General features: G+C 44.8%; 1 protein-coding gene across 1 annotated transcript; it reads right to left on the reverse strand.

The window, feature by feature from the left end:
* Positions 1-112,447: 112,447 nt before the first annotated feature.
* On the reverse strand, positions 112,448-234,983 carry LOC144511240 (NAD(P) transhydrogenase, mitochondrial-like). The gene is made up of 21 exons (XM_078241398.1): positions 234,827-234,983; positions 233,120-233,349; positions 231,790-232,007; positions 227,031-227,118; positions 219,800-219,888; positions 212,580-212,767; positions 206,527-206,660; positions 202,319-202,510; positions 201,184-201,337; positions 192,052-192,213; positions 190,508-190,618; positions 185,182-185,327; positions 176,644-176,839; positions 167,099-167,332; positions 161,607-161,767; positions 160,339-160,518; positions 156,543-156,702; positions 140,025-140,106; positions 124,000-124,118; positions 119,451-119,566; positions 112,448-112,600 (listed from the first exon to the last, which is right to left on the reverse strand). The coding sequence occupies exons 1-21, from the start codon at positions 234,981-234,983 to the stop codon at positions 112,448-112,450; spliced, it is 3,270 nt and encodes a 1,089-aa protein (XP_078097524.1).
* Between the last annotated feature and the right edge of the window lie 8,669 nt (positions 234,984-243,652).

The following is a 243,652-nucleotide window of genomic DNA, read 5'->3' on the forward strand; positions in this document are numbered from 1 at the left end:
TTTCCTTCTCTATGAACGGTATGCCTTGTCTGTATAGCGCGCAAGAAACAATACATTTCACTGAATGCTAATACATGTGAAAATAATAAATCAAATCAAATCAAAAAGAGTGAGACTCAGGGCACTGCATTGCTTTTGGTGAACTTCTCGCTGTGTTAAAACTTGATAAGCTTACACTCTGAGAGGCTGAGTCTGAGGCAGGAAGTGCCTAAGCCAGAAGTATTATGTCCAAAATCTAAAGGGGCAGTGGATAGCCGAGAGTCAGAGAGGCCACTCATTAAAGTGACATCAAGATCTGGATCCCTGAAGGGAGGAGACTTCGAAGGCTGCCTTTAAATAAAGGGGGAGGTTGTGGCTCCATGAGTATCATTTGCCCTGTAGTCCTTCATCCCCAAGAGCTAGAGGGGATCACTGCTGCAGAGGGACACCATGCTGCACTGCAACCAGTTCATGATGGCTTGCAGCTGTAACAAAGGGCTCTCTGCCCTTTAAATTATCTGGTGATATCTCCTGCATGAAGACCTGGTGAGGCGGGCTTCTTGATGTCAGAGCCACCCCTGCCACATGATGCAGTGGCATGCCTGCGTCACCCATACTCACGAGCTTGCCACCATATGATCAGGTTAAGGTAACTCCATCCTACCTGCACCAGATTCCCAAAGACTTCAGTGAGGCAGTGATGGTAGGACTAAACCCAACTCAGGGAATGCATTGGGTTATTAGTTGAGATTTATATGCAAAATAGCCTGGTTTGATTTACAAATTTGGTTTAGAATATTTAGTTTGTGTTCGCTTTATTTTTGTATTCTGGACAGTGTGATGGTCAGTTGTAAAGTATCATCATAAACAGTCCCAGGGTGTGTTTAACAGATACAACCAGAAACAAGGCATCCTGAAACTTCCAAACATTTATTCACGATTTACAACAATGCACAGGGATACATAAGCATGAGGATCCTTCCAGAAACATTTCTCCCTGAGTTCCAATGACACATGATCTGACATCACTGATTATGTATGCTAGCTATTAGCATACTAGCTATCTATTAGCATACTAGCTATTAACCCATAAAGTCTTTCATTCTATTCATTGAATATTTACATATGTACACTTCATACATCCATGCCAGTGGTGTCAATGTCCAACTGTATGACCATAAGACCTTAAGAAAAAGGAACAGGAGTAGGCCATTCAGCCCTTCAAGCCTGCTACACCACTAAATAAGATCATGCTGATCTAACACTCACTAAGTCCACTTCCCTGCCTTATTTCCATAATCTTTAATTCCCCTCCTGATTAAAAACGTCCAAAGACTCGGCCGCCACAGTTCCCTGGGGTAAAGAATTCCTCTGGTATTTTCAGAGGACACAAAGGACATATGTTCTCCATGTCCTTCCTGGAATGCACTTACATCAGTAGTTAGAGATCATGTTTCTGGTGTGCTGTGCAAAGGCAATGAACAGATGTTCCCTTTTTCTTGTTTCTTGCACCCCCTTTATTGGTTGTGCTCCTGGCTGATCTATCTCAAAGGAATGAGAGTTAATCTGCTTTTATAAAGTTTTGTATAGCTGTAGTTTGTCTGCAATCTTTGAATCCAGCAATTGTGTTACCTAAGTACAACATCCATTACTTAAATACATTCAGTGAATCCTGTGTCCAAGATGAAGTGCTCTTCAATTCCAATGCCAGCTTTAAGAATAAAACTGATGGACAAACAGAAGAATGATGATTATTCTCACTTGCAGTTGTGTGGTGTTTGTCCCCTTCGGAGGCTCTGGATGGATGTTGGGGGGTGTGGTTGGGGGGTAGTCTGGTGGTGGCTAGTCAGGTGGACAGGCCTGGTCTGGTCTCATTTGGAGGGTAGTAGAATGATCGGGGGGGGGAGGGGATAGTTGGGTGGTCAGGAGGGTTGATCGGATGTGGGGAGGGGGATCAATGGTATTGCTCAGTTGGTTAGACTGGTTAACCACTGAGTTAGACCAGGTACTAAACTGTGTAACATTTCCTGAGTAAGTTCCCAGATACGTCCCCCATGTCTGGCCCAAGTCTCTGCCTTGAGCTCAGGGTCAGAGACATTTGTGGAGGGTCTGGTGCAGTGGAAAACAATCCATTGGAAGTTTAAGCTTCCTGGGAATTTCCATGTATTATCGGCGCAGAGGACTTCCATTGGGCCCTCACGCATATCTCCCAACATACAGCCCATCTCCAGTGATCCAGAGAGTGGAAGATTTGGGCCACAAAATACTGAATATTGCAAAAACGTAAGCAATATTTGAGAGTCGTGTGTCAATGTCACTCTTCTGGCATCTAAGTAGCAACTTAGTGAGTCATTTAATTTTTGGGAAAAGGGAAATTTTCTACAAATAGAAAGCTAACAAAAACAGAAGACTTTGTGAGATGCAATACACAAACATCTTTCATTATGTTTACTCAGCAAAGGTTAAGCAACAACTCTTTCTCAAACAAATTCTTTGAATACTGTGTACAGTCTACTGCTTATCACCAATTGATTTAAGCAATGTACATAGGGTCATAGAGTCATAGAGGTTTACAGCATGGAAACAGGCCCTTCGGCCCAACTAATCTATGCCTCCCTTTTTTTTAAACCTCTAGGCTAATTCCAATTGCCCGCATTTGGCCCTTATCGCTCAATACCCATCTTACCCATGTAACTGTCTAAATGCTTTTTAAAAGATAAAATTGTATCCGCCTCTATTACTACCTCTGGCAGCTTGTTCCAGATGCTCACCACCCTCTGTTTTGAAGAAATTGCCCCTCTGGACACTTTTGTATCTCTCCCCTCTCACCTTAAACCTATGTCCTCTAGTTTTAAACTTCCCTACCTTTGGGAAAAGATATTGATTATCCAGCTGATCTATGCCCCTCATTATTTTATAGATCTCTATAAGATCACCCCTCAACCTTCTACGTTCCAGAGAAAAAAGTCCCAGTCTATCCAGCCTCTCCTTATAACTCAAACCATCAAGTCCCAGTAACATCCCAGTAAATCTTTTCTGCACTCTTTCCAATTTAGTAATATCCTTTCTATAATAGGGTGACCAGAACTGTACACAGTATTCCAAGTGTGGCCTTACCAATGTCTTGTACAACTTCAACAAGACGTCCCAACTCCTGTATTCAATGTTCTGACCAATGAAAACAAGCACGCTGAATGCCTTCTTCACCACTCTGTCCAACTGTGACTCCACTTTCAAGGAGCTATGAACCTGTACCCCGAGATCTCTTTGCTCTGTAACTCTCCCCAACTCCCTCCCATTAACTGAGTAAGTCCAGTCCTGGTTAAATCTACCAAAATGCATCATCTTGCATTTATCTAAGTTAAACTCCATCGGCCATTCATCAGCCCACTGGCCCAATTGATCAAGATCCCGTTGCAATCCGAGATAACCTTCTTCATTGTTCACTATGCCACTAATCTTGGTGTCATCTGCAAACTTACTAACCATGGCTCCTATATTCTCATCCAAATCATTAATATAAATGACAAATAACAGTGGACCCAGCACTGATCCCTGAGGCACATTGCTGGTCTCAGGCCTCCAGTTTGAGAAACAACCTTCTACAACCATCCTCTGGCTTCTGTCATCAAGCCAATTTTGTATCCATTTAGCTACCTCACCCTGGACCCTGTGAGATTTAACCTTATGCAATAACCTACCATGTGGTACCTTGTCAAACGCCTTGCTAAAGTCCATGGAGACAACATCAATTGCACTGCCCTCATCTACCTTCTTGGTTACCCCTTCAAAAAACTCAATCAAATTTGTGAGACATGATTTTCCACTCACAAAGCCATGCTGACTGTCCCTAATCAGTCCTTGCCTCTCTAAATGCATGTAGCTCCTGTCTCTCAAAATACCTTCCATCAACTTACCCGCCATAGATGTGAGGCTCACTGGCCTGTAGTTCCCAGCTTTGTCCCTGCAGCCCTTTTTAAACAAAGGCACAACATTTGCCATCCTCCAATCTTCAGGCACCTCACCTGTGACTATCGATGATTCAAATATCCCCTGCTAGGGGACCCGCAATTTCCTCCCTCGTCTCCCACAATGTCCTGGGATACACTTCATCAGGTCCTGGGGATTTATCTACCTTGATGCAGCTTTAAGACTTCCAGCACCTCCTTCTCTGTTATATGTACACTCCTCAAGACATCACTATTTATTTCCCCAAGTTCCCTAACATCCATGCTTTTCTCAACAGTAAATACTGATGAGAAATATTCATTTAGGATCTCACCCATCTCTTGTGGATCCGCACTTGGAAATTTCATTTCTAATGATGCATAATTCAAGCAAATAACTTCTTCTCTAGGGAAACGATGACACAGTTGTGTCACATCCTGCCACAAGACCAGCAACCAACTGCTGAATCTGGCACAGCATTTTCTGTAGCAGTCAAGGTCACTGCAACACTGAACTTTCTTGACTCTGGCTCCTTCCAGGCTGTCATAAGGGATATCATCAGTCAGTTTGCAGTTCATGCTTGCATTAAGCAGATGACTGAGGTCATGTTGACTGAAGTAAAGACTTTGATTCACTTTCCCCATGGGCATCCAGAAATAGCTGGGGCTCCCAAAGATTGCAGAGTTCTCAAATCCAGGGCATCATTGACTGCATCTGTCACCAGCGAGCTCCTTGACACATTTCTTACAGTTGCATGAATCATAAGGATTCCACTCTATTAAGTGGTACATGATCACCAGCAGTGCATTACACAGGTCTATTCCTGCTATCTTGGCAACCATCATAATGCTTTTAAATTGCAAAATCTTCCCTCCACCAATTCCCTCCACCAAAGTTCCTGCACAACAAGTGAGAGACTGGCTGTTTGAGGAGATGGACTATTCACTGGACACATGACGAATGACTTTGCTCAGGAAGCTACACTCACTGCCCTACAATAAAATTCACTGCTCGACCACAGCCCACATGTGACAATTCCTCAGCCAGAATAGTCTTCCCCCAATAGAAAATGCAAAGAGTGCCCCAGACGATACTGGTTTGCTGTATGACTGTAGAATGTAACACTCCATTATCTAGGAATGTTGGGGGAGAAACTATGTAACTGCAGGCCTGTTAGTTTAAAGTTAAGCTGTTATCAGGGATAGAATGACTGAAGACTTGAGGTTGTGTTAGCTGTGTTTCAATTGGTAGCACTTTCGCCTCGGACTCAGAAGGCTTTGGGTTTAATTGCCAATCCGGGAGCTGGATTTAGTGTTCCAGATGTGGATCCAGAATACTGGTTGGAGAAGCAGCAAGAACCAACAGGAAGCACATGTAACCTCAGTGGAGGAAACCTATCAGAGGCCAAAAAACTGGAATGATGATATATTTCCAAATCAGGATGGTGTGACTTGGTGGAAAACTTCAAGGTATCTAGGTAGTGTTGATCCCAAGCGGTGAATCCCAGGCAGCTCCAACAACACTCAAGAAGCTTGACACCATCCAGGACAAAGCAGCCCGCTTGGTTGGTACCAAATCCACAAACATTCAATCCCTCCACCACCAACGCTCAGTAGCAGCAGTGTGCACTATCTTCAAGATGCACTGCAGCAATTCACCAAAGATCCTTAGACAGCACCACTTCCATCTAGAAGGACAAGGGCAGCAGATACATGGGACCACCACCACCTGCTAGCTCCCCTCCAGGCCACTCACCATCCTGACTTGGAAATATATCGCCATTCCTTCGCAGTCGCTGGGTCAAAATGCTGGAATTCCCTTTTTTCGGCATTGTGGGTCAATCCACAGAACATGGACTGCAGCGATTCAACAAGGCAGCTCACCACCACCTTCTCAAGGGCAACTAAGGATGGGCAATAAATGCTGGCCAGCCAGCAATGCCATGTCCCACGAATGAATTTAAAAAAAGAACCCAGCCCATAGGCAAGTGAGGGTGGGCTGAGGGTGGTGGGAAGGGGCATGTGGTGAGGAGAGAAGGGGTCAGATTCAAAGGCAGCCAGGCGGCTCTAAACAGGCAACTTTTCTGGTGCCAGGTCCCTCAAGTGCCTTTGAAAGAAAGTCCCCCATGGGAGGTCACTGGACAGCCTTCAGGATACATGGGAAACCCATGCAAGTGGAGAAAGTCACTGAGCCACAGTTAAATCCTGGGAGTTCAGACATAACAGCCTTTAAATTGTTTGTTAATAACCCATTCCTGACTTTGAGGGATGGGGGATCAGTTTTCCTGCCAGCAGGAATGGGATCCGTGGCCTCCTTCACAATTATGCAAGCCCATCTACCACTTAGTCTGCCAGAGCAGACTCCATTCAATCCAGCTCCTGGAGTTCAACACAAAAACCGAGGATGATATTGCAGTGCAGTACTGAGGGAATACTGCATTGTCAGAGATACCATCTTTCAGATGAGGCCATGTTGCTCCCCTAGGTGAGTGTGAATATTTTCACGACACGATTCTGAGGAGCTATCGCCAGTCTCCTGGTCAATACAATCAACATCACAAACACAGATTATCTGCTGTTTGTTGGCTGGCATAGGACTCGCTGTCTACACAATGATTGCAATTTCCCTACATTACAACAGTGACTGTACTTCAAAAGCTTTTCATTCCCTGTAAAGTGCATTGAGTTGCCTGATGGTCATGAAAGGTGCTATATAAATGCAAGTCTACCTTTGAATCGAAAATAGAAAATGCTGGAAAACCTCAGCAGGTCTGACAGCATCTGTGGAGAGAGAATAGAGGCAACGTTTCGAGTCTAGAAGACCCTTCGTCAGAGCTGAGAGCAAAGAGAATCATGGAGATTTATACTATGAAGTGGGCGAGGCATGTGGAATGGGACAAAGGGAATGTAAATGAGGATACAGAAGGCTGAGAAGGTGCTAAAAGGGTCCAGTAAGTGATCAGAATGCGTGAATGGAAGAACAGGGGTACAGATGGTTAAGGGATGCCTGAAGATTATGGCAGTTGCCTGAAGGGAGGTGGGGGAGGGGGGAGGGAGCAAAAAGGAAAGCTAGAATGGAGAAGTAGAAAAAGGAAGTGAGAAAGAAGGATGATAAAATGAAATGAAACAAAATAAAATAAATGGAAATGGGGTGAAGGTGGAGGAGAGAGTTTGTTCTCTGAAGTTGTTAAACTCAATGTTCAGTCCAGAAGGCTGTAAAGTGCCCAATCGGAAGATGAGGTGCTGTTCCTTCAGTTTGCATTGGTGTTCGCTAGAAGATTGCAAAAGGCCAAGGACAGACATGTGGACAGGAAAGCAGGGTGGTGTGTTGAAGTGGCAAGCGACAGGAAGGTCTGGATCTTGCCTGCAGATGGACCAACGTTATTCAGCAAAGGAATAGGTGGTCAGAGAGAGTTAGCACCACTTTGTTAAGGTCAAGTCACATCTGACTGATTTAGTTGAATTATTTGAGGAGGTCACTAATGAGATAGATGAAGGATTTTCTCTATATGTGCTTTCAGGAGAAATGCATTGAAGTTGAAGGAACATTTGACATGGGTTGGAAATTAGTTTGGACGTAGGAAACAGCAAGTGAGGAGAAAGGGTTCCGACTCTGATTGGTGGGGTGTAACAAGTGAACACATCTGTCTGGATCCTCAATTTTTCAGTATATTTATCAATGAGTTTGATGAAGGAAAACAGGAGAGTTGCATATTCAAGTCTGCAGATGATGCTAAGTTAGGAAGGATAGTATGTAGTGCTGATGGGAGCAGGAAGTTGCAAAAGGACTTAGCAGATTAAGTAATTGTGAAAAGCTGTGGTAAATCTGTCAAACTGCAGGTCTTCCACGACCACTTTGCACTCAAAAATGATAAATCAGGACATTTTCTAAATGGTGAGAAACAAGGAACTGGGGAATAGCAATTTCAGAGTGCAAATATACAAATTACTTAAAGCAAATATAAAATTAAAATAACTGAAGGCTGGTGAACATCACCAGCAGGAATCTCACTTTTGGCCTCTCGCAGGATTTTGCACCCACGCCGTTGTTGCACCTGTGATGAACACAGGCACAACATGCTGGCCCAGCAGTGGGTTACAGCAAGACTCTCTATCTCTCCAGCCATTCTGCAAGCATGTGGCCTGCCTATATTTTGACCAGACAAATCACGCAGGCAGCATCTTCAATGTGAATCATATTGCAGATTACTCCTGAATAAAAGGCAGAGTACATCCATCAACATGTTAACTCATCTTAACACAAGATCCAGAAAGATCACAAAACCCTGCTGAAGTCATCAATTTACAAGATAATGGTTGGAATGCGAGTCTTTACAGGTAATCAAGTCTTAAAGGTACAGACAATGTGAGTGGAGAGAGGGTTAAGCACAGGCTAAAGAAGTGTGTATTGTCTCCAGCCAGGACAGTTAGTGAGATTTTGCAAGCCCAAGCAAGTTGTGGGGGTTACAGATAGTGTGACATGAACCCAAGTTCCCGGTTGAGGCCGTCCTCATGTTTGCGGAACTTGGCTATCAGTTTCTGCTCAGCGATTCTGCATTGTCATGTGTCGTGAAGGCTCCCTTGGAGAACGCTTACCCGAAGATCAGAGGCTGAATGCCCGTGACTGCTGAAGTGTTCCTCGACAGGAAGAGAACACTCCTGCCTTACTTTAAGACTTCATTACCTGTAAAGGCTCGCATTCCAACCATTATCTTGTAAATTGAGTTTGTATCTATATATGCCCTGTTTGTGAACACAACTCCCACTCACCTGAAGAAGGAGTGACACTCCAAAAGCTTGTGCTACCAAATAAACCACATAGAGTCATAAAGTCAGAGTCATAGTCATAAAGGTTTACAGCATGGAAACAGGCCCTTTGGCCCAACTTGTCCATGCCGCCCTTTTATTTAAACCCCCAAGCTAATCCCAATTGCCTGCATTTGGCCCATATCGCTCTCTTCCCATCTTACCGATGTAACTGTCTAAATGCTTTTTAATAGATAAAATTGTACCCGCCTCTGCTACTCCCTCTGGCAGCTTGTTCCAAACACTCACCACCCTCTGTGTGAAGAAATTCCCCTCTGGACACTTTTGTATCTCTCCCCTCTCACCTTAAACCTATGCCCTCTAGTTTTAGACTCCCCTACCTTTGGAAAAAGATACTGACTATCTACCTTATCTATGCCCCTCATTATTTTATAGACCTCTATAAGGTCACCCCTCAGCCTCCTACGCTCCAGAGAGAAAAGTCCCAGTCTATCCAGCCTCTCCTTATTACTCAAACCATCAAGTCCCGGTAACATCCTTGTAAATCTTTTCTGCACGCTTTCTACTTTAATAATATCCTTTCTATAATAGGGTGACCAGAACTGTGTGCAGTTCTGGTCACCCTATTATAGAAAGGATATTGCAGGCACAACCTGTTGGACTTTAACCTGGTGTTGTGAGACCTCTCACTGTGCCCACCCCAGTCCAACACCGGCATCTCCACATCAAAGTCATCAATCTACAGGATCCGTGTAACAGACTTTTTTTGGACTTTTGAACCATTGAACTATCCTCCCGCTTTGCAGCTGTGTGTGTGAGCCTCTTAAGTGCATGTCTGAGTGTTAGCTGGAGCATTTCTGTTTATGTTTCAGGTGTTAAGTTCAATAATTATTATTTCCATCCCTTTGTAAACTTAAGAAAATCTGTGTATGTGTGTCTTTTACAGTCACAATTAAACACTCACTGAATTGGTCAGCAGATTTGTTTAAAAAGCACCAGTTGTGGTCAACGCAGATTTGGCCAGAGACTGGTGCCATTCTACCTTGCTGTAACATTAATTTATACAAGCATTGGTGAGACAAAACCTGTAAACCTGACCTCCTTACCTAAGGAAAGACATAAGGGCAGCACAGTGGCACAATGGTTCGCACTGTTGCCTCATAGCGCCAGGGACCCGGGTTTGATTCCCGGCTTGGGTCACTGTCTGTGTGGAGTTTACACATTCCCCCCGTGCCTGCATGGGTTTCCTCCCACAGTCCAAAAATGTGCAGGTTAGGTTGATTGGCCATGCCAAATTGCCCTTTAATATTAGGGGGATTAGGAGGGTAAATATGTGTGGGATTATGGGGATAGGACAAGACCTGGGTGGGATTGTTTTTGGTGAGGATCGATGGGCCAAGTGGCCTCCATCTGCAATGTTGATTCTCTGATTCTATACTTGTCCAAGAGGGAGCTCAGCAAGACTGATTCCTGTGATAAGAGCGTTGTCCTATGAGGAGAGACTGAGTAGCCTACACCTATTTTCCTGGAGTTCAGAAGAATGTGAGGTGATCAGATTGAAACATATAAAATTCTTATGGTGATTGAGAGGATAGGTGCTGAAGAAATGTTTCCCCTTGTCAGGAAATCTAGAACATGGGATGTGACTAACCGCGCAACCGAGAGGCGGTCCGCCATTGGCCAGCAGGATTTCCCACTGAATGCACCTCTCGCCACTATGAAACCCACAGCGGAGTGCATCGGTAGGACTGGAAATCCCGCTGGTGTGAATGGCCAGAAGGTTCTGGCCACGGGGATCACAGTCTCAGAATAAAAGGTTGGTCACTTAAATGTCCAACAAAGAGAAATGTCTTCACTCAATGGATTGAGAATCTTTGTAATCCTGTATCCCAGAGAATTGTGGGTGCTCAGATGTTGCTAATATTCAAGGCATAGGTCAATACGCTTTTGGATACTAAGGAGTAAAAATTGAAGATGAGTGATGATCTTGTTGAATGGTGCAGCAGGCTCAAATACCAACCGGATTACTCCACCTCCTATTTCTTATGATTTAATAAGGTAGATGCAGAGAAACTATTTCTTCTGGTGGCGAATCGAATCAAGAACAAGGGGATAAAATTTTAAAATAAGAGCTAGGCCATTCAGGAGGATAGTCAGGCAACACTTTTCACACAAAAAGTCGAAGAAATCTGGAATTGTCTACCCAAAAAGCGGTGGAAACTGGCCAACTGGGATTCCAAGACTGAGCCAGATGTATTTTTCTTGGGTAAGGACACAAGAAGGAGATGGAATAGAAGTGGGTAAGTGGATTTGAACCTTGATCTAATTAAACTCAGATCATGGGGATTGAATAGCCTTCTCCTGTTCCATGTCCTGTCAAATTTCCTACCTTTTTTCTGTCCATTAAATGGACAGAATTTGCCAATTTCATTTAACTTAGAGGACAGCCACAGGAATAGCACAGGCCTCATTTCAGTTTCCTTGAGCTGGTACAGTATAAGCCCATCCTTCAGCGGCAGGATTTGCACAGGATATGCAAATTGTTCCCAGACTATTTCCAGCAATTTTTTTGATTAGCACAATTTCAGTTGAGGAATTGGATGAATTTGGGACCTGATACATTGCCACTTTGGGTTTGGGGTGCCTCAAAGGAAACATCCAATACTGTAGTCAGGCATTCACATATCTCGTATCCCATCTTTCTCTTTCAGGATAAAAGTCTTACCATTAATCCTATGCCAAAATTGAACCTCGCCAGTTTATTCTGCAGATTTGGTGGTGTGTGGACAATAACAGTGACCTGCCTGGCTCCTCTGCTTCACGATACATTATGTGGCGATGCCGGCGTTGGACTGGGGTGAACACAGTAAGAAGTCTCACAACACCAGGTTAAAGTCCAACAGGTTTATTTGGTAGCAAATACCATAAGCTTTCGGAGCGCTGCTTATGGTATTTGCTACCAAATAAACCTGTTGGACTTTAACCTGGTGTTGTGAGACTTCTTACTGTGTTCACGATACATTAGACAGGGCAGCTTTTGGGGGAAACCCATTAGTGACTGTAGGGCGGCATGGTGGCACAGTGGTTAGCACTACTGCCTCATAGCGCTAGAGACCTGGGTTCAATTCCTGGCTTTGGCCACTGTCTGTGTGGACTTTGTACGTTCTCGCCATGTCTGCATGGGTTTCCTCCGGGTGCTCCGGTTTCCTCCCACAGTCCGAAAGGCATGCTGGTTAGATGCATTGGCCATGGTAAATTCTCTCTCAGTGTACCTGGACAAGCGCCGGAGTGTGACGATTAGGGGATTTTCACAGTAACTTCATTGCACCGTTAATTTAAGGCCCACTTGTGACACTAATAAATAAATAGCGAACTATTTTAGTAATTTTCATGAGCTGGATTTGCTGTGATCAAACAATCCCTTAAATGGTTGCAGGAGGGTACATTTTTTTCTCCCCTTTCACTCCATTCTTTTAAGAAAGTCAGTAACATTGTGGCTATCTGGCTGCTGCATTCTGAGTTTTATAGTCAACCTTTCCCATTAATTTGTGACTACCACCATCATGCAAAGGCTAATGGTTCACAGGAGGGTTCAATCAGACTCACAAACATAAATATCCCACTCCAAATTGTCTCTTAACACCTAACTCAAATGTGACTGAGTTGACTCCGTGTCCTGATATTTTTTTCTTTATTAAAAGAATACAACATCCAACTCAAATCAAAAAGTTAAAATGCAGCTCTTGGTGTGTTGGATGGTTGCTGATTGGGAGAGAATGCTCACTCACTCAGATGGATTTGATTCCAGGCTGTATGCTTGGCTGAAGATGCTGTTAATAAGTTCAGCTGAGTAAATGTGACAGAAGTAAACACTGTTTATTTTGGCAGGCCCTTCATTGATTGCTCATAAATGACTGCTGTACCCGTCTGGGGTTTCTAGAACATATCTAAAGCACAGCTATCATCTTTGCTTAGTCATAAACAACAAGATTATTTCCAGGTTACAATGTTTTGAAGGATGAGATTGCGATGGGGGACACAGCATGTACACATTAAACTCAACTCCAATTCTTCGGGGGGAAGATTTCCTCCGTGCAGCAAAATTGTAAACAGTCTTTAACAACTGGTTTATGAAATGGTCACACAAAGGACACAGAGTAAATGTTTTTGCTTACAGTTTGCTGCAGTGAAGTACCTGTTTCAGTCCATAATCTGTTTACCACCGGCAAACAGATCTTTCCTCTGATTGGGAATATTCTGTCAACAGTAAATGTTTCTCCCCAAGCACCCGGTGAGTGAATGTGGTGCTTGCTCTATGCTGGGATGGCAAATCTCAAGTGTGCAAGTAGCAAGATATAACCTTAATGACCCTGGGCTAGGAAGGATCCATGTTCTTGATCATAATTATTAATAGAGTATCTGTGTGGCCATCAGTTGAAGAGAGGATTAGGCTTGTTCTCACAGCAGCCTGTTGGTAATTAATGGAGGAAGGAAATGAATGAGTCTGTTGCACAATTTGTATATTGTCTATTGTATTTTGATAATTATATCTGTTATTATAATTACTGGTTGTAATTTGCTGTACAGAAGACTTGCTTAGTGTCATAGATATTATACATTGCAAAGCAACCTAACCACTTGATGATAATTAAATAGTGGCAAATTCATGGGCTGGTATGCTTCTCAGGCAGAGAATGCGAGAAAAGTCATGTAGCACTGGGACCTGATATTTTTTCAGCTTTTTCTTCACAAATACCTCACAGTGCCAGGGACCCGTGTTCGATTCCAGCCTTGGGTGACTGTCTGTGCGGAGTCTGCACATTCTCCATGTGTCTGCGTGGGTTTTCTTCGGGTGCTCCCACAGTCCAAAGACGTGCAGGTTAGGCACATTGGCCATGCTAAATTTTTCCTCAGTGTACCCGAACAGGCGCCAGAGTGTGGCGACTAGAGGACTTTCACAGTAACTTCATCGCAGAGTTAATGTAAGCCTGCCTGTGACACTAATAAATAAACTTTAAACTTTTGGAAGCTTTTCTTTCACTGAAATCAACTATTTTAATTTTGACTAAATTTTTAGCTGTTGATTTCCTTGCATGGAGTGCGGAGTGACAACGGGCCTGTTTTAGCAACACAGGATAAGTCAGTGCTGAGTTGGAAGGTCCTCATCAGCATTAAGTGATTTGTGCTGGGAATTTAGATCCCTCGGGTTGTTTGCATTTTCTGAAAGGAGTTATAAACTTAAAAATGTTTTAGTCATTTTATTCTTCTTTTTGATGGTATTCAACCCAAGAGGGCAGCTGGCCAATTTACTTACAGGCCTGCATGAGTTCCATTTTACATTTAGGCCTTGGATTCCTCAAGGAGAGATCAGAGTTTGAAATTACATCATAAGTTTGCACAATTGAAGGCTGGAATTTGGGGCATAAGTAAGGCAAGCCAATATTACACCACTTCTAAGATAACTTTTAAATTCCATTGGAACTGAGATAAAAGCAAATTACAGCTGAAAAATCTCAGCAGGTCCGGCAGCATCTGTGGAGCGAGAACAGAGCTAACGTTTCCGGTCTGGATGACTGCAGGCCCCGACAAAGAGTTATCCAGACTCAAAATGTTTGTGTTGTCAGATGCTGTCAGGCTTGCTGAGCAAACTATTGGGATTAAAGGTTGACAAGTCCCCAGGGCCTGATGGCCTACATCCTAGGGTCTTAAAGGAAGTGGCAACAGGGATTGTCGGGGCATTGGTTATGGTATGACAAAATTCCCTAGATTCTGGAAAGGTTCCAATGAATTGGAAAAGGGCTAATGTAACGCGCCTGTTCAAAAGAGGAGAATTGGATGACCGCACGGTGGCAAAGTGGTTAGCACTGCTGCCTTGCAACACCAGTGACCCGGGTTAGATTCTGATCTTGAGTGACTGTGTGGAGTTTGCATGTTTTCCCCGTGTGTGTGTAGGTTTCCTCCAGGTGCTCTGGTTTCCTCCCACAGTCCAAAGATGCGCAGGCTAGGTGGATTGGCCATGCTAAATTGTCCATCAGTGTCCAAAGATGTGTAGGTTGGAGGATTAGCAGGGTAAATACATGGGATTACGGGGATAGGGTGGGGGTGGGCCTTGGTGAGATGATCTGTCGGAGAGTCGGTGCAGACTCGATGGGCCAAATGACCTCCTTCTGTACTGTCGGGATTCTATGAAAGCAAGAAAGAAAGAAGCTATTGACCAGTTAGTTTAAAGCCTGTTGGGAAACTGTTGGAATCCATTATTAAGGAATTAGTAACAGGACATTGAAAAGTCAAAATGCAATCCCTCAGAGTAAGCGTGGTTTCATGAAGGGTAAGTTGTGTTTGGCTAATTTGCTGGAATTCTTCAAAGATGTAACAAGTAAAGTGGATAATGGGGGTCCTGTCGATGTAGTGTATCTGGGCTTCCGGAAGGCATTTGATAAGGTGCCGCAGAAAAGGTTAATACGTAAATTAAGATCCCACCGAGTTGGGGGTCATTTATTAGCTTGGATAGAGGATTGGCTAACAAACAGGAAGAAGTCTCACAACACCAGGTTAAAGTCCAACAGGTTTATTTGGTAGCAAATACCATAAGCTTTCGGAGCGCTGCCCCTTCGTCAGATGGAGTGAAAATCTGTTCTCCAACAGTGCACAGAGACACAAAATCAAGTTACAGAATACTAATTAGAATGCAAATCTCTACAGCCAGCCAGGTCTTAAAGATAAAGTGCGTGGATGAGGAGGATGAGGAGGATGAGGAGGATCGCAACAGACACCTCCAGACGCTGAAAGATGCCCTCATAAGAACAGGATATGGCGCTCGACTCATCAATCAACAGTTCCGACGCGCCACAGCGAAAAACCGCACCGACCTCCTCAGAAGACAAACACGGGACACGGTGGACAGAGTACCCTTCGTCGTCCAGTACTTCCCCGGAGCGGAGAAGCTACGGCATCTCCTCCGGAGCCTTCAATATGTCATTGATGAAGATGAACATCTCGCCAAGGCCATCCCCACACCCCCACTTCTTGCCTTCAAACAACCACGCAACCTCAAACAGACCATTGTCCGCAGCAAACTACCCAGCCTTCAGGAGAACAGTGACCATGACACCACACAACCCTGCCACAGCAACCTCTGCAAGACGTGCCGGATCATCGACACGGATGCCATCATCCCACGTGAGAACACCATCTACCAGGTTCACGGTACATACTCTTGCAACTCGGCCAACGTTGTCTACCTGATACGCTGCAGGAAAGGATGTCCCGAGGCATGGTACATTGGGGAAACCATGCAGTGCTATGACAACAGATGAATGAACACCGCTCGACAATCACCAGGCAAGACTGTTCTCTTCCTGTGGGGGAGCACTTCAGCAGTCACGGGCATTCAGCCTTGGATCTTCAGGTAAGCGTTCTCTAAGGCGGCCTTCACGACACACGACAGCGCGGAGTCGCTGAGCAGAAACTGATAGCCAAGTTCCGCACACATGAGGATGGCCTAAACCGGGATGTTGGATTTATGTCACATTATCAGTAACCCCCACAGCTTGCCTCCTGATCTTGCAGAATCTTACTAGCTGTTCTGTCTGGAGACAATACACATCTCTTTAACCTGTGTTTAATGTTCCCTCCACCCACTTTATCTTTAAGACCTGGCTGGCTGTAGAGATTTGCATTCTAATTAGTTTCTGTAACTTGATTTTGTGTCTCTGTGCACTGTTGGAGAACAGATTTTCACTCCATCTGACGAAGGGGCAGCGCTCCGAAAGCTTATGGTATTTGCTACCAAATAAACCTGTTGGACTTTAACCTGGTGTTGTGAGACTTCTTACTGTGCTTACCCCAGTCCAACGCCGGCATCTCCACATCATGACTAACAAACAGTAAGCAGAGAAGGGGGATAAATGGGTCTTTTTCTGGTTGGCAAGATGTAACTAGTGGTGTGTCACAGGGTTTGGTCCTCAGGCCCTAACTATTTACACTTTATATTAATGACTTGGATGCAGGGATAGAAGGTACAATAGCCAAATTTGAAGATGACATTAAGATAGGTGGGAAAGCATTTTGCAATGAGGAAATAAGAACTTTACAAATAGATCTTTATAGGTTAGGTGAGTGGACCTAAATTTGACAGATGGAACTTAACATGGATAAGTGTGAGATTATCCATTTCGGTCAGAGGAATAAAAAGGCAACTTATTATCTAAATGGAGAGAAATTTCAAAATGCTTCGGCGCAGAGGGATCTGAGTGTCCTTGTGCATGAATCGCAGAAAGTTAGTATGCAGGTGCAGCAGGTAATAAGGAAAGCCAATGGAATTATGGCATTCACTGCATATGGAATAGAGTATAAAAGTAGGGAGGTGCTATTGAAACTGAATAGGGCATTGGTGAGACCACATCTGGAGTACTGGGCACAAGTTAGCTCCTCTTACTTGAGGAATGATGTAAATACATTAGAGACAGTTCAGAGAAGGTTCATGAGATTGATTCCAGGGATGAAAGACTTGTCTTATGAAGAGAGATTGAACAGTTTAGGCCTATACTTATTTGGGGTTAGAAGAATAAGAGGAGATCTAATTAAGGTATATAAGATGCTGAAGGGGATTGACAGGGGAGACACAGAGCAGATGTTTCCCCTTGTTGGACATTCTAGAAGGAGAGACCATTGTTTTAGGTTTAGAGGTGGCAGACTTAAAACAGAAATGAGAAGTAATTACTTCATTCAAAGGGTCGTGAATCTGTGGAATTCTTTACCCCAGAGTGCAGTGGACGCTGGAACACCAAACAAATTTAAGATGGAGGTTTTTAATTAGCAGCATGATGAAACGCTATGGGGAGCAGGGAGGAAGATGGAGATGAGGCCAAGATGAGATCAGCCATGGTCATATTGAATGGCAGAGCAGGCTCAAGGGGCTGAATTGCCATCTCCTGCTCCAAGTTCTTATGTTCTTATGTTTCAGCAGGTTCAGGCAGGGAACTTTGTTTCTTCACAGCCTTTGTCATGGAGAGCTATTACTGTGGAGTTCACTATGAGCAGCCATAATTACACTCTGGTGACATAAAAGGAGAAAAGGGAAGAAAAGACAAATCATAAGGGTGCCCTTCCACCTCAGTCTATAGACTGTGTAGCTCTTGTTGTAGGGTGTTGGTTCCAGTTTGGTAGGCATGAAGCAATCTTCAGAGTCATACATAGGTTAACTGTAAGTCATTATTGATTCTTAGAACAATTTATGAATATACAGTAAAGCGTACAAGCTAGATCTCCATGCTTGCTGGAATACATGGCTCTGTCCAACACTCATCTCTAAGTTTGGAGGTTGTTCTGGCATCTGAATATATTTTCATATTTTCTGTCCATTCTTTTGTATTGAACTGCCTTTCACCGGTTGCTTTCCTAGCTCGCAGTCAGGATATTCCATTTTGTTTGAGTACTCAGGAACATGCAGTTCTCTATGTTTAATAATAATGTCTTGACGTCTTCTGTCATTTTGAGGAGACCCACGGCTACACAGGCATCTCTGCTGAAGAAAGAGAATAAGTCTGGTTACGGAGCTCAAAAATTTGTTTGCTGTCGTAACATAATGATTCCAGAATCATGCCTATGACCTGAAGTTAGATTCCTCCAGAGGGGTGGATGCACATTGTCCTCTGTGGTGGAAGATGAGTATTCCTGTGACTAGAATGAGGTTTAGCGGTACCCTCACCACTGCATTTCGCTGTTGGCAATGGATGGCTGCTACAAAGTTCCCAGTACCTGCTGTAGTTTTGGAATGCTGGCTGGGTGTCGCAGTGTTTGTTTGGTGGTTGCAGTGTTGACCTGCTGTACTATCATCGGAGCCAGAGATTGAGGCTCAATGGACTGCTCTCTTTTATATCTTCCACTGGAGGCATCGTGGTTACCTCCTTGGTGGATCATAGGTTTGACCATGGTAGATTTTCCAGCATCTGTAACTAAAATGGACATATCTGCTCCACATAGACAGAAGGCAGTTCCAAGTTGAAGTCCCAGTCAGGATATTCCATTTTGTTTGAGTACTCAGGAACATGCAGTTCTCTATGTTTAATAATAATGTCTTGACGTCTTCTGTCATTTTGAGGAGAACACAGTAAGAAGTCTAACAACACCAGGTTAAAGTCCAACAGGTTTATTTGGTAGCAAAAGCCACAAGCTTTCGGAACAGGCTGTCCCTTCGTCATGTGGGTGGGAGTTCTGATTACAAACAAGGCACAAAGACACAAACTCAATTTACATGAATAATGATTGGAATGTGAGCCTTTACAGCTAATCAGGTCTTAAACACCAGCATCCCCCACGATGATGGCATTGCTGCAACTGCCTCAGTACTCAACGCCGACAACTGCCAGTTTCCAGATGCAATTTTACAACTCATCCGCTTCATCCTGGATCACAATATCTTCACCTTCAACAACCAGTTCTTCATCCAGACACACGGAACAGCCATGGGGACCAAATTCGCACCTCAATATGCCAACATCTTCATGCACAGGTTCGAACAAGACTCCTTCACCGCACAGGACCTTCAACCGATGCTATACACTAGATACATCGATGACATTTTCTTCCTTTGGACTCATGGTGAACAATCACTGAAACAACTCTATGATGACATCAACAAGTTCCATCCCACCATCAGACTCACCATGGACTACTCTCCGGAATCGGTTGCATTCTTGGACACACGCATCTCCATTAAGGACGGTCACCTCAGCACCTCACTGTACCGCAAGCCCATGGATAACCTCACGATGCTCCACTTCTCCAGCTTCCACTCTAAACATGTTAAAGAAGCCATCCCCTATGGACAAGCCCTCCGTATACATAGGATTGCAACAGATACCTCCAGACGCTGAAAGATGCCCTCATCAGAACAGGATATGGCGCTCGACTCATCGATCGACAGTTCCGACACGCCACAGTGAAAAACCGCACCGACCACCTCAGAAGACAAACACGGGACACGGTGGACAGAGTGCCCTTCGTCGTCCAGTACTTCCCCGGAGTGGAGAAGCTACAACATCTCCTCCGGAACCTTCAACATGTTATTGATGAAGACAAACAGCTCGCCAAGGCCATCCCCACACCCCCACTTGCTTTCAAACAACCGCACAACCTCAAACAGACCATTGTCCGCAGCACACTACCCAGCCTTCAGGAGAACAGTGACCACGACACCACACAACCCTGCCACAGCAACCTCTGCAAGACGTGCCGTATCATCGACACGGATGCCATCATCTCACATGAGAACACCATCCACCAGGTACACGGTACATACTCTTGCAACTCGGCCAATGTTGTCTACCTGTTACACTGCAGGAAAGGATGTCCCGAGGCATGGTACATTGGGGAAACCATGCAGACGCTACAACAGCGGATGAAAGAACACCGCTCGACAATCACCAGGCAAGACTCTTCTCTTCCTGTTGGGGAGCACTTCAGCGGTCACGGGCATTCGGCCTCTGATCTCCGGGTAAGCGTTCTCCAAAGCGGCCTTCACGACACACGACAGCGCAGAGTCGCTGAGCAGAGACTGATAGCCAGGTACCGCACACATGAGGACAGCCTCAACCGGGATATTGGGTTCATGTCACACTGTCTGTAACCCCCACAACCTGCCTGGATGTGCAAAATCTCACTAGCTGTCCTGTCTGGAGACAATACACATCTCTTTAACCTGTGTCTTTGTGCCTTGTTTGTAATCAGAACTCCCACCCACCTGACGAAGGGACAGCCTGTTCCGAAAGCTTGTGGCTTTTGCTACAAATAAACCTGTTGGACTTTAACCTGGTGTTGTTCAACTTCTTACTGTGTTTACCCCAGACAAACGCCGGCATCTCCACATTTTGAGGAGACCCATGGCTACACAGGCATCTCTGCTGAAGAAAGAGAATAAGTCTGTGTGGTGAACCATGGATGGTTACCACGATGGGTACTGAACCATAGATGGTAAGCACTATGGGTACTTGTACATATGTTACTGTTGTCACTGTTGGGGGTTAGGGTTGGGGTGTTCTACCTATTGGTATTGTTCTGTGGTACACTCCGGTTGGCTCCGCCTACCTGTAGGAGTATAAAGGTCACTGCACTGCCTGGTGACCCTTTAGTCTGGGATTGTATTGTTATGCAGTATGCTCCATTCTTGTTACTAATAAAAGCCTTTATTTCCCGGGTACGATCCAGCCTCCCGAGTGATTTAATCGCGCATCAGTCTGGTTACGGAGCTCAAAAATTTGTTTGCTGTCGTAACATAATGATTCCAGAATCATGCCTATGACCTGAAGTCAGATTCCTCCAGACCCATAGAGTAGTACATCTGTTGTCCAAAGCCAGAGGTTTTTTTAGCCATGGTTCTTTGTCTGATAGTACTGTTACACTGGTACCTGTGACTAATGTAAAATTTGTTAAATGGCCATTGACTGAAATGTTAACATTCCAAAATGAGAAACCAAGATGTTTGACCTTTGTCAAGATTCATGGTTGTGCATCCTCTGGGCTTGCAGTCTTGCCCTCATGGATCATCTTTGGGCTTTCTGTGTATTTCAGAGATTTTGCCTTGCACAGTTTGCTGCTGTGTCCAATTGTCTTCGAATGAAAGTATTGGGCTGAAATTGCAGGACATTGCTCTCATCTGTGGGATTACTTTGCTCCACAGCGTTGGCATGGTCACTCTGCGGACTGGTTCAGCGATTGCTTTCCCTGACTTGGCAAACCCCTCTGTATTTGGTGCTTAACTAGCTGAACTGCGGGTTGGCCACTGCATTACAGTTTATTTTCTCCCTTTAAAATGGTTCTGTGTTGATCACAGAGTTCTGACTGTCTAACTATTTGGATTGCCTTTTGGGAAAAGTGTTTGATCTTCCTTTGTTTGTATGAGGTTGGAGAATGTGTTGTGCACTACTCCTGCCACTATTCTGTCTCTAATGATTTCAGCTTGAAATTCAATGGCATTCAATGGCGGCACGGTAGCACAGTGGTTAGCACTGCTGTTTCACAGCTCCAGGGACCTGGGTTCGATTCCCGGCTTGGGTCACTATCTGTGTGGAGTTTGCACATTCTCCTCGCGTCTGCGTGGGTTTCCTCCGGGTGCTCTGGTTTCCTCCCACAATCCAAAGATGTGCGGGTTAGGTTGATTGGCCATGCTAAAATTGCCCCTTAGTGTCCTGGGATGTGTAGATTAGAGGGATTAGCGAGTAAAATATGTAGGGATATGGGGGTAGGGCCTGGGTGGGATTGTGGTCGGTGCAGACTCGATGGGCCGAATGGCCTCTTTCTGTACCGTAGGGTTTCTATGATTTCTACCATTACCAAATCCCCCACTATCAACATCCCAGCGGTTACCATTTACCAGGTGCTGAACTGGGCTAGCCATACACATACTGTGGCTACCAGAGCAGGTCAGAGGCTGGGAATCCTGCGGCAAGTAACTCACTTCCTGACTCCCCAAAGCCTATCCACAATTGACAAGGCACAAGTCAGGAGTGTGATGGAATACTCTCCACTTCTGGATGAGTACAGTTCCAACAACACTCGAGAAGCTCAGCACCATCCAGGACAAAGCAGTCTGCTTGATTGGTACCACATCCACAAACATTCACTCATTCCAACACCAGCGAGCAGTGGCAGCCATGTCTACCATCTGCACTGCGGGATCTCACCAAGGTTCCCAATACAGCACTTTCCAAACCCACGGTCACTACCACCTAGAAGGACAAAGGAAGTAGACACATGGGAACATCACCACTTGGAAATTCCTCTCTTGTTGGAGATGGTCATTGCTGGCACTTGGTTGACGCAAATGTTGTTTGCTATTTGTCAGCTCAAGCTTGGATATTGTCTAGATCTTACTACATTTGGACATGGACTGCTTCAGTATCTGAGAAGTCACAAATGGTGCTGAACATTGTGCAGTCATCTGCGAACATTCCCACTTCTGACCTTATGATGCAGGGAAGGTCATTGATGAAGCAGCTGAAGATGGTTGGGCCGAGGACACTACCCTGAGGAACTCCTGCAGTAATGTCCTGGAACTGAGATGTTTGCCCCGCACCCACCACCACCAACTTCCTTTCAGCCAGGTATGATTCCAACCAATGGAGGGTTTTCTCCCTGATTCCCACTGATTCCAGTTTTCCTCGGGCTCCCTGATGACATACTCAATCAAATGCTTCTTTAATATCAAGGGTTGTCACTCTCACTTCACCTCTGGCGTTCAGCTCTTTTGTCCATGATTGAACCAAGGCTTCAATGAGGTCAGGATCTGAGTGACCCTGGTGAAACCCAAACTGAGCCTCAGTGGGTAGGTTATTGCTGAGTAAGTGCCGCTTGATAATGCTGTTAATGACCTCTTCCATCAGGAGTAGAATAATGGGGTGTTAAATGGCCATGTTGTATTTTTCCTGCTTCTTGTGTACAGGACATATTTGGGCAAATTTCCACATTGCCAGGTAGATGCCAGTGTCGTAGCTGTACTGAAACTGCTTCGCTAGGGGAGCGGCAAGTAGTGGAGTGCAAGTCTTCAGTGCTAAACTACACAGAAATGGTGACCAAGGTGTCCTCAGACTGGCAAGGAGTCTTCATTAATCAAAAGGGATATCAGTGAAGGTACTGATTCCTTGGATTGCAATCAGAGCCAGCTTGAGGCACCATAGGAGACTCTGTTGTACTGGAGAAGAGAAAGAAGAGAGGAAGAGCAGTATTGATAGGGGATTCATTCATTAGGGGAATAGATAGGCGTTTCTGTGGCCGTAAATGTAACTCCAAAATGATGTTGCCTCCCTGGTTCCAGGGTTAAGGATGTCACGGAACAACTGCATCACATTCTTGTGAAGGAGGATGATCAGCCAGAGGTCGTGGTCCATGTTGGTGTCAATGACTTAGGTTGGAAAGCAGATGAAGTCTTGAAAGTAGGCTTTAGGGAGCTAGGAGGGAGATTGTAAAACAGAACTTCTAAAGCAGTACAAAGAACAAAACAAAGAACAAAGAACAATACAGCACAGGAACAGGCCCTTCGGCCCTCCAAGCCCGTGCCGCTCCCTGGTCCAAACTAGACCATTCTTTTGTATCCCTCCATTCCCACTCCGTTCATATGGCTATCTAGATAAGTCTTAAACATTCCCAGTGTGTCCGCCTCCACCATCTTGCCTGGCAGCGCATTCCAGGCCCCCACCACCCTCTGTGTAAAATATGTCCTTCTGATATCTGTGTTAAACCTCCCCCCCTTCACCTTGAACCTATGACCCCTCGTGAACGTCACCACTGACCTGGGGAAAAGCTTCCCACCGTTCACCCTATCTATGCCTTTCATAATTTTATACACCTCTATTAAGTCCCCCCTTGTCCTCCGTCTTTCCAGGGAGAACAACCCCAGTTTACCCAATCTCTCCTCATAACTAAGCCCCTCCATACCAGGCAACATCTTGGTAAACCTCCTCTGTACTCTCTCCAAAGCCTCCACGTCCTTCTGGTAGTGTGGCGACCAGAACTGGACGCAGTATTCCAAATGCAGCCGAACCAACGTTCTATACATCTGCAACATCAGACCCCAACTTTTATACTCTATGCCCCGTCCTATAAAGGCAAGCATGCCATATGCCTTCTTCACCACCTTCTCCACCTGTGACGTCACCTTCAAGGATCTGTGGACTTGCACACCCAGGTCCCTCTGCGTATCTACACCCTTTATGGTTCTGCCATTTATCGTATAGCTCTTCCCTACATTATTTCTACCAAAATGCATCACTTCGCATTTATCAGGATTGAACTCCATCTGCCATTTCTTTGCCCAAATTTGCCTATCTATATCCTGTTACAGGCTAATAGGCTGGAGGAAATAGATGTTCGGAGGGAGGATGTCCTGGCAGTTTTGAATAAACTGAAGGTCGATAAGTCCCCTGGGCCTGATGAAATGTATCCTAGGATTCTTTGGGAGGCAAGGGATGAGATTGCAGAGCCTTTGGCTTTGATCTTTGGGTCCTCGCTGTCCACGGGGATGGTGCCAGAGGGTTGGGGGAATGGCGAATGTTGTTCCTCTGTTTAAGAAAGGGAATAGAAATGACACTGGTAATTATAGACCGGTTAGTCTTACTTCGGTGGTTGGTAAATTGATGGAAAAGGTCCTTAGAGATGGGATTTACGACCATTTAGAAAGATGCGGATTAATCCGGGATAGTGTGCACGGATTCATGAAGGGCAAGTCGTGCCTCACAAATTTGATAGAATTTTTTGAGGAGGTAACTAAGTGTGTTGATGAAGGTAGGGCAGTTGATGTCATATACATGGATTTTAGTAAGGCGTTTGACAAGGTCCCCCATGGTCGGCTTATGATGAAAGTGAGGAGGTGTGGGATAGAGGGAAAGTTGGCCGATTGGATAGGTAACTGGCTGTCTGATCGAAGACAGAGGGTGGTGGTCGATGGAAAATTTTCGGATTGGAGGCAGGTTGCTAGCGGAGTGCCGCAGGGATCAGTGCTTGGTCCTCTGCTCTTTGTGATTTTTATGAATGACTTAGAGGAGGGGGCTGAAGGGTGGATCAGTAAATTTGCTGATGACACCAAGATTGGTGGAGTAGTGGATGAGGTGGAGGGCTGTTGTAGGCTGCAAAGAGACATAGATAGGATGCAAAGCTGGGCTGAAAAATGGCAAATGGAGTTTAACCCTGATAAATGTGAGGTGATTCATATTGGTAGGACTAATTTAAATGTGGATTACAGGGTCAAAGGTAGGGTTCTGAAGCCTGTGGAGGAACAGAGAGATCTTGGGGTTCATATCCACAGATCTCTAAAGGTTGCCACTCAAGTGGATAGAGCTGTGAAGAAGGCCTATAGTGTGTTAGCTTTTATTAAGAGCCGTGGGGTTATGCTGCAACTGTACAGGACCTTGGTGAGACCACATTTGGAATATTGTGTGCAGTTCTGGTCACCTCACTATAAGAAGGATGTGGAAGCGCTGGAAAGAGTGCAGAGGAGACTTACCAGGATGCTGCCTGGTTTGGAGGGTAGGTCTTATGAGGAAAGGTTGCGGGAGCTAGGGCTGTTCTCTCTGGAGCGGAGGAGGCTGAGGGGAGACTTAATAGAGGTGTATAAAATGATGAAGGGGATAGATAGAGTGAACGTTCAAAGACTATTTCCTCGGGTGGATGGAGCTATTACAAGGGGGCATAACTATAGGGTTCGTGGTGGGAGATACAGGAAGGATATCAAAGGTAGGTTCTTTACGCAGAGAGTGGTTAGGGTGTGGAATGGACTGCCTGCAGTGATAGTGGAGTCAGACACTTTAGGAACATTTAAGCGGTTATTGGATAGGCACATGGAGCACACCAGGATGATAGGGAGTGGGATAGCTTGATCTTGGTTTCAGATAAAGCTCGGCACAACATCGTGGGCCGAAGGGCCTGTTCTGTGCTGTACTGTTCTATGTTCTATGTTCTGTAGCCTCTGACAATGCTCCTCACTATCTGCAAGTTCTGCCAATTTTGTGTCGTCCGCAAACTTACTGATCACCCCAGTTACACTTTCTTCCAGATCGTTTATATAAATCACAAACAGCAGAGGTCCCAATACAGAGCCCTGTGGAACACCACTAGTCACAGGCCTCCAGCCGGGAAAAGACTCTTCCACTACCACCCTCTGTCTTCTGTGACCAAGCCAGTTCTCCACCCATCTAGCCACCTCCCCCTTTATCCCATGAACTCCAACCTTTTGCACCAGCCTACCATGAGGGACTTTGTCAAACGCTTTACTAAAGTCCCTATAGACGACATCCACGGCCCTTCCCTCGTCAACCATTCTAGTCACTTCTTCAAAAAACTCCACCAGGTTAGTGAGGCATGACCTCCCTCTCACAAAACCATGCTGACTATCGTTAATGGGTTTATTCCTTTCTAAATGCGCATACATCCTATCTCTAAGAATCTTCTCCAACAACAGTAATTGCAGCATTACTCCTAATCCCGCATGCAAATGAGTATTGAAATCGGAGAATTGAGCCATTAAACATGTGGCTGTAAAGCTGGTGTCGGAGAGAAGGCATCAGATTTCTGAGGCATTGGAAGCGGTTCTGGGGAAGGTGGGACATGTACAAGCCAGATGGTCTACATCTATACCTGAACAAGATTGGGACATAGATCCTCACAAGGGAAGTTGCTCGTGCTAGTTGGAGGGGTGGGGTTTAAACTAGATTGGCAGGGGGATGGAGGCTGAGGGCAAATTCGGAGCAGGGAACAGGAGATAGAGAACTAATGAGTGACTCCGAGAGACAGAAGCAGCACAGGTTAAAAAACGTACGGCACATGAATTTGGCAGTATTAGAAGGTATATATGTAAATAAAGCCAATGAGCTCAGGGCACAGATAGATACATGACAACATGATATCATCGCCATAAGAGAAACTTGGCTTAAGGTGAGGCAAAAATGGCAGCTCAACATCCCTGGATGTTGAGTTTTCAGGCAGGATGGGGAGGGGGATTATAAAAGGGGAGGGCGTAGCATTATTGGTTAAAGAATCAATTGTAGTGTGAGAAGGGATAATGTACTGAATGAAGCATCAAACGAGGCCATATGGTTTGAGCAGAAATCCGAAAGGGGCAGCAACACTTCTGGGAGTGTACTATGAAGGGAGTTAAAAGAGCAAATATATGTAGATAGATTTCTGAGAGCATAAACAAAAGGGCAGTAATCATTGGGAACTTCAATTACCCTAATATCAATTGAGATACGGACAGTGTGAAGGGCACAGGGAACTTCATTCAGGAGGACTTTTATAGCCAACCAGGCACAATTCTAGATTTAAGCTACGATTCACCCATATTGGAACAAAGTGTCCTCGGCAGAGGGAAAACCAGAGTGTTTCCCATTGGCGCTGACAGCATCTGTCTGCGATTCTGACCCTGCCCGGGTCACCCAGACTTGAAACATTGGCTCTATTCTCTCTCCACAGATGCTATCAGACCTGCTGAGTTTCCCCAGCATTTTATGTTTTTGTTTCAGATTCCAGCATCCGCAGTATTTTGCCTTTATCTTAGTGTTGAACTTGGATTGTCCCGCATTCTCTGACAAGGGCTCACCAATGCTGCCCCTGTTTCTACACCTGCTCCTCCTGAGTTGGAGTATGTGAGACACCATGTAGACAACCCAACAACCTGTCTTGGCAGCTCTGCAAGGTGTATGTATTTGAGCTGGTGGCCAGTACACATTAGTCCATAATGAAGCTATTATTATAAAACACATCATGGCAAAAGCCAATCTATTGAATGGATCTCAACCTAAATACTGAATAGATGCTGAGTGAAAGTAGCCTCAGAATATTGAACATTCTTGATTCCGTGTAGTTAATTTTAAGTTGCTTCTGAGGAACCCTTTCGTGTTTCCTCAGTCATGATAAACTGGCTGAGTTAATTTGCCAGTGATATCAAAGAACATGTTTATTGGCTTCGTCGCAATGTCATTGTACTAACCAGCTTTCAGATTGTTCCTGAAGATTCTTTCCCTCAATCAGGAAATACTGAGAAAAAAGAAATGGTTCCAAACTAATTAGTCTCGCCTTCATCTGTAAAAGGATCTGTGAATAAATTGTGTCAAAGTGTTATCACAATGTCCCCAGGTTAGCTGACAAAAGGTCATTGGCCTGAAACTGTGATCTCTGTTTCTCTCTCCACAGATGCTGACTGACTTACTGAGTGTTCCCAGCATTTCTGTAGATTACACTGATGAGATGTTCTTAATTTAAAATTCTGATAAACAATTCAAAATAATGCAAATATTTGTTTGAGTACCAGAGACAAAAAAGCATCTGATAAAAAAAACACTGATAAATTACAAACTAAACAGAACTTTGGCAACTGTCGGGAAGTTATTATGAGTCTTGCATCTCACTGAACTTCACACACATTCATCTTAATGTTAACTGCATTTGTCAGCGTTCATTTCATGTCAACATTTTTGATTAAATATTTATAAAAAGCAAATACTTTCAGCACTAGAAAATGTAAAATGAACTTCAGAATGCTAACAAATATAAGCACTGTTCTTTTCAGTTTCCCACTTTGCTTGCTGTTATAATCGGTCATTCAAATCACTGATGTTCCTTTAGGCTAAAGACAAATCCTTGCTACAATTTATACATTACATGGAAAAGCCATATTTCAAATCAAAGTGCTGGGTGTTACTGAGTTATTCCGGTCAGGAAGGTCTCAGGATTAATCCATGAATTATATGAAGTCTGCTACTTTCATCAAGATCACAGTGGCAACACTCTCAAGGTTCAAACTAGCAATAGGGTAAAATCAACCAGAGGGTTACATTCCTGGTTTCGATTGAGAAACTCCTGCAGGAAATGTATTTGATGATGCTGTGTGAAGTGAGAACTGGGTTCAATCATGATGCCTCCATGGTCCAAAAACATTCCAGCAGTCTAAGTTAAGGCTCACACATGATGAATAGCTTCTGTCGATCGAGTGGTCACGTGAGAGTGTGACGCTGTGGCTACAAAAGAGGTCACTTGCCGGGAGCTCGGGAATTATCCCTATGATCGTGGGAAGAACACGCGTTAAAGTAGCTGCAGAGCTGGTGAATAAACTACCTTGTTGAAAGTTCCTGTCGTCAGTGATTCAAAAAAATCACAACATCTACAATTTTCATGGACCGTGATCATCCATGGACCATTTTCCAATGTGAGTCCCCTTTCATGGGAGGAAGGGTATGTGCAGAATTTAAGCGAGGGGTAAATATGAATTTTGTTCTCATTCTATTATATATTCATCACAATATTCCATTTTAAAAACACCAAATATCTGATCCCATTGATAATCAACAATGACAACTTGCATTTATGTAGCACCTTTAACACAATAAATATTAGTATCCATTTTACCTGCAGTGGCGTAATGGTATTGTCACTGGACTACTAATCCAAAACCCCAGGGTAATACTCTGGGGACCCAGGTTCAAATCCCACCATGACAGATAGTTGAATTTAAATTCAGTAAAATAAAATCTGGAATTAAAAGTCTAACGATGACCATGAAACCATTGTCAATTGTTGTGAAAACACATTTGGTTCACTAATGCCCTTTAGGGAAGGAAATCTGCCGTCCCTACCTGGTCTGGCCTACATGTGGCTCCAGATCTACAGCAATGTGGGGGTTGACTCTTAACTGCCCCTCAAAGGCAATTAGGGATCATGGGAAATAAATGCTGGCCCAGCCAGCGATGCCCACTTCCCATGAAAGAATAAAAAATATATCTTACATTTGTGATATTGCCACGATAAAATGTTTCGATTTTGAGCATTAATAATGTCGTAACATCTGGCACCACCATCCTGTATCTCAGGAACTAGTTTGCAAAAATTGGCATTTGTTCAGAATGAAAAATAAAGCAAATCCTGCTAATACTGGTACTTAGTGTATTTTTAAAAAATCAAGGCTTTATCAACTTGATATATTGGAATCTTCATAAATATAGAAGCAGGGATCTCTGAATTGCAGCGTGGTACCCAAGCAGATGGAATGTAGAGATGTTTGCCATCTCAGAGCGTATTCCTCAGACAACTATTGATCATAGAACCCCTACACTGCAGAAAGCGGCCATTCAGCCCATTGAGTCTGCACCAACTCTCCAACAGAACACCTTACCCAAGCCCTAACCCTGTAACTCCAGGTATTTGCCCCACTAATCCCCCAAACTTAGAGTGCCACACCTAATGACAGGACATGTTAAGGCAGGAAGTGACCTTGACTGTCACTGGCAGAACTATCCCTATAGTGCAAGTGGTCACAGGTGTTCTTACATTAGGTGGCAAAAGTCTACACCTGACTCTCTGCTGAGTCAGAGTTTATGGACATTGTTATGACGTCCACAAAAGACATGGGAGAATCATTAATAGATTTCCCCATGGGCTCCGGGGAGTACGAACTGCCTCATTGAATGGACAAAGGCTCATCCAATGGAAGCAACCAGCGGGGGTCTTTAAGCCTATAACTTTACCTGGACCGGAGTTGTTGTAGGTCCCGAGATGAAGACTACCTGACTGTAATCTGCGGAAGCGGTCTTTTCCTTTGGTGCACAATAAAGGATGTTGGTGATGGGAAACTGGCTTTTGGCTGAACTAGACAATTCCTCAGGGCCATTGCCAGGAAGTGGTTGAAGACATATAGACACATGCAGCCAATCAGCTGTGACTCCTGCTGATTTTCCTGGCCGTTCACATTATCCTACTTCAAATATGAAATACTACACTTGGGATATCTCCCAAAGCAACCCACACCTCTAAATTGAATGTGACTTGCTGGCCACTAGAGATTTAAATCCTTTGTAGCAGTTTTAATTTCCATAGCTGTTTCTATTGAAAGAGCTTTCGTTCAATGGCCCCTCTTTTTCAGCCCTTCCTATTGCGCATTTGTCCTGTACAAATTTCAGTTGGCTTGATTTGGCAAACATACCCAACCAGTTTATAATCCATGTAAACAAATTGGTCCATAACTTCATTTCTCCAGGGTATCATACTGGGGGATACCCCAGAAATGTGCCAAGGAACCCTCTCCGCCGCCTCCTCACCCCCCTCACTGCCACCACAGCCACTCCTCTCCGCTGCCCCCCCCACCCCCCTCACCGCCACCACAGCCACTCCTCTCCGCTACCCCCCCCACCCCCCTCACCACCACCACAGCCACTCCTCTCCGCCCCCCCACCCACCCACTTCACCGCCACCACAGTCACTCCTCTCCGCTCCCCGCCCCCCCAACCCCCCGCACTGCCACCACAGCCACTCCTCATGCCATCCCCAGATGTCCACAGATAAAGATTGCACATGAATTGCCGGGAAGTTTGCCGAGCGACATGGTGGCACAGTGGTTAGCACTGCTTCCTCACAGCACCAGGAACCCAGGTTCAATTCCCGGCTTGGGTCACTCTCTGTGCGAAGTCTGCACGTTCTCTCCGTGTCTGCGTGGGTTTCCCCCGGGTGCTCCGGTTGCCTCCTGCAGTCCGAAAGACGTGCTGGTTAGGTGCATTGGCCAGGCTAAATTCTCCCTCAGTGTATCTGAACAAGCGCCGGAGTGTTGCGACTGGGGGATTTTCACAGTAACATCATTGCAGTGTTAATGTAAGCCTCCTTGTGACGCTAATAAATAAACTTATACTTAAAGTTCACACTTCCTTTGGGCAATTGCCCTGCAATGGGGACTATCCGATACTACGATTTAAATCACAAATTTTGAATGGTTCTGTCTTACAGTAATAGTTACAGAGAAAAAGTTAGAAGAATTAAAACCACTGCTAACTTCTGGGTAACTAGTACTGATCCCCACTACCAACACCACCCCCCGACCTGACAAGACGCCCCCTCACCCCAGACCTTCTAAGGGACCACCTGACTATCCCTCAACTCTAACCTCCCAAGAGAGACCCCAACTACCAACCTCACCCACCGACTTCATCTCTGACCCCCAACTGTATTCCAACACCAACAACTGCTTTATCAACCTCTGAATACCTACCCACCTCCCCTATTTCCATGCCCTAGCTACATCCCCATCTCTGACTGAACTCCCCACCACACCGCGCTGGCCACCTCACCCCATTGACCAACGCCCTATTGACCACCCGACCCCCTCACCTGGCCCCCATCCAACTCAGTCCCCTTACGAACTTACTTTCTCCCTGGCTTCTCAAAGTAGCTGAACCTTTACCATCTTTACAGCGGGTAGTGCCATGAGCAAGGTGGGGTGGGGGGAGGGGCGGCGCCTCCTTACCTCCAACTCTCCTGCCTTCGACCCAAAGCCTCGCAAACCCACAGAACTGCATCATTTTCTTACGGTCCAAGACGGAAGGTCGGGCAACAAACAAACAGCTTCATTTTAAGGTATGTACCTAGGAGCAGAGTAGCAATCTGACTCTGATTGTCACTGCACGCAAGCTCAGGGCCAATTTTAAAGAGAAAAACAATCTTCAGAAATAGAACATACAACATAGAACATAGAACAGTACAGCACAGAACAGGCCCTTCGGCCCACGATGCTGTGCCGAGCTTTATCTGAAACCAAGATCAAGCTATCCCACTCCCTATCATCCTGGGTGTGCTCCATGTGCCTATCCAATAACCGCTTAAATGTTCCTAAAGTGTCTGACTCCACTATCACTGCAGGCAGTCCATTCCACACCCCAACCACTCTCTGCGTAAAGAACCTACCTCTGATATCCTTCCTATATCTCCCACCATGAACCCTATAGTTATGCCCCCTTGTAATAGCTCCATCCACCCAAGGAAATAGTCTTTGAACGTTCACTCTATCTATCCCCTTCATCATTTTATAAACCTCTATTAAGTCTCCCCTCAGCCTCCTCCGCTCCAGAGAGAACAGCCCGAGCTCCCTCAACCTTTCCTCATAAGACCTACCCTCCAAACCAGGCAGCATCCTGGTAAATCTCCTCTGCACTCTTTCCAGCGCTTCCACATCCTTCTTATAGTGAGGTGACCAGAACTGCACACAATTTTCCAAATGTGGTCTCACCAAGGTCCTGTAAAGTTGCAGCGTAACCCCACGGCTCTTAAACTCCAACTCCCTGTTAATAAAAGCTAACACACTGTAGGCCTTCTTCACAGCTCTATCCACTTGAGTGGCAACCTTTAGAGATATGTGGATATGGACCCCAAGATCTCTCTGTTCCTCCACAGTCTTCAGAACCCTACCTTTGACCCTGTAATCCACATTTAAATTAGTCCTACCAAAATGAATCACCTCACATTTATCAGGGTTAAACTCCATTTGCCATTTTTCAGCCCAGCTTTGCATCCTATCTATGTCTCTTTGCAGCCTACAACAGCCCTCCACCTCATCCACTACTCCACCAATCTTGGTGTCATCAGCAAATTTACTGATCCACCCTTCAGCCCTCTCCTCTAAGTCATTAATAAAAATCACAAAGAGCAGAGGACCAAGCACTGATCCCTGTGGCACTCCGCTAGCAACCTGCCTCCAATACGAAAATTTTCCATCGACCACCCCCCTCTGTCTTCGATCAGACAGCCAGTTACCTATCCAATCGGCCAACTTTCCCTCATAACTTTCCGTGCTGATTATCCTGGATTAATCTGCATCTTTCTAAATGGTCGTAAATCCCATCTCTAAGGACCTTTTCCATCAATTTACCAACCACCGAAGTAAGACTAACCGGTCTATAATTACCAGGGTCATTTCTATTCCCTTTCTTAAACAGAGGAACAACATTCGCCATTCTCCAGTCCTCTGGCACCATCCCCGTGGACAGTGAGGACCCAAAGATCAAAGCCAAAGGCTCTGCAATCTCATCCCTTGCCTCCCAAAGAATCCTAGGATACATTTCATCAGGCCCAGGGGACTTATCGACCTTCAGTTTATTCAAAACTGCCAGGACATCCTCCCTCCGAACATCTATTTCCTCCAGCCTATTAGTCTGTAACACCTTCTCTTCCTCAAAAACATGGCCCCTCTCCTTGGTGAACACTGAAGAAAAGTATTCATTCATCACCTCGCTGAATAATACTGAATAAATACTGAATAAAAATAACACTTACCCGAAGATCAGAGGCTGAATGCCCGTGGCTGCAGTCATGGGCATTCAGCCTCTGATCTTCGGGTAAGCGTTCTCCAAGGCAGCCTTCATGACACATGACAACGCAGAATTGCTGAGCCGAAACTGATAGCAAAATCTCACTAACTGTAAATTGAGTTTGTCTCTTTATATGCCCTGTTTGTGAACACAAGTCCTCACTCACCTGATGAAGGAGCGTGAGACTCCGAAAGCTGGTGCTGCCAAATAAACCTGTTCAACAAAAAGAATGCCAGAAGCTAGACTTGCCAATTTCCCAGTCTTTTCTTTTCCCCACTGCAGTGCAATCCAAAGTGATGGCTTAATGGCATTATCGTTAAACTATTAATCCAGAATCTCAGCTAATGTTCTGGAGACCCGGGTTCGAATCCCACCATGACAAATGGTCTCTCAAGTGCCCTCCAATGGCAACTGGAGATGGGCAATAAATGCTGGCCAGCCAGCGACGCCCATGTCCCACGAATGAAGAAATAACATTGGAGGTTTGCAGCAAAGGAAAGAATTACTGCTTTAACAACAGGATTTTCTGCCAACTCATCTTGGAGTTCGAGGACTGGAAGTCCTTCCCACATCTGGCAGGAGCACTGGGCAAACCTTGGCTGATAGAGAGTTAAGAGTTTTTGTTCAGAAAACAAAAGAGGAATTGTTGGAGGCAGATTGAAAATTATTATTTTCTTGAATGATTTAGTTATTTTCCTTTTAGTGAAACTATGGAACAAAAGCATGCACTTGTCTTCCATTTTTTAGAAAGTAACTGAAGCTGATAACTTTTTATAACAGACCGATTGTTTGTGTACTCAGAAATATCCCATTAAATATGAATTTTATTTGCAATAAAATTCTATCAGCTCTGCGGATATATTCGGTTAAACTTAGAGTATAAAGTTGCAGTTGCACATGGTTAGATAAATATATTGAGTGAAGGTTTATGATACTTTTCTTGAGTGAAATATATGGGACTGATTGTAATAGGTCATCATCATTTGACACCAATGATCCACTTGTTGTAACAATTTAACTGACAAGCACAGTTTAAAGTGCAGCAGGTTGCATATCATTTTATCAAACATTTCTTCTAAAGTTCTCTCTGAGTAAATTGCAAATTAATGTTCCAGTTCAGGGCGTTTCTTTGTAAAAGTAACAGGCACTTCATTCTTTCAACATATTTCAAGAGCTTGCAACATGAGCTCAGTGAAAGAGAAAAAGAAAATACTGGAGAATCGACAAGTCTAGCTGCCGGCATTCATTTTTGTTGGCACTTTAATCAATTATTTTTTAATAACTTCTATTCATTATTTTTGAAGATTTCTTTTCTCTTTAATATTGGCCCTGAACTTGCGTGCCCATATCTTCACTTGGTCAACAGTCATCTTTCCAGGTTGCTGTATAAAAATAAATGCCAAACGCTGAGACGTTTGTATCTGTAAAGTCACCATTTCGGTCTTAAAATTCAGGTTTCTGATTTGCTGTGAAAGGGCCTTTAGAGACAGATTGTTGCCATTGAAAAGCCTTGTTTAAAAAAATTGCTCAAAAGTGCCCAGTGGGAATTTGGCGGAAGGAGAAAGAAAGCAAGTAAAAAAGCCAAACAGTTGTTTTCTTTCAAAGGAAAGATTGGAAAATGCAGATTAATTAAGACAAATGGAAGACTGCTGGATGTGACTTTTCACACCCAACAGGCTTCTCAATGTGCTTTACAACTAATGAAGTACTTTTAAGTGTTGTTGTAATGTAGGAAACACGGCAGCCAATTTTCACAAGGCACTCCCGCAAACAGAAAAATGATAATGACCAGGTTACTTGTTTTTGTGATGTAGATCAAGCGATAAATATTGGCTGGAAAATCCTTGATCCCAAACTTCCAACTATTGTAGCAGTGGATGCGGCAGCAACAGGACTGGGAGCCTCCAGCCAGATCTCTTACTAGACACATTGCCACAACAGAATTTCTGCTAATTGAAGCCAACTGAGTTTGGAGTGGGACTTGAACCCTGAACTTTCTACTTTAGAAGCATGAGTGTTACCAAATGAACCACAAGAAGAGGGAAGTAAAAATAAAGTTAAGAAAATCAAAATAGTATGATTAAAGAATAAGCAAGGAGAGAGGGAAAGATTAGGAAAAATAAGATTAATAAAAGTATTCACAGTATTTTTACAGCATGAATACTCTGTCAACTAATGAGTCGGCAGCAGGGTAGAGTTTGTAGTTTTTCCTTTACTTATGAACTATAGTGACCAACTGCTTTTTATTCAACAAGCAAAGTCTCTAAATTCATGACTGAAACTTTACAAACCTGAGGGAAATGCCTCTAATTGCAACCATTCCATCACCAGTGCAATTCATGTTTGGCAGACTAGTGCAGATGAATCTATCTAGTTCGCACCAATCTATCCTTCCAGAAGCCAAAGAAGAACATTTGATAAAACAGGGGAGAATGAAAGACGTACATGACATGAATGCAGGTGAAGAGTTGTCAAGTTTAAAGATAGGACAATAGGTTCAAATCCAGCATCTCACAGAAGGTACACCATGACCAGCCAAAATGACAAGGCTGAGGTCATATGAGGTCATCACATCCAATTGTGCAACTGTGAGAAGGGACACAGGATGAATCAAGGAAGTATCAAGTCCTCAACCACCGTCTAACTCTATTGCATTCAGAACAAGATCCAGGGCAACATTCAAGAGTGACATTCCCACAGGCCACTGTGGGAAAATTCAACAACATTAAGTTAACATTACAGTTACTAAGTTGAGGTGTGTAAGCAGGCCACCATTGCACTTCAGGCAACTAAAAGTTGCTGAAGCTCATAACTTTGTAAAGTGTATATAAGCATTTCCAAGTATTGTGAATAATTATGGTTATTTGTAAGGGGGAGTTATTTATTTGAAAAAGAAAGGGGGATGTTGGGGTACACCTTTAAGTGGACGTGGTTATGTTTTCTGTATACAACACTAGAGGGGAAATGATGCAATGTATTGTATGATTCAAAAGTAGTCATAGTTTGTTCTGAGGAAGCTACCAACTCAGACACGTATACAAGTTCTCCAACTGTGTAATGCTGCTACCAACCAACTTCTTAAATCCTTAATAAATGAACCTAATTATATTAGCAATGATTAATCCCTTGTGCATGGTTGATATTTATCCACTAACTAAGCATAAGGAGAAGAAAAACACATCAGAAAACAATGATAAACAATTTCCCCAGTATAGAGGGATCTTTTCTCGAACATAAAGCAATGAGTGGAGGATAGTCACATTATACAAATTCCCTATGTAAAATCAATCTCATCTACTTGCATGATCAGTGAGGTGGATTATCCAACATTCTCCATTATGGCTGAGACTTGTGGAATGACCACGTGGAGCCACATAGATTATGGAACTTTAGGATTGGAAAACCAGCTTTATTTTCCATCTGAGTTACGTCAGCTGAAAACAGACAAAAACAAACCACTCCTGAATTTAGAACTTTCTTTGAATGTATTACAGGTTTAAGGGCTAGAATTGAAAGATCTTCTTGTGAAAGCTTCCTCCTGATTTTTTTAGAATCATAGAATCCTACAGTGCAGAAGGAAGCCATTCAGCCCATCGAACCTGCACTGACAACAATTGAACCCAGGCCCAATCCCCGTAACCCTACTTATTTACCCTACTAATCCCCCTGACACTAAAGGGCAATTTATCATGGCCAATCAACCTAGCCCGCACATTTTTAGACTGTGGGAGGAAACTGGGGCACCCTGAGGAAACCCACGCAGACACGGGGAGAACGTGCAGACTCCATACAGTCAGTCATCGAGGCTAGCCTGGATATGTTCAGGAAACCAATGATCAAGCCATAGGAGGGGGGGTGTGGGGGGGTCGCACGGCCAGCGGGGCTGGCCAGCGTTCGGGAGGCCAGCAGCGCGGGTCTACTGCACTTGCGCCAGTTTTGGCGCTGACAAATCGGCGCATGCGCAGTGGCCCCCTCAGCGCTATGCTGCTGGCCTCTCCAGCGGGAATAGGCCCTGCCCACAGATTTTTGAACTGATTCACGCTGAGGCACTCTGCAGTGCAGTGGGGAGTGTGTGTTGCTGGGGGGGCTAAGGAGGAGGGGGGGGTTTGAATCTGGGAATGACTGTTGCTGGGGGGCTGTGGGAGGGGAGAATCTGGGGAGTGCGTGTTGCTGGGGGGTTGTGGGGGGGCAAAATCGGGGGAATGTGTGTTGCTGGGGGGCTGTGATGGGGTGGAATCTGGGAAATGTGTGTTGCTGGGAGGCTGGGGGAGCAATGTGGGGAGTGCGTGCTGCTGTGGGGGGGTGCGGGGCTATGGGGGGGTATGGTGTTGCAGGGCTGGGGGCAAGCAGAGTTCTTGAATCTCTCCATCTGTCTCTCCCCTTCCTCAAACCCCCCCACCTTCAGATGGACGAGATGGCTTTTGCAGTGCCACCCATTGACCTTGCCGTTCTTTTTGGTTGCTGCTGGAGCTGAGGAGGAGGAGGAGCAAGAGGATGACTTGTGGGCACAGGAGGCCCAGGCCTTACCACTCGCAGGAGTAGAGGGAGACGGCCACTGGAGGCAGGATGTGGCCGCCATTCACCCCGAGGGGGCTGGTGGGGGCAGGAGAGGGAGGGAGTGGAGACACCGGCTGTTACGCAAACGAGTGTCCTTTGAGCAACTATTGGACATCGCATGCTGCCAATAGCTCCGGCTCTACAAAGAGACAGTGCCATTTGTTATTTGACCTCATCCTTACTGGGCTGCAGATGCATCTGTCCATGTCAGTATCGGTAAGAGTGATCACCGCACAGTCGTTGTGGAGATGAAGTCCCGCCTTCACATTGAGAATAACCTCCATCGTGTTGTGTGGCACTATCACCGTGCTAAATGGGACAGACTTCGAACCGATCTAGCAACTCAAGACTGGCCATCCATGAGGCACTGTGGGCCATCAACAGCAGCGGAATTGTACTCCAGCACAATCTGCAACTTCATGGCCCAGATTATCCCCCACTCAACCATTACCATCAAGCCAGGGGATCAACCCTGGTTCAATGGAGAGTGCAGGAGGGCATGCCAGGAGCAGCACCAGGCATGCGTAAAAATGAGGAGTCAACCTGGTGAAGCTACCAAACGGCAAAAGCGGCAAATGATAGACAGAGCTAAGCGATCCCACAACCAACGGATCAAATCTAAGCTCTGCAGTCCTGCTACTTCCACTGAATGGTGGTGGACAATTAAACAACTCACTGGAGGAGGAGGCTCCACAAATATCCCCATCCTCAATGATGGAGGAGTCCAGCACATCAGTGCAAAAGATAAGGCTGAAGTATTCGCAACAATCAGAAGTGCCAAGTGAATGATCCATCTTGGCCTCCACCAATGGTCTCCAGCATCTCAGTTGCCAGTCTCCAGCCAATACCATTCACTCCACGTGATAGCAAGAAATGGTTGGAGGCACTGGATACTGCAAAGACAATGGGCCCTGATAACATTCCGACAATAGTACTGAAGACTTGTGCTCCGGAACTTGCAGATTCCCTAGGCAAGCTCTTCCAGCACAGTTACTGCACTGGCATCTACCCCACAATGTGGAAAATTGCCCAGGTGTGTCCTGTAGACAAAAGGCAGGACAAATCCAACCCAACCAATTACCGCCTAATCAGTCTACTCTCGATCATCAGCAAAGTGATGGAAAGAGTCATCGACAGTGCTATCAAACAGCACCTGCTCAGCAATAATCTGCTCAGTGACGCCCAGTTTGGGTTTCGCCAGGATCACTCAGCTCCTGAACTCATTACAGCCTTGGTTCAAACATGGACAAAAGAGCTGAATTCCAGAGGTGAGGTGAGCCCTTGACAAGGCCGCATTTAACCTAGTCTGGTATTGAGGCACCCTCGCAAAATTGGAATCAATGGGTATCAGGGGGCAAACTCTCTGCTGGTTGGAGTCATACCTGGCACATAGGAAAATAGTTGTGGTAGTGGAAGGTCAGTCATCTCAGCTCCAGGACATCTCTGCAGGAGTTCCTCAGGGTAATGTCCTAGGCCCAGCCATCTTCAGCTGCTTCATCAATGACTTTTCCTCCGTCATAAGGTCAGAAGTGGGGATGTTCGCCGATGATTGCACAATGTTCAGCACCGTTCACGACTCCTCAGATACTGAAGCAGTCCATGTTCAAATGCAACAAGATCTGGACAATATCCAGGCTTGGGCTGACAAGTGGCCAGTAACATATGTGCCACACAAATGCCAGGCAATGACCATCACCAATAAGAGACACTCTAACCACCGCCCCTTGACAGTCAATGGTGAAACCATCACTGAATCCCCCACTGTCAACATCCTTGGGGTTACCTTGACCAGAAACTCAACTGGACTCACCACATAAACACATTGGCAACAAGAGCAGGTCAGAGGCTAGGAATACTGTCGTGAGTAACTCACTTCCTGATTCCCCATCTACAAGGTACAAGTCAGGAGTGTGATGGAATACTCCCCACTTGCCTGGATGGGTGCAGCTCCAACAACACTCAAGACGTTTGACACCATCCAGGACAAAGCAGCCCACCTGATTGGTACCACATCTATAAACATCAACTTCCTCCACCACCGACGCTCAGTAGCAGCAGTGTGTACTATCTACAAGATGCACTGCAGCAATTCACCAAAGATCCTTGGACAGCACCTTCCAAACCCACAACCACTTCCATCTAGAAGCACAAGAGCAGCAGATACATGGGAACACCACCACTGCAAGTTCCCCTCCAAGCCACTTGCCATCCTGACTTGAAAATATATCGCCTTTCCTTCGCAGTCGTTGGGTCAAAATCCTGGAATTTCCTCCCTAACGGCATTGTGGGTCAACACACAGCGCAAGAATTGCAGCGATTCAAGGAGGTGGCTCACCACCACCTTCTGAGAATGGGCAATAAATGCTGGCCACCCAATGACATCCATGTCCCACAAATGAATAAGTAAATTTTTAAAAAAGAAAAAGGACCTGGCACCTCGGGGCACAGGGGGCACCTACTCCTGTGGCTGTGAGGGTGACGGCCGCCTTAAACATTTACGTCACCGGGTCCTTCCAGGCTGCCAGTGGAGACCTTTGTGGCTTTTCCCAATCATCTGACCACAAGTGTGTGAGAGAGGTCATGGATGCCCTGTACAAAGAACAAAGAACAAAGAACAATACAGCACAGGAACAGGCCCTTCGGCCCTCCAAGCCCGCGCCGCTCCCCGGTCCAGGATTGAATCCTGAATCCAGGATCCCCACCCAATTTTCCAGCCTATCTACATACCAATATCCTATCCACCGAGCTGTCCCTCACAGCTACGATGCTTTGTTCATTACAACCTATTAACTTACCCCCACCCCCCCATTCCAGACCATGTGATCTCCAGGGAGAGGCGAAAACCCAGAGTGAAAAACCCCAGGGCCAATATGGGGAAAATAAATCTGGGAAATTCCTCTCCGACCCCCTGAGGCGATCGAAACGAGTCCAGGAGATCACAATGGCCCCGATCGGAAAATGCTTCCCAACCCTAGTCATTTCCACTTCCACGAACACCATATGAATCCCCTGCCCCCGAGACAGGTTCCCAACTATCCGCAGTCTCACTCTGTACTGGCACCAGCAAGATGATCGTAGAATGAAGCCTTGAAACGAGAAACCAGGAACAATTAGCCCGCGCCGCTCCCTGGTCCAAACTAGATCACTCTTTTGTATCCCTCCATTCCCACTCCGTTCATATAGCTGTCTAGATAAGTCTTAAACGTTCCCAGTGTGTCCGCCTCCACCACCTTGCCCGGCAACACATTCCAGGCCCCCACGACCCTCTGTGTGAAATATGTCCTTCTGATATCTGTGTTAAACCTCCCCCCCTTCACCTTGAACCTATGACCCCTCGTGAACGTCACCACCGACCCGGGGAAAAGCTTCCCACCGTTCACCCTATCTATGCCTTTCATAATTTTATACACCTCTATTAAGTCTCCCCTCATCCTCCGTCTTTCCAAGGAGAACAACCCCAGTTTCCCCAATCTCTCCTCATAACCAAGCCCCTCCATACCAGGCAACATCCTGGTAAACCTCCTCTGTACTCTCTCCAAAGCCTCCACGTCCTTCTGGTAGTGTGGCGACCAGAACTGGACGCAGTATTCCAAATGCGGCCGAACCAACGTTCTATACATCTGCAACATCAGACCCCAACTTTTATACTCTATGCCCCGTCCTATAAAGGCAAGCATGCCATATGCCTTCTTCACCACCTTCTCCACCTGTGACGTCACCTTCAAAGATCTGTGGACTTGCACACCCAGGTCCCTCTGCGTCTCTACACCCTTTATGGTTCTTCCATTTATCGTGTAGCTCCTCCCTACATTATTCCCACCAAAATGCATCACTTCGCATTTATCAGGATTGAACTCCATCTGCCATTTCCTTGCCCAAATTTCCAGCCTATCTATATCTTTCTGTAGCCTCTGACAATGTTCCTCACTATCTGCAAGTCCTGCCAGTTTTGTGTCGTCCGCAAACTTACTGATCACCCCAGTTACTCCTTCTTCCAGATCATTTATATAAATCACAAACAGCAGAGGTCCCAATACAGAGCCCTGCGGTACACCACTAGTCACAGGCCTCCAGCCGGAAAAAGACCCTTCCACTACCACCCTCTGTCTTCTATGACCAAGCCAGTTCTCCACCCATCTAGCCACCTCCCCCTTTATCCCATGGGATCCAACCTTTTTCACTAGCCTACCATGAGGGACTTTGTCAAACGCTTTACTAAAGTCCATATAGACAACATCCACGGCCCTTCCTTCGTCAACCATTTTGGTCACTTCTTCAAAAAACACCACCAGGTTCGTGAGGCATGACCTCCCTCTCACAAAACCATGTTGACTATCGTTAATGAGTTTATTCCTTTCTAAATGCGCATACATCCTATCTTTAAGAATCTTCTCCAACAACTTCCCCACCACGGACGTCAAGCTCACCGGCCTATAATTACCCGGGTTATCCTTCCTACCCTTCTTAAATAACGGGACCACATTGGCTATCCTCCAATCCTCTGGGACCTCACCTGTGTCCAGTGACGAGACAAAGATTTGCGTCAGAGGCCCAACTATTTCACCTGTATGCCCGGGCTGGCCAGTATATTAAATTTGACATGGACTAGGCCCAGTAAGAAGTCCGGGCGGTAGGATTCGTGACCATTGCAGGGATGCCAAATGTGCAGGGAGCTATAGACTGCACCCATGTCGCCCTCAAGGCTCCGGTGAAGAATCTAGGAAATTTCCAGAACAGAATGAACAGAAAGGGCTTCCATTCAATAAATGTACAGTTGGTGTGTAACCATCAGCTGAACATCACGCACGTCTGCGCCTGACACCCCGGCAGTTTGCATGACAGTTTTATACTGAGGAGCTCCAATGTCCCGGAGATCTTTGAGGAGGAGCCCAGGGTGCAGGGATGGCTCGTGGGGGACTTGGGGTACCAGCTTCGGACTTGGCTGATGATGTCTGTGCGGAGGCCTGAGACTGAGGTAAAGACCCAATACAATGAGGCCACCTGTTCAATAGTGAGGAGGCGCATATGGCTCCTGAAAATGCAGTTCAGATGCCTGGACCATGCTGGCCAGGTCCCTTGATATCATCCCGCAATGTCAGAAGACTAAGGAAATTTGGCATGTCAGCTACGACTCACCAACTTTTACAGATGCACCAGAGAAAGCATTCTTTCTGGTTGGATCACAGCTTGGTATGGCTCCTGCTCTGGCCAAGACCGCAAGAATCTACAAAAGGTCGTGAATGTAGGCCAATCCATCACGCAAACCAGCCTCCCATCCATTGACTCTGTCTACGCTTCCTGCTGCCTCAGCAAAGCAGCCAGCATAATTAAGGACCTCACGCACCCCAGACATTCTCTCTTCCACCTCTTTCCTTCGGGAAAAAGAAACAAAGTCTGAGGGCACGTACCAACCGACACAAGAACAGCTTCTTCCCTGCTGCTGTCAGACTTTTGAATGGACTTACCTTGCATTAAGTTGATCTTTCTCTACACCCTAGCTACGACTGTAACACTACATTCTGCACCCTCTCATTTCCTTCTCTATGAATGGTATGCTTTGTCTGTATAGCGCGCAAGAAACAATACTTTTCACTGTACGTTAATACATGTGACAATAATAAATCAAATCAAATCAAATCAAATGTGGTGGAGTGCTGTGCCCGACACAACCTGGCGCAGCAGCGAGGAGTCCTTTTGGAGGAGGAGGACATGGAGGCCGACCTGCCAGGCATCACTGGGGAGGAGGCTGCCCAGCAGGACGAGGAAGAGGAGAAGGAGAAGGACGATGACGGCGAGCAACACCACCTAGGTGCTGGAGGACTGGCAGCAGCAAGGGTCAGGCGTGCGAGGGTAGTGAGGGGGGTCCTGATCACTACCCATTCCTTCGCAGTCATTAGGTCAAAATCCTGGAATTTCCTCCCTAACGGCATTGTGGGTCAACACACAGCGCAAGAATTGCAGCGATTCAAGGAGGTGGCTCACCACCACCTTCTGAGAATGGGCAATAAATGCTGGCCACCCAATGACATTCATGTCCCACAAATGAATAAGTAAATTTTTAAAAAAGAAAAAGGACCTGGCACCTCGGGGCACAGGTGGGGCACCTCCTCCTGTGGCTGTGAGGGTGACGGCCGCCTTAAACATTTATGTCACTAAGGGCCTGTGTTGCCGCATGTGGGTTCCATCCCCCTCCACTGTGCAGTCCTTCAATCTCCTGCAACATTGTCACACCAGAGTGGGGGGCCTGGGTACACTGTGTCAGCGAGTTTCTGTGGCAGGCAGGAGGGTGATGTGGACTCGCTAAGCACCAATATGATGATGCCCTGATGAAAACTAGTCTGACTCCTACCTGAGCTCTGCATGCACTCAGGCAACTGGGCCCACATCTGGGTGGTAGGTAAAGAAGTACTAACCACCCATGCAGGGCCTCGGGGTGGGTGAGGTGGGGGTGGGGGTGCAGGGTTGGGGAGGAGAAGTGGTGCCATGGCCGATGTTGTAAGTCGCTGCCAATGCATGCCACCCACTGTAGCCAGTGAATTATTTTAGCGCTTTGATTTTCATAGGGTTTAAACTAGATTTGCAGGGGGATGGGAATGAGAGTGCCAGAGCAGATAGTGGAGCGGGGGTGAAAATAAATGATGTGAATAATTCCTGCAAAATCACAAATAGAAGGGTTGTGTGTGGTGGTAATAATCTTCTGGGGTGTGTCTATTTCAATGCCAGGAGTATTGTGGGGAAGGCAGATGAGCTGAGGGCGTGGATTGACACATGGAATTATGACATTATAGCCATTAGTGAAACTTGGCTACAGGAGGGGCAGGACTGGCAGCTCAATGTTCCAGGGTTCCGATGTTTCAGACATGATAGAGGCAGAGAGATGAAGGGTGGGGGGGTGGCATTGCTAGTCAGGGAAAATGTTACAGCAGTGCTCAGGCAGGACAGATTAGAGGGCTTGTCTACCGAGGCCATATGGGTGGAGCTGAGAAACAGGAAAGGTATGACCACGTTAATGGAGTTGTATTATAGACCACTCAATAGTCAGCGAGAATTGGAGGAGCAAATCTGCAGAGAGAGAGCAGACAACTGCAGGAAACATAAAGTTGTGATAGTAGGGGATTTTAATTTTCCACATATAGATTGGGACTCCCATACTGTTAAAGGTCTCGAAGGGTTAGAGTTTGTAAAATGTGTTCAGGAAAATTTTCTAAATCAATATATAGAGGTACCGACTAGACAGGATGCAATATTAGATCTCCTATTAGGAAACGAGTTAGGACAAGTGATGGAAGTGTGTGTAGGGGAACACTTTAGTTCCAGTGATCATAACGCCACTAGTTTCAAGTTGATCATGGATAAAGATAGATCTGGTCCTCGGGTTGAGGTTCTAAACTGGAAAAAGGCCAAATTTGAAGAAATGAGAAAGGATCTAAAAAGCGTGGATTGGGACAGGCTGTTCTCTGGCAAGGATGTGAATGGTAAGTGGGAGGCCTTCAAAGGAGAAATTTTGAAAATGCAGATTTTGTAGGTTCCTGTCAGGATTGAAGGCAAAGTGAATAAGAATAAGGAACCTTGGTTCTCGAGGGATATTGGAACTCTGATCAAGAAGAAGAGAGAGATGCATGACATGTATAGGCAACAGGGAGCAAATAAGATGCTTGAAGAGTATAAAAAGTGCAAGAAATTACTTAAGAAAGAAATCAGGAGGGCTAAAAGAAGACATGAGGTTGCTTTGGCAGACAAGGTGAAGGATAATCCTAAGAGCTTCTACAGGTATATTAAAAGCAAAAGGATAGTAAGGGATAAAATTGGTCCCCTTGAAGATCAGAGTGGTCGGCTATGTATGGAACCAAAAGAAATGGGGGAGATGTTAAATGGGTTTTTTACATCCGTATTTACTAAGGAAACTGGCCTGGAGTCTATGGAAATAAGGCAAACAAGTAGGGAGGTCATGGAACCCATACAGATTAAAGGGGAGGAGGTGCTTGCTGTCTTGAGACAAATCAGAGTAGATAAATCCCCAGGACCGGACCAGGTATTCCCTCGGACCTTGAAGGAGACTAGTGTTGAAATTGCAGGGGCCCTGGCAGATGTATTTAAAATGTCAGTATCCACGGGTGAGGTGCCGGATGATTGGAGGATAGCTCATGTTGTTCCGTTGTTTAAAAAAGGTTCAAAAAGTAATGTGGGAAATTTTAGGCCAGTAAGTTTGACGTCAGTAGTAGGTAAATTATTGGAAGGAGTACTAAGAGATAGGATCTACAAATATTTGGATAGACAGGGACTTATTAGGGAGAGTCAACATGGCTTTGTGCGTGGTAGGTCATGTTCAACCAATCTATTAGAGTTTTTCGAGGAGGTTACCAGGAAAGTGGATGAAGGGAAGGCAGTGGATGTTGTCTACATGGACTTCAGTAAGGCCTTTGACAAGGTCCCGCATGGGAGGTTAGTCAGGAAGGTTCAGTCGCTAGGTATACATGGGGAGGTAGTAAATTGGATCAGACATTGGCTCAATGGAAGAAGCCAGAGAGTGGTAGTGGTTATCTGAGTGGAGGCCTGTGACTAGTGGTGTGCCACAGGGATCAGTGCTGGGTCCATTTTTGTTTGTCATCTATATCAATGATCTGGATGATAATGTGGTAAATTGGATCAGCAAATTTGCTGATGATACAAAGATTGGAGGTGTAGTGGACAGTGAGGAAGGTTTTCAAAGCTTGCAGAGGGATTTGGACCAGCTAGAAAAATGGGCTGAAAAATGGCAGATGGAGTTTAATGCAGACAAGTGTGAGGTATTGCACTTTGGAAGGACAAACCAAGGTAGAACATACAAGGTAAATGGTAGGACACTGAAGAGTGCAGTAGAACAGAGGGATCTGGGAATACAGATACATAATTCCCTAAAAGTGGCATCACAGGTAGATAGGGTCATAAAGAGTGCTTTTGGTACATTGGCCTTTATAAATCAAAGTATTGAGTATAGGAGTTGGAATGTTATGGTGAGGTTGTATAAGACATTGGTGAGGCCGAATTTAGAGTATTATGTGCAGTTTTGGTCACCTAATTACAGGAAGGATATTAATAAGGTTGAAAGAGTGCAGAGAAGGTTTACAAGGATGTTGCCGGGACTTGAGAAATTGAGTTACGGAGAAAGATTGAATAGGTTAGGACTTTATTCCCTGGAGCGCAGAAGAATGAGGGGAGATTTGATAGAGGTGTATAAAATTATGATGGGTATAGATAGAGTGAATGCAAGCAGGCTTTTTCCACTGAGGCTAGGGGAGAAAATAACTAGAGGACATGGGTTAAGGGTGAGGGGGGAAAAGTTTAAAGGGAATATTAGCAGGGGGCTTCTTCACACAGAGAGTGGTGGGAGTGTGGAATGAGCTGCCAGATGAGGTGGTGAATGCAGGCTCACTTTTAACATTTAAGAAAAACTTGGGCAGGTACATGGATGAGGGGTGTGGAGGGATATGGTCCAGGTGCAGGTCAGTGGGACAAGGCAGAAAAATGGTTCGGCACAGCCAAGAAGAGCCAAAAGGCCTGTTTCTGTGTTGTAATGTTCTATGGTTCTACGGTTCTATAGTAGCAGTGAGCTGAGGGGCGACACCCACTGACATCAGCATGCAGGGTCCCTACGGTCACCATCGGGGTAAGTCCTTTCCTGTCAGAGGCTAATCAGACACAAATTAGTTACAGGTGTTGGGTGAAATAACATTTATTGGTGCCAATAAAAGTGCCTTCAAAATAAGTAATAATATAAAAAATACATGAAAGTGAGACTTTAAAGTGCCTAAATATTCTATCTACCTTCACCCGTACCATCTTAGTGCCACTACAATTTCTTAACTTTACGTGACATACCATTACGTCTCAGTTTCTCCGCAGGATGTACATCAGAGATGGCCAGCTGCATACCGCGCCCCGTGGCTTGTGATGCCCTTGGCGATCATTCTCTGGAGGGCTTGGACGTTGAGGGCCCTGGCTGGTTTCACCATAGAAATCATAGAAACCCTACAGTACAGAAAGAGGCCATTCGGCCCGTCAAGTCTGCACCGACCACAATCCCACCCAGGCCCTACCCCCATATCCCCACAGGTTTACCCACTAATCCCTCAAACCTACGCATCTCAGGACACTAAGGGCAATTTTTTAAAGCATGGCCAATCAACCTAACCTGCACATCTTTGGACTGTGGGAGGAAACTTGGGAAACTGAGGAGGAAACCCACGCAGACACGAGGAGAATATGCAAACTCCACACAGTTTCCAGGTATCTGGGACGTTTCCATGACACTCTCTTCATCCTGCTACCCTTGAGATGCCCTGGTGTCGGCAAGGGGGGAGTCAGAAGGTGCAGCCACAGCCACAGTCTCATGGCTGGAAGGCCCCGGCACAGGCTTAAGCCCTTCCCTCTCCCTTGAGATTCCTTTGGGCCCCTGGGCCACTCCAGGGGATGGAGATGCTTCTGCAGTCAGCTCCAGAAGTTCCGGTGTCACCTGGCTCTGCCAGTCCTGGAGGATCACCTGCATTCTTGCCATATTGAGCGAGCCCTCAGTGATGGCTCCCTGAGTTGGGGGCCACCTGTCAATGGCAGCCCTCTGAGACTTGGCCACACTCTGCAACCTCTCAGCCATGACCTTCTGTGACTGGGCTGCATGCTCAAGGGCTGCAGCCAGAGCCCGCTGTGTCTCAGCACTGTCCCGCTGGGTCTCCCAGCTCGCAAGCCTCTCAGGCATGGGCCACAGAATCTCGAGAAGCATGTTGAGGCCCTCAGCTGTGGCCCTCTGGGACTCTGCTGTGGCCTGCTGAGACTCGGCCATCGCTTGGACCCTGCCACTCATGGTGAGGATTCCCTGCCCCAGGCTTTCCACCGCGGACTCCACCCTTTCAGTGTCGGCTTGGGAAACCACGCAGGACAGGCAACAGCTGGTCCACCTGAAAGCTTTGGGGCTCCTCCCAACAGCCTCGCATTCGGTCCAGTGTTGCTCTCAGCCCCTCCTGCATTCCTTGGCTCTGTTGCTGCATCTCCAGCAGCTGAGGGAGAAGTGATCTCAGAGGTCCAGCATGTAGCCTGGGGCCAGCTGAGACCTCATCTCCGGTAGGCCCTCGCATGCCAGAGGCCTCGGACGTTCCCTCTTCCACCCGATGTACATTATCAGATGTGTCGTGCTCACCAGAGAGTGACCCAGAAGCCTCACCACTCACTGGACCCACCGATGTGAGACTTTCTGGAATGGTGAATCACGAAATGGAAGCTGACACAAAACTGGTGCCGGCCTCAGAGGTCCCTTCTTCGGCTTCCTCTGAGGAGTCTTCCAAGCTGTCAGGGGCAGGATGGGTGTGAGCAGCAGTGGGCACCACGATGCCAGATGGCCCCAGTGCGTCAGGGTCCCTTCCTGCAACACAGGACAGAAGGTTAAGCACAAGGGAGAGAGAGGAATCTGGGCTGCATGCAATTTACTTCAGATATCTCCAACGAGTGGAGGATTGGCAGGACATAGAGTCATAGGGGTTTAGAAACAGGTCCTTTGGCCCAACTTGCCCATGCCACCCTTTTTTTTACCACCAAGTTAGTCCCAATAACCCGCATTTGACCCATATCCCTCTATACCCATCTTCCCCATGTAACTATCTAAATGCTTTTTAAAAGACAAAATTGCACCCACCTCTACTACTACCTCTGGCAGCTTGTTCCAGACACTCACCACCCTCTGTGTGAACAAATTGTCCCTCTGGACACTTTTGTATCTCTCCCCTCTCACCTAAACCTATGCCCTCTAGTTTTAGACTCCCCTACCTTTGGGAAAAGATGTTGACTATCTACCTTATCTATGCCCCTCATTATTTTATAGACGTCTATAAGATCACCCCTAAGTCTCCTATGCTCCAAGGAAAAAAGTTCCAGTCTATCCAACCTCTCCTTATAACTCAAACCATCAAGTCCCGGTAGCAGCCAATAAATCTTTTCTGCACTCTTTTCTATTTTGGAGGTGCTCATTTCTATGCTTCAGCCCAACCATGCTGTCACTAATGGTCTGCATCCCCTCCTCTCCAGCAAACTATAATGCCCGCTCCTCAAAGGGGATGAGGACCTGGATCTCAGGTACAGCACCCCCTCTCTTCGCCCTCTCCTGGTGATTATGGGCATTCTTCTCCTGTGGGAACAGAAGGAGCCATATAAAATATGATGGCACAAGTCTTACAGGGTATCAGGGTGTGGCCCTTAGAGGGCAAGGGTTGTGACACTCTTTGGGGGGAGGAGGGAGGTGCTTGGGGTCAGGGGTTGGAAGCATGCAGAATGCTGGGGGTAAGGGGGATCTGGGGGTTATTTAGGGGGAAGATGCTAGATGAGGTTAAACACTCACCCTTGCTGCCCAGATTAGGTCATTCAGTTTCTTGCACCACTGCTTCCCGGTTCTGCTGGCCGGTGCCCTGGCACTAACACATGCTGCCACCATCTCCCAGGCTGCATTTCTATCCCTTCCTCTGGGGTGGCGTCCTGTTGGGGAGAAGAGGGTGTCCCGCTTTGCCTCCACCGCCTCCAGCAACCTGGCAAGATCTGCATCCGAAAATCAGGGAGCTCTCTTCCTGAAGGCTGTCTTCCCGCACTACCTGCCTGTCTGTCCTCCTTGGGGTTTTTATGGAGTCACGCGCCCATTAGAGTATTCCAGCGAGTTTAGTGCAGTTTGCCGTGTTATTATGAAGGGGAAGCCAAGTCAGCACTTACAGGTGTGCTGATGGAGGGAAGTGGGGGGGGGGGGGGGGGGGAGCGGATTTGTGCCTCTGTGGTGATTGGGGGCAGGGGAGAGAGAGGGTCATATCACTCAGGGAGGGTGATGAAGGGATCGTGTGCAAGGGGTTCCTGAGGGATGGAAGGTGGTGGGGGTAAGGGGATCAGTAATGTTGTGGGGGGTCACTGATGTCCGTGTTGGGAGGGGAGACTGTATCTGGCCAAGGTGGTTCCGTCAGGAGAGCTGCTTTTTTTGTGCTTTTTCTATGCATGCGCAGTTTGTGGCTTCGAACTGAGCTGCAGGCTGCCTGGCGAGTTAAGCCCTGCCCTCTGCCTCTCGTGGGTAGAAATGGCCTCGCCCATATTTTCAACGACTGAGCGCATAAGATTGGGAGTGAAATCTTGCCCAAAAAACAGATCAGGAACTCTCCCGTTGGACACTAAATCTCATAAGATTCCACTCTATGTGGTTATCTTCAGGAAATTATGCTTCTGAACCTCAAACAATCTGCTAAGAAATAAAGAGGCAATCAAGGAGCCTGATGGCTCCAATCTGTGTGAGTATTGCAACTCAAATCTCTCTGATTGCTCACGGTATCTTCAAAGAAGTATATTTAGTAGCTCATGAAAGCATGTGTACCAACATCTTAACATCAAAACATTCAAAATGGACCACGAGTATGCAGATGATACAGAAGAAACAGCAATTGATGTTTCATTCTCAACACAAAGTTTGTATATCAAAGGTTATCAAAATATCTAATAACGAACAAGTCAAAGTCAACTCGCCAAAATTAACAGTTAACTCACCAGCCAGCCTGCAGCTCAGATCAGAGGCACAAACAGCTCATGCGCAGAAAGAGTGCAGAAAAGCTTCACTAGGATGCTACCAGGACTTGATGGTTTAAGTTATAAGGAGAGGCTGGATAGACTGGGACATTTTTCCCCTGGAGCTTGAGAGGCTTAGGGGTGATCTTATAGAGGTCTATAAAATAATGAGGGGCATACATCAGCTAGATAGTCAACATCTTTTCCCAAAGGTAGGGGAGTCTAAAACGAGAGGGCATAAGTTTAAGGTGAGAGGGGAGAGATACAAAAGGGTCCAGAGGAGCAATTTTTTCACTCAGAGGATGGTAAGTGTCCGGAACGAGCTGCCAGAAGCAGTAGTAGAGGCGGGTACAATTTTGTCTTTTAAAAAGCATATAGACAGTTACATGGATAAGATGGGTATAGAGGGATATGGGCCAAATGCAGGCAATTGGGACTAGCTTAATGGTAAAAACTGGGTGGCATGGACAAGTTGGGCCAAAAGGCCTGTTTCTATGCTGTAAACCTTTATGAGTCTATGACTCTATGACTGTGTCAAATATATGGCTATTAATGCTTTAGGTTGTGTCCTATGGAAATGATAGCGTAGAATCAATCACTAACAACGGTACTGGTAAGAAGCACAGAAAAACTATGGCATAAAAGGAGATCCTTCAATCCATTGTGTCCATGCCAGCTGAATAAATCTCTCCAGCCTCATCCCATCTTCCAGCTCTTGGTCTGTAACCCTGTGGATTATCATACTTCAAGTGTATATCCGAGTGTTTTTTTTAATGCAATGAGGGTTTTGGTCTCTACTGCCCTGATAGGCAGTTTGTTCTAAGTTCCCACCATCCTCTGGGTGAATTTTATTCCTCTTCCTTCCTCTAATCCTTCTACCAAATATGTTAAATTTAATAACCCTGGTTACTGGCCTCTCAGCGAATGGAAATAGGTCCTTCCTATCCACTCTATCTGGGGCCCTCATAATTTCAAAATAGTTAATTTTATTAAGATAAATCGTCTGTTCCAAAAAAAACAATCCCAGTCTATCCAATCCTCACAACTAAATTTCTCCATTCATGGCAAATCTCCTTTGTAGCCTCTCTGGTGCAACCACAGCTTTCCTGTCTTGCGGTGACCAGAGCTGTACAAAGCACTCTAACTACTGCCTAACTAGCATTTTATACAGATCTAGCATAACCTCCATGCTTTTATACTCTAAGCCCCAGCCAATAAAATAAAGCATCTTGTCTGACATCTTGATCACTTCATCTAGCTGTCCTGCAACAGCAGGTAAGCCAGCACTACTTCTTAAGCAGAAACAGAAAATGCTGCAAAGTCTCAGCAGGTCTGACAGCATCTGTGGAGAGAGAATAGAGCCAACATTTCGAGTCTGGATGACCCTATTCGAAACGTTGGCTTTATTCTCTCTCCACTGATGCTGTCAGACCTGCTGAGATTTTCCAGCATTTTCTGTTCTTGTTTCACATTCCAACATCTGCAGTATTTTGCTTTTATCTTCGTACTTCTTAAGAACTTTCAACCCCTTTATAAAAAAGCCAAAGTGAATTATGAGCTAGAGGTTTAAGGCCAGAACACCTGAGGTTCCACATACTTAGGCCTAACTTTATGACAAATTCACAGGAAATTCTAATGTGGGAATTACTTCCGCTCAGTCCTGTCCTTTCTCTCATCAGGAAGTTCTGCCCACCCCAGGCCCGCTGACGGATTGCAATTCCGAATGAAAACCAGGTGGAGAAAAAGAAACAGGAAAAGTTTGAAAGCTGATGCTAATTGCTTCCTTGATTTCAGCAGATCTCTCATTGGCCTGGTGTTTATTCCTCACTTTAAGTTCGCCCTCTCTCAATGAGAAGATGTATTTTTGACTAATGATCCCATATCCTGGTACAGAGCCAATTTTGGGGGGATAACTGATTGGAGAATAAGGAATGCAAGACAGCAAGATTGTTCTTCACAGAAAGGGCATGGGCGGCGGGGGGTGGGGCGGGGGGGTGATTCTCTCCCAGATATCTGTCCATGTTGTTCTATGACTGGCCACTAGAGGGTGCACGTTGTTGCTCCAGGTTGTTTCACAGTATTTCCTTCAGCCTAAATTTGGTAGCATTGGAACAGTGAGAAATCCAAAGACTGTCCAAAATTCACCCTCCGACCTCACGATAATCACTCTGACAAACCAATTGGGATGTCGTGTCATACCCTGTTCACTAACAACCAGCAATGATGTCCATGGCACAGTGGTTAGCACTGCTGCCTCACAGCGCCATAAACCTGGGTTCAATTCCAAGCTTGGGTCACTGTCGGTGTGGAGTCTGCACGTTCTCCCCATGTCTGCTTGGGTTTCCTCCGGATGCTCCGGTTTCCTCCCATAGTGCTGGTTAGGTGCATTGGCCATGCTAAATTCTCCCTCAGTGTACCCAAACAGGTACCAGAGTGCGGCGACCAGGGAATTTTCACAGTTACTTTATTGCGGCGCTAATGTAAGCCTACTTGTCACATTAATAAGTAAACTTTTTTTAAAAAACAACTAAGTTCAGGGGAGAGAGATGACAGGGATTGAGGTACAGATGGTTTAGCAGCAGTGTCTGCTGTTGTTTCTTGGAACCAAAAAGGACGTTCCTGCTCCTTTGGACTCCACAAATACCACATTTTTCTGAGCGGCCTACATTGGATCTTTCAAGGCCCACCAGATTGAATGCTCAAGGCCTAAAAACACCAGTCAAAGCTTGCGCACCACATATTTTTATTCCTGAAATGAAGTCTTTACCCATCGAGAAAGAAAAGCTGCAACTAATTTAGCAGATAAGATATGGGCCACTGCCCTGCTAAATTGGTCATGGTTGCACCAATGGAATAAAATTTCCAAGATGGCGCCGGAGCGAGGTGACTTTTTGCGAGCTGTGCCCAGCACACCCTCTAATTCTATCTTTTCCTCTCATTCTATGTTTTTAAAACTCTACTCTAACTTTTTTACACCCTCGCTATACTGTAACACTACATTCTGCACCTTCTCCTTTCCTTCTCTATGTACAGTATGCTTTGTCTGTATAGCCCGCAAGAAATACTTTTCACTGTATACTAATACATGTGACAATAATAAATCAAATCAAATTAAATCACAGATGCTTCTTCTCCAGTTAGTACATTCTAAGGCAAGCAATTCCCACATGTCGATGGGGATGTTGCATTTACTTAGGGAGACCTTCAAAGTGCCGTCATGGTATCCTGCTAGTGGATTTGTTAGATTTGCCAAGGCAACATTGGTGATATCTCTCCAGGGCTTTGAGATGTCTGCTGTATATTGTCCATGTTTTTGTTGCACACAGGAGGGCGGGGACCATGGCTGCTCTGTAGACCATGAGCTTGGTGCTGGATTTGAGGTCTTAGTCTTCAAACACTCTGTTTCTCAGGTAGTTAAAAACTGCACTGGCACATTGGAGCGATGTTGGAGTTCATCATCAATGTCTGCTCATGCTGAGAGGATATTCCTGAGGTATGGGAAATGATCCACATTGTCCAAGGGCTCGCTGCGGATCTTGATGGTCGGAGGGCAGTTTTGTGTGGCAGGAACAAGTTAATAGAGAGTCTTTGTTTCCCAGATGTTTTGTCTGAGGCCCATTCTCTCATATGCCTTGGTGAAAATCGACAATGGTTTGTGGCTCGGCCTCTGAGTGTGCGCTCACATAGGCGTTGTCTGTGTACGGCAGCTTATTGACAGAAGTTAGGGTGGTCTTGGTTCTGGCCCTGGAGGTATTGGATGTAGAAAAGTTTCCCGCTTATCCGGTAGGTTAGCTCCACTCCAGCGGGGAGCTTCAAAGTGTGGGGTGGAGTGTTGCTGCGAGGGAGATGGAGAAGTGCGTTGGTGCAATGATGCAGCCCTGCTGACCCCAATTTACACACGTATTGGGTCTGTGGTGGTTCCGTTGGTGAGGACCACAGCTTGCCCGTCATCATGGTGCAAATAGAGAATGATGATGAATTTCTGCAGACAATCCCTCACAGTTGACAGAGTCAAAAGCTTCTGCGAGATCGAAGAAGGCCATGTACAGAGATTGGCTAATATACTACTCCCAACACCATGGGGGTATTAAATAGCCTTTTGCGTGGTACCTTATCAAATGCTTTTTGGAAATCCAAGTATATTGCATCCACTGATTCCCCCTTATCTATCCTGCTCATTACCACCTCACAGAATTCTAATACATTTTTCAGACTCTGCTTGTTTATATGATGTATTTTTAAATGCTCTGCTATTATATGCTTTATAATGGACTTTAACATTTTCCCGATATTTTTTGTCTCTCTCCCTTTTTGAATAAGGGTGTTACCTTGGCACCCTTATTCACATTTACATTAGAGCTTTGGTGAAGTCTTGATAAAGTTTGCCAGAAAGTCTCCTGATGTATTTCGAAAGAATACCGTCCCAGAGTAAGTGAACAATAAATGGTGAATATGCCTTTGAATAGTTGTCAGGAGATGCGTTAGATTGAGTGTTAACCTCTCTAATGAGCACTAGCAGGAAACTTAAGTACAATAAGCTTCTTAAGAATCCTTCAGTCGGCGCTTCAACCCGTTATCAAAATGGTGTCATGTGCTAAACAGAGGCTAACGCAGCATTTCAGATCAAGGCCTCCGCTTGGCCACTGTGAAGAATTTATAGTGCCTAAAGTATCGGGTGGGAGAATTGCTTCCCTCGCACTTCCCCCTTTATGTTTTACTTCAGTGAAATGCTTTTTCAGCTAGACTAAGCGAACAACCCCCCCCCCGCCAGTATGCTTGCTATATGCTTGCTAAATGATTCTCTTCAGTCGTCTTTGCATTCACTCAAAACTTTACAAAACTTTAGGGCACTGAAACAGGCCATTCGGCCCAACCAGTCGGTGCTGGTGATTATGCTCCAGCTGAGCCTCCTCCCATCATTCTCATCTAAATCCACCACAATAACCATCTATTCCTTTCTCCCTCAAATGCTTTTCTGGTTTCCTCTTAAATGCATCAATCATTCCAACGGGACTACCTGGTCTCTTTTTAATCCTATCCTTCTAGAAATAAAGTCTAGTGCTTGCTTTGTTTTTAATAGCCTTGCCAACCTGTACCAGAGCTTTTAGTGATCGGTATATTTGTACTCTAAGATCCGTTTGTTCCTTTACCTCACCAGGACTCACACCTTCCAAGTATGTTACTTCCCTATTCTTCTTACCAAAATGTATTACCTCACATTCATCTGTTTAAAACTTCATTTGCCAATTATTTACCCACTCTGGAATAATGTTATATGCTGTCATTTATTGCAGTCCTCCTCACATTGAAAAATCTCCCCTCAGTTTTGTTCGCCTGAAAAATCCAAGACCTAAGTTTCGCACCTGTTGGGCACAAATTAGATGGGGCTGGAAGCTTCCAGACACGAACGTCAAAACAACGCAATTTCTCACTGGTTAAGGACCAGCCGATGTGAAATACCCATATTGGAGAAGGGCAGCCGGCAAAGGCGGGAGCGTGGTGGGCACCCCAGCAGGGGTTTTCAAATCGGTTGAGGCAGCACCCTGAAGGCTGCCAGGAGTTACTGTTTTGATTTGATTTGATTTATTATTGTCACATGTATTAGTACACAGTGAAAAGTATTGTTTCTTGCGCGCTATACAGACAAAGCATACTGTTCATAGAGAAGGAAACAAGAGAGTGCAGAATGTAGTGTTACAGTCATAGCTAGGGTGTAGAGAAAGATCAACTTAATGCAAGGTAAGTCCATTCAAAAGTCTGATAGCAGCAGGGAAGAAGCTGTTCTTGAGTCGGTTGGTACGTGACCTCAGACTTTTGTAGCTTTTTCCCGACGGAAGAAGATGAAAGAATATGTCCGGGGTGCGTGGGCTTTGCCGAGGCAGCGGAAAGTGTAGACAGAGTCAGAGGATGGGAGGCTGGTTTGTGTGATGGACTGGGCTACATTCACGACCTTTTGTAGTTTTTTGCCGTTCCAGAGGTGGCAAAGGGAGCTGTCCAAATATAAGCTACAGTTATCAGCACCCGTTCAACACGCCAGGCAGGAGGGCAATACAGATAGGTACTCAGCCCCCCAATTCTCTGACAAGTGAGTGCCTGTGCACTCTCATGGAGGCAGTGAGTGCCTGGCTGGACATTCTGATGCTGCGGGATGCAAGAAGTGGCCCTCCCACCAAAAAAAGAAGGCCTGGGCAGAGCTGGCTGACCAAGTCAACGGGCATGGTGTGCTGTGGCACACCTGAATTCAGTGCCAAAAATGGTTTAATGATCTACATTCGGCAAAAGTGAGTACCAATTTGTCTTGGTACTCTGGGGGAGAGCTCTGGAAGGGTGGCTGCCATTCATGGTGCTCAGGGGTGTAAGACTCAGAGTAACAGAAGGCACATGTAGCTGTGCTGTTGAGTCTGGGAGATCAGGCTGGTCACTTTGGGTGCATATGAGGGTCAGGTATGCAAATAGGACAGGCAATTCAACCTGGTTCCGGGAGTGGAGGCTTGGGGGGTGTTATGGGGAGAGAGCTTGGTATGGTGCTGCAGGTAAGCAGGAGGACAAATGAATGGCCCTTTCTCCGTACAGGAGAAGAGAAACCATAATGCTGCTGAGAGCATAAGAACGGTTGGTTGGGTGACCAACCTGCTCATTCTGAGAAAATGTAAGATGGACGCCCTAAAGCTTCGGTGCAAGCACGCACCAAGGTCAGCAGGTCGCGGAGAGGCGGTGTCTCGGAGGAAGGTATGAATCCAGTGGACAGATGTGGGCAGGTGGAGATTGCAAACAATGTAGGGTTCTCTCATCTCAAAAGGTAAGTTCTAAGCAAGAGTTCCCAGTGATTCAGCAATGACAATGCCACCAGGATGCAGTAGTCCATCGTCTCGCCAGGCCACCGAGCATGCACATTGATTATATAATGAATCATATTACTGACACATTGGGCCCAATTTTACCATTGCGTCACGTCCGATTTCGGGTGCGAAAATGTGGTAAAGTCAGGTGTGAGGCCATTGACGCGATCCGCGTCCACGTCCGTTCAGATGGCCACTTTACCGAGACCCGGGAATGGCCACGATCCGATTTGCGCCCGAAACGGGCGCAACGGCGATTTAAATGCATTTGCATGCATTTAAATTGAATTAATGAACTGCCCGCCCAACTTTATCAGCATTTCCCCCTTTACCACTGCATTCACCGAACCGGAATCACGCCAAAATGGACATGTTGAACAAAAGTCTGTTTCGGGCGCTCCAGCTGCTGAAGAGGTGAGTTCAGATCTTCCAATGGCTCTCTGACTCAGATCGGTGGTGGGGGGGAAGAGGGAGGTGGGTCAGATCATTCTCTGGTGAGGGGGGGAGGGAGGAGGAGGCGGGTCAGATGTACCTTTTGTGAGGTGGGGGGGGGAGTGAGGCCAGATCGTTCTCTGGGGGGGCGGGGGGGGTGGGGAGGAGGGAGGGTAAGATGTATCTCTGGTGGGGGCGGGGGGACGGGAGAGGTAGGGGGGTCCACTGCCACTCTGCTAGCGAATGGTGGGGGGGAAGGGGGCTGGAGGTCACGATCGGTCTGAGTAGTGGGGGGGGAGTGGATAAAGGAGACAGTGATGTCTGTGGGAGCCATCGCTTCCAGGCCGTTTTCTCCACTTTCTGCGGCCTGGGAGCAATCTGACACGGGCGCGCTTTTTCAAATTTTTTTCTAACTGCACATGCGCAGTTCAGAGCTCCGATCGTTTAGGGTGCGCTAAGCCCCGCCCACAACGCGTTTCAGACCCGTGATTTTTTTTCAGGCTAAGTGTTAATGGGGGTGCCTGAGAACAGATTTCCAAGTCGGATCTGAATTGCGCCCATTATGCTCCTTCTTTGCAATTCTGGTGAAGATATAAATCAAGATTTTTTTCCAATACCCTGAGTGCCCGTCATGATTTCCATTGGTGTAGATCTCATTAGTGCTTTCTGATAGACGGCAAGGGGCAGCAAACTCTATAACACAGGGTGTGAGGCGACACTGGGGTCACGGTATTGCCTTCTCACAAACGTGTGTGAAGGAGATGGTGCCCATGGATTGAGATTGAAAGCAAGTCCTGGCAGCCAAGCTGAAGGTGTGTGGAATAAAGGCATTCCTGGTGTTCCTGCCTTCCTTAAGGTTTCTCAAGTCTTCCTCCATCCCCTTATGCTGTACTTGTCCAGGCTCCATCAGGAAGTTCATCCTCTGAGGCGTCTGGAGGTGCCTTGCTATCCTAATCCTCCAGTGTGACCCCCCTGTGCAGAACCTTTCCTCAATCTCTTTGATTTGATTTGATTATTGTCATATGTATCAGCATACAGTGAAAAGTATTGTTTCTTGCACGCTATACAGACAAAGCATACCATTCATAGAGAATGTAGTGTTACTAGGGTGTAGAGAAAGATCAACTTAATGCAAGGTAGGTCCATTCAAAAGTCTGACAGCAGAAGGGAAGAAGCTGTTCTTGAGTCAGTTGGTGCGTGACCTCAGACTTTTGTATCTTTTTCCCGAAGGAAGAAAGTGGAAGAGAGAATATCTGGCATGTGTGGGGTCCTTAATTATGCTGCCTGCTTTGCCAAGGCAGTGGGAGATGTAGACAGATGGGAGGCTGGTTTGCGTGATGGATTGGGCTACATTCACAAACGGTCTTGGGCAGAGCAGGAGCCATACCAAGCTGTGATACAGCCAGAAAGAATGCTTTCTATGGTGCATCTGTAAAAGTTGGTGAGAGTCGTAGCTGACATGCCAAACTTTCTTAGTCTTCTGAGAAAGTAGAGGCATTGTTGGGCTTTCTTAACTATAGTATCGGCATGGGGGGACCAGGACAGGTTGTTAGTGATTTGGGCACCTAAAATCTTGAAACTCTCGACCCTTTCTACTTCGTCCCCATTGATGTAGACAGGGGCATGTTCTCCTCTATGCTTCCTGAAGTCGATGACAATCTCCTTCATTTTGGTGACATTGAGGGAGAGATTATTGTCATTGCACCAGTTCACCAGATTCTCATTCCTGTCCTCTGTCTCGTCATTGTTTGAGATCCAACCCACTACGATGGTATTGTCAGCAAACTTGAAAATCAAGCTGGAGAGGAATTTGGCCACACAGTCGTAGGTGTATAAGGAGTGACATTTAAGAGGTGTCTTGACAAATACATGAATAGGATGGGAATAGAGGGATATGGTCCCCGGAAGGGTAGGGGGTTTTAGTTCAGTCAGGCAGTATGGTCGGTGCAGGCTTGGAGGGCCAAAGGGCCTCTTCCTGTGCTGTAATTTCCTTTGTTCTTAGTAGGGAGCTGAGAACACAGCCTTGTGGGGCACCAGTGTTGAGGATGATCGTGGAGGAGGCGTTGTTGCCTGTCCTTACTGATTGTGGTCTGTGGGTTAAGAAGTTCAGGATCCAGTCGCAGAGGAAGGAGTCGAGGCCCAAGCCACGGAGTTTTGTAGGAATATGGTGTTGAAGGCTGAGCTGTAGTCAATAAATAGGAGTCTGACATAGGTGTCTTTGGTATCTAGGTGTTCCAGGGTTGGGTACACGGCCAGGGAGATGGCGTCTGCTGCGAACCTGTTGTGGCGGTAGGCAAATTGTAGTGGATCCAGGTAGTCCGGGAGACTGGAATTGATTCTTGCCATGACTAGCCTTTCGAAGCACTTCATAATGATGGATGTCAGAGCCACCAGATGAGAGTCATTAAGGCATGCTGCTTGGCTTTTCTTTGGTATTGGGATGATGGTCGTCTTCTTGAAGCAGATAGGGATCTCAGATTGTTGTAAAGGGAGGTTGAAGATGTTTGCGAATACCCCCGCCAGCTGATCCGCGCAGGATCTGAGTGCTCATCCGGGTACCCCATCTGGGCCAGTCGCTTTCCATGGGTTGACCTTAGAGAAAGCTGCTCTGACATCTGCAATGGTGACCTCAGATATAGGTTCATCTAAGGCTCCAGGGTGGAGGGCATGCTGTTGCTGACTCCTCGCTCAAAATGGGCATAGAATGCATTGAGCTCATCAGGGAGGGGTGTGTTGGAGCCGGCGATTTTACATGCCTTCATCTTGGAGCCTGTTATGTCTAGCAGACCTTGCCATAGTCGGCGGGGGTCTGTGTGGCTAGCCTGGGATTCTAGCTTGGTCCTGTACTGTCATTTGGCATCTTTGATGGAATTCCTTAGATCGCATCCGGCTTTCTTGCATAGGTCAGTGTCGCCTGACTTGAAAATCTCAGACCTAGACTTCAGCAAGCAGTGGATATCCCTGTTCATCCATAGTTTCTGGTTGGGAAACACGTGGATTTGCTTCTTTGGCACACAGTCTTCTACACACTTGCTAATGAAGTCAGTTACTGTAGTGGCGTACTCGTTCAGGCTGGTCGCAGAGTTTTTAAGTACTGACCAGTCTACTGACTCCAAGCAATCCCGTTGGAGATTATCCGATCCCTCGGACCAACATTGCATGACTTTCTTTGATGGATTCTCCAGCTTCAGTTTTTGCTTGTAAGCCGGGAGCAGGAACACAGTCTTGTGGTCTGATTTGCCAAAGTGTGGGTGGACGATATAACGGTAGGCATGTTTGATATTTGTGTAGCAGTGGGCCTCTGGTGGAACAGGAGACGTGTTGGTAGTAATTCCCTGCTACCTGACTTCCTGTCAGTCACACCTTCCCTTTTCTGAACCTGTGTTTTCCTCAGGGGAGTTCTCATCTTCTGGATAAAATTTTCCAGAAATTCCTCGCCCTCTCTTAATGGTTTTAATCAGCCAGGAATTATGAGCTTTATTCCAAGTGCCCTCCAAAAAAACCCCTGAGTTATGAACTTCAGATTTGCAAAGAGCAGCTTGAACAAGAAAATTAGTTAGAAGTGACATTGCTTTTACTTCAGAGCAAGACTGATATTGTCTGGCCGAGAGAGAAAAGCAGACAAAGAAAGTGGATCAACCTTTACATTTTCTAATGTTTTCTCTGTGGTGACAGCACCATATGCCTTGTTTAGAATTGAGAATTTGGAAACAATCATATATAAATTAATTTAAGCATCTGTGTAATCTGTTTATTTAATTAGCCACATCCCTGTGCAAAGCACACTCTAAGTATGAACAGTAACCAACTTTCTGCTTTTTACTTACTGGTTGATTTTCACATTGTTAACTTTCTAGTTTGTTCATAAGTTCTGTTGGCTTGTTGCTTTCCTGTGTAGAATGACAGGGTTTACAAAATCAAACATGCAATGAAAATGTACCATTCTGCCCAACTAGCCTATGAAATCTTTTGAACACATTTAATAGAGTCATAGAGGTTTACAGCATGGAAACAGGCCCTTCAGCCCAACTTGTCCATGCCGCTCTTTTTTTTTAACCCCTAAACTAATCCCAATTGCCCGCATTTGGCCCATATCCCTCTATAACCATCTTACCTATGTAATTGTCTAAATGCTTTTTAAAAGATAAAATTGTACCCGCCACTACTACTACCTCTGGCAGCTTGTTCCAGACACTCACCACCCTCTGTGTGAAAAAACTGTCCCTCTGGACAATTTTGTATTTCTCCCCTCTCACCTTAAACCTATGACCGCTGGTTTTAGACTCCCCTACCTTTGGGAAAAGACGTTGACTATCTAGCTGATCTTATTTATAATTGGGCTCTGTTCCAACCCTTCTATCAAAATTATAGATCTATGCCCCTCATTATTTTATAGACCTCGATAAGATCACTCCTCAGCCTTCTACGCTCCAGAGAAAACAGTCCCAGTCTATCCAGCCTCTCCTTGTAACTCAAACTATCAAGTCCCGGTTGCATTCTATTAAATCTTTTCCGCGCTCTTTCTAGTTTAATAATATCCTTTCTATATAGGGTGACCAGAACTGTACACAGTATTCCAAGTGTGGCCTTACCAATGTCTTGTACAACTTCAACAAGACGTCCCAACTCCTGTATTCAATGTTCTGGCCAATGAAACCAAGCATGCCAAATGTCTTCTTCACCACTCTGTCCACCTGTGACTCCACTTTCAAGGAGCTATGATCTGTACCCCTAGATCTCTTTGTTCTGTAACTCCCCCCAATGCCTTACCATTAACTGAGTAAGTCCTGCCCTGGTTCAATCTACCAAAATGCATCACTCGAATTTATCTAAATTAAACTCCATCTACCATTCATCAGCCCACTGGCCCAATTGATCAAGATCCCGTTGCAATTGGAGATAACTTTCTTCACTGTCCACTATGCCACCAATCTTGATGTCATCTGCAAACTTACTAACCATGCCTCCTATATTCTCATCCAAATCATTAATATAAATGACAAATACCAGTGGACCCAGCACTGATCCCTGAGGCACACCGCTGGTCACAGGCCTGCAGTTTGAAAAACAACTCTCTACAACCACCCTCTGGCTTCTGAAAAGAAGCCAATTTTGTGTCCATTTAGATACCTCACCCTGGATCCCGTGAGGTTTAACGTTAGGCAGCAACCTACCATGCGGTAGCTTGTCAAAGGCCTTGTTAAAGTCCATGTAGACAACATCAACTGCACTGCCCTCATCTACCTTCTTGGTTACCCCTTCAAAAAGCACAATCAAATTTGTGAGACATGATTTTCCACTCACAAAGCCATGCTGACTAATCTTGAGGAACTGTGAAGGTTTTGTCTGCCTTTCTTAAAGAGCAGGTCAGAGGTTGGGAATTCTGTGGCGAATAACTCATCTCCTGAGTCCCCATAGCCTGTCCACCATCTACAAGGCACAATTCAGGAGTGTGATTGAATACTCTCCACTTGCCTGATAACCTGATAAGAAATTGGAGCCTTTACTATCACCATCAATAGCTCTAGGCTATGGATAGGTGTGGATCAGATCAGTAACAACAACATACGGTTCAATCCCCATTCCATGCTGCGGTGGATTTGGGAACTGGTTCCTTGCCCTACCCATGGTGGAGATTGTGGCACTGTGAGTCGGACCTGTTACTGGGCAGCAGACTGAAGGAAAAGGAAGAAGTACTTTGACTGCCCAAATATTAAATGCACTCCAGTCTTCAGAATGGATAAAGGAATAAGAAAAATAACCTGAGGGTGAGATGCCACAAAGTAAAGCTAAAATAATCAATTTTCATCTCATAGTCTTTTGAAATAAAGGGTAAAGTAGCTTTTACCTGTTCTTTTCAGGTTAATTTTCAAATTGTTATTAAGCCACCTTCCTTTAAAGGAGATTTTGGTCATTTTGTTTTAGATGCTATTAGGAACAGTCAGAGGGATGTATTTCAGAACTATCTGACAATCGAGTTATATCCCAACAGTCATAAAACACACCACATATAAAATTAAAGCAGATTTAATCTGTCTGTTGCCATCTTTGATCTTATTCAACTTTCTGTTTTCTGAGCAGCAAAATTCATCTTCAGGCCTTTGAATATTCTGCTTGCTGGGGATAACAGCAGGACTCCAGAAACCAGCCTCCAAATTTTAGGCCCACTTTTTAGCTAAACACTGAATAAAAATGACAAGATGCTTTTTTTCCTAAACCTTCATGAAGTCCAAACTGCTTGGAAATTTGACGGTTAAAGCTTTGAGTGCCAATATTAAAAAATACAATATTATAAATTTCTTCAGAAATGAAGGCAGCTGAGAAGACAAATCTGCAGAGTATTACATAGTGTTTACAGGACAGAAATAGGAAATTTGACCCAACAGACCTCTCCCTCATGTAGTTATCCAGCATCTTAAAGGCATCTATGCTAATTGCCTCAACTACTCCATGTGGCAGTAAGTTCCACATTATAACCATTATTGTGCATAGAAGGTTCTCCTGAATCCCCTATTGAATTATTAGTGACTATAATATATTTATTGACCTTAGTTCTGGTCTTCCCTGCAAGTGGAGACATTTTTATTATGTTTACACCATGACATTTTCCCAATCTCCATGACACTATCATGTCAAGACTCAAGGGGACGATTCTCCCAAAAAACATTCTAAGTGTCGAATTCACGTAAAAGCTGCAGTAAATCCCGCTGTTTTTTTCAGCGGGGAAGTTTCGAAATAAAATGAATCTCCCACACTCTGCACTGCAGAGTGTCTCAGCAAAAATCAGTCCAAACATCTGTGGGCGGGGTCTATTCCCGCTGGAGAGGCCGGCAGCATAGCGCTGAGCGGGCCACTGTCAGCACCGAGATCGGTGCATGCGCAGTAACCCCTGTCTGCCGGCCTCTCAATCATTGGTCAGCTCAATCGTTGGCCAGCCCCACGACAACCGCATCGGCGACCACCCCTCCTCCCCTCACAATCTGATCGCTGACTCCTCTGGATCTGTCCGGGCCAGCCTCGCACCGCCCCCCACAGCCCCAATCTCCCGAACCCCCCAACCGGCAGCTCCAACCCCGCCCCCCCCCCCCCCCCCCCCCCTCTGCAGTTCCGACCACCCCCCCCCAAATCTAACCTGCACATCTTTGGAGTGTGGGAAGAAACCGGAGACCCGGAGGAAATCCATGCAGACACAGGGAGAACGTGCAAACTCCGCACAGACAGTGACCCGAGGCCGGAATTCATTTTCTTTCAATTTCTTTCAATTTTCTTTCTTGTTCAAATTTTTAGTTTTGTTGCTGAAATGCTCCATTGTCTCTCGACATTAGGAAACAGTTATTCTACCTCAGCACTTAGACACAAAAGCCATAAATCAGTGATAATATCAATTATATTTTTTTCAATTAGTGTCACAAGTAGGCTTACATTAACACTACAGTGAAGTAATTGTGAAAATCCCCTAGTCACCACAGTCCAGCGCCTGTTCGGGTACACTGAGGGAGAATTTAGCATGACCAATGAAGTTAACCAGCACGTCTTTCAGACTGTGGGAGGAAACCGAAGCACCCGGAGGAAACCCACGCAGACACTGGGAGAACGTGTTCTGGCCAATAAAACCAATCACGCCAAATGCCTTCTTCACCACCCTGTCCATCTGTGACTCCACTTTCAAGGAGCTATGAACCTGTACCCCTAGATCTCTTTGTTCTATAACTCTCCCCAACATCCCACCATTAACTGAGTAAATCATGCACTGGTTCGATCTACCAAAATGCATCACATGGCACTTATCTAAATTAAACTCCATCTGCAATTCATCAGCCCATTGGTCCAATTGATCAAGATCCTGTTGCAATCCTGGATAACCTTATTCACTGTCCACTATGCTACCAATCTTGATGTCATCTGAAAACTTATTAACCATGCCTCCTAAATTCTCATTCAAATCATTCATATAAATGACAAATAACAGTGGACCCAGCACCGATCTCTGAGGCATTGCGCTGGTCACAGACCTCCAGTTTGAAAAACAACCCTCTACAACCACCCTCTGGCTTCTGACATCAAGCCAGTTTTGTATCCATTTAGCTACCTCACCCTGGATCCTGGGAGATTCAATCTCATGCAACAACCTACCATGAAGTACCTTGTCAAAGGCCTTGCTAAAGTCCATGTAGACAACGTCGACTGCACTGCCCTCATCTACCTTCTTGGCTACCCCTTCAAAAAACTCAATCAAATTCGTGAGACATGATTTTCCACTCACAAAGCCATGCTGACTGCCCCTAATCGGGCATTGTTACCAGAATTCACTTGTACACAACCAACGTTATTCAATGATTTCCTTTGCATAAACACCACTCCCTATAAGTGTTCTCATGTACGCCGTTCTCTGATTGCCTGAGGAACCAGTGTTTATAGTTTTGTAGATGTTGGAGGGGTATTGAAATAGTTAATCACTTGTCAAAATATTTCACTTTGTGGGCAGGAGCAGGATTTTACGGTCATATTGCCTTTCCCAGTTGTTGAAAGGTCTGTTTACATTAGCAAGTGGAATCACTCCAGAGCTGAAAAATGGGATTAATTAATTTCACAGAGGCCTCTGGCACTATTTAACCTCCTGAGGTCTAGTAGCTTCACTGCCTCAAATCCTCGAGTGTTTGACTTGACTTCGGTTTATAAAACAGTTGATTAAAGTGGTTGTCATTGTACTTCTGAAATAACAATGCAATCGCATGCAACAATAAGATGCAGTCCACTCAAAGAAACACAAATTTAACCTCAAGACATACTTTGAATTAATGTCTATCCATAAAGTGATAAGTTGTAAAGTGATAAAGTGATACATGAAGACATGCTGGTTAGATGCAATGGCCATTGCTAAATTGTCCCTCAGCACCGGAGTGTGACGACTAGGGCATTTTCACAGCAACTTCAGTGCAGTGTTAATGTAAGCCTACTTGTGACAATAATAAATAAACTTTAAACTTTAAAATTTGAAACTTTATGGAGGCGATTCTACCAGCTCGCTGAGCTGCTTTAGCAGTGTTGTGGGACAGGAGGCGCCACGGCCTCCGCAAGTCTCCAGCCGCCGGATTTCCAGCGCCTTCAGCTCCGTGCCAGAACTCAGCACGGGGCTGCATAAGTTATTCAAATGAGAATTTGAATATGATTAGCGGGACAGAAGTCTCCAGGCCCACTAGCCTCTCCCCACCTACTTGGAGTGATTCACTCTAGCAGGGTTTACAATAGCTCCCCACTTGCGGGGATCTGGCAACCCAACCCCGCTGGAATGAAGGGGGGCCATGTAGATCCCCAGGAGGTTGGGGTAAGGAGAGGTTGCACCCTGGGCATTGCCAGCTTGGCAGTGCCAGCCTGGCCCCTTGGCACTGCTCACCAGGCATCGGGCAGTGACAAGGGAGCAGGACCTAACGGGTGCTGCCGGTGCAGGGGGGGAGGGGGGATTGGGAGATCAGGGCTGTGGTGGAGAAGGGAAGGAGAGATCGAGGCGGGTTGGGCGGAGTAGTCGAGGCTGGCCAGACACGTTGTCCAGGGGGCCAGCAATTAGACCATAAGACCATAAGACATAGGAGCGGAAGTAAGGCCATTCGGCCCATCGAGTCCACTCCACCATTCAATCATGGTTGATTTCAACTCCATTTACCCGCTCTCTCCCCATAGCCCTTAATTCCTCGAGAAATCAAGAATTTATCAATTTCTGTCTTGAAGACGCTCAACGTCTCGGCCTCCACAGCCCTCTGTGGCAATGAATTCCACAGACCCACCACTCTCTGGCTGAAGAAATTTCTCCTCATCTCTGTTCTAAAGTGACTCCCTTTTATTCTAAGGCTGTGCCCCCGCGTCCTAGTCTCCCCTGTTAATGGAAACAACTTCCCTACGTCCATCCTATCTAAGCCGTTCATTATCTTGTAAGTTTCTATCAGATCTCCCCTCAACCTCCTAAACTCCAATGAATATAATCCCACGATCCTCAGACGTTCATCGTATGTCAGGCCTACCATTCCTGGGATCATCCGTGTGAATCTCCGCTGGACCCGCTCCAGTGCCAGTATGTCCTTCCTGAGGTGTGGGGCCCAAAATTGCTCACAGTACTCCAAATGGGGCCTAACCAGTGCTTTATAAAGCCTCAGAAGTACATCCCTGCTTTTGTATTCCAAGCCTCTTGAGATAAATGACAACATTACATTTGCTTTCTTAATTACGGACTCAACCTGCAAGTTTACCTTTAGAGAATCCTGGACTAGGACTCCCAAGTCCCTTTGCACTTTAGCATTATGAATTTTGTCACCGTTTAGAAAATAGTCCATGCCTCTATTCTTTTTTCCAAAGTGTACAACCTCGCACTTGCCCACTTGGAGGGGGGGGGAGCGTCAGAGGGGCAACGTTGCACGGTTGCAGGGCTGGCCAGTGATTGAGCTGGCCAGCGATCGGGAGGCCAGCAGTGCAGGGCTACTGCACATGCGAGAATATCGGTGCTGACAGATCGGCACATGTGCAGTAGCTCGCTCAGCGCAATGCTGTCGGCCTCTCCAGCGGGAAGAGGTGCTGCCATCTGGTTTTTAATGAGATTCACACTGGTGCTCTCTGCAGTGCGCAGAATGTGGGTGATTCATTTTGAAAATTCCGCTGAAAAATCTAGCGGGATTTACTCCAGTTTTTATGCAACTTTGACACAGAATGTTTTTGGGCGAATCCCACCCCATATTTTTTGTTCCCAATTCTTTGATTTGATTTGAATCATAGAATAGAATCATAGAATCCCTACAGTACAGAAAGAGGCCGTTCGGCCCATCGAGTCTGCACCGACCACAATCCCACCCAGGCCCTACCCCTATATCCCTACATATTTTACCCACTAATCCCTCTAACCTACGCATCTCAGGACACTAAGGGGCAATTTTAGCATGGCCAATCAACCTAACCCGCACATCTTTGGACTGTGGGAGGAAACCGGAGCACCCGGAGGAAACCCACGCAGACACGAGGAGAATGTGCAAACTCCACACAGACAGTGACCCAAGCCGGGAATCGAACCCGGGACCCTGGAGCTGTGAAGCAGCAGTGCTAACCACTGTGCTACCGTGATTTGATTTGCTTTATTATTGTCACATGTATTAATGTACAGTGAAAAGTATTGTTTCTTGCGCGCATAGTACATGTCCGCTGCATCCAATATGATCACCCTTTTTGGAGAACCTTGATTTTGGATTAAACATTACCAGTCCTGATCTCATTTGTATCAAATAAAAAAATGTGGTTGGGAATGAAGATGCTGATGGGAATACAAGTCATTATGCAAGGAAAGTTGATGACTCTCCTTGTGATACAAGTGGGATTTTGACTTTAGTTCGGGGCGCTGATTACTAAATGGTTCTTTTTTTTATTGTAATGAGAACTAAATTGCATTTTGGCCACAAGCTGTTTAAAAAAAACATCTGGTACTGTACACAGACAATGTGATGGCAAACTCTCTGTGCTACAAGCCATGAAAAGAATTCTAGCTTCCCATTTCACTACTAGTGTTTGGCTCTTTCAAATTGAACTTTCGAGTGTGTATACAAAACAACATTGTATCGTCCATGAATGTGATGAGATCTTTTTCCTGCACGCAATGCATAATTTAAGTGATTTCTAAGTTCAGAGTCTTCAGCAACTTGCAGAAAGAACAATTTAGAATTGTACTTTAGTTATTCAGTTTCCATACAATACCATCGATAAATTTAAAATGCCTGGGTTGTAAAATTTGCTTTCAGAGTTTGTGGATTTTTTGGCATCACAGGAGCTGTTTTGATTCCAAAGTGCGTCCAGGTCACGTAGACACATTTCAGATGTGGGCTGCACTGGGCGCCATTGTCATGGAATCATAGAAACCCTACAGTGCAGAAGGAGACCATTCAGCCCATCGAGTCTGCACCAACAACAATCCCACCCTATCCCATAACCCCACTTATTTACCCCGACACTAAGGGTCAATTTAGCATGGCGAATCCACCTAACCTGCACACCTTTGGAGTGTGGGAGGAAACCAGAGCACCCGGAGGAAACCCACGCAGACATGGGGAGAATATGCAAACTCCACACAGACAGTCACCCAAGCCGGGAATCGAACCCGGGTCCCTGGCGCTGTGAGGCAGCAGTGCTAACCACTGTGCCACCGTGCCACCACGTAATTATTTTGAGTAGGTTATTAGTGTAGGTGCTGCAGTGAGGACTGCAACTGTGCAGAGTAGGCAAATTGTGACAACAGTCAGCATGTTAGTGGTGCCTTTTCCAAACTCAGGCTCCTGCTCACACCATCTTTTCATTTCATTCAGCAGAACATGCTCTCGGAAAGCACCCGACCACCACCAATAGCACAACTGAAAGGGGTCACCAACTACAGGTAAGATACTGCTGATTTCTACTGGCTGTTGTTTAGTTAGGGGAGGTGTTTGGAGGTTCATACTGCTACTTGAAGTTGATGAAGGAGAGGTATGGCACGCACGCTGCTCGCTGAAGTGTACTGCTCAGACCACTTGCTGTTGTAGTTTCCATCTTGTCCTGCGGCATGAGAGGACAAAGGTAAAAACCAGTAAAATTTGGAAATGGAGGGTACAAATAAAACATGCCTGAACTGGTCTTGAATACCTCAAAATGGAACTCCTGTATTACTGGTGCCAGTGTGTCTGATTTTTGCTGGGATTTGAACTGGTTTTTCCTTCTGGATAAGGAGATGAAGCTGCTCAAACAGGGAGTAAGAGGAGGGCAAGAAAGGCTCTCAGGAGTAAATCTTATCCACTCTGTCTTCAGGAAGAGCTTCTCGTCCCTCAGCCTCAGTGGGGGGCAGTGTATCATACGTCTCCGTTTCACTATGGAGCTGCTCACTGAAACCTGCAACCTATAGCCTCAGTGCAGGGCAAGGCAGGCATTGCTGTGAAGGTGACCCCACTCACCCCCCCCCCCCCCCCCCCCCCCCCCCGCCACCCATGGCTTTTTTCACATTGGGCTCCTTCCAGATTACAGCAGGCAGTAATTGCAACACCTCAGAGTTTGCAGTCTACTCTTGTTGTAAGGGGGGTTACAGAGGCTCTGAGTGCAAAGGAGAACAAAATACATATCATTCTCTGCTGCCAGAGAGAAGCAGGAAGACGGAGTATATAATTTCACCAGGGTAGCAACTTCCCATGAAGCATGTCATCTTTTCTTTGTTGACCAAATTCAGCACGTTACACAGTTCACTGCCCAGTATATAGTGGCAATCATGATGCCTTTATTCTGCAACAGTACACTGTACTATTAGCATTTAAGCCATCGCGAGAGGTCGGGAGTGGCTACTGGGGGACAAGGGCCATCTGGTGACCACCTGGTTTCTGACTCTGTTGTGCAACCCACGCATATGGGCCATGCTACCAAACAAAATGACAATGAACAGATCAACGGGGTGTTTAAGCAACACTGCCACTGTCTCGACCACTGTGGAGAAGCCCCATCCTGAGCACATCTCATGGTTCTTTAGGGTCTTTGTATCCTGCACATCTTCATGATCATGAGGGCACAGTCCTTGCCACAAGTATAGCATGAGTAACTGAGGAGGAAAGGAAGGAGGAGGAAGAAGCAGACAGGATATTAATTGTATGTTAATTGGCTATTAATTGTATTCAGTTGGTGGGCATTCACTGGGAATACATCAGTGCTCATAAATATAGGCTGAGGTTGAAACTGTGGTGAATGGATGGGGAAGTGCAAGATATGTAATATGTGGAACGTTATCCCTCCCCAGGAGTAGGAGGGATGGGATGGGGGGCCTATGCCATATGGACGGGTTGCCAGATACACCCTGTTCTCCGGCCCGTGGGTGGGTCCACCTCCCTGGCCATTAAAGTTATCCCACTGCTCCTCCATTGGTATCAGTTTGTAAATGTATAAAGATTGGTGCCAAAGGTTTCTGGCCCTTTTCGGCAGCGGGATTTTCCAAGCCCTCTGATGGCGACCCCTGCAGTAGGTTCCCTGGCAGAGGAAGGTGCGAGTCATTGAAAAAGTCGTTGGCATTTCGGCGGCACCGGAAGATCCCGCCACTGACCAATGGCAGGCCGCCCCTGACACACTGCAGGGGGATGGAAAATTCTGCCCCATGTTCCAGTTATATCCAATATCCCTGACTACCTGAGTTACAGCAGGAAGGGGGCAATCAACACAATCCCTTTCCATCCTGGATATCTGTGGTCAGTTCAGCTGACTGCGATAGCAGTGAACACAACCCCAATTCTTCATTCAGCAAAAGGCCCCTTCCTTTACATCCGCTGTTACTGACCATCACAGTGTCCTCTTGGCCACAATACTGAAATAAGCAGCACCACAAAACAAACATTTCAAACCATCGTAATCAAACAAACCATCCAATATTCCACACAAAGGTCAACCAATTACCCTCATGCATACACTGGGAATTTGTTTTATGTGTGCTTTTGCGTGTCCTACTTCTCCAACATAAGCTAGGCACTAATAATGTAAGGTAGTCACTCGTAATCGTAACTTCCGAGCTCCAGGACAGTGTAACGGGAGGGTACCCCAAAGATACGCTGGGGAACCCAGCCAGAAGCTCCCAGGGAACTCCACATCTTACCCCTCCTCCCCTCACAGAACTCACCCCCCCTGGGATTCCCCCGCTCAGGACTTCGATACTCTTCCACCACCCCACCCCCTCACCCCACCGAGGTCATTGACAGAAAAGGGAGAAGGTAAGAGAGTAAGATTTGGTGGTGGTGTGGGGGATTTTTGGGGGTCTGGTTGTGCCACAATGGGGCGGCATTTGACCCAAACCCACCACCAAGACCTAACTAAAACACCCACCGAGGCCCGATCAAACTACCATCACCACCCTTCCCCCCCCCCAACTCCCGAGGCCCCCTCCCCCACTGCCCAACCCAACTTGACCCAACCCCACCACCAAGATCTGACTCAAACACCCCCGAGGCCCAACCTGACTCCTCCACCAAACCCCCCCCCCCCTCAACTGCCCCATTGCGACACAACCCAAACCCCAAAAATCCCTCCCCCCTCCCCGCCACCAAATCTCAGCCACTTACCTTCTCCCTCGTCTGTCAACAACCTTTAAACTTCAATGGACATTTAACTTGCCTGGCTTAGGGCAGCTGGTGCCATAAAAAGAGGATGTGACCTCCTCACATCGATCTGGCTATCCTTGACGCTTTGCCCTGAGGTTGGATCTCATCTGGCCTGAGTCAAACGGTCAGGCAAGATAGGATTGAAAAGAATTTCAGGTAGGAAAGTAGGAGTGGAGTTTCAATCCGACTCTGACTGCCACTCTGTGGAAGTTCAGGCTCAAGATATTTACTAATAAATCCAACAGGGAATTCAGGAGAAACCTTTCAATCCAAGGCGTGGTAAGAATGTGAAATAATATAGATGCATTTAAGGGCAATATAGATTAGCATGGGGGAAAGAAATGGACAGAGGATTTGCCGACAGGATTAGAAGAGGGAAGGTGGGAGGAGGCCCATGTTGAGCTAAAGTTCAGAATCAGAAATACGGCCGTGAAAATTCCAGTCAGTCAGTTGTTCAAAGATCCTTCATCATCCATTGCGGAACTAATGAAAAGATTTGTGGAGCAGCAGGCACTCACTGCCACAACATTTCCACCCATTACTCAAGTTAAATTACGACACAAAACCGGCAGGACTTGCAGATAGTGAGGAACATTGTCAGAGGCTACAGAAGGATATAGATAGGCTGGAAATTTGGGCAAGGAAATGGCAGATGGAGTTCAATCCTGATAAATGCGAAGTGATGCATTTTGGTGGGAATAATGTAAGGAGGAGCTACACGATAAATGGAAGAACCATAAAGGGTGTAGAGACGCAGAGGGACCTGGGTGTGCAAGTCCACAGATCCTTGAAGGTGACGTCACAGGTGGAGAAGGTGGTGAAGAAGGCATATGGCATGCTTGCCTTTATAGGATGGGGCATAGAGTATAAAAGTTGGGGTCTGATGTTGCAGATGTATAGAACGTTGGTTCGGCCGCATTTGGAATACTGCGTCCAGTTCTGGTCGCCACACTACCAGAAGGACGTGGAGGCTTTGGAGAGAGTACAGAGGAGGTTTACCAGGATGTTGCCTGGTATGGAGGGGCTTGGTTATGAGGAGAGATTGGGGAAACTGGGGTTGTTCTCCTTGGAAAGACGGAGGATGAGGGGAGACTTAATAGAGGTGTATAAAATTATGAAAGGCATAGATAGGGTGAACGGTGGGAAGTTTTTCCCCGGGTCGGTGGTGACGTTCACGAGGGGTCATAGGTTCAAGGTGAAGGGGGGGAGGTTTAACACAGATATCAGAAGGACATATTTCACACAGAGGGTCGTGGGGGCCTGGAATGTGTTGCCGGGCAAGGTGGTGGAGGCGGACACACTGGGAACGTTTAAGACTTATCTAGACAGCTATATGAACGGAGTGGGAATGGAGGGATACAAAAGAGTGGTCTAGTTTGGACCAGGGAGCGGCGCGGGCTAATTGTTCCTTGTTTCTCGTGGAAGTGGAAATGACTAGGGTTGGGAAGCATTTTCCGATCAGGGCCATTGTGATCTCCTGGACTCGTTTCGATCGCCTCAGGGGGTCGGAGAGGAATTTCCCAGATTTTTTTTTCCCCATATTGGCCCTGGGGTTTTTCACTCTGGGTTTTCGCCTCTCCCTGGAGATCACATGGTCTGGAATGGGGGGGTGGGGGTGAGTTAATAGGTTGTAATGAACAAAGCATCGTAGCTGTGGGGGACAGCTCGGTGGATAGGATATTGGTATGTAGATAGGCTGGAAAATTGGGCGGGGATCCTGGATTCAGGATTCAATCCTGGACCGGGGAGCGGCGCGGGCTTGGAGGGCCGAAGGGCCTGTTCCTGTGCTGTATTGTTCTTTGTTCTTTGTTCTTTGTTCTTAAAATAAGGTCTTAAGCTGTTTTGAGCATGGACACATTTCACTGCACAATAAGGCAAATGGAGACTGGTGTTTATCAAGTAGGAAGGGCCAATGAAAAGAATCTTTTGTCCGATATCTTAGCCCCACTGATAATGTGATCTAGGTGGGTCTGACCTGCCCAGAAAGCGAGAAAACTGTGTCAGAATCACACAATGAAATGTAAAGCTTTCATTTTTTTGAAAATACCAGAAAAGGTTGAATTTTGTTTCTTAATTTATGCTGTTTAAAATATGCACTTGCTGAGAATACGACTTTGCAAATTGTAATGGCAAACTAGCAGCTCATCATGATGCATCTGAAATGATTGTTTACATCTCAAGAAGCAAACAAACCATTTAGATAATTTAAATGTCCAAACATAGTGCTGATTGTGTGCATAATGTCACAACAGCAATTAAGAAAACAAATTTACTTCCATACAAACAGAGGAGTCAAATGGTATCATTCAGCCCCTCAAGCTAGTTCTACTATTCAATTAGATAATGGCTGCAGATCACATCAACTCCATTTACCTGATTTTGTTCCAATTTCCTCAGTACCTTTACCTAACACAAAAAAATCAGTATCAGTCTGATCCATTCAGTGGACCCAGACAATTATTCTTTTAATCATTCACAGGATGTGGGCATTGCTGGCAAGGGAGGAAGTTAGGAAGGAACAGTAACATTGTTCCAAGTCAGGATGGCGCGTGACTTGGTGGAGGCCTTGGTATTCACATATATCTGCTGCTCTTGTTCTTCTGGATGTTAGAGTTCGAGGTGTTGGAAGATGCTGTCAAAGATGCCTTGATGAGTTGCTGCAGTGCACCTTGTAGATGATGCACACTGCTACCACTGTGTGCAGTAGTGGAGGGAATGACTGTTTAATTGTGTTGGATGGTGTGCCAATCAAACCGGCTGCTTTGCCCTGGATAGTGTCAAGCTATTTGAGTGTTATTGAGTGTTGTTGGAGCTGTTGATGGAGAATGATCCACCACACACCTGACTTGTGCCTTGTAGATGATGGACAGCTTGGGGAGTCAGGAAGTGAGTTACTCCACAGATTTCCCAATCTCTGACCCGTTTTGACCATATTTGTATGGTTGGTCCAGTTCAGTTTCAGGTCAATGGTAACCCCCAGGATGTTGGAAGAATAAGTTCCTGATTTTCACTATCCTTCAGATGAAAATATTCTTCCTGATTCTGTCTTCCTGAAATGGCCTAACTTTAATTTTAAGATTGTGACCGTTTGTCCTGGAACCCCCACTGGAAGGAAATAGTTTCTCAGCATCATCTGAATCCGATTATTATTTTAAACATCCAGATTAGATCACCCTGTCTGAAACTTAAATAAATACAGGTCAGGTTTATGCAGCGTATTTTCATAACTTTACCTTTCATGCCTTGGTTTTATTCTGCTGAAGCTATCATAGAATCATAGAATCCTACTGTGCAGAGGAGGTCATTCGGCCCATTAAGGCCGCACCGACTCTCCGACAGACCATCTTACCCAAGCCCAAGCCCAACCCCCACCCTAACCCCATAACCCCAGGCATTTGCTCCACTAATCCCCCCCCCAACCTACACATCTTTGGATACTAAGGGGCAATTTAGCATGGCCAATCCACCTAACCTGCACATCTTTGGAGTATGGGAGGAAACCGGAGCACCTGGAGGAAACCCTCGCAAACACAAGGAGAACGTACAAATTCCACACAGACAGTCACCCAGGGCCGGAATTGAACCCGGGCCCCTGGCGCTGTGATGCAGCTGTGCTAACCATTGTGCTACTGCCATCGTGCTGCATTGCTTCCAAAGCCAGTGGAGTTCAGTGTTCCAAAACTAAACACAGTTCTTCAGATGGGGTCTGACCAAGTCTCTATATTTATTGTTCAGGAACTGCTGAGGCTTTGGATTGCTGTTGTGGAGGAGCCTACAGGCATCCACCTCCTCACATAACCCTTTGACAACTGCTTCTGACAACTTGACAGTTGATTTTAACACGTGTTGACAGTTCCAATAAGCTTGACAAGAAAGAATTTCTGCACTTTTTATACACAATTATGCCAATTGTTATCATTCCAAAGGGCACCTGACCTACCCCAAAGGCACCTGACCTCCACAAAAGGGCATCTTACCATCTCCAGCAGTGTCCTGGGACCAGATCCAAAGGGGTACATTACCTCTCCAAAGGGGTACTCTGTCTATCCAAACAAATGCACAAAGTTCAGATCAGCTTTTACCTTGTCTAACTAGCACACTCAGGGACAGAAATCGAGAGAGCCTTTGGGGAGCCTCACATTGCAAGTATTCAAAATCCATCTCCCTCACGACTGAGGATTGGAAGACTATTGATGGAATTCTCCCATTGCACCCCAGCCGACAGGATCAATGGCAGAGCTGAGGGGGCAGAATTCCATGGGGGTGGAACTCAGCAGGATGTCCAAATTACGGTTTCACGTCAGCGCAGGCACTGTTGGCCTGGGCCACCTATGCCCACATGGTGTTGGTTTATCTGCTTGGCTTCCTCCTCCCACCAGGCGGGAAGAGCACATCCCTGCGGTCCAGAATGTGGTCCAGAAGGATGCCTAGGAAGGCTTCACTGAACTTCAGAGCAGGGCCAGTGGATGTCCTGGTGCCTTTTAAATATTGTGCTCGGATATGTTGGTGTGATGCGCACCATCAAGCTAACAGCGCCACAAAAGATGGTGCAAACCCCCCAGATGCAGAATTAATGACATTGGGGCCAAAAGATATGGCAGATTTCCCATTGCCCTCAACAGCGGGAGCACCCCCTGTTCCTGGCCCCACCTTAGTCCTAGATTGGAGAATTCGGCCTAACACTTTTGTTACCAGAATTGTTCAAAATGCTGTGATGAGATCAGGCTAACTTCTTACTCGATGATAACTTGGTTTGTACTCTTGTCTATTAATGTAACTCAGCACCTTGTCGTTATTATATTTTTACAAAGTTATTTCTGCAAAGTAATATAGAAATCAGAGATAAAAATCCTGAAACAAATGACCAGTCAACAAGAGTGACAGGAAAGAGTTCAAACAACAATTTAATAGAATATCATCCACATTCTTAGGCCACGATTCTCCCAAAAAAGTTCTAAATGAAGAATTCGCAGGAAAACTGGTGTAATTCACGGTTGTTTTTTCAGTGGGAGTTCAGACTCGAATCTCCCACACTCTGTGCACTGCAGAGGTCACAATCAGGAATATCATTAAAACTCGGGGAGCAGAGCCTATTCACTGATCGCTGGCCAACCCGGGACCCCCCCCGTGCTGCCCCCTCCACCCGCCCCCCCCCCCCCCCCCCCCACGGCCCAATTGCAGCCCCCATGACCATTCCCGGGCCAGCCCCGACTCCCCTCCCAGTCCTGACCTCCAGCCCCCCCCAGCAGAGACAATCCCTTCCCACTACACCCAGGCAGACCCCCCCACAGATTCCCCCTGGCTGACCACCCCACTCCCCAGGCTTTCCTGACCTCTGGCCTCCCTCCAGCCCCAACCGATCCCCAGAGTGGCATCAAGACCCTCCACCCCCATGGATTGCCCATAGGCCCTGTCCCCAGCTGGCCCTACCCCCAGATACCCCCACCCCAGATACCCCCACCCCAGATACCCCCACCCCAGATATCCCCACCCCTTAGGCCCCCCTGCCCCTTGGCACTTTCCCATGCACAGTGGGCGGTGCCAGGGCACACCCTGGGCATGGGCACTTTGCCCCTTGGGCAGTGCCAGAGGGCACAGCTGGCATTGCTAAGATGGCAATGCCCAGCGGCCACCACCCCCCACCCCCCGCCCCCACTGCCTGACCCCCGGGGGGAGCCCCGAATGCTCCCCCTTCACTCCAGCAGCGTTGTCCCCGAAAGTGGGGAGCTAGCCTGAACCCCGCTGGAGTGAAATTCTTCTGGAGGGGTGGGACATGCTCGCAGGCCCAGAGAATTCAGTCCCAGGCCTGCTAATTACATTTAAATTGTATTCAAAACACTATTTAAATATTAGCCAGACGCGCAGACGCCGCCGGAAATCTGGGCCTGGGAGGTGCAATCGCGTCACAAATGCTTGCGTGAATCCCACTAATCGGCCAACAGGCGATTCTCCTTGCCCGCTGTGCTAATTTGTAAAATTATCCATCTCAGAGCTGATAAAATGCGAGACTTTGTTAAAATGTTATAAATGGAGTTGTTTTCATATGTGGATTATGTTTGTAGATTTTGGATGGAATTTTCTTGCACCCCATATGATGAGTTGGGAGGCAGATGGGACGGCAAAATGGCCAGGGAACATACAAAGGCAGATGTGTGTTAAACCGTCGGTTAATTTTGCCAGAGGTGGGCAGGCAATTGAGCCTGCTAAGGTATTGGTATTTTCCAGAGGACTTGAAATGGTACCTGCCGCTCACATGAAGATAGAAGGAGGCGGGAGCTTAACAGCAGCTCAGTGTTGCTGGGTAGAAATCTGTTGTGAGCAGGGAGGGCGAGATGAAATAAATTGCGGGAATGACAACTGGAGGATGGGCAAGCACCTTGGAGGCAGACAGACAGACAGATTTAGGGTGCGATCTTACCAAAACATTTTTTCAGCGAGCTTTCAGACATGATCTTATGCCACTTGGAGCGCAAAAATAGGCAAAGTGTGATTCTCATCAGTGGAGGGAATGGACAGAGTATATTCTCTCCGGAAAGCCAGCTACTGACAGCTAGAGGGTGCCATTGCGCATGTGCAGATCTCTCAATGTTCCGTGTTCAACTGTACATGGAACAGAGAGAACTGTCAGTCCCCCCACCCCATTGGATACCACCCCACCCCCTCCATCCCCTCGGATAGCAACCCCCCCACCCCTCCACAACCTCCAGACATCGCCCCGATTCCCCCTCACCCCCCCCACCACCTCGACCGATCATCCCCTACCCCTGGCCAATTGTCACCCCCCCCCCCCCCCCCCCCCCCAAGCGTGAGGCTGATCACGCCGGCAATCCAGGGCTGGTAAGATCACGAGAAGAGTGAAACCAGTTTTTTGCCTCTCTCATGATCTTACTGGCTCACCACGTTGATCTATTAGCATGACAAGCCAATAAGATTGCTTGCATAGTGTTTTTTTTCAAGTGCAGCTCACGTATGCAGAGTAAAGGAAGACCAAAACCTTAAGAGGAAGTCGCTACAAAAAGTGACAATGGGTCTCAACCGTTCCAGCTCTGAGACCATGTGAAGAGGGACAAGAGTGAGTCAGTGAGTGAGGTGCAGCCCCATCTCCAGGGAATCACCATTAAACGTGGCCTTTAGGCATCCTCTAGATGTTGCTATTTCACTGCCGTCACACTAGGTAAGCCTCCTCCTCACTCTCCTCTGCTTCCTGCCTTACCACAGAATCCTGCCTTATCTTTAAATAAGGCACCTGCTTGTTAGGTGCCAGTACTTACTGTCACATGTTTGATGTTATTGGCCAGTTCTCATGCCTGCCGGTGCAAATTGGATGGCCCTGTTAAAAATTACATTTCCTCTTCTGCTGCCTGCCTGAGCGGCACATCTCCAACTTTGCATCACAGTGTTGGAACAGCCTCACTGGTGGCAAAATTCCTCTCATTGTGTTTGTGTTCATTCGCACAAATGTTTCTGTCATATTTATTGAAAATTGGTGTGATAATGGCCAGGGGCAAAATTAAAGTCACTGATCAATATTTAGGCTCGTGAAAATATCTCCATTTGCAATAATCTAAGGACCATTACACAGACAGGTTAGCTTTGCCTAGAATCATAGAATCATAGAAACCCTACAGTGCAGAAGGAGGCCATTTGGCCCATCGAGGCTGCACAGACAACAATCCCACCCCAGGCCCTAACCCCACAACCTCACACATTTACCCCATTAATCCCTCTAACCCGGAGGAAGCCAACGCAGACATGGGGAGAATGTGCAAATTCCACACAGACAGTGAACCAAGCCGGGAATCAAGCCCAGGTCCCTGGAGTGTGAGGCAGCAGTGCTAACCACTGTGCCACCGTGCTGCCATGCTGTGCCACTGCACCGCCATAGGCTGACCCCTGGAAGATTATGAGTCCATTGTGAAAGCTAGATTTTATTCTTTCATGCTTTGTTGGCAAGGCCAGCCTTTGTTGTCCAACCCTAATTGCCCTTGAGAAGGTGTTGGTGAGCTCCAATTGGTGCGTCATAGCGCTGTTCGGAAGTTCCAGTATTTTGATCCAGTAACAGTGAAGGAACAGCAATATAGTTCCAAGTGTGTGGCTTGAAGAGGAACTTGCAGGTGGTGGTGTTCCCACACATCCTTGTTCTTCTCAGTGTTCAAGGTTGTAGAAAGTGCTGTTGCAGGAGGCTTGGCACTGCTGCTACTATAAGCCAGTGATGGTGCACTGCCGACCAAGCTAGCTGGGGGATTTCCACAGTAACTTCATTGCAGTGCTAATTTAAGCTTACTTGTGACATTAATAAATAAACTTACTTGTTTGGGATATTGTGAGCTTCTTGAGTGTTGTTGGAGCTGCACTCGCCTCGGCAAGTGCAATCCTGATATGTGCCTTGTCGGTGGTGGACAGGTTTTGGGAAGTCAAGAGGTGATTAACTCCAGGCAGAATTCCCAACCTCTGACCTGTTCTTGTAACAATAACCTATTTTTATATTGTGCCTTTAAAGCAATGAAATGGTCCAAGTTGCTTTATTGGAGCCTTATAAAACAAAGTAAGACACAGAGCCACATGAGGAGATATTAGATCAGATGATCAACAGTTTGATCAAAGGGGTAGGTTTTAAAAGGAGAAAAGTGAGGGAGAGAAGCACAGAGCTACAGTAATTATATGGCTAGTCCAGTTACACTCCTGGTCAATGGTGACCCACACAATGAGCTTGGAATGCTCAAACCCATTTCATATAGAATCAGAGAATCTACAGTGCAGAAGGAAGCCACTTGGCCCATCAGGTCTGCACTGATCACAATCCCACCCAGGCCCTATTTCTGTAACCCTTCATATTTACCCTGCTAATCCCCCTGACGCTGGGGTTAATTTATCACGGCCAATCAGCCTAACCCACACATCTTTGGAGTGTGGGAGGAAAGCGGAGCATCCGGAGGAAACCCACGCAGGTACGAAGAGAATGTGCAAACTCCACATGGACAGTGATCCAAGGCTGGAATTGAACCCAGGTCCCTGGCACTGTGAGGCAGCAGTGCTAACCACTATGGCACTGTGCCGCCATGAAAGAGAGACTTTTTTTCACTATTCTAAGGTGAAAGAATAATGATCTAAGCCATTATGTTACCGCAACTCTTTTAAAAAAATAAACATGTGAAACATTAGAACCCATTTCGTGTAAAGTCTTTAACTTAATATTGATCTGGAGAAATTGATACCCCTAGCCTGATGCTTTATGATACATCTTTATTTCTGTTCACTATGTGTGACTGCTTTTTATTTATTTGTTCTTCAGCCTTTGTATATTTACTAGTTAACATGCACATTCAAGTCACGTATTTACCAGCTGTTCAGATTTAATCTGGACAGTACACATTCAGAAACTTGGACGCAGGCCAAATTTGCAATAATTTTGTCCAGGTTTTTAAGAATTTGCTTCTAATTTTCTGGAAGTAATTTGAAAATTATTGGAATTTTATCAGCACACATGACAAGTTGTATAATATAATGAATTACTCACAAGATATTATGACTCTTAATGTATGAAAAATGCCAAGGTGAAGGGTCAACTTTTGAATGGTTATAGCTCTTTGGGTTTTGTGCCATGGCATCTACTTCACAAACCCTGGCTGGGGGCTAAATATGAAGCACAAAATGATGTACCTTTTCAAATATCCAAAATGACAGGAGTAATGCTAAAACGAAATAAAAACTGCACTGGCACTAAACAAATTGCTATCAACCCAATCTTACTCTTTCGACATCTGTTGAAGACTGGCAGAATGTGAAAGATTTGCTTACACATTGTGTCAAAATCCCCAACTGAATATTCTGATTTCTACTAACCTGCTACAGGTTCCCAAATGATGTTACCTTCCAGGAATGGAAATGCTGATGATTAACCACAAGCGTTGGACAAAATGTAGGTGGCTGTCTATCATAAACCGTCTCCTATTTCAGATTAAAGTCACTGTAATATGAGGATCTGGCACACATAGGGTTAACATGGTGACCAGTCACTAGACTTAGGGCAGGATTTTCCTCCCCCTCCGCAGCATGTTTCATGGCAGTGAAGGTGGTGTGCCACTCGCAGGTGCCGGGATCTTATGGTCCTGTTGTTGCCAACAGGATTTCCCGCTGAACACACCCCTCACCGCTGAGAAACTCATGACGGGGGTGTGCCATCAGCAGGACCATAAGATTCTGCCGACTTGAACGGCAGCAAGACTTTGGCATTAGAATTCCAGGTGCAATTTGGAAAGGCACTCTAAAAATTCATCATTACCACCCGAGATTTGTATTCTGCTGTTTAGCTATAAAATTCAATTGTGTATTGTCTTTGTTGATTGCCATTCTCATAGAGTCATAGAGTCATAGACGTTTACAGCATGAAAAAAGGGCCTTCGGCCCAACTTGTCCATGCCGCTTTTTTTTTAAAACCCCGAAGCTAATCTCAATTGCCCGCATTTGGCCCATATCCTTCTATACCCATCTTACCCATGTAACTGTCTAAATGCTTTTTAAAAGACAAAATTGTACCCGCCACTACTACTATCTCTGGCAGCTTGTTCCAGACACTCACCACCCTCTGTGTGAAAAAGTTGCCCCTCTCGACACTTTTGTATCTCTCCCTTCTCACCTTAAACCTATGCACTCTAGTTTTAGACTCCCTTATCTTTGGGAAAAGATATTTACTATCTAGCTGATCTATGCCCTTCATTATTTTATAGACCTCTATAAGATCACCCCTCAGCCTTCTATGCTCCAGAGAAGAAAGTCCCAATTTATCCAGCCTCTCCTTATAACTCAAACCATCAAGTCCCGGTAGCATCCTAGTAAATCTTTTCTGCACTCTTTCTAGTTTAATAATATCCTTTCTATAACGGGATGACCACAACTGTACACAGTATTCCAAGTGTGGCCTTACCAATGTCTTGTACAACTTCAACAAGACGTCCCAACTCCTGTATTCAATGTTCTGACCAATGAAACCAAGCATGCCGAATGCCTTCTTCACCACTCTGTCCACCTGTGACTCCACTTTCAAGGAGCTATGAACATGTACCCCTAGATCTCTTTGTTCTGTAAGTCTCTCCAACGCCCTACCATTAACTGAGTAAGTCCCGCCCTCGTTCAATCTACCAAAATGCATCACCTCGTATTTATCTAAATTAAACTCCATCTGCCATTCGTCAGCCCACTGGCCCAAATGATCAAAATCCCGTTGCAATCGGAGATAACTTTCTTCACTGTCCACTCTGCCACCAATCAACTGCCAACTTACTAACCATTCTCTATTGATTAGACATATTAAGCATCTATTCGACTAAGAGTTCTAGGTCACTTTCCGACTCACCATTTTTAAAAATATCTTTCGAGTATTGCTTATTATTTTGCAAGTTGGGTTATCTGTCCCTTTCTGGGAATTCAAAGGATAAACTTAGATTTAAAAAATAAGATGAATAAAATGATATTATGAAATAAGAAGTTAAGATATTCGCCCTGGGCATATAACCTTGCTCTCTGATTACATTTGCTCTAAAGGATTTCATTTACAAACAGCTGTTACATTTTCTAATATTTTTCAAAAATGTTTGATTTTGTCGTCCCCATAAGAACATGCAGTGGGTCAGGTGGCTCACTGAAGGGTAGCAATCGTACTTTGCCATTTGAGCACCACATGGAAGGTGACTCTTTACTCCACTTTTTTTGCACCATTATATTCAGCTTCCCCTGATCCTGCCGTTATTATCATATTCTGTGTCTGACTCATCATTATAAAAAGGATCACAGATGAAAACATCTTTCAAGTACTGGTTTCTTACTTGCAGCATTGTTTTTTTTTGTATCCTGTTGCTCTCTGGCCCCTTCCTACCTTCCTGCTCTAACCTCTTCATTTTCCCTTTTTTCTTTTTGCTGCCTGCTGCCCAGTGTCCAGTTCTTACCTTTTCTGCGGTGGCTACTTCAGCATCCCTGGCACTGCGTACTGCCTAGCAATTCCTGTCAACTTTCTTCATCGTTCCTTTCTCTGAGTGCTGCCCGTCTTCATTGTTGCTCTCTCAGTTGAATAGATCTCCTTTCTTGGGATCAAACACTAACTCGATGCCCTCCCTGTGCAGCCAATCTTACAAGCCTTTCTTCTTGGGGCAACATAGTGGCACAGTGGTTAGCACTGCTGCCTCATAGTGCCAAGGACCTGGGTTCGATTCCCGGCTCGGGTTACTGTCTCTGGGGAGTCTGCATGTTCTCCCTGTGTCTGCGTGGGTTTCCTCCAGGTGCTCCATTTTCCTCCCACAGTCCGAAAAATGTGTTGGGTAGGTGAATTGGCAGTGCTAAATTCTCCCTCAGTGCACCCAAACAGGTACCGGAGTGTGGCGACTAGAGGATTTTCACAGTAACTTCATTGTAGTGTTAATGTAAGCCTATTTGTGACACTAATAAATAAACTTAAACTGCAGATTCTCATGACCTGGTATCTTGCCATCTTTCCACTACTTTTATCTCCTTGTACAGAATGATCTTTTTCATTTTCTTGGCACCCCAGGGGGAAATAAAAGGAAAATTTCTGTGTGAAAAAATAGTTCAGCATCTACTTTTATTGTACAGTGAACCTAAAAGTCCCACAGCAGTCATTGCAAAACTTGCATGGTATTTTACATCGGGAATGTATGGTTAATGTTGGTTAAAGCATTTTTGAGTTGGATGTCAGTGGGGATATAATGTCGACAAGACCACGGGAGACCTGTGCTCAGAGACCAAAGTCACACCCACCAGATCCGATGGATATTGATTAGATATCAACTCCCCTGTAACATGCTGCTTGGTCCAAGGTATCACCCCACTATGTTTAGTTGAGATTAGCCCAAGGATCTCAGAGGAGTGAAAAACAAACAGACAGACATTTTGCTTTTATTTATGCAGATATCCAATGTGCAGTTCTACACATTTGCTTGCATTAAACTTGGGTCACTCACTGCTGAAGGAGCAACGCTCCCAAAGCTCGTGATTCCAAATAAACCTGTTGGACTTTAACCTGGTGTTGTGAGACTTCTTATTGTGCCCACCCATGTCCAACCCTGGCATCTCCACATCATGGCATTAAATTTCATCTGCTATTGTTCTGCCTAAATACATATTTTATCCAGCTCTTTCTGTAATTTCGAATTAGAAAGAGTTCATTTTTCCAATTCTGTTGCTCTTCCCAGTGTTATGACCACAGCAGATGATAATTGCTTTGCAAGCCAAATCCTAGAAGGAAACTTGACTTCCGACCCATAATCCCATTTTTGGTATTCTGAAAAGGAGAAGAAACCTGCTTATCTCAGCAGCTTAGAACTCCAGAAATACTTTGGGGATTTTGAAAATTAAAAGATTTATTAACGTGGAGAAAAGAAGACTTAAGCACATAAGATTACAGTCACACAGTTAAAATAGTCTTACAAAACATCACCCCCTCCCCAAGAAAAACCTACTTGGTCAGACCTACAAGTAAAGACCTGTTTGACAACAGTCCCTTACAGATGTGGAACTATAAAAAAAACAATAATATCACCCAAGGCAAAAATGCTGTCTCTGTAATGCAGGTATACCACATGACCTCTCAACCTTACATCCACTCTGCTGTGGAAATCCAAGAAATATCAGAAACAAGCTTTATTTCTGAAACCCAAGACTTTTCTGGATTTCTCGATGGTTACTTCAAACTTTGCACCTTCTCACAGCACTAAGCTGTTTCCAGAATGTCTTCCCGCTCCCATCCCCACCACACACACACACACACACACACACACACAGCCAACATTACTTAGCTCAGCATCTCTCTTTAGGTGGAAGAGCAAAGTGTGCAGAGGACGCTGCAAGTCTGCAAAGGGATATAGATAGTCTAAGTGAGTGGGCGAGGGTCTGGCAGATGGAGTACAATGTTGGTAAATGTGAGGTCAACCATTTTGGTAGGAATAACAACAAAATGGACTATTCTTTAAATGGTAAAAAATTGCAGCATGTTGCTGTGCGGAGGGACCTGGGTGTCCTTGTGCAGGAATCTCAAGGAGTTGGTTTGCAGGTGCAGCAGGTAATTAAGAAGGCAAATGGAATTTTGTCCTTCATTGCTAGAGGGATGGAGTTTAAAAACAGCGAGGTTATGTTGCAGCTGTATAAGGTGCTGGTGAGGCCACACCTGGAGTACTGTGTACAGTTTTGATCTCCTTACTTGAGAAAGGATATACTAGCACTGGAGGGGATGCAGAGGAGATTCACTCGGTTGATTCCAGAGTTGAGAGGGTTGGCTTATGAGGAGAGACTGAGTAGACTGGGGCTATACTCTGGAATTCAGAAGAATGAGGGGAGATCTTATAGAAACATATAAGATTATGAAGGGAATAGATAAGATAGAAGCAGGGAAGTTGTTTGCACTAGCGGGTGAAACTAAAACTAGGGGGCATGGCCTCAAAATAAGGGGGAGCAGATTTAGGACTGAGTTGAGGAGGAACTTCTTCACACAAAGGGTTGTGAATCTGTGGAATTCCTTGCCCAGTGAAGCAGTTGAGGCTACCTCATTGAATGTTTTTAAGGCAAGGATAGATAAATTTTTGAACAGTAAAGGAATTAAAGGAATCAAAGGGTTATGGTGAGCGGGCGGGTAAGTGGAGCTGAGTCCACAAATAGATCAGCCATGATTTTATTGAATGGCGGAGCAGGCTCGAGGAGCCAGATGGCCTACTCCTGCTCCTAGTTCTGATGTTCTTAAATATCCATTTTCCCTTTCATCTTCGATTTCATTGTCCTCAGCACCTTTTTGAACTCAGCATTTCCAAAATATAAAAATCCTTCATGTTTTCCTTTGGTCCCCACTTTTGGGTCAAATAAAATTATAAAATACCTTTCTTTGTTTGCTTTGCAAGTTATAAAAGTTCCTTACTCCCCTTTGAAATTTAATAGCTGAAAAATTAAGTCTCTATCTAGCTCCTATTGCAAATTTCTCAATTCTTCTTATTTACTTATAAATCCACTTGACCATAGCTTGGGATAGGGTGAGATTGTTGTCGGTACAGGCTCGAGGGGCCAAATGGCCTAGAAACATAGAAGAAACATAGAAAAACTACAGCACAAAACAGGCCCTTCGGCCCCACAAGTTGTGCCGAACATATCCCTACCTTTTAGGCCTAACTATAACCCTCCATCCTATTAAGTCCCATGTACTCATCCAGGAGTCTCTTAAAAGACCCTATTGTGTTTTTCCTCCACCACCACTGACGGCAGCCAATTCCACTCGCCCACCATCCTCTGTGTGAAAAACTTCCCCCTAACATTTCCCTTGTACCTACCCCCCAGCACTTTAAACCTGTGTCCTCTTGTAGCACAGCAACCTCTGCAAGACGTGCCGGATCATCGACACGGATGCCATCATCTCACGTGAGAACACCATCTACCAGGTACACGGTACATACTCTTGCAACTCGGCCAACGTTGTTTACCTGATACGCTGCAGGAAAGGATGTCCCGAGGCATGGTACATTGGGGAACCCATGCAGACGCTACGACAACGGATGAATGAACACCGCTCGACAATCACCAAGCAAGACTGTTCTCTTCCTGTGGGGGAGCACTTCAGCAGTCACGGGCATTCAGCCTTGGATCTTCAGGTAAGCGTTCTCCAAGGCGGCCTTCACGACACACGACAGCGCAGAGTCGCTGAGCAGAACTGATAGCCAAGTTCCGCACACATGAGGACGGCCTAAACCGGGATGTTGGATTTATGTCACATTATCAGTAACCCTCACAGCTTTCCCCCTGATCTTGCAGAATCTTACTAGCTGTTCTGTCTGGAGACAATACACATCTCTTTAACCTGTGTTTAATGTTCCTTCCACCCACATTATCTGTACCTCTAAGACCTGGCTGGCTGTAGAGATTTGCATTCTAATTAGTATTCTGTAACTTGATTTCTGTGTCTCTGTGCACTGCTGGAGAACAGATTTTCACTCCATCTGACGAAGGGGCAGCGCTCCGAAAGCTTATGGTATTTGCTACCAAATAAACCTGTTGGACTTTAACCTGGTGTTGTGAGACTTCTTACTCCTCTTGTAGCAGACATTTCCACCCTGGGAAAAAGCCTCTGAGAGTCCACCCGATCTATGCCTCTCAACACCTTATATACCTCTATTAGGTCTCCTCTCATCCTACGTCTCTCCTTCTGCATTGTAGGGATTCTATGATTCTATGATCACCATGTCTATCATTACCTTTCCTCTGACACCTCCAGCTTGTTTATAAATGTCACCACAATGGTTTTGACGAACTTGCAAAGGATCGATTTTCCTTGCATCAGAGGATGTGAAAGCTGCAGACGAGGCAGCTCTCTCCACCCTGTTAAAAAGATTACTGGAGCTCCTCAATGCAAGTTCACCTCAAATGACCTCATACCCAGCAATATATTGCAATCATTCAAAGAAGTATCTGAAATTTGCTAGGAACATCAGCACCAATTAACAATTAATGTCTCCATTTCACCAGCAATGGGCCACTTGGGCATTTCAGTTACAGTTTAGCAGTTAGTTACCATTGAAAAAAAATCACAAACATAGCAACACCAATTGGCTCGGAATTCTAAGGTAAGTTCCTGCCAAGATCCTAATCACACTCTGGAAATATATCAAAAAAAAGGGAAAGGCTTGCACACATGCAAGGCAAAGTGGAAATTTAATGGGTTGGGAGGAACAAAAGGGAAAAAAGAAAGTACCAAGAGGTGCAAGAAGGGAATGTATAAAAAACAAATCTTGCAAGGAGCATTAAAGATACCAGCAAAAAAATAAAAAGCGATGTGGACTCATTAAAGGTGGATCCAGACAAGGCCAAAGTGGATCATCAGCAAACTTATTAGCTGAGTACTTTGTGCCAGTTTTCAGAGCAGGAGAAGGGGACTAAATATCAGCGATACAAAAGCAACCTAAAAATTAGCCAAAGAAAGGAATTTAATGGATTGAATACAAAAGAAAGTAAAGAAGGAAATAATGGAACTTTCTAACCCAGCTATTCTTGGCAGATTGGGTAAGATAAACTGCAGCACAGAGTGACTGAGCACTTAAGCAAGTGAATTTCAGATTTACACAATCTTAGGAGCCCCTGTCTACATCAATGGGGATGAAGTAGAAATGGTCGAGAGCTTCAAGCTTTTAAATGTCCAGATCACCAACAACCAGTCCTGGTCCCCCCATGCCGACACTATAGTTAAGAAAGCCCATCAACGCCTCTACTTTCTCAGAAGACTCAGGAAATTTGACATGTCAGCTACAACTCTCACCAACTTCAACAGATGCACCATAGAAAGCATTCTTTCTGGTTGTATCACAGCTTGGTATGGCTCCTGCTCTGTCCAAGACCGCAATAAACTACAAAGGGTTGTGAACGAAGCCCAGCCCATCACGCAAACCAGCCTCCCATCCATTGACTCTGTCTATACTTCCTGCTGCCTCGGAAAAGCAGCTAGCATAATTAAGGACCCCATGCACCCGGAACATTCTCTCTTCCACCTTCTTCCATCAGGAAAAAGATATAAAAGTCTGAGGTCACATACCAACCGACTCAAGAACAATTTCTTCCCTGCTGCCATCAGACTTTTGAGTGAACCTACCTCACGCTAAGTTGATCTTTCTCTACACCCTAGCTATGACTGTAACAATACATTCTGCAGTCTCTCCTTTCGTTCTTGGTGAACGGTATGCTTTGACTGTATAGCATGCAAGAAGCAATACTTTTCACTGCATACTAATACATGTGACAATCATAAATCAAATCAAATAATGATTTCCAAATATCACCACTAAATGGTCTAACCCTGGGTGGCATAGTGGTTAGCACTGCTACATCACAGCGCCAGGAACCCTTGGGTTACTGTCTGTGTGGAGTTTGCACATTCTCCCCTTGTCTGTGTGGGTTTCCTCCAAATGCTCCAGTTTCCTCCCACACTCTAAAGATGTGCGGGTTAGGTTGATTGGCCATGCTAAATTCCCCCTTAGTGTCAGGGGTAATATGTGGCGTTATGGGGATAGGGTGGGATTATTGTCAGTGCGGTTTCAATGAGCCAACTGGCTTCCTTCTGCACTCTAGGGAGTCTATGATACTAATTTGAAAATTATCTTTAATTCTGGATTCTCCTATGGAAGGACATAGTTGCACCATATCCATCCTATCAAACTGCTTCATGGTTTTAATCAGCTTATTTGGGTTCCTCTTCAATCTTCCAAACCAGGGATATTAAACTAATTTTATATGGGCCCCATCCAATATCCTGACATTTGCCGAGGCCCATGTGAAGCGAAGTTATTCGGACACATGGGGTAAGCTATTGTGGTCACTTGAATGCAAACTGGTCATTCTGTATCCCTATACCTTGGTGCAAGGAACTGCACATGGTGTGCATCCAGCAGTCTGCCCATCATTATACTGTCCTCGCTGACTTTAGGCACTTCTGGTCATTGTTTAAAATCAGTATTTGCAAAATTGAAGCCAGTGGGAAACAGGGAAATCTCCACATTGGTTGCGTTATACCTGGCGTGATGGAAGGTGGCTGTGATTGTTGGAAGCCAATTATCTCAGTCTCAGGACAACACTGAAGGAATTCCTCAGGGTAGTGTCCTAGATCTAACCATCACCAGTAGCTTCATCAATGACTTTCTCTCCATTGTAAAGTCAATGCTCACTAATGATTGCATCATCCTGGACAACATTCAGCCTTGGGCTGTTAAGTGGCAAGTGCATTCACAGCATACAAGTGCCAGACAATGACTGTCACCAACAAGACAGAATCTAACTCTGGGAACATGGCCCCTTTAAGGGACAATCCTTTGCAGGCCATATGATCGGGCCAGACTCTATTGGAGCGGCAGCACAGGAAGCCAGGCCAATCGGGATTGAGGGCTCGCACTCTGGGATTGGGAGGACCTCAGTTGGAGCCTGGGAGGAGAGGAGAGTAGACCTGTGCATATGTTCTGTCAGACCCTTAGCTTATTATAGTTATTATTAGTTACTATAGTTTAATGAACTCTTGTTTATTGAGCCGCATCAAGTCACCTCCAGTTATTACACTAACCCAGGTTCCCTTGACATTAGTATTGGTGTTAGCATTGTTGAATCGCTCCCCATCAATATACTGGGGGTTACCATTAACCAGAAACTGAACTGGACTAGCCATAAAAATACTGTGGCTACAAAAGCAGGTCAAAGTCTAGGAATCCTGCAGCAAGCAAAACACCTCCTGAACCCCCAAAACCTGCCCACTCCCTACAAAGCATAAGTCCGGACTGTTATGGAATACTCTCCACTTGCCCGAGTGAGCTCCAACAACATTCAGAAGCTTGACACAAAGCAACCCGCTTTATTGGCAGCCTATCCACAAACATTCACTCCCTCCACCACTGAGGCACAGTTGTAGCAGTATGTATTATATAGAAGGTGCACTGCATCAACTCACCAAAGCTCCTTTGACAGCACCTTCAAAACACATGACCTCTACAACTTAGAAAGACAAGGTCAGGAGATGCATGCAAACACCTATAAGTTCCCCTCCAAGGCATACACCATCCTGACTTCAAACTAAAGCTTAGTTTCTTCACTGTTTCTGGGTCAAAATTCTGGAACTCCCTCCATAAGCACTGTGTGCATATCTTCCCCAGGTGGACTGCTGCAGTTCAAGAAGGCAGCTCGCCACCTCCTCCTCAAGGGCAATTCAGGATGGGCAATAAATGCTGACCTAGGCAGAGATGTCCATGTCCCGTGAATGAATAAATTAAACAATGTACTGGGTCAATGTAAATACGCAAAGTAAGGTCAGGTACTAACTTCAGGAAGCTTCTGTAAAACAAGCAAAGTCAGCTTAAAAAAATAATTATTTTAACTTTTGAGAAGGGCTAGATTTTGTTTTGTAAAAAGGACACTAATACTGATAATTATTTTATTGGTGAATCTTTAACGTGATTTTGGTTGCAGTAAAATATTCTGACTTAACTTTCTAATTAAATAATTTAATTGTTAAGATTTATCATGACCATCAGTAAATGGTAGAAATAAGAGCAGATCAATGGATTTAAGCAAGGGCACCACTCACTACCTCCACAGAATTTGAGTCTTAAAATCCTCCATCCCCGGCTTTCAGCTGTTCTCTTTTATCAGACCTTGTCATGAAGTCAAAATAACTTGGAGTTTTAATAACTTCACCAATAAATGAGCATTTTGCTTCCAACGACTATGGGTTTATTGGGCTAGTGGGCTCAAGTTACTTCAACACAGCTTGTTCTGGATAGTCTTGCTTTACAAACTCACTCACCTTTTTTTTCTTACCCCTCCACATAAAACAAAATAGTGAAGTGCCTCGGAGTGTAGTGTGCTGTTACTTTGACATACTCCACACGAACGTGCTGTTTTACTGGATTCAGATTTTTATCACCTATGCCAAAAGCAATTTGTACCTCGACCCAACAGGACAACAACCCAGAATCAGAGCTAATTCTGAGCAGGATACGCAGGATTAATATACACAGGAGATTTTTTTAAAGAATCCATTCACTACATTAAATTTCTAAAGAAAATATTTAACCCTTCTTTTATTCCCCATTAAAAATAATACATAGTAGAGTGATATGATCTTCAAAAAATTATTACAAAGATGTTCGGTGCCAAGGGGGTCAGAGTTGGATCAGCCTTGGGTATTTCTCTCGGAGTCCGAAGTAGGGGCGATTCTCCCCAAAAAATTCTAAGTGCTGAACTGATGGGAAAAATGGTGTAATCCACCATTTTTCAGTGGGAGTTCAGACTTGAATCTCCCACTCTGTGCACTGCAGAGGTCACAATCGTGAATATCATTAGAAGCTTGGGGGGGGGGGGGGGGGGTGCCTATTCATGCCAGAGTTTGACAGTTCTGAGCCTCTGCACATGCGCAGAAGCCCCGATTTGTCAGCCTGCAGTTTGCTGGCCAGCGCAATCGCTGGCCAGCCCAGGACCTTCGCAGTGCTGCCCCTCCAACCACCACCCCCCCCCCCCCCCCCCAACCCCCACGGCCCGATCACGGTACCCACGACTATTCCCAGGCCAGCCCCAACACCTCCCTGCCCCAGAGCACCCCGATCTGCAACATCTGCAACAATGAGGTGGAGGGCTGTTGTAGGCTGCAAAGAGACATAGATAGGATGCAAAGCTGGGCTGAAAAATGGCAAATGGAGTTTAACCCTGATAAATGTGAGGTGATTCATTTTGGTAGGACTAATTTAAATGTGGATTACAGGGTCAAAGGTAGGGTTCTGAAGACTGTGGAGGAACAGAGAGATCTTGGGGTCTATATCCACACATCTCTGAAGGTTGCCACTCAAGTGGATAGAGCTGTGAAGAAGGCCTATAGTGTGTTAGCTTTTATTAACAGGGGGTTGGAGTTTAAGAGCCGTGGGGTTATGCTGCAACAGTACAGGACCTTGGTGAGACCACATTTGGAATATTGTGTGCAGTTCTGGTCACCTCACTATAAGAAGGATGTGGAAATGCTGGAAAGAGTGCAGAGAAGATTTACCAGGATGCTGCCTGGTTTGGAGGGTAGGTCTTATGAGGAAAGGTTGAGGGAGCTAGGGCTGTTCTCTCTGGAGCGGAGGAGGCTGAGGGGAGACTTGATAGAGGTTTATAAGATGATGAGGGGGATAGATAGAGTGAACGTTCAGAGACTATTTCCTCGGGTGGATGGAGCTATTACAAGGGGGCATAACTATAGGGTTCATGGTGGGAGATATAGGAAGGATATCAGAGGTAGGTTCTTTACGCAGAGAGTGGTTGGGGTGTGGAATGGACTGCCTGCAGTGATAGTGGAGTCAGACACTTTAGGAACATTTAAGCGGTTATTGGATAGGCACATGGAGCACACCAGGATGATAGGGAGTGGGATAGCTTGATCTTGGTTTGAGATAAAGCTCGGCACAACAGCATGGGCTGAAGGGCCTGTTCTGTGCTGTACTGTTCTATGTTCTATCCCCCCCCCCCCCCCCGCCCCGGCAGACTCCCCCCCCCCCCTCCTCTGGCAGACACCCGCTATGGGAGGCAGACCCCCACCCCACAGGAGGCAGACCCCCCCCGGCAGACCACCCCCCCAACCCGCCCCGATTGCTGGCCTCCTTCCAGCCCTGACTGATCCCCATGCAGAATGACAGCAGGACCCCCCAGACCCACCAATTGCACCTAAGCCCCACCTACAGTAGGCCCCACCCCTTGGCCCTGCCTGATGCCCAGGGGGCAGTGTCAAGGTGCCCCCTGAGCATGGGCACTTTGCCCCTTGGGCAGTTCCAGGGGGCACAGGCTGGCACTGGCAGGATGCCCATTCCCAGGGGGCACCACCCCCGTCGCCTGACCCCTGGGGGGCCCCCGATTTCCCCCACTTCACTCCAGCGGGGTCTCCCGCTAGTTCGCCGAAATTGGGGAACTACTCTAAACCCTGCCGGAGTGAATTTGTACTGGTGGGGTGGGAGATGCTATCAGGCCCAGAGAATTTAGTCCCGGGCCTGATAATTACATTCAAGTTACATTTAAAATAGATTTAAAGTACTTACTTGGTCCTCCCACTGGTTTCCAGGGTGGTCCTGACCGTGCCTGCTCTCTGGCAGTGGGAGATGTGCATGCATCAGGAACGCATGCGCGAATCCCACGAATTGGCGCACACGCACGTCTCCCAACCCGACTCACCAAAAATTTAGCGGGTCGGAATAGGAGAATCGCCCCGAGTTTGAATCATCAGTACATATTTCAAGATGAGACTTCATTGCAATACCGAGGGAATGTCATCCTGTCCAATGTTTTGTACTCAACAATTGTCAGGTAAAAATAGATTATCTGGGCATCATGTCATGATTTGTTCGTGGAGTCTTGCTGTGTACAAATTGGCCGCTGCATTTCAGAAGTACTTCATTTGCTATGAAGTAAAGTACTTTGAGACGTACTGAGGTCAAAGAAGGTGTTTTATATTTTTGCATGACTTTGCTTCTTTCCTCGCTTTCGGCTTTAACTTCTGATGGAGATAGCATTTTTCAGAGATCAGAAATTATTTTTATCAGATATTATTTTGTATCAGACTCTTTGCAGAATGATTCTATATCTTTTATTGTAACTCAGAATAGTACATTTTATTGTATTCGTAACGTCTAAACAGTGACATCCAAAAAGGTTAGTGTTTCGGTCATTTGGTCAGAGCTGAACAAAGAGAGAGATCCCTTCTACAGAGCAAAGCAGAAAGAGCAGCTGACTTCTTATTGAAACATATAGGATCCTGAGGGCATTTGACAGGGTGGATGCTGAGAGCATGTTTCCTCTTGTAAGGAATCCTAGAACTAGGGGACGCAGTCTAAAAATGTGGTGTCTCTTATTTCAGGTGGAGATGAGGAGTTATGTTTTCTCTCAGAGGGTTGTTACTCTGCTCCCCAGAGAGCAGTGGAGGCTGGCTCATTGAATATATTGCAGGCTGAGATAGACAGATTTTTGATCAACAATGGAATCAAGGGCGTATGGGGTTAGACAGGAAGGAGGTTGCTGAGACCACAATCAGATCAGCCATGAGCTTATTGAATAACGGAGCAAGCTTGAGGGGCTGAAAGGCCTACTTCTGCTCCTGAATTTTGTGTTCTTGCGACCTAGGCATAGGTGGATGCTGGACGTTACCAAGCAGTTGCTGAAAAGCTGATGTAGGGGCATGAGGACGGTGCATGACAGCCGAGCGTGGCATACCATGACAGCGGATCTCCTGGTCGGAGCAGCCACAAGCAGGACAGGAATATTCTGCGCCAGATACAGGAACAAACTGATTAATCTGTAACGTTTCACTGAAATGTTGAGAGGTGCAAAATTGATTTTTTTAGTTATTTCTCATTTTGACTGCATTGCAACCCAAGGATCATCTGTCTTTGAAGAGTTTTCTCACCTTTAGAAAGAGGTTAGTGCCACGTGTTTCTTCCTGGACTTTCCAGGCGGCCAGCACTGCCTTCTCTATTCTTGCTGCCTGCTCTCGTGCCGGAAACCAAAACTGTGCCAAGGCTGGAAATGGTATGCAATTGAAGAGGGGTGGAAGGGTGGAAAGCTGGGAAAAGGGGTTGGAAGGCTGGAAGCACATCCATGTATAAATGCCGCAAGACCTGGACAACTTCCAATAAAATAAAAGCAAAATACTGCGGATGCTGGAAATTGGAAACAAAAATCATAAAATGCTGGAAAGCCTCTGCCACTCTGGCAGCATCTGTGGAGAGAGAAACAGTGTTTATGGGTGGAATCTTAACAAAAAATGACTAAGTGTTGGTTCCAGCACAAAAACAGTGTTTCCCGCCATTGGCATCAGCATGTTTTCAGGCTGAATCTTATGCCTTATTCGTAATAACTTCTATGCTCCAGCGGTTTGTTCCATCTAATTCGCCCGCCCTGCAAAGGCTTCATGGGATCACATGGGATTCGGGTGGGATGGATACAGAACTGGCTTGGTTATAGAACGTAGCCATGATGTGGAGATGCCGGCGTTGGACTGGGGTAAACACAGTAAGAAGTTTAACAACACCAGGCTTTTGCTACCAAATAAACCTGTTGGACTTTAACCTGGTGTTGTTAAACTTCTTACTTGGTTATAGAAGACAGAAAGTAGCGGCAGAAGGGTATTTTTCAGAATGGAAATCTGTAGCTAGTGATGTTCTGCAAGATCAGTGCTCTGTTGTTTGTAGTATTTATAAATGATCTGGAGGAAAATATGAGGGATCTGATTAGTAAGTTTGCGGATGACACAAAGATTAGTGGCTGATAGTGCCGGGGATTGTCAGAGGATACAACAGGACATAGATAAATTGGAGACTTGGGCACAGAAGTGGCAGATGGAGTTTAATCCGGACAAATGCGACATAATGCATTTTGAAGGATCAAATTTAGGTATCATCAATCAATGGCAGAACCCTTAGGAATATTAACAAGCAGAGGGACCTGGGCGTGTATGTCAACAGTTCTCTAAAAGTGGCAACACAGGTGGCCAAGGTGATTAAGAAAGCATATGGTATGCTTACCTTCATCAGCCGGGGCATTGAGTACAAGAGTTGGGAAATCATATTGCAGGGGGAGGCAATGGCCTCGTGGTATTATCGCTAGACTATTAATCCAGAAATTCAGCTAATGTTCTGGGGACCCGGGTTTGAATCCTGCCACGGGAGATGGCATCATTTGAATTCAATAAAAATATCTGGAATTCAGAGTCTACTGATGACCATGAAACCATTGTCGATTGTCAGAAAAACCCATCTGGTTCACTAATGTCCTTCAGGGAATGTCCTTACCCGGTCTGGCCTACATGTGACTCCAGAGCCACAGCAATGTGGTTGACTCTCAACTGCCCTCTGAACAAGGGCAACTAGGAATGTCCCATGAATGAATTTTTAAAAAGCTATATAAAATGGCTGCACGCCATACTCCATATTTGGTCTACAAAATTATGAGAGGCATAGACAGGGTGGATAGTCAGAGGCTTTTTCCAAGGGTGGAAATGTCAATTACAAGGGGGCACAGCTTCAAGGTGAGAGGGGGAAAGTTTAAGGGAGATGTGTGGGGAAAGTTTTTCACACAGAGAGTGGTGGGTACCTGGAACGCACTGCCAGAGGAGGCACGTTAGCAACATTTAAGAGGCATCTGGATGGGTACATGAATAGGGATAGAATAGAAGGATACGGACTGAGAAAGGGCGGAAGTTTTTTTAATTTAGTTAGGGCATCATGATCGGCATAGGCTTGTAGGGCCGAAGGGCCTGTTCCTGTGCTGTACTTTTCTTTGTTCTTTGACTCAAGTGCTGCAGGCACTGGGGAACTCCATATAAACAGCTCCCCAGCACTTGTTGCACAACAACTGCAGCTGGCAGGGAAGAAGGCAGCACCCCCAGTCTCCCGCTGAAACCCGTCACCCACCCCACACCCCAATCCTTTCTCAGCCACCTTGGCCTTTGCCAACACCAGGCACCAGTTTTCCCCCTCCCTCCCACAATCACCATGTTTCCCCAGAAGCTAAAAAGCTCTTCACACTCCAGCTCCCACCCAAGCCCCCCGCCTGCTACACCTCATCACCAAGATCCACAGCAAATGGAGCAGGGATGTCCCAGGGAACCGGCACTCGGAGCCCTCTGCCAATGATGTGCCCCTGGGTCTGGTCCATGGCAGATGACCGCACCATGGCTCAGCTCATAACCTCCATGTCTGAGCATGTGAGCTCCATGGTGCCGGGCTTCGACTGCATGGAATCCTCAAGTGTCAGTGCCAGAGGACGACGGGGATTCTGGATCTCATGGAGGAGCACAGGGGCCCCTGGGAACCCAAAGGGAAGAGGATTGGCAGGAGTGCAGCGCAGGGCCCTTCAACCAGTGGACTCAAGAATTCTCCAGCCCATCTGACACCCCACCTCCCTGTGAGCAACACACCTCCAGTCCCTGACACCGAGGAGGGAAGCAGTCAAACATCTATGCTACCCGAAAGCAGGCCTGGACCCTCGAGGTCCCAGCCCCCCAGGAGACACCCACCAAGGTCATCCCAGGCAAGAGAGTGTGGAAGTCAGCAGGTCACCTCAAACTCAACTGTGGATCCTGGGGCTACGCCTAAATGTAACATGAGAGTGAGAAAGATTAAGAAATTGTAGGTACTTAGTGTACATGGGTGAATATAGGCACTAGTGTAGATAGGTTACCATGTTGTATTGAATGTTTGGCATTAAACTTCACTGTGTTCACCCACAGAGCTTACAGCTCTGGCAAAAGGTCATACAGACTCGAAATGTTGGCTCTATTCACTCTTCACAGATGCTGTCGTACTTGCTGAGATTTTCCAGCCTATTCTGGTTTATTGTTGTGTGAGCCTCCACCCTGTCTGTTCATACCACTGAGGGTGGGGGAAAAACAACATGCCTCGTCCTTGTGAGAATGGCAGGCTATGTCCCTCCCAGACCGGCAACGCAGTAAGGAGGCGCTGTTGCTGGCATGACAGAAAATGACAGAAAAAGTTTGCTGTGTCCCCCCACCCTGCCACTTCATGCTGATCTATTCAGCCCACTCAAGGTACTCACCTGGAGTACTGTGTACAGTTTTGGTCTCCTTACTTGAGAAAGGATATACTGGCACTGGAGGGGGTGCAGAGGAGATTCACTAGGTTGATTCCGGAGTTGAGAGAGTTGGCTTATGAGGAGAGACTAAGTAGACTGGGGCTATATTCTTTGGAATTCAGAAGAATGAGGGGAGATCTTATAGAAATATATAAGATTATGAAGGGAATAGATAAGATAGAAGCAGGGAAGTTGTTTCCACTGGCGGGTGAAACTAGAACTAGGGGGCATAGCCTCAAAATAAGGGGAAGCAGATTTAGGACTGAGTTGAGGAGGAACTTCTTCACACAATAGGTTGTGAATCTGTGGAATTCCCTGCCCAGTGAAGCAGTTGAGGCTACCTCGTTGAATGTTTTTAAGGCAAGGATAGATAAATTTTTGAACAGTAAAGGAATTAAGGGTTATGGTGAGCGGGCAGGTAAGTGGAGCTGAGTCCATATAAAGATCAGCCATGATCTTATTGAATGGCGGAACAGGCTCGAGGGGCCAGATGGCCTACTCCTGCTCCTAGTTCTTATGTTCTTACTACTCCCATCAAAAAGGCCGATCTGGGAAAACCCTCCCACACAGGACTTCAACACAAATCTCACCTGGACAAATGACTGGGAATCACTGAACACCACAAATGAGTACCTGGTCTCAAACCCAAGCCAACAGCTGCCTGGTTTCAACCTTCCAAGGAAAGAATGGTCCACCCTCAACAAGTTCAGGACTGGCCACGGCCCCTGCTTGGCCAACCTCCACAGATGAGGCATTAGTGCCAGCCTCCTACATCTCTGTGAGAGAGAGCAAACCATGACCCGCGTCATAACAGAGTGTCAAAATCCACAGACTCAGCAGAGGCCTATCTTCATTCAACACAGCAGGATCGTGAGAAACTGCTTGGCTTAGGGACTTGCATTTATGAAATAAGTAAATACACAATGTGTGTCCCCACCAAGGTCAACGAACCAGAAAGAGTGCCAGGACATGGCTTCTCTGTTTTATTACATAAAGTACCCCACGTCATTAATAAACAATAAGTGTTTAATTGTTACAAATAACTACAAATGCAGCCTGAATAAGTTAACCTATCATTACTGCTTTCAATTCTGGTCACCGCATTACAGGAAGGATGTGGCGGCTTTGGAGATGGTGCAGAAGAAGATTACCATGATGTTGCCTGGATTAGAGGGTATGAGCTATAAGGAGAGGCTGGACAAACTACAGTTGTTTTCTTTGGAGCAGCGCAGGCTGAGGGGAGATGTGATAGGAGTCAATAAAATTATGAGAGGCATAGATAGGGTTGACAGTCAGAATCTTTTTCCCAGAGTTGAAATGCCAAGGCTAGGGGGCATGCACTTAAGGTAAAATGGGAAAAGTTCAAAGGAGATGTGAGGGGCAAGTTTTTTTTTACACAGAGAGTGGTAGGTGTCTGGAACGCGCTGTCAGGGATGGTGGTGCAGGCAGATATGATAGGGGCATTTTAGATAAGCACAGGAATATGCAAGGAATACAGGGATATGGACCAAGGGCAGGCAAAAGGGATTAGTTTAACTTGGCATCATGTTCGGCACAACATCGTGGGCCGAAGGGCCTGTTCCTATGCTGAACTCTTCTATGTATTAAAAGATTTCAACAAATTGTTACACAAACTCCAAAAGACCTTAGCTAGACACAGAAATAAATTTCAATTACAAACAGTGTTTTAAGGGAATGTTAAACTTGCTGTAGAAACTATTTACAATAATCGACCTTTAATGAACATTAATCAATGTTCAAAACTGTTGGAAACTAAGTTAACCAAATGTAAACTTCAGAAAATGTTAAAATTTTGGCAAACGTTCACTAATTTAAATAAAGGTTTAACCTTTTAGAATCAATATTGTTTTACTTAGCAACAATAACACTTCAAAAACTAGGAAGTCAGTGAAGAACCACTTGTCAGGAGCAGCACCCAGCATACTTAAAGCTGAGAATCCAACCTGATGAAACTACAACACAGGACTATTTTCATGCCAGTCCAAAGCAGCATGCAATGGACAGAGCTAAGCCATTCTGTAACTAATGGATCAAATCTAAGCTCTGCAGATTGCCACATCCAGTTGTGAATGCGGTGGACAATTATACAACCAATGTTAAGCCCTAAGATCTTACTGATGCGCTATCAATAAGGCGAAAGACTACCGGTGTGCCAATACAAGTGTAGGCTTTTATTCACAACAGAATCAGGAGCAGATCCCAACAAATAACCGACCTGGACTGAACAAGGGGGAGGAGACAGCCACCTTTATACTAGGTGCCGAGGGAAGGAACCAAACTGGAAGGGGATGTGTCCAGGTATGACAAGCACACACAACGGTGGTCCATATAGGACAAAGGCACAACTGAAGTCCACCACACTTACACTGTAATTTTTTAAAATATAGATAAAGATGCTCTTTGCTATCTCTAAAAATTTCAAACTGGGCCAAGACTTAAAATGGCTGAATCTATGACTGTCCCTGATTCCCAATCAAAGAATACCTGGCTGTATCGGGGAAACACACAAACTGTTATCCCTGAAGAGGCACTAACGACACTCCTGTGGGTAGCACAGACCAAATTCAAAGAGAGCTACACAAAGGTCATCTGCATTTCATTACCAAGGCTGTCTGCTCATCTGCTAAGACAAAGGGCCCTGAAAACGTCCTTTTAATTCTTAATGGTTGAGACATTTAACAACATCAGGGATCCAGACTGGAGCTATGTGGCCTTTGTCAAAGACAGTGTGGAGAGGAGGGAGTCTGGCCTATGGTACCAGGAATATTGCCTTGCTGAATTGCAAAGTCTGTCTTTTTTTAATCACCTTACAGCAGCCTCACAGACAAGGAGCTCTGGCCCAGGTTGGATACCTGGTCCCATTTGCAGAACCACGTTTCACCAGGACTGCTCAGCTCTTGACCTTATGCAAGCCTTGGTCCAAACATGGTCAAAATAGCTGAACTCAAGAAAGTAGGTGAGAGAGACTGCCCTTGGCATCAAGACAATATTTGACTGAGTGTGCTGTGCCATCAAGGAGTAAGAACAAAAAGTGCTTGAAAAATGCAGAGGCCAGGCAGCATCTGTGGAGAGAAACAATTAATTGCCAGGACTTTCTCTCATATTGGGAAAGGCCAATGTCGGGTGGGAAAAGTAGCGTTGAAACTGGCGACAGCAATGGTGGCTCTCTGAAACAATGGCAATTAGAAACAAAAATGAATTCACTGATTCCACAACATATTGCTGGCAGGCGCCCTCTGATTCTGCCGTGCTGCCAGCAACTCGGAAAATCAGACACTCAATGATCCAGGACATTGTTTGTAAAGGCCACCCCAGCACACAGCTAATAAATCAGAAAGCAATCTTCAGCCAGCAACCCCCAGCACCACCCGAACATCAAGCTGGCACCCCCAGCACTACCCTAACATCAAGCTGGCACCCCCAGCACTACCCTAACATCAAGATGGCACCCCTAGCACTACCCTAGAATCAAGCTGGTACTACTGAGGCACCACCTGTCCCGCCCAAGCACTGCGCTCACCTCCGAGTTCCACTGGGAGTATTGCTTGCCAGGTGCAACCTTTGGGGACCAATCGTGCTGCTTCACACCGTTCTGACATCATGCCACGATGGATGGATGTTTTGAAGTGGGGGGCTAATTCTGGCGTATGGGCCTGGTAATTATATGTTAATTTATTGTAATGTGGTTCCCAACGTTGAACATCAAGGAACGCAACCTGTCACAGACGGGAGAGGTGACAATCACTTCCTCGTTTGACATCATCATGAAACGTGACCTTGGCCTTCTTGTGATATTTTCTGGTCCCATTGCCGAACTTGCCCGGTTTGAACGGGAAGGGAAAACCCCGACCAATGTTTCAGGTCATTGACTTTTCATCTGAACTGCTGCTGAAACAAACGTCCCTCTTTTAGTGCTCCAGTCACCCATTGGTTCTGTTCCAATTACGTTCAAGCCACATCATCCAATCATACTAGTTTATTCCCATTTTAAGCTCAGCTGTGTGCTAATAGTTTGACAAGAAATTTGAATGCAACTTTCACACAGGCAGAATGGCCGTAATTTCTGGTCCAACTGTTTTTTTTTAACTGCTGGAAAATAAGGGAGGAGTGTTGGCCGGGACATCTGTACAGCTCCTTGCTCTTTTGTCATTTGTGCCACGGGATCTCTCATGTGTGAAAGCAGGCAGATGGGGTCCTAGTATTGAAATTATTAGTCTGGATAAAGTGCTTACATCCATAAAATTTGGAGTCTGAGAGAAAAATAGCACTAGCTGACCTAGACTGACACGGAAAAGTTATATACAGCTGAATAATGACAGACTTTAGGAAAAGATTCTATACTTACCTATTTGTGATCAAAGGTCTCTCATCCGTGACTGACAAAGTAACCCCAAAATATTCAACCCAATAATCTCCACAGAAAATGAGCCAGGAAGTTCCAACTATTAATTTGAAGTATAGTTAAATGCAACTCAGGTAAAACTTTTGTAATATGATTAACTCACTCACCAGTGGCCTGACAGTGGAAATCTACACAATACAATGACTTGTATTTATATCACACTTTTAATGCATTAAAACGTCCAAGGTGCTTCACAGGAACCTCAGAAAACAAAAGCTGACACTGAGCCATGTAAAACGATAGTGCGGCACTTGGCCAAAAAGCTTGCCAAAGAGATAGGTTTTAAAGAATGTCATAAAGAAGGAAGGTGAGGCAGGGAGGTTTACAAAGCTGGGAGCCTGAGCAAGTAAAGGCAAAGCAATATAATGGAACAATTGGAATCAGAAACACTCAAGAAGCCAGAATTTGTTGAGCAGGGATATAAAGAGCTGGAGGAGGTGACCAAGATCCTGAAGCGAGACACTATGGATGGATTTAAAAAGCAGGGTGAGAATTTTAAAAACATTTTGTTGCTTGATCCGAAGCCAATCAGTGAGCGCAGGAGTGATCAGCGAATGGAACTTACTTCAAGTTAGGACAAGGCAGCAGACATGCGATATCAAGAAATGGCTGAAGGTGCTGGATACTGCAAAGGCTATGGGCCCTGACAATATTCCAGCCATAGTACTGAAGACTTGCTCTTCAGAACTTGCCGCACCCCTACCCAGCACTGGCATCTACCTGACAATATGGAAAATTGCCCAGGGATGTGCTGTATACAAAATGCAGGAACAATTCAACCTGGCCAATTACCATCCCATCAGTCTACTCTCAATCATCAGTAAAGTGATGGAAGGGGTCAACAGTACTATCAAGCAGCACTTACTCAGCAATAACCTGCTCACGGATGCTCAGTTGGTGTTCCATCAGGGTCACTCGGCTCCTTACCTCATTACAGCCTTGGCTCAAACATGGAGAAAAGAGCTGAATGCCAGAGGTGTGGTAAGAATGACTGCCATTGACATCAAGGCAGCATTTGACCATGTAGGAAATCAAGGAGCCCTAGCAAAACAGGAGTCAATGTGAATCCGGGGGAAAACCCTCCGCTGGTTGGAGTCATACCTGATAGATAGTAAAATGGTTGTGGTGGTTGGAGGTCAATTATCTTAGCTCCAGAATGTCACTGCAAGAGTTCCTTAGGGTAGTGTCCCAGGCCCAACCATCTTCAGCTGCTTCATCAATGACCATCCTTCCATCACAAGGTCAGAAATTGGGATGCTGATGACTGCACAATGTTCAGAACCATTCATGTCTCCATAGATATTGAAGCAGTCCATGTACAAATGCAGCAAGACTTAGACAATATCCTGGTTTGGGTTGACAAGTGGCAAGTAACATCCATGCCACATAAGTACCTGGCAGTGACCATTTCCAACAAGAGAGAATCATCACCTGTTGACATTCAATGGCATTACCATCATTGAATCCCCCACTATCAACATCCCGGGGGTTACTATTGTCCAGAAACTGAACTGGACTAGCCATATAAATACAGTGGCTACAAGAGCAGGTCAGAGATTAGGATCACTGCAATGAGTAACTCACCTCCTGACACCCCAAATCCTGTCCACCATCTACAAGGCACAAGTCAGGAGTGTGATGGAATACTGTCCACTTGCATGGAGGAGTGCAGCGCCAACAACACTCAAGAAGCTCAACACCATTCAGGACAAAACAGTCCACTTGATTGGCACCACATTCACAAACATGCACTCCCTCCACCACCGTTGCACGGTGGCAACAGTGTGTACCATCCACAAGATGCGCTGCAACAACTCATCAAGGCATCTTCCAAGACTGAGTTCGCTGCAACTTAGAAGAACAAGAGCAGTAAAGACCTGGGGACACCACCACCTGGAAGTTCGCCTCCAAGCAACACACTATCCTGACTTGGAAATATATCATCACCATCGCTGGGTCAAAATCCTGAAACTCCCTCCCTAACAGCACTGTAGGTGTATCTACACCACATGGACTGCAGCAATTCAAGAAGACAGCTCACCACCACCTTCTCAAGGACAATTAGGACTGGGTAAATCATGCTGGCCTAGCCAGCGATGATCGCATGCCATGATTTTTTTTATATAAAGCAGTCAAGTCCAGAGGTAACAAAGGCATAAATGGGGGTTTTGGCAGCAGATAAGCTGAAGCATGGCAGAGTTTGGCAATGTTACAGAGACAGCACAGATCTTTGACACAGCAAAAAGAAGTACTCGGAAGCTGATCCTTGAGTCAAATATGACACTAAGGTTGTGGACTAATGTTTCCAACAGGCCTAACTCTAGGTAACTGAATGTAAAACAGAGGGACTGCAATAACATCTCACTACCCAGCTACAAGACAATATCCCATCCTGCGTACACAAGGTTAGCTGGTGTATTCTGTAGTTTGAAATGGATAATGAGCAATTTCAAGGCAAGAATATAATTTTGGTATTTGAAGGTGTCACAAGTCAGATTCCTGCCTTTCTATCAATTTGTTTTATCTAATCTAGTATTCAAAGACTCCCCAATGGATTGGGGAGTTTGCAATGGATAGCTGATCAGAAGGTTCCTGGCAGAATTACTAGTCTGAACTGCATTAGCTGAGACTAGCTGGGGCAACAATAGTGGCACCACAATTCACCTCATAGCTCCTGGCTTGGGGATGGGCAGGGGCGATGAGTGGGGTAATAAAGCTCTCAGTCATGATCATTATGGCAGGGGGGTGGTGTCCCCCGGGCATGGGCACCCTGGCAGTGCCAGCCTGTGCCCCCGGCACTGTCCAAGGGACAAAGTGCCCATGCCCAAGGGGCACCTTGGCACTGTCCACCAGGCTCCTGTTGGGGAGCACTTCAGCGGTCACGGGCATTCGGCCTCTGATATTCGGGTAAGCGTTCTCCAAGGCGGCCTTCGCGACACACGACAGCGCAGAGTCGCGGAGCAGAAACTGATAGCCAGGTTCCGCACACACAAGGACGGCCTCAACCGGGATATTGGGTTTATGTCACACTATTTCACATAAATATTTCTGCTTTTTTCCTCCTGAGTCTTTATCATGCGATCCTAGAATCAGAATTTATGTCACACTATTTGTAACTCCCACAGTTGCGTGGACCTGCAGAGTTTCACCGGCTGTCTTGTCTGGAGACAATACACATCTTTTTAGCCTGTCTTGATGCTCTCCCCACTCCCATTGTTTTGTTTCTTAAAGACTGGATTAGTTGTAAGTATTCGCATTCCAACCATTATTCATGTAAATTGAGTCTGTGTCTTATAAGTTCTGTTTGTGAACAGAATTCCCACTCACCTGAAGAAGGGGCTCAGAGCCTCGAAAGCTTGTGTGGCTTTTGCTACCAAATAAACCTGTTGGACTTTAACCTGGTGTTGTTAAACTTCTTACCAGGCATTGGACAGTGCCAAAGGGGTGGGACCTATCATGGGTGGGGCTTAGGTGCAATTGGTGGGCGGGAGAGTCCACCTGCCACTCTGCGTAGGGATTAGCCGGGTCTGGAGGGAGGCCAGCGATCGGGGCAGGCTACCGCGGGTGGTCTGCCTCCCATGGGGGGGGGGGGGGGGGAGGGGTCTGCCAGGATGGGGGGTATGGGTGGGGGGCTGGAGATTGCAGTGCTCCGGGATGCGAGGGGGGGTCGGGGCTGGTCTGGGAATGCCCGTGGGGCCCGCGATCGGGCCGTGGTGGGTTGGAAGGGCAGCACTGCGGGGGTCCCAGGCTGGCGAGCGATTGAGCTAGCCAGTAAACGAGGAGACTGACAGATCAGGGCCACTGCGCATGCGCAGAGTTCCAGAGCTGTCAGACTCCGGTGTGAATATGCCCCGCCCCGAGCTTTAAATGATATTCACGATTGTGACCTCTGCGTTGCACAGAATGCGGGAGATTCGAGTGTGAACTCACACTGAAAAAAACAATCGTGATTTACACCAGTTTTCCTGCCAATTCAGCACTTAGAATTTTTTGGGGAGAATCGCCCCGTGATCTGAGAAAACTCGGCTCAGAGCTCAGTTTGTGATCAAATGGCCAGCCAAGGGTCGCTGCCGAGTTTGATCAGTGAATAACAGCTTTGGGAGGGAGGTACTCATAGGTGCCTCGTGCTCATGGAGGAAAAAGTCACTGCCTTGAGCATAAAATAAAAATATGATTTATTTTTATAAAGCAGCTTCAGTGTTAAGTATTCCAATCACCCTGGTAATAAAGTGTAAATTATGACTGTGTGGGCAGACTTGTGCCATAAACTCCTGCACTCTTAATTTCACATGGGACCCTCCACAGCCAAATACAAAGCCTCGAACCTACTTGTCTGTATTGGATTGAAGCCCAGAGGCCAATCTTCAAACCTTACGACACCAACCACTTCGTTGAATTGCTGAGTTTAATCTTCCATATGATAAAAATGCTTATTAAACAAATTACAGTCATAAAGATCATTATTAATGTTTTAACAGTTAATAACCTCAAAATTTTTTAATAAAAATAAACACTAGTTGGACAGTTTGGTCAGGTTCCTTATTAAACTATTTTCTTTGGTAAGTCCAGTGTAAAGGCTCCTATTGGTTACTTATTCAGGAGCATGCTGACTTTAATCTGCAAAACAGCAAATTCAATTTCCTTTATTTGTAAATGGAAGAATGTAGGTCCACTGTAGGCAAACAGAACTTGGAACAACATGTAGCACCTTTACATCGACAGGTCTTTTAAGTAACCAAATATTTTACAGCCAAAATGATCTAAAATGTTCAGCATTCAAACCTTTCCATAAATATTTGTGAATGTTACATTTTGTTCGATGGAACTCCCCTCCCTGCCGCTCTCCAATGTTGTTTATGGAATAGATTTGTTACACAATGCCCTGCACTGTAAACTACCCTGTGATCTGACCACAGAACAAACTGAACAGCACGACACACTAATTAAGACTTGCTGCCAGTTTTATTATTTGATGGACCTCACAACCCAACATTAAAAATGTAACATAACGGAACTTATTACAATGACTAATCAGCCAAAATGCTTGTTGTTCTTACGTGGCAATTTAAATGGCATTCATAAAAGTAAACACTACTGCTACAGATCAATAGCAGTTGGGGAATGTGAATTGATCTGGTAAGAAATTTAAGAGGTAGCCAGAAAAATATTTAAAATAGGCCCTTCAAAGAGGTGGTTCCAACATATAGAAATTAGGCTATGTCAACATATTGCTTCATTGTGATTTTACAAGTTCCACAAAATATTTCATAAAATGACAGTTATTGTAGATTCCATACTAACATAACAGTTGTCTCTCACTTTTGCAGAATACACAACATAGCTCATAGTTTTATAGCTTGTTGGCTGTTCTCCACTGCACCAATGTCACATCTTAGGTAAGGTTTGTAATCAATTGAAAAAAGAAAGTCCATTTTATCAATATATATATGGTAGAATATCTGACACAAAGTTTTTCAATGCAATATAGAAAGATGTTTCTATTACTTCGCTGGCTGACATTTCTATGAAAAGAAATGACTATTTTGAAGCATGTGGTTTGTTGAACACATTTTGGCTTACTGACAATATTTATTCAGTTGTGCATATTCCAAATGTTGCTATTGAATAATTGCTGGCCGAGGAGTATTAAATATATTAAAGAGTAGATCTTCTTTGGCGCCTTTACAAGAGGGATTTTATAACAAGGGGCATATTATGTAGTCCACATCATATGCTTTCTCTATTAAAGAGGCAACCAGAAACAGCTTGTAGTTTAGTAAGGCAACTTCCAGAAAATAATTCACCTGCCCCATCATAAATCTACGAAAAGTACATTGTGAGCAACTATTTTCCTTGATACAAGATCAGCACATTTAATTTCCAATGGTATAATTCTGTACAGTGTGAAAACAATTTTGACATTTCAGTATAAAAGTGTAACAAGCACAGAAAAACAAGGCAAGCATTCAATCCAAATACTTGTGTACACCATCTTTCCCTGCAAAACCTATAGATCCAACAATTTAAATGTTGGATTTAGTTACGCTGAGCCATTTACTTTGATTAATGCAGCTTACTTTAAAATCTTAGCTGCCATTTAGCAGGATTCAACTGATTCTCTGATTTTTGCATGCAGGGCATCACAGGTCTTCTTTGCATCACCCAACAACATGGCAGTGTTGGGTTTGTAAAAGATTGGATTGTCAACAGCAGCGTAGCCAACTCCCAGAGATCTCTTCATCACAACGACCTGAAAAAACATCAACATCAGTCAAGAGATGGTAACTGAGGCCTCTGCCTGTAGCTCAGTAGATAAATAAATATATGTGGACAGTTCCTGGTTTGATCGTTGGATGCTGTGGTATTGTACGATCTCAGCCAGGACAATAAATAACCAGAATTACTATTGACCAGAAACTTAACCAGCCCAGCCATATAAATACTGTGGCTACAAGAAAGTGCCAGAGGCTAGGAATTAGGTGACAACTGACTCAGCTGCTGACTCTCCAAAGCTTGCCCATCATCTCTAAGACATAAGTCAGGGTGTGATGGAATAGTCTCCACTTGCCTGGATGAGAGCAGCGCCAACAACAGTCAGAAAGCTTGATACCATCCAGGACAAAGCAGACTGCTTGACTTGCACCCATCCACAAACATTCACTCCCTCCATCACCGGTGAACAGTGCCAACCGGATGTACCATCTACAAGATGCACGACAGCAACTCACCAAGCCTCCTCTGACAGCACCTTTCAAAACGATAGCCTTTACCACCATCTAGTTGGACAAGGGCAGCAGATGCATGGGAACACCAGAGCCTGCAAGTTCCCCTCCAAGCCACACACCATCTTGACTTGGAACTATATCACCTTTGCAGAGTCAAAATCCTGGAACTCCCTCCCTACCAGCACTGTGGGCGTACCTACACCACATAGACTGCAGCGGTTCAAGAAGGCAGCTCAGTACCACCTTCGCAAGGGCAATTAGGGATGGGCAATCAATGTTATCCTTGGCAGTAACACACATCTCAAGAATAAAGATGAAAAAAGGAGATGCTACAAATAGCCCGGACTGAGATCACATATCATGGTTCCGAGAAGGAGAAATAAATTCCTTGTCTCACACTATTATTAATTGAAGAGTATGCAGAGGTGTAGTGGCAAGGTCACTGGACTTGGAATCCAGAGGCCCAAGTTAATGCTCTGGGGACACGGGTTCAAATCTCACCATGGAAGCTTGTGGAATTGAAATTCAAATAATCAATCTGGAATTAAAAGTTAGTCTCAGTAATGGTGACCATGAACCCATTTTTGAATGTTGTCAAAACCTATTTGGTACACTAATAACTTTTAAGGAAGGAAATCAGCTGTCCGAACCTGGTCTGGCCTACATGTAACACCAGATGGCAATGTGCTTGATCCTTAACCATCCTCTGAAACGTCCTAGCAAGCCAATCAGTTATATCAAACCTCTAACAAGTCTAAAATGAATGGAACTGCATGGACCATTCGGCAATAACTTAGGCACTGGAAAGGGAAACAAAACACCCCCGGCTCTCCACCCTGCAAGGTTCTCCTTGCTAACATCTGGGGGTTTGTGCCCAAACCGGGAGATGTGTCCCACTGACTATTCAAGCAACAACCTGATGTAGTCATCCTTATGGAATCATACCTTCGGACACCACCTTCACCATCCCTGAGTATGTCCTGCTCCAACAATAGGACAGACCCACCAGACTTGGTGGCACAGTGACATGCAGTCTGGAGGGAGTTACCCTGGGAGTCCTCAACATTGACTCTGGACTCCATGAAATCTCAAAGCATCAGGTTAACTATGGGCAAGGAAACCTCCTGCTGATCACTACATACCATCTCCCTCTGCTGATGAATCAGTACTCCATTTTGAATACCACTTGGAGGAAGTACCAAGAGTGGCAAAGATTGCACCCTGAGTGGGGTCCATCATTAAGAATGGCTCGGTAGCACCACCACAGACCCAATTGGCTGAGCCCTAAAGGACAGAGCTGCTAGACTGGGTCTGCGGCAGATGGTGAGGGAAAAATCTTCTTGACCTCATCCTCACCAATCTACGTGTCACAGAGGCATCTGTCCATGACAGTATTGGTAAGCGTGACTGCACACAGTCCTTGTGGAGACAATACCCTCCTTCATGTTGTGTGGCACTACCACTATGCTAAATGGAACAGATTTTGAACAGATCTAGCAACTCAACACTGGGCATCCATGAGGCCAGCACGTCAGTTCAAAAGAAAAGGCTGAAGAATTTGGAGCCATCTTCAGTCAGAAGTGTCAAGTGGATGATCTACCTCCTCCTCCTTTGGAGCTTCCCTGCATCACAGAAACCTTCAGCCAATTTGATTCACTCCATGGGATATCAAGAAACTGCTGAAGGCACTGGATACTGCAAAGGCTATAGGCCCTGACAATATTCCAACAACAGTGCTGAGTGCTCCAGAACTTGCCACATCCCTAGCCAAGCTGTTCCAGTACAGCTACAACACCGACATCTATCTGGCAACATGGAAAATTGCCCAGGTATATCCTGTCTACAAAAAGCAGGATAAATCCACCTGGCCCATTACCAATCAGTCTACTCTCAATCATCAGTAATGTGATGGAAGGTTTTGTCAACAGTACTATCCACTTACTCAGCAATAACCTACTCACTAATACTTAAGTTACGCCACGGTCACTCAACTCCTGACCTCATTACAGCCTTGGTTCAAACATGGACAAAAGAGCTGAATGTCAGAGCTGGGGTGAGAGTGACATCAAGGCAGCAGTTGACGGAATGTGGCATTAAAGAGCCCTAGCAACCTGGAGTCAATAGGAAAAAGGGGGAAACCTCTCCATTGGTTGTAGCCCTGACACAAGGGACACAATTTGTGGTTGTTGGAGGTCAATCATCTCAGTTCCAGGACATCACTGCACAAGTTCCTCAGAGTAGTGCCCCAGGATCATCCATCTTCAGCTGCTTCATCAATGACCTTCCCTCCTAATATTTCCAAGTTTGACACAAAGCTAGGTGGGAATACATGTGGTGAGGAAGATGCAAAGCCACTTCAAGGGGATTTGGACTTAGTGAGTGGGCAAGAATATGACAGGTGGAACATGTGAGGTTATCCACTTTGGTAGGAAGAACAGATGTACAGGGTATTTCTAAAATGGCAATTAGATTAGAAAGTGTAGATAGAGTGGACAGGATAAAATTGTTTCCTTTAGTGGAGGATTCTAGAACCAGGGGACATAGATTCAAGACAAGTGGCAGAAGGTGTAGAGGGGACATGAGGAAGAATTTCTTTTACACAGAGGGTGATGGGTGTCTGGAATTTGCTGTCCAAATTGGTGATGGAGGCTTTGAAAAAAGTACCTGAATCAGCACCTTAAGTGCTGTAAGCTACAGGGCTATGGGCCAGGTACAGGAAGGTGGGATTAGAAAGAGTACCTGGGTGTCCTCGGGCTGGCATGGATACAATGGGCTGAATGGCCTCCTTCTGTGCTGTAATTTTTCTATGGTTCTATGTACAAAGGGGCCTGGGTGTCCTCATCAATAAGTCACTGAAAGCTAACATGCGGGTGCAACAGGCAATTAGGAAGGCAAAAGAGGGTTTGAGTATAGGAATAACAAAGTCTTGCTTCAGTTAAAAAAAAAGTTTGGTTAGAGAACACCTGGAATACTATGTGCAGTTTTAGTGCCCTTACCTTAGGAAGGATATCATTGTCATAGAGGGAGTGCAACAGAGATTAACCAGACTTGTTTCCAGAATGGCAGGACTGTCTTATGAAGAGGGATTGGGGAAACCTGGCCTGGTTTCTCTCGAGTTTTGAAGAATGCAAGGTGATCTTATTGAAACTTACAAAATACTTAAAGGAATGGACAGGATAGGTGCATATAAGATGTTGGCCCTGTTTGAGGAGTCTAGAACCAGGGGACACAATTTCAAAATAAAGGGGGAGCCACTTAGGATCGAGATGAGAAGTATTTTACTGAAATCTTAGAAATCTTAGAAATCATTGGAATTCTCTGCCCCAGAGGGCTGTGGAAGTTCAGTCATTGAACATGTATAAAGCAGAGACTGACAGACTTAGAGTCATAGAGTCATAGAGGTTTACAGCATGGCAACAGGCCCTTCGGTCCAACTTGTCCATGCTGCCCTTTTTTTTAAACCCCTAAACTAATCCTAATTGCCCGCATTTGGCCCGTACCCCTCCATACCCATCGTACCCATGTAACTATCTAAATGCTTTTTAAAAGATAAAATTGTACCCATCTCTACTACTACCTCTGGCAGCTTGTTCCAGACACTCACCACCCTCTGTGTGAAAAAATTGCCCCTCTGGCACTTTTGTATCTCTCCCCTCTCACCTTAAACCTATGCCCTCTAGTTTTAGACTCCCCTACCTTTGGGAAAAGATATTGACTATCTACCTTGTCTATGCCCCTCATTATTTTATAGACCTCTAAAAGGTCACCCCTCAGCCTCCTACGCTCCAGAGAAAAAAGTCCCAGTCTATTCAGCCTCTCCTTATAACTCAATCCATCAAGTCCCGGTAGCATCCTAGTAAATATTTTCTGCACTTTTTCTGGTTTAATAATATCCTTTCTATAATAAGGTGACCAGAATTGCACACAGTATTCCAAGTGTGGCCTTACCAATGTCTTGTACAACTTCAACTCCTGTATTCAATGTTCTGACCGAATGCCTTCTTCACCACTCTGTCCACCTGTGACTCCACTTTCATGGCGCTATGAACATGTACCCCTAGATCTCTTTGTTCTGTAACTCTCCCCAACGCCCTACCATTAACTGAGTAAGTTCTGCCCTGGTTCAATCTACCAAAACGCATCACCTCGCATTTGTCTAAATTAAACTCCATCTGCTATTCGTCAGCCCACTGGCCCAATTGATCAAAATCCCATTGCAATTGGAGATAACTTTCTTCACTGTCCACTATGCCACCAATCTTGGTGTCATCTGCAAACGTACTAACCATACCCCCTATATTCTCATCCAAATCATTAATATAAATGACAAATAACAGTGGGCCCAGCACTGATCCCTGAGGTACACCGCTGGTCACAGGCCTCCAGTTTGAAAAACAACCCTCTACAACCACCCTCTGGCATGGCATTTGCTACCAAATAAACCTGTTGGACTTTAACCTGGTGTTGTTAAAACTCTTACTGTGTTTATCCCAGTCCAATGCCGGCATCTCCACATTCTGTCAAGAAGCCAATTTTGTATCCATTTAGATACCTCACCCTGGATCCCGTGAGATTTAACTTTACGCAACAACCTACCATGCGGTACCCTGTCAAAGGCCTTGCTAAAGTCCATGTAGACAACATGAACTGCACTGCCCTCATCTACCTTCTTGGTTACTCCTTCAAAAAACTCAATTAAACTTCTAAACACCAATGACATAAAGGGATTTGGAGATAGCGTGGGGAAAAAAGCATTAAAGTGTAAGATCAGCCATGGTCATATTGAATGGTGGAGCAGGCTCAATGGGCTGAATGGCCTATTCCTTCTCCTTTATTCTCAAGTAATGTGCACTTGCTAATGTTAGCCACAGGCTTGGAAAAAATAATTCTTACAAACATTACATAATGGATCATTTGCCTGTCACTCCTCTCAAATAAGGTACTTATATGGAAATAAAACTGATTTATGTCATTTGTCCAAAATTCTACAAATGACCCCAGAAACATTTTCCAAGATATTACAACAACACCAATTTCAAGCACTTTATCTTCCAATCTCCTTTCAGGTTTTTTCAGATTGATTTTGTGGACAGTGGGTGGTGGTCGATGATGTAACTGGAGCCTCACATCACAATGTGAGTTCAATCCCAGGGATATTAAAATTAATCATTTTTTAAAATCGTCAGCCAAAAATCTTTCAACTATTTTTAGAACACTTGTGTGCTTTTACTTTCTCTAAGGTCAAATCTAATATTTGCATAAACACATCAGCCACACTTTTGTTTTGTGCTGGTGGGGATTAGATGAGCGAGGGAAGAGGGAAATATGCGGTACAATGTTTCCCTTTAGAATACATCTGTATTCATACATGTGTTGATAACACATTTCATTTGGACCACAGTAAGTGTGAAATAAATCAGGTCACTCAGCAACTTTTATATTAACTCCCACGTTAAAATCCCTGGCCAACTTTTCCACTCCCCTGTCATTAACTCTATTCCTCTCACTGCTATATTATTTGAGCTGAATTATAGACTCTGCAAGACTGTTCCACATAGAGTTGAAATTAAAACACCAATTCCTGGATATTACCAGAACTGCATACCTCTTGGATGTCTTAGTTCCTATCTAACCATCACTGCGGCTGAAGGTCTTGACTATGCTTTTTGTGACCTCTAAACCAGATTTCTCCAATTAACTGCACATTGGTTGTCCAGCCTACACCGGCTCCAATGCACTCTAAGTTTATTACCTGCATGCTGTTCCCACACCAAGCACTCCATTCTCTATTTGTCAATCAACAATGGGTACCAGTCCTCCAATACATCTTCTGTTCATCTAACCAGCCCATCTGTATCATCACTATTTATCATACCACTAGTTTTCATGTCATCTGCGAACTTACTGATCATACCCCCCCATATTCACATCCAGATCATTAATGTACACGACAAACAGCAAGGGACCCTGCACCACTTCCTGTGGTACGCCACTGGACATAGGCTTCCAGTCACAAAAACAACCTTCGACCATCGCCATCTGCCTCCTGCCACTGAGCCAATTGCCCTGATGTGTTTTGAGGTGAGGTTGAAACCAAACTTACAAAAAAACATTTGCTTCATTTCACACTCTGCGAGACTGTTTTATCATTGCTGTCAGCAGCTCCTCAAATTTCTCCACCCGTGCAAATTTTCTCCTTTCCCATCGCACCTGATGGCTTGTTTGAAGTATGGCTACCCTCCAAACCTTACCCATTTGCTCATTATCCAGGAGCCTTGGCAGTGACTCAGACTGTAGAACGGTACTTTTATTTCAATTATAGCACGTCAATGAGACAAGGTCCTTTTTCATCCATTTCTTGCCTTCTTTACTCACTTGTTTAGATTTCCAGACTTCCAGCACAGGCATTCCAGCGATGATTGAATTTGGATCTTCTTGAGCTGCGGAATTAACAGTGTCATTTGCTCCAATAACGAGCACCAGGTCAGTTCCTAAACAAAGGAGGAATTATTTAAGACTAAGAAGCAGAAAATAGATAAATATCTAGGTTGTCTTTTTGAATCCTCGTAAGCTGAAGATGAATTTAGATATTGCTATCAGAGATTGGCAGATGCATCTCAACTGTGTAGTGGTTGAGTACAGAATGAAGTGATCATGGCGAAGGGGAAGGAGCTATAAGGCAAAACTGTCTGGGTGGGAGGACGGGCGGGGGGCTGCGGTTAACAGCATGTTACACAGAGAAATATACTTATATAGCATGGTCAGGACTTCTCAAAATACTACCGAGCTAATAAGATAGTCTGCGGAAAAAGAGATATCATTAATTTTATATGAGCAAAGGAAGCAGCTGAACTTGCACACAAGGACCCAGAACTTCTGATGTCTGGAGGGTCATTCCAAGAAATACCCCAGAAGATATACGGAGATGACCCCAGGCATGGTCTTCATGGAAATTGCCTAGGAACTTCAAACTTTCAATGGGCAATTACCCTGTACCAGGAATCATTCAATTTAAATTGGAGACTTTGGATGGTTCCAACTCTCTTAGCAGAATATATACCCAGGAAATATTAGAAGAATTAAAACCCACTCCTAACTGCGCAGTAACTATATCTATAGTACTAAACCCCCAACATACCTCCACTCGATCCCCTCGACTACAGACCCCACATCCCACATTCCCTCCCTAACAGACTGGGGATGTACCTACACCTCGGGGACTGCAGTGCTTCAAGAAGGAAGTTCACCACCGCCTTCTTGAGGGCAATTTGGAATGGGCAGTAAATGCTGGCCGAGCCAGCAAAGCCCACATCCCGTGAATAAATGAAAAGAAGAATGCCTGTGTAAGTGTGTGGGAAGGGAGTGACAATCCAACTGTGAACGTCACTCCTTGAAGTTCTGCCAAAAGATCTCACAAACAACAAATTAGATGTTTGGCCAATTAATCAATTTTTTGCATTACTGTTTGGGGAGAAATGTTGGCCAAGGCATTCAAGGAACACCTAGCCCATCTTTGTGTGGTGCTATAGGCATTATGTCCTCCAGGTATAGAGCTTCAGCTGAACATTTCATTTGGAGATTGCACTGAAGGTAATAAGAATGCTTTCTCAAGGCTGTACTCAACTGCCAGACTGGGAAAAATAATTGTTGCATAAATCCGACCATTAGTAAAATTCATCCTCCTCTGTCACATCTTCAACTACCTACTTAATTAATCCTCATTACATTCTTCTATCCTATGTGCCTTCACTGTATGAGCAGGGTAAAGTACAGTACACAAAGTCACAACCTACTGATACAGGTTAAAATGCTACCAACTGAGACAATCTGTCACATGCAAAGTCGGTCGATTAACCACTCCATGAGAAACGTAGATTAACATTTCTGATTTAACTCTTTATCGCTGATCTATTGAAGAATAGAACATTGAAAATCTTTCCTTTCAAATGTTGATTCTATTGGATTTCCAGCTTTTAAGATTTTTTTTAACCAGATTTGCAGTTGATTCCCACCCTCCCCACCAAGCCCCACCGCACCACCCCCCAACCCCCTATTAATTGGTACAGTAAGAAGTCTCACAACACCAGGTTAAAGTCCAACAGGTTTATTTGGAATCCCGAACTCATGATTCCAAATAAACTTGTTGAACTTTAACCTGGTGTTGTTAGACCTCTTACTATGCCCACCCCAGTCCAACGCCAGCATCTCCACATGATCCCTATTCATTGGTACATAGGACAAAGTGCTCTGTTAGCAATGAATAACTCGATACAATCTGGACTGTCTGCTTCAGTGTCTACGGTATTTACCCAACACTGGGATTTTCCTTCCATTCAGAGGTAGCCACGTATTAAGCAAACAGGTCAGATAGATAGAGGAATTGAGGTTGCATCTCCAATGTTTTAAATTTATGATTGTATAGGCCGGTCCAAAAATACTAGCTGTACTATGCACACATAATTCAGAACTAGAAGTGAAAACCACAGCCAAGTACTCATTCAGTGCACTTTAATCATGGTATGTTGGCCTTTTTTTGCCTCGCTGCAGCCTAGTAAACTTTTTACAAAGTTAATAAAATCTGACCTATCCATTACTCAGAAAAATAAATAAATTGTTTTATTTTAAAAGAAGTTCAGCTCAAGAAATATGCAAATAAAAATGCCTGCATGACCACAAGATTTAATTCACTCAGCTCCATTTTCCCCACAAAAAACTACTAACATTTGAGTGCAGTGTGAAGAACACTAGATAGCTGAAGTGCACAAGCTGCGGCTGCAGCCTGGAGTTAAAGTTACCTATCCAAAAACTGGATAGCACCCTATAGCCTTTGGACTTTCAGGGCTGTGGAATCATTCCACACCCAACATTGATGTCCAAAGATGTGCGGGTTAGGTTGATTGGCCATGCTTAATTGATCCTAGTGTCAGGGGGATTAGCAGGGTAAATACATGGGGTTATAGGAATAGGGTCTGGGTGGGATTATGGTCGGTGCAGACTCGATGGGCCGAATGGCCTCCTTCTGCACTGTCGGGAATCTATGGTTCTATGATTGTTTATCATGTTTCTCCAATTCCACAGGAATTACCAGAATTTTTTTTAGCAATGACAGACAAATAGGGTAGAGTTGTTACAGGCAAAGGGAGGTGGCATAGGGTGTGCACAAGAAGATAAATCCCCTTAGTGTGAGACCAGATCAGGATCCTGATATCATTCCGTCCTCTTCCAGATTTCACCGAGGTGGGTTTGAAAGTGAAAAGGGTTTCCCCGTGCAGTTGTCAAGTAAGGCATTTAAATATTCTAAGTCATCAATTTTTGTTTCCATCAAGGGTTCTGGTTTGAACAGATGAGTTTGCCAAGCTATCAGCAACTCACCAGAGTCACCAAGGTGTGTGCATTGTGACGAGTGCATCTTCAATGAAACTGACAGGCTGGAAAGTATTTGATCAGTGAAATAGAGGAGCTGCTGCCCTCGCCGGGTGAGAGGCTGGTACTCACATCACTCCTCAGAGTATGCTTTCACTGCTCGATCACCAGCTTCTGTCTAGCATTTCACTCATCTTGAGCTGCACTTCTCTGTCCAATGTTATAAAACATTTAAATAAAAGAATTTGCGGACGACACAAAATTGGCAGGACTTGCAGATAGTGAGGAGCATTGTCAGAAGCTACAGAAGGATATAGATAGGCTGGAAATTTGGGCAAAGAAATGGCAGATGGGGTTCAATCCAGATAAATGCAAAGTGATGCATTTTGGTAGAAATAATGTAGGGAGGAGCTATACGATAAATGGCAGAACCATAAAGGGTGTAGATACGCAGAGGGACCTGGGTGTGCAAGTCCACAGATCCTTGAAGGTGACGTCACAGGTGGAGAAGGTGGTGAAGAAGGCATATGGCATGCTTGCCTTTATAGGACGGGGCATAGAGTATAAAAGTTGGGGTCTGATGTTGCAGATGTATAGAACGTTGGTTCGGCCGCATTTGGAATACTGCGTCCAGTTCTGGTCGCCACACTACCAGAAGGACGTGGAGGCTTTGGAGAGAGTACAGAGGAGGTTTACCAGGATGTTGCCTAGTATGGAGGGGCTTAGTTATGAGGAGAGATTGGGTAAACTGGGGTTGTTCTCCCTGGAAAGACGCAGGATGAGGGGAGACTTAATAGAGGTGTATAAAATTATGAAAGGCATAGATAGGGTGAACGGTGGGAAGCTTTTCCCCAGGTTGGTGGTGACGTTCACACGGGGTCATAGGTTCAAGGTGAAGGGGGGAGGTTTAACACAGATATCAGAAGGACATATTTTACACAGAGGGTGGTGGGGGCCTGGAATGCGCTGCCAGGCAAGGTGGTGGAGGCGGACACACTGGGAACGTTTAAGACTTATTTAGACAGCCATATGAACGGAGTGGGAATGGAGGGATACAAAAGAATGGTCTAGTTTGGACCAGGGAGCGGCACGGGCTTGGAGGGCCGAAGGGCCTGTTCCTGTGCTGTACTGTTCTTTGTTCTTTGAATAAAAGCAGCCAGGCTACCACACAGGGAGGAATCCCCTTACAGGACAGCCTGTGATTGGACTCGCTCTGTGTCAGCCAAGGAGGCCTTTCTGGAGCCCTGGGCCTCAGCCTGTCCCCCTCATGCCAGGAAGTTGAAGGTGACTGGAAAATCCCAGTTGGCCTCCTCTCAGTGCCCTTAACAAGCCTCTCAATGAGCAGAATTGGTCGCCTGCCTCGCTGGCACGGGTAGTCCTGCCTGGCCCTGAACCCTCCTCGGCAAAAATGGCCGGCACCAGGAATGAGGTTGGGAAACTGGCTGCCCACGATTCACAACCACGGCAGGGCCCAAAGATTCTGCCCAAAGATACAACATGTTTGTTAACATAAGAATCAAGATTTTATTCCGTGAGACAGCACCTTTACTTAAACTCCTACCAGGAAAATCTGCATTGATTTCATCCATTTCCAGTACGATATCATATGGAACTCCAGCTTCAGCAAGCAGCACGTTCAGCTGTCCGGGCATCCGTCCTGCAACAGGGTGGATTCCAAATCTGGGTTCACAGACAATCACATGTAACTAAATAATCCAGGCAATCCTTCACAAATCTTCTAAGTCCTAAACATCCTTTAGACTTTTAAAAGAGCAGTTATTCTGGTCTTATAACCCTAACATTTAGCCTGACCATGGCATTTCAATAGTCTTGTCACTTTAAACAATTAAAATTATCAACCAACAGGAAGATACTAAGTACACAGCAGTAGCAAAGCATGGATTGGTCACCAATATTTTGCACCAAGTAATGAATTTTATTTTTTCTTCCCATTAGCTCCAACTTGAAGAGGCTCCTGATATGGGGGAGACTCGGAACATCTCACCCTCTCTGATCTTTGCTATCTTAGGTGATCTCATCTGAAGGGCTGACAAAGGAACTACAAAATTTGCCTCAGTGCCTGAGATGGATGGGGAAAAGTTTCCTGCTCCTGTTTGCTACTCAGGAACCACTGCTGGCAAGTATGTTCATATGAACACTGGGTTAGGAAAGAATCAAATACCCAGCAATATTCCACCAACAGTCAATATCTGGGGTCACACAAGAGGATGGATCACTTGGATAAAGTACCTGAGAGTACCTGTTGTTCAGAGGTCATCGACAAGTAGCAGAGCCTTCAGAGAGGAAAGGTAAGAGAAGAGTTCATTATACTGCTGCAAGATTGTGCATCTTGAAGCTTCAGGCTCCAATTTACGATTCTCGCACAATTGATTCCGACCTCAACGTATCCTCAAGATGTCTCAAGTGCTTCATAATCTAATGAATTACTTTCTGAGGTGTAATCATAGACATTGCATTGGAAAACACAGCACCCAAGATCCAAATGTGCAGTTGAGCTGTCTTTGGAGGTGTTGGGGATGGAAGGAACATTGACCAAGTCAGCTCCCTGTTCCATTTAGAACAGTACAGCACAGAACAGGCCCTTCGGCCCACGTTGTTGTGCCGAGCTTTATCTCAAACCAAGATCAAGCTATCCCACTCCCTATCATCCTGGTGTGCTCCATGTGCCTATCCAATAACCGCTTAAATGTTCCTAAAGTGTCTGACTCCACTATCTCTGCAGGCAGTCCATTCCACACCCCAACCACTCTCTGCATAAAGAACCTACCTCTGATATCCTTCCTACATCTCCCACCATGAACCCTATAGTTATGCCCCCTTGTAATAGCTCCATCCACCCGAGGAAATAGTCTTTGAACGTTCACTCTATCTATCCCCTTCATCATTTTATAAACCTCTATTAAGTCTCCCCTCAGCCTCCTCCGCTCCAGAGAGAACAGCCCTAGCTCCCTCAACCTTTCCTCATAAGACCTACCCTCCAAACCAGGCAGCATCCTGGTCAACCTCCTCTGCACTCTTTCCAGCGCTTCCACATCCTTCTTATAGTGAGGTGACCAGAACTGCACACAATATTCCAAATGTGGTCTCACCAAGGTCCTGTACAGTTGCAGCATAACCCCACGGCTCTTAAACTCCAACCCCCTGTTAATAAAATCTAAGGTAGTCATGATGTGGAGATGCCGGCGTTGGACTGGGGTAAACACAGTAAGAAGTTTAACAACACCGAAGGGCCGAAGGGCCTGTTCTGTGCTGTACTGTTCTAAATGGAACAGGGAGCTGACTTGGTCAATGTTCCTTCCATCCCCAACACCTCCAAAGACAGCTCAACTGCACATTTGGATCTTGGGTGCTGTGTTTTCCAATGCAATGTCTATGATTACACCTCAGAAAGTAATTCATTAGATTATGAAGCACTTGAGACATCTTGAGGATACGTTGAGGTCGGAATCAATTGTGCGGCTTTTGCTACCAAATAAACCTGTTGGACTTTAACCTGGTGTTGTTAAACTTCTTACAATAAAATCTAACACACTATAGGCCTTCTTCACAGCTCTATCCACTTGAGTGGCAACCTTCAGAGATCTGTGGACATGGGCCCCAAGATCTCTCTGTTCCTCCACAGTCTTCAGAACCCTACCTTTGACCCTGTGATCCACATTTAAATTAGTCCTACCAAAATGAATCACCTCACATTTATCAGGGTTAAACTCCATTTGCCATTTTTCAGCCCAGCTTTGCATCCTATCTATGTCTCTTTGCAGCCTACAACAGCCCTCCACCTCATCCACTACTCCACCAATCTTGGTGTCGTCAGCAAATTTACTGATCCACCCTTCAGCCCCCTCCTCTAAGTCATTAATAAAAATCACAAAGAGCAGAGGACCAAGCACTGATCCCTGTGGCACTCCGTTAGCAACCTGCCTCCAATCCGAAAATTTTCCATCCACCACCACCCTCTGTCTTCAATCAGACAGCCAGTTACCTATCCAATCGGCCTACTTTCCCTCTATCCCACACCTCCTCACTTTGAACAGTACAGTGGGATCTTTTACATCCACTTGACCAAACAGGCAATGCAGCACGAAATCAGAAGACAGTATCCCCAATAATATAGCCCTTCCTCCAGAGCTCACTGAAGGGCAAGCTTAAATGTGCTCTAATCCCAGAATGGGGCTTAAATGCAAGACCTTCTGATCATAGAGGTGTTTGTGCTACCAAATAGGACAAGTCAACACTACTGTAACTATATTGCCATGACTGCAGTTATTTTAATTTCATTTTTTTCTGTGCACAGTGAACAATAAGTTAAGCTAATTTCATACAGTAAACACAGTCAGTCCACTGGCTCAGGTAAATCTTTGCCTGGTGCTCGCTTTTCAGTGAGATTGAGTGCACCTTCCTTTCCTTTAGAATGGGATTATTGTCCTAAAATCTATGTTTTTGTGGGTAAGGTAGAGACTTCAAACTACCCCAAGAGCTTCGAAGACATTGTGGAATCATTTTTCACCCTGGGCAGAAATTAGATGGTGCAACTGTACCACTTACCTGATCTCAGCTTGAGACACATTGAGTGTCTTTAAGACAGAGATTGATAGGATCTTGATTAATAAGGGGATCAGGGGTTATGGTGAAAAGGCAGGAGAATGGGGATGAGAAAAATAATCAGCCATGATTGAATGACGGAGCAGACACGATGGGCCGAGTGGCCTAGTTCTGCTCCTATGTCTTATGGTCTTATGGCCTGGACCATTTTAAATGCTAAGCGTCATTAACAATAAGCAACAGGTATTGAACTGGAACTCATAGGCAGCCCACTGATCTGAGTGGGCAGGAGATCCAGTAGCTCCCTGCCTCTATCAAAGAATTGGGACTATTTTTCACTCGAATTTTAAGCTCCATTCTCCCAAGGTGGCCTGAAGCTGACAACTCAGTAAGCCGAATTCTCCAATGGAAGGCCCTCTCTCTAATTTGAGCTGCCGACTGGCATATGAAAATTATACTCCATGGGCTTGGCCTGCAGCCTGGGGAAATGGAACATTCAAGGCCACAGCTTTTAAACGGCTGCAGCTTGCCTTAAAAGTTCAAACTGTGGTGGCAACAGAAAGGTGGACAAATTGTTTACAATGATACAGCAAGGGCATGTGGCCAGCAATGTTGCTTTGGATGCGGAGAATAGAGGTCTTTCAGCAGGAAGTAGACTAAAGGTGGAGCTGATTTCCAGCGTCAATAAAAGCACAGCTACAATTTTCAGTGAGAGGTCACCAACTCAATCATTTCAATCACCAAGTTCCTCAAACCTATCTCAAAAAGGATCATCTCTATTCGGACACGCTTCTGGTGAGGCCTCAGACACAATGGAACAAATCTAAATTGGGCAATCTTATTTCCTCTGGAAGATACTTATTTCAAACATTGAATATAACCACTGATTTTTTGGACAAACGGTATTGTTGTTAAGGTGCATTTGGTGTCTCACTGAGAGGACTGAAGACTTGTTTGTTGAAACATAAATCATAACCCATAACTGTGTACATACCCCAGGTCCCTGCCATGCATCAGTGCTGTCTCCATGCTATATATAGAGTCTTCCAGACTCAACTCCACACACTATTATCATATGACGCTCTACATCATACTTTGGGTGGTACAATGCTCCAGTACATTAACTCTTGCTCTGCTGAACATATTTATACTACAATGGCATGTTGGTATGCCGAAAGCCGTATACAACATGCACCATTGTGCCAAAGCCACATGGCACCCTCTTCTTAAAGGTGAAATATTCATGATCTAGCTCTTGGTGTGCAGGGGACGATTACAAAGCTTGCAAATGACACAAAATTTGGAAGTATTGTAAACTGCGAAGAGGACAGCGTAAAACTTCAAAAGGACATAGACAGGTTGGTGGAATGGGCAGATAGGTGGCTGCAGATAGGTAGCAGATGGAGTTCAATCCAGAAAAATGTGAGAGGATGCATTTTGGTAGGAAGAACATGGTAGGAAGAATATTGAGAGACAATATAAAATACGGGGTAAAATTCTTAAGGGGTCCAGAAGCAGAGGACTTGGGTGTAAATATGCATAGGTCATCGAAGGTTGCAGAATAGGTGGAGAGAGCAGTTATTAAAACTTATACTATTCTGGGATTTATTAATAGGGACATCGAGTACAAGAACAAGGAAGTTATACTGAACTGATACAAGACACTAGTTAGACCTCAGTTGGAATATTGTGCACAGTTCTGGGCACCGCACTATAGGAAAGATGTGAACGCATTGGAGAGAGTGCAGATGAGGTTTATAAAAATCGTTCTAGCGATGAGGATAGATTGGAGATGTTGGCACTGTTCTCCTTGGAGAGAAGAAGGCTAAGAGGAGATTTGATAGAGATGAACAAAATCATGTGGGGGCTGGATAAAAAGAAACTGTTACCTCTTTGTAAAAGGGTCAAGAACAAGAGAGCACAGATTTAACGTGATTTCCAAAAGAAGCAAATACGGTGTGAGAAAAAACAAATTCACACAGCGAGTGGTTGGGTCTGGAGTGCACTGCTTGAAAATCTGATGGAGACAAGTTCAATTAAGATATTCAAAAGGGAATTAGATGATTACTTGAATAGAAACAATGAAACAATGGGGAACAGGCAGGGAAATGGCACCAAGCTTGTTTGGAGAGCTGGTGCATTCGTGATGGGCCAAATGGCCACCAACTGAACTGCAACAATTCTATGATTCAGTTGTAGAACAGAAAACAGTTGCAAAGATGTCCATCAGATTTTGCAATGGTGTTAATTGTCATGGATACAGAAAAAAGTGTTTTTTTTACTCCTTCAAATACCATGGGCTTTGTTATGTTGGCCTTAACATGCAGACTGAGGTTTCTCTGTTTCCACACCACCTATTTGGTAATTAAATACAAGTCTATCATGTTCTAGTAAGCTATAAAGATACCTGAAGCACTTACACCCAAATCAGTGCCACTTCCAACTCTTTGCATTCAAGGAACCCACTGCCACGCGTACTTTGTTTTCACAGGAACATAGAACAGAGAACATAGAACAGTACAGCACAGAACAGGCCCTTCGGCCCACAATGTTGTGCCGAGCTTTATCTGAAACCAAGATCAAGCTATCCCACTCCCTATCATCCTGGTGTGCTCCATTTGCCTATCCAATAACCGCTTAAATGTTTCTAAAGTGTCTGACTCCACTATCACTGCAGGCAGTCCATTCCACACCCCAACCACTCTCTGCGTAAAGAACCTACCTCGGACATCCTTCCTACACCTCCCACTATGAACCCTATAGTTATGCCCCCTTGTAAATAGCTCCATCCACCCGAGGAAATAGTCTTTGAACGTTCACTCTATCTATCCCCTTCATCATTTTATAAACCTCTATTAAGTCTCCCCTCAACCTCCTCCGCTCCAGAGAGAACAGCCCTAGCTCCCTCAACCTTTCCTCATAAGACCTACCCTCCAAACCAGGCAGCATCCTGGTCAACCTCCTCTGCACTCTTTCCAGCGCTTCCACATCCTTCTTATAGTGAGGTGACCAGAACTGCACACAATATTCCAAATGTGGTCTCACCAAGGTCCTGTACAGTTGCAGCATAACCCCACGGCTCTTAAACTCCAACCCCCTGTTAATAAAATCTAACACACTATAGGCCTTCTTCACAGCTCTATCCACTTGAGTGGCAACCTTCAGAGATCTGTGGACATGGGCCCCAAGATCTCTCTGTTCCTCCACAGTCTTCAGAACACTACCTTTGACCCTGTAATCCACATTTAAATTAGTCCTACCAAAATGAATCACCTCACATTTATCAGGGTTAAACTCCACCTGCCATTTTTCAGCCCAGCTTTGCATCCTATCTATGTCTCTTTGCAGTCTACAACAGCCCTCCACCTCATCCACTACTCCACCAATCTTGGTGTCGTCAGCAAATTTACTGATCCACCCTTCAGCCCCCTCCTCTAAGTCATTAATAAAAATCACAAATAGTAGAGGACCAAGCACTGATCCCTGTGGCACTCCTCTAGCAACCTGCCTCCAATCCGAAAATTTTCCATCCACCACCACCCTCTGTCTTCGATCAGTCAGTTACCTATCCAATCTGCCAACTTTCCCTCTATCCCACACCTCCTTACTTTTATCATAAGCCGACCATGGGGGACCTTATCAAACGCCTTACTAAAATCCATGTACATGACATCAACTGCACCTCCTCAAAAAATTCTATCAAATTTGTGAGGCACGACTTGCCCCTTCACGAATCCATGCTGACTATCCCGAATTAATCCGCATCTTTCTAAATGGTCTTAAATCCCATCCCTAAGGACCTTTTCCATCAACTTACCAACCACCGAAGTAAGACTAACCGGCCTATAATTACCAGGGTCATTTCTATTCCCTTTCTTAAACAGAGGAACAACATTCGCCACTCTCCAGTCCTCTGGCACCATCCCAGTGGACAGTGAGGACCCAAGGATCAAAGCCAAAGGCTCTGCAATCTCATCCCTTGCCTCCCAAAGAATCCTAGGATATATTTCATCAGGTCCAGGTATCGAGCTTCAGTTTATTCAAAACTGCTAGTACATCGTCCCTCTGAACATCTACTTCCTCCAGCCTATTAGCTTGTAACAGGAATTGCCACTTTGCATATGGAGTATTTGAATCTTGCTGGCTACATTTATTTATTGCCGATTACCTAATGAGTCAAATAATGCTCAGCTTGGACGGATCCGGTAGCAAATCTTCATTTCTGCAGGAAGAACTGTTCTTGCTCCAGATGTAGTCTGTAAGCCATCCTGAAGAAACTGGTACAACCCAGAGAGTGGTGAGAATGCAGAACTTGCCACCACAAAGAGTGATTGAGGCACATTGTACAGATGCCTTTAATGGGAAGTTAGATAAGCAAATGAGGGTTATGCTGATGGAGTTAGATTGAGAAGGATGGGAGACTTGATATGATCATAAATGTGAGCATGCACTGGTTGGGTTAAACGGCCTGTTTCAATGGCAGAAATTCAATGAAATCTTGTGCAACCCACAGTCTTGTGAAGTAATGGCAGCGAAACTATGGAAGACCTGAATTTATGAAGTGCATTTCACAACACCTGCCATCTCAAAGCCCTTTACAGCCAGCAAAGTACTTATTGAATTGTAGTCAATGTTGTAATGTACAAAATGCAATAGACAATTTGCACTCTGTCACTCGCACAAACAGTAACATGTTAATTACCAGGTCATCTATTTTTTGCCATGTTTGATTGAGGGATAAATATTTATCAGGACACTGGGGTAGCTGCCCTGGCTCTTCTTCAAAGTTATGCCATCCACACACACACAGGCTGGCACGTGGGACCTCATTTTAACATCTCATGCAAAAGATGGCACCTCTGACAGTACTGCACTCAACTATGATTTTTTACACTGAAGCCCTGGAGAGGGAACCCTGCACCTTGTGAATCAGCGGCAAGTGTGAAACCAACTGAGCCCCGTCTGAGACAGAAGACAGAAATCAACAGGGAATGTTTGCAGGGGCCTACAATTGGTGGGCTGGGATAGTGACAGATGCGGACCCAATGATTCATGAACAATTTCAGGCACATTTGTTAACTCTCATGAATTCTCCTACTAAATCTCAAACCTGCAACATACTTGGAACCTCTGAAGGAATGCCCCTTTGAATGGTACAATTTGGAACGACAACCGTGAGTGAATAAGCACGATGTGGAGATGCCGGTGTTGGACTGGGGTGGACACAGTAAGAAGTCCCACAACACTGAGTTAAAGTCCAACAGGTTTACTTGGAATCACGAGCTTTAGGAGCGCTGCTCTTTCATCTCACCTGATGAAGGAGCAGCGCTCCGAAAGCCCGTGATTCCAAATAAACCTGTTGGACTTTAATCTGGTGTTGTGAGACTTCTTACTGTGAATAAGTACAACGAAGGAGTGTCGGACTACCTGGCAAGACCAACGCGTGCATGCAGCAAAATATAATCAAAATATAATTAAAAATATAAAACAATTTGACCAGCTGAAAACTGTCATCTGTCTTCAAGAAGGTTACTTCTAACCAGGTCCCAGGCTCCCCCTGCATTAAGTTTAATTGGGTAAGCAGAAATTGAAACCCAGTTTTAATATTATTGCCACATTTATGAAGCCAGCACAAAAAAAACCTCTTGCATGTACCAATCTGCAGGCCGCAAAAATGAGGGCTTTAATGCTCAGATAAATAATTCTGAGACTAATATACTTAATACCACTGGGACACTTGAAATAATTGAATCATTGTTTTCATCAATAAGGGACCATCTGCATCTCTTTGAACCACTGGCTTTATTGGGATATGATTAATACTGAGCAGATTAGAAGATTTAATAAACAAAAAACAGCATGAAGTAATACAGTTACATTTCCCATCTGAATTCAGCCAATGTGCTGGAGTGGACTGAAAACATTCCACAAAGTTGCCTGTAACATTCAAGCTGACAGTACGAATACTTTGCAGCCTGCATGTTTCACATCAGGGTTCCGCTATAGGATTAGCCAGGGAATCCTCAATGGAACTGAGGTAACAGCCATTTTCCCCAGGATCTGTGACACTCTCCCACCAAAGTGACTACAGCAGACTGCAGAGAGGAAGGAGGAATTCACCCCCCCCCGTCCAATTCCAGCACCAATGTGTTCCACTATAATCATAGCAACTTGAGTAAATCAATGCTACATTCAGCTTTGCCCAAACATCTTACCTTCTACTTAACTAGAAGTGTTGTATCTATCATAAGTCCATAATATGTGGGAAATTATATATTTTTTATTCGTTCATGGTATGTGGGTGTCACTGGCTGGGCCAGCATTTGTTGTCCATCCCTAACTGAATTGCCCATGCCTTGAACTGAGTAGTTCACTAGGCCATTTCAGAGGGCACTTTTAAGAGTCAACCACATTGCTGTGGGTCTGGAGTCACATGTAGAACAGACCGGGTAAGGATGGCTCTGTGAACTAGGTGGGTTTTTACAACAATCGACAATTGTTTCATGGTCATCATGAACATGACATTTAATTCCAGATTTCTTTTTTACTGATATGAAATTTCAAATTTCAAATTTTTGAACGGCACGGTGGCACAATGGTTAGCACCACTGCCTCACAGCGCCAGTGACCCGGGTTCGATTCCCAGTGGAGCCCCGGCTGTGTGGAGTTTGCACATTCTCCCCTTGTCTGTGTGAGTTTCCTCCGGGTGCTCCGGTTCCCTCCCACAGTCCAAAGATGCGCGGGTTAGGTGGATTGGGCATGCTAAATTGCCCCTTAGTGTCAGGGGAACTAGCTAGGGCAAATGTATAGAGTTATACAAAGAACAAAGAACAGTACAGCACAGGAACAGGCATTTCGGTCTTCTAAGCCTGCACCGATCACGTTTGCCTATCTAAACCAACCGCTTATATTCCTTTATTCCCCATTTGTTCATATGCCTATCAAGATAAGTCTTAAATGTGGCTAATGTAACTGCCTCAACCACCTCATTTGGCAGTACATTCCAGGCCCCCACCACTCTCTGTGTAAAAAACCTCCCTCGCACATCCCCACTGAACCTTTCCCTCTTTATCTTGAACTGGTGCCCCCTTGTAATTGTCATTTCTATCCTGGGAAAAAGCTTCCAACTGGTCACTCGATCTATACCTATCATAATTTTATAAACTTCTATTAGGTCACCCCCCAGCCTCCATCTTTCCAGAGAGAACAATCCCAGTTTATTCAATCTCTCCTCATAGCTAATACTCTCTATATCAGGCAACATCCTGGTAAACATTTTCTGCACACTCTCCAAAGCCTCCACATCCTTCTGGTAGTGTAGTGATCAAAATTGGACACAGTATTCCAAATGTGGCCTAACCAACGTTTTATACAACTGTAACATAATTTGCCAACTTCTATACTCGATGGCCCGTCCAATGAAGGCAAACATGCCATATGCTTTCTTCACCACCTTTTCCACCTGTGCTGCCACTTTTAAGGATCTGTGAACCTGTACTCCCAGATCTGTCTATGCTTCTGATGGTTCTGCCATTTATTTTATAGCCCCCATCTGAATTGGATCTACCAAAATGCATCACCTCGCATTTGTCCAGATTAAATTCCATCTGACATTTTTCCACCCAGTTTTTCAGCCTATCAATATCCTACTGTATTCTCTGACAATCTTCATCACTATCCGCAATCTTTATCACTAAAGTTGCTAATCAGACCAGCTACGTTTTCTTCCAAGTCATTTATATATATTACAAACAACAGAGGTCCCAGCACTGATCCCTGCGGAATACCACTAGTTACAGACCTCCATTCAGAAAAACACCCTTCCACCGGTACCCTCTGTCTTCTATGGCCAAGCCAGTTCTGAATCTATCTAACTAGTTCACCCTTGATCCCGTGAGCTTTAATCTTTTGCACCAGTCTGCCATGAGAGACCTTGTCAAATTGTCCATGTAGACAACATCCACAGCTCTTTCGTCAATCATTTTTGTCACCTCCTCAGAAAACTCAATTAAATTAGTGAAACATGACATCCCACGCACAAAACCATGATGTCTGTCACTAACAAGATCATTCAGTTTCAAATGTGTATAGAATGTGTATGGGGATAGGGCCTGGGTGAGATTGTGGTCGAAGCAGACTCGATGGGCTGAAGGGTCTTCTTCTGCATTGTTGGGATTCTATGATTCTATGAATCTGCTGTAATGGGATTCAAATCCGGGTCCCCAGACCATTACCCTGGGTCTCTGGATTATTAGTCCAGTGACAATACCACTGCACCACTGCCTCTTCTTACTTGCAAAATGTTCATCAGACCTGATTGTAGCCACAATGATGCATTAATGTAGAGATAAGTAGGAAAAGCTGCCAAATAGGAACCAGCCAACTCACACAAATACCAACCAACATCAACTATTTTTCAATGAAAGAATTCATCATTGCACTCTGAGACTTTGTGAATCAATATTTAGTCTTCTGTAATCCTTGTACTGTGAACCTCCTTTCCACTATCCCTCCCTTTACTGTGTGAATGCAGAGTGGGAAATTGCAAATACTCCTTATCGGGGGTTCTGAATAAATTGTAACTCAAGTTTGTAAATAAAATTGTTTCACACAAAAATTGAGAGGATTGAAAATATGCCACCGCTTATTCTTACAAAAAACAATTCAAAATGTCTTCTATCTATAGACAGGTGGTAAGAGGCAAATAGTGCTGTTTGAAATGACCCCCTAGACCTGTCCATAGCAGCAGGATCAAATTTATTTCTGGTAAGTTTAGACAGGGGTCTAATAAATGGAGGCATGGCCCACAGGGAACCGAGGACCCATCAAAAGCTCCTCCTGTGCAACGTGGGAATACCAGAACACTTCATGTCTGGGCAACAAGTGTGAAGGAAGCATTGTCAGCTGGAGAGGCTCAAGCTTGTGTTTTCAGAGCTTGAGCAGCAGCTGGCCGATGACACTGCAGCACGTTCGTGAGGCTGGGAGTTTGATTTGATTTGATTTATTATTGTCACATGTATTAACATACAGTGAAAAGTATTGTTTCTTGTGTGCTATACAGACAAAACATACTGTTCATAGAGAAGGAAACGAGAGAGAGCAGAATGTAGCGTTACAGTCATAGCTAGGGGATAGAGAAAGATGAAACTTAATGCAAGGTAAGTCCATTCAAAAGTCTGACAGCAGCAGGGAAGAAGCTGTTCTTGAGTCGGTTGGTACGTGACTTCAGACTTTTGTATCCTTTTCCCGAAGGAAGAAGGTGGAAGGGAGAATGTCTGGGGTGCGTGGGGTCCTTAATTATGCTGGCTGCTTTACCGAGGCAGTGGGAAGTGTAGACAGAGTCAATAGATGGGAGGCTGGTTTGCGTGATGGATTGGGCTACATTTACGACCTTTAGTAGTTCCTTGCAGTCTTGGGCAGAACAGGAGCCATACCAAGCTGTGATACAACCAGAAAGAATGCTTTTTATGGTACATCTGTGAAAGTTGGTGAGAGTCATAGCTGACATGCCAAATTTCCTTAGTCTTCTGAGAAAGTAGAGGCGTTGATCGGTTTTATTAACTATAGTGTCAGCATGGGAGGACCAGGACAGGTTGTTGGTGATCTGGGCACCTAAAAACTTGATGCTCTCGACCCTTTCTACTTCGTCCCCATTGATGTAGACAGGGACATGTTCTCCTTTACGCTTCCTGAAGTCGATGACAATCTCCTTCGTTTTGTTGACATTGAGGGAGAGATTATTGTTGCCGCACCAGTTCACCAAATTCTCTATCTCATTCCTGTACTCTGTCTCGTCATTGGTTGAGATCCGACCCACTATGATGGTGTCGTCAGCAAACTTGAAAATCAAATTGGAGAGGAATTTGACCGCAGTCATAGGTGTATAAGGATTATTGTAGGGGGCTGAGAACACAGTCGGTGTTGAGGATGGTCGTGGAGGAAGTGTTGTTGCCTATCCTTACTGATTATGGTCTGTGAGTTAGGAAGTTCAGGATCCAGTCGCAGAGGGAAGAGCCGAGGCGCAAACCACTGAGTTTGGAGATGAGTTTCGTGGGAATAATGGTGTTGAAGACTAAGCGGTAGTCAATAAATAGGAGCCTGACATAGATGTCCTTGTTACCTAGGTGTTCCAAGGTTGAGTGCAGGGCCAGGGGAATGGCATCTGCTGTGGACCTGTTGCGGCAGTAGGCAAACTGTAGTGGATCCAGGCAGTCCGGGAGGCTGGAATTGATTCGCGCCATGACTAACCTTTCGAAGCACTTCATAATGATGGACGTCAGAGCCAATGGCCAATAGTCATTAAGGCACGCTGCTTGGTTTTTCTTAGATACCAGGATGATGGTCGTCTTCCTGAAGCAGATAGGGACCTCAGATTGTTGTAAAGGGAGATTAAATATGTCTGTGAATACCCCCGCCAGCTGATCCGTGCAAGATTTGAATACACGTCCGGGTACCCCATCTGGGCCAGTTGCTTTCCTGAGAGTATGTTTCAGGAGGTGGTCACACAGAGGGTGCAGGCACAGAGGGAATGGATTACTGTCAAACAGGCAAGGACCAGCCGAGCAGTGCTGGATTCTCCTGAGTGCATCACCCCTTCCAACCAGCTCTGAGTTTTGTTTACTGGCGAGTTCACTGATTGCTCTGAGGACCACAGCCAGAGCCAAGTGCCCAGGGTGATGGTGGCATAGCGGTAATGTCATTGTACTAGTAATCCAGAGGCCCAAGCTCATGCTCTGGGATACAGGTTCAAATCCCACTGCAGCAGCTGATGAAACTGAAAAATGAAAGCTGCTCTAAACAATAGTAAGAAGTTTAACAACACCAGGTTAAAGTCCAACAGGTTTATTTGGTAGCAAAAGCCACACAAGCTTTCGGAGCTGCAAGCCCCTTCTTCAGGTGAGTGGGAATTCTGAAGAAGGGGCTTGCAGCTCCGAAAGCTTGTGTGGCTTTTGCTACCAAATAAACCTGTTGGACTTTAACCTGGTGTTGTTAAACTTCTTACTGTGTTTACCCCAGTCCAACGCCGGCATCTCCACATCATGACTAAACAATAGTGACAATGAAGCTATCTGTGATTGTTGCAAAAACCCAACTGGTTCACTAATGTCCTTCAGGGAAAGAAATTTGTCGCCCTTACCTGGTCTGGCCTACATCCAACACCAGACCCACAACAATGTGGCTGACTCTTAAAAGTGCCCCTTGAAATGGCCTCACAAGCCACTGAGTTCAAGGACAATTAGGGATGGACAATAAAATGCTGGCCTAGCCAGCGAGGCCCATATCCCATGAATGAATTTTTAAAACTTGCAACTCTGAGTAGATGTCATCCTTGAATAAAGGAACAGTTGACAATGAGGAGGAAAGAAGATAGTGAGGATGGAACACAGGAAGCTAGCTAGGACTGTGTCAGATAGAGGAATAGTCAAGTCGAAAGGTAACAAAGTCATGAATAACGGGGTTTCAACAGCAGATGAGCTGAGACAAAGGCAAAGTCGAATGGTGTTACGGAGATGGTGATGGTGTCAATATATGGCTGGAAGCTCATCTCAAGATCAAATATGAAACCAAGGTTGTGAACAGGACAGGACAGGATGGAGTCAATCACTAGGAAACTGTCTTTTTAATAGGGACCAAAGACTTAATAGTCTTCTGAATATTTAAATGCAAGAATTCCTGCTCCTCGGCAGTTGGTTTTGGATAGTCTGATAATTTAGTGACACTGGAAGAGGGTGGTGGTGAGGTAGAGCTGGGTGTTGTCAGCATCCAGATGGAAACTGACACTGTGGGCCCAATTTTACCATCGCGTTGTACCCGCTTTTGGGCGTGAAAACTTGGTGAAGTCGGGCGTGAGGCGAGTAGCACGATCCACACCCGCTTCCGTGCTGGTTCCCCCTTTACCAAAGCCCAAAAATGGCCGCAATTGGGAACGCGCCCGAAACATGCATGACAACCATTTAAATGCATTTGCATGCATTGACTTAATGGGCTGCACACCCAATTTTACCGGCACTTCCCCCTTTACCACCGCGTTCGCCCACCCAGAATCGGCGCGAAACAGACATGCTCCATATAAGTCTGATTCGGGCGCTCCAGTTAGTGAGGAAGTAAGTGCCGAGCGTCCGACGGCTCTCTGCTTGAGATCGGTAGGGGGGGGGGGGTGGATCACTCTGCCTGAGATCAACGGAGGGGAAGGGGGGCCCGCTGCCACTCTGCCTGAGATCGGTGAGAGGGAAGGGGGACCCACTGTCACTCTGCCTGAGATGAATGGAGGGGAAAGGGGGCCCACTGCCACTCTGCCTGAGATCAGTGGGGGGGGAAAGGGGGGTCAGATCCTACTCTGCCTGAGATCAGTGGGGGGGAAGGGGAGGTCTGCTGCCACTCTGCCTGAGGTCTGTGGGGGCGTGGGGGGGGGGAGGGGGGAAAGGGGGGTCCACTGCCACTCTGCCTGAAATCAGTGGGGGAAAAGTGGGCCTGCTGCCACTCTGCCTGAGATCAGTGGGGGGGAAGGGGGGGGAAGGGCCCGCGAGCGGTTGGGTGGCGTAGGGGGTGGGGGGATAAGGGGGTCAGTAATGTTGTGGGGGTGGGGCAATGTCTATAGGGGCCAGGGGGTGGCATTACCCGGCCCGGGAGGGACGTGGCGGGGAGCAGCATTCTATATATATTTTTTCTGTACTTGCGCAATTGAAGGCACCAAACAGAGCTGTAGAGTTTCGGGCCGCTAAGCCCCGCCCACAGGCTTCTGCAGCACGATTCGAACTTGCTGATATTTTTGCAGGAGTGCATATGGGGGCACCTCAGAATGGGCCAGAATCACTCCCAATTTCAGGTCCACCCAGCACTTAGAATCAAAATGGTAAAATAGGGCCTTGTGTCTTCGGATGCTGTCGATAATGGTACTGGAATGAGGAGAGAAGCCATTACAGGTTACACTCTGCTATGACAGTGCTAGCCAACTGGGTAAGAGGCTGAAAAGTGGCTACACATCTAAACCCACAAGCCAAACGTTTTCTGGAGGGTACATACCGAACTTTCTTTCCTTGGTTTATGAGTATTTTCATGAGTTCAGCAATGGGGTACTGAGCCTTAGCAGCACAAAGACCATATCCTATAAAAAGTATAAAATGTTACAAAATATGGTAATGAAATTCTTCAACTGTTACTATCATTATTATTCCACAATTTCATTTTCAATTCAAGAATTATAGTCATAAAACAACAAGGTTAAACAAAGTTAAAAAACTGAAATTTGGGCACTTTATTTAGAAAGTTCACATTTATCATAAAGCCACTGTTTCATCTCAATGAAGTTACAGAATTATACAGTAAGCATATATTTGGATGTATAAATGTATTACATCTGATCTGCATTCATTTTTCCTCTTCCATTTCCTTCTTCAGTCTCACGCTAATATCGATGAAATAATGGAGTCTATTTGCAGGGAGAAAATGTCCGTATATGAACAAGCTACGACCAAAACTGAAGACAGTTCGAATTCAAGGTTAAACCTGGATGTGAGTAAGCAACTGGCTTGCAGTAGGTGCTTATAAGAGAAGCAATGTCAAGGTGAAGGTGATGGGAATGAAAAGGGGGCTGGAGTGTATGCCTGATAGGGATCAGTGATCAGTAAGTTATATTACCAATTTGGATACAGAAATCAAATGAAAGTGGTTCAAATTTGCAGATGATACCAGGAGACCCATGGGAGTCAGAGGAAGCAACCCAACTTTATTTATTTACCCTAGAATTCCTCATGTTTACTTTTTATTCACTCACAGGATTTGGCATCGTTAGTTGAGCTAACATTTATTGTCCATCAGAAGGTGGTGATGAGTTGCCTTTGTGAATACATTTGGGTAGCTTGCTGAGTATAGCACTATGGATTTGGAATTACATATAGGTCACCTGGACATAAGAACACTAGATTTCCTCCCCTACAAGGATATTGTCGGAAAGGTACAGTCATTATCAGGGAGGATTTTAATCTATAGACTGGAAAATAAAATGGGCAAAGCTAGCCTAGGAGAGGAATTTTCATTCCCATCACCTTGACATTGCTTCTCTAATAAGCACCTACTGCAAGCCAGTTGCTTACTCACATCCAGGTTTAACCTTGAATTCTGTTTAAGGGTACTTTCTTAGAACGGCACATTCTTGCATGAACCAGAGAGCAGGCTATACTAGACCTGGTACTGCCCAACGAGATAGGACTAAATAATGAACTCTACCCCTGCTACCTAGCAGTGAGCATAATATGACTGAATTTTACATTCAGTCGAAGGTGAGAAAATCGAGTCTAAGACTTATATTTTAAACATAAATAAGGGCAATTATGAGGGCATGAAATCAGAGCAAGTGAAAGTGAATTGGCAAATTAGGTTATGGGATAGATCAACCGAGATGCAATGCCAGACATTTAAGGGGATATTTCAGAATAGACAGAACAGATACATTCCAGCGAGAAAGAAAAATTCCAAGTGGAGGACCCACCATCTGTGGTTAACTAAAGAAGTTGAAGATAGTATCAAACTTAGAGAAAAAACATATCATTGTGTAAAGATGGGTGGCAGATCAAAAGATTCACGGGTAGTGATGGCCTAGTGGTATTATCGCTAGACTATTAATCCAGAAACTCAGTTAATGTTCTGGGGACTGGGGTTGGAATCTTGCCACGACAGATGGCAGAATTTAAATTCATTAAAAATATCGGATGGGGCAGTTTTTGTGCAGTGTGTGCAGGAGGGTTTCCTGACACAATATGTGGATAGGCCGACAAGAGGTGAGGCCACCTTGGATTTGGTACTGGGAAATGAACCGGGCCAAGTGTTAGATTTGGTTGTGGGAGAGCACTTTGGAGATAGTGACCACAATTCGGTGTCTTTTGTTATTGCAATGGAGAGGGATAGGGCCATACGGCAGGGCAAGGTTTACAATTGGGGGAGAGGTAATTATGATGCGATTAGGCAAGAATTAGGGGGCATAAGTTGGGAACAGAAACTGTCAGGGAAAGGAACTAATGAAAAGTGGAACTTTTTCAAGGAACAAATACTGGATGTCCTTGATAGGTATGTCCCTGTCAGGCAGGGAGGAAATGGCCGAGTGAGGGAACCATGGTTCACGAAAGAGGTGGAATGTCTTGTGAAAAGGAAGAGGGAAGCTTATGTAGGGATGAGGAAACAAGGTTCAGATGGCTCGATTGAGGGTTACAAGTTAGCAAGGAATGAGCTGAAAAAGGGGCTTAGGAGAGCTCGGAGGGGACACGAGAAGTCCTTGGCGGGACGGATCAAGGAAAACCCCAAGGCTTTTTACTCTTATGTGAGGAATAAAAGAATGACCAGGGTGAGGTTAGGGCCGGTCAAGGACAGTAGTGGGAACTTGCGTATGGAATCAGTAGAGATAGGCGAGGTGATGAATGAATACTTTTCTTCAGTGTTCACCAAGGAGAGGGGCCATGTTTTTGAGGAAGAGAAGGTGTTACAGGCTAATAGGCTGGAGGAAATCGATGTTCGGAGGGAGGATGTCCTGGCAGTTTTGAATAAACTGAAGGTCGATAAGTCCCCTGGGCCTGATGAAATGTATCCTAGGATTCTTTGGGAGGCAAGGGATGAGATTGCAGAGCCTTTGGCTTTGATCTTTGGGTCCTCGCTGTCCACGGGGATGGTGCCAGAGGACTGGAGAATGGCGAATGTTGTTCCTCTGTTTAAGAAAGGGAATAGAAATGACCCTGGTAATTATAGACCGGTTAGTCTTACTTCGGTGGTTGGTACATTGATGGAAAAGGTCCTTAGAGATGGGATTTACGACCATTTAGAAAGATGCGGATTAATCCGGGATAGTCAGCATGGATTCGTGAAGGGCAAGTCGTGCCTCACAAATTTGATAGAATTTTTTGAGGAGGTAACTAAGTGTGTTGATGAAGGTAGGGCAGTTGATGTCATATACATGGATTTTAGTAAGGCGTTTGATAAGGTCCCCCATGGTCGACTTATGATGAAAGTGAGGAGGTGTGGGATAGAGGGAAAGTTGGCCAATTGGATAGGTAACTGGCTGTCTGATCGAAGACAGAGGGTGGTGGTGGATGGAAAATTTTCGGATTGGAGGCAGGTTGCTAGCGGAGTGCCACAGAGATCAGTGCTTGGTCCTCTGCTCTTTGTGATTTTTATTAATGACTTAGAGGAGGGGGCTGAAGGGTGGATCAGTAAATTTGCTGATGACACCAAGATTGGTGGAGTAGTGGATGAGGTGGAGGGCTGTTGTAGGCTGCAAAGAGACATAGATAGGATGCAAAGCTGGGCTGAAAAATGGCAGATGGAGTTTAACCCTGATAAATGTGAGGTGATTCATTTTGGTAGGACTAATTTAAATGTGGATTACAGGGTCAAAGGTAGGGTTCTGAAGACTGTGGAGGAACAGAGAGATCTTGGGGTTCATATCCACAGATCTCTAAAGGTTGCCACTCAAGTGGATAGAGCTGTGGAGAAGGCCTATAGTGTGTTAGCTTTTATTAACAGGGGGTTGGAGTTTAAGAGCCGTGGGGTTATGCTGCAACTGTACAGGACCTTGGTGAGACCACATTTGTAGTATTGTGTGCAGTTCTGGTCACCTCACTATAGGAAGGATGTGGAAGCGCTGGAAAGAGTGCAGAGAAGATTTACCAGGATGCTGCCTGGTTTGGAGGGTAGGTCTTATGAGGAAAGGTTGAGGGAGCTGGGGCTGTTCTCTCTGGAGTGGAGGAGGCTGAAGGGAGACTTAATAGAGGTTTATAAAATGATGAAGGGGATAGATAGAGTGAACGTTCAAAGACTATTTCCTCGGGTGGATGGAGCTATTACAAGGGGGCATAACTATAGGGTTCGTGGTGGGAGATACAGGAAGGATATCAGAGGTAGGTTTTTTACGCAGAGAGTGGTTGGGGTGTGGAATGGACAGCCTGCAGTGATAGTGGAGTCAGACACTTTAGGAACATTTAAGCGGTTATTGGATAGGCACATGGAGCACACCAGGATGATAGGGAGTCGGATAGCTTGATCTTGGTTTCAGATAAAGCTCGGCACAACATCGTGGGCCGAAGGGCCTGTTCTGTGCTGTACTGTTCTATGTTCTATATCTTGAATTAAGAATCTACTGATGACCATGAAACCAGTGTCGATTGCCGGAAAAACCCATCTGGTTCACTAATGTCCTTTAGGGGAGGCAACCTGCCGTCCTTACCTGGTCTGGCCTATATGTGACTTTAGACCCACGTGGTTGACTCTCAACTGCCCTCGGGCAACTAGGAATGGGCAATAAATACTGGCCAGCCAGCGACGCCCATTTTCCATGAATGAATAAAAAATAGATTGGGCAGAGTACAAAAAACAGCAAAGAATAACTAACAGATTAATAAGGAGGGGAGACTAAGTGTACAAGAGAGATATTTTAAAAATAATTAACAAAGTGGGTGTTGGCCCGACACTAACTGAGTAAGGAGAATTAACAAGGGAAAATAAGAAAATGGCAGGGGAATTGAACAGGTAGTTTGCATCAGTCGTCAGTGTAGAGGATACAAGTAACATCCCAGAAATAGCTGTAAATTAGGATTTGGAAGGGAGGGAGGAGCTCAGGAAAATCACAATCACAGGAAAGTGGCATTAAGCAAATTGTTGGAGTTGCGAGTTGTTAAGTCCTCAGGCCCTCATGGTCTTCATGCTCGGGTCTGAATAGAAGTGGCTATTGGATAGTTGGTTTTAATTTTCCAAAATTCCCTAGATCGAAGAAGATTTCATTCGAATGATTCAAAAAGGGAGAAGATGGAAACCAGGGGCAGGATCTTGAGCCCAGACTCTTCATGCGTGGGATCACTGGCGGGGTGTGAAATCCAGACAGGACCGGAAATCACAAATCTCAACGGCAAGATCGCAATTTCCGATTTTCCCCACCTCTCGCCAGGAACGTAATGGATGTAAGCATGGTTTCAATACATTTTAATAAATTTAAATATTAACAGGCCTCCCCACATGATTCCCCCTCCCTAAATATTCACACCTCGCCAATGTTACATCACCTCCGAGGGCACAGAGGTATGTATAGCCCCAGGAGCGGAGGGACATGGTCAGGCAGTGCCCTGGCAATGTCTCCTGGCACAGGCTGGCACTGCCAGACACAGTACCAAGGGTGGCCAAGTGGAAGTTCCATGGTGCAGGAGGAGGAGTGGTCACTGAGGAGTTGAAATGCCAGTGATGACTGTCGCGAGGGGTGCGAAGAATGCCAACAATGATTATTGTTGGGGGAGGGGAGGAACCCCTGCCTAATATCTCCATGGGTGGTTGGGGTGGGGTGGGGGGGGGGGTTATTTTTTATTTCTGATTGGGGCACCATTTTGACCTCTATGGAGCCTGCTGCTGACTCTACGAGTCCCCGTCCTGTCAGAGCGACGGCGTAAACAACACCTACTCATTTCTTTTAAAAAAGGCTCCAAATCTGGAAAGAAACCATCCCAGTTTTCTGACTGAGCCTGACACTGTCAAATTCTGGTAAGATCACCCCCCTCCCCCAGGAAACTATAGGCCAGTTAGCTTAACATCTGACACAGGGAAAATGTTTGAAGTTATTATTAAAGATGTTATAGCAGGACACAGACAATTTCAAGGTAATCAGGCAGACATGGTTTTGTGCAAGAGAAATCATATTTAAGCAATTTATTGGAGTGCTTTGAAGAAGTAACATATGTCGTGGATCAAGGGGAACCAGTGGATGTTCAGGCATTTCATCAGGTTCCACATCAAAGTTATTGTGGAACATAAAAGCTCAGGGTCTAGGAGGGAACAAATTGGCATGGATAAAAGAATGGTTAGCTAACAGGAAACAGTTGGCATAAATGGATCATTTTCTGGTTGGCAAGAGGTGTGCCTCAGGGATCAGTGCTGGGGCCTTGACTCTTTACAATTTATATAAATGATTTAGATGAAGAGACCTAAAAGTATGGTTGCTAAATTAGCTGATGACATAAAGATAGGTAGGATAATAAGCCGTGGAGAGATCATAAGTAGCCCAGAAAGAGGTATAGATAGGTTAAGTGAGGGGGCAAAAATGGAATACAATGTGGGAAAATATGAAATTGTCCATTTTGGCTGAAAGAATAAAGAAGCTTTTCATCTAAATGCTGAGAGGTTTCAGAGGTCTGGGATGCAGAGGGATCTGGGTGTTCCCATGCAAGAATCACAAAAGGTTAGTATACAGGTACAGCAACTAATTATGAAGCTAATAAAACATTATAGTCTATTGCGAGGGGAATTCAATACAAAGATAGAGAGGTTATGTTTCAGTTGTACAGGGCATTGGTGAGACCACATCTGGAGTATTGTGTACAGTATTGGTCCCCTTACTTAAGGAAAGATGTAAATGCATTGGAAGCTGTTTGGAGAAGGTTTACTGGATTAATATCTGGAATGGGTGGGTTGTCTTATGAGAAAAGGCTGGACAAGCTAAGCTTGTATCATTGGGGTTTAGAAGAATAAGAGGTGACTTAATTTGAACAAAGAAGGTCCTAAGGGGCACTGACAGGGCAGATGTGGAGCGGATGTTTTCTCTTGTCAGAGAATCTGGAATTTAGGGGCCACTGTTTAAAAATAAGAGGTAACCCATTTAAGACAGTGATAAGGAGCGGAATTTTCCCGTCCCGTCTGCCACGGGCACTGTAGTGGGCAGGGGGCAGACCGTGCAAAGGTCTGTTGACCTCGGGTGGGAATCTCTGATCTTGGGGCGAGCACGGCTGGAAAATCCCACCGAAGGATATTTTTTCTCTCAAAGAGTCATGAGTCTCTGGAAATCTCTTCTTCAGAGATTTGGAGGCAGAGGCTATGAATATTTATTAGGCAGAGGTAGATAGTTTCTCGATAAGCGAGGAGATGAAATGTTATCAGGATAGGCAGGAATTTGGAATTGAGGTTACAGTCAGATCAGCCATGATTTTGTTGAATGATGGAGCAGGTTCAAGGGTCGTGTGGCCTTCTCCTGCTCTGAACGTGTATGTTAATATGTATGTATGTTTGAATGTTTGCGAATTAGACAAGTTTTTACAGCAATCTGGGAATTTCAGTCATCATTACTGAGACTAACTTTTTTCCAGATTTATTTAACTAACCTACATTAAGGAGGAAAAATACATCAGACATCTAGCATGCATCCCTGGAGGAAAAGAAACAGGAAAATGGGAAGATAAGAATTCTGGTCTGAATTGTTTTTCCCTTCAGGGGTATTGAGTACTGATGATGTCATGAGAATCCCACTGCTATATATTTTACAGTGCAATCTGATTGGGAAGCTTTTCAATGTGTCCCACCAGCTCAACCCGGCATCAAAGTGGTTTAGGAAAGGAAAGGGCCCACAAAAAGTAATGCTTTTGAATTGATGGATTTTACTTTCCGTGCAGAGCCAGAAAGAGCGAGGATGCCCCTTCAGGTCCCACAATGAAAGGTTCAGACTCTCCTCCTGCAATCACTCAACTCCCCTAATTGTGGGGTCCCAATCTGACAATGTAAGGGCAAGTTTCCGAACACTTCCGCTGTCCAGATTAGGCAGGAAGTTAGTCTGTAGGTTTTAAATGAGGCCTGGGGCCTCATCGCAGATGAAGTGGATGTTTTCTCAACCCACAGCACTGCACACCCACCCAAAACTGGCGCAGAGTTAGACTTGAGGCTGACGTCTCCTTGTCTCGTTCAATTAGGTGCTGTTTCTTTATATTCAGTCACTCTTTATAATAGTTTAAAGAACACAGCTCCAGCTCAAATCCAGTTCCAATTTTATTTTTGATACTTTATTTGTAAGATCATTGCAAACTGACTTTCATGCTGTATGCTTGAGGGGAGGTGAAACCAAGCGAACATTGAACAAACACAGATTTGTTTGGTTAAGTGCATGACAATCAATTATTTTAAATCCAAGTGCTAGCTATGAAAGATTCCAACATGTTAAGGCAACCAGCAAAAGAAAATGATCAATGATTTCAAAAGGAAATTGGATAAGCACTTGAGCGAAATAAACTTGCAGAGCCATGGGGAGAGAGCAAGGCAATCAGAGTGACTGGATTCCTCTCAAGAGCAGGCATGGACTTAATGGGCTGAATGGCCAACCCTCTGTGCCATGGTAACTGTATGACTCTATTAGAGGCTGGATCTATTTATTGAGTTAATAGCAGGTTGTTAAGCTAGTCTGAAACCTCAAAGGAAAAGTTATGGTAGGCCAGTGAAAAGCATGCTGTAAAAGCGTAGCTTAGTTTTGAGCTGTGACTCATTCACTTGTCTACTCCAGAAGTTAAGTAACAGATTTCTACTATAAATGCACAATTGTACTATATCATGTTAGATTAGCCACTTGTTCATTGTTGGTTAAATAAATTTGCTTAATATCCGAGACAATTAACCAATATGATGTCCTACAGCTTTCCAAGACTGCAATAAAATCTTATGGAGGCTAAACAATCATTTCCAAAATTTGATAAAGCTGTGGTTACACACAATCTTGTGCAACACAATTTTGTTAGCAGCATGCAGAAAGAGAAACAGCCAAACACTGGTTTGTGGTTACTGGACGATGGGAGGACGGATACAATGGCCAAACAGCAATCTGCTGCCTGTACTCCCTCGACCAGGGGAGTAGACCATACAGAAACCATATAGATTCTATCCAGTGCAGAAGGAGGCCATTCGGCCCATCAAGCCTGCACCGACAACAATCCCACCCATGCCCTATCCCTGTAACCCAATGTATTTATCCTGTCAATCCTAACACTGAGGGGCAACCTGGCATGGCCAATCCACCTAACCCGTACACCTTTGGACTATAGGAGGAAACTGGAGCACCCGCAGGAAACCCATGCAGACACGGGGAGAATGTGCAAACTCCACACAGTCACCCGAGGCCGAAATTGAACCCGGGTCCCTGACGCTGTGAAGCAGCAGTGCTAACCACTGTGCCACCATGCCACCCCATATATATGAGAGATACAAGGAAGTTTATAATTCACTGGGAATAAAGAAAAGAAAAACACATTTAACAAACCAGTATACTTGATGAACTCAAATACTGAATCAAAAGTACAATAATTGCATTTAATACACCTTGTATACACATCACTCTATTCTGAGCAGAAGATGTCAGTTACCTTTGAATAAGATTAAAGAAGCTTATCTGCTTCTCAGAAAAATGCCAACTTAATGAAGCAATTAATAGTTTGCAACTGAACGTATGCTCAACAGAAAGTGCTTGTTGCCAACTGCATTCTCATCAGAAAACTGAGGAACAGATGACTCTCAAGTCTCTCTCTCCAGGCTGCACTGACTACAATGAACTATCGTCCACCTGGTTCTCCCTGACTCCATTGGGTGATGCGGTCTCTATCCACATAAATACATTAGAGTCTATTTGAGACATCCTAAGTCTGTAGGCTTTCTCTAAAGCGTGCTGTAAGTTCCTTTAAGCATGTGAAGCATTGTTCAAGACAAAAAAAAACTTTTTGACTTAATTTTGAGCTTGACATTCAATCAGCATGCCTTGGGTAGCTAGAAATGGATGTTAGGGAACTTGGGAAATAAATAGTGATGTCTTGAGGAGTGTACATATAACAGGGAAGGAGGTGCTGGAAGTCTTAAAGCGCATCAAGGTAGATAAATCCCCGGGACCTGATGAAGTGTATCCCAGGGAGGCTAGAGAGGAAATTGCGGGTCCCCTACCAGAGATATTCGAATCATCGATAATCACAGGTGAAGTGCCTGAAGATTGGAGGGTGGCAAATGTTGTGCCTTTGTTTAAGAAGGGCTGCAGGGAAAAGCCTGGGAACTACAGGCCAGTGAGCCAAACATCTGTAGAGGGATTCTGAGAGACAGGATCTACAGGCATTTAGAGACGCAAGGACTGATTAGGGACAGTCAGCATGGCTTTGTGAGTGGAAAATCATGTCTCACAAATTTGATTGAGTTTTTTGAAGGGGTACCAAGAAGGTCGATGAGGGCAGTGCAGTTGATGTTATCTACATGGACTTTAGCAAGGCCATTGACAAGGTACCACATGGTAGGTTGTTGCATAAGGTTAAATCTCACGGGATCCAGGATGAGGTAGCCAAATGGATACAAAATTGGCTTGATGACAGAATATGTTTAACAACACCAGGTTAAAGTCCAACAGGTTTATTTGGTAGCAAAAGCCTCAAGCTTTCGGAGCCTTAAGCTCCTTCTTCAGGTGAGTGGGAATTCTGTTCAATAAAAAGGGCATATAAAGACACAAACTCAATTTATAGAATAATAGTTGGAATGCGAATACTTACAGCTAATCAAGTCTTAAAGGTACAAACAATGTGAGTGGAGAGAGCATTAAGACAGGTTAAAGAGATGTGTATTGTCTCCAGACAGGACAGCCAATGAGACTCTGCAAGTCCAGGCAAGCTGTGGGGATTACAGATAATGTGACATGAACCCAATATCCCGGTTGAGGCCGTCCTCATGTGTGCGGAACTTGGCTATCAGTTTCTGCTCAGCGACTCTGCGCCGTCGTGTGTCGTGAAGGCTGCCTTGGAGAACGCTTACCCGAATATCAGAGGCCGAATGCCCGTGACCGCTGAAGTGCTCCCCAACAGCAACCTCTGCAAGACATGTCGGATCATCGACACAGATGCCATCATCTCATGCGAGAACATCATCCACCAGGTACACGGTACATACTCTTGCAACTCGGCCAACGTTGTCTACCTGATACGCTGCAGGAAAGGATGTCCCGAGGCATGGTACATTGGGGAAACCATGCAGACACTGCAACAACGGATGAATGAACACCACTCGACAATCACCAGGCAAGACTGTTCTCTTCTTGTTGGGGAGCACTTCAGCGGTCACGGGCATTCGGCCTCTGATATTCGGGTAAGCATTCTCCAAGGCGGCCTTCACGACACACGACGGCGCAGAGTCGCTGAGCAGAAACTGATAGCCAAGTTCCGCACACATGAGGACGGCCTCAACCAGGATATTGGGTTCATGTCACACTATCTGTAATCCCCACAGCTTGCCTGGACCTGCAGAGTCTCACTGGCTGTCCTGTCTGGAGACAATACACATCTCTTTAACCTGTCGTAATGCTCTCTCCACTCACATTGTTTGTATCTTAAAGACTTGATTAGCTGTAAGTATTCGCATTCCAACCATTATTCTGTAAATTGAGTTTGCGTCTTTATATGCCCTGTTTGCGAACAGAATTCCCACTCACCTGAAGAAGGAGCTTAAGGCTCCGAAAGCTTGTGGCTTTTGCTACCAAATAAACCTGTTGGACTTTAACTTGGTGTTGTTAAACCTCTTACTGTATTTACCCCAGTCCAACGCCAGCATCTCCACATCTTAATGACAGAAGCCAGAGGATGGTTGTAGAGGGTTGTTTTTCAAACTGGAGGCCTGTGACCAGCAGTGTGCCTCAGGGATCTGTGCTAGGTCCACTGTCATTTGTCATTTATATTACCAATTTGTATGAAAATTTAGTCGGCATGGTTAGTAAGTTTGCAGATGACACCAAGATTGGTGGCATAGCGGACAGTGAAGGCGGCAATATGGGTAGAACTCAGGAATAGGAAGGGTGTAGTCACAATGTTGGGGGTTTACTATAGGTCACCCAACTGCCATAGGGAGATAGAGGAACAGATATGTAGACAGATTTTGGCAAGGTGTAAAAGTAACAGGGTCGTTGTGGTGGGAGATTTTAACTTCCCCTATATTGACGGGACTCACTTAGTGCTAGGGGCGTGGATGGGGCAGAGGTTGTAAAGAGCACCCAGGAGGGCTTCTTGAAACAGTATCTAGATAGTCCAACGAGGGAAGGGGCCATACTGGACCTGGTATTGGGGAATGAGCCCGGACAGGTGGTCGACGTTTCAGTAGGGGAGCAGTTCAGGAACAGTGACCACAATTCAGTAAGCTTTAAGGTACTGATGGATAAAGATAAGTGTAGTCCTCAAGTTAAGGTGCTAAATTGGGGGAAGACTAATTACAACAATATTATGCAGGAACTGAAGAATGTAGATTGGGTGCAGATGTTTGCGGGCAAATCAACATCTGGCATGTGGGAGGCTTTCAAGTGTAAGTTGATAGGGATTCAGGACCAACACATTCCTGTAAGGATGAAGGATAAGTATGGCAAGTTTTGAGAACCTTGGATAACGAAAGATATTGTGAGCCTAGTCGAAGAGAAAACACATGAAGGAACACATGAAGCAAGTGTGGAATACAAAGACAGTAAAAAGAAACTTAAGCAAGGAGTAAGGAGGGCTGAAAGGGGTCACGAAAAAGCATTAGCCAGCAGGATTAAGGAAAATCCCAAGGCTTTTTATACATACATAAAGAGCAAGAGGGTAGCCAGGGAGAGGGTTGGCCCACTCAAGGACAAGGGAGGGAATCTATGCGTGGAGCCAGAGGAAATGGGCGAGGTATTAAATGAATACTTTGCATCAGTATTCACCAAAGAGAAGGACTTGCTGGATGATGAGTCTGGAAAAGGGTGTGTAGATAGTTTGAGTCATGTTGAGATCAAAAAGGAGGAGATATTGGGGTTCTTGAGAAACGTTAAGGTAGACAAGTCCCAGGGCCTGATGGGATATCATAGAAACCCGACAGTACAGAAAGAGGCCATTCGGCCCATCGAGTCTGCACCGACCACAATCCCACCCAGACTCTACTCCCATATCCCTACACATTCCACCCACTGATCCCTCTAACCTACGCATCTCAGGACACCAAGGGGCAATTTTAACATGGCCAATCAGCCTAACCCACACATCTTTGGACTGTGGGAGGAAACCGGAGCACCCGGAGGAAACCCACACAGACACGGGGAGAATGTGCAAACTCCACACAGACAGGGACCCAAGCCGGGAATCGAACCCAGGTCCTTGGAGCTGTGAAGCAGCAGTGCTAACCACTGTGCTACCGTGCCGCCCTACACCAGAATACTGAGAGAGGCAAGGGAGGAAATTTCTGGGGCCTTGAAAGAAATCTCTATATCCTCACTGGCTATAGGGGAGGTCCCAGAGGATTGGAGAAGAGCCAATGTTGTTCTTTTGTTTATGAAACGTAGCAAGAATAATCCAGGTAATTACAGGTCGGTGAGCCTTATTGGTAGGGATATTATTGGAGAGGATTCTTCGAGACAGGATTTATTCCCACTTGGAATCAAGTGGACGTATTAGTGACAGGCAACATGGTTTTGTGAAGGGGAGCTCGTGTCTCACGAACTTAGAACATAGAACATAGAACAGTACAGCACAGAACAGGCCCTTCGGCCCACGATGTTGTGCCGAACTTTATCTGAAAACAAGATCAAGCTATCCCACTCCCTATCATCCTGGTGTGCTCCATGTGCCTATCCAATAACCGCTTAAATATTCCTAAAGTGTCTGACTCCACTATCACTGCAGGCAGTCCATTCCACACCCCAACCACTCTCTGCGGAAAGAACCTACCTCTGATATCCTTCCTATATCTCCCACCATGAACCCTATAGTTATGCCCCCTTGTAATAGCTCCATCCACCCGAGGAAATAGTCTTTGAACGTTCACTCTATCTATCCCCTTCATCATTTTATAAACCTCTATTAAGTCTCCCCTCAGCCTCCTCCGCTCCAGAGAGAACAGCCCCAGCTCCCTCAACCTTTCCTCATAAGACCTACCCTCCAAACCAGGCAGCATCCTGGTAAATCTCCTCTGCACTTTTTCCAGCGCTTCCACATTCTTCTTATAGTGAGGTGACCAGAACTGCACACAATTTTCCAAATGTGGTCTCACCAAGGTCCTTTACAGTTGCAGCATAACCCCACGGCTCTTAAACTCCAACCCCCTGTTAATAAAAGCTAACACACTATAGGCCTTCTTCACAGCTCTATCAACTTGAGTGGCAACCTTTAGAGATCTGTGGACATGGACCCCAAGATCTCTCTGTTCCTCCATAGTCTTCAGAACCCTACCTTTGACCCTGTAATCCACATTTAAATTAGTCATACCAAAATGAATCACCTCACATTTATCAGGGTTAAACTCCATCTGCCATTTTTCAGCCCAGCTTTGCATCCTATCTATGTCTCTTTGCAGCCTACAACAGCCCTCCACCTCATCCACTACTCCACCAATCTTGGTGTCATCAGCAAATTTACTGATCCACCCTTCAGCCCCCTCCTCTAAGTCATTAATAAAAATCACAAAGAGCAGAGGACCAAGCACTGATCCCTGTGGCACTCCGCTAGCAACCTGCCTCCAGTCCAAAAATGTTCCATCCACCACCACCCTCTGTCTTCGATCAGATAGCCAGTTACCTATCCTTGATCGAGTTTTTCGAGGAAGTGATGAAGATGATTGATGAGGGTAGGGCAGTGGATGTTGTCTGCATGGACTTCAGAAAGGCCTTTGACAAGGTCCCACATGGCAGACTAGTGCAGAAGGTGAAGTCGCATGGGATCAGAGGCGAGCTGGCAAGGTGGATACAAAACTGGCTCGGTCAAAGAAGACCGTAGCAGTGGAAGGGTGTGTTTCTGAATGGAGGGCTGTGACACGTGGTGTTCCTCAGGGATCAGTGCTGGTACCTTTGCTGTTTGTAATATATATAAATGATTTGGAGGAAAATGTAACTGGTTTGTTTAATAAGTTTGCGGACGACACAAAGGTTGGTGGATTTGCAGATAGCGATGAGGACCATCTGAGGATACAGCAGGATATAGATCAGTTGGAGACTTGGGCGGAGAGATGGCAGATGGAGTTTAATCCGGACAAATGTGAGGTAATGCATTTTGGAAGGTCTAATACAGATAAGAAATATACAGTAAATGGCAGAACCCTTAAAGTATTGATAGGCAAAGGGATTTGGGTGTACAGTACACAGGTCACTGAAAGTGGCAACGCAGGTGGAGAAGGTAGTCAAGAAGGCATACAGCATGCTTGCCTTCATCGGCCGGGGCACTGAGTTTAAAAATTGGCAAGTCATGTTGCAGCTTTATAGAACTTTAGTTAGGCTGAACTTGGAATATTAAGTTCAATTCTGGTCGCCACACTACCAGAAAGGTGTGGAGGCTTTGGAGAGGGTACAGAAAAGATTTACCAGGATGTTGCCTGGTATGGAGGGCATTAGCTATGAAGAGAGGTTGGAGAAACTTGGTTTGTTCTCACTAGAACGACGGAGATTGAGGGGCGACCTGATAGAAGTCCACAAGATTATGAGAGGCATGGACAGAGTGGATAGTCAGAAGATTTTTTCCAGGGTGGAAGAGTCAATTACTAGGGGGCATAAGTTTGAGGTGCGAGGGGCAAGGTTTAAAGGAGATGTACGAGGCAGATTTTTTACACAGAGGGTGGTGAGTGCCTGGAACTCGCTGCCGGGGGAAGTGGTGGAAGTTGATATGGTAGTGGCTTTTAGGTGGCGTCTTGACAAATACATGAACAGGATGGGGATAGAGGGATATGGTCTCCGGAAGGTTAGGGGGTTTTAGTTAAGTCAGGCAGCATGGTCGGTGCAGGCTTGGAGGGCTGAAGGGCCTGTTTCTGTGCAGTAATTTTCTTTGTTCTTTGTTATCTAGGATTGCAACGATATCTTGATCAATTGGGCCAGTGGGCTGACGAATGGCAGATGGAGTTTAATTTAGATAAATGTGAGGTGGTGCATTTTGGTAGATCAGACCAGGGCAGGACTTACTCAGTTAATGGTAGGGCGTTGGGGAGAGTTACAGAACAAAGAGATCAAGGGGTACACATTCATAGCTCCTTGAAAGTGGAGTCACAGGTGGACAGAGTGGTGAAGAAAGCATTCAGCATGCTTGGTTTCATTGGTCAGAACACTGAATACAGGAATTGGGACATCTTGTTGAAGTTGTACAAGACATTGGTAAGACCACACTTGGAATACTGAGTACAGTTCTGGTCACCCTATTATAGAAAGGATGCAGAAACTCCCCTCCCCGTGACCTCCATCTCACCCTCTCTCACCTGCTGGTAATGAAGAGCTACTGACAGCTCTTTGGGCGGGTGCAATTCCCCCCCCCCGCCCCCCCCCGCCCCCCACAGCCCCCTCCCCCATCCCGAGGATCCTAAATCCTGGTTAAGGCCTGGCATTGGCTCTCACCCACGGCGGCGATGCAGGTCCCCTTGCCTGTTCTCCAACCGATGGGCCACCCTCATTAAATCCAACCCCATGACAATTTTCCCAAAAAAATACATACTCGAATCAAATCAATATCAAAATCTATTTTGTGCACGAATGCCTCTGGAGGAATTCAGACCAAAAGCAAAGGATATGGACCAAACATAGCATGGTTAACATCTTGTGCAACTTTATTCGTAAGAAGTGAATGACATTTGGAAAGGTCTCGTGCAGTTTCACATGGTATTCCTACACAAAGCAAGAATGACGGCTATAAAAGGTCACCCAACAGCATGGTCATCGACCACAGGAATTTCAAACCTCCCAAGCCAACATCAAATCCCAAGTTTCCTTTTAAAGTTCAAGTTAAACATCTTTAGAAAAATAAGTTTACTTCTCATCTAAACACTGACCTGGAATGATGATGATATCATTGGCCCCTTTGATCATCTCAACCGCCTGATTCACATTGATTTCCGTGTGGGTGCCAGTGATTTCCATCGGTTTACCAATGCCAGTAGATGAAGTACCGTAACTACCGACAATGACATTGACCAGAGAGCGGTTCATCGCCTACAAATAAAAGACTTCGATCTATTAAGTTTTGTTACTTTGGTTTAATTTTTTTTGGTTTCATTACTGCACAGGAATTTACTTAGTAATTTTATAAGAATTTTGGGAGAAACAGAATAGTCCATGCAAGAGACTTTATGAGGAAAAGCTGCCTGCAAATAAACGTCCTGGTAAATGTGAAGCAACGGTAGCCTGCCTCCCTGTGGTACGTCTTCATAACGGCAACATCATGTACATATTCACCAATAATTTGTATTTTAAAACTGGTCAGAAAAATACATTTACATTTCGAATGCTCCAAAAGCAAAATCAATTAAGGAAAGGATTTTGGGAACAAGATGTTGGTGTTGGGGTCACATAGAGGTTCTGACCCTGCAATGTGACAGGAGCAGTCACCCAGCAGTGACTTTTACTGAATTGGTGAATTAGTGGTCAAAGGGCACGCTCGCCATCCAATTAAGGATGGCAGGTGAGCTCTTGAAGCTAGAGGGCCAACAGGAGGCGCATTAGCACGGAAGGTGCTTGCTGCAACCTGGCACTGCAGATAAGGGTAAGAAAGGGCACCTCCACCTTGAGGCAACCTCTCAGGAACTTGTAAATTAAAATTTTGAATAAAACAATGGCCCCAGCTATCGGGCCACCATTGTGGAGGGGAGGGTCCCCACAGGGCGACTGTGGCAACAGCTGTCGCCTTGTAGGTGAGGAGGGCCTCAAAGACTGTCTTGGGGTACTGGCTCTGCCACCAGCAGGGCACCTGTTCCCAATGCTGCGGGGCCTTGCGGACAGAAAATGACCCAAAAGTGGGGTAATGCCAATGAACCGGCACGCCAGCCTCCATTTGGGATATTATGCACTGTGTGCTTCTGTTCCCACACCTATATCGGGGTGAAAAATCTGCCCCAGGCTTAAATCATGCCACAGAAAACAGGCCAAATGTGTGATATTTGTGATTGCAAGCCTGAGCTGTCACAGGCAGGAAAATCAATATTTGAGACGGAGGAAGAACCAGTCACTGTAAAATTATTGGAATATAAGCAGAGCACTTAACTAATATCGAGTAAAATGCTATTGAAGGATAAAAGACTAGAAGCAGGTAATAGTAAGAAATAAAAACACTGACGTAGAAAAGTCAATGGACATCAAAGACATTTAATGAGAAAGCAAGGAAAAAGAATAATCAGGATTGAGTAATAGCTTTGTGAATGTTTCAAGCATTCAAACACAGCTTAGAAGTTATAGGCATTAGATAGGATGGTTATAATGGAGAGGGACTGGACTAGGAAGGAAAAGGAAGGTGGGCTAGCAGTAATGATGAGGAGTTCTAAGGTAAAGATCGGAGGTTGTAGCTTGACCATGAAATTGTGGAGCTGAGGGAGAGTGGGGGAGATCCGCAGTTCAGAAATATGCAAGTACAACAGGACAACAACTCTGGGTAATCTTATCTTTGTGAAGACAAACTGGAATGAAGGTAACAAATGCAGTCAGGGTATGGAGATGTTTGTTAGACCACAGCCAAAACTAATGGGAGGATCAGTATATTTATGAGACGAAGAGAGAAAAAAATGGTTGACTTTGTTCTGGGGAATGAAGCAGGGCAAATAAATGCAGTGACAAGCGACGAACAATCGGGAGACACGTGGCGAGGTTCAGTGTAAGAATGGAAAAGACTGATAAAGAGTTAATGATGAGGGAGTGCTGGATGGGAAACAGACAGAGGTCAATGAGATTAAACAGGGCCTGACCCAAAATTATTGGGTAGGGAAGTTAGCAAAGGGGTCAAAGAGTAGCAGCTGGAAATCTTCAGATAAATGATGAATAGAAAACTACAGCCAACATTGGGGCGATCTTACCATCGCGCCCGGCGGATCAATGGGTGGGGCAAGTTCAGGGCCGATTTCTCACCTCTCGCGATCTTACCGGCACCAAACATCTGGCGCAAGGCTGAATAAATCATTTACATCTTATTTCAATGTTATTAGCGAGCCTCGGACTCAATCATCCGGGCTTACTTGCCTCTGTGGCATCGCCGGGAGAGGTTCTCTCTGGTGAGCATCACAGCTGGTCCCCAGCAACGGTTGACCAGACATGATGGCCTCGCCGGTAGAACCGGAGGCCATTGAGGCCCTTCCTGGGAGGTCAAGGGCCAGTGTCAGCCTGGCACTGCCCATCAGGCACCAGGCAATGCCAAGGGGGCAAGGCCAGCTGCATGTTCCGCATTAGAGATCATGGGTATGAGAGAGGGGCGGACTGAACCAGGCCAGGGGGGGGTTGAAGGGGGGTTGGTCATGGGGGTAGATCGGTCTGGGCGGTGGGGGATGGGGGGTCACGGGGGTAGATCGGTCTGGTCAGGGATGGTCATGGTTGGCTTCAGACCCCTGCAGTAGCTGGCGGGGGGAGCCTGCTTTAGGCCATGGAGGCTGGCTGAGAGAGGCAGAGGCTGCGTGACAGGTCTGTCTGCTCTTATTGTGCATGCGCAATAGTGCCCTCTGCTGCTCTCAGCCAGCTTTCGGGCGATTTAAGCTCTGCCTCCTCCCCTGTAGGTGAGAAACAGTTTTTGCTGGGGTTTTTTTTTGCAGATTTGGACTGCTCAAAAAATGGATCAGAAACTCTCCCGTTTTCATGCACGTTCTGCACTTAGAATGTTTTTCATACTTTTTTTTCTGTCCAGTAGGGTTTTTCTGTACTGTAGGGTTTCTGTAATGTTTTTCTGTACTGTAGGATTTCTATGATTCCATGATAAGTTCGCCCCCCCCCCCCCACTCCCCCGCCCCCCATTATTAGATTAAAAAGAAGGCTGCATCAAAATGGAATTCCATGGATTAAGAGAGATTTAAACTAAACTGAGAGTTTAAACTGGAAGCATACAATAAAAATAAGCCTAACAAGACCGTGTAATAGAGAGGGAAAGTGGAAGTTATAATGGCTAAATAGGAAGAATAATAACAATTCGAAAATACAAAGCGAAACAGTAAAATTTCTTGATAAATTAAAGAATAGTTTAGGCCATTCCGAGGTGAGGAAATAAATTAAAGTATGAATTATGATGGTATAGTGTGGGTGTTAAATAAGTTCTTTTTAAAAAAATAATGATCGAGATGTGAACATAACTCCTTATCAACAATTATTAAATTTCAAAAAGGTAATCGATTGACTATGAATGCAAATCCTGAGGATGTGAATTTTTTGCACGATATAAATGGTACAGCTGATAGATTTAACTGCAAGAAAGGAATTCTGAAAACAAAAATGGTCAGAACTCAGTGGATAATTCATCAGCATCTGAAGGCTGTTGAAACCAGGGCGGCCGAGAGGAGGAGGCACAGGCTCTGGGTCATCATTTATCAATTCTTCGTAAATAAATCACTAAAAGCCATAATCCAAAAGGTCATTTCAAGGGTGTCGGAATTCAAATATATATAAATATCTATTCTCAGAAGTGAGAGTTGATGTAAGAGTTCAGCCATGATTGGACTGAATGTCAAAGATGCTTTGCAGGGACATATAGCCTACACCTGCTCCTGTTCCTTATGTTCTTATTAAAAATCTAAAGATATTAACAGCACAATATTGAAATTTAATGTACTCAGCAAATCCTTTCCCAATGTATGAAACAAAATGTAGAAATGCTTTGCTTACCACACACATGATGTAGGAGAGGATGGCACCAGAGGAGCCAATCAGGGCACCAACAATAGTTAGCAGGTTATTATTCAGCAGGAACCCCTCCGCACACAGAGCCCAGCCCGAGTAACTGTTAAGCACAGTGACGATCACAGGCATATCAGCGCCGCCAACAGCAGCTGTTAACGTGAAACCCTAAAGGCGAAACAAAGCGAGTACAAAATAACCTACAAAGTGCACAAAAAAACTACCCCTAACAACACAATGTTGGGGACTTAGAATAATTCTGGAAAGTAACATAATCTTAGAACCAGGATGACAAAATCTATTTAACTCTTGGGTCAGAGAAAACTGCCGTTTTGAAACTCAAGTCTCTCAAATCTTGGAATTACAATTATTTCACAGCCAAGCGAAAACTAAAAGAAACACAATCATGGGCCAGAAATCTATGCTCCACTCAGCGGGTTCAGATGCCATTGGGGGGAGGGTGGGGTGTGTATGAACAAGGATTCTTCAGGTTCCCACTCACCCCAAACTGGCTGCTATTTCACACTGGGTGGGCAGGGCCTCAGACAGGAAACCCGTCCTTGCTACCATTCAGGCCCTTAAGTGACCACTTTATGGCCATACTGAACACTTCCATGGGTGTCATTTGTTGCCCATCCCTAATTGCTTTTGAACAGTATGGCTAGGCAATTTCAGAGAGCATTTAAGAGTCAACCGCATTGCTGTGGGTCTGGAGTCACATGTGGGTCATACCAGGTAAGAACGGCAGATTCTGCCCAAAAGGACACTAGTGAATTATGGGCAGGATTTTACAGGCCTTCCTCGTCCTGAAACTGTAAAATCCTGCCCAAAGTCAATGGACCTTTCCAATGGTCAATGTCCCTCGCCCGCTCCGATTCCCTAAGCAGGCGGGATGATAAAATTCCAGCCTATATGTTTTTTTAATGATAATCAATGATAGTTTCATGGTCACCATTGCTGAGACCAGCTCTCAGTTCTAAGTTTGAGGTGGGATTTGGACCCGTTTCCCCAGGAAATTAGTCAAGGCTTCTGTATTACTAGTCCAGTGACATTACGACTATGCCACCGTTTCCCCCCACCCCCCCAAATACACCATACGTTTCAGCCTTAATAGCAATAAACACCTATTACTCAAAATGTTTCTATTATAGGCCGAACAGAGGAAAACTCTAACACTCCAATTTATGGCCAAGCCTGCAAGTCATTATTTTCAGATTCTTACAAGTGTCACTTGCTAACTGTTTCCTGTTGCTTACCATAACCACAGACAGAGCAGATACAGAACCCAAGCAGGCAATACCAGTTGCATAGCTTGGATCAATTATATAGGGAACTATTCCTCCAACGCTGGCTGCCAGTAGGCATGCATTCAGAAAGTGGCGCCCGGGTAGAAGGAGTGGAGCTGAATTCAGCAAACCTGCAAAAAAAAAGTAGCAGTTGTTTATAGAAACAAAGAAGATAGGAGCATAAGGAGGCCATTTGGCCCTTCAAGCCTGCTCTGCTATTCATGACCATCATGGCTGATCGTCCAACTCAGTAGCCTAATCCTGCTTTCACCCCATAACCTTTGGTCCAGTACTCACGTTTTATGGCGTACCTGAAGAATTCTCTCTCCAAACAGGGTGCTGATGTTTGGTCCAACGGAGTTTTTAGACAGATATTTTTTTAAATTAAGGGAAGGGAGAGATATGGATCAAAGATAGGTAAATGGAGCAGAGCTACAGATCATCTTCAGGCTAACTAAATGCTGGAAATGGGATGGGGGTCGGGTTGGGGGGCGAGGGTTGGGGGGGGCAGGGGGGGTGGCACCTGTACGATAGGCCTACCCCTGTTTCCCTGTAGCCTATCTTTCACTTTCAAATGTCAATCAGCCTGCTGTGTGCTTTCTATTTTTTTTTTAAATTAAGTTTTAAGCATAAATTTATTTTTATTTTCGGTAATATAAGGGAGCAGGGGTGAGGGCTTGGGGAGGGAAGGAGTTAAAAAAATAGCTTTTAAAACGGTTCAAAATTGTGATTTATTTCAAAACAAACATGAAAAGATCTTGACAGACTTTTATTGACAGACAACATGCCCCTATAAACTGGTATATTGCCATTTTCGTCTTTATTAGAGAGCTTTTAGTTTAGTTTCAAAATATTTCCTTTTCATCTCTGTTGCTGAAAGCTTTGCGTAGATCACTCTCTGAGCATTGCACAAAGCTGCATTCAAAATAAACCACTACTCTTTTTGATATTAAAATTCTAATTTAACACAAGCATTCCCACTGTTTGCACAATAACATGTTACCTTAATAAATCTTCTACTTCGGTGTGCATTTCATAAGTAATTAACAGTTTATGGCACAGGAAGATTCTTCTTCAGAGAGACCAGAGAACCAGATGAGACAGCTGCTCTGACCGAAGACACAACTTTACACTTGCCAAAATCTATATCGATATCCCTACGAAATGTGACAAAGGACTCCTTTTAAACTAAATATTGTCAAAACTCGGAGGTCTCTTAGACTGAATGTTCTTTTTTTACAAGTGGGTAACAAATATATGCTGGATTGGACACATAACATACCAGTTTTAGATATGATACTTTCATACCTTGAATCAAAACATCAGTAGGTGGATAAATGGATTGAGGAGTGTGGGGGGGAAAAAAGCATGACAGAGGAAAAAAAGGGAGAAACAAAGCACGATAATATTCCTTTTTATTCTTTCACGGGTTGTGGGTGCTGCTGGTTAAGCTGGCATTCTCAGTGCCCATCCCTAATTCCCCTTGAGAAGGTGGTAGTGAGCCGCCTACTTCATAAACGTTCATAAGATCCATATAGTGCAAGAGGACATTTGGCCCATCCAATCTGCACCAACTCTCCAACAGAGCATCCCACCCGTATCCACATGTATTTACCCCCTCAACCTATACATCTTGGGACTCTAAGGGGCAATTTACCATGGCCAATCCACCAAACCTGCAAATCTTTGGACTGTGGAAGAAAACCAGAGCACCCATAGGAAACCCAGGCAGACACGGGGAGAATAGAGTCTCTGTGGGTGGAAGTTCAGAGTGGGAAGGGGTCAATCACTTTGCTGGGAGTTTTCTATAGGCCGCCCAATAGTGACAGGGAGGTGGAGGAGCAGATAGGGAAACAGATCCTGGAGAGTTGCAATAATAGCAGAGTTGTTGTGATGGGAGACTTTAATTTCCCAAACACAGATTGGAATATCCCTAGGGTAAGGGGATTGGATGGGGAGGAGTTCGTTCGGTGTGTTCAGGAGGGTTTCTTGACACAGCATGTGGACAAGCCTACAAGAGGAGAGGCTGTACTTGATCTGATACTGACCAATGAGCCTGGACAGGTGTCAGGTCTCTCAGTGGGAGAGCATCTGGGGGATAGCGATCATAACTCTATCTCCTTTATGCTTGCATTGGAAAAAGAGAGGATCAGGCAAGCTAGGAAAGCGTTTATATGGAGTAAGGGGAAATATGAAGACATAAGGTAGCAAATTAGAGGAGCAAATTGGAAGGAGGTATTCTTGGGGAAATCTACTGAAGAGAGGTGGCAGTTTTTCAAGGAAGTCTGTCTAGGGTTCTACAGGACAATGTTCCGAGCAGACAGGGAGGAGTTGGTAGGTTAATGGAACCGTGGTGCACGAAAGCTGTGCAGGACCTAGTCGAGAAGAAAAGGAAAGCGTACAAAAGGTTCAGAGAGCTTGGCGAAGATAGGGATCTAGATGAGTATACGGCTTGTAGGAAGGGACTAAAGAAGGAAATTAGGAGAGCCAGAAGGGGTCACGAGAAGGGCTTGGCAAGTAGAATTAAGGAAAACCCTAAGGCGTTCTATAAATATGTGAAGAGTAAAAGGATGAGATGAATGAAGGAATAGGGCCTATAAAAGGTGAAGGCGGAAAAATCTGTACGGAACCAATAGAAACGGCAGAGGTGCTCAATGAGTATTTTGCCTCGGTTTTCACAGAGGAGAAGGACATGGGTGGATGTACTGCGGGCTTGCGGTGGACTGAAAAGATTGAGTATGTGGACTTTAACAAAGAGGTTGTGCTGGAATCTTTGAATGGCATCAAGATAGATAAGTCATCGGGTCCGGATGGGATGTACCCCAGGTTACTGTGGGAGACGAGGGAAGAGATTGCAGAGCCTCTGGCGATGATCTTTGCGTCGTCGATGGAGACGGGAGAGGTGCCGGAGGATTGCGGATGTGGTTCCTATTTTCAAGAAGGGGAATAGGGATAGCCCAGGAAATTACCGACCGGTGAGTCTAACCTCAGTGGTTGGTAAGCTGATGGAGAAGATTCTGAGGGACAAGATTTATGAGCATTTAGACAGGTTTAGTATGCTCAAGAATACTCAGCATGGCTTTGTCAAAGGCAGATCGTGCCTTACGAGCCTGGTGGAGTTCTTCGAAAATGTGACCAAACACATTGACGAAGGGAAAGCAGTAGATGTGGTTTATATGGATTTTAGCAAGGCGTTCGATAAGGTCCCCCATGCAAGGCTTCTGGAAAAAGTGAGAGGGCATGGGATCCAAGGGGCTGCTGCCCTGTGGATCCAGAACTGGCTTGCCCAAAGGAGGCAGAGAGTGTGTATAGATGGGTCCTTTTCTAATTGGAGGTCGGTCACCAGTGGTGTGCCCCAGGGATCTGTTCTGGGACCCTTGCTGTTTGTCATTTTCATAAATGACCTGGATGAGGAAGTGGAGGGATGGGTTGGTAAGTCTGCCGACGACACCAAGGTTGGTGGGGTTGTGGATAGTCTGGAGGGATGTCACAAGTTACAGAGGGACATAGAAAGGATGCAAGACTGGGCGGAGAAGTGGCAGATGGACTTCAACCCAGATAAATGCGTAGTGGTCCATTTTGGCAGGTCAAATGGGATGAAGGAGTACAATATAAAGGGAAAGACTCTTAGTACGGTAGAGGATCAGAAGGACCTTGGGGTCCGGGTCCATCGGACTCTAAAATCGGCCCCGCAGGTAGAGGAGGTGGTTAAGAAGGCGTATGGTGTGCTGGCCTTTATCAATTGAAGGATTGAGTTTAGGAGTCCGGGGATAATGATGCAGCTATATAAGACCCTCGTGGAGTACTGTGCTCAGTTCTGGTCGCCTCATTACAGGAAGGATGTGGAAAAGATTGAAAGGGTGCAGAGGAGATTTACAAGGATGTTGCCTGGATTGAGTGGCATGCCTTATGAGGATAGGCTGAGGGAGCTCGGTCTTTTCTCCTTGGAGAGACGTAGGATGAGAGGAGACCTAATAGAGGTATATAAGGTGTTGAGAGGCATAGATCGGGTGGACTCTCAGAGGCTTTGTCCCAGGGTGGAAATGGCTGCTATGAGAGGACACAGGTTTAAGGTGCTGGGGGGTAGGTACAGGGGAAATGTTAGGGGGAAGTTTTTCACACAGATGGTGGTGGGCGAGTGGAATCGGCTGCCGTCAGTGGTGGTGGAGGCAAACTCAATAGGGTCTTTTAAGAGACTCCTGGATGAGTACATGGGACTTAATAGGATGGAGGGTTATAGGTAGGCCTAAAAGGTAGGGATATGTTCGGCACAACTTGTGGGGCCGTAGGGCCTGTTTTGTGCTGTAGTTTTCTATGTTTCTATGTAATATTCAAACTCCACACAAACAGTGATCCGAGGCCAGAATTGAACCCAGTGCTAACCACTGTGCCACCGTGCCTTCTTGAACCACTGCAGTCCATGTGGTGCAGGTACTCCCACAGATCTCATAGAGTCATAGAGGTTTACAGCATGGAAACAGGCTATTCAGCCCAACTTGTCCATGCCACCTCTTTTTCTTTTAAACCCCTAAACTGGTCCCAATTGTCCGCATTTGGCCCATATCCCTCTATACCCACCTTACCCATGTAACTGTCTAAATGCTTTTTAAAAGACAAAATTGTACCCGCCTCTACCATTACCTCTGGCAGTTTGTTCCAGATATTCACCACCCTCTGTGTGAAAAAATTGCCCCTCTGGACCCTTTTGTATCTCTCTCCTTTCACCTTAAACCTATGCCCTCTAGTTTAGACTCCCCTACCTTTGGGAAAAGATATTGACTATCTAGCTGATCTATGCCCCTCATTATTTTATAGACCTCTCGAAGATCACCTCCTAAGCCTCTGTCAGAGATATGTTCGGGGGGGGGGGGGGGGGGCAGCAAATAGGTTCCAAGGATATTAAAAACATTTCTATTTTAGTTTTCTCTACCCTAATAAAACACATCAGGGTCTGGTGGAGAAGGACCAGCCCATTTCCCTTTTGAGAAATGTACTCAACAGCTCTTTGAAAACCTCACCCAACTTCATTAAAATGCCGGAGTAGTAGGAGATATTTATTTCCGTAATGGAGTTGATCAGGTCAAGAGTGTTAAATGCAGGCTTCCGGAAGGGAACAGCCCAAACCCTTTAAAGGCAGTCCCAGAAATTGCACAGCCCAGGAATGGGGTTGGGAATTCTGGAGTTGGGATCCACCGGTCATTTTTGAAGGGCTCCCAAGTCAATCTGACTCAGTGAGAATCCAAGTCATTGAGTTAACAGACAATAAAAAACAACAGGGGAGCTGGATCACTCATTCCTTCTGTTTGGTTTGCCTATAATCCTTGGTGAAAGGATAGTGACTTACAATAATCAACCTTCACTCTGAAAATCTGACTCCACTAATTAGTTTCTTCCTACAGTAATTGGTTTAATTTCCTTTCTAAAAGCACAGCCTCATGGTTTGATATGAAATGCAGACTCACCCTGCAATTTGCCATAAGCGACAAGAGAGCCACTTAATGTCACTCCACCTATATAGGTGCCAAGGTAGGCTATGATCTTGGTTAAATGGGCTGCAGAGTCTGTCGTGAAGTGAGGATATTCCACCATGTACTCAGCCACACAGGTAAGCATGGCAGCGAAACCCACCAGGCTGTGGAAAGCAGCGACCAGCTGAGGGAGTTCAGTGATCTGGATACGGGTGGCAATTCCCAATCCTGTAGAATGTTTCAGAAATAAGTTACATTTACAACTACAGTTTACCAAATAAAGAGCTTGAGTAAGAACAAGCTCAGTTTGTGAACAACATCAATAATCTCTCCATTGCATTAACTCTTTGTGCCTTACACTACTGTGAGTAATAAACTATTTCACTCAAAAAGACCGTTTTTCTTTTAACTATAAAGGATTCAGTGTTAAACTGAATTTGTAAATTCATGCATCATAACATCTATAATACAATCAGTAACTTTTGTACTCAAGGACTTGAATAGTATTTAGCAATGACCGTCATCACTACAAATATTTCCTTGGCACCTTCAAGATCCCAAGTATTTAACAAAGGAGATGGACTGAGCGATTGGGGATTGAGGGGAACTGACTCATGCTTGCGAGCTGTCTACATTTTAAGTTTTACTTTTAATTTCAGTTGAGTACAGATGATGCTGCAGTGATAGTGAGAGCCGCAACGGTTGAGTGTCCAACAGATTGATGTGATGTGAATAGCATATGGGTGAAGAGAGTATACAGTCTCTCCATTGTCTCTCCCTGTCAGTATACAGTCTCTCCATTGTCTCTCCCTATCAGTATACAGTCTCTCCATTGTCTCTCCCTGACAGTATACAGTCTCTCCATTGTCTCTCCTTGTCAGTATACAGTCTCTCCATTGTCTCTCCCTGTCAGTATACAGTCTCTCCATTGTCTCTCCCTGTCAGTATACAGCCTCTCCATTGTCTCTCCTTGTCAGTATACAGTCTCTCCATTGTCTCTCCCTGTCAGTATACAGCCTCTCCATTGTCTCTCCTTGTCAGTATACAGTCTCTCCATTGTCTCTCCCTGACAGTATACAGTCTCTCCATTGTCTCTCCCTGTCAGTATACAGTCTCTCCATTGTCTCTCCCTATCAGTATACAGTCTCTCCATTGTCTCTCCCTGTCAGTATACAGCCTCTCCATTGTCTCTCGTCAGTATACAGTCTCTCCATTGTCTCTCCCTGACAGTATACAGTCTCTCCATTGTCTCTCCCTGTCAGTATACAGTCTCTCCATTGTCTCTCCCTATCAGTATACAGTCTCTCCATTGTCTCTCCCTGTCAGTATACAGTCTCTCCATTGTCTCTCCCTGTCAGTATACAGTCTCTCCATTGTCTCTCCCTGTCAGTATACAGTCTCTCCATTGTCTCTCCCTGTCAGTATACAGTCTCTCCATTGTCTCTCCCTGTCAGTATACAGTCTCTCCATTGTCTCTCCCTATCAGTATACAGTCTCTCCATTGTCTCTCCTTGTCAGTATACAGTCTCTCCATTGTCTCTCCCTGTCAGTATACAGTCTCTCCATTGTCTCTCCTTGTCAGTATACAGTCTCTCCATTGTCTCTCCCTGTCAGTATACAGTCTCTCCATTGTCTCTCCTTGTCAGTATACAGTCTCTCCATTGTCTCTCCCTGTCAGTATACAGTCTCTCCATTGTCTCTCCTTGTCAGTATACAGTCTCTCCATTGTCTCTCCCTGTCAGTATACAGCCTCTCCATTGTCTCTCCCTGTCAGTATACAGCCTCTCCATTGTCTCTCCCTGTCAGTATACAGCCTCTCCATTGTCTCTCCCTGTCAGTATACAGCCTCTCCATTGTCTCTCCTTGTCAGTATACAGTCTCTCCATTGTCTCTCCCTGTCAGTATACAGCCTCTCCATTGTCTCTCCCTGTCAGTATACAGCCTCTCCATTGTCTCTCCCTGTCAGTATACAGCCTCTCCATTGTCTCTCCCTGTCAGTGTACAGCCTCTCCATTGTCTCTCCTTGTCAGTATACAGCCTCTCCATTGTCTCTCCCTGTCAGTATACAGCCTCTCCATTGGCAAGTCCTCAGCTGTGTTTCCTCGTGGTGGCACATGGAAACTGGGTCCCTCATGGCCTGAGGCTAAAGCTTTAGAGGAAGTTGGAGGAGGTTTGGCCCCCAAACAGTGTGTAGGCCAGTATGGACACAGCCTGGCATTCCTGATCCAAACTCCCAGCTTTAGGAAAATACTCCATTGCCCTGTGGGTACTTCAGAAAAGCTGAAAGGAGTAAACCCTGTCAACAAATCTGATGTGGAACAAAAAGGTGAACCTTATGTCACCTTTCCAGAATTCAAGTCAGTGCCAAACGTGGTGCTTTGCATTCTTATGGGCTCAACTGGGGAGGTCAGAGGAGGATTTTGATGTTTGGATAGTCCATAAATTTTATCCAGCCTTGCGTCTTGAAGCGGACATTCTAGTTTCACTGCAGAGTATTAATACAAATGGGGGAACAAACAGGAATCAGCCCAACTTGGTTGTTGTAGAAACGGGTGCTACTGGCTGTCTCCGATAGGGGGAGAGACCATGACATCCAATGCAAACTGTACAAGTCTGAAAAGAGCATTAGGGAAGTTCGGGCAGAGGATACAATACTGTGTATGTGAACCCAGGATAGGCCAGAGACCCGCAGACCACTTGTGTCAGTGGACTCCACTCGGAGTGCTAAGTAAAAGGAGAAGAAACAGAATATAGAGAGATATTTATCTGTGCATTGCAAATGATTGAAATGTGCTGTTAGAAAGGATCTTCACAGGGATATCTCGGTTTTCTTTCCTTTCCTTTTGTTTTCTGCAGGAAGAAATGCAAAGGACAAGATACTGGACCCTATTTTACCATTTTGATTCTAAGTTCTGGGCGGACCTGAAACTGGGAGAGTTTCAGATCCAACTTTTAGACCCGTTCTCAGGCGCCCCCATAAGCACTCTGCCTGAAAAAATATCAGCGACTCGGAATTGTGCTGCAGAAGCGCCCGAAATCCTGCAGCTCTGATCGGCACCTCTGCATGCGCAGAAAAGAAAATGATAGAATGCGGCTCCCCTGCCACAACCCTCCCGGGTGGGATAATGCCTCCCCCTGGTACCCACAGACATTGCTCCACCCCTCCAACATTACTGACCCCCTTATCCCCCCACCCCCCAGACTGATTGTGGGCCCCTCCCCCCTCATTGATCACAGGCAGATTGGCAGCGGAGCCCCCCTCCCCCCTCCAACGATCTCAACCAGCGAGCCATCAGACGCTAGGCGCTTACCTCCCCACTAGCTGGAGCACCTGAACCAGACTTTTGTGGAGCACGTCTGTTTCGTGCTGATTCTGGTTGGACGAAAGCAGGGGTAAAGGGGTAAGTGCCGGTAAGGTGGACGTGCAGCCCATTAAGTCAATTTAAATGCATGCAAATGCACTTAAATGGCCATCGCGCCCGTTTCGGGCACAGGCCCGATCGCTGCCATTTTCAGGTCTTGGTAAAGGGGGAAACCGGCGCAGAGGCAGGCACAGATCACGATACTCGCCTCACGCCCGACTTTACCAAGTTTCCGTGCCCGAAAGCGGGCGCAGCGCGATGGTAAAATCGGGCCCACTGAGTTTGCAAAGCTGCAGTGATTAAGCTCAGTGTGCAAGAGGGCATTCGGAACAATTCCTCATATATCTATGCAGTGGGCATGTGACTACACAAGATGATCAATCAGGCAAAATAATAGACATAACAAATAGGACATCATGGTATACATATTCCGGAAGATGGATGGGGTCGTTAAGAAGTAATTCTAGCAAACAAAGCCAAGAAAATGGAGTTAAAATCACCTATACAGGAGCAAGTGTGGGTTGTATCTCCAGCACCGTATTAAGAACCACTTGGCATCAGCTAGATCAGAAAGAGGGAAGATCGGTGTGCATCAAATGTCAGGCAAGCCCAGGTGATAGAGGTCATTATAAATGGGCCAGGAAAGTTGATATTAATGGAGATGACCCCACGTCCTTGTAGGAGATGGTTCAGGACAACAGTAATGTCTAAGGCAGGTGGAATACATTATGCTGGACAAAACCGTGGCAAATTGAAACAGGCATGCACCTGTGTATTGAGGGGAGTGATTGGGAATGTCAATCCACCACCACTATGACCCTGAGGAGGCAATGGCAAGATTCCACAGGTTCTGGTATAGATTGGACAATGGCCGCAAACTCATGTGCCATCCCTGGCCAAAACATAATCATGAAGGTGGTGGAGTTGACACTGAAACCTAAACCTTCCCCACCTAAGCCTTTGCAAGTCCACAGGAACAAACAGCCAGAATGTCCACTCCAAGTGCCACGTAACGGGGTGATAATGGTTCCAACTAAGCAGATCCTTTACCATGATGTTCATAATGACTTAGCACCTGTCATGCTAAATCTAACTAAGTTACGGCTGCCGGAGATTTGGGAAACTGAAAACCTGTACGAAAGGCTGCTACATGAGGCATACACCAGTTTTGCTGAAAATGGGTATGTTGTGGGGAACATGGGATGAAAGGGGGAAGGCTCAGGTAATCAGACTAGATGAAAAAGATGGCTACTGTATAACGCAGCCATAGTATTTAACACCTGGACATCATTCACAAATAGTATAGATAATGCAGCATTACAGTTTCAGCTGAATGATCTATAGCAAAGGTTAAAGCCAATTCTGCAAAAACAAAATCAGAGGAGCAAGATGGGTTGAGGGAAGATCAAGTGATAGCTATTCATTTAAAAGAGATAATAGCGAGCAAGTTGGAGAACATGTCTGATAGTGTTAATGATGAGTTCGGGGAGATAAATATGCTTCCGTGCAAGCAGTGAGAATGAAATATGAGTAATATACAGGTCATAACTGACTGAGCAGGCCAAGCAAAACTTATAATACTTAGAGAATGGTCAGATTCCCAACTGGATAGATAATCAACACCAAGAAGCCCTTAACCATGGCCTGAATCCCTGTCAGTTATGCACAGCCTCTTAGGCCTATCCAATGTCAATTGTGTGTGGAAAATTGAATGTAGATAGCCCGACTAGAGAGGGGGCTATACTGGACCTAGTTCTGGGAAATGAGCCCGGCCAGGTCGTCAAAGTTTCGGTAGGGGAACATGTGGCAAATAGTGACCACAACTCTGTTAACTTTAGGATAGTAATGGACAAGGATGAGTGCTGTCCTACGGGCAGGGTGCTAAATTGGGGGAAGGCTGACTATAGCCGGTTTAGGCAGGAATTGGTGGATTTTGATTGGGAGAGGATGTTCGAGGGTAAGTCCGCGTCTGGCATGTGGGAGTCTTTTAAGGAACTATTGATAAGGCTGCAGGATAGGCATGTGCCTGTAAAAAGGAAAGATAGGAAAGGTAGGATTCGAGAGCCGTGGATAACCAGGGAAATTGAGGATCTGATTAAAATGAAAAGGGAGGCGTACGTTAAGTCCAGGCAACTAAAAACAGATGGAGCTCTGGAGGAATACAGAGAGAGTAGGAAAGATCTCAAACGGGGAGTTAGAAGGCAAAAAGAGGTCAAGAGATGTTCTTGGCAGGCAGGATTAAGGAGAATCCTAAGGCATTCTATTCATACGTTAGGAACAAAAGAGTTGTCAGGGAGAAAATCGGACCTCTCAGGGACAAAGGAGGGGAATTATGCTTAGAACCCAAGGGAATAGGGGAGATAGGGGAGATCCTAAATGAATACTTTGCATCGGTACTCACGAAGGAGAGGGGCGTGTTAACCGGGAGTGTCTCGGAGGGAGGTGTTGACCCGTTAGAGAAAATCTCCATTACAAGAGAGGAAGTGTTAGGTTTTTTAGGGAACATTAAAACTGACAAAGCCCCAGGGCCTGATGGCATCTATCCTCGACTGCTCAGGGAGACGAGAGGTGAAATTGCTGGGCCTCTGACGGAAATCTTTGTCGCTTCTTTGGACACGGGTGAGGTCCCTGAGGATTGGAGGATAGCGAATGTGGTCCCGTTGTTTAAGAAGGGTAGCAGGGATAACCCAGGAAATTATAGGCCGGTGAGCTTGACGTCCGTGGTAGGGAAGTTGTTGGAGAGGATTCTTAGAGACAGGATGTATGTGCATTTAGAACGGAACAATCTCATTAGTGACAGACAGCATGGTTTTGTAAGAGGGAGGTCGTGCCTTACAAATTTGGTGGAGTTTTTTGAGGAAGTGACAAAAACGGTTGATGAAGGAAGGGCCGTGGATGTCGTCTATATGGATTTCAGTAAGGCATTTGACAAAGTCCCACATGGCAGGTTGGTTAAGAAGGTTAAGGCTCATGGGATACAAGGAGAAGTGGCTAGATGGGTGGAGAACTGGCTTGGCCATAGGAGACAGAGGGTAGTGGTCGAAGGCTCTTTTTCCGGCTGGAGGTCTGTGACCAGTGGTGTTCCGCAGGGCTCTGTACTGGGACCTCTGCTATTTGTGATATATATAAATGATTTGGAAGAAGGTGTAACTGGCGTAATCAGCAAGTTTGCGGATGACACGAAGATGGCTGGAATTGCGGATAGCGAAGAGCATTGTCGGGCAATACAGCAGGATATAGATAGGCTGGAAAATTGGGCGGAGAGGTGGCAGATGGAATTTAATCCGGATAAATGCGAAGTGATGCATTTTGGAAGAAATAATGTAGGGAGGAGTTATACAATAAATGGCAGAGTCATCAGGAGTATAGAAACACAGAGGGACCTAGGTGTGCAAGTCCACAAATCCTTGAAGGTGGCAACACAGGTGGAGAAGGTGGTGAAGAAGGCATATGGTATGCTTGCCTTTATAGGACGGGGTATAGAGTATAAAAGCTGGAGTCTGATGATGCAGCTGTATAGAACGCTGGTTAGGCCACATTTGGAGTACTGCGTCCAGTTCTGGTCGCCGCACTACCAGAAGGACGTGGAGGCATTGGAGAGAGTGCAGAGAAGGTTTACCAGGATGTTGCCTGGTATGGAGGGTCTTAGCTATGAGGAGAGATTGGGTAGACTGGGGTTGTTCTCCTTGGAAAGACGGAGAATGAGGGGAGATCCAATAGAGGTATACAAGATTATGAAGGGTATAGATAGGGTGAACAGTGGGAAGCTTTTTCCCAGGTCGGAGGTGACGATCACGAGGGGTCACGGGCTCAAGCTGAGAGGGGCGAAGTATAACTCAGACATCAGAGGGACGTTTTTTACACAGAGGGTGGTGGGGGCCTGGAATGCGCTGCCAAGTAGGGTGGTGGAGGCAGGCACGCTGACATCGTTTAAGACTTACCTGGATAGTCACATGAGCAGCCTGGGAATGGAGGGATACAAACGATTGGTCTAGTTGGACCAAGGAGCGGCACAGGCTTGGAGGGCCGAAGGGCCTGTTTCCTGTGCTGTACTGTTCTTTGTTCTTTGTTAGAACATTGGAGACTGTCATGCGTAAACTGGTTATACCAAGGAAGAGGAAGGGGAAGGGGAAACCCTGACCCTGTGCCGGATGCAGGCTAAAGACATGTATACAAAATTTGCACAAGTAAACCCCTTCCCCATAGAAATGAATAAGTAATTACCCTGAGTTTAGAAGGATGCCATAAGGGGAGACTTAACATGTTAACAATTTAGATCCGAGCACTATAGCCTCCTGTGGGTATAACGGGTCAATAAAAATAAAATGTACAATGGAAACCAGATCTGAAATACATTCCCCTCCTCAGGTATCCTATATGGAAAATGGTACATATTGCATCACTACCCAGGGAAGAAATTTCCAATATCATGGGAAAAAGGATTGTCCACGTTCTATCTGCATTCCGAACATGAGATGGTAATGGGGGGGACAAAAATATACGGATATATCATGGACAGGGTAAAATTGATCAGCAACAAGACTGTTATGGAGAAGGAACTGAGAGAGTATGTGCCGAGAACGTTCCATTATTTCCAGTAAAATATGTTGAATTAATGAAGTAGATTGACTTGTCCCAGGAACAGCATTATCAGCTGGAGCAAAAGGCTTAGAGTACAGGAGAGGAAATCAATGATATCACTGTCCCACCGTGGTGGGATATTGATTTAAATGTAAAAATGCTCCAATGGATCAGAACTATTTCTCATGCATTGGTTATCGTTCAATTCTCATTTACTTACTCGTATTGCAACATAAAGTAACCAAAATACTTAAAGATAAGAAATTGTGGAATGGGTCAAGAAAATACAAAGGAAATTGGTACTGGAAGCCAATGTTATCAAATATGTCTATAGTAATTCATTAGTTACGCCTATTATATTTTGGGGATCACAAGAGGGATCTTACTACCATCTGAGTGTCGGTAGAAGAATAGATGAAGAGACCGAAGACGAGTAATATTTCTCTAACGTTCAAGAGATATTAAAGGGTTTGCAATTGCCATTTCAGGTGTCTAGGTTGATGCCGAGTAGTCTGTCCTGTTTCATTCCTTTTGATTGATTTTTGTAGCAGTTTGCTAATCTGAGTGGCTTGCTCGGTAATTTTAGAGTCAACCACATTGTTGTGGGTCTGGAGTCACATGCAGGCAGACCAGGTAAAGACGACAGATTTCCTTCCCGAGAGGGCACGATGAATCTTGCGAGATGGAAGGCTGCCACCGAGTAGTGGTTGTCAATGAAGCAGCACAACTATGGCAGCAACACACTCCTATTGGTTGGTGATCCACCCTAAAGCCAATCATCAGAAGATATCGGAGGAAAGAATGAGGTTATTAAGGAGCTAGAACACATCATACCTGTGATATGGAGATGCCGGTTGGACTGGGATGGGCACAGTAAGACGTCTCACAACACCAGGTTAAAGTCCAACAGGTTTATTTGGAATCACGAGCTTTCGGAGCGCTCAGAGATGAAGGAGCAGCGCTCAAATACCCTACAGTGCAGAAAGAGGCCATTCGGCCCATCTAGTCTGCACCGACCACAATCCCACCCAGGCCCTACCCCCATATCCCTACATACTTACCAACGAATCCCTCTAACCTACGCATCCCAGGACATAAAGGGGCAATTTTAGCATGGCCAATCAACCTAACCTGCACATCTTTGGACTGTGGGAGGAAACCGGAGCACCCGGAGGAAACCCACGCAGACACAAGGAAAATGTGCAAACTCCACACAGACAGTGACCCAAGCCAGGAATCGAACCCAGGTCCCTGGAGCTGTGAAGCAGCAGTGCTAACCACTGTGCTACCGTGCCGCCCAAAGCTCATAATTCCGAAAGCTCATAATTCCAAATAAACCTGTTGGATTTTAACCTGGTGTTGTGAGACTTCTTACTGTGCACATCATACCTGTTAGACTCGGCAAAACAAAGATGCAATGACCAAGTGATTATGACTGAATATATTTGTCACTGCACACTATTTCTCTGTTGTACATCACATATGTGGAAAGGTTTACAGTTTTTTCCCACTTACTTAAATAATTGTAATCAATCTAAAAGCAGGAAAAGGAAAAATTCTCTCTCATTTCCCCTACGCATTCAAGTAAATACTTACCAAGAGTGCCACCAACTGCCATCACAACAGACATCTGAGCCAATAGTTCAGGGGAAGGTCTAAGACCTCCGAGTGTAGCAGCAAGACCTGCAGCGACACCAATCATTCCCAAAGCGTTGCCAAGGCGAGCAGTATTTTGAGTGGACAGTCCAGCCAAAGCTCCAACACAGCACAAGCCTGATCCAAGATACATCATCTGATGAATAACAATAATAATATGCATCATCAATGCAATTTACAATGTAATGGAGAGAAAGGCCTGCATTTATATAATGCTGTGCATATCCTCAGAATGGTGCTGAGCATTTCTCTGCCAAGGAAGTACTCTCGAAGTGTCTCCGTTATTTTGTGGGCAAATACTGAACCAATACGTGCAGGGTCCCACAAAGATCAACAAGAACACTAGATATACCTAAATGACAGTACTTCACAGTACAAGGTACATCACATTCAGACAGAATGTCACCATGTTTCGCAGAAACAAGAGTTCAGAACTGTACTACTACATGGGTGAGACTGCCAGCAATGATTTACGAAGGCGGTGTTGCTCACGTTGTACGTTCCCCCAACGGGAGAAGCTCCCTCAAAGCACAGCACTGAAGAAGTTCACAGAAACTACAATTGGAGAGAGAGGTTGGAGCGTTTTGGTGTAGAGGGATTGGAGTGGCTTTGTGCATGAGTCGCAGAGAACTGGTATGCAGGTACAGCAGGTAATAAGGAAAGCAGAAGGAATTTTGGCATTTATAGCTAAAGGAATAGAGTATAAAAGTAAGGAAGTGTTGCTACACCTGTATAATGCATTAGTGAGACTGCACCTGGAGTATTGTGTACAATTTTGGTCCCCTTATCTGAGGAAGGATGTGGCATTCGAGGCAGTTCAGAGGAGGTTCACTAGATTGTTTTGAGAGATGAAGGAGGGGTTTGTCTTATGGACAGAGATTGAGCAGTATGGACCTATATGGTCTGGAGTTTAGAAGAATGAGAGGAGGTCTGATCGAAGAAATGATGATGAAAGGCATTGAGAAAGTAGAGTACAGCGGATGTTTATCTTATGGGGAAATCTAGAACAAGTGGTCATAGTTTTAGGATAAGGGATAGTAGATTTAAAACAGAGATGAGGAGAAACTAGGGGGGCGGTTTTCCCAGCCCACTATGCTGCTTTTGTAGTGCAGTGGGCCGGGAGAGTTGAACAGAGACTGTTTCGCTTCCCGCTGGGCGCCACGGCCTCTGTGCATCTCCGGCAACTGGATTTCCAGCGTTGCCAACTCTGTGCCAGAAATCGGCACGGAGCTTTATAATTTATTTAAATCAGCATGGCCATACAATTTAAATGTAATTAACAGGCCCGGGACTGAAATCTCCGGGCCCGCTAGTGTCTCCCCCTTGCCAGGAGTGGTTCATTTCAGTGGGGTTTACTTTCGCTCCCCACTTGTGGGCAGCTGTCAGCCCAACCCTGCTAGAGTGAAGTGGGGGGCAATTGAGGCCCCCCCCAGAGGGTCAGGGGCCGGGGGTGCCCCCTGGACATTACCACCTGGCAGTGCCAGCCTGGCTCCCTGGTTCAGCCCAAGGGGCAAAGTGCCAATGCCCAGGGGGCACCTTGGTACTGCCCACCAGGCAGTGCCAAGGAGGCGGGGGATCTGAGGGCGATTGGTGGGGTTGGGGGGTTCCACTGCCACTCTGCACTTGGGCTGAGTGACAGGGTGGGAGGCCAGCGATCGGGGCTGGTCATCGGAATGGGGTGGGGGGGGGGGGGGTCAGCCTGCTGGGATGCGGGGGGGCAATCGGGAGATCAGGGCTGCGTGAGGGACAATCGAGGTTGGCCCAGACACATCCGGGGCTGCGTGAGGGACGATCGAGGTTGGCCCAGACACATCCAGTGGGGGCGGGGGGCGGGGGGGGGGCAGCGATCGGGCCGTGGGGGGGGTCCATGTGCCAGCGATGCGGGGTTGCAGGACTGGCCAATGATTGAGCTGGCCAGCAACTGGGAGGCCATCAGTGTGGGGTCACTCTGCAAGTGCCGATCTCGGAACTAACAGATTGGCGCATGTGCAGTGGCCCGCTCAGCGCTATGCTGCCTGCCTCTCCAGCAGGAATAGCTAAACTGAATTTCAGCGTGATTCACGCTAGTGCACTTCGCAGTGCACAGAGTGAGGGAGATTTATTTTGAAACTCCCGTTGAAAAAAACCAGTGGGATTTACTCCAGTTTTTACACGAATTCGACACTTGGAATTTTTTTTGGGAGAATCGCCCCCTTCTTCTCTCAAAGGGTTGTGATCTGTAGAATTCACTACCCCAGAGTGCAGTGGATTCTGGGACATTGAGTAAATTTGAGGAGGAGATAGAGTTTTAATTCGTAATGAGTTGAAGGGTAATGGAGAACGGGCAGGAAAGTGGAGTTGAGGGTGAGGCATGATCGCGTTGAGTGGTGGAGCAGGATCGAGGGGCTGAATTGCCTACGCCTGCTCCTATTTCTTATGATCATATGAAAAAGAAAATTTGCAAGTGATTTCAAATTCAACCCAAAACACTTTTACAATTGTGTTAAAAGAAGATGATTAACAGCAGTGCGGGTTCCTTGAAAACTCATAATGGTGATACAAGTGAAAATAAGGAAATGATAGTTTTTAAAAAGCTACTTTGCGCCAGTAATTACAGAAGAGGAAGAATTCAGCATGCCAGACATAACAAGGAAACTAGAATATTACAATCAGAGAAAGGGGCTAATCAAAAGTGACATAAATAAATTAACAGTGACAAAGAAAATAATGAAACTTAAGAGCGACAGATGGACAAAACTGTCAAAAATTCCTATTAAGAGTTTTAACAACACCAGGTTAAAGTCCAACAGGTTTATTTGGTAGCAAATGCCATTAGCTTTCGGAGCGCTGCTCCTTCGTCAGATGGAGTGGATATCTGCTCTCAAACAGGGCACAGAGACCAAAATCAAGTTACAGAATACTGATTAGAATGCGAATCTCTACAGCCAACCAGGTCTTAAAGATACAGATAATGTGAGTGGAGGGAGCATTAAGCACAGGTTAAAGAAATGTGTATTGTCTCCAGACAGGACAGCCAGTGAGATTCTGCAAGTCCAGGAGGCAAGCTGTGGGGGTTACTGATAGTGTGACATAAATCCAAGATCCCGGTTTAGGCCGTCCTCATGTGTGCAGCGCTCCAAAAGCTAATGGCATTTGCTACCAAATAAACCTGTTGGACTTTAACCTGGTGTTGTTAAAACTCTTACTGTGTTTACCCCAGTCCAACGACGGCATCTCCACATCAAAAATTCCTATCCCAGGGGTCAAAGAAAGTAGCTGAGAACATTACATGCCTCCTAATAATGATCTTTGAAAGTTCTCTTCATTCAGAAACCATTCCTTTAGATTGGAAAATTGCACATGCCAGTCCACCAAGTGTGAAATGTGAGGGAATTACAGACCAGTTAGCCGAATATCTATTGTCAGGAAATTACTAGAGCCTACAATTAAAGAAAGGATTGAACGTTGAAAATCACAAGAGGATTTAAACTAGAAAGGTTGGGGGGAGGGAATCGAAATGAGGGGACTGAGAGCGAGGAGGTTAGCTCGCAAATAGATAAGGAATGTAGACAGGGTAAGAGGGAGGTTAGACGAGTGATGGAGAAGGGAAGTGCTCAGGCTGAAGGTCTGAGATGTGTCTATTTTAATGCCAGGAGTGTAGTGAATAAAGTGGATGAGCTTAGAGCGTGGATTGGTGGCCATTACGGAGACTTGGATGTCTCAGGGACAGGACTGGGTGCTTCAGGTGCCGGGTTTTAGATGTTTCAGGAAGGACAGGGAGGGAGGCAAGAGAGGGGGGGGAGTGGCACTGTTGATCAGGGATAGTGTCACGGCTGTAGAGAAGGTGGACGCCGTGGAGGGATTGACTACGGAGTCTCTGTGGGTGGAGGTTAGGAACAGGAAGGGGTCGGTAACTTTGCTGGGTGTTTTCTATAGGCCGCCCTATAGTAACAGAGATATTGAGGAGCAGATGGGGAAACAGATCCTGGAGAGATGTAGGAATAACAGAGTTGTCGTGATGGGAGATTTTAATTTCCCAAACATAGATTGGAATATCCCTAGGGCTAGGGGTTTGGATGGAGAGGAGTTTGTTAGGTGTGTCCAGGAGAGTTTCCTGACACAGTATGTGGATAAGCCTACTAGAGGAGAGGCTGTACTTGATCTGGTGCTGGCTAATGAACCTGGACAGGTGGAGGATCTCTCGGTGGGTGAGCATCTTGGGGATAGCGATCATAATTCTATCTCCTTCACGATAGCATTGGAAAGAGATAGGATCAGGCAGGCTAGGAAAGTGTTTCTCTGGAGTAAAGGGAAATACAGTGTCATCAGGGAGGAAATTAGACGGGTAAATTGGAAGGAGGCATTCTTGGGGAAAAGTACCGAAGGAAAGTGGAGGATTTTCAAGGAATGTTTGTCTGGAGCTCTGCATGACAACGTTCCGATGAGACAGGGGGGTGTTGGTAGGGTACGGGAACCGTGGTGCACGAAGGTTGTGATGAACCTGGTGAATAAGAAAAGAGAGGCGTACAGAAGGTTCAGAGAGCTAGGAGGTGTTAAGGATTTAGAGGAGTATACGGGATGTAGGAAGGAGCTTAAGAAGGAAATTAGGAGAGCGAGAAGGGGTCATGAGAAGACCTTGGCGGGTAAGATTAAGGAGAATCCCAAGGCTTTCTACAAATATGTCAAGAGTAAAAGGATGAGATGTGAAGGCATAGGACCCTTAAAAGGTGAAGGGGGAAAAGTTTGTGCGGAACCGTTAGAAATGGCGGAGGTGCTTAATGAATACTTTACCTCGGTATTCACGGTGGAAAGGGATCTGGGTGGTTGTACTGCTGGTTTGCGGTGGACAGAAAGGATCGAGCATGTGGACATAAAGAAAGAGGATGTGTTGGAACTATTGAATGGCATCAAGGTTGGTAAGTCGCCGGGACCGGATGGGATGTACCCCAGGTTACTGTGGGAGGCGAGGGAGGAGATTGCGGAGCCTTTGGCGATGATCTTTGCATCGTCGATGGAGACGGGAGAGGTTCCGGAGGATTGGAGGATTGCAGATGTGGTCCCTATATTCAAGAAAGGGAACAGGGACAGCCCGGGAAATTACCGACCGGTGAGTCTAACCTCAGTGGTTGGTAAGTTGATGGAGAGGATCCTGAGAGACAGGATTTATGATCATCTAGAGAAGTTTAGTATGATCAAAAGTAGTCAGCACGGCTTTGTCAAGGGCAGGTCGTGCCTTACGAGCCTGGTTGAGTTCTTTGAAAATGTGAACCAAACACATTGACGAAGGAAGAGCGGTGGATGTGGTCTATATGGACTTCAGCAAGGCATTCCATAAGGTCCCCCATGCAAGACTTCTTGAGAAAGTGAGAGGGCATGGGATCCAAGGGGCTGTTGCCTTGTGGATCCAGAACTGGCTTGCCTGCAGAAGGCAGAGAGTGGCTGTGGAGGGGTCTTTCTCTGCATGGAGGTCAGTGACCAGTGGAGTGCCCCAGGGATCTGTTCTGGGACCCTTGCTGTTTGTCATTTTCATAAATGACCTGGATGAGGAAGTGGAGGGATGGGTTGGTAAGTTTGCTGACGACACCAAGGTAGGTGGTGTTGTGGATAGTTTGGAGGGACGTCAGAAGGTGCAGCGAGACATAGATAGAATGCAAGACTGGGCGGAGAAGTGGCAGATGGACTTCAACCCGGATAAGTGTGTAGTGATCCATTTTGGCAGATCCAATGGGATGAAGCAGCAGTATAATATGAAGGGTACCATTCTTAGCAGTGTAGAGGATCAGAAGGACCTTGGGGTCCGGGTCCATAGGACTCTTAAATCGGCCTCGCAGGTGGAGGATGCGGTCAAGAAGGCGTACGGCGTACTAGCCTTCATTAATCGAGGGATTGAGTTTAGGAGTCGGGAGATAATGCTGCAGCTTTATAGGACCCTGGTTAGACCCCACTTGGAGTACTGCGCGCAGTTCTGGTCACCTCATTACAGGAAAGATGTTGAAGCCATTGAAAGGGTGCAGAGGAGATTTACAAGGATGTTGCCTGGATTGGGGGGTATGCCTTATGAGGATAGGTTGAGGGAGCTTGGTCTCTTCTCCCTGGAGAGACGAAGGATGAGAGGTGACCTGATAGAGGTTTACAAGATGTTGAGAGGTCTGGATAGGGTAGACTCTCAGAGGCTATTTCCAAGGGCTGAAATGGTTGCTACGAGAGGACACAGGTTTAAGGTGCTGGGGGGTAGGTACAGAGGAGATGTCAGGGGTAAGTTTTTCACTCAGAGGGTGGTGGGTGAGTGGAATCGGCTGACGTCGGTGGTGGTGGAGGCAAACTCGTTGGGGTCTTTTAAGAGACTTCTGGATGAGTACATGGGATTTAATGGGATTGAGGGCTATAGATAGGCCTAGAGGTAGGGATATGATCAGCGCAACTTGTGGGCCGAAGGGCCTGTTTGTGCTGTGGCTTTCTATGTTCTATGTTCTACAGTAATAAAGAAATCTTGCTGCAATTGTATAAAGTCTTTGTGTGGCCACACCTGGAGCATGGTGTACAGTTGTGATTCCCTTATCTAAGGAAGGATATGCTTGCCGTAGAGGGAGTGCAGCAGAAGTTCATAAGATAACTCCCTGTGATGGCAGGATGGAGAGCTTGAGGAGACTGGGCCTAAACTGTCAAAGAAAAATGAGCGATGATCTCATGGAATCATAAAAATTCTTACAGGACTTGAAAGGGTAGATGCAGCATGGATGTTTCCCCTGGATAGGGCTCCAGAACCAGGAACACAGTCTCAGAAAAGGGGGCAAGCCATTTAGGACAGAGATGAGGAGGAATTTCTTCACTCAGGGGGTGATGAATCTTTGGAATTCTCTACTCCAGAGGGCTGTGGAAGCTCATTCATTGAGTATGTTCAATCCAGAGATCGAAAATGGGAAATGGGAACAGTGTGATAAAATTGTGTTGAGGTAGGCAATCAGCCATGGTATGGTTGAATGATGGAGTAGACTCCAAGGGCTGAATAGTCTACTCCTGCTCATATGTTCCTGTATTCAATTTGCTGATAAAAGGTGGATAGGAATGCAAAGAAATATGAATAGGTTGAGTGAATGGGCAAAAATGTGAAAAATTAATTTCAATACATGGTGAAAAACGAGAAATTGTGGAGGTCCAAAGAAACTTAGGGATTCACGTACACTGATCATTAAAGTATCAAGGGCAGGAATAGAAAATAAACAAAGGGGCTGACTGAATTCTGGTCTTTTATGTGTACAGGGCTAGAACACATTTGGAGTAACGTGAGCAGTTCAGGAGCCCACACCTTAGGGAGGATGTACTGGCCTTGGAGGGAGTGCAACAAGATTGACCAAAATGATACCCAGAGTCCTAGGCTTAAATTACAAGGAGAGATTACACAAACTAGGATTTTATTCCTTATCGTTTGATTTGATTGAAGTTTTTGAGATTAAGGAACTGATCGGGTAGATACAGAGAAACTATGTCCAATGACTGGAGAATCAATGACTGGCGAATACAGTCCAAAATTAGAGATGGGCCTTTCAGAGTGAAATCAGGAAACATTTCCACAAGCAAAAGGCAGTAGAAGTTTGAAACTCTCTTCCTCGGATAGCAGAAGATGTTGGGTTAATTTTAAAGTTGAGACTGATGGATTTCTATTAACCAAGGGATTAAAGTGACGGAGAGAAGGTGTGAGTTAGGTAACAGATCAGCTATGAACCCACTGAATGGTGGAACAGGCTCATAGGCTGAATGGCTTACTCTGGTTCATATAAATGCAACCTTTTGTCGTTGCTGATATTAAGTGGAGATGCCGGTGTTGGACTGGAATGGACAAAATGAGAGGTCACACGACACCAAGTTATAGTCCAACAGGTTTGTTTGAAATCACAAGCTTTCGGAGCGCTGCTCCTTTGTCAGGTGAAGTGGAGCAAGGTGTGCAAGCACAGAATGTATAGGTGTTGGGCTATCGTCACTCCGTCTATATATTCTGTGCCTGTGCTCATCGCTCCACTTCACCCGATGAAGGAGCAGCGCTCTGAAAACTTGTGATTTCAAATAAACCTGTTGACTATAACGTGGTGTCGTGTGACCTCTCATTAAGTGTTCTATTGTCTGGTGTTAACATCGTTCACCCTCAAGAGTACAAGATACAGTTTGAATAAAAGTTAACAAAAATAGCACACAAACAAAAAAGACAAAGGAAGTAAACCTAGCTTTGAGTAGTTCAAGAACAGCTTCTTCCCTCTGCCATCAGACTTTTGAATGGACCTTTCATACATTAAGCGGATCTTTCTCTTTACCCTATCTGTAACTGCAGCACTACATTCTGCACCCTATCCTTTCCTTCTCCCCTAAGTACTCTGTGAACAGTATGTTTTGTCTGTATAGCGCGCAAGAAACAATAGTTCTCACTGTATCCCAATACACGTGACAATAATAAATCAAATCAAATCAAAACCAGGTTTACAAATTCAGTTCACAGAAGTGTCTCACCTGTTCAATAGAATAATCATTGCTCAGTGCAACAGCATAACCTCCAATAAAGGCCCCACCAGGCAGCAGATACAGATAATTATACTCTGGGGGATCAGTGGGCCGTTTAAACATATCCAGCATCTTCTTAGTGACTAAGAAACCACCTAAAGTGAACAGCACCAGAAAAAGTATTAAAGAACTGAAATCATCAGGACTTTCTGGAGGCAATAGCTTTTCAACAGGCCTGTAGGTTAGAAGCACAAGTGGAAGTCCTGGGAATGAATTACATAATATAACGCTTAAAGTCTCTTCGAGATAAAGCCGTTCTCGAATGCTTAATATTTTGAGATTAGAAACTTCAGTTACAGAGGGGGAAAGAAAGCAATTGATAAAATTGGCAAAGTCTTTTCAGTGTTGTTGAGAATTCAGGTGGTACAATCTCACTGCAATTTATTCTCTGCATAAAGTTGTGTCTAATTGTGTAAAACACAGTGCGAGACCTTTAACACTGAAAAAGTCCATCATGAAATCACCAACAGAAGTAACAGGGGTATTTTAGATAATTAAAATATAACATACATCAGGTAATAAACTACAATGGAATGTGCGGCCCCAGATATGGAATTTAAAATATTTGTGAAAATAATTTCCAATCTGTGGGGCAGGGTACCTGGGAGCAGGGAGTCGGAAGGTACCTCAATGATGCACTGGGGGTATGTAAGAGGCAAATACAAACTCCCTTTGGACAATTGCTCTGCATTGTGAACCATATGATAGGCAAATTTAAATCGCAGACTTCAGATGGTTCTGACTGTCTTACAGGAATTGTGTTACAGGAAAGTTAGAAGAATTAAAACATAGAACATAGAACAGAGAACATAGAACAGTACAGCACAGAACAGGCCCTTCGGCCCACGATGTTGTGCCGAGCTTTATCTGAAACCAAGATCAAGCTATCCCACTCCCTATCATCCTGGTGTGCTCCATGTGCCTATCCAATAACCGCTTAAATGTTCCTAAAGTGTCTGACTCCACTATCACTGCAGGCAGTCCATTCCACACCCCAACCACTCTCTGCGTAAAGAACCTACCTCTGATATCCTTCCTATATCTCCCACCACGAACCCTATAGTTATGCCCCCTTGTAATAGCTCCATCCACTCGAGGAAATAGTCTTTGAACGTTCACTCTATCTATCCCCTTCATCATTTTATAAACCTCTATTAAGTCTCCCCTCAGCCTCCTCCGCTCCAGAGAGAACAGCCCTAGCTCCCTCAACCTTTCCTCATAAGACCTACCCTCCAAACCAGGCAGCATCCTGGTAAATCTCCTCTGCACTCTTTCCAGCGCTTCCACATCCATTCTTATAGTGAGGTGACCAGAACTGCACACAATATTCCAAATGTGGTCTCACCAAGGTCCTGTACAGTTGCAGCATAACCCCACGGCTCAAACTCCAACCCCGTTAATAAAAGCTAACACGCTATAGGCCTTCTTCACAGCTCTATCCACTTGAGTGGCAACCTTTAGAGATCTGTGGATATGGACCCCAAGATCTCTCTGTTCCTCCAGTCTTCAGAACCCTACCTTTGACCTTGTAATCCACATTTAAATTAGTCCTACCAAAATGAATCACCTCACATTTATCAGGGTTAAACTCCATTTGCCATTTTTCAGCCCAGCTTTGCATCCTATCTATGTCTCTTTGCAGCCTACAACAGCCCTCACCTCATCCACTACTCCACCAATCAGCAAATTTACTGATCCACCCTTCAGCCCCCTCCTCCAAGTCATTAATAAAAATCACAAAGAGCAGAGGACCAAGCACTGATCCCTGTGGCACTCCTCTAGCAACCTGCCTCCAATCCGAAAATTTTCCATCCACCACCACCCTCTGTCTTCGATCAGACAGCCAGTTACCTATCCAATCGGCCAACTTTCCCTCTATCCCACACCTCCTCACTTTCATCATACGCCGACCATGGGGGACCTTATCAAACGCCTTACTAAAATCCATGTATATGACATCAACTGCCCTACTTTCATCAACACACTTAGTTACCTCCTCAAAAAATTCAATCAAATTTGTGAGGCACGACTTGCCCTTCACGAATCCGTGCTGACTATCCCGGATTAATCCGCATCTTTCTAAATGGTCGTAAATCCCATCCCTAAGGACCTTTTCCATCAATTTACCAACTACCGAAGTAAGACTAACCCGTCTATAATTACCAGGGTCATTTCTATTCCCTTTCTTAAACAGAGGAACAACATTCGCCATTCTCCAGTCCTCTGGCACCATCCCCGTGGACAGTGAAGACCCAAAGATCAAAGCAAAAGGCTCTGCAATCTCATCCCTTGCCTCCCAAAGAATCCTAGGATATATTTCATCAGGCCCAGGGGCCTTATCGACCTTCAGTTTATTCAAAACTGCCAGGACATCCTCCCTCCGAACATCGATTTCCTCCAGCCTATTAGCCTGTAACACCTTCTCTTCCTCAAAAACATGGCCCCTCTCCGTGGTGAACACTGAAGAAAAGTATTCATTCATCACTTCGCCTATCTCTACTGACTCCATACACAAGTTCCCACTACTGTCCTTGACCGGCCCTAACCTTACCCTGGTCATTCTTTTATTCCTCACATAAGAGTAAAAAGCCTTGGGGTTTTCCTTGATCCGACCCGCCAAGGACTTCTCATGTCCCCTCCTAGCTCTCCTAAGCCCCTTTTTCAGCTCGTTCCTTGCTAACTTGTAACCCTCAATCGAGCCATCTGAACCTTGTTTCCTCATCCCTACATAAGCTTCCCTCTTCCTTTTCACAAGACCACTTCTAACTCTTGGGTATCTATAGTACTAAACCTCCAGCCCCTTCACCCGCAACCCCCAATGGACTCCTCAACAACAAGTGGGTTCCTGACCCACAACTGGCCTCTTTGCTGCTTACAGGTATGTTCAGTTAAGATTCTGCCCATGGTGAAGTACGGTGGGAATGCTGCCACTCAGGGTCGCAGGATGCTTTTGAGCTGGTTTGCAGAGAATGTGGTCGCCAGCAACTTCTGGCTGTTCCCCAAATGAAGAAAAGGCAAGTTGCGCACGTCTACGTGGTTGAGGTCGTGAAAGCCACTCTATCAATTCAACTTCTTTTTTGATACAGAACAACAATTGCTAAAGCCCTGAAAATCAGATTTAGGCCTGTTATTTACAATACGTAAAATTTCTAAATGTCCTGGCAGTTTAGCAGCAAACAGACACTGAGAAATACAAACTGCATTAATAAAGGGGAACATAAAAAGAGGAATCATTAGTATAATATACTCTGGTACTAATTATCAGCAAAACCTTTAAGCTGTCAAAGTTAATTTCTATAAACCTGCTTAACAGGCATCTGTTTTCTTTTAGAAGAATGATTAAGAGTATTTCAAACTGGGGCATTATCTTTACGCACCATCCATGCATATGCATTTACAAGAAAATAGAGTCAGCACATGTGATGATCAAATAGGAGTGGGCACGTAATGTCTGACAGAGATTAAACAGGAAATGAGTTAAACATTAGTTAAATATTTTATTTTTCATTAACAAAACCTTGCATTGATGAAGCATTAACAACGTAGCAAATATCGAAAAACAAAAATTGCATTTATATAGCACCTTTCACAACCCCAGGCAGCTCCAAAGCGTTTTACAATCAATGAAGTGTTTAAGATGAGCAGGCGCTGTTATAATGTAGGAAATGCAGCAGCCAATTTGCCTACAGCAAGTTCCCACAAACAGCAATATGATAATGACCAAATAACCTGCTTCGCTGGAAATGTTGGTTAATCGAGGCATTTCAGAGGTGAAAATGGGTACTGTGCAGTAAAATTAGAATTAGGAGGAAACCAGAAGCATATGCAAAGAATTGAGTTTTGTGGAAACTCATAAAGGTGAACAGAGAGGTAGCAAGTGTAAAGATTACAGGAGTATTGCACTGTATATCATTTGCTGGTAAGGCTGGAGAGAGTTATAGAACAAAGAGATCTAGGGGTACAGGTTCACAGATCCTTGAAAGTGGAGTCACATGTGGACAGAGTGGTGAAGAAGCATTCGGCTTGCTTGGTTTTATCGGTCAGAACGTTGAATACAGGAGTTGGAATGTCTTGTTGAAGTTGTACAAGACATTAGTAAGGCCACACTTGGAATACTGTGTACAATTCTGGTCACCCTATTATAGAAAGGAAATTATTAAACTAGAAAGAGTGCAGAAAAGATTTACTAGGATGCTATTGGGACTTGATGGTTTGAATTATAAGGAGAGGTTGGATAGACTGGGACTTTTTCCCCTAGAGCGTAGGAGGCTTAGGGATGACCATGTGGAGGTCTATAAAATAATGAGGGGCATAGTTCAGCCAGATAGTCAATATCTTTTCCCATGAATAGGGAAGTCTAAAACTAGAGGGCATAGGCTTGAGAGGGGAGAGCTACAAAAGGGTCCAGAGGGACAATTTTTTCACATAGAAGGTGATGAGTGTCTGGAACAAGTTGCCAGAGGTAGTAGTAGAGGTGGGTACAATTTTGTCTTTTAAAAAGCATTTAGACAGTTACATGGTAAGATGGGTATACAGGGATATGGGCCAAATGCAGGCAATTGGGACTAGCTTAGTAGTAAAAACTGTAGGGCATGGACAAGTTGGGCCGAAGGGCCTGTTTCCATGCTGTACACCTTTATGACTCTAAGGTGGCCAACAACCCTGCATGTGCAAGTTGAGGATGCAAATGAGAAGTAGTAGAGTCAAGGAAAGCGCAGCCTGGTACGAAAGACAGGTAGATGCCGCAGAGGTTGGGGGGTTGTTAGAGACATTGGAAGGAGGAACAGAGATGAGGAGCCATTCGACGTTGAGGGGGGCATTGGTTGACAGGAGAGCAGGAAAGTCTTGCATGAGTTCACGTTATGTAGGGTGAAGCTTGAAGAAAGGCAAGGAAATGGTTGGAGAAATTCAGTCCAGGGGTGACGAGGACATGGCGACTGCTCCAAAAGATAATGATGCTGGAAGGTGGATTTGACGTTCACTGCGATCAAACAGGATCATGATGTGGAAAATAGTTGAGTTCAACCTAAATTGACAATCAGCTCAGAAACATGATGCAATTGGGGTGTGGATGTGACGTTTTTGTTTAACACAAACTGAACAGGATAATTTTGTCTTACCAACAACCCATTAAGTTGGAGAAAATGTTGTTTTTCCCTGCCTTACTATCAGCTAGAGAACTTCCAATTATACCAAATTACTTTGGGAACCATTGCCTAGGAATCATTTTATTTTGTTTAAACTAGATACATGATGCTCAGAAAATGAATCTTACCAGCAATATTAATTGAGGAAATGAAAGCTGCCATCAAAGCAAAACATTCTGGAGTATTTCCTGGTGTATAACCTCCTCCCATCAATGCCAACCCACCAACTGCAGTTAAACCTGTTAGAAATCGAGGAGGAAAACGTGTTATCACTGTACTCAAACAAAAATGAAAATACTTTTTTTAAATGTGTCAGCATTTGGAAAGGTTTTTCCTATGAATCCCATCAACCATAACTAGGGCTTGAATAGCTGCCATCCACCCCTGCACCTCTAACCTAGGGGTGTCACGGTGGCACAGTGGTTAACACTCAGAGCGTCAGGTTCGATTCCCAGTTGGGGTCACTGTCTGTGTGGAGTCTATACGTTCTCCCCGTGTCTGCATGGGTTTCCTTCAAGTGCTTTAGTTTCCTCCCACAGTCCAGTGCTGGTTAGGTGGATTGGCCAGGCTAAATTCTCCCTCAGTGTACCTGAACAGGCACCAGGTGTGGCAACTGGGAGTAGCTTAGGGGTTTTTAAAAAAAAGAGCGGCGTGGACAAGTTGGGCCGAAGGGTCTGTTTCCATGCTGTAAACCTCTAAGACTCTACGGGCCTGATTTTACCATTTCCATTCTAAGTGCCGAATCTGGGCGTCATGCAGATCTGACTTATGAGCAATGTTGTTGTACACAAATTTAAGTGTGCATGATAATGCTTCCAACTGATCCTTTCTCTATAGGGCGCAGGTTGGATATCTGGCTCCACAAGAGAAAATGAACAATAAGAAATGGAGTCACCACAAAACAGTCCTAATTACTATATGTGAATCCACACATAAAATATGTTCCCAATTCAATGCCAATTGTGCTTTACTAATTGCAAACTCACAATGGTGTCCACCCAAGTATATGCTTGAAATAAAGGGGTCAAACATCTCCAGAAATATCCCATAGATGGCAGGAGGAAGCCATTCAGCTCATCAAGTCTGCACCAACTCTCCAGAGGAGCATTTTACCCAGGCCCCTGTGCTAGCTAAAATTGAGGGTGCTGAAAACGGGGACGGAAATCCCAGAATCAGATCCTGTCTGCGATTTGTAAAGGGCTCTGGATTCGTTCTAACTCCATGAAACGCCAGACCATATTCTCAAGTCACAAAGTGGAACAATGCTACATGAGTAGGGATTCTCACAGTAACAGTTAGTAGATAGCTTTAATATCAACATATGGGGCGGGATTTTATGGCTCGTCCCAAAACAGTAAAATCCTGCCTGAGGCCAACGAACCTTTCCATGGTCCAACCCTCGCCCGCTCTGATTCCTGGGATGGTAAAATTCCAGTCATGGTCAAAATTTCCCCCGAATTTTATTGCTATTAATTGCCAAATTGGAATAATTTTACTGTGATGGATGAAACATTAGAATAAAACTAAAGACACCGCAACTTAGACTGTAGTTATTGTAATCAGTTGTCAAATTCTGTAACCAACAAATTTACTAAAACAATCTGCAGAGACTCTCCTCACTTTTTGGGAAATTAAGTGACTGAGTTCTTTCATTAATTACAGAAGCACCTACCTGAGATGGCATTAGTAACAGACATAAGAGGGGAGTGAAGGGCTGGAGTGACTCCCCAAACAGTATGATATCCAACAATTCCAGCCAGTCCAAAAATAGTCACCATCTGTGTGAACCCAACATTAGGGGCAGAGATTCCAAGTCCCATCAAAGTCATTAGACCTACGAGTAAACATGAATATTGAAATTCATTAAAGCAGCAGCAAATGGGGCATGCAAGTGGGGGCAGGTGAGGTGGGGTGGGAAAAGGAAGCAGAAGAGCAATAAATAGAGGGTTTACTATTCAAAAAGCTTAGATAGTAATTGAAGCCCTTTATATAAAGCGGTCGCCACCAATTCCACAGGTCTTTTAAATGTATTTTTGCCATTTGAATACACTTTTGTTCAAAAACGTTGACGTTTTTAAAAAAATGTTGAATGATAGAAGATTTTATTTTTACATTTCAAAGTGGAGAAGTCAACAACTTGAAACGGGAAGAAACACAATAAAGAAATAAAACAGTGAACATTGAACTTAAACACAACAGGTTTAATAGCAAAGAAAATCAGTAATACATAGCATGTGGAGAAGGGACTTTCCTTTTAATAAATATGGCTGATGTAGGGTTTTCAATTTCTTATTAGACCCCAATGGAAAATTGAAGGCACCTGGAGACTGCCAGATTTCTGGTTTGTGATCTGATACCATCGATTTCCATTAAAAAGACTTGTGTACATTGTAGTGTCAATGAGCATTTGTCACAAGAACAGTGAAAGGCCAACATAAACTGTCCCACTTGGTGCACCAGTCATTCGCTGGCAGCTACAGACAGCTGATGCCTGCAAATCTGAAGTGTATCCAGTGGTAGCCCTAGGTTTCAGCAAAGTGTAAAATATTGAACTAACCTGTGTGCTGTTAGGAATTTACACCTCTGAAAGCACTGCAAAGTTTGCAAAATTACTTGCTTAGGAATGCTGAAAGTAAAATCTAATTGTTAGCAGCTGTTAAGTGTGCATGCACAAGCAGTTTGGGAATAATAAAGAATATTTATTTTAATCCATTAATTTTTTTCCTCTACAAGGGAAGGGAAAGAGGATTATCGAGATTTAATTTGTACTAACTCTCCATATACAGTTACACGGTGAATTTTTTCTAATTAAGGACCTTTATGAAGACCATGGCTATTAAGTAGTCCATTTGTTTTCAAACTATTGCACTATTAAATGTTATAAATTAAAGAAGCGGACTCTAATAAATTGGTTGCCTCATGCTTCCTCCTGCTTTGACCCCAGGCAAAATACCCGCGCATTTTCGTTTGCATAAACTTGCTGCCAGGATCGAGCAGTATCTTTGGGAAATTTTTAAGGACTTGAGAAACCTGGTATAGATAGTTTATGTCTTTAGCTGTTTCCTGATTTTTTTTTTGGTTTCATTTGGTGTTTGAAACAATTACATTTTTATTTGGAGGTTTATTGTTCAAAATTTTAAAACTGAAGGTAAAATAGACCATTGCAATTAAAGTTACACGATGAATATTTTCTAACTAAGGACCTTTATGAAGACCATGGCTATTAAGTAGTCCATTTGTGTGGAGCTTCCTGCCCTGCCTACCCTGTGCCCCTCCTACCCTCCAACGTATAACTTCAAGGTTTTGATCATTTTTCAAATCATGGAAGTGAGCAAGTTGAACTAATTTCTCACAAATGTCCTTATCCCTATTAACATAAAACTCCTCCAGCCAAAATGGGTGGTAATTTTAATGATCTTGCAGATTATTCAATAGATTATAACAGTGCATTTTACTTATTAATCATTCAGTCCTGTAGACTATTGGTAGCAAATTTGATAGCTCATAATATTAGACAATAAAGAGTGAAGCAAAGAAGCTATGATGGGATGGATTTGAATTTACATTTTCTCAATTATTAGTCTGGACCTCTGGATTACAACTCCAGTAACATAATTACTTAAATCCCATCAAGCTAATTCTGAATTCACTAAATCTATAAACCTACGTATCAATACAAAAAATGGCCACAAAAAAATGTCAGATGGTTGGATAAACCCCAACTGGTTGCGCAATATCCTTCAGGGAAAAGAACCAGCCATTCCTAACATGCCTGTCTGCCCATCATGACTCCTGCCCCACACTATGTTGTTGACTTCAATGTTGCTCTGAAGTGGCCTAGCAAGTCAATCAGTTGTAAAAATAATCATCATCACTTCACCACCAGCGTAACAGGAGATGGGCAACACATGGACATCCCAAGAATAGCTCAAAACCGACCACTGGGTTTTGATCACTGCACTAAATTGTTAAAAAATACAATTTTACTCTAAAACTGGCAGGATACAAAACTTCCATTTAAAAATAATGAAAGGTGGAGGGTGGGCGAGCAAGTGGGCACCATATCTAAATGCAGGATGTGCCACAACTGCGAAAGATTGAATGTGGAGATAGTGTGCAAGCAGAGCACATTGTGCCAGTGAATGCCTGGTGTCCTGGCAGCGGTGTGAAGTCTTCATTCTGCACCACTCAACTATTCCATCAGTATTGTCAAACCAGCGGGTGGCTGCTCTTTGGCAGGACCTGTCTGTGACTCCAGTGCAAAGCCCAATCATATGGCCAGAATCTATATAATGAGAACCGTGTTATTACATGAAACATACTTGCGCAGACCATTAGGGTGCTCCAGCAATGCTTTGGCTGCCTGGACATCTCTGTCTGCAGTTTTCAGAAGAACATGCACCATGATTTGTTGTGGTCAGCTACATGCTGCACAACTTTGCCATCATGCGCGATGCCATTGAAATGCTCATCCGAGTCCTCTACAGCTGAACCCTTGTGCAGCCCTGCCCTAGAGGAACCTGGCACCTGAGCAATCCTTTCGCCCTGCCTTGGCAGCTGCCCACTCATGCCAGGTTGCTCACCATGTACAGGTGCCGCCACTGTGCTATCCTCTTAAAGAGCGCATAGTGCCACTATCTGAGCTGGTGGCTGCAAGTAGAATATTGATGAAGATGTTTCATTGTTGTCACTCTTCTGTTCCTCTTAGACTTAGAATGATGGAATGGTTACAACACAGGGAGAAGCCACTCGGCCCGTTAAATCCATGCCATTAACAGTCTTTGAGAAAGCAACTCAGCTAGCCCTACCCCCCTGTCCTTACCCCGTACCGCTGCAAATTCTTCTTTTCAGGTGCTTTTCCAATTTTCTTTCTAAGTCCTGAGTGAATCTGTCACCACCACTCTCAGGCACTTCTTACGACTGAGTTGAGGAGGAACTTCTTCACCCAAAGGGTTGTGAATCTGTGGAATTCCCTGCCCAGTGAAGCAGTTGAGGCTACCTCATTGAATGTTTTTAAGGCAAGGATAGATAAATTTTTGAACAGTAAAGGAATTAAGGGTTATGGTGAGTGGGCGGGTAAGTGGAGCTGAGTCCATGAAAAGATCAGCCATGATCTTATTGAATGGCAGAGCAGGCTCGAGGGGCCAGATGGCCTACTCCTGCTCCTAGTTCTTATGTTCTTAGGCAGTGCATTCCAGATCCTAATCACTACCTGCAAAAGGGTTTTTCCTCAAATCATCGATAGCTCTTCTTTCAGTCACCTTAAATTGGAATCCTCTGGTTCTCGATCCTCCTACCAACGGGGACAAGTTCCCACTATCCATTCTGTCTAGACCCCTCATGAGTTTGAACACATCTATCAATTCTCTTCTGAACCTACTCCTCTCCAAGGAGAACAACCCCAGCTTCTTGAATTTAGCTACATAACTGAAGTCCATCAATACTCGTGAATCTTTTCTGCACCCTCTCCAGTGCCTCCACATCCTTTGTAAAGCGTGGCATTGAACACAATACTTCAGGCTGAAGCAGAGTTTTAGAAAGGTTCTTGCTTTTATACACTATGGGCAGGATTTTACAGCCTTGCTCGAGCGAGATTTCCATTGTCGGACCCTCACCTGCTCCGATTCCGTGACGGGCAAGTTGGTAGATTTCCGGCCTATGCCTCTATTTATAAAGCTCAGTATCTTTCACCAGTTTCTCAAAGTGCTCTGCCACCTTCATCGATGTGTGCACATGCACCTCCAAGTCCCTCTCTTCCTGTACCCGTTTTATCTTATTTTGACTTCCCTCATTCTTCCCACCAAAATGTGTCATTTCACACTTCCCTGCATTAAATGATGTCTCCCATTCCACCAGCCTGTGAAGTCTCTCACTATCTACACACAGTTCACAATACAAGTTCAAATTTGGTGTCATCTGCAAATGTTGAAAGTGTCTCCTGCACACACAAGCTTAGGTCATTACAGAAATTCAGTGGACCTAATATTGACCCCTGGGGAATCCCACTGTATAACTTCCTTCAGTCTGAAAAATAACTGTTCATCACTACTCTCTCTCTCTCGTCACTTAGCCAACTTTGCTCCATGCTGCCACTCCCCTTTTTATTCGGTGAGCTTCAACTTTGCTGATAAGTCTATTATGTGGGCACTTTATCAAATGCCTTTTGGAAGTCCCTATGCACTATATCAACACATTAATCAGAGGTAGGTTCTTTACGCAGAGAGCGGTTGGGGTGTGGAATGGACTGCCTGCAGTGATAGTGGAGTCAGACACTTTAGGAACATTTAAGTGGTTATTGGATAGGCACATGGAGCACACCAGGATGATAGGGAGTGGGATAGCTTGATCTTGGTTTCAGATAAAGCTCGGCACAACATCGTGGGCTGAAGGGCCTGTTCTGTGCTGTTCTGTTCTATGTTTAATCTCATCAGCTATCTCTGTACTTCATCAAAAACCTCAATCAAGTTAAGTTAGTTATAGCGAGGGCAATTGAATAAAAATGTAAGGAGGTTATGCTTCATTTATTATACATGGCACTCGTAAGACCACATGTGGAGTACTGTGTACAGTATTGGTCACATTATTTAATTTAGAATGTAAATGTGTTGGAAGCAGATGAGAGAAGGTTTACCAGACTAATACCTGGAATGGGTGGGTTGTTTTGTGGGGAAAGGTTGGACAGGCTAGGCTTGTATCCGCTGGAGTTTAGAAAGTAAGAAGCAACTTGATTGAAACATACAAGTCCAGAAGGGGCTTGACAGGGTGGATGTGGAGAGGATGTTTCCTCTTGTCGGAGAATCTAGAACTAGGGGTCGCTGTTCAAAAATAAGGCGTTGCTCATTTAAATTGGAGGCAAGGCAATTTTTTTCCTGTCAGAGAGTCTTTGGAACTTTCTTCCTGGGAAGGTGGTGGGAAGCAGTGTTTGAATATTTTTAAGACAGAGGCGGATAGATTCTTGGTAAGCAAGAGGGTGATAGGTCAGATGCAGATTTGAGGTTACTATAACATCAGCCATGATCTTGCTAAATGACAGAGGAGGTTCAACGGGCTGAATGGCCTCCTCCTGTTCCTTGCTTGTAAGTAACATGATTGGCCTTAAACAAATCTATGCTGGCTTTTCCTGATTCATCCACAGTCCAAGTGACTGTTAATTTTGTCATGGATTATCATCCCTAAAGGCTTTCCCACCACGAAGCTTGCAAGGTTCATCCTTCCTTAAACAAAGGCATAGCAATTCTCTAGTTCTCTGGCGCCACCTCATGCTTAAGGAAGCAGGTTGCAGCTTATGGGTATCTGAGAGGAGAAAGGCACAGGTTTAGGGTGAGGGAAGTGAGGGGAAAGCGAGAGGTGCATGCTTACACCTTGTAAATCAGAAGAGAATGTGGGATGAAGGGAAAGTAGGAAGTGAGAAGGTGAATTCAGTCGAAACATAAAGCGATCTACAATGGTTTCAGCCCCATTCACTGGCCACAATCCTAAGAATGGCCACTCCAATTGCTGCTCGCATTATTTTCTCCATGAGGGTTGAGGGCACACCAATATACCTGCCTTCTGCCTCATTGATTCTTCTGCCATCACTGAATAACAGAATACCACAGTGCAGAAAGGCCCTTCGGCCCATCAAGTCTGCACTGACGCATGAAAGGTCCTGACCTGCCCACCTAATCCCACTTGTCAGCACTTGGCCCATAGCCCTGAATGTTATGGCATGCCAAGTACTCATCCAGGTACTTTTTAAAGGATGTGAGGCATCCCGCCTCCACCACCCTCCCAGGCAGTGCATTCCAGAACGTCATCACTCTCTGAGTAAAAACATTTTTCCTCAAATCCCTCCTAAACCTCCCACTTTTAACTAGTGTCCCTTTGTAACTGACCCTTCAACTATGGGGCTCCTTATCCACCCTGTCCATACCCCTAATAATCTTGTCAAGTAAGAGAGAGGGGGCGTGTCAGTGAGTGTGGTGCAACGTGTTCAGTTTATGTCTCTGTCATGGTTGAATAGCTGGCAGTGTGTGCAAGTTGTGAGATGTGGCTGTGAGACTTTCAACAGTGCTAAGCGTGTGAAGCTATGAATATGAGGTTTGAGTCATGAGTTAAGGATTGTTGGGAGGTTAGTGAAGTGTGGGTGCTGAATGGAGCAGTGTGTGAGGTTAGTGGTTCAGGTGTAAGGATATGGCACCTTAAGAAACATTGACTGACCTTGGCCACTATGTAAGGTCATTGAACCTTTCGTGGCACTGCATCCGGATCCTCTGTGTTAGACTGCTGGCATTGACTGCATATTGGCTACCTGGACCCACAGACTTCTCGGTGTCCTTCTGGAAGGCCATCTGGTCCCTTATGATTGGAGGACAGCTCTTCTCCACTCCTGTACCAAAACTTCCGGTACAACATCAAAGAACCTTTGTCTTCCTCTCTGCCATGTAATGCCATATTCATTCCTCTTGCTGATCAGACAATCTTCTTCAGCCACTTGAAGAGGTGCAGGCTGGCTTCAAATAGTAAAGCCTCAACTCCCCAGTTATGAAGAAGTCATATTGGACTCAAAATGTTAACAGCGTTTCTCTCTCCATAGCCGCTGCCAGATCTACCGAGTTCTTCCAGCATATCGAAGGCAGCGTGGTGGCACAGTGGTTAGCACTGCTGCCTCACAGGATAGGGCCTGGGTGGGATTGTTGTCAGTGCGGCTCGATGGGCCTTCTGCACTGTAGGGATTCTACGATTCTGTTTTTATTTAAATTTGGAGGATTAGTTTTAGCCTTACATATTCTTGGCTTTCCTGCAGCCGCTCAGTAACACATTTAGCGCTGTGCTGCACTTGACTAAATTAGCCGACTACATGAAACTTGCATGCTGCCTGCATCTCGATGAATAAGCATGGGTTAATCACGCATCACGCTGCCTGTGCCCATTTTAGTGTTTTACCGCTTAAAGACACTACAGATTGTTGCTACAGGAATGTAAAATAATTCTGCATTCAGAGGGTGTATTACCTTAAATTTTATGACAAAATGGTGGCAGAAATGGTGTCTACATCAACGGGGATGAAGTAGAAAGAGTCGAGAGCTTCAAGTTTTTAGGTGTCCAGTTCACCAGCAACCTGTCCTGGTCCCCCCATGCCCACACTATAGTTAAGAAAACTCACCAACGCCTCTACTTTCTCAGAAGACTAAGGAAATTTGGCATGTCAGCTACAATTCTCACCAACTTTTACAGATGCACCATAGAAAGCATTCTTTCTGGTCGTATCACAGCTTGGTATGGCTCCTGCTCTGCCCAAGACCGCAAGAAACTACAAAAGGTCGTGAATATAGCCCAATCCATCATGCAAACCAGCCTCCCATCCATTGACTCCGTCTATACTTCCCACTGCTTCGGCAAAGCAGCCAGTATAATTAAGGACCTCACGCACCCAGAGATTCTCTCTTCCACTCTCTTCCGTCAGGAAAAAGATACAAAAGTCTGAGGTCACGTATCAATCGATTCAGGAACAGCTTCTTCCCTGCTACCATCAGTCTTTTGAATGGACCTCCCTTGCATTAAGTTGATCTTTCTCTACACCCTAGATTTTTCCCAGGATGGAAGAGTCAATTACTAGGGGGCACAGGTTTAAGGTTTAAAAGAGATGTACAAGGCAGATTTTTTAAAGAGAGGTGGTGGGTGCCTGGAACTCGCTGCCGGGGGAAGAAGCGGTAGAGGCGGCATGGTAGCGCAGTGGTTAGCACTGCTGCTTCACAGCTCCAGGGACCTGGGTTCGATTCCCGGCTTGGGTCACTGTCTGTGTGGAGTTTGCACATTCTCCTCATGTCTGCGTGGGTTTTCTCTGGGTGCTCCGGTTTCCTCCCACAGTCCAAAGATGTGCGGGTTAGGTTGATTGGCCATACTAAAATTGCCCCTTAGTGTCTTGGGATGTGTAGATTAGAGGGATTAGCGGGTAAAATATGTAGGGATATGGGGGTAGGGCCTGAGTGGGATTGTGGTCGGTGCAGACTCGATGGGCCGAATGGCCTCTTTCTGTACTGAAGGGTTTCTATGATTTCTATGAAGCGGATACGGTAGTGACTTTTAAGGGGTGTCTTGACAAATACATGAATAGGATGGGAATAGAGGAATATGGTCCCCGGAAGGGAAGGGGGTTTTAGTTCAGTCGGGCAGCATGGTCGGTGCAGACTTGGAGGGCCGAAGGACCTGTTCCTGTGCTGTAATTTTCTTTATTCTTTGACTGTAACGCTACATTCTGCACTCTCTCGTTTCCTTCTCTATGAACAGTATGTTTTGTCTGTATAGCGCACAAGAAACAATACTTTTCACTGTATACCAATACATGTGACAATAATAAATCAAATCAGAAAGATTGAGGGTGAGATATTTTGTGTAAGTACTGACCACATGAACACCAATACCCATTAAAACTACAACTAGGACGAGCGAATCCTGAACAGGATAAATCTCTTGCTGATTGCAACAATGTTGTACGTGTAACTAAGCTTTTGCTATTGAGTCACATTACAGAAAGATCAAACAGAGGAATGCACGTGATATTTGTCTTTCAAAATTCTCCCTGACACCAGATAGTGAGATATACTCATCTGTTAGTAAATTAAGGAAATAAAATAGTTAACTTTAAACTCTACCATTCTGAATTCCACATCAAATAAAGATAGATTACATAAATTAAAATCAAATCAAATGGTAATTAAGAAGTGCTTAAGTAACAGTTGGATGGAGGCTGTCAATGCTGGAGGTAAAGGCTGGTTAATCCGCAGTTTGAATGGAGATTGAAGGTTACCTGCTCTACACTCACCTCCTGTGCAGAGAACAGATGTGTTCATAGCTTTACCAAACAGAGAAATTACTTCTTTCTCCTCATCCTCCAGCTCAGGCACCTTCTTGGGCTGCACTGGAGTACTTGCTGGAATATTCTGTGGAGGAGGTGCAGGGAAAATCAGTTTCCCATCCTGTTAAAGAAAGAGGACTGGAAGAATTAAAATAAATCCATTCAATTAGGATTGTAAAAACCCAAGCTGCTTGGGGTATAGATACGTTATCCATTGCACAGGTGACCCATGCAATGCAAGACACATCCACATTCTAACCCAGTTGTTCTTTGAGTGACAGCAGAGGTTCTGTAATTCACCTCAAGTGCCCTGGGTAAGAAAGCGGGCATGATGTGGAGATGCCGGCGTTGGACTGGGGTAAGCACAGTATGAAGTTTCACAAAACCAGGTTAAAGTGCCAAATAAACCTGTTGGACTTTAACCTGGTGCTGTGAGACTTCTTACTAAGAAAATGGGGTCTGTGTGTGTTGGGGACGGTGGGGTTAAGGCTGAAGCTCACTTGTAGAAGTTCAGACAGGAACTAAGGCCAGTTTTGAAAGGTACAGGAAGATAGATGGTTAGTACATTCCAGCTCTTCCGCAACAAACAATTCAAACTCACTCCTTGAGGGCAGAGGAAGAGAGGTGAAAAGTAAACTCTGGACTTAGTGGACTTGCCGAAACACTGGAGGTAAAATAGAACTTTGGCAGGGGTGTAATATGGATTGGATGCTCCATTAGAAGTTCCCCCGATTTTTGTTTTAATTGCAATTCAATTTTACCCCTTTGCTCCTTTGTGGTAGGGGCATACGCTTAAAGCCAGTTAAAAAAAGGCACTTTCCTTCTCGGCAGGTAGGAACTGGGGAGAAATAATTAATAAGCAACATTAATGCCATCAACATAATGCCTCTTAGATTAAACTATTGCACCTTCACAGATGAAAGAAACCACAAAGTCAATAATAAACACCCCAGTAAAATTTTGTCCTGATTTTAATACCCTTGACACTTTATAAAACTATTTGGATTCACGCTGATGGAAAACACTGCACAAGTCCACGATGTGATATTAATGTGACTGTGCAGTAAGTGTCAGATGGATTCTGTCTGCATTCAGCACTCACCTTCATCACCACAGTTCCTCGAACCACATGGTTCATTGTGCCATAATTAAACTCATCCTTCAAATCCAAGTAAAAGTTTTCTGGGTCAGGGCTCACAGCTCTCAACAGCTTAATGATGTTGTTGGAGTACAACGTGCTGGACTGGGTAGCTAGACGACTGGGAAGATCCATGTAGCCGATGTGAGTTACCCCCTGAAAAAAGAGAGAGAAAATGAATCTTTCTATAGAAGCTACTTGCCACACTTTTGAACAAATATACAGGGCAAAATAATTTTCTTTCAGCGTTAAACTGATGAGTTTGCAAACTAGACGCAATTCATTTTTATTAGGCAAATTGAAGCCTAACATTTGGAACAGGAACACAATTAACAAGCGAAACCACTGAAGAACAGCACCAACCAAAACGATGAATACATCAGTTGAGTGTGATATCAGAAGAGATCACACAAAAACTGTCTGCTGTCCCAGATCAAAGCACTGGGAATATCGAAGACATTCAGGATTAACCCTGAAAGGTGTCAACAGAATGGATTTGATATAAGCAGTCAAAGTAGTTGAACATCAACAATAAAGTCAATCTAAAGCATTACTTCAATGTAAAGCAAGGCACTAAACAAGTGTGTAAGGGCTAAAATTGGCTACTGTCGAGAAGTTACAGATATTAGGATTAAACAACTTTTGGAGCTGTTTTCTGAGAAGGTTCGATGAGATGCAAAACTAAGTTCATTTAACATACAGATATCTGGCATAATGGGGGAAATGATGTGGAGATGCCGGCATTGGAGTGGGGTAAACACAGTAAGAGTTTTAACATAATGGTATTTTAATGGTATTTGCTACCAAATAAACCTGTTGGACTTTAACCTGGTGTTGTTAAAACTCTTATAATGGGGGAAAGCCAGATCTTTCAATGTTGTAAATGGTTCATTTAATTTGGGCCGAATGGCCTTGCCCCACTGTATCTATTTTGTGATTTCCAGAGAACTCCTACAGTGCAAAAGGAGACCATTCGGCCCACTGAGTCTGTACCGTATCTCCGAAAGAGACCCTCCCCTCCACCCTATCGCCCTAACCCCACGCATTTACCAAAGCTTAGCCACCTAACTTACACATCTTGGGACACCGAGGGGCAATTTGCCATGGCCAATCCACCTAACCTGCACATCTTTGGACTGTGGGAGGAAACCGGAGAACCCATAGAAAATCCACGCTGACAGAGAGAGAATGTGCAAACTCCACACAGTCACCCAAGGCCCGTATGGAACCCAGGTCCCTGGCGCTTTAAGGTAGCAGTGCTAGTCATTGTGCCACCATGTTATGTAGAAACTCAAATTTGGTGTAATATAACTAACGGATTTTTAAGATATGTTTTTAAGATTGCAACAACATTATAGCCAACTTAATGGATTACTGCTTCAACAAGACTACTTAATTCGGGGAATTTGTTTAGTGAAGGAATTTGGTGCAATGACGCGCCTTTCTGCCCTTTAGAAGGTGTGGACCGAGTGAGAGAGCAATAGATAATGAGGAATGGCAGCAGCGACAGTGGTTGACAAATCAAAGCAGACTGTCCACAATGTTTCCACAAAAAAACAAGGATGTTAAGAGGACATTAGGTTGGTAAGTTTTTATGTTATTTTTTGCTCTCAGACCAAGACAATGGTTTAAACTTCCACTGGGAAACTATAGAGCACTGTATTAAATTTACAGTTTAGCTGAATCAATAAAATTTCAATTGCGGTGTATATAACATTCAGTAAATTAACAAGAGTATTAACACAAAGCAGATCCTGAGGCATTAATTAAATGTAATAGTTTATACAAGGTGCAAAATACATTATAAAGGATGGAATTATAAATTTTATATCTCAGATCTTGGATGGACAGCTGAGACCTGTTGCTTGCAATTCCTGCACTATTCAGGAACGTCAGGGCATTTCATGTCTCCTGGGTGAAGAAAGTGTCTCGAGTTGAGGATTTCTGACCTTGAGGGGCAGCCAGAGGAGTCACAGCTGAGCATCATGGCGGATGAGTGCTTCCTGGACTGTACTTTCCAGGAGGTGGTGACCCCATAGGTGGAGACAGTTCAATACAGTAGATGGGCGATCATCCGAAAGAGCGGGATGAGGCAGGAGCTGCAGGAGTCTTGGGAATGTGTTCCACTCTCAAACTGGTACTCAGCACTAGAGATTACTGGGAGTGGCGACACCCTAAAGGAGTGCAGTTCAGACCATTATACAAATGGGCAAAGGACTGCACAAAGGGAAGCAGCAAAGATCCGAAATGTCATTATAGGAGATTCCATAGCTCGAGGAATTGTCATCATTAGTTCTGCATGGTGTGTTGCCTCCCTGGTGCCAGGGTGCAGGAACGCACAGAGATGGTGCAGAATATTCTGTGCGGGGAAGGTAGTGCCAGAAATTGTGGTACACATCAGTCACAATGGCATATAGAGAAAGCAGGTAACATGGAACCGGCCAAACATTGACAGGAAAAACTGCAATGGAACGATAAGTGTTCTGGAAGGAAGAGATGCTTCAAGTATAGGCCTGGTACATTCCAGCCAGGGTGAAAGGTAAAGGAACCAAGGCCAGGGCTTGTTTAATGATGAGGCAGATAGAGAAACTAATGAAACAATATTGAGAATGTATTATGCACATCTGGTGAATTCTTCAAGTGAGAACCAGGCTAAATACAATAAATTAAGTGAAGGTGAAGAGGAAAACACAACTCCTAAAAAGAGAAATTGAGACTAGCGGTCATTATCATAAAGGTGAACCCTAAAACTTCTTTCAGCATGTAACTAATAAGAGATTTCAGACCTATTAGGGACAGAGGCACATGGAAAGGCTAGAAGACTTAATGAGTACTCTGCATAGACTTTTCCAAAGAAGTGGATATTGACAAAATATCAGTAGAAGCAGAGATTATAGAGGTAATGGATGGGGTGAAAATTGATGCAAAGAATGCACTGGAAAGGCTGGCTATGCTTAGAGTGGATAATTCACCAGGTCCAGATGGCTTGCACCCCAGGTTGCTCAAGGAAGTGGGCCTGGAGATAGTGGAAGGGTTTACCATAATCTTCCGTAGACACCAGCCAAAAGGTTAGACAGTGGCAAATGTAACACCATTATTCAATAGAATGTCCTTGCACCCAATAAACTCCATGCAAAATAGACTCAATCTCATTTTTAAAGTATATTTATAAAATGAAAAACATGAAGACAAAAGGATAATTCCTAGGGAAATAAAATCCAGGAATAATCGCTTTTGCAAGAACATGATTTTTGCAAACCATAAGAACATAAGAACCAGGAGCAGGAGTAGGCCATCTGGCCCCTCGAGCCTGCTCCGCCATTCAATAAGATCATGGCTGATCTTTTCGTGGACTCAGCTCCACTTACCCGCCTGCTCACCATAACCATTAATTCCTTTACTGTTCAAAAATGTATCTATCCTTGCCTTAAAAACATTCAATGAGGTTGCCTCAACTGCTTCACTGGGCAGGGAATTCCACAGATTCACAACCCTTTGTGTGAAGAAGTTCCTCCTCAACTCAGTCCTAAATTTGATCCCCCTTATTTTGAGGCTATTCCCCCTAGTTCTAGTTTCACCTGCCAGTGGAAACAACTTCCCTGCTTCTATCTTATCTATTCCCTTCAGAATCTTATATGTTTCTATAAGATCTCCCCTCATTCTTCTGAATTCCAATGAGTATAGCCCCAGTCTACTCAGTCTCTCCTCATAAGCCAATCCTCTTACCTCTGAAACCAACCTAGTGAATCTCCTGTGCACCCCCTTCAGTGCCAGTATATCCTTTCTCAAGTAAGGAGACCAAAACTGTACACAGTACTCCAGGTGTGGCCTCACCAGCAACTTATACAGCTGCAACACAATCTCGCTGTTTTTAAACTCCATCCCTCTAGCAATAAAGGACAAAATTCCATTTGCCTTCTTAATTACCTGCTGCACCTGCAAACCAACTCCTTGAGATTCCTGCACAAGGACACCCAGATCTGTCTGCACAGCAACATGCTGCAACTTTTTACCATTTAAATAATAGTCCATTTTGCTGTTATTCCTACCAAAATGGACAATTATTTAAATATTTATAAAAATCACTGTAAATTCTAACTGAAATGTAACCTCTATAAAATAGGCTTATATCAAAATCTATGCGTCAGGAATATCAGCTTCAACTTTCATACCTTGTGTAAATAGAGCTCCCCGGGTTTAGTGGTTTCAATGTTCCCTCCCGTTTCAGAAGCCAAGTCCACAACAACTGATCCATCCTTCATCGACTCCACCATCTTCTTGGTAATCAATACAGGAGCTTTCTTGCCTGCACAAGTATCAAACTAGATTTTTAAACTGGATGAAAGTTTTCACTGAGCACTCTGCAATTGGTTCCTGGTCACAATTTCTATGCAAATTCTACAGTTTGCAAGTAAGGCTCAGTGTAAAACAAATGTCCTCAAGTTGGGTTTTGACTGCAAGTGTCTACATTACTGAATGTTGCCACATGCTTGCGCTTCATTATACAAAGTTAAAACACAGCATTCAACAATCCAAGCAATCAAAAAGTGAAAAACCAACCAAGATAATGAACAGAGTAGATAATTCACCCACTATCTTTTGGAACATAAAAATACTCAGCTGTTGCAAAAGAAATCTTTGCAATAAATACAGATTAATGTCATTTTCTGTTTGTATTTCAGATTAATGTCTTACTTAGCAAGCAAGACTGAAAGGTTTTTTTCTCAACAAATGATATCTTAATCGTTTTAGTATTTTATCTTTTAGTTTTGCTTGGAATAATAAGCATACAACACAATTATAGCCATTGATTTGATATATTATTGTCACATGTATTAACATACAGTGAAAAGTATTGTTTTTTGCGCGCTATACAAAGCATACCGTTCATAGGGAAGGAAACGAGAAAGTGCAGAATGTAGTGTTAGTCATAGCTAGGGTGTAGAGAACGATCAACTTAATGCAAGGTAGGTCCATTCAAAAGTCTGATGGCAGCAGGAAAGAAGCTGTTCTTGAGTCGATTGGTACGTGACCTCAGACTTTTGTATGTCTTTCCCAATGGAAGAAGGTGGGAGAATGTCCGGGATGCGTGGTGTTATGCTGGCTGCTTTTCTGAGGCAGCGGGAAGTGTAGACAGAGTCAATGGATGGGAAGCTGGTTTGCATGATGGATTGGGCTACATTCACAACCTTTTGTAGTTTCTTGCGGTCTTGGGCAGAGCAGGAGCCATACCAAGCTGTGATACAACCAGAAAGAATGCTTTCTATGGTTCATCTGTAAAAGTTAGTGAGAGTCGTAGCGGATATGCCAAATTTCCTTAGTCTTCTGAGAAAGTAGAGGTGTTGGTGGGTGTGTGTGGGAGTTAGGACGTTACAAAATAGACACAAACGCTCTTGAAGGGTGAATAAGGTCTGTTAATGTTTTTAAATTCCCAGCCCTGTTAAATTGAAAAAGTTGGGCCGAAACTGTCAGTTTGGTGGACTGCTTCAATTAACAAGCCATCTCGTGTAGGTTCGAATGAAACCATTACATCTATTTCTGCAATTTCAATAACTTTCTGTGTTGACATTTTTCAAGGACTGTTATTGTAACTGAGATTATTTTGAATGTCTGGCTAAGCTTCAAAATCTACAAAAACACTTATCTGGAGTGTGGAGGTTGAGTTCACGTTTTGATTGACAGTTTAAAGAGGCCATTGAAGGATTAGTTATTTTGATGTGATCACTGATGTTTTTTTTAATCACAGATTAAACACTTCAGGAGATTTAACTTTTTTTCATTGGGTCTAGAAAGTGTTTTTTTCAGTACCAAGTGTGTTTGAGAGACAGTTCCAATAGATTGTTCGGTTTTTTCTGTATCCAACTCAAGCTACCCTCCTCGGTGGCGAAAATCCACCCCGAGTTAATTTTCACCCCTTTTTACAGCTATTTTCTTCTTAGAACTAATGTTGGTGTTAAGCTTGCACTTGTAAGTTCAACTTTTAACATTTTCCGTTCAGCTTCATTAGAAGTATAGTCCTAGTCTTCATCTTGGTCAATAAAAATAATGTTTTACTGACACTGAATAACAACTGAAGTCTGTTTCCTGAATGAATCAGAAGTCTCTCTTGCATTTGGGGGATTTAAGCTGGGGCGGCACGGAGTCACAGTGGTTAGCACTGCTGCCTCACAGCTCTGGGTCCAGGTTCAATTCTGGCCTCGGGTCACTGTCTGTGTGGAGTTTGCACATTCTCACCAAGTCTGCGTCGGTTTCCTCCGGTGCTCCGGTTTCCTCCCACAGTCCAGAGATGTGTGGGTTAGGTTGATTGGCCATGCTAAATTGACCCTAGTATCAGGGGGATTAGCAGGGTAAATATGAGGGGTTGTGGGAATAAGGCCTGGGTGGGATTGTGGTTGGTACAGACTCGATGGGCTGAATGGCCTCCTACTGTACTGTAAAGATTCTATGAATTCTTGCCAACAGCTGCTTAGGGAGACAAATATTGCTATTCCATAGATTCTATATATATTTAAGGATTCAGGCTTTACAGTGACCACTCAGTCTTAAAATGTTCTTATAGTCATTCAGGCATTCCTCACACACTATGGTAACCTGTCCAAATGGTGAGGTTTGAGGATCAAATCCCCCCTTCCCTCCCATCTCCTTACTACAACACAGAATCGGCCCCTGCCCATGTCCCCTCTGTTCCTATTCAGACCTGTGCAACAGCCCAATTCTTCTTAAATCTGTTATTGTGAGAAAACTTCTCTAAATTGCCAATGTCACTTCTGTTTGACTTCCTCAGGCCTGCAGCTTTAGAGCAAGGCTTAGAAGAGATAAGTACTTTTCAGCTTTTAAGCCTTTTAAGTGCTAAGTCATTATCGATCCTGTCTGATTTTCTTCTAATTGATTTCCCATGTGCAGACGCAGCTGGGAAACCAGTCCTTTTAGCTAATCGAGGACAATTACCCATTTTGGGCACAGAATCTACTGTTCTTTAAAATCTTCATGTGTAGAACAGACTTAGGTCAATGAAATACCGTGGTAAAGACCAGACTCGCTGGCAAACCACCTGGAGGATTTCGGTTGCACCAACAGTATAAATCCAGAAATATTCGGTCTTATAACCGGTTGAGATCTCTGTGCTCCTCCACTTCTGACCTTGAGTATTCCTGATATTCATCACTCCACCATTGGTGACCAATCTCGCTACCTCGCTCTCCTCCTTTGAGACATTCCTTAAAAGTACCTCTTGTTCAAGCCTTTGGTCACCTGCCCCAATAACTCTATGTGGCTCAATGTCAGATTTTGTCTCAATGCTCCTGTGAAGCATCTTGGGATACTTTACCATGTCAAGAGTGCTACCTAATGTCAGTTATCGTTACTGCTCTCTAAATGTGCCCAATAGTTAACAACTTCTGCAAGACATAACTTGGTACTCAGCTAATTCATTGTTACCACCGAAGTCATTACTGACTGAAATGTATGACAAGTTTGTAGAGAACTTGTGCTACCCACCTAAAACCGACACCAAAAGGACTGAACTACCTTCAGGTTCCAGCCTTGTTTAAACGGTCTAGTGATGGGGAAAGACGAACACTTCCTCCAGTTCACCACAATATGAGGTGACATGTCAGTCTCTGCTTTGAAAACGTCAGGAGCCGTGGGGAAGGGAGAGATGGAACAGCAGAGGTCCAAATTTGGTTTTTAAAAATTAAGAGAAACATGCCCATTGAGACCTCGAGGACCAGCCAGAGGGTGGCAGGTGCATGCTTCAGTTAGTCCATCCAAATCCTTTAATCAGAGTCACATTAAGGTCATAGAACCCCAATTTCTATTTATTTTGGACTTAGCACCTGACAGTTCCGTTGGAGGAAATCCATACACATCTGAAATTTCAGTAACCTTGTTTAAGGCTCCCACGTTCACTATTTCATCCAGGGGCTGTTCTACTTTCTTCACGAGTGAATTGGGTACTTCCCGTGGAGTGAAAACACACACTGGTTCAGTGTCATCCCTGAACATAATCCTGTACACACTTTTCAAGCATCCTAGCCCTGTGAAGAGCTTCTGGAACTTGCGTCTAAATTTGGAGCCAGGCCCCTGTAAGTTATCCTCATCAATCCAGTGCAGGAGGGTGTGTTCAATACAGCTGTTGTGGCTTAGAGTGGTTCATATTGTGGAAGATGAAGAGGGTCGTTTGGATAGTTTTGTCCTTTTCCCTCAAAAGAGTCACTTGAAGGTTGCCCTTGACTGGAAGGTAGATTTCTCCTGCGACATGAGATGAAGTGCCCGTGGTTCGAGTTTTATGAACCATGGCGTCTTGTCTGACGGGACTGTCACGCTGGCACCTGAATCTAATTTAAAATTTGAGATGATCATATATTCAAAATAAATATATTAAAAATATCTTCCTCCAAAGACCCTGATTTTGTTACTGGTCTGGGCCTCAGGTCTAAGTGGAGTTGGAAGTGTGGAACTGTGATCCATGTTAAAGATGTTTAAAGTGTGCGTATAGCCTTAAGAGTTTATAGCTTTCAAGATGGCATCGCCGTTCACTGCAGTGCAAAAGCTTTCCTGCGCTTACTAGTTTTGGTGGATTCGACAAAACAGCGGAGGTGCGTTTCTTGAAGAAAACATTTTAATAATGGCTGTGTGGGTCAGCTGTCTGCTAACTTACTTCATTCAGTGATTTATTGTTTTGAGGAAATGGCACTGAAATTCAATGCAGACTTGGTGTTTTATGAATTGGCGGCCGCGATGTTCCCAGAGAGGTTGAGTAGTTTAATTCATAGTTAATGAGGTGTTTTGTTTAAATGGCGCTTCTGACTCTGGATTAACAAAAAGGAGTTCTGGGGGCTCGCTGCAGCCTGGAATTTAAAAAGTTTAGAATCCCTAATCTCTGGACTGTGTGCTGAAACTGGATTCCAAGGGAGATTCCATGGGATCTTCTGCTGTAATCAAATCTCTGCCTTCAGCTGCCAGGTTCTTATCTCTGTCTGTTATCTCTGGAGCTGTTTCTGGCAAATTTTCTCAGCATTTTCAGCTTCAGTTGGGAGATCTTTCAAGTCAGAAATTCCATTGGAGCTTCTATTTTTGTGAGGTTGAGGGTTTGATCCTACGCTGCCACCATGTTGCGATGATGTTGGTTATGGAATGTCTTGGTGAAGAAAGTCTTCGTAGTCTTCTGTATGTTGTCAGCAAATCTTTATTAGCAACGATATATACTTGTACAGTAAAGGGTACAGGGGAGAAACTATCACCATGTCTAAGTCCTAACACGCTCCTGTTCAACACCACGGGATCTTGTGCCTTCTTACATAGCAGTACTATACTCAGGCCCACATTACCCCTGTATGACCCTTATCATGCAAAAGCAGTTCTAGGTTTATGGAGACATTTAATACTTCCATTAGTGCAGGTTTAGGTGCTGTCCCCACCAGATGTAACCTTATTCCCCTCAAATGTTACACATGCTCAAGAAGCCACTCATGTCTTTGAATCTTTAGTCAATTGCGACAGTGGAGTGCTCTGAATTTTTCTGCTAAAGGTGGTTTATGATAAATGCACATCAGAAAGATGTAGGTGAGTGAATTTTGAGACTTTAAATAAAATAGTGGGGGGTCGTGCCAATTCTATACGATCATGAAACAAAGCCATGCAATGTTAAGAACCAACCAAGATTAGACAAGGTTTAATGGTGTGAGAAACTCCATTATTCCAAGAATGAAGAAGGCCATTCAAGGCAGGTAAGCCTGTTATGTTCAACGCTTTTTTAAAAAAACAACGGCAATATTAATACTTTCTGCACCTTTATTTATTTATTTTTTTACAGACCAACTCCATTCACACACTCAGTTTCACTTGGCTGAATACCAAAACAGGATGCTCCTTCTGAAAAAGCCAACTCCTCTAACTTTCTACATCAACACATACATGTTTTGCCGACTGTCCCTCAGTTCCATGCAGCCACTGTTTACTTCAGAACCCCAGAGCGTGGCATGACTTTGCCATGAACGCAATCTTGTGCTAAACAGGCAAAATTGCAAGTGAGCAATCATAAATTTATTGTAGCAATTTCCAAAGAGTCCAAACTAACTCAAGTGTCAGTGAGTGTGGGCCAAGTTCAGGAAAATGGGATTCGGAGGGAGGTCAGGTGTTTCTCGTGTGCGTTCGCAGACTCGGCAGATGGGCAGAAGGGCCTTGTCCGCACTGTATGATTCTATTTTATTTAAAAATATCTTACCTGGAATAAGGGCCGTAGTGATGATTATATCTACTTCTCGGCACTGCTTAGCAAACAGCTTCATCTCTGCTTCAATGAACTCCTTGGACATCTCTTTGGCATAACCTCCCGTACCTTCGCCAGACTCTTTAATGTTAACTTCCAATGGTTCTGCACCCAAAGACTTAAACTGCTCAAGAGCTGCAGCTCTGTAGAAGCAAATCAGAATTTAAACTTAATACCTATTGTACACATCCTGGGATAGATTTTGACTTGGTGGGATAGAGACTTCTCACATAAGAATGTAATGCAATCCCCAGTATTTTCAAGCCAGCTATTCTGGCCCTCATGTTAACTCAGGGTTGGATGTCGGTGCGGCACTGGCAAGGCAAATAACAGGTTCGCTCTGATTCACCAACACGAGGCCCAGACCATTGAAAATCCTGGGCCTCATTACCATATTCCGGGTCTGATTGATACCCGAAACCGGCGGGAAGGATGTAGAGAGCGGTAGAGAAAAATGGAAAATGAAGAGAGGAGGGGAGGGTGAGAAGAATAAAAAGGAGGGTGGAGAGAGGCAAAAATTACTGCAGGGAGAGAGAAGAAGCAAATTCATATTCTCAAACGGTCACAGTAGGATTTTCACTCACACTCTCTGGATGACTATTTGAATCACGTAAACACTGTCCTGCTATAGCAATGGATTAAAGTGTTGAAGTAGAATGAGAGCACATAGATTTAGGCAGTAAAAGAGTGAGGGCTTATGCCAGGAAATTCTTCATCATGCAAACACTGCACATCCTCATAAAAAGAGTATCAAAGGCAAAATATCTGGAATCTTTTAAGTAACAATTGGGCCCAACACCAGGGGAGCTCTAGTCTCTCTCTTGATGGATGTGTTAGGAAGGATTGAAAGTCCTTTTCTGGTGCACAGTCACCTGGTAAGTACCTTGCTTTCCAGGAATTCATTCTGGGGTTTCATGAGGGACTGTAAGCAATAAGTCTCCACCAGCATCTTTGGAATATTCTTCCACTGGTCAATCATTATCTCAGAACATGAAAATGAAGCTTTCCACTTCATGTACAGCACAGGGAGCTGAAGTCTTCTCCCAAAATTATAAGTTAGGCCTGGTCAGATCAGGCTTAAAACCTTCTGTCATACAAAACGCAAAATATTACTTCTCAAACATAATGGTGAAACTTTTGCCATTACGATTATTTTTAACAATAAACCTTGCATTCACTGCTGAGTATTACTACTTTGGAACATAAATTCTAATCTGTACAATTATATTACTGCATAATGCTGCATCAGTAACATATGTCTCGGTATATACTATTGAAAATTTATGGTTAATAATCTAAAGTTGCGCATTTGTGAAGTTATTCAATCCAAACAAAGCCACATGAAAGAAAGATCCGCAATACAAAACAGCACTATATGGGACAAATGATCCCAAAATCTGTTTAATAACCAAGGCAGAGAGCAGTGCCAAATTAGGACTCATGCAAATTTAATATGAAACAAAGGTCATGCTAGCTGGGAACAAAGGACAGATACAGGACAACATGATCCACATGAACATTTTATTCAAAGTAAAAAATAACGCATCAAATTGATTCTTCAATTACTTACAGTTAAAGCAAATAGCATTGATTACATTTTTTTCTTCCTTTCCTATGAAACCTCTCCTCCCCCTTCTCCCATGGATTTCCCATCCACCCTAACCCTAGGCAGCAGATCCCATTCCAAGTTCCATGGGAGAGATACGTTAGCTTCGCATGTCAGACTCCAGCAGCACCCAGCCCCATCCACCCAGATGGGGCCGCAGATCGAAGACTACTTTTCCTCAGCCTTCAGCTCCAAATCAAGCTGATTAGGTAGCAGACCATTCCCTCCAGGACCAACACCGTCGTCTAGTAAAGGGCTAGGCCTTTCTAAAGGCTGAAGGTTTGCCCACAGGATCTCCTCCAGACGTTAAACCACTGGGGAAAACACGATGAAATCCTGGCAAAGAAAAGCTGTGCCAAAGATTCCACAACTCCAGGTATGAATTTGCTTTTCTGCCCTCTTTGGCCCCAATAATTTCAGAGCTGTTAACTCGATAATGGGTACAGTTAGAATCATAGAATCCCGACAATGCAGAAGGAGGCCATTTGGCCTGTCGAGTCTGCACTGATCACAATCCCACCCATCCCCGTAATATTTATCCTGTTAATCCCTCTGACACTAAGGGGCAATTTAGCATGGCCAATCTGCCTAACCCGCACATCTTTGGAGTGTGGGTAGAAACTGGAGCGCCCGGAGGAAACCCATGCAGACACGGGGAGAACATTCTCCACTCTGATTGGGGCAGCACGGTGGCACAGTGGTTAGCACTGTTGCTTCACAGCGCCAGGGACCTGGTTTCGATTCCCGGCTTGGGTCACTGTCTGTGCTGAGTTTGCACATTCTCCCCGTGTCTGCGTGGATTTCTTCCGGGTGCTCCGGTTTCCTCCCACAGTGCAAAGTTGTGCGGGTTAGGTGGATTGGCCGTGCTAAATTGCCCCTTAGTGTCAGGGGGTCTAGATAGGGTAAATGCATGGGATTATGGGAATAGGGCCTGGGGTGAATTGTGGGTGGTGTGGACTTGATTGGGCCGAATGGCCTCCTTCTGCACTGTAGATTCTATGAACATACAAACTCCACACAGACAGTGACCCAAGGCCGTAATTGAACCTGGGTCCCTGGCGCTGTGAGGCAGCAGTGCTAACCACTGTGCCACCGTACCACCCCTTTGCACAGAGCTTGCCAGCATCACACCTCAGTCACCACTTTTCAGACATGAGCAAACCACTGGGCCATCCCAGCCAAGCCTGGTCCTTCCTTATCCAAAGCTCCAAGCAGGAGCACTGGACAGCAATCAAGAGCAGGAATTCTCAGCAATGTTTTACTTCCCTCACATAGGAATGCTGAGGCCAACTGCAGCACCTTGGAGCAACTAATCCGTGTATTCCCTTTAGAGCTCTCCCCTTTATTTTATACTGCTTCGCCATGCTCTTCCAATTAAAATAAATCACTTCACACTCTTGTGTGTCAAACTCTCAGCTGCCATTTCATGAGATCTATCAAAGAAAAGTATAGGTTCCATTCCTATTCACATTACATTCCTAAATTCAAAGAGGACCAATGGGGGAAATAACTAACAGTGCCATTCTCAAATTCCCCTAAACTGCCATTCAAATAGGAGGCAAATGTGATTAGAACAATTTTCTTGTGTGGAGGATGGATATTGACCCGATACATATTGATTTGGTTAGTTCAGCCAAATGTTCTTTATCTATTTTATAACTTCTATATATTTTCCATGAATAACCAGAGCACTGTGTGACTGAGAGATTTAATTAAAAAAGAGGGTAAGTGAGCAAAACTCCAAGTTACATTTCTTGTTCCCTCAAAGCATTTTCCTTAACAGCAAAGTGCTGAACTATAAAGACAACTGAAGTAAAATAATAATTGAAGCATATAAAAGAATTAACAACAGGTAATGTTATATTGGTTGACTTGACAATGAGTGCCACCTGCTGGCTGCTAAGACACAATATACCATTTAATTGTGAACTATTATGGGACAGAGAGGCAATGACAACGTGAATTTACATAGCATCTTTACCACAGTAAAATATTCCAAGGTGCTTCACAGGAATATTATCAAACAAAATTTGACACAAAACGACATCAGGAGATATTAGGACAGATGAGTAAATGCTTGGTCAAAGAGACAAAGGAGAACGGGATTGAGAGAGGCAGAGATTTAACCCGGGAATTCCAGAGTTAGGGCACTGGCAACTGAAGGCATGGCAGCCAATGGTGGGGCGAATAAAACTGGGGCATGTGCAAGAGACTAGAATTGAATTCACAGTCCCTGGCAGGTTGGTCAGTTGCTGGAGATTACAGAGATAGGACTGGACAAAGCCAGGGAGGGATTTGAAAACAAGGATGCAATTTTAAGGTTGAGAATTGCCAACCTGGAGGCCAATGTAGGTCACAGGAGGAGATGGATAAATTGGACTTGGTGTGAGTAGGATGATGAGTAGCAGAGTCAAGTCTGGAGGTAACAAAGGCATGAAAGAAAATTTCAGCAGAAGATAAACTAAAGCATGAGCAGAGACATGTTACAAAGGTGGAAGGAGGCAGTCTGAGGAACACGTGATCAAGTATGACAGCAAGAATGTGACTGGTCTGGTTCAGTCTCAGACAGTGGCCAGGGAGAGGACTGGAGTCAAGAACTAGAGAACAGAGTTTTTGACAGGGGTCAAAGACAATGGGGGTGATCTTATCAACTCGTCCTGCCGGTCGATAGGCGTGCTGAGCTGATAAAATCACGAAAGCAGCAAAAAATTGGTTTCGCTCCATGTTCCTAGTCTCTCGCGAAACTCCTGGCATTGTGAAGCTGGCATGATCAGCCTCGCTCCCAGGAAGGGCTGATTATAATATTTAAATCTCAACTTAAATATTATTAGTGAGCCTGGAACAGAATCAGCTGGGCTCACTTGCATTAACGACTTCGCTGTGGAGCTCTGTGTACACAGAACACCGAGAGATCTAGCCACATGTGCAACAGTGCCCCTCGCAGTCAACAGCCAGTTTCCCGACGAGAATAGATTCCATCAACTCCCCATACTGGCGTGAATCACATTTTGCCTCTTTTTATGCACTGTGCCATACAGTCGCATCTGAAAGTTCCCCAAAAATTTGGGTGTGATTCTCTCCCCTTTTCACATTCATTCAACACTTAGAATATTTTGGTAAGATCACCCCCAATGGCTTTGCTCTTTCCAATACTTAATTGAAGTAAATTTCTGCTCATCCTGTAGTGATGTCAGACAGGCAGTGTGAGAGGTCAGGGGTAATGAATGGGCTGAGAGATGTAGTGACGAATTTGAGAGAGGGAGTCATATGATCGAGCTGGGTGTTGTCAGCTGACATGTGAAACCTGGAGGAAACAGAACAGTGGGTATGAACATATCTCCTTCGTAAAATTACAAAATATTTCTTGGAGATGAACTTTCACTTATAAGTTTGTTAAGTAAACATCAATCCATCATACTATCAGGTAGACATGCATTTTGAAAACATAAAATAGTATCTTTAGACTCCAAAGCTAGGAATCTTTTCCATGTCCTGCATTTTCCCGCCATCCATTACATGACGATTAGAACAGGAATAAGAAATGAGCAGCAACTGAAATGCAATATTTACAAAGATGCTATTCCTCTGCAAGATGCAGTGAAATAAAATCTAATATTGTTCAAATTAAGTCACTGGGTAACACATTTTAATCACAATATTTTTCTGTACATTGTCATCCACAAACCTCTTGCCAGCAGAAACGTATTCACTGAAATGAGTTGACCTTCCTTTCTCTCAAAGGTCCTGTGAAACATTGCTGCCCATTACTGAACTCCCATCTCTCTGTTCAAAATCCTGCAATTCAGTTATTCCTCAATCCACAGCACAAAAATTCCACAGATCAAAGTCAAAAATAACAACCATCGCTTGTTGCCTTTCCTCATTATTCTCAACTATTCTGCTGCCGTTGACACTGTTGTTGACTACACCTTCATGATACTACTGTCAGGTGCAAGTTCTCCAGTGATTTCCCTTTGGGATGATAATCATCGCCAGTTGTGACCTTTGCCCCTTCTTCTATTATTTAAGCCCGGCTCTTTCTGTAAACAAAAGGGGGTGAATTTTCATCTTCAAATGAAAAGTAAGTGGATGATTGGCTGGTGAAGGTGAAAATGACCCTCGTGGTCAGTATCCACATGACACTCAGCTTTTTGCTCTTTGCTTCTTAGTTTCCACAGCTGTTGCAAACATGCTCTAACTGCCTGTCTGAAATAACTATCTGAATGAGTTCAAATTTATTCCAGCTTAATGTCAGTAAAGATGAAGCCATCGACTATTGCTCTTGCCAGCAACTGCATGGTTCTGGCTTCGACTCCACATATTTCCTGTTATACCTCAGGCCAAGTCGTACGGCCTGACAGCATCCGGCTCTATTTCACCATCTGTATTTCGTCACCCGGCTCTCTTGACCCCTCCAGTCATGCTGCTTGTCTGACACACACAGTATGGGATGATCAGAAATTTCCTCCAATTAAACATAAGGCTACCAATTTCATCCCTCTGCCTGATCACTCGACCTGAACCATCCTGTGAGAATCTACTTGACTGAGGATGAGTTTCCAAGCACATGCCTGCTCCATCACCAAAATTGTCAACCTTCATTTCTGTCCACCTTGGCACAGCTCATCTGTAGCTGAAGCCCTCATCCATGCCTTTGCTGGTTCCAGACCTTGCACTCCAATGTATTCTAGACTAGCGTCCCAACAATAAAATCATCTCTAATTACTTCCTTGCATAAAAGCAAATTATTGCGGATGCTGGAATCTGAAACCAAAACAGAAAATTCTGGAGAATCTCAGCAGGTCTGACAGCATCTGTGGAGGGAGAACAGAGCCAACGTTTCGACTCTGGATGGCTCTTCGTCAGAAGTCTTGGTCACAACTTCCTTGCACCTTTTACCGCCCAGATTCCTTTATCTTTTTCCAACCTAGTTCCTCTTGCATTCACCCCTAGAAGAAAAATCTTGTCCCAGTTGCTTAATACCGCACTTTTGATTACTTTCCTTCAGCCTTCCACTCACAATGGGGCGAATTTTCCCGTTCCGCCCACCACGGGAATCGTAGGGGGCGAGGGGCGGACCATGGAAAGGCCTGTTGACCTCAGGAGGGATTTTCCAGTTTCGGGGAGAGCGCGGCCGAAAAATCCCGCTATATACCTTTGCACCCATTAGCTTGCATGACCACTTCTACTCCCAATGCTCTTGTCCTCCACAAAACATTCAGGAGCCCCCGGTACAACCCACAACTTACCTCTCCAAAGTGCAAAGATGCTGACCTGAACATCAATGCTGAACAACTGGCCCATCACCAGATAAGGCTGGACTATAGCAAGATTTGCCAAACCTCACTTACAAACATTTAAAAGTAAGGGTGAATATAGAAACAATAAACGAGTCCTCAGTTTTTAAATAGAGGTAAAAACGTGTAATTGGTGTTGTACTGGAACAAGATGTGAATTAGGCTACAGTTGGAGTATTTTATGTAGATAAATTTGCATCTCAGGTGGAAAGGATATAAGAGCTTAGTTGGAGGTAAAGCATCTCGACAACCCCAAGGGAAATTAAAAATACCTTGTGTCAAATCCTCTGACAATGGCTCCCATTGATTTTGCACAACCTGCTGCAGAGAGACCAGCAACACCGCCACCAATAATAAGGACCTACAAAGAGAAATACAAGAGTCATTGCTACATACTGTCATTTCAAAAGACTGACAAAAAGAAATCCGCAGAATTTCCAAGTCTTTGATTCCTACACAGGCATTTTCAAAGATGAAAGGTGAATAAAGAAGTGGGAAGAGAAAGTTGTGTGAAGAGAGCACTCAAGATAAGCATGAGATGTAGGGTTGGCATGTTGGCACAGTGGTTAGTACTGCTGCTTCATGGCGCCAGGAATCCGGGTTCAATTCCAGTCTTGGGTTACTGTGTGGAGTTTGTATGTTCTCCCCGTGTCTGCGAGGGTTCCCTCCGGGTGCTCCAGTTTCCTCCCACAGTGCAAAGGTATGCAGATATTGGCAATACTAAATTGCACCTTAGTATCCAAAGATGTGTAGGTTAGCTGAATTAGCCATTGTAAATGCACAGGGTTACAAGGATAGGATGATGAGTGGGGCATGGTTAAGTTGCTCTTTCGGAGAGTCAATGCAGACTCCTTCTTTCTGCATCATAGCGATTCTATGATTCTAAGTAAATGGAAAAAGGGGAAGAGGGTGAGAAAGGGGGACAAAGAAAAGAAGACGTAAAGGGAGTGAAAAGAGCATAGAGTCAGAGAAAGGGGAGAGAGAGGCTGAGATGGAAAACAGGAGCAGGACAAAGAGCATTAAACCCCTCAGTCCCAAAACCACCATTCTATTGCCTGGTCTGTTTCTTAACTCTAGAGCTTTAGAAGTTATATTACAAGTTCATTTAGGTAAAGGAATTGAAGAAATGGTTGCCAAACTTGCTGATGATACCAAGATGGTTAGGAAAATAACTTGCGAAGAGGAACCGACTAGAGAACGGCCATCCTCGACTGGGTATTGTGGAATCAGAAAGGAATAATTGGCAATCCAGTTGTGTGAGATCCCTTGGGGACGAGCGAGCATAATGTGATAAAATTCTTCATCAAAGTGGACATTGACATAGCTGATTCTGAGACTATGGTTAAATAAAGGAAACTATGATGCTATGAGGCATGAGTTGGCTATGATGGACTGAGAAACGTTTCTGAAAGGGATAACAGTTGGTAGGCAATGGCAAATATTCAAACAACGCATGGATGAACTGCTATAAAGTTCATTCCTGTCTGGCACAAAAATAAAATGAGGAAGGTGGCCAAACCACGACTTACAAGGGAAATTAGGGATAGTATTAGATCCAAGGAAGAGGCATACAAATTGGCCAGAAAAAATACAACAGAGCTGAGGATTGGGAGCAGTACAATTCAGCAAAGGAAGACCAATGGATTGATTTAGAGTATGAGAGTAAGTTTGCAGGGAACATAGAAACTGACCATAAAAGCTTCTACAGTTATGTCATCGAGGTCATAGAGGTTTACAGCATGGAAACAGGCCCGTCGGCCCAACTTGTCCATGCCGCCCTTTTTTTTTTAAACCCCCAAGCTAGTCCCAATTGCCCGCATTTGACCCATATCCCTCTGTACCCATCTTACCCATGTAACTGTCTAAATGCTTTTTAAAAGATAAAATCATACCTGCCTCTACTACTACCTCTGGCAGCTTGTTCCAGACACTCACCACTCTCAGTGTGAAAAATTGCCCCTCTGGACACTTTTGTATTTCTCCCCTCTCACCTTAAATCTATGCCCTCTAGTTTTAGACTCCCCTACCTTTGGGAAAACACATTGACTATCTAGCTTATCTATGTCCCTCATTATTTTATAGACCTCTATAAGATCACCCCTAAGCCTCCTACGCTCCAGAGAAAAAAGTCCCAGTCTATCCAGCCTCTCCTTATAACTCAATCCATCAAGTCCCGGTAGCATCCTAGTAAATCTTTTCTGCACTCTTTCTAGTTCAATAATATCCTTTCTATAATAGGGTCACCAGAACTGTACACAGTATTCCAAGTGTAGCCTTACCAATGTCTTGTACAACTTCAACAAGACATCCCAACTCTTGCATTCAATGTTCTGACCAATGAAACCAAGCATGCCGAATGCCTTCTTCACCACTCTATCCACCTGTGACTTCACTTTCAAGGAACTATGAACCTGTATCCCTCGATCTCTTTGTTCTATAACTCTCCCCAATGCCCTACCATTAACTGAATAAGTCCTGCCCTCGTTCAATCTACCAAAATGCATCACCTCACATTTATCTAAATTAATCTCCATCTGCCATTTGTCAGTCCACTGGCCCAATTGATCAATGTCCCGTTGCAATCCAAGATAACGTTCTTCACTGATGCCACTAATCTTGGTGTCATCTGCAAACTGACTAACCATGCCTCCTATATTCTCATCCAATGCGTAGAGAAAAAGATTGGTGAAGACAAATGTAGGTCCCTTACAGTCAGAAACAGGGGAATATATAATGGGGAACAAAAATATGTCTGACCAACTAAATACATACTTCAGTTCTGTCTTCATAAAGGAGGATAGAAATAATGTACCAGAAATGTTGGGGAGCACAGGGTTTAATGAGAGGCAGGAACTGAAGGAAGTCAGGATTAGTAGAGAAATGGTGTTGGGGAAATTGATGGTATTGAAGGCCGATAAAATTTCCAGGGCCTGATAACCGACATCGCAAAGTACTTAAGGATGTGGTTGTGGAAATAGTGGATGAATTGGTGGTGATCTTTAAAGATTCTACAGACTCTGGAACAGTTTCTACAGATTGGAGCACAACTAATGTAACCCCACTATTAAAAAGGGAAGTAGATGAAAACAGGGAATTATATACCAGTCTACCTGACACTGGGAGTGGGGAAAATGCTAGAGTCCATGATAAAAGATTTAATAGCAGAGCACTTGGAAAACAGTGGCAGGATTGGATAGAGTCAGCATGTATTTATGAAAGGAAAATCATGCTTGACAAATCTACTGGAATTCTTTGACGATGTAACCAATAGAATTGATGAAGAGGAACCAGTGGATGTGATTTACTTGGACTTTCTGAAGACTTTCGACAAGGTCTCACATAAGAGATTAGCGTGTATAATTAAAACTCGTGGGATTGGGGGTCGTGTACTGAGATGGATAGAAAACTGGTTGGTAGACAGGAAACAAAGAGTAGGAATAAACGGGTCTTTTTCCAAGTGGCAGGCAGTGATTAGTTGGGTACTGTTGGGATCAGTGCTAGGACCACAGCAATTGACACTGTATATTAATGATTTAGATGAGGGAATTAAATGTAATATCTCCAAATTTGTAATAACACAAAGCTGAGTGGGAAGTTGAGCTGTGAGGAGGATGCAAAGATGTTTTAGTGTGATTTTGACAAGTTGACTGAATGGGGGCAAATGCGTGGCAAATGCAGTATAATGTGGATAAACGTGAGGAAATTCACTTTGGTAGCAAAATCAAGAAGGCAGATTATCTGAATGGCTATAGATGAGGGAGGGGAATGTGCAACGAGACCCGGGTGTCCTTTTACACCAGTCTCTGAAAGTAAGTAAAAGTAAGTGTGCAGGTACAGCAGATAGTGAAGAAGGCAAATATTATATTGGTCTTCATAGTGAGAGGATTTGAGTACAGGAGCAGAGACATCTTGCTGCAGTTATACAGGCCCCTGTTGGGTCCATATCTGGAATATGGTGAGTAGCTTTTGTCTCCTTATCTGAGGAAGGATGTTCTTGCTATGGAGGGAATGCAGCAAATGTTTACCAGATTGAGTCCTGGGGTGATGGGGCTGATGTACAAGGAGAGATTGAGTCAGTTAAGATTATATTCACTGGAGTTTATAAGTAAGAGGGGGATTGCATAGAAACTTATAAAATTCTAACAGGACTTGGTAAGGTAGATGCAGAAAGGATGTTCCCATTGGCGGGGAATCCAGAACCAGGGGTCACAGTCTGAGGTTACAGGGTAAACCATTTCTGACTGAGATGATGAGAAAGTTCTTCATCCAGGGAGTGATGAGCTTGCAGCATTCTCTACCAGAGAAGACAGTTGAGGCCAAAACATTGTATATTTTCAAGAAGGAGTCTCACAACACCAGGTTAAAGTCCAACAGGTTTATTTGCTAGCACGAGCTTTTGGAGCGCTGCCCCTTCATCAGATGAGTAGACTCACCTGATAAAGGGGCAGTGCTCCAAAAGCTTGTGCTAGCAAATAAACCTGTTGGACTTTAACCTAGTGTTGTGAGACTTCTTACTGTGCCCACCCCAGTCCAACGCCGGCATCTCCACATCATTTCAAGAAGGAGTTAGATATAGCTCTTGGGGATGAAGGAATCAAAGGATATGGGGGGAAAGCAGGAACAAGTTACTGAGTTAGATGATTAGCCATGATCATAATAAATGGCGGAGCAGGATCAAAAGGCCAAATGGCCTACTCCTGCTCCTATTGCACAAGTTTCTATGAGATAGGAGGCTACTAAACATAAAGAGGTTAGGTGAGCTGGAAAAGATCTAGCAAATGGAGTATAATGTGGGAAAAAGTAAGGTTGGCCATTTTGGCAGGATGAATAAAAAAGCATATTATCTAAATGGTGAGAGATTGCAGAGCTCGAAGGTGCAGAAGGATCTGGGTGTCCTAGTGCATGAATCACAAAATGCAGCTACAGCAAATAATTAGAAATTAGCAAATAATTCAGGATTCTATAATTTTTCTTTTATGAGTCTATCCCGATCCAGTAGCATCAAGGCTCCTTTGACAGCACCTCCAGGAAATTGAACTTCTTTGAGGTGATTCCGGATCATCAGGAAACGCGGGAAATCCTGGAGATGTACCGGAAGATGGAGGGAGTGAAGCCAGCAGATTTCAGAGACCTGGAGGCGCAACCACCCTGGGTGAGTGTGGCAGGGAGAGAGAGACAGAGCGAGAGAGGGAAGGACAAAGAGGGAGGAGAGAGAAGGGGAGAGAGGGGGAGAGGAATGTTATCATTTATTGTGAGGGGAATAGAATACAAAAATAGGGAGGTTACACTTCAGTTCTACAGGACGCCAGTCAGACGCATTTGGACTATTTTGTACAGTGGTCACCTTATTTAATTAAGAATGTAAAAGCAGTTCAAAGAAGGTTTACGAGACTCATGCCAGGACTTATGAGGAAAGATTGGACAGGCTAGGCTTGTATCGGCTGGAGTTGAGAAGAGTAAGAGGCAAATTGATTGAAGCATACAAGACCCTGAGAGGTTTTGGAAGGATGGATGTGAAGAGCATATTTCTTGAGAATCTAGAACTAGGGTTGCTGTTTAAAAGTAAGGGGCTGCCCATTTAAAACGGAGATGAGGCAAAGTGTTTTGCACTCAGAGGGTCATGAATCTTTGGAATTCTCTTCCTGAAAATGTGATAGGGGTGAAGTATTTGAATTTTTGTTAGGCAGGAATGGATATTTTTAGTGAGCAAAGAGATAAAAGGTTATGGGGGGGTAGGCGGGATGCAGATTTGAACCTTTCACTCTCTTGCTCACCAAAAACGTGATCTGATTTATGATTGTCACATGTACCATAGAACCATAGAAAATTACAGCTCAGAAACAGGCCTTTTGGCCCTTCTTGTCTGTGCCGAACCATTTTATGCCTAGTCCCACTGACCTGCACTTGGACCATATCCCTCCACACCCCTCTCATCCATGAACCCGTCCAAGTTTTTCTTAAATGTTAAAAGTGACCCCGCATTTACCACTTTATCTGGCAGCTCATTCCACACTCCCACCACTCTCTGCGTGAAGATTAGCATACTGGATTAGCATACTGCGTGAAGATTAGCATACTGTATTAGCATACAGTGAAAAGTATTGTTTCTTGTGCACTATACAGACAAAGCATACCGTTCATAGAGAAGGAAAGGAGAGGGTGCAGAATGTAGTGTTACAGTCATAGCTAGGGTGTAGAGAAAGATCAACTTAATGCAAGATAGGTCCATTCAAAGGTCTGATGGCAGCAGGGCAGAAGCTGTTCTTTAGTTGGTTGATACATGACCTCAGACCTCTGACAAAATTTATCCACCTCTACCTTAAAAATATTCAAGGACTGTACACCTTGGAACACCACCACCAGGAAGTTCCCCTCCAAGCCACTCACAATCCCGACTGCGAGATATTGCGAGGGGGATAGAATATAAAAGCAGGGATGTCTTGATGCACCTGTACAGGGCATTGGTGAGGCCGCAGCTGGAATACTGTGTGCAGTATTGGTCCCCTTATATGAGGAAGGATATATTGACATTGGAGGGAGTGCAGAGAAGGTTCACCAGGTTGATACCGGAGATGAGGGGTTTGGATTATGAGGAGAGGCTGAGGAGATTGGGTTTGTACTCGTTGGAGTTTGGAAGGATGAGGGGGGATCTTATGGAGACTTATAAGATAATGCGGGGGCTGGATAAGGTGGAGGCGGAGAGATTCTTTCCACTTAGTAAGGAAGTTAAAACTAGAGGACACAGCCTCAAAATAAAGGGGGGTCGGTTTAAGACAGAGTTGAGGAGGAACTTCTTCTCCCAGAGGGTGGTGAATCTCTGGAATTCTCTGCCCACTGAGGTGGTGGAGGCTACCTCGCTGAATATGTTTAAAGCGCGGATGGATGGATTCCTGATCGGTAAGGGAATTAAGGGTTATGGGGATCAGGCGGGTAAGTGGTACTGATCCACGTCAGATCAGCCATGATCTTATTGAATGGCGGGGCAGGCTCGAGGGGCTAGATGGCCTACTCCTGCTCCTATTTCTTATGTTCTTATATCACCATTCCTTCACTGTCGCTGCTTCAGAATCCCTCCCTAACAGCACAGTAGGTGTACTTAAATCACATCTTCTGCAGCTGTCCAAGAAGGCAACTCACCATCATCTTCTCCAGGGCAATTAGGGATGGGCAATGAGTGCTGGCTGAGCCAGAGATGTCCACATTCTATGAATGAATTTTTAAAAAGCAGGCGTTGAGTTGCTTTTTACCTGTTTTACAATACAAAATAGTTTCATGTGAAACTCCTTTTTAAGCAACCAAGCTATTTGGACCTTTTTTTAAAAAAAAGCAACTGATATGCTGTTCTTCTCATTTGATCCGTGTTATAATAAAGTGAGTCATTGAGGTGAGTATCCTGATAATAGAAGAACTTTAATGAAGGTAAACTATATCTTCACCAAACACCTGCAATCTTGTACAATTGTGCATCCTGAACTCTTATCTCTCGGCTTCTGCCAATCTTACCTTTGCTGGGGGAACCTTGCCAGCAGCTGTGATCTGGCCTGTGAAGAAACGGCCAAAGTGATTTGCAGCCAACACCACAGCTTTATACCTACCAAAAACAGAGACAGTAAATCAGTTTCTAATTAGACTCAAGATGTGTAAATTGGTCATAACACGTTCCTCACACGCATTACCAATGGCACACGGATTGTACACACTCCATCTGTGAGGCCCACCACTTGATCCAAATTAGGTCCCAGGCTTCATCGCAATAATGTGGGCGAGTTGCCATTACCTTACCTTGCCTCACACCTGGCCCATTACAAGAGGATTCATTTCACTCCACATCAAACTTTGCTTAGACACAGCGGCCAGTGAAGAATCCCAAGTGCAGTGAGTTAGGCACCAGCTCTGTTCGGTGCTGTCCAATTTAGGATAAGATCTGGCCGCAAACACATGCGGGACCCTCATTTAGATAGAACATAAGAACATAAGAAATAGGAGCAGGAGTAGGCCAAATAGCCCCTCGAGCCTGCTCCGCCATTCAATAATAAGATCATGGCTGATCTGAAGTGGATCAGTTCCACTTACCCGCCTGATCCCTATAACCCCTAATTCCCTTACCGATCAGGAATCCATCTATCCGTGATTTAAACATATTCAACGAGGTAGCCTCCACCACTTCAGTGGGCACAGAATTCCAGAGATTCACCATCCTCTGAGAGAAGAAGTTCCTCCTCAACTCTGTCCTAAACTGACCCCCCTTTATTTTGAGGCTGTGCCCTCTAGTTCTAGCTTCCTTTCTAAGTGGAAAGAATCTCTCCACCTCTACCCTATCCAGCCCCTTCATTATCTTATAGGTCTCTATAAGATCCCCCCTCAGCTTTCTAAATTCCAATGAGTACAAACCCAATCTGCTCAGTCTCTCCTCATAATCAACACCCCTCATCTCTGGTATCAACCTGGTGAACCTTCTCTGCACTCCCTCCAAGGCCAATATATCCTTCCGCAAATAAGGGGACCAATACTGCACACAGTATTCCAGCTGCGGCCTCACCAATGCCCTGTACGGATGCAGCAAGACATCTCTGCTTTTATATTCTATCCCCCTTGCGATATAGGCCAACATCCCATTTGCCTTCTTGATCACCTGTTGCACCTGCAGACTGGATTTTTGCGTCTCATGCACAAGGACCCCAGGTCCCTTTGCACAGTAGCATGTTGTTATTTTCTTTCCATTTAGATAATAATCCAATTTCCTATTATTTCCTCCAAAGTGAATAACCTCGCATTTGTCAATGTTATACTCCATCTGACAGATCCTCGCCCACTCACTCAGCCTGTCCAAATCTCTCTGCAGACCTTCTACGCCCTCCACACGATTCACTTTTCCATTTATCTTTGTGTCGTCTGCAAATTTTGTTACCCTACACTCAGTCCCCTCCTCCAGATCGTCTATATAAATGGTAAATAGTTGAGACCCCAGTACCGATCCCTGCGGCACGCCACTAGTTACCATCTGCCAACCAGGAAAGCACCCATTTATTCCGACTCTCTGCTTCCTGTCGGATAGCCAATCCCCAATCCACGCTAACACCCTACCCCCAACTCCGTGTGACCCAACCTTCTTCAGCAACCTTTTGTGAGGCACCTTATCAAACGTCTTTTGGAAATCCAAAAACACCGCATCCACCGGTTCCCCTCCGTCAACCGCACTAGTCACATCTTCATAAAAATCCAACAAGTTCGTCAAGCGCGACTTTCCCCTCATGAATCCATGTTGCGCCTGTTTAATCGAACCATTCTTATCCAGATGGCCTGCTATTTCTTCTTTAATGATGGATTCCAGCATTTTCCCAACTACAGACGTTAAGCCTGTAGTTACCCGCCTTTTGTCTATTTCCTTTTTTAAACAGCAGCGTAACATTAGCCATTTTCCAATCCGCCGGCACTACCCCAGAATCCAACGGATTTTGATAAATAACCACTAACACATCCGCTATTACCTCTGACATTTCTTTCAGTACCCTGGGATGCATTCCATCCGAGCCCAGGGACTTGTCCACCTTCAGTCCTATTAGTCTACCAAGCACTGCCTCCCTGGTAACATTAATTGTATTGAGTACCTCTCCTCCTACCAACCCTCTATCGTTAATATGCGGTAAACTATTTGTGTCTTCCACCGTGAAGACCGACACAAAAAACTTATTTAAAGTTTCAGCCATTTCCTCATTTCCCACTATTAAATCCCTCCTCTCATCCTCCAGGGGTCCAACATTCACTCTTGCCACTCTATTCCTTTTTATATATTTGTAAAAGCTTTTACTATCATTTTTTATATTTAGAGCTAGCCTAGCTTCATAACCTATCTTTCCTTTCTTTATCGCTTTCTTAGTCGTTCTTTGTTGTTTCTTAAAGTTTTCCCAATCTTCCGATTCTCCACTATTTTTGGCCACTCTGTACACATTGGTCTTTAATTTAATACTCTCCTTAATTTCCTTCGTTATCCACGGCTGGTTATCCCTTTTCTTACAGATAGGTATGATTTTTAAGTGGCTACCAGGAATACCTAAAAGTCACCGGCTCCCATTTGTGATTAGATGTTTCTCAACCCCCTTGGAGAAACGGAGACCTGAATTTCACCCTTGAATATTCCACATGCCGCAAGAAGAAGGAATTTGTTTCCAATCACCATCAATCAGTATTATTTTAGTATTTATATTGCATATAGTGACAATGGTGCTTTTTCACACAGAACACTACATTACCTGTCACTGGCCACAGATCCTAACACTCAGCTACATTGCTCTGCTTGGAGGCTGTGCAGCCTCCTTTAAATTAGGTCTATTTCAACTTCAAAAGCAATGCAGCTAATCCTCCCAAGTCTTATATTTATCAAAGGTCTAAAAAGCAGTTTTTGTTATTCTGCCTCCTTCACTTTACAGTAATGTATCACGTGGGGACTGTGTTAGTTTGATCTGATGAAAAGAAAGCCCATCACAACAGACAACAATCAAATTATCATTGAGTGATAGAGGTTCACAGCATGGAAACAGGCCCTTCGGCCCAACTTGTCCATGCCGCCTTTTTTTTAAACCAATAAGCTCGTCCCAATTGCCACGGTTGGCCCATATCCCTCTATACCCATCTTACCCATGTAACTGTCTAAATGCTTTCTAAAAGACAAAATTGTACCTGTCTCTACTACTACCTCTGGCAGCTCATTCCAGACACTCAACACCCTCTGTGTGAAACAATTGCCCCTCTGGACCCTTCTGTATCTCTCCACTCTCACCTTAAACCTATGCCCTCTAGTTTTAGACTCCCCGATCTTCGGGAAAAGATGTTGACTATCTGGCTGATCTATGCCCCTCATTATTTTATATTCACGTTATAAATTAATCTTTTTCATTTCATCCAGATGGGAGCAGAGGGCACAGAGACGAACGACATTACTGGAGAGTTTTCAGGGCAAGAAACTCCCCAGATTTTAACGCACTTTGCAAATCCTGAGCTTAACATAAGATATCTAGGATAAAGCAGTGAATTAATGGCCCCCAACTCCTGCCCACACTCATGATCAACAGTCTAGAGAGCTCCTAACAAATGAAAAAAATAGTCCTTTCTCTCGAGAAAGGGGGGAATGTACGATTTAATGTATTTAGAAACTGAGTTGCACTAATATCGGAAGAGCTGCCTCATTTCATTCACCAGAGAGAAGCAAAGCAGTTCTAGTAAATGGAATTACAGACACAAACCCATCTCCTACTCCCAGGCGCATTTCATGTTGTTATTACATTAATACAGAACATCCCCAGAACAAATTTCTTTATTTTTTAGAGAAGAAATGGAATGAATAAAAGTTTTTTTTGTAATATTTACTCTTGGGTGGTGGGTGTCACTAGCATTTATGGTCCATCCCTATTTGCTCCAAGGTGATCATGGGATATCTTCTTGGATATTGTTAAAGGCATTACCACAATGCTTTTGGTTGGGAATTCCTATTGGTTCCTTTCTTGTTATCCATTATAGTAGTTCAATACAACTGAATGTCTCATTGAGCTACTTCAGTGGACATTAAAGATCAACCATGTTGTTGTAGGTCTGGGGTCAGATAGAGGCCAAACCAGGCAAAGGCAGGAAACAACACCAGTTAGGCTTCTGGGGTTATTAGACAACTTTTTGTTCAGTTTTCTTTTTACTAGTACCAGTTTTTTTGTTTCCACAATGACTTTGCACTGAATACAAACTGTAGGAGTGTTGTGATGGGGTTTGACCTCCCATTCTCTGTGTTATTAGTCCAGGCTTCTGTATAGTACACCCAGTAATACAGCCAGGACATACCATACTCTATTATGTATCTTTGCAAGTACATTGCTAAACAACAGGATTTCAGAAATTATATCTTGCCTATATTTGAGATATTCACGATGAGAGAGAAAGCAATTAGTTAAAGAATCAATTCTTTACTGGAGAGCAGGATGACAAAAGGAGTGAAGAAGTAAGGAAATGAAGGCCATATTAAATAAGGTGGCACTTGTAAACATCATAAACCAGGTCAAGAATCGTACAGGATCCAACCTGATCTTCTTAGTTGTCAAAAAGTATGAGGAAGTTGAGGGGGGGGGGGTCTTTTCAACATAAGAAATCATCACAAACATATTGGGGATAGAGGAAATTTAAGTTAGAATGGTTTACAGTCACCTCAACACCCTTGAATTGTCACAAGTCATAAGCAATATTTTCAATACAAAAATCACAAAACACTAATGGTTCTTACCCTGCAATATTGGCCATGGAACTAAGAGCATCGAAGCCCTGGGCAATTGTAACTCGGGGAACTTGCTCCATTGCTAGCACCGTAGTCTTACGCAGAGAGAGTTTGTCAAGCAGCTCCTGGTTCTGAGCTGGATAAATGAAGCTGACCAGAGTTGCTTCATCTTTTAGGAGGTCAGCCTCATGAACTCTCAGTGCAGAGCTGAAGCTTGGAGCCCGAACCTTAAAGAAAGATTTTACAATAGAATTGCAACACATTTTGTTCTGTGAACAAGTTACATATTTTAACAACTTACAAGAAGTCTGTCTTTAAAATCTTTATTTCCTGCTCTATCCAAAGGGTCATTATTTTAAGAAATATCCCATTACCAGCTCAGTTTGTCCTCTGTCATCCAAAGGTTCTGAGTACCTTGAATAAATGACTCAACTTAATGCATAGGCCTAAATACAGTTAGCAGGAAGCTATCTGACTTTGGGTTTGAGGGGGAGATAGGGGCGGAAGGAAGGACAGGAGGAGACCGATGCAGACACGGGGCGAGTGTGTGTGTGGAGTTTGCACAGTCACCCAAGGCCAGAATTGAACCTGGGTCCTCGATACTGTGAGGCAGCAATGCTGACCACTGTGCCACCTTGCCGCCCAACATTCATCCGAGAACAATACAACAGGACACCACTTTCGAGCAGGCAAAGAACATTTAAACCATATCAGAGCTCTGGGATAAGCATCCCAGATTGAGAAGGATGCAGATTCATATTCTTATCAAAACAATTACCAATATCAGATGAGTGCACCACAAACTTCAGGGAAGCAATTCATCACTGATGGGCATTGCTTTTCCAGCAGGGGGCTAATTGTATTAAAAAACTGTGCTTTCTTTCTCAAAAGTAGAAAGGGAAAAGAAACAATAATTTTTACATCAGCCATTTTCTTGGGAGCGTTGAAGGCAATTTGCACCAAAGGCATATTTCTCAAGTCGGCTCCAAATAACAGCACATTTTTAGAGAACAATTTAGCAATTCCGAGTAAAATTAAATAAGCAAATTGAACAGTCCAGGGGTAAAATTCTTCACTAGTTCTAGTGGCAGGCCATGCAAATAAGCTGGTTCTCCCCTCCAAAATGTACTTTTCCATTAAAGTTAATAGAGAGTAAAATCTGAACTCTCCAGTGTTAAATATCCATCCAATAATCAGAGAATGTATTAGATCCTGCAAGAAGAATCAAGTTGGTTATTGCTAAACAATTCCAAAGAACTAGCTTAGTGACTTGAATATCTCACTGTACAGTCCGGCGAAATGCAGCACAGTATAATTCAGACACAAGAACAAATCTTACCTTGACAACGAGGTCTGAACCCAGGGCCTCCTTGATCCCGATAATTTTGGCACCAACTTCTCTGTATTGGTCATCGGAGAATTTAGATGCCGCGCCAGCACCAGCTTCTACCGCCACGTTAAACCCTTGTTTCACCAGAGCCTGAACACCAACTGGAGTCAAAGCCACTCGCTTCTCATTCTGGAAGATCTCTTTAGGGACTCCCACTGTCAGTTGTTTATAGGGAATTCCTACCATCACAAATCAACATTCCAGCCATTAAAAAACCCGATAACGTGAATCATGGAACAAATAAAGAAATACTTTTGCTTCTTTCAGCCATTTTACATAATTATTCTCGCCATCTGCCAGCTTTCCCCACACATCCTAGCTATGGCAACACTGGCCTAGGTTTATCGATGTTGTTTCACATAAAACAGTTCCACGGTTGGAAAATTTTGAACATTTTGGCAGTTCATGTCATTGCTGGAAACAAGGACAAGACTAATTTCAAAGATAAAACAGTGCTCCCAAATGGAATGATCCAGCTATTGGCTGCCTCCGCTTTTGGGACCAATAAGAGAAAAAAATATGGGCTGTGTACAAGATAATTGCAGTACAACTATTGCAATAGTTTTACTCAAAAGCATATTAATCATCACTTGAATTTTATTTTCTTATTCAAAGTCACATATTTCATTATTTCCATTATCTTCATCGAATCCCTACAGTGCAGGAGGCCATTCAGCCCATCGAGTCTGCACCGACTCTCTGACAGAGTATCTTACCCAAGCCCTCTCCCTGCCCCATCCCTGTAACTTCACATATTTACCATGGTTAATCCATCCAACCTACACACATTTGGACACTCAGGGGCAATTTAGCATGGCCAATCCACCTAACCTGCACAACTCTGAACTGTGGGAGGAACACAGTAAGGAGTCTCACAACACCAGGTTAAAGTCCAACAGGTTTATTTGGTAGCACAAGCCACTAGCTTTCGGAGCGCTGCTCCTTCATCAGGTAAGTGGGAGTTCTGTTCACAAACAGGGCATATAAAGACACAAACTCAATTTGCAAAATAATGGTTGGAATGCGAGTCTTTACAGGTAATCAAGTCTTAAGGGTACAGACAATGTGAGTGGAGAAAGGGTTAAGCACAGGTTAAAAAGATGTGTATTGTCTCCAGCCAGGACAGTTAGTGAGATTTTGCAAGCCCAGGCAAGTCGTGGGGGCTACAGATAGTGTGACATGAACCCAAGATCCCGGTTGAGGCCATCCTCATGTGTGCGGAACTTGGCTATCAGATAGACTTCTTACTGTGTTTACCCCAGTCCAACGCCGACATCTCCACATCTGTGGGAGGAAACCAGAGCACCCAGAGGAAACCCACGCAGACATGGGGAGAATGTGCAAACTCCACACAGACAGTCACCCAAAGCCAGAATTGAACCTGGGTCTCTGGCACTGTGAGGCAGCAATGCTAACCACTGTTCCACCCTTTCTTGGTTAGTTCTTGCTTATAGGATGACTAACCTTTAAGATTATGAGGCAACAGACAGCATCACACCAGGTAAGACCAGGTTTGGATCAGACAGGACAACAAAATTGTCAACCCCAATAAGACATTATCCAAATGTCGGTGCATCCTCTGAGTCACAGCTGGATGCACAATGGTAGATCACCATTGTACATTACTTCTAAATACAAAATAATACAAGTGACTACCTTTACAAGTTGTCTTTCCTGTACTTGGCTTCTGGTACCAAAGGGCCTGATGAGTTCTAAATTGCTGTAAACATTGGGTCTTCACCAGCTTCCGTTTTACTGTACTGGAAAGAGGACTGGAATAGCTGGTGACCACTGTGCGTAGGAGGTTTGCCATCCTGGCAGAAAACAAGTGCCACCACCAGCTCTTTAATCCTCACCGTACTCCTACAATGCAGAGAAAAATCACAAAACAGTCATATTTCAGGCCTTCAGCAAGTGCTCTGCTAGTAACAACAAACTATGATAAAGTCTACAAGTTGAGATGGATTAAAATCTTCAGGCACTAAATTGATAGCTGTCAAAAAAGTTGCAGAAGCCACAAAGCATGCCTTAACGATACCCATTGTTTACAATGAAACCACACAATGAACAGAATCTCTCCTGGGAAAGAGTAGTGAATGGCTCAATAGGAGAGAGAATATGTGGCATGGGAGGTCTTGGTGGAGGTGATGGAAAGGAAGAGAGATGTTTTGTATTTGCAATGGGAGGAAGGAGGCCCTCCAGTTACATGATCAAAAAGCAATAGGAGCAGATAGCTGTGGCAATCAATGCAAGGAGTAAAGCCCTAAGGAGCTGATTGCAGTACCACAAGAGGTTTAATGAGTGGTCAAGCTCGTGCCCATCACGACTCTCACCAACTTTTACAGATACACCATAGAGAGCATTCTCTCTGGTTGTATCACAGCTTGGTATGGCTCCTGCTCTGTCCAAGACTGCAAGAAACTACAAAGGGTCGTGAACGAAGCCCAGGCCATCACGCCAACCAGCCTCCCATCCATTGTCTCTGTCTGCACTTCCCGTTGCCTTGGAAAAGCAGCCAGCATAATCAAGGACCCCACACACCCCAGACATTCTCTCTTCCACCTTCTTCCATCAGGAAAAAGGTACAAAAGTCTGAGATCACATCCTAACCGACTCAACATGGGAATTAGGAACAGAAAGAGGCAATTCAGCCTTTCGAACCTGCTCCAGGGCAACAGCTTCTTCCCTACTGCCATCAGACTATTGAATGGTCCTATCACACATTAAGCTGATCTTCCTCTTCACCCTATTGGTAACTGCAACACTATATTCTCCGCCCTCTCCTTTCCTTCTCCCTTATGTACTCTATGAATGGTATGTTTTGTCTGTAACAGTTTGCAAGAAACAATACTTTTCACCGTATCCCAATAATAATAAATCAATTCAATTAATATATTTTGAAATGACATATTCACCAATTACACAATAACCTCAGCCACTGTTCAATTGCCAGATCCCCTCATTCACCTAGTAGCAATCTCTTCACAACCAAAAACTAAACACCTAACAGTCATATACTCGACTGCATCCTCATATTTACTGCTGCAAGCCTCCCATTGTAAAGTGCCAGCTATTCAATCATCAGCCAAACTGATTACATGAAACTGAAACACTTCCCTCTCTTTTGCAGAGGAAGGTGATGTGCAAATGGAAGCAGCAGGAACTAACCGTAGGGGGACAGCCACGCCTGTAAGTCCTAATACCCATGGAGGAGATGGCACATCCCACTTCCACCTCAGCACACAATCTCTTCTGATTTACAAGCTGCAGATGGTGTAAACACGCACGTCTTACTTCCATCACCTTCCTGCACCATAACCTTACACTTGTTCTTCTTTCAGATTCCCAAGAGGTCCGACCTCGACATGCGGTGAAAGAACAGCAAGACAGAGATGATGAAGACACAGCACCATCACTTGATTTCACACTCGCACGCCACTAGCTTAGGTACTGACCCTGTGCGTATCTGAAGGTAGATTAGAGGTGGGATCCACAGAAGCAGAGACATCAGCATGAAGTGGGATGCAGCCAGAGCATGAGCAGGGGTGGCACCTTCTGGGTAACCATGGTCACTCACAGGTTCTACTGCAGAGACTCAGCTGAACACTTCAATGGGGCATAGCGCTGAAGAAATGGGTATGCACATTGAAATACTTGGCATTGGCAGGCCTACCCAGAAAGCCTGAGATCAATATGAAGGAGCAAGTCCATCGGCAAGTGGGTGGCACAGTGGTGGCACAGGGGTTAGCACTGCTGCCTCACAGCGCCAAGGGCCCGAGTTCGATTCCCGGTTTGGTCACTTTGATTGTGGAGTTTGCACGTTCTCCCAGTGTCTGCGTGGGTTTCCTCCGGGTGCTCCGGTTTCCTCTGATGTTCCTCATCGCTATCCGCAAATCCACCAACCTGTGTGTCATCTGCAAATTTACTAATCAAACCAGTTACATTTTCATCCAGATCACTTATATATATTACAACCAGCAAAGGTCCCAGCACTGACCCCTGAGGAATGCCACTCCTCACAGTTATTGATAATAATTGCAGAATAAATGCAAAGATAGGGCCTGGAATCTCGTTCCTTGTTCTCATTGTGAGTTTAGTCGGGGCAGTTTGTAACTCATTCTACAAGCCGGGTGCCCAATTTATAAATTCAGTGCAATAAAGAAGCACCAACTCAATCTGCTTGAAAGCTAAATTAGATTTAAATTGGAAAGGTTCGTGTTGTTGTTAAGTCTGGGTGTGGGCTAGGAACTGTATCTCTGGGTGATTTGATCACCAGCTTTCCAGGCTGCATTACAACAAATGGCACAACAGACTCCGGTAAATCCTAAAGCTGCTTCTGAAAGGAACCCTGGCCGCTGCTGCCAAGTTACACTGACCTTTGGAAGCCGGGTAGATGGCTCACCTTCTCAGATTGTCACTCAAACCTGCAGGAAAGGGAGCAGCTCACGGGAAGCAGGTCAGTTTGCCGTGTGGTCGCCAAGTCCACAGTGTCTCTCCCGCCCCGTCTCTAAACACTCCAAATTTCAACGTTTCAGACACTTATTTTTCCAGGAAAATCGTTAGCACGCAGAGATGTTTCTGCAATTATTCATTTTGAATACACATATCAATATTTATTTTAAATGCACGGGGTTTTTTTTCTAAAAGAGAGCGAATTGGGGTGTGTTTGCATGTGTTGCTGGATTGCAATATTCCGGGAGAATTAGGCGGGATCGATTCACCCGGGAGGGGTCGGATTATATCCGGCACACTTCAATCTGGGTACAGATTGTTCCCCGTGACACACTGGCTCAGATATTGCGGCAGGAATGACAGCGAAACTGTCAACACATTCCTCCTCTGGCAGCAACTTCTGCCAGGGGTTCACTCCTGTTCAGCGAAGGAAGATAGGGTAGTGCTGCTAGCCATTCTACACTTGCCCCACAGGGAGCAAAACAGCAATCAAACTTGCCCTTTTACTGAAAAAAACCCTTGTAAAAGTCACAGTTTATGCAACTACATTTAAAACAATGTGCTAAATTAAGAATTACTGCTGAATAGCCGCAATGTCCCTTAAAAAACAATATTTGTGGAAATCCAAATTTCTCCATTGCAAAATTAATTTTTAGTTTATTTTTAGCTGCTATTTTAATCCCAGCTATAAATCTCAATCATTTATTTGACTCCAAAATTGTAATTAAATGAAAAGTTCAGTGCATTTTACTTCCTGGTTTCCTGTCTGCAGGTGCATTTCACTTTGGACTTGTCATCAAATTGGTTCTTGGAGCAATATGTTGTATCAACCAGGGAGCAGGCTATTCTGGATTTAGTATTGTGTAGTGAGCAGGGATTAATTAATGACCTCATAGTGAAGGATCCTCTAGGAAAGAGTGATCACAGCATGCTAGAATTCAAAATTCAGTTTGAGGGTGAGAAACTGGAGTCCCCACACTCACATTCGGAAGCCAAACAAAGGTAATTACGTAGGCAGGAGGACAGACTTGGCCCCTAGTAGACTGGGTGTGAAGACTAAAAGGTAGGACAGTTGATGAGCAGTGGCAGCTGTTTAGGATATATTTAATTCCTCCCAACTAAAATATATTCCAGAGAGCAAGAAAGATTGTAAGACGGGGAAAATGCATCCGTGGCTAAACGAGATTAAAGAGAGCATAAAGGCAAAAACTAAGGCATACCATATTAACAAAGCCAGTGGCAGGCTGGAAGATTGGGAAGCATTTAAAAATCAACAAAGGGTTATTAAAGTAATAAATAGAGCAAAGATAAATCATGAAAGTAAACTAGCACGAAATATAAAAATAGATAGAAAACATATCTATAAATACATAAAAGAGAAGAGAGTAGCTGAAGTGAATGTCGGTCCCTTGGAGGATGAGACCGGGGAGTTCATCGTGGGGAATACAGAAATGGCAGAGATGCTGACTCAATATTTTGCCTCAGTGGAGGACATCAATACCATCCCAATATTAACAGGTAATGCAGAAGTAATAGAAAGGAAGGAACTTAGAACAATCATTATCAATAGGGAAATAATGCTCAACAAACTATTGGAATTGAAAACAGGCAAGTCCCCAGGGCCTGATGGCCTACATCCTGGGATATTAAAGGATGTGGCAGTGGAGATAATTTAATTAAATGTAGATGTTAAAGACATGCATTTGAAGTAGGTATGGACAAGCACATTTTCTATAAGTAAATAAGCAGTCAATATATATTTGCATTAGGAGATAAGGGTTTGGAATTTTAGCTGACAAATTTCAAAGCGGCATAAAATGATTTACAACTTTGGAAAATGTCATAAATAAACAAGGCAAGGTTATTAAATTTTGTTTGACCCAAAAATAGCGGCAACAGGGAGAACATGAAAGGTTTTTATATTTTGGGAAGGTTAAGTTCAAAGAAGTGCTAAAGACAATGAAATTGAAGATGTAAGGCGAAAGGAATATTTAAGAAGTGATGTGGAGAGCTTTGTGGGGGTTGGCTATGTGAGACCCCTTGGGGCACAGCTCTATGTTGGAAGCAGCCCTGCCAGCCAGAAGATATAATTTTTTAGAAAGCAGGGGTTTTTTTTGGAAGTTCTTTGAACTTCCACAGCAGAGAGGAAGTGAGTGAGAAGCCCTGTGGTATACCCTTCTTGTAGCAACAGCAGGGTTGCCTTGTGCTAACATATTTCTGGTCCAACATCTGTAAGGGATTGTTGCTTGGAAAGTGTTTGCTTGTGAATCTGATCAAGTCTTTTTGAGGGAATGTTTCGTAAGACTAATTTTAATCATGTAAATGTAATCTTGTGCTTAAGTTTTATTTTCTTTTGTTAATAAATGTAATGTTTCAAATCTCAAAAGTGCTCCTGGAATTTGTGGCTTTTGAATTCACTGAGCTTTTCTTCTCGCTGTCAGAATCCAAAAAAAGGATTGCGATACATGGGCTGTTTCCCATTGGGATTTGGTATGCGTGGCCATTGGCATCTGCAGGATCATAACAAATGCTAGGTTATTACAAATTCCTTAATTGGCTTGGACTTTGTGAATCCAAAAAGCTACGAATACAAGAAGGAGTTTTGTGTTGAGGGCTATAAAGTGGTTGCACTGCAAAATGGCCGTAGCTTCAATGGGTAGATACCTCACTTTGTTTACCTTTGGCATGTCCTCTCCCAGTCTTCATTGAAGCAGGGTTGATCCCTTGGCTTGATGGTAATGGTAGAGTGAGGCATGTGCGAGGTCATGAGGTTACAGATTGTGATTGTAAATGGTTCTGCTGCTGCTGATGACCCACAGCATCTTGCGGATGTCCTGTTTTGAATTGCTAGATCTGTTTGAAATCAATCCCATTTAGCATAGTGGCAGTGACAAACAATATGATGGGGGGAGATCCTCAATGTGAAAAGGGGACATTGTCTCCACAAGGACAGTATGGTGGTCACTCCTACCAAAACTGTCATGGACAGATGTATCTGCGACAGGTAGATTGGAAAGGATGAGGTCAAGTAGGTTTTTCCCTCTTGTTGGTTCCCTCACCATCTGCCGCAGACCCAGTCTGATAGTTATGTCTTTTAGGACTTGGCCAGCTTGGTAAGTAGAGGTGCCACTCTTGGTGCTGCACACTGAAGTACTCCACCCAGAGTTCTTTCTCTACCCTTGCCACCCCTCAGTGCTTCTTTCAGTTGGTATTCAACATGGATGAGTATAGAGAGAGCGCAGCAAGTGTTAATCAGCAGGCTTCCTTGCCCAAGTTTGACCTTGTGCCATGAGACTTCATGGGGTCTGGAGTCAATGTTGAGGACTCCCAGGGCAACTCCCTCCCAACTGTATGTCACTGTGTTGCCATCTCTGGTGTGTCTGTCCTTTCGGTGGGACAAGACATACCGAGGGATGGTCGTCTCTGGGACATTATCTGTAAGGGATGATTCTGAGAGTATGACTATGTCAAGCTCTTGCATGACTAATCTGTGGGCAGCTCTCCCAATTTTGGTACAAGCCCCCAGTTGTTAACAAGAAAGACTTTGAGGGATTGACAGGGCTGACTGTGCTGTTGTCGTTTTCGGTGCCTCAGTCGATGCCATGTTTGTCTGATTTCATTCCTTTTTGTAGACTTTGTAGCGGTTTGATACAACTGAGTGGCTTGTCAGGCCATTTCAGAGGGCATTTAATAGTCAACCACACTGCTGTGGGACTGGAGGCCAGACTGAGTTTCAAACACTTGTATTAGCTTGGATCTCTGAATTACTGGTTTGGTGACATTACCCCTGTCTCCCCTACAAAAGTAATGGGTAAAATGCTGGATTCTTTAGCTGGATGTTGTAGTGTGAAGGGTTAATGTGACTACGTAAACGAGACAGTTCTCAGCATCTTGGGGAAATAATGTGAGGATTACAAGACAATCATGATCAGGTTCTCTCTAGCAGCCTCATGGCAATAATGAAGTCTCATTCTACAAGTATTTATTATATTTTGAATAATGATATTAAATCCTACCTCAGAAGACTCCAACAATAGTTATTAACAAAATCTTGAACCCAAGAACATTTGATGGACAGCACGCAAATGAACAGCCAAGTGACTGAATAGCATGAGGACACACAGCAGATTTTTAAAAAACAGAATTCATACCTATTACCAGATTGCTTTGAAGAAGTTACAAGTCCAAATCAAGCGGAAGCGTGGCAGAACTGGTGCCAAAGATTTGCAAGGCAGTGCATTTCATTGGGACTTGCTATAAAACCAACCAAGGAGCTGGTCAATATACCTCCATATGCAATGGGTGTTGTGCAGATGATATCCTAGTCAGACAAGGGATTGAATCATAGAATCCCTCCTGTGCAGGAGGCCAGTCGGCCCAGCAAGCCTACACCATCAACAATCCCACCCAGGTCCCATCCCTGTAACCCCACGTATTCACTTTGCTAATTCCCCTGACGCTAAGGGACAATTTAGCATAGCCAATCAACCTAACTCACACATGTTTGGAGTGTGGGAGGAAACCAGAGCACCTGGGGGAAACCCATGCGGACATGGGGAAAATGTGCAAACTCCACACAGACAGTGACCTGAGGCTGGAATTGAACTCGGGTCCCTGGCACTGAGGCAATAGTGCTAACCACTGTGCCAATTGACGACAAAACCATGGTGTATGATGAAGTAATGAAAGCCTTCGCTGCCTACTTCACTTTCAGGAAAAATACCATTTTTGAAGAGGCAAAATTTAATAAGTGCACCTAACAAGCAGAGAAAAAGATCGATTTTTAAAAAAAATTAATGATCTGTATGACTGGCAGAAAATTGCAAGGAAACTGTCACAACCATTGGGGACCCACCATGGCAGATGGTGAAGTTTCGTATAAGGTTGATAAGATTTGATGTTCCAATTGAGTCTGTACGAGGGAAGAAACAGCCTACAGCGAATGCATTATTGCATGTTCCTGTAGCAAAGCTGAAACAGAGATATAAATTTTGTTGAAGTGGAGACCTTTACTTCATTAATGACCAAATATTTCCCAACTACAATACTACACTCAGATGAGATCAGAAATGCACAAATATCAGAAAGAATATGCTCAAATCTGTGAGTACTACAGCACAGAATGGCCAAAATATGCGCCACAAATCCTATTCTGAGGTACTATTTTGAGCAAAGTTGATACCTCAATATCATGGATGACTTACTTATACATGAAAACATAACATACAAAGTAGGAGTAGGTCACTTGATCCTGCTCTACCATTCAACGAGATCATAGTTGATGATCTGTATGACTGGCAGAAAATTGCAAGGAAACTGTCACAACCATTGGGGACCCCACATTCCCGCCTACCTTGGATAATTTTTCACCCCCTTGCTTATCAAGAATCTATTTACCACTACCTTAAAGACTGCTTCCACCACTTTTTGAAGAGTTCCAAAGGCCCTTAGAGAGAAAGAAATTTCCTCTTCCAACTCCTAAATGAGCGACATTTTGTATGTAAACAGTGGCCCCTAGTTCTCACTTCTTGCACACGATAAAAAACACTCATTCCACATCGATCCTGTTAAGACCCGTCAGGACTTTTTTCAATCAACCCCAACGGACACAATCTGTCCAACCTCTCCACAGAAGACAACTTGCCCAATCCAGGAATTAGTTTAGCTTAGTTTCCCTGAACTGCATTTATATGCCCTTGATAATAGGTTCCAGTAATTTCCCAATGACTGATGTCAGGCTAACTGAGTAGTTCCTGGTTTTCCCTCTCCCTCCTTTCTTGAAAAGGCAGTACAACCTGATGGGACCATTCCCAAATCTAAGGAATTCTGGAAAATCATAGCCAGCACATCCACTATCTCTGCAGCTTCTTCTTTTAGAACCCTAGGGCGTAGGCATCAGGTTCCAGGGATTTGTTGGATTTTAGTCTCCAATATTTTTTCTCTGCTGATAATTTTCTCTTTTTAACTTCTACGTTGATGTCTATTTCTGGAATTAAACTTGTGACTTCTGCACGTGAATCAAATGTTGCT

The sequence above is a fragment of the Mustelus asterias genome, chromosome 1 (assembly GCF_964213995.1).
Source record: "Mustelus asterias chromosome 1, sMusAst1.hap1.1, whole genome shotgun sequence".
Classification (NCBI taxonomy): domain Eukaryota; kingdom Metazoa; phylum Chordata; class Chondrichthyes; order Carcharhiniformes; family Triakidae; genus Mustelus; species Mustelus asterias.

What these genes read in the sequence shown, in the direction of transcription:
- LOC144511240 (XM_078241398.1), bottom strand. Translation starts at nt 234,983, where the DNA reads ATGGCAAACCTCCTACGCACAGTGGTCACCAGCTATTCCAGTCCTCTT. An exon ending in GAGGAACTGTGGTGATGAAG is followed by an intron (nt 201,338 to 202,318) that starts GTGAGTGCTGAA and finishes TTTCTTTAACAG; the next exon opens with GATGGGAAACTGATTTTCCC. An exon ending in TGATATCATCATCATTCCAG is followed by an intron (nt 140,107 to 156,542) that starts GTCAGTGTTTAG and finishes TACTTTTTATAG; the next exon opens with GATATGGTCTTTGTGCTGCT.